This window comes from Perna viridis, chromosome 4 (assembly GCF_037379345.1).
Source record: "Perna viridis isolate PV_CMFRI_1.1 ecotype Kerala chromosome 4, ASM3737934v1, whole genome shotgun sequence".
Taxonomy (NCBI): Eukaryota; Metazoa; Mollusca; class Bivalvia; order Mytilida; family Mytilidae; genus Perna; species Perna viridis.
The window spans coordinates 39,112,205-39,362,237 of record NC_142448.1 but is presented as its reverse complement, the minus strand read 5'-3'; the positions used below and the strand labels follow the sequence as shown (position 1 = coordinate 39,362,237).

The window sequence follows — 250,033 nt, the reverse complement described above, 5'->3', positions numbered from 1 at the left end:
ACTCTTTTAAAATGCAGTAAAAGTATAGAACATAATATATTGACCAGATTATTTGAAATGTTTGCTATGGTATGTTCTTTAGTATATTTGCGATGATGGGAGCATTTGTGTTTTATGGACACATTTTTTTGGGGGTTTGATTTTAAATACCTGATACAAAGCCTTCCAACAAACATACACCAGGTGTATCACACTTTCCTTGTTTCACATTACCAACATAGCTTCAAAGCAGCTATTTTTTTAAGTAACAGTCTTCGTAAGAATCATGCAAAATCTGAAAAATGTGATACACCCCAAAAAAGGCTACATATTTTTGTTTTTGTAATTATGTTGTTTTTTGGGTCTATATTATGAAATGTGTAATTATTCATTCAAATCTGTCTGTTTTTAGGAGATAATCAACATTGAAAATCCAGTAGATTCTATTGTATTTGAGTGTCATTTACAGAGTTATCTCCCTTAATTTTGAAATCTACAGTGCATTCTATATAATTTTTATCTCCTAAGAACACGGGTTATATGAAGAACTGAATGTAAATTGCTGTTTACTATGGCTATTCAAACAAAATATCAAAAATAAAAATATGTAGGCTTTTTACCCATGAATCACATTTTGCATGATTCTTAGCTGGAGTACTACTTAATTGTTTTGCTTAATTTGATTTGATCTTCATATGCAATAAGTCTAATTCAAGAAAAAAAACTTCAAAATTAAGGAGATAGACCCAGGGTAAGGGACACAGCTCTTACTAATCATTGAAATGTTTGTATACGCCATTTTACATCAATTTCTTGTAAGCATCAAAGTAACTTGGACTGATTTCAATCTGTTTCAAAGGAAAGCTTGAAAGGCTTTGGTAAAATTAAATATGATGCAAACATATCACTGATTTCAAGAGTTATGCCCCTTTCCCTAGGTCTACCTCCTTATTGTATATAGTTCATGTAATATTGTTTTGTGGGTGTGATCATTAACTATGTAAATGTAGAAACGTCCATTTAAATTCAAGTTTGTTCATGTGTTTTAGAAACATAATTACACACCGTTTATTAACTAAGCTTGTAATAAAATGGATTACAGCCAGTGAGATAGTCAACTTCAAGAAGTTGAGTTGGTCTTTTCTTGATCGATTGACAGTCACCTGATCACTGGACAATTAACAAGGAGGTTTAAACTTTCTATTAGACACATGCCGAGGTTTAAATACCTTGACTATACCTAAGAAAGTTCATCAGATAATAGTCATTTATCAATGGAAAACCAACTGTATTCTGTGAAGTTAACTATACTACTGGCTGTAAAACTGCCACCATTAATGAAGATTTGTTTTGTATACAATAAATCATCAAGTTGACTGCATGAATCATGATAGTTTATATGGAGATTTGTATACAGTTGTTTTTAAAAGCTCAAGGAAGTATTGTTTATTTTAGAATATTTAGTACAGGACTGTGTTACGGCCACACTTTAAAATAAACTGTTCTTTTTTTCAAACTTAGGTTTATCTTATTGTATTAAACTTTCAAATTTAGAATTTGTAGGAATATTGAAACTCTTTCAGTATGAGTTGTTAATAAAGTGTATTTAGGAGTAGCCTCAATATCCAAAAATAGACTCTTTATACAAAAACTCTTTATGGTGTTCAATATTTTAGTATTTAAGTTTTATTCATTTTTAAATAAAAAATCTGTAACTAGTAAAAAAAAAACACCTCTGCAAGACAGTTCTAGAATTTTTGGTTTGGACGGGAAGCTTGGAAAACATTGATCCAAGAGTAGAAAGAGTTTCCTGATAAGCTTTTATTTATTTTCGACAAAACATTTTTCTCTCACTTTTTTGGGGAGGGGATAACAGGCATCCACTGGATCTATCCTAACCAGAATAATTCAGTCGTTATATTCCACTCTCTATCAGTCGTGAGAGAATCGGTGACGGTTGGGGCTTGAACTATTCGAGTTAGGTCTATCCCTACAAAAATATGTATTAAGCCAAATTTGAGAAACAGTTATTTTTTTTTTGTGTGGCTAATTGATATGCAATAGCTGTGCCCAGCAGCAACTATAGTTATTGTATTGTCTTCTACACTTGTGTTCTTAGGAATGCTTTTTGAATTTGTATATTAGCAATGTGTTTGTTATCAGTTTAATCTGTTAAAGATGTACCAATAAAAGTTTTTGTACAATAAATGTGTCATGGACTATCAAAGGACTTGGTACAAAGCAGCGCTTAAGGTGTCCAGTTTCTCCCTACAATGAAACGGTTATAGCAGAAAAAAAAACAGTGAAAAAAAAAAACAAATTAAAAAAAAAGAAGTTAACTTCAGGGAATGGAGCTGGTTGTTATGCTAGTTGAAGTTACAAACTTACTGGTTGATTAAATGATCATCCCCGGGCCGAAGCCTCAAAATAGACCGCACAAACCATCTGCATTACAAGGGTGAACTTGTTTATTGTTTTTAGGTTTTTGATGTATCAAAATACCTTATGTTGCTGGTATCACTGGTACTTCCCTACCATTTCTGAACACTACACAAAAATAAATCCAAATGTTATTCTTTTCATATCATTCAATACCTCTTTTATAACCAGGAAATATGTATCTTGCAATTAATCAGCACAGTAATATTCTATTATCTCTGAAAATAAAATGAAAATCTAGTCTTCATTTCAACTCAAGATGCAAGGGACTCCTTTTTGGCCTTGAATGATATGTAGTAATAAATTTGCATTCTTGCAGTAATGTGTCTGGAAGCATAAAATTTGTTAAGTATTTTCATTTTAACACACTTATAACAATCCTATCATTAATATTTTACATTTTATAAACAGGAAGTGAAGAGCAGTGATTTAACCAAGTAAATTGGCGGGAAAATTCAAATTTATAAAAGTCTAGTTTTTGAAAATCTTGTGTGAAGAAAATTATTTTCTTAAGCTGATATTGGTTTTATTTAAGTATAACTTTTCTATAAATAAACCTTCAGAATGTTAATGTCATTAACTTTTGGATAGATTTGTAAAAATGGGAAAAAGGTGAAATGGAATAAAATGTAAATGTGTGTGAAGTTGGTACAGTAATATGGATTGACGTTCAGTTTAGGTTACAGACCACCAATTCAACCAATGAGCATTTGGAACGTACGCAAAAATAGTCCTACGCAGAAATTACCCCTGTTCCTCATAGTGCTGTGAAAAAAGTTCTCATCTCATTTAAAAAATTTAAACAGTTTCTGAAAGGAAAAACATTTCTGTACATTTTATAGGTGCATTTTGCTTCTTGTGATGTGAAGCCTAATATCAATAATGATTTCTAAATATACCCCTATCTTGTGAAGAAAAGACTGGGATTTCCCATGCTATTTATAGACACTTCACTTCCGGTGACCAGTACTGCACTGCAAATCTGCTAACCCCACATGCCATTCTGAGGATTGTGAGCTGGCATATGTAGAATCATGCTGATATATAGTCCTCTGCAGGTTAAAGTTAAGGTAAAGTCCAGAGAAGCCATTGAATATTGTGAAATTAGCATAGAAGCCTATGGGAAGTGGAATTAGTGGATTTTAGCCTTTATAAATATTATAAGACAGTTCTTAATAGTATTTAATATGCAATTTTATTTAACATCAAATAATCTTTGTAAGTTTGCTCATGTTACAATTTTCACAAGAACCAAAAACCGCCAGTGCTATCAGCACTTTGATTTGAAGCCCCTTTGGGTTATATTCTGCATTTTATTGATGTTTTGCCAATATAAATTAACTTTACATGTTCATGTTAATTCCATTACGCCTATAGTGAATTTTCCTGGCATTAGTAGGTGCATGATAGGGAAGCCCCACCCCCCATACATCTTCCAATTGAGCACCTCCTATTATTGGATTGGAGGTTTCATGTAGCAAAACATGGACCTTTCCATTTTTTAATACTTGGACACGGGGATACCCATTTTTTCTGTTACTTCTGTCAAGTTAGTAAGCATTGCTTTTTCAGTTTAAGGAAATTCTTATCAGGCTTCAGATCTAGGGTGATTAGGATTACTCTAAAAATCTGACAAATAGAAGAAATCATGAAAAAAATAGTTTACTTAGTCGTAACTTCAAATTTTTCAAATTTAATATTTACCAAATGATCACTAAAATCATTTTCATGTCAATTACTAGATTTCTCAATAAGTCCTTTGTTAACCTTTCTTTTGGTTGTCCAGTCAACACAGTCGACATCAGCATTTTAATGGAAGTCAAGAGGAGAAAATCAAGACACATCTGATAAAAGGCTGCATTCAGGCAAATAAACGTTTCTTCTTATCAGTTCATATTGTTTGTACATTTGTTGTTGTGTGTTTTGTTTTTCTTTTAGTTATTCATGGATGCATTTTGTCTCTGTTTCCAATTGATTTTCATTTTTATCGTAAGCATTTGTTTCTGTGTCAAAGTAAACTTCTGGAATATGTAAACCACAATTTTACTTGTTTCCTCATAAAATACTTTGGAACAACCCATTTAAGAAAATGCAATTATTTTATTAATAATAACAATAAAATAGTGTCATCAAGGAATGACAATATGTTGAAAGTACATTATCAATGACTGGCAACATTTTGAAAGTACATTATCAAGGAGTGGCAACATTTTAAAGTACATTATCAAGGAATGGCCACATTTTGAAAGTTCATCAAAGAGTGGCAACATTTTGAAAGTACATTATCAAGGAGTGGCAACATTTTAAATTACATTATCAAGGAGTGGCAACATTTTGTAAGTACATTATCAAGGAGTGGCAACATTTTGAAAATACATTATCAAGGAGTGGTAATATTTTAAAGTACATTATCAAAGAGTGGCAACATTTTGAAAGTACACTATCAAGGAGTGGTAACATTTTAAAGTACATTATCAAAGAGTGGCAACATTTTGAAAGTACATTATCAAGGAGTGACAACATTTTGAAAATACATTATCAGGGAGTGGCCACATTTTACAGTACATTATCAAGGAGTGGCAACATTTTGAAAATACATTATCAAGGAGTGGTAACATTTTAAAGTACATTATCAAAGAGTGGCAACATTTTGAAAGTACATCATTAAGGAGTGGCAACATTTTAATGTACATTATCAAGGAGTGGCAACATTTTAAAGTACATTATCAAGGAATGGCCACATTTTGAAAGTTTATGAAAGAGTGGCAACATTTTGAAAGTACATCATTAAGGAGTGGCAACATTTTAATGTACATTATCAAGGAGTGGCAACATTTTGAAAATACATTATTGAAACTGTGTCATCTAGGAATGGCAACTTAGATGTTTGTATATATATTTATTAAAGTTCTTGAAGGAAAAAATACTAACTAAAGTTTTATAATGAAATCTTAAATTGTATTTGAAATAGCCACGTTATTGACAATTTCATGTAAAAGGTAAAATTATCCATTAGAAGTGAGAAAATTTACAAGTACATGTATTTACTGGAATGAAATATAAAACATAACAACAATATTAGTGAATTAATCAGTCTAAAACAGTCTTCACACTGCCAAGGGAGAAGAATGTTCGTGAACAGGTCGATAACTGATTCGAGACTTGCAACTTGCTCGTGAATGGGGATGCTAAGGTTCGTGAACAACAAATTTATCACTTTTTCAACAATGTCAACATCTGCAACCACAACTAGAATGGCTGTCAAAGTGATTAGCATTTGCAAAAGAATTAGAGTCGCGCGAACTTCATTTTCATAAACCATTGTACAGAAACTTCGAAAGGCAACACTTTACTTTATATTAAATTACAAGTAAACACATTTGATCAACAATGAATAATCCAAAATGTTCAATGTTATTGAGACAAAAACTAGATTGTTTAAGTTAAAATGGTTAAGAAATGGGAAAAATCGAAGTTGTGATATAACATGTAAAAATATATAGAGCGAAGTGATGCCTTATACATTTTCTCAATATTGGTTTATCGAAATGAAGCATTACACTATCGCTGTCCTAAACGAGCCCGGTTTAGATTGTTTTGGACTAGGCGGTCGAGCACTTTTACGAAAGGCTGGTGTCTTTTATATCTTTCTGTTACGACCTTATGCATAATTGTAGCTGCTTAAAATTGTAAAGCACATACAGCAATAATATTCTATTTTTATTAACAATACACGTATACGGACGACTTTACCTTTAATCTGAAGAGAACATCGTTTGAAATCTTGTTTATAGTGAAAAAAATTTAAAAAAAACTGAAATCAAGCGGTGGGTCGAGCCTAATCATAAAACCTTCTGTATTTGGGAATGAGACCGTTGTCTATAATAATTATATTCAGGCAAAAACATTCCCGTATGAAAAATTAACAGTTAACTAAATATAACTGCAGATTTATGGTGTTTACAGAAAAAGACCCGGTTTAGATCATTGCGGACCTGATTAATATGTCGATTAATTAGCCAACTACCCAAAATACGTTAAAATATGTCAAGAACTGACTAACTGATGTGAATTCAATCCGGGCATCTATACGGGGCCAATATGAAAAAAGAGGGCCAATATGGATCAAACCAGGGCCAATGTGTAATTTCATATTGGCCCTGTTACAGGTTTCGGTCAATTATATTGGCCTCGACAGCCGTATTGGCCCTCGGCGATGCCTCAGGACCAGTACGACCACCTCGCCAATATGACAGACCTCAAACCTATAACAGGGTCAATATAAAATTACATATTTATTAACATATATTAAATTCATGGATTTGAACTAAGATCTAAACCGTGTCCTTCTTTTATCTGTCATCTAAACCGGGAACTTTTCGAATGAAAAGTGCTCAAGGTCACTGAAAGATTGATAATCTAAACCAGGGTTTTGCTATTTTGTAAACACTCTACATCTGCAGTTATATTTAGTCAATTGTTATTTTTTTCATACGGATATGATTTTGCCTGAAAAAAGTTGATATAGACAACGGTTTCATTCTAAAATACGGGCGCTTATACGATTATATGACAGAGAGAAGGCTCGATCTTCTGCTTGATTTCGTTTTTTTTTTTCACAATAAACAATATTTTAATCGACGTTTTGTGGAGATCGAAGATATTTTTGTATACTGTCAATAAAAATGAATGTTATGACAGTCTATACATTTCTATATTTAAAAGTTACAAATACGCGTAAGGCCATACGAGAAAGATATAAAAAATAAATATATTTCGACGAATTGCTGGTCCGCCATATTGTGTCATCGAAACCAGGTCCAAAAAAATCTAAACCGGGCTCGTTCAGAACAGTGACTATAAGCTTTGCAAATGGTTACAACTTTGACAAACATCCTCGGGTTTTCGCTTAAATTTGGTGTTTTGCTGAAATTATTGAAAAAGCGACAAAATTGTTCCTCATGATCTTTAACACCCTCATTCACGATCTAGCTGCAATACATAACATCCGTTATCGACCTGTTCACGATCAATTCTCCTGCTTGACAATGTAACAAAGGTGATATATGTACATATTGCTTACGATTTAGTTTAGTTGTTAACATGTTAAGGCAGGAACTTTATAAAAACTCCCTGGTTAAGGTATAAACGAGTCTGATATTTTCTGATAAATACAAAATCAACAGCCTTTTATAATTAGGTTATGGGATTGTATGGTTTTGGTGATAGTTTAAAATGAACTTAAAAACTAAACAAAAAAAAAAAGAAGAAATCCTAACCAACAATACGACGAAATCTTCAAAGTATATTTATAATTACTGGTATCTAAGACCAAAACCAAATATTTTTACAGGATGATGCTTGAAATTTCTGTTGATTAAAATGAAACAATTGCCATGTCGAAATAGTTGAGATCATAGGCAATTTTAAAAGTGTTTTCTTATCAATTGGATGTTTCGTTTAATGACTTTTCGTCACTGCTTTCTATTGTTCGAATCAAAAAGGGGGCAGTTTTTCAAAACTTGATGCTGACCGGTTGATTCTTTCACCGTTGTGTATGGGCGTTATTTTTATCGTTCCATGGGCCGACATGGGGCGAGGTGATTCACAAATGTCATTGATGTGTCCAGTTAAAGGAGACATTGTAGATCTATCGGCTAGTGATCGTTCTCCTTCATCCCCAATCTAGCTGACAATGTTCCTGAGATTGCCCGCATTTCTCACAGGAGGGAAGCGAGAACGAGGTGCCGCTGACTTAACACGATCCTTGCTTTAATTGGTTGGGGTATGATAAAGTCAGTTTCACATGAGGAGTGACTTAATATCATTTTTGGTTGATTTGTACTTGATGGAGGTCGAGTTGAAATTTTCCAAAAGCATTTTGTATCATCGTGTGGCGAATAATTTCTGTTTTCAATCGGTTGAAATCTTGACTTGTCCCCCATTACTGTAGAATCATGCTTTGTGGAACTGAGTCTTGGAGACTCTATGGTTCTGTGGTTTGAATCATTGGCCCTTTTACTCATCATACGCGTATATTCGTCATCCGTGAGATTACGATCTGAAGACTCTCTCGATGTGTGACATGAACCATCAGCCTTATGATTCATCATTCTTTTAGAATCGGCGTGGATTAGACTGGGACTTTGAGACCCCCGGTCTCTGTGATGGGAAGTATTAGTCCTTTTATTCATCATTCCAGTAGATTCTATCTCTATCGGTCTAAAACGTGAAGACTTTTTGTCTCTGTGATGTGGTGTTTCAGCCCTTTCATTCGCCATACTAGCGGATTCGTTCTCTATTGGCCTGAGACATGGGGGCTTTTTGTCTTTTTGAAGTTGAGTTTCGGCTCTTCCGTTCACCTTTTTCGCCGATTTGATTTTCTGGCTCAGTATCGGCTCTCTTGTTTTTTTATGTGTAGTACCAGCCATTTGATCGTCTATTTTTACATTTTGCCTCACAGCTAGTCTATCCGGAGGTTATCACTGTTTTATCACTGTGCACTGATATTGGTAAAAGTGTTGCACGGTGCCATACTCTGTCTCTGTTCTTTGTATTTTTGCTTCGGACTCACGCCATTTTTTTCCATTCCTATATGGTAGCTTACTCGCACTACTACTACTTGATGTAGAACTCAGATCTTACAGCAGCATTGTCGGATTCATGGTAACTTACTGTAACTCTGACCGGTATTTTGCTCCCTATAGTGGGCATTTTAGACGAGGTTTCCAATTTTCTTTGCTCTCCTTGCAATATGTTACCATTTCGACATTCTAATACATGATTTTCTTTGCCGTGTCGCATAATTTCTTCCGCTGACTGTTCTACATTTGGTCTTGTTATACATGGTCATTCTATCTCTGCTTGCTTGAATTCTGATGGGCAATTTGCTTCCTGATTTTGCCTTAATAGGCGAGGCTATCGATTTTCCATTCAATGTTCGCCATACATTGCCATCACGGCGAACAGGAATACGACTTTCTGGTTTGTATGTTGTATTGTGATAAATTTCTGTGATGCCGAGTGTCTCCGGTACATTGTTATCAATCCTGGTAGTTCGGTGGCAGCCTACATGAACTCTGATAGGTATTTTGCTATCACGAGTAGGTTTGATTAGAGTTACCCTTGATTTTCCAAGCATATTTCTCCAAATCAGTCCCGTGCAACAAATCGGGAGTCGACTGTTTTTTTCGTTTTCTCTTCGATTCACCCAGTGCTTTATCGCTATCTGATTCCTTGTTGATTTCGCGTAGTGTTGGAGAGCCGTATAACGTGATTTCCCATGCACTCGCTTTCTTCGAGACAGTCGTCTGCACATTTCCATTTACAATGGTGTCACCATCAACATTGCTACAAGAATTTTCTTCTAGAGATTTTTCATTCATGATTCTCTGATTTATTCTTTCAACCGTGTTAATTTCATAATCAGTTGAATATTTTCCTCTTATTGCTTCATTAGAGTTGGGTGTACTTAAAGCATACTGACCTCCTGTATCATTCATTGCGATTTGGCTAGTATATTTGCCTGGTGTTGCTTCCATTGCAGTTTCTTCCGCACATTGGCCTGTTCTGGCCTCCATCGATATTTCGCAAGCATACTGATCCCTAGTACTTTCAGCAAAGCTTTCAGTAGTATGTCGACCTCTAACCGCTTCCATTGATATTTCGCTAATGTAATTACTATTTGTAACTTCAATTGTCATTTTTCTACAAAATTGGACTCGTGGAGCTTCAACTGACCTTCCGCTAACACACTGTGCATTATCAAAATTTGCATAATACTTCCCTGCATTTGCACCGAAGACTTTCTGGGCAGCGTCAGCATGATATATCTCGATGACCTTTTCAATTTCTGTGGTTTCATCAGATTGCCTCATATCTAGGGCTTTATCATCTTCACTTTCCAATTCTTCTTCCTCATCTTCATATAAAAAGCGAACAATGGACGATACCCACAGCTGTAATAATCTTCCTCTTGCTTCTGAATGTCCATTGATGCCTGTAAAATTTCCAGTCCCGTCTCGAAGTCTTCGTAACGCTTGTGTTGTTCCTGAGAATAATAAACCTCTTCTTCAGCTTCGCTTTCGCTCGATTCATAAGAATCGAGCCATTCTGTCGGAACTGGATAACTGGATGTGAATTCAGTGGTAAGGTTACTTCTATTTCCTACTGGGACAACAATTTCAGTTTTAATTATCTTTTTACTTTGTGAAGTTGTATCTTTGCCATTTACAGGAGTCCGAGCTCTAATGATGGGTCTGCCATATCCGATATTATCAGTATCGAACGTTGTTGACAAATCCAGCTTTGAATGCGTTAGATTACTCTGATGTATCTCGAACATCTCCTGAAGACCTGACGGCTTCGGGTCATGCATTTGAATGCCCGTTGCACAATACAACTGGTCTTTATCTGTATTAAACATGTGCCCAGATTTCTCTCTTCTAGCATTATAGCTATTGTTTCCATCCGGTGCTTCTACAGACCGATTTTTAGGAGCATCGAACCTATTATCAAAAGCTGCTCCAACATTATCGGACTTTCGTAAGTCGGACTGCGATAACGGCAACCTTTCGACAGCCTTTCCCAAATCATCAGTTGGTCCTGGTTCGTTTTGTAAAGCTATGTCACCCATTCCCTGCTGAAGGCCAAGATCTGCATTTAACTCGGTGTTTTTTTCTGTCGACGAATTGTGGCTCATCATCATCCATTGTAGCTTGAACATCTTCAGTATCCTGGAGGTTTTGATTTTCTGTAGGAATTACACAGTCGTTTAATTTCACAATATCTCCATCTGTCATATTGACAACATCATCGCTACCACTGTTGACATCGATATTTCTGTGCTGGAAAGCCCTTCCGTTCAGGTTTATTTTCAAATTTGGTTTAAGTTTCTCCTTGAGAGAGTTCCACTTTTTAGAAAACGATGGTTTCTCTTTCGTGTTGGTATCAATAATGACAGCAGTGTGTTTTGGTAATTTTGGTTTTTCAGCAGCTTCTTTCATGATGTCGTCATTATTGACTGTAGTGTGAATTGCGAATTCAAAATTCTTTTCGGAACCTTTCGAGTTGATGTCGACGCGGACTTTGGTGTGTTCAAGAGAATTTACCTTCGTTTCCGAACCTTTAACTGCCTCTAGGAAAAGATGAAGTGCCATTCTATTAATTCTGATATCAATACACTCGGCTTTTCCGTCACAAGGTCCATGTATACAAAATTTCATTGGTTGCTAAGTGACGCCATTTTGATTTAGAACAGATGGGTAACTATTAGATTCTCGGGAAATATAGATCTGTCTCGGTAAGTTCTATATGCCGATCCATGTTATCTTGGAGTTCTCGTATTGCTGTATATTTTTCTTTCTGTGGCAATCCTTGGTCAATGACGCGTTTCTTTAGACGAAAATGTTTCCGGCGGTTGAATCTTCTGCCTTTAATGATAAGTGGTTTTCTATATCTCATTGTTGTCCAGATGGTCTGGCTAACTCCACTGGTGCTTGACTCTTCAGTGAGTTCCGGGTACGTTTGGAGCTCTTTATGGAGTTCTTTTAAAGATCTTACCTTCTCTTCCATGTCATATTGCTTTCCGAGTCGCAGCTCAAATGATAGGTTAAGCATTCCAGAAGAGTTGAGTTGGCCTCCCGCATCGCACACAAATAAATCAACCATTGAATAGTCAGCTTTGACGTCATCCAAACCAGTTGATGATTTATTTACTGGTAACCTTGCGAAACGCTCCAAGTGGTGTTCTTCTTTCAAGACCGGAAGAATTTCTGTTACTCCTAGATATAGTGCTACATTAAAGCGTCGCTTCTCCTCCTCAATGATGCAATGCGCCATCATAGGTCTTGGGTGTTTTGCGACCATTGTACCCCCTCTCCTGAACTTCATTATAAATGGTGAAGAGAACATTTCTTTGTATAGATCACTTACATATTCAGGAGGAGGGGTATTTTTCTGAACATGATGTTGATGAGATCTGAAGGCAGCCCAGTTTGACGTAAGATTGTCGTTTCTCGATAGTAAGCTGGCATGTACTTTTTCATAAAAGCCATTTCTTTTGCTAAGCATGTAGACTCTGCCCGAAGTTGCCATTTACTCTTTGGTACGATGAAACGACCAGAATCGTCAAATGTGAACTTTTCAGGACTACTAGCCATTACCCTGTTGTTTTGCGGCATGTACTTTGTAACAATTGTACCCGAATTATGGGTTTTTGCTAACGGCACTAAGTCTGGCTGGGGACTTGGCCTGCCACATATTTTAGATTCCGTTTTTGTTCCGTTTGAATCAACATCTATCTCTTCTTCATCTTCTCCAACGGCTCTTCCGTTCCTAAAGGAATAATAAAAGACACGTATAGAGTTCATATATGTGTGTGTGTGTGTGTGTGTGTAACAATTTAACTGAGCAGTATAGGATGGTCTTTAAAATTGTAATTAAAATAAATTGCGATCAGTGGACCTTTTTGATATGGACAATATGTATGAACACATGAAAATATATCAAAGACATTGTTCTCGAGTACCTAAGCGCGTCGAACAAGTTTTGTAAAAGTGATGTCTTCAATAATTTGTGCACTATTTTTAGACTTACTCGATACGTAGAAGGTAGTCTTGGAACCTCAAATCCTTTAACCTGGCCTCAAATATCTCGTGTAGCTGTTTTTCGGAAATTCTTTCTTTATTTTCCTCGCATATTGGAATGTCGCGCAGGATTCTGAAGGCATTGCCCACTGTGGGCTGGATTAGATCATGTTTCCAGGTGTCTGGGGTATTGATGGAAAACTCAATTCGCTCTATTAATAGACACAATGTTTTACAGATTTAAGTACTTCTCTGTGTGAGAATCAGGCAAAATGTGTATAAGCTGTGGCACAACAGGACAAAAACGCAGAGATTTTATTGCTTTATCCAGGTATTTATACCCAATGACCTTTCAAAATTACCATCAAATAATTTGCCTTTTTTAAGATAATGATAGGTCAAATTTATTTCAAATGCACTGTGGAAAATGGCGGAAAAAGTTTTCCCCACTTTTTCCCTTTATAAGCAATCAAATAATAATTATGTCCCAGATGCTTATTGATAAATTTAAAAAAGCTTTTCGTTAGATATATTAAATATATTTGAAACAAAAAAGACCAAATTGAGAAAAAATTAAGTGCTACCTATTGCCTGATTCTTACACATGATGGTTCTTAAGAGGAATGGGCAAAATAATTTTCCTAAGGCTGAATCAAAAGTAACCTTAACCTTGATTTTCTTCAACAGGAACTTAAGGCGGTAGGTTAGGGGACATAACTCTTTAAAATCACTGGAACGTTTGTATTCAGCTTTTTACATCAATCACTTGTAAGCATCTATGTAACTTGGTTTGATTTTATTCTGCTTCAAATGAAAGATTGAAAGTTTTGGTGAAATTGATTATGATACAAACATATCACTGATTTCAAGATTTAAGTCCCTTAACCTAGGTCTACCTCCTTAGTTACTTTAAGTTCTTTGTTGTGTATGTCTGTTTTCCATGTCTGGTCTTTGTCCCTGGATTAAATTCTTTTGATTACCGCTATAACTTTGGTTCCCTTGATTACTCTTGCACTAACCTATGGATTCCTCCCACCCTTGTATGGAATTATAGATCTCTGGATTTCATGAAACAACCAACCTAACTATTAAAAATAACATGTTGCAGGCCAGGACCAATACGTACAGATAAGAACAGTTCTAACCTCTCAGAGGAACTGTCAGAAGAGTTTGGTTCTAAAAGTGTCATAGAACAGTTCTAACGCCAGCTCTTCTGACAGTTCTAGCAAAGCCAGCCCTACGAGAACAGTTCTACTAGTAGAGCCGGATCTACTGCTAGTGTTGTCCGAAGAGCTTTAGGACTGTTCTAAATCTATCATAGAACTATTTTTCTGACAGTTCTAGGGCAGTTTTGTGAGAGGGTTAGAACTGATCTCATCTGTACATGCACTATATAAAATTTACAACGCTATACAGTATAGATATAAATACAAACCCTATTTCACCCATGCTACAATTTCCGCCCACGCGTACTACGTGAAAGAGTAGTAAAGGGAACCACGATTCTAAATGAAATCAAAACAATATGTAATCCACAGACAAAGACCAGACATTGAAAACTGACACACACAACAAAGAACATAAAATAATCAACATAATACGTACAAAGCAACAAAAGTATATGAGCAACTCGGACTCTACTAAAAATTAACTGGGAGCATGGATCAGGTGCACTGGTAGGGTAAGCGTCCTCTGCTTTTCTAGAAACACCCACAGAGCTGCTCATAAAAAGTCCAGGTTAGACGGAAAAAGAAAGGAAAGCTACATGTATGACACATTGAACAAATCGGTTCTCACGGTGCAGATGGATACATCGTAACGATCCACGAGTTCATGATGACGACAATTAAATTCTATAGTGAAGACTTCAATCTTGTAGCAATTTCACACTGTACCAGAAGTAAGAAGTCTGGCGCGGTATAAAAGTCTGCATAGTTACGGCAAGCTCTGGCACAACGTATGAGTTGTGATATCAAAACTTCATCCACAGGTGCTGATGGGATGTTGCCACAGGCAGATGAAATGGAAGTTGACAATACGGAATGAAAAGTCATGCGTTTGTCATATAGTTTGGTCAATAGTTTTCCTTTACCATCGATTTCTATGTGTACGTCAAAATATGAAGCTGACTTCATAGTGTCTGCAGTACCTTTTATCTCAATCTCTTTGGGGTAGATGCAAAGTATAAAATCATCGAAACTAGGATTGTTTAACGAAAATACGTCATCTATATAGCGGAAACTGAGATCAAAGGGTCTAGCTAAACGATGTTTCTTCCTTTGGATTAGATCAGCTATAAAACCAGCATCACTTGAGCAAAGGAATTTCAGCGAGTAGAGGAGCACATTTTTTTCCATTGGAATGCCGACCGTTTGTTGAAAAAGCGCGCCCACCACACTGAACAAATATGTTGTCGATAAAAGATTCTAGCATTTCGAAACATATCTTCTTCGGTATATTTGGAAGATGATTTAAAATCGTTTTTACAAAGTATGAAGAATCTCTACCAAGCACTACCTCTAAGTGTACCGTCTTTTTTGGAGTAACAACGATGTATGATGTTTTTGATTCGGGATTTTAACTGAGTATGTAGAATAAAAATATAAGGAGTTGAAAAATCGTAGGTTTCAATGTTATTGCATTCTAATAATAATCTTGAATTGAGGGTTTCCAGAAGATCTTTCGAATTGTTCAGGATCCACACTGAACTAATACCACTACGGGAGTAACAAGTGTCGTGGTTGGACTGAATACCACCTTCTCAGCTGTGAGTATAGAAGTTAAAAGTTTTGGAAGCGGTTTAGTGGTACATTTTGCAGATCCAGGTATGTGACGTTGTTTGTGTCGATTTTTGTGGAGTTTAGGAATCCAGTACATGGACGGTAGATCACACTTATCGTAGAGAGACCGAAGGAGGACAGTACAGATTTATGGTTTTCCACTATCTCTTCTTTGGAGAGTGTGGTAGCAGTATAGGTCTTATTTTGTTTCTACCTGTTTGTCCAAAAACGTCAAAAATTAATGTTGTAGTAATTATGACGTATGCGTGGGTGGCGGTAAATTATCCTTTGATTCTACTTTGATTCTACTTCCGCCCACAGGTAGGTCATAGACATTACGACGTGGAAAGTGTGAATGTCAACGTTTTAGCGATTGTTACGTTAAGCGTGGGCGGAAGTAGTAAAATCACCCTTCGGACAACCTGGTAACTAGCATGAATGTTAAGTCGTACTTAAGGATTGAAGCATTGTGCACAAAGGGGGCAAATTTGGCCCTTTAATTAAGGGAAATAAAAACAAATCTGAAGTTAATGGCTGCATAGTCACACATAAGTTGAGCCCGGAGATTTTTTAAATATGGGAATGAATTTCCACAATTCCATCACGTTCAAAGTCATATATACATGTAGAAGCCAACAGGCAAAAACCAAAAAAAAATTCACAATATCCATATTAATTGATACGGGGCCGGGTCATGTATGGGCATTTTTGTTCCTTATCCTTCACACTTTGGGTGTTTCGTAAATTATCGGCCAATACTTTGGATTGATTTGCAGAATTATATAAATTTAGGGTCATAGTGATTGGGTTTAAAAAGTTGGCCTCATTATAGTGGGTTTCAGGAGCTGAAGGTCATTTCAATACGACAGGAATTTAATAAGTTCTCATTCAATAACTAAGCTGTGACAGAGCCAACAGTTAATATAAATGCACGTAAATAACGACTTGAACCGACATGCACTAACAAGGCGAAATGAAAGAATAAAAATAATCATTGGTCTCCGACTGATTCCATGATTCTATTAACGCAATCCAATTCTATAAGGAGGCGATAATTCCAATAACGAAAGCCGTCTTAGAGGACTGTAAACATATCTTATACTACAGTAGTTATTTGATATCGAATTTGCGTTCGAGACTTATTTCGGCAGGCAGTGGCGGATCCAGATATTCCGAAAAGCGGGACCATCTATTGGTCAAAAGGAGGAACACTCCAATGATTTCAAGTCTTTTTCGGTATAATCAACCAAACTTTTCGAGTATAATTGGATCCGCCTGAGACAAGGCAGTGTATCAATAAAACGGGGTTAATACTCACCACCACTCGGATGCTCCCTGTTCAACACTAAACAATCTAAGACTTGCTGTTCGCTCGTAAGCAATACACTGATTCAGAAGTATAAAGTAAAATTATGTACATGTACATGTAGTATATTCCATGGAGTGTTATGTTCGACATTTCTGTAACCTGATATCAATAACATTAAGAGTAGCTAAAACATCTTTTGAAATTTATTTGCGAGAGAGGAAAGATATATTATACAGATATTTGATATACATAGTATTTTCATCCCAAACAATGACGTACATGTATTTTTTGTCTGTTATCATTGTTATTGGCAATTCTAAACTAGGACTCACTGAGAATGTCAAAAGAATTTTAGGAAAATGGGCGAATTTTTTATTTAATGTATAACTAAGCGGCAAAAACATTTTGATACAAGAGACATACCTTTTATTTTCTTCCTTTGCGCGCTTTTGTTCGTTTAATAAAGGTGTACAAAACATATACATAATTTTCAAGCCGGAGCTAGAAATTTCGCTTTCACTTCGATGGAAACTGAAAGCTGTATCCCTTGGCACGATCGTGACGTTGTCCTTTGAACCGAAGACGTTGGGTCAGGCACGCTTTGAGCTACATCCCAAAGTCACTGAGAGGGGTAGTGGAACTAATATTAAGTCTGAAGCGATCGAACTTAGCAATACAAGGTCTTTCTTACACATGCTAGCCTTGACAATTTTAGACTACCGTTGGTTAGTAATTTTGGGGTGAGCTTTTGCCATCACTTGGAGTCCGCCGTCGTCGTCGATAACAATGTTTTTCAAAACTTTTCTCCTCTGAAACTACCAGACTAATCAGAACCATGTATGAATGTTTCTTTAGGGTATTCTGTTCAAAACTGCTATGGGAATTTTCGATCAGACGGAAAACATAGCCGCCGTTAAAAATAGAACAAAGGGGTCAGACAGAAGTTTTTTGCATATATCTCCCAACTTCTTAGGTAGTACAATACAGTTAGGTCATTTCTGAAAATTTGGTCTCATTTTGTTGAAATAAACCTGTTTTGAGGCAGTCCGCACAAAAATTTCTAGTTTTTTGTCATAAAAAAGTGCATATTTTTTAAATCCTTGGTGTGGGGAGGTTCAAGACATTTATAAATAATTTAGTGATTATTGTTATAAATTAATGTAACTGTATAGTGTACCCTAAAGAATAGCTAAATTCTGACGGGTTATAAGTGTTCAGCATGATGAGATCTATATCTGATCTATTTTTCGTTCTAAGCTGTTAAGGTTTCACTAACCACTTCCGGGTCAAATGCTCCCCCCCCCCCCGATGTAGTACCAAAAACAAACGGAACCGAGATCTATGCATTGCAAGTGCATTATTTGTGTGTATTCTAATCAAAAGTATTCAAAATAAAGCTGTGAATGTGTACTTTAAAAATCATATTTGTAATTTACTACAAAAATTTGCGGAGATCTAAGTTGTCGGAAGACTCCCTTTTAGAGATATTGTCACTGAACGGCGAAAAAGGATGTTTTTAGCAGCTTTCAGCCAATGTCTTGAACACTATAATAGACAGGGACTTGTGCCCATTATTGAATATGAAACCCGACTAGTACATATTCATATGCTACCAATGAAAATTTGCAGCATGTGGAAACGTGCTTAGGGCCAATATGGAAATATAAAATATAATTATATGTTTGTGTGCATACAAAAACACATGGAAACAAATGTATTCCAAAATGATATGAAAACCATACTATTTTCATATGTTAAGTCCTATTTTATTTACTTTTAACGAAGTAATTGGTTTGTCCTATAATCATATGTTTGTCATGATGGTACTAAACACATAAAATCATAATAGAAACATATGTTTTCAGGTGTTGAAATCTTTAAGCATATGGAAAACATATGTTGTAATTTTTCCTGTGTAGTCTTGTTGCATATTCGACAGTGGGAGCAAGTGCTGTGCTGAACTTCAAAACAACGAGAAATAGAGTGTGGTTAGAATATTTTAAAGTATTCAAAATAAAGCATGCAACAAGACTACACAGAAAAAATTACAACACATGTTTTTCATATGCTTACCCTACCGGTGCACCTGGTCCATGCTCCCAGTTTTAGTGGAGTCCGAGTTGCTCATTTGCTTTTATTACTTTGTATGTATGATTTTAGTTACTTTATATTCTTTGTTGTGTATGACTGTTTTCCGTGTCTGGTCTTTGTCCCTGGATAACATTCTTTTGATTACCGCTATAACTTTGGTTCCCTTGATTACTCTTTGTCAAATGATTCAAACATTTTCGGGACATGGCACATAAACTATGTTGCGGGGTAAAACATGTGACACTTGAAACCTTCGCTCTAATTTGTTTATGTCCCTGATGGTAAATGAGTGTTACACGATAGCTCCGTATCCCATTGTTGATCTTAGTTGTAAGATGCAGGCGAGCTTTTTGGAGTTGGCCATCTCGTTAAGTGGCCAGAAATACTTAAAACCTGTAACAATGTAACACCCCAGTGACATCAATATGTGTTAAGTATCCCGCTTTCAACGGGGAACCTCCCAATATTTCATGAAAAAATCAGTATCCCGCTTACGTGTCAAAGAGGAAGAATCATCGTATTCGCGAAAATTCTGTCCACGGTAGTTCATTTCCACTGTTCATGGTAGTTCATTTTTAGTGTCCGTAGACAATGCATTTCGAGAGATTAATCTATATGAAAGGAGTTTCAACTTAGAAAAATATGAGAACTGCAAGTTTACACTCTCCAAATGCTCAACAGAACGATACTCCGATGCAGTTTGTTATGTATTGACATTTGCAATTCAGATTTTGTTTGCTATTGTACTGTTGCATGTCATTGTCCGTTTTTTTTTTTACTTTTTCATATTATATTCTTTTATATCTAGACGCACACTTTGTAGTTTGTTGTATGGTAAAGAGTACACATCGTGTAGAGGTGATTAAAGATGTTTAATCGAGTAAATCTTATTTGCTTATGGTAAGTTTATTTTTGTAAAGCTGATAAAACAACCCTTTGCATATACTAGCAATCACTTGGTTCAGAATGCAATCCAGTACCTTGCTTATCACATGAGCTAATGATTTGATATATTTAAAAAGACATGTCTTCCTTAAACACTGCCTGGCCTCATTCGAGTGACTTGTCTTCGTCTTGCCTAGATTTTGTCCTGCCCTCAATTTCAACTTTGCTTTGGTTTCGTTTTGTCTTAGGACATTACTAATACCAGAGTTGACTTTTTTACTGAATGATGATATTTGCATTCCTTTGTGATATTTTCAATGAATGTGTCCAGAAACTGACAAAAATACAATTTTTAATTAAATTGATTAACTTGTCCTATATGTCTCCAGAACCATTATTTCTGATTTATTAATTCGATTAAAAATTGTATTTTTGCCAGTTTTCTGGGCCCACTTTTTGTTGGAATATTTTAACCATTTATTGGACCCAAAGTACCCCCTTTTTTTATGGAACCTCCCTCCCTGTATCTCACACTGGTGAATGTATGTATAGCAGTATACCATATCATGCTGTCAAATGACTGGATTATAAAACCTGACCTGATTGACTACTTCTTCAGAGGCAAAGAAAAACAAGATGAAACTACAATAGTGATTTGTAATTATTCCTTTTTTATTAGATAAATAATGATCACATGTAAGGGACTAAAAATACATAACCTGGAGAAAACATGAAACATGTGATTGCACATTCTTACGGAAAAAAAATATTTTCAAGCCATTTTCTTTTAATATTGAATGCATTCCAACTAAATGTTAAAACAAGTTTAGTACTAAGATAAGTATATGTATAAAGGCTGATGGAAACAGTACACTTGTTATGTATAGCTAATGATTATTTCCGTTTTTTTTATTCAGTTCTTAATATTCTCCTTTACTTAAAGAAAACATGTTGAGTTATCATACAATGTACACATATTCTACAGAGGTTCCTCTACAGTACAGTACACATTAAGTGGATGATGACTTGGACACTGTCCACAGTGGAAAAAGTCTTCAGATGAGCCTAAAGTTTTTATGGTTTTTGAGAGTGGCTGTAAACTAATTAACCGCCAGTGAATTTTACTCCATTCAAATTGCTATGTAACCATATTCAATATCAAAAAGGCACAAAAAATAAGTTTTCTTGTCCACCATGTAGAGGTGGAAACAGCAATATCCACTCAAGTTGCACTGTACAACTTTATGAAATGTCATGTCTTCAAGTTTTGTCATGTTTTTTTTAAATCCTCTACTAATTATTGAGTGCACCCAAATGACTGTGAATAAAGTTGCCTATACAGAACAAGTGAAAGATTTCATCTTTGGCATGACTAAAGAAAATATAAACTAATTCATTAATTTTAAGTGGTCCCTTTTTGACTTAAGTTTCTTTAAGTCATTAACATAAAACAAATAAAAATGTAAATTAATTTTTGTTTAGTAACATTCAATACATAAAAAAAATAATTCTGGTAACAAATTATTTTTATGGTTTTATTTTAATCTTAAGCACTTTAACGTTAACTTAGGACATTTCTTGTCCACAAAATAAAAAAACCTTCTTTGGTAAACATTTCAATATTGCCAAATTATTATGACTTTAACTGTATTGCATGGCATCAAACTATTGCAAAAGCATGTGACAGGAAGCCAAAGAGACTATTAAAGGGAGCTAACCACAGTGATTCTATTGCAATCTACTTCATCTGAATGCTAAGAGAATGTTTGCCAAGTGAATCCTTTTCTGGCTGCCTTGATTTTTAGTGACCTATTTTTGGTAAAATATATGATTTTCAAATATAGAATTTCTGTCAAAAAATCTTGACAACACAACCCAGGATCATGGCAGGAAGAAAAGTTACTCTTTGTCCCAATATTGCAGATATTTGCAGAAAGAGAACCACACTTGAGGAAGATTAAGTTTCTTGAATGCCAATTGCATCACCATTTTTTATGCTAAGGGAGGTAATCTACCTGAGAGAATGCATAGTTTCTGTTGCTCAACAAAACTTGGGAATCTGTAAAACGGAACCATTGCATAGAAAAGAGGGGAAGTTGTTTTTTCTATAGTAAATATCCTTGAGAAATTGGGGTCTTGAAAAAACAAAAGAAAAAATCAAGTATGGTTTCTGACTGCAATAATCTTTCTGTTTTCAGCAGAATAAAGGCTTAGTTAATGCCAAAATTTTCTAACATTGTTAAATTTTTTTAAATCATTGTATTAAAGCAAATTTATATTGAAAAAAAAAAAAGAAAAAAGATGATCCTGAAATTTTAAAAAATCCTTAATAGTTAATCAGAAAAAATAGAAAACAGTTTCATTTGAATGCATTCCTTAATTACCCAATTAGAAATTAAGTGCTGATTCTAAAGATGCATGCATTTGTTATCCTATAAAATTTACATCTTGTAAAAGTTTCATGTTGAAAATTTTGGCATGATAAAAAAACCCTGACTACTACATAAGCATAGTTCCTACACTGGCCAATAAATGGCAGAAATTTAAGACCTAAAAAAAAAAAAAAAAAAAAAAAAAAAAAAACCCAAAAAAAATTTAAGCATAAATAAAACTTCACAAAAAAATATTTTATATATATATATATATATATTGATGTATGACTACAAATCATGTTCCTACCTTATAAAAAAATTCAATATATATACAGATTTGTTTTAAAAACTAACCTACCATATATGAATTGGCTTCGGCACAAAAAAAAAACATCGCCATGGTTACAATCAATTTCATTATTTTCAAAATATCTGTACACGTGATGACTTAGCATCTTAAATAATAATTTACATTTTTTATACATAGTTACATAAGATTCTGGTTACATATATATATATTAACACTGGCAAAAAAAAACAAAAAAAAACCTAATGCTTTTAACAAGACAACATGAAAAAACAAAATAGTTTGTAGTGTCAAACTCGTTCATTCTGACATAAAACCACAGTAAACAACAAAATGTAAACGTGTTTGTTATTTATTTAAAGTATCTGTGCGTCTTCCTTGAGACCAAAAATAATAGTTTTCACAAGATCTCAAAAAAAGAAACTCTGGTATGATGAAAATGAAATGAGCTTTGAAAATTTCATAAAAAATAACTTTGTACTTTAAATTTAAAAAGCAAATAACAAGTGTTCATGAACTGGATTAAAACTATAACAATATTTTCAATAAAACTGTTGTCATGGTGGTTATTTCATCAATTGCCAGTTAAAATGGATATTATCTAATTGCACAAAAATTTAGTATTCAAATATATAGTTGCAATTTTCTAGCAGTTCAGTAATTTAAAAATTACATTTAAAAAATTTGCACATTGAATTAATACAGAACTTTAGCCAGGACAGTCTTTAAATTTACATTCTTTGTATTTCCTATCCCAAAATTGCAAAATTTGTGAAAAATTATCTCACTAAATTTATTGTACCATATTCATTATTAGTAAATAAATATACCAAATAAAATTTTACCTATCCCTCAAATATTTTATTTTAAGAAATTTAATAAATATTCATTAGCCAAATGCACTTTTTTAAAAATTTCAAAGACTGTGTTTAAAAGAAAAAAAAATACAGGGGTTTCATGTTTTAGACTATCAATGCTACAAAAAATTTTCAATAGAATGCTAACAATTCTTAAGACTAAGATTTACAGCAAATATTTCCAGTAGCCAAATCAGGATATAAGTTACATGTACATGTATACTATATGGACAACTTGAACTTAAGGAGGTAGACCTAGGGTAAGGGACATAACTCTTGAAATCAGTGATATGTTTGTATCATATGCAATTTCACCAAAGCCTTTTAAGTTTTTATTTGAAACAGAAAGACATCAGTCCAAGTTACTTTGATGCTTATATGAAATTGATGTAAAATGCTGAATGCAAACATTCCAATGATTAAGAGTTGTGTCCATTACCTTAGGTCTACCTCCTTGAAAAGTAGCATTGCTATTCACACCAGGAAGATTTGATGTAACAGTAATCTATACAACACTTGAGAAATAAATAGGAAGTAATTGATCACATTAAGTAAGGTGTCTCTATTGCACTTCAATATTACAGCGCAGAGAATGATGTTGTTCAGGGAATACAGTTGGTCATCTATTGATTAAATAAAAATCATTTAATAATCTTCCCACGGTATTGAGAGGGAGATTTAACTTCTATCAATAGACAATTCAATAGACATCGATAGAGAGTTTACATCTTGTCAATTGAGCAGACAACTACCTCAGGAAGTTCATCAGGTGATTGTCATTTCATCAAGGGAGGACCAACTTCTAGAAATTATCATTGTATGCACTATAGAATGTTTATCACTTTAGGAGATTCATTTACTTATGTTTGCTCTGACTGATTTAGAAATATAAAATTTAAGACATAAAAATCTTTTTAATAATAAATGTTTAATAAAATGAATTTTGAAATATTTCAACCATTTAATATGTTGTACCCTTTTTTACATCATAAACCCTTTGTGAGTACTTTACTTTGGTAACTTTACAATATTTGAACCATTTTATGATTCGATCATCTTTCTGGCTGCCTTGATCACTTACATATGTCGAATGAGAGAAAACATTGGACTTGACGACTGGTAACTATTTCAATTATTGCAAATGCCAAGTTTACATTTTTGCACAACGATATGATTCCATCAATTGATAAATATTCTACGATCGGCAACTATACATGCACTCTAGTATTGCAGACCTGATAAATGTATGCAAAAACCTTTTAGTCCTTGCAAAAACATGTGTCTGAATTTCCACGCAAAATTGATAATGCTGCCTTTCTTTATAGTTCAATGTCTTGGTCAAGACCAGCATAATGTAACTGTTAACAATAATAAAACATATCACATCTTTGAATAAATGTCACATGATCATAATAAATAAAGTTCAAAGGTCGATGACCTAATTATGAAATGTACATACAATGCACATTTTGCGCAAAAAGTTTAAATATAACACTGTATATTTGTATAATCTTTGGGCAAGTCACATTGTCACTGTATGAGAAAATAAATAAATGAATGAAATTCTGATGAATATTTTGATCTTTGTTAGCAGATCTGAATGTCCTCCATTTTGTTGACCATGTGACACAGACAAATCACATGACTGGCCAATCCTGTCCTCCAGAATTTTCTGTGCATTTATTTGTTCCATATTACCCTCTTAACAACCCTTTAAAGTTTTCCAAATGAACATGAATTTCCTTAACAACAACAGGCGGCTTAAAACATGAACTCAATTCATAGTCCACCTTTTTTGCAGTAGTAATGGAGAAAATAGCACTGTTCACAGGAAGTGAGTTGTCTTCCTTAACAGGAAGCAATCTTCCTTCCTTTACTGGCCCTATAAAGTGTCATGGTCACTGGAATCACTCAAACAGAGCCAATAAATCATCGTTAGCATTTGACGTAGTTGTATTATTAGAGTTCTGATTGCTCCCTGTAGTACCTGTTGACCCTGAGTTTGTCGTCGAGCTGTCTGGCCCAAGATACGACAACAGTTCCATTGGATCCGTTAAATTCAAATCCAGCTGAAAAGAGATTAAACAAACTGAAATTTAATCCAAAAACATGCACATCAGATCCATAACCAGAAATTATGTTAAAGGGAGATCAAATGGGGTTACTGGGAAAAATTTTTCTCATTTTTAACAGTGTTTAAACTAATTTCAAGCTTGTTTTTAACCCTCTTTTTCTTCATTGTAATCCACAAATCCCCTCCGCCATGGGTATGTACTTTTTAGGTGAAATGCTTAAGAATACAATTGTTTTTTTTTTTTTTACTATATTTTCTTAGAGCATCTAAAAGTTACCGGCAAATAATTTTGGTTATATTTTTTTAAAGTTACATAACCCTCTATAACCGATGCATTTTTAAGCAACATATCATGAATAAAAACAAGTGCAATATCTAACTAAGTATTCTATTTCAATTAAGGTAAATCTATAAATAGATTCTTGACGATCTTGACAATTTATGTTCTTTAACAGCCTGTCCATTAGAAAAGGTCTTCAACATGATTCATACAAAAGTATAAAATAAGTATTGACAATAGACAGCAAAAACATACATCAAAGAAACATTAAGTAAGATTAAATAACGAGACGAGGACAAAAAGTATGGATAAAAGTAACAATATATATGTAGTAATGACTCTGTAACGGCCTTGATGAGAATAATAAAATAGAAAGTGATGCTTTGGTAATTGATGAACATTAACAGACAGACATATCTGAAAGATGAAACAGACGCTCACGGTAAATCAATACAATTCAAATAGGATAATTAATTTAGTCAGTGTAAGGATTATGCAACATTCTCTTGGTTCCGATGTTCCAAAATGCCAAGGCATCTGATGGAAATGTGATTAACTCGGCATCTCAGATGTAAAATTCTTAATTGATCGACAGAAGAAAAGCACCAGAGACATTACTTCAATGCATTAAAAGCCTTCCGGATAAATGGTTGTGGCAATAATTTTTGCTCCCTTGGCTGACATTCTCTAATCGTACAGAAAAATTAACATTGCTTTTTCACAAATAAATTGAACAATATATCCTTTTAAAAGTTAAAGAGTACATGCCGAAGTAGTATATTTTAACGATTTTCCGGTGCATGTTTGTCAGAAAGAACATCTTATGCAAGACAGTTGAGTGTTGTAACTGAAACATTCAGAATTATAATACAAAAACCATTGAAGCTGTAATGACCAAATCAATTTGTGACTGATGAATCTGTTTTTACCAGTGTAGAATTGAAGAGATTTAGTATGCATAGACGCTGAGACTGAAAAAACATATGTAAAGCCTTTGTCAGGTTTTTGCAAGGTCTGGTAAAGGAAGCTTCAAATATATAATAAACTGACACCAAATATCAAAAACTGAATTAATCATACATACATCAAGTCCTGGAGTTTGTCCTTCCCCATCTATCACACTTGAAGGGTCAAAGTTCAAATCCCCAATGTTATTACTGTTATTATCTGCCCCTGAATTGTTTGTCTGATTCCCATTAGGTGTCCCGTGGTTGCCATGGCTGCCATTATTGTGGTTCTGTGATTGATTGGATGGAGTGCCACATGTATTGCTTGAATCAGGATGCCGCAATGGTGTCGTGTCACTCGATGTCGGTAAATACTGATTCATGTGACTTTTAATGTCCACTGATGTATGAATGTCATTGTTCATATTATTTACATTGTTCATTGGATCAACACTTGCAGGAGGTGACATGTGTGAGAGGGGGTTATTATAATCCCCAGGGGTACCAGGATGGGGATAGCTCATAGGTGATGGGCCTCCATTTGGCATGCCTTCATTCTGGTGCATGTTTGGAAATGGCGGACCTATAAGGTAAGAAAATTTTTCATGTTTACACAATCATAGTAATTGTAGATATGAAAGATATTACTCAACAGTTGTCTAGTGCTATTTTGTTCAACATAGGATTGTGGGGCTTCCCCACTTATTCCTTGCAAAATTCACTCAGTGTCAATGCCTAGCAAGCATCTTCCCCATCTTTCTTTGTCAAAAAAAATTGTCACATGAGCTGTTCAGATATTATAAGCAAATAATTTTTTTTCTGAATGAATTTGAGTATGGCCTGAAGAAAGATCTACTTTTTATCCAAAGGGTTAATTTTTTTGCCTACATACCCTGCATATTCTGTGAGGAAGGTGGCATACTGAAAGGTGATGGTTGCCGACCCACATCCCATGAATTCATGGTGGGCATCTGCATGCTTGAAGGTGACATGGCTTTCATCCACCGACTTCCACAGGGATCTACAAAAAAAAAAAAAAAAATCAAAAAAATTCAAAGTTCACAAAAAAAAACCAAAAAAAAAAACAGTCAAAACCAAACCATGAATGACTGATAAACATGTCAAAACCACATCATGAATGACCAACAACCTGTGGAAACCAAACTTTTTTGAAGTTCCTATGCATTAGCCCAAATGAATTTTGAATCTTGGTAAACTGAACACCTGTCTAAACCAGACAAATTCTACAGTCCAAAAGGGGTTTAGCTTAGACAGGTTTCACAGCATCAAGCTCTACAGCAGATGTGTCTGTGCTTAGCTAAGGACTAAAAGCAAATGTCAAACTTAACTCTTTTTATAAAAGTTTTCATAATAGTCATCATCTAAATGATGAAAACCTACCAGCCTCCTCCTCTTTGATAGCTTTATGTTGAACTGGTTTCCACGCTGCTAGAGGATCAATCGTTACCTCCTCAAACTCTGTAGACTGTAGGTTCGTCAGAATGCCCCAAATATACTGGTCAATCTCTAAACCTTCTAATAATGCTGTTTTGCTGTAAAAGTTTTTTAAATGATAAAAGTTTTGTTTACTTGCAAGGTAATATTTCCTATGACATAACTAAAGTTTTAAAGTTTTACTTTTTTTTTCATCATTCAGAGGAAATTTCTGATGGAAGAATTTGATTCAAAATCATTGCTTAACAAATATTGTGTTCAAAGAAACATTTAAGATACCATAATATATATATGATTGTAAAAATTACACCCAAGATAATTTTAATATACTCACTTGCACACAGGACATCTCCAAGAGCCCCGCTCACAATTTAATTGTAGATATGATTCTAAATCAAAACACTGAAAGATAAATAGAAAAATATGGATATTGTTCCAAATATATTGTATAGAAGACTAAACATTGAAATTTGTATTTGTGTTTGAGGTACAATTCATACACCATATTGGGAATTATTTTGGCGGGGTGCTAATCATGGCATATTTCAGCAGTCTGCCTAAAATGGCCTAAATAAATTCCACCAAGTATTTAGTCCAGCCTTAAGTACTTACTGCATCACTTATCATTGGCTGAAATTAGACAGCCAAAATGTTTTGTACATTTATTTGCTTCAGAATCGCTATAATCAACACCCGCTGAAATAGCCCACCATATAATGCAGGATATCATTAAGAGCAAAATGTCACAGAGCCAGTTTGATACTTTTGTGGGTGCAAATGTTGAACTGGTGAGGAAATAGAATTTATGGTCGATTTCAGCAGATTCAATCTGTTCTTTTTTTGTAACCTGTTAAATTTCTGAACTTAATAATACTTCTAAATCAATACTTTGGCTGTATTAAAACTTACCTGAATATGTTTACATTCGTGACCTCGTGCTGGCAGTGTGATTCGTCGGAAGGTGATTGGACATTTTAACGAGACTTTTATCGCTGTTTGTTCCACACCGTCTTCCCCATTCATAGAATTTGGTTGAACATTGCTGAAATTTCTTTTGACTAAAAAAGAAAAATAATATCAAAATAAATATACATGTATTAAATCACTGCAGCATCTTGTTATTTACAATTGTATGTACATATACATGTATACAATTTTTAAAAGAAAAGTTCCTAAGCTATATAATTAATCATGAGGAACAGAAAAACTTGGAGTTTTATTAAAACATGAGATAAATTAAGTAGCACTCCAGCCAAGAATCATGCAAAATTTGATTCATGCATAAAAAGCCTAAATATTTTTATTTTTGATATTTTGTTTGATATGTCATAGTAAACAGAAAATAACGTGGTTTTTCATATAACCCGTGCTCTTAGGAGATAAAAATTATATAGAATGCACTGTAGATTTCAAAATTAAGGGAGATAACTGTAAATGACACTCAAATATACTAGAATCTACTGGATTTTCAGTGTTGTTTATCTCCTAAGAGCAGGCAAATTTGAATGAATAATTATACATTTCACAGTATACACCCATAAAACAACTTAATTACAAAAATAAAAATATGTAGCCTTTTTTTAGGGTGTATCACATTTTTCAGATTTTGCGCGATTCTTACAAAGACAGCTACTTAAAACATGAGATAAATTAAATGATCCTAGAAATATACAGCAGAGGATCCTGGATTTCAATGGATATCAATAGAAATAGGGCAGAGGCATGTACATTTTTGAGGTATAATTAGCGAAAAATAAAAATTACATGCCCCCAAAAAAAGTTCTCCCAAACATGAGACAAAAATCATTGGTGAACAACTGAAAGACCAATGTATCAAATGATCTATGAAATATACAACAGAGGATCCTCAGCAAATATCAATAGAAATAAGACAGAGGCATGTAAATTTCTGGGGTATAACTTGTAAAAAACCAAATCTTAAGTTGGGGGGGGGGTGGGCTTTGCTGGGTCTATCCAGCCCCCCTATGAATCCAGAACAATTGTATTTAATTTGCACTTCATCTCATTGCTTGCATAAAATTCATCAAAACAGAACTTTTGAAATAAGGAAACAGTGAACTTTTGAAAGTGATATATTCACCATACAAATACCATAAATCCTGTCTTTACTGAACCCACAGTTATCAGAAAAACCTGTCAAAACCAGACACTTTTGTAAGTCCCTCTATATCATAAAAATATTAATGTATTTAGAACTCTGGTGAATGAGACACCTGTCTAAACCAAGCAAATTAAAAAGTTCAAAAGGGACTTTGGTTCAGACAAGTTTCGCTGTAATCATATAAACAAGTGCTTACTTTTTGTAATACAATGTTCTGCAGGTAATAACCGTTTCCGTAACAACCCTTGCAGCACTGACCGTACACTGGGTCGATGTACCAATTGTAAAACAAACAAATGAGACTGAAAATAATAAAAAAAAATAATCATACAGTAAGAAAATGTAGACAGGAACACAGTATAAATCATGACAACATGTATTTTTTGACTTATTTGAATGAATGTATAATTTATATCATGGCAACAAATTTATGAATCCATTTTGTTCTGCTATAAAATCAGGACCACTGCAGATGTAGCCAACTTTCTGGTTTTTGCCTTGGTATTTTTTATATTAGACATACTGTGAATATTGTTTCAATGACAGCTCATTAAACCAGAGAAAATATAAAATGTTTGAAAAGATTTGGTTGAGTGGATTTCTTTTGGTTAACATATCAGAGCCAAATATATGGTGAACAGACAGACAGATTTGAGGATTACAAGTCATTAGCACCGTTTTGACAAAACCATGAAAATTGACTCCTAAGGATGAAGTTGCCAGTTCAAATCAACAAGACTAATATTTTAAATACACTTACACAACAGCATGCAGTAACTGTGATTTGTATGGTGTTTCTACCAGGCTGGCAGACATCTTTGAGGTATAGAGGTTTATGAGAGGTTTTGTTTTCCCCTCGTTCAATGTTGAGGGGGTTTGCGTTCACACTAACTGTCACTGATGCTGGCCAGTTGGTGTTCATTTGACGATCTTCGTGATGAAAACATTTCAGCTGCAATTCTAAATCAGATCTGAAAATGGAAAATACAATGGATCAACTAGCATCATGGAAAGGGGGTAATGTATGGTGAACTTAAAAATAGGGATACAATACTTTAGTTTGTCTTCAGCCATCAGAAATGTTTATGTAACTTTAAAAAAAACCTATAGTTTGGCTGTATTTTATGAAAATAATCTGTAAAATGTTATTTTAATGTAGTAACTATAGAGAGATTTACAATCTAAGAGCATAATATGCAGTCAAACTTTGTAGATACATGGAGAATCTGTAAAGGTAAAGACCTCTGCATCATCAAAACAAAGCAACTTCTGTAAGAAATTTAGAATACTATCAGAAATTTATTCAAGTGTGTTCTACAGCATTCACCAAAACAATAAATTAAAATATTTCAAGTGAGCAACAGGCAACACAGGGCAAAACCCAAAAATACGCTAAAAGTTGTAGATGATCATCTATGCCGATACTCACCTGAACATTAATGTTTGGTATACTGACTCCCGTAAGTGGAAGACATGGTTACTAACGGCTAAGTTATGTTCCAATCTGAAAGGAGGCAGCACTACACCATCTCGAACAGGAAACGTTAAACGTAACTCTTCAGGATCTAGAAAAGAAAAATAATAGTTATTCAACTTATTGGAAAAAAAATGTTATCAGAAAAAATAATAGTTATCAGAAAAAATGTACAAGGAGTTTAGACAGGATAGAATGTTTTTCCTTTATATCATTTTTTTGTGGCTATAAATTGTAAAAAAGTAATTCTCTAAGAAATATTGAAATGCAGAAAGGTAAACTTTGAAATCATCTGTAAATATTTGTCAACAAATACAATAATAGCAGATATAATTGGTAGATAGTACATACCTTTCTTTATTGGCAAGGGTCCATTGGGCATTGGACCATTGTAACCATTTGGACCAGGCCCTGGGGTGATGGGGGGCGTTGGATTTCCTGGTAGGGGTGAATGAGGGTAGTTGGATGGTGGTGACTGAAAAACAAGAAGAACTCATATTTATAAAATTTTTATAAAAAAAAAAAATGCTTGGAAAACAACAAATTAATTCAATGCTATGGTAAGATACAAGTTTACAAATCATAAATAAAATTTGAAATGCTCCAAAAGTATAATTTGTTTTACAAGTAAACTTAATAGTATCTACTTACAGAAAGTGTTAGTTCCTTATTTTTGAGGGGTTATTACCAACTTTTCTTTTATACCAGTAATTTCTAAAATTACATAAATTCAGGCCACATTTTCAAGATTTTTTCACAAAAACAATTAAAAACTTCAAAGAAGTCAAAAATTGTTATGGCTAAATTTTTATGCAATTGTTTGAAAAAAAAAGGTATTTACAGGTATGCTCTGTTGACCCATATTATACTGGAAGTTTTGTCCCTGTGAGGGAGGCATCGTTCTACCAGCTGGGTTATTATAGTAGTGATTCTGGCCATTGGGGTAAGGTCCTCCAGGGTTACCCCTCATCCCTGGTGGCTGGTGGTATGTTGGTGATGGGAGAGGCTGCTGGGTAGGGAATTTGCTCCCTGGGCCTGGGTACTGCTGTTGATTGTTGTAAGGCTGATTTCCATACTGAAATAAAAGAAAAAATACTTAGTGAAAAAAAGACAATAAATGAGTAAAACATACATGAAAATATTTGAAACATCACAAACTTTTTTTTATCAAATTTCCAAAAATCATTCTTTTCAAAAAAGTAATTTTCATCACAAAGAATTCAAAGGTACTGCTAATCTGATTTTCTGTCCACAGTAGTTACAGCACAAAAGAATTTTAACAAATATCATTTACATTTGTTTGATCATACAATAGTTATCTCCCTTCTACCAATGATCAGTAAGACTGGGCTTTAACTGGTTCAGGTTAACAGCATGACTGTTAACCCCCACATTAGGGGGAGACTCCCGTAAAATAAATAGAAAAAATTTAGAATATCCCACATAGAAATGTAAGATTTGTTAAAATTACTAAATTTTCTTGGAAAAATACTAAATAACTGACATTTTACAAAAATAAATGTTTTTTTTTTATGTAATTTTATCACTCCTACATAAATTTCAACAAATATTTATTGTTTATAACATTAGTAGCATCAACATTTTCACCATGGTTTCACGTTCAGTATCAGGATGTTGTTGTTATTTTGTAACAGCAAACTGGGTTGTAAAATATGCTCATTTAGTAACAAACAAGCGTCATATGCAAAATATTTGACGTCATCTGACAAAGTCTAAATCTAAGGACAATAATAACTTGATAATTTTTGCCCTCAATCATGCCTAGATTATAGTTTGAAATGGAGTCAACTATTTTTTTCACACAATGTTGGTGAAATAATTTTTGGATCATCATGATTTCTTCGAAGTCTACATTTTTAATTCAAAAGTCGATCTCTTCAATGACCAATAATACATGATCCCTCTATAGTTAAAAAATAAAATGCACTATCACACTGCCATCATGAATGAAATGTGTTCAGATTTCGACTGCAATGCAATTTCAAAATTTAATAGCATAGAAGCACCTTACCCATAAAGTGGGTAGTAACAAGTTGTACTTATGTGTGTAGCACCTTACCCACAAAGTGGGTAGTAACAAGTTGTACTTTCGTGTGTAGCACCTTTTCCATAAAGTGGGTAGTAAAAAGTTGTACTTACTTGTGTAGCACCTTTTCCATAACGTGGGTAGTAACAATTTGTACGGATGTGTGAAGCACCTTATCCATAGAGGTAACAGTAAGTTGTGCTCACCTACAGAGCACCTTATCCATAAAGAGAAAACAACAAGTTATGCTTACCTGTGGAGCATTGGGAAATGGTTGTCTTGGGACTCTCATAGGATTGTGTGGGTTATGATATGGTGCAGGTCTCCTGCCATAGGCTGGATTCTTCATAGGACCTGGTCCTGACCCTGGACCTTGGCCTGGCCCCATGTTCATAGGGCCAGGATGTCTCTGGTGCATTCCTGGTGGATACTGTGTACCAAATTGACCCATAGGCATCTGTTGCTGAAAAAAATAAATATCAACAAATAAACATAATGTAATTGAAATAACACTAATGAGCAGATAACCTTTATCATATTTTTGTTAAATTCAAAATAAAGAGATAAATCATCTATCTTAGTATGACTTCAAAGCAGTGTTAGAAACTAGTAACCTAAAAACAAAAAACAAAAAAAAAACCATTCAATTATCAAGTTGTACATTATGACATACTAATTAATTACTGACATTCTTTCACTACCATAGCCAGTAAACTATAGATGACCAGGCAAAAAAAAAAATTACAATTTTTCACCTCAAAAACCTCATTTCAAACTTTTCATAGCATATTCACTTCTATATCCTATCCCATCAACCCTCTTAAAAGACCAATTTCAACATATAGATATAAATTCCCTTCTTTCATTTGTCACAACATCTGCTAAAATTTGTACTCTAAACAGTTTACAGCAAGAAAAATAGTTAACTTTACAGAGAAGAGTTGGTCTTCCCTTTAATGAAAGACTATCACCAGATAAGCTTCCTACAGCAGTTAACTAGACAACTGACAAAGAGATTTAAACATTCTACCAGACACAGATTTAGATACCCATTTGAATGATAGAATATTTAATTCTCCTTCCATTGTCCAAACAACTACCTACCAACTCTTTCTCCTGATCATCATCATTGTATGCGCTATAACAATTTAAAATAAAGTGTATAACTAAGTTCATCACCCTGCCTTTGATGTAACAGCTCTTTATTTTATTTATTAAAGTCTACTCTAGAAAATGATTAGATTACTACAGCCATCGAGGATTAATCTTTGTTTAGAAATACAATATTATGCAACAGTAGTCGACAAAATCAAATTGACAAGAACATAGAAACTTACAATACAAGATTAAAAACAGCACAACTGCAATCAATAAATATCAGAACAAACCTCAAAAAAAACAAAAAAGATTTGCAAATTCAATTATCAAGTATTAATTATTAATAAATCCTTTTGGTGATAATTTCCATTTCATCAAAAATCGACAAAGATGCGGAGTGATGGAAAAAATATCGCCCAGGTAATCATGGGGAGCCTTTTAACTACCTATTATATACTATACAGGTAAAAAGACACGTCAGTTTAGCAAAGAATAGATCAATAGAACAAAACTTGTCAACGAATGATTAGGACAACTGTAGGAGAATTATAGATCTCATTAGCCAGGTATTGATATTCAAACATTGGCAGCTTAGTAGTAACAAAACAATGGCGGATAACACCTAAGTTAACAGGTTGTAAATAATAACGTTAACTTCTCCAGTCAATCATATGGGTCAAGTCATTGATTTAGCAGAAAAAAAATGATGTTTTTGTTGTAGATTTAGTAGTAAAAAGAATGATTGTACAACATTGTTAGAGTTGTTAATTTATCAGAAAAGATTTTTGTTTTGAGTTATTGACAGTATTAAGGTTATAAACAAACAAATCATTCACCCACTTGTTATGCATACATGTACTTAAACAAATATGTACTTCATAATGAGGAAGATCCTGCATCAATTTACGACACGCAATAAAAAAAAAATTGAGAAAATTGAAATAAATAAACCAATATGCAGTGACTACATGTATTACATCTTTAAAGGTATAATTCCTGTAATAACAATGTATTTATATGTGGGTTATAGTATTTATATGGCAGAAAAATGAGGATGGTTTTTGAACTAATAAAATTTGAAGCACCAATAAATCCTAATTTGAAGCCATATTCAAAGGCTTAATTTCGTACGATAAAATATGTAACCATAACATTAATGCCTAACTCAGCATTTTCTAACCAGAGTTATATACCCAGGAAAGGGAAAATTTCATGATGTTCACATCATGAATACAGCGAGTAAATTGGTCAACTTCAAGGAATAGAGTCGGTCTTCCATTGATTAAATGACCTTTACCTGATGAGATGTCATAGGTAGTTAACTTGACAGTTATCAAGGAAGATTTAAACTTTCTCTCATTTCATTTCATTTCATTTTTAACTAAGATACCTCATTCGTTTACCCTAGACTTGACTTATTATAAGCAACTCAGCTGGGTTTCTAGAAAAGCAGAGGATAAAATTGTAGTTTTTTCTAGCTAACTACCTAAAGAACTTAATCAGGTGACTGTTATTCAAACAAGAGAAGACCAATTCTCTTCCCTGATGTAAACTATATTATTTGCTGTAATTATGTGTACAAAGTTTCATGATCATGTGAGAGCACAAGCCTTTATCATAAAGGCTTGACAGCATCCTCAAGTATTGGGGGGAGGGGGGAAGGGGGGGGCGGATGAGGTTCAATTCCCTTACCTGTTAACCCTCCCAAATCAGGAAAGAGACTCCCACAAAATAAATGAAAAATTCAGAATCTCCCACATAAACATATAAGATTCCTGAGAGTTTTTTGGTTAAAATGACTGTATTTTCTGTAAAAAATATCAAATAATTGAATTTTTACATTAGAAATTTGTTTTAACTTTAAAATCTCGGACATAAGACTGTATCAATGAGGGTAATCGCCCACATGAACAGTGCCAAAGGTTATTAGGTGTAGAATACCTTCCCAGAATTCCCCATCAAAATTAATAGGAAGAAAACAATGAGAAAAAAAGACCCCAAGAAAAAGAAAAAGATAAGGATTTCAGGTTTATCTTCCATATTTCAGAGACCAAACTGCCAATGACATACATAACTGAGATGAAATGTACATATCACTTCTGTGGCATACTTAAAATCTGGGCAATTTGACAGTTACTGAGTTTTCATTTACATACTGTGAAATCTCATCAACAAAAACATTTAGAGGAGACTTGATTCTAAACAAGGAATAGTTAATGCCAATGTCATTGAAGGGTACCTGTGCACATAAAAAATAAAATGTCTTCTTGATTCCCCACTGACCACTTTTTTTGCCCAGAAAACAAGACCTGCTATTCAGTTTTTTATGGTGATAAGATTTCCAATTACTATGAAAGTACTATTTTTTGTGAGATACCAATTTTAATGAATTTTATATGTAAGGTAAACCACGAAATTTGGTTCCCAAAGTAAAGGATTATTTCCTTTAAACTGTATGACAGGTTCATCAAAACCACGAAAATCACGAATCCATTAATTTGTGCTTTTTCTCTAAACCATGGAAATTGATTTCCACAAATATAAGTACTTTCACAGTATCGTGAAACTTGTAATGCATATGCATATTGATTTAACTTATATATGACAAAAAAACTTGAATGGAACAATACTATTTGAGTTACAGATTACACAAAGTAAGTGTCCTTTAAGCAGGATGGACAGACAGACAGATATAATCTAACGGCTACAGGATCATCGTTGGTGAGGCAGATAACAAATGAATGCATGAACCTAAACATAAGCCTTCTCCCATAGATTTTGGCAAGGCATATAAATGTGAAATTGGCCCACAATGTACTGAAATGTATTACCTGCATTCCATGCCCGTACTGGCTGTTCATGTTCATTTGCATATTCATTTGTGGATTATTCTGTTGTTCGTTCATCATCATGGTTGCTGTGGCTGTTGCTGTAGCAGATGCAGTCGCTGCTGCGGCCACCAGGGCGGCAGAGAGTGCAGGGTTACCTGGTTGTGGAGCACCAGGGTACTCATTATTTCCAGGGGTGTTAGATCCTGGGGTGTTTGGGGTTGGAGGATAGCTGAAAAGATAAACAGATGTTTAAGAACAGTATCACAGTAAAATAAGCTTTGCCTCCTGTGCCATGCAACAGATTGAAATAAATTGACAAAATAAAATAATACAAAAAACAATCAGTCTTAAAACTTCATTTTTTAGTTTCACAAAATATTTAAAATAGGACTAGCTATCAATTTTGGTGGTTCAATTTTTGCAGAGTTTATCATTTGTGTGATAGTTTGTATAAAGCAAGAAAGCAAGAAAATACTTTCTCCCATTCTAACCCAGTGATTAAAATTGCATGTGACTTTATAACAACTGGATGGTGATTCAGATTCTGTGACGGCTTTTCCACGATTTTGCATTTTTTTTTTTTTACAAAATTTCATGGAAGAAACCAGTTCTTCTTCAGTCTATCCTTGATTTGAATTGATTCTCCACTCTCTATGGTAAAACTTAGATTTTAACATTCTTACTAAAGCTTGTATGTTGAAAATCTTGAGTGGAAATAAATCACTCATTTTTGACGAAGACTATATTTATCCAAGGGGTAATGCTATCTATATTCTACCCTCAGTTAATGATTTTAGAGCTACAGATTTAAAAAAAAAATTGATAATCAACAAATCCTTCATACATATTTCATAAAATTAAATGAGAGAGAAGTGTCATTTCATCAATAAAGAATAAAAAATCCCAACACTGACCGCAAAGTTACAGAGTATGGTATATCATAGCAAAATTGTTTCTTTGTAAAAATGTTATTTAAGGAGGTAGACCTAAGTTAAGGGACGTAACTCTTGAAATCAGTGATATGTTTGTATCATATTCAATTTCATCAAAGCCTATCAAGCTTTCATTTGAAACAAAATGAAATTAATCCAAGTTACTGTGATGCTTAGATGGGATTGATGTAAAATGCTGAATACAAGCATTCCAGTGATTTGTAAGAGTTCTGCCCCTTACCCTAGGTTTACCTCCTTAATACAACAGTGAAACCTTTCAAAACCAAACACTGAATAATCTGAAAACCCTGACCCTTTATGCAAATTAGTACAGTTCACCAGGAACAGCTTAATAGATTTGGAATGAGAAGTGCTTGTGGCCAGTTAATTTGTTCGCATCTAGAGCAGCACTTTTAAGCTACCAAAGTTAATCGGAAAGTGATTATGGGCTTGCGGAGGTAGTTGGGTATACCCCTACACACCCAAGTTCAAAAAAATAAACAGAAAGATGAAATTATTGCTTATTAGGTTTCTCCATTTATATAAAGCAACATGCAAAATTTTAAATCAATCCACCCATTGGGAGCCAAGATTATTGTAAAGAAATTTGGACTGAAGGAGTAAAGGACAGAAAGACAAGGCGATTTCAATATACCACCCACTCACTGAGTGGGAGAAAAATAAACATCTGAAAGAAAAATTGTCTTCTAGCTTTCTTAACTTGAACAACATTTATTTCTCAATTAAATAATTTTCCTCTAAATATGCCATCACAAACCAATAAATATACAATATGCTTAAAAGCTAGATGCAACAAAACGGACAATAATCTATATGCTAAGTGTGGATCCAGGTTCTCCAATATTTCAAATCAACAAAATGATAAATATTAAATGAACACATCAGAAGACTAAAATGCCAAGGGATCCTAATCTATTAGCTAGATTTCAAAATTCTTATTAATGCAGGGAAAAATATATGTCAGCTGGTTTTAGAGAAACCACAATTTCACTAGCATATTACAAGTACATGTATCTGGACACGATCGACAGCACTGAACAGCAGAAAGCTACTCTGCTATATTGAACTGACAATATTCAAGATCACATCATGTCACAAGCACTGAACAATAATTTTAGATATACTGCCAAAATGACAAAAAGTATAAAAATTTTAAATGTATGTTAAATTAAAACTGCTCCCAAAAAATTAAGAGTTTGAATTATAATTAACAAAACAGAAATATATACATTATTAACTGAATGAGCCTGGTCTTTCCCTTCTGAAACTTTGGAAAGAATATACCGTATAGCTGGTTATTTTCGGAATGCTAATTTTGGCATATTTAGTGGACGGTCTAAAAATGCCAAAATAAATTTCACAAAATACCAACTCTGAGCTTAAATACTTAAGTAGTTGTCTTGGTAAGAATCGTGCAAAATCTGAAAAATGTGATACACTCCAAAAAAGGCTACATATTTTTATTTTTGTAATTGAGTTGATTTATGGGTCTGTACTATGAAATGTGTAATTATTCATTCAAATCTGCATGCTCTAATAGAGTCTATTGTATTTGAGTGTCATTTACAGAGTTATCTCCCTTAATTTTGAAATCTATAGTGCATTCTATATAATTTTTATCTCTTAAGAACACAGGTTATATGAAAAACTGAATGTTAGTTTCTGTTAACTATGGCAATTCAAACAAAATATCAAAAATATAAATATGTAGGCTTTTTACTCATGAATCACATTTCGCATGATTCCCAGCTGGAGTGCTACTTAATGCACGACTTGCTGAAATCAAAATAGCCAAAATTTTTCGCATACATTTTAGCCTGAAAATTACCAAATTTAGCAATGATTTCTTAGTTCTTAGTTTTTATGCATTTTTTTTTGCTTCCCCCTGCCCAATGGGTATGGAACCCTTCAACATTTACATACCTTGGGCGTCTATACAGGTTGTTGTTCTGTGGAGGGTTGTTGTATGGGCCTTTCTGCATGGAATTGACATTAAATCCAGGCTGCTGGGGATAATTAGCTGATGACATAGTTGACGTGTACCCTGGTGTCTGATGGCTAAACGGTGCTGTTTGTGTTGTGTTAGTCATCCCCCAGACTGTTGTAACTACAGACAAACCCTGTCCTGGCTGTCCTTGATTACCTGGACACCATGGACCATTAGGATCGCTGTAAGTATAAAGATAGATTGATTGATTGATTGACATTTAACATCATCTGACAGTTATTCTATGCATTTCTGGATGAGAACATTAAATTGATTGAACAGGCTCTGCTTTGTCTAGTACTAGTTTTGTGAAAGTATAATATGTGGGGAGGGGATGAGTATTTGTGTCACCTCTTATAATTTTGTACAAAAAGTAACAAATAAAAAAAAAATAAATAAATGTGTCTAGCGGTCTGATTTGAAAACAGCTTTTTCTTCAAAATGTCGAAACTTTAACACAATAATTTGTTACAATTCTATTTTTTATTCAATATTTACAGTTATATCAATAAAGTCAAAGTTCATGGCAACAACATCTAAAAATCCTGAATTCACTCTAGTTATACTTTGATGGGGTAATTATCACCAGTGACCTTATAATAATTACCGAGAGCAACAAACTCACAAGTTCCAAATCAGGTAAAAATGAATAGTCACATATCATGATTCTTGATTTTTTAAAGGTTACAAAGGAAACAAAAATGTCTATTGAAAAAAAGGCAAAACTATGAAGGTAAATTTTTAAAACATTTTTCTGGAAAAGAAAAATCTTAATAGGGTAGGATCCACACAAACAAATAGGGAAGCAATATCTAGCAGTATTCTGCTGATTTTTGTTGCAAAAATGCATGAGACTTTGACCTACAAGATACTCCTTTTATGACTAAAAACAACTTCATGACACAAGAGGAAACTAGCCCCCAATTTACATATATTTATAAACTTTAGTTTTTCCATTGAATTAGTTAGTTCTTCATGAGAAACAAAAAGTCGAATGAGGAAGTAAATTAAAAAAAAAATCTACCTACGCTAATGAAAAGTCACCTTTACAAATCATGTGTTTAGAGTGACACATAACACCTTCATAGAATGCTCAATGATTGACAACTATGAACAGTTATACATAAATCAAGTTGTAATTAGTGGATCGTGTCTTTAAGAACGAAAATCGACCTATGAACTTTTCTGTATTTGAACATCTTGTAAATATCTTAAGTAATTTAAAGAATGTTGGTTTCTTGGCAAAATTGTTTTGATACATTATATGCTAGGCTTCAGGTGAAAGCTAAAAGGGTTTGTTTACATTGATCAATTTTGATGACATAAAAACCTTCAGAAACAACACTGTTTAAAAGGTCAAAATGCATGGACATTTCAAGTAGCAATATTCACCACAAACAGTGAAAAAAAACCCCAAAAAACCCCAAAAACCCAGATTTTATATTCCTCAGAATTCTTACATTAGCGCTACCATTAGTTCCATAATGAGACTTCCTTTACTATAGTCTGACAGTATAATCACCGTTCCGATCTTATAAAAAGAGTTCAAAAATGAACTTTTAGAATAAAGTGCACAATGTTATTCATAAAGTTAAAGCATTATCTCAGATGTCTGCATGCTTGCACTTTATGAATGAAAGAAGTTTTTTTTCCCTTAAAAAAATAACTTAAAATTCAGGATTTGTCTGCATAATAAATACCACACAAGTCGTTCAACATTAATTACAAATACCTTGCAGCATATCCAAGGTTAAAAAACGTGTACAAATAAAACAAACTAACAGTTATAGCCCATTAAGATGTTTGTAAATTTATATCTTAAGATCTCAAATCATAACATTTTATGTAATTATGATATCATCAAATGAATGCATTATACCTATAAGAAAATGAAATACAAGATGAACTTAGACCTTTCTTTTTTGCCAAGGGTCCTTGTCAAAGGTTGAACTTTGGGCTTCTTGAAAGTGAGTTTAAGAGCACACGAAAGCATTTATCACCTAATACATGTAGTTGAAGATACATGTACAAGTGGCAGTATTTTCTTCTAGGTACGTATCTGTAAAAACCTCATTCTATTGCTTCTAAACTCAGCCTATATATAAGCATTCCTTGGAACCTTAAAACGGAGAGTGTATCATATTTTGGTTCCAAGAATTTCATGAAACCAGTTTTTACCGATCAGAGAAAGAATAGAACCTAAGAATTTAAGTGAATCTTTTCCAAAGTGAAGGGAAAAGAGGGGAGGACCATAGCTCTTGGTTAGAGAAGATGTGAGAAAACTAATGGTGTCAAATACTACACATTAGGTTAATCCAATATTGCTTTAGACCTGTATACCACTTACATTCTTAAGTAATTGATATACATATAAATCTGTTTATAACATGACTTCTGACTACAGTAAAGTGAAATCAAGGCCTCTTTCTAATCCACTGATAATCCCGTTTCAAGAAAACATGGTGGACTTCTAATTATTTCAATAAACTATATATGAAAAAAAACATATCTATACAAAAGACCAAAAAATAGGGATTAAAACCGTCTTAAATCTCTAATTATAATGTGTTTATACTTTCAGGTCAGATTTACAAGTGTAAATTGAACTCAATATGTTTTCTGCCTTATTGCAAAATATTTTTTGAGTGACCTTGTCTACCAATATGAGTACTTAAATGTCTACAGCCTACTTGGACAAAAAAATTCCCTTTATATACCAGTATCTACTTAGTGGGTTGCCTTCCTGAATCATTTCCAACAAAATTATTGGGGAAATAAATACATACCTTTAAAAGTATGTGGATAAAATAACAATTAAACAAAATAAAGCCATTTTTAGATACTTAGTCTTGCTTGAAGCTGGAAATATTTCAACATATGCTTCACCAAGAAAAAAATAGAAGCAGAACAATCAATCGAAAAATAATCTAGCGTAGATTGTCTTTGACTTTAGAAACCTTTAGGAGAATAAGACAATACATGTACGTGCAAAAATAAAAATTTAGAAAGCAGTTGTTCACTAATATTATTTCATCAGATTTCATATCATTATCAATAGAGCCATCGAAACAAGCAAAAAAAAAAAAAGAAATACAAATATAAATTATTAAACGATCATTATTTACTCTCGGAAAGGAATAAATTTGTCATTATAAAGTCAATCCCCACGACACTGTATAGACTAATCTAATTGTTACACAAGGCGAAATCAATGAATACAATTATTTCATAAACCCACGCAAAAATTTACAAAAATATCTAATGTATATACATGTATGTAATAAAATGGCTTATCATTACAAGTGTAAGAATGTTTGACCTACAAATTAATTCTATTACCTATATGTATAACAAATTTACATGTAAGATATCAAAAGCACACCTTTCAGTCTGTATTGCAATTTGAAGTTCCGCTGCTACTTGAGATTGCCATTCTGTATTAGCCATCATTTAATCCAAATTGTCTCACTATCTTTCCATTGTGAACAATAACTATTTACACACACACAGCAAAACCGATTGATTAAACCCCACAGTGTATTTATCTAGAAATAATCTTAGTTCATCCTTGCCTGGTCACATGATCAACCAAACAGCTCAATGCCTTGTTTTAGTTCACTGAGGTACTGCAGGGGATAATCCAAAATTGATGAAAATCACATTAGCTCAAATAAATATAGAAATAGAATAAAAACCTCAGCATTTGTCTCACATGGTTGAAGGACAGATCACATGAAATAAATGAACACACTCAAAAATCAATAATAATTTCTACTAAACATGTCTGGATTTTAAATGCCCTCAGGAGCATAACATATTGTGATCATGTGACCAAACCACTTTTCTATTGTCAGAAAGGTAACATTTCATGGACTAATCTGCAGGTCTATTCACCTGATATTTAGAAATAAACACATAAAACTTATCAAGTAATGACCTTTAAAAGGAACTTTACATTTTAAAAGTAGAGTCTTTCAAGTTGGGTAATCAGAATACTTAGCTTCATGACAGCTAAACCATTTAGTTAATTAATTCAGTAAAAAATCAATTTAATTGGGTTAATTAGATAACAGATAATTAAACAATCAGATTTAACTGATTTATTATCAGAGGACTATTTAAAACTGTTATTTACTGAACAAATTGAGAATTTACAATCAAGGGGGAGTAGTATAGCTCTTAATTTCACACCCACTTACCTTCATATGGGCATAAAATTACTAACCACAAGAAAAGTTTCAAAAAGGTTGGAATAAAATTATGATATGAAAATTCATAAAATTTATTTGTTTAACTGAATGAACTTGGGTGAATTGAAAATCTATGTGATGTTACCTGGATTACAGTATACAACAATGGTATTGATAATTTTCATGATAGATCCTACTGTGGGATGGTTAACCCCAATTCAAGAACATATTGTTGAATTCCTTAGATTTTCCTTAAAAAAAAATATGACCAAATGATTCAAGTGCAGGAAATGTTGGTCTAAGCAATTTAATGCTTTGTAAAAGAAAAATTCTAAATTACATTTTTTGTTAAAATTTGGTAGGGTTTTCAGAGCCAGTCCAAAAAAAAAAAATGGTATTGTCAGACTTGGGTGCTGTAACATTAATTATTTAAATTCTGGTAGTTTCCACAGCTAGCCAAAACAAAAGGTACTGTCAAATTTGGGTGCTGTGCTTTATATTTGCAAGGAAGTTGAGGAAGATAATAAGACAAAAGACTGACAACGATGACTCCATTGTCACACCGAAGTGGCCACTTAATAAGAAGATAAATGGTTTGTATCCATATATAGATCTTCATGTACCAAGATGAACACAATGCAGAAAGTATACTAAAGAACATTGTACTAGATATTACTGTTGAATAAATGACTATAATTGATGATTTCAAGGCTAGTTTTAATATGAATATCCTTTCAAAAATTCTTAATGAACTCTTCTCCATGTCTTTCTTGCCTTATATTATTATTACCAAAAAGGGGGGGGTTAAGGGAAGTCTTTCAGGGAACCTCTTATGACTGCTTTAGTTTCTTATATGAAAAACATATAACATGTATTTCAAAGAAATAAAAAAAAAGAAACTACTTTGCATTCGTCATTTGGCAAGATTAGTGAGACCTGACAATATCGAATCCCTTGTGGAATGAATAATTTGTTGCATTTAGATAGGTTGAAATACATTTAAAATTGATACCAATAAACTTCAAAAGATATCTGGTCAAGACCTGTTACTGATTCATTCAGGGTTTGGTTTTGACAGGTTTCCTAAATGTATTTTATCTAAAGTAGCAATTTGAATTGGCAACAGAATCTTAAGTTAGGGCAACATTATATTAAGGATGCTTCTAAGAGTAATCAAGGGAACCAAGGTTATAGTGGTAATAAAAAAAAATGTAATCCAGGGACAAAGACCAGACATAGAAAACAGACCTACACAACAAAGAACATAAAGTAACTAAAATCATACATACAAAGTAACAAAAGCAAATGAGCAACTCTAAGCAAGAAACTAACCCTGTGTAAAACAAAATATTCAATACTAGTAACTTTTATCTGCACACATTACTTTCCAAAATCTGTTGTTTACACTTGTACCGAGAAAAAGGTCATTAGGACATTTAGATAAGAAATTTTACTGCACTATTATTTTGCATAAGCTGCACATCGCTGCATACAATTATCAACAAAACTGGTAGTTATAATTAGCAAGTAGATAAAGAATATTTGCAAGTAATTTTAAGACGATACTGAGTCATACATATGAAATATAGACAGCACATAATCGACTGACTCTTCACAGGAAACTCTGCCTACCAAATTGTTATTTTTAATATTGGCTGCACAACAAACATCCTTTAATTAACGTAAAGTACTTATAATTTCATAATTGAACTTGTACGTGTATTATGTCCAAATATAATACCAAGCAGAATAGTTATACTTCATTGAACCAGATATTGCATGTTTTGTTAGAAGTGAAGCAAATAGTGGAAAAAAGGGGTGTAGGAAAAAGTGCCAGTGTCTAAATTTGGTATAGCCATATTATTTCAAAAACAGGACTTTAATACATTGCATAACCAAGTATGCACATGTATTTAGTCAGAATGCCCATCTGAGACTTCAGACAAATTTTTGGAACCATCTTAAAAACAAAAGTAGGTCAGCAGGTGAGTGTCTAAATACCAAAAGCGAAAATTGCAAAAAAAAAGGAACATGCATAATGCACTGTCAATATGCAACTAGGTGTGAACACTTCCTATCAAGTTTCTGAGAAGTGTTTTTGATTTTAATAGTAAATATTGTAATTCTCTCTTTCGAGGCAACATATTAAGAAGTATTGTGTAAGCAACTGGTTGTATACAGTTATATAGACTTCCTGTAAAGTTTCTGAGAATAAATTTTGATCGAGTACTTAAAGTACATTTTTGAATGATCATAATCTCCTAATGAGATAATATCTAAAGAGTAAAATGCATAAACTACATATAGAGGCTCAGGTGACAGTGACCTACTTTTAAAAAAAAACGAGTTTTTCAGTCTCAGAAACAAAGAACAAATGTAAGAAAAAATGCAGCTCATTAACCAAGTAATCGAGTTAATTGAAGCCAAAATCACAGTGCATAACAAATAATCGTATATACTTGTCGTATTAAAGATAGATATTTACAAAGTTTGAAGTAGCACTTGAAATTACTACAACTGTTTATATCCGATCGTAACTAACAGCCACGTTAAGTCTGAGGTTTCTAATAGATTTGTTGTGCCACTTGATGCAAGGAAATGTGCACAAAAATTTTATTTTTAAATGGGGGTTATTGAGATTACACAATAACAACTTTTATACAAATGTATCAAAATGACAAGTGCCGATATACTCATGACTAAGAATTAAGATAACTTTGCACTACATGTACATGACAAACAATCTCTAAACACCAACACAATTTTAACATCAAATGTACCAGTACACGTAAATAGACACTATTCAAATATGAGAAATCTGGAATTGTTTCGGAATTATAGTCCTACTGAAAAAAAAAATGGTACCAAAATAAACATATTCATATAGCAAAAATTTTGCCTAAAATGTTGTAGGCCTTCCTAAAAGATCATAATCAAAGCCAATTTTCTTTATGTAGATAGTAAGAGCATTGTTAGGCTTTAGAAACCTAATTAATACTTTAAATCCATTAAAAAAAAACCAATTTCTTGTGTGAAAATGTCCCTTGCTCTTTGCTGTGTGACCTGCCAATTGTAACTGGAAAAGTCTTAAGCCCAAATTTGAAACATCCTCTATAGGACAGGACTCAAAAATTTCAATACATAGATGAATACATTATGCCACTAACTTTCAGACCCATATGAAGAATTACATTCCACTTTTAACTCTGAAATCTAGCATCGAAATTCAAACTTTTGCAATGAAATTTGTCTTAACAAGACCCTGAATAAACTTAACATCTGCCAAAAATAGTATCTCTATGGAGGATGTAAAATTTAGCAAGTTTCAACACATATTTCATTTCAAATGCACCAAAAGGAAAGACCGTATTTCCAAATCTAAGACAACTAGAAACCAAAGCTTAGTCAGCCTATGACAGAACAATAACAAAATTCCAACAGTATATATTTTTGGCACTATGACCTATTTCTATTACATACATATTAACTTGTCAAACAAATTATGAGTAAGGTCAGAGGTCAGACAATGAGCTGGAATACATAGAACTTAAATAACACAGAGTTAACACCATCATTTAACAGACATCTTAACATTTGAGCAAGTACTGGTACATGTCTATGTATACATGTAGGTCAGGGGTGGATCCAGGATTTTAGATTGGGGGGGGGGGGGGCACAGTTAAAATTTATTTTAGGATAAATTTTTGAAATATTTTTCTAGAGTGGGTGCTATGTTGATATCTTCTGTGATAAAATTAGCGATATTGTGTGGTAAAGTTACAGAGAAATTAAAGTTTCAACCTAAAACCGCTTAAATCTACCCCTAACAACCCATGCTTTGCAAATTTTAGGAGGGGGGCACGCATGCCACATCCCCGCCTGAATCCACCCATGATGCAGGTGATCTACAAGTTACTCATTTATTAATATAGCCTTGAGTATCACCTCCTAGCCTCAAGTACTACAACAATGAGTACCTGAGTAATTGGAGGTTATCCTCCCAATACAAAAAAACTTGTGTAACTTTCAAAAAATGGAAAAATGGAACAAAACTCACTCAAGTACACCCCTTAGCCACAAAAAACTCACTCAAGAGAAGAGGGAATACCATCACTTAAATTATTCAAACATTATATAATATTGTCTGAAAATTCTGGTAAGTTACACTACAGTTAAAAGAAATAAAAAAAAAATTGACATCTGGGGATTCAAAAGACCTTAATCTGATATTTTACAATGAAAAGTTAAAATACAAGCCAGAAAGCAATGTATGACCAACATGTCAAATTTAACATTGTTTAGCAATTTCAAGGCTAAGTGCTGGGAGGCGTCTTAAATGATGTCTTATCAATGTCAAATTTCAAGTTCCTAAATTAAGGGCAAGGACATACAAGACTGTCTACTTAACCCTAATACATACCATATCATACATGTATATATACAGTATCACTTTAAGGCCACACAAGTCTATTTTTCTGATTCTCGCTCACCTTATAGTAAGGAAAGGTCTAGAATTGATTGTTAAATTGAAAAAAAAATATCCATTTTCTCAGCAATTTCCATTTAAAAAAAAAACCAGAAATGTTGGTGAATTATCATCCTTTTTTATTTCAGAATCAATTGCTTCCAAATAAGCCTGAAAATAAGATAAAACATAAAACTGTAATACACTCAAGATGTTAAGGATTAGGGGGTGGGGCAAGCCAAACAAAGATTTGTTTGGTATAAGAAATAACACTGAACAATGGACAGATGTAACTGATTTTGCCACCAACTTTTAAAAAAAATAAATGCATAAAATAGTCACCTTTTTCTCAAAACTGCAATGTTTCCAAATACTTTGTCAACAATGACAACAGTTCTCGACATTACGTCACCTTACAGTTAAAACTGAATATAAAATGTGAAATATTATTTTAAAATTTTGAGTTAGGAATGACACATGACTGAAAATTTGACAATTGAAAATTACTATTTCAATTGGAGACCGAATATCTTGAAAAAAGCACTAGAGCTTCACTTACGATAAGAGTCTCTCATTAAACTTCCCCCTAATACTTGAAGTTGATTGGCGATTATAAAAACATTTAATTTAAATACCCTTAAAATTTAACTAGTCATAATTTACATCCGGTAAATTTCAGCATTTATTTTTATTCAATAACAAGAAATAAAAGTTACACAGAAAGGTATCTAATCGCTAGGAAATTGACTTGTAATCTTTACTCACACAATTCATAACAGTCTTAATTTATAAATAGAATTTGGATTCAGCTCAAAACTATTTTCATTCTTTCAATTAGAAAAAAAAAATTTGGATGAACTTCAGGATAGTAACCTTAACATGTATACATGTATGATTTTAAATATTTTCTTAAACAACACGAAGTTTGGAACATACAATGATCCAACAAAACAGACTTTGTTTTGACATAACTTATCGGTGACTTGCCTCTTGGCATTTTACATACATTTGTATACCTGAGTGTAAAAAATCAACAAAATGACAACTTTTATAACCAAGTTTTACAAATTAACTCGCATAAAGATGATGTCTAGAATGACACGGAAAATCATCCAGACGTTTCATATTTAGTAATATTATTTTTGCAACAAAATACTTTCAAGTTATGTTGGCACAATACCAGAGCAAATTTTATTTAGTCCTAAATTCTAATCTTTTGGTAATTATTTAAATACATAAAAAATGTTAAAAATACATCCAAATCATTTCCTTGAGGAAATTGACAATAATATTATAAACTTCCACTAACAGTTCAAACCAAAACAAGGCCAGTAGTTATTCTGCTCATCAAACAACACCATTCAAGGGTTTCTTGTCCTATGCATCAATCAGTATTCAGCCTACATGTGTCTCTAATACAGGCATATTGAAAACTCAACTACAATAGACTTATCCTGCATATCAAATACCACCCTTTTTGATTTTCTTTTCATAATGAATTTCAATATATCCAGCACTCCCTTCTAAGTTTCATAGTTATCAATTGGTAACTATAACCCCTAACCAATTATGCCAAACCAGATAAACTTATCCTGCACATCAAACATCACCTCTTAGGCTTGTTGTTTTTGAAATACAGTAAATCAGCTTATGATCAGACAATTCCTTGCCATGTATAATACAATACCATTAGTAACTAAAAATCCCAACAGGCTAATGAAAACCAATCTACACAGACTAATACGGATAAATATCACCGGAATGGAGATTCTAGCCCTGTCAGCAATTAATTTCTCAACAGAAAATGACAAAAACCAATATATTCCCAAAACCTATTTTTCCTCAATTACATCTTCCTAAACTGTCTGTGACACAATTCTTATCAAATTTCTAGATAATTACAGCACCAACCTACATAACCCCATTGATGACATTTATACATCCATTTAGGATGCACTCACTCCCAATGGTTGGGAGAAACAGCAGAAAGAAGTTTAAGCTTAGACATTTTGATTAAACAGCATTGTCAGTATAATATGGCCATCATTAGACAGAGAAAAGAACTCAAAAATCAATAAACGAGAAAACACAAAATATCACCCTTTTATTGTAATTCTAGGCATTGATTTTGTTACAGTTGAAGTATCATGTTGTTACTATAAAAAAAATTTCTCTCCGCTGATGACAGTATTACCAATAACAGATGCTGTTTAAGTAAATTGCTTTACATGGATTATTACAAGACTGATATATTATTATAGGATAATACTGAAACTTTAAATATAGGGAAGGGAATAAGATCCTTATTCTTGGAAGTCTGAAACCTTAATGGCCTAATTATACTTTTTTTTCAGAGTAGATGATTGAAAAGTTGTATTATTATTTCAGTAGCCTATCTAAACTGGCAAAAATTAAGAAATTTCAACAAACTTTTCATCTAATTTAACATTTACCTGCTTGAAAAAAAAAATCAATACAGGGAGATAACCCACAAGTGATCAGAATGTATGATATGCAGAGGAAAAAAACTTTGACACTTTATTGTCACTCGTAATTGAAACTCAAGACAGGAAAGCAGGAAAGGCACGTCAAACAATTTACGAATTAAGAATTAGTAATAACTCTCAAGTATCAGGAAGAAAGTTTGATATAATATGACCTCGCTACTTTACTTTTTAATATGCACATACATGCATCATGCATTTTGAAACCATTACAAAATATAAGTATAAACACAGTAATGGAAACACTCAAAAGGAAATAGATTGCTAAAAAATGAAAGGAGATTCCGTACTTAAACCTGTTGGAAGGACAATATAATAAACAAAAACTCAAACATGAGCCACAACTTATGCCAAAAAAGACGATAAATTGTAGCATTTTTTTTGCAGTGAAAAACGTAAGGCTATTTATTGTTACATACAGTGAAATCTGTCTACAGTGAACCCTGAAAAGTTAGAAAACCTGTGTGAACTGAACCCCTAATAGTTCAAAACCAGACATTTGAAAAATTCTGCAGGTCTACACTTAATTCCAATAATTTTGTATGAATTCAACAGAAAGTTTTCTGAAAATTTGCTGTAGGTCTTTGATGAAATAAATGTAGTTTTGAACACTGAAACTGAATACCTGTCTTAACAAAACCAACTTAAAATCCAAAGGAGGTTCAGTTAATGGAGGTTTCACTATATATCAAGATTTAAGTACCATTCTGTGTAAGAATCAGGCAATGGGTGGAACATCATTATCACAAATTTAGTCATTTTTGCCTAAAATATATTCAGTAGGTCTAGAAAACAACCAAAAAGCTATTTAAGTTTATCCTGAAGCATCTATGATGTAGATATTTTTTTACTGTTTATATTGGGAAAGATTACAGGAAAATTTTCCCACAATTTTTCTGTAGTGTATTTCAACTACGGTAAATTTGACCTATCAATATCTTAAAAAGGCAAATTTTACACTTTGATGGTTATTTCTGGTGGTTATCAGGTATAATTAATTGGCTATTGCAATAAAATATCTGCATTTTTTTTCCTTCATGTGCCACATAAATATACATTCTGCCTGATTCTTAGATGGAGAAGTATTTAATATCAACAAATATGTTCATTTGACAAATTTCATGAAAATAAGCATCTGTGAAAAGTTTGACCCACCCTTTTGATCTCATGGTTAAGCTTCAGTGAAAATAGATATCCAACTAATTGTCACATAAATAAGCAGATATCTAACTTATTTTCATATCAGGGAAAAAAAAGGGCAAGATTAAATCATTTTTAAGTTGAAGGTTATTAGCAGTATGATAACTCTTTACTTCCATTGTATGTTTCACAAACCATGTGATATCATTAATCAAAAGTCAATATGGTATATTTATTTAAATTAACCTTAAAAAGATGTGTTCAATGAAGTTTTGACAAAGTCATCAAATCATTTTGTAAGACAGGCCATATAGTTTATAAATCTGTACAACAGAATCAATATGAACTGGTGCATCTGTTACAATGTTTGAAACTAATGTCCTACCAGCTAACACTCCTTATAAAGAACTCAATCAATTCTACATTGATGCATAAATGTTTCTTAGAATGAGGTCGGAAGTTTGAAATTCAATCATCGTATTAAATGGTTCGATTGACTAATGAATTTTAAGCGACTCCTTAAAGTTGAGAAAGTTACTATGGTCAGATTAGCTTCTGTTGATTCCTGCGTTTCAAAAACAATGAATCAGGTTTCACAGAAATGTCATTAATTAGGACTAAAACAATCCTTATTTTTCTGTAACATGTATAACAAAACAGTTAATCCTTCATATAATATTTTTGCAATACTTTTCATTTGAATAATTTATTGCATTTAATTTTAGTATTTTAAATATCAAATGATGTTCTAGTCACATAATACAGATAAAATGAGGACTTAACCTCACATAACAGCAGTAACTGCAATGAAATATAGACTGGCAGATCTGTTAATTTTGTGTTACAGAATATCAATTTTTCTCAATTTTTTTCCTCCAATTGCTCAGCTGCAATAACTTTTTCTACATTTATGTCTTGCTAATGGTAAATGAAAAGTTCTCAGTCAAAATAATTGTTAATTATTCAGCCAGTTCTATGAAGCCAAAACTGAATTTCACATAATTCAAACTTCAATTTACTGAAAAAAACTTGCCACCAGTCGGAATTAAAATACAAGTTAGGACAAACTTGCTCAAGTAACATGTATAAGATATTCCTGGAAGCTAATAGTACAAATTTTGAATAACAAGCTCCACAGCTGCTTGATATAGAAAATCGTTCTTTTAAGCCTTGATTAAGACTTAGATACAAAGGTTTTTACTCTAATTAGATTCGTCATTAAAAATTATGTCTACAAAAATATATTAGAATGTCACTGTGACTTTTAAGATGCACAATTGTAAATTACAATATTTTAAATACAATATTTTAGATTCACATTTAATTTTTTTTTTAATGAAATATAATGTTAAATATAAAACATGAAGGGCTCCAATTCATTGTCCTACAGTGTAATGTAAACATTTAAATTTTTGTGTTTGCTAATTTTCGTAGATTCTGTCAAGGGAACATATTCACGAAAATTGTGAGAAATAGTGAAAATTAATATGTTTACAGTTTGTATGTTTTTGTTTGTCGCTATAAATGCCATGGAAATTAACTATGACCTTTGAACCAGGATTGTGAGTGATATCACTGACCCCTACTTCCAATACTGATCATGTAATAACCTGATATAATTATCATTTTGCTGCATCAATGTACATGTGACTGATGACCAACCTTCATTACAAGTTTCATCAAAATACATGGAATGAAATGGATAGACATGCATGAGTGTTCTTATGATATACCTCAAAACTTGGCCCATAGGGCAGGGGGGGTATAAAAACCTGTAGCTGACACCTAACTCTTGTTATTATTCTGTAAATGTATACCAAGTCACAAGATGAGACGAAGCTTAAACACCAATCTGAACCAGGACATAAGGTCTAATGTACTCAGGGCTCCTAGGAGCTAATGTGTTGTTATACTATTGCATTCAAATAATGCTTTTGTATTGTATTATTCTATATCCACGACCCCAAATTTCCATGGTTACTGACCCTGACATTGGTGGCATTTTCTGTAACTGTGAATGCATTCCTGGAGACTTAGAATCAGGAGTTCTGTTCTTCTGGTGCCGTAATAACAACAATCGTCCTAATTCCTCACACCACATTGACAAAAGGGCTGAAAACAGAAAATAAAGTTGTAAAGCCTGAGAAGTAAAACTTGAGAGGCATTATAATTTACCTTCAAGAAAATATTTTGAAAATCAAGCTGTCATTGAGCTACTTTTTACAGTAAGTTAGGACAGTTTATCTATGTGAGAATTCAGCAAGGAGGATTGGTTGCTGAAGAAGAATTACTGCCACCTAAGTGTAATAAAACCAAAGTTGCAAATAGATTTTCAAAGGATTGTCAACCTTTTTGTAAAAAAAAAAAACAAAAACAAAAAAACAAACAAAACAAAACAAAACAAAACAGAACCAAACCAAAAAAACAAAAGCATAAAAAATGTTCATCTTTTTTTGCTTGATTACTAGTATATATTTTATTTGCAGATACACATGCTTTTATTTCCTGTTATTTTTTTAAGGCATTAAAACAAAATTGAGCTTTTAGCTCATTATGCAGTTAATCTTCTAATGTGTGAACTTCCTTATAAATATTCTCACACTATTACTACCAATTTTTTATTCTCTTCAAGTCCAAGGATGTGAGAGAGGAAAAAAATACAAATACATGTACAGTGAGAATCTCTTTAATATCATTCTACCATCTATTTCCTTATAAAAAGTATTTATTAGGGATAAAATTGTTCATGATCTTCATATCTACCTGATAACTTAACAATTAGAATCAATAGCGCACAATGAAAAACAACATATGTTCAGTCTTAGTTTGAACAAATCATTTTTCCGACAATACGTTGCCACAGCCTTTGTAGAAATTGCTAGTTAAGCAGTAAATTCAGGTGGAAAATAACACAGTTTTTGATAAATTAATAACCATATGTAAACATGACCTTGAGCAATGATCCCATACATGTAATTGGACATAACTAATACGTATACAAGTAAGCCAGTGTAATATACAAAATACCTATACAGTAAAACAAGTCTAAACCGAATCTAAATCAAACCAATAATTTCAGTTCAGACAGGCCTCACTGTACCAGTAATAAATCGTCATGTTCAGAACAACATGTGTACTGGAATGCACTGATGTTTTAGAGACACCTTAAATGGCTGTGTAGTGTCATCTTGGCAGGACACAACAGACTCAACCAACATCTGTACAGTTTTGAAGGTCATACCATCACCTATGTGTCCCTGTGGAGAAGCAGAGCAGAATACTGAACACTTTCTGCAGACGTGCAAGTTACACCAGGCACAGAGAGAGAAGATATGGGATAAACCAACCCCCATTACAGAGAAACTGTATGGACCTGTGGAGGACCTACAGAAGACAGCCGGATTTGTTGAGGAGACTGGCATTCAAGTGTAATGGCGAACGACAAGAAGAAGAAGAATGGCTGTGTAGGTAAGTGCACTAACATGAACTTGAAGATTACAAAGCTACACCAATGATAATGGAAGACAATCAGCTGTTTGAAAATTCTCCTAAGATCCAATAAGGAAGTTTCTAGTCCATTCTACCTCAACTCAAAATGGACCAATCAGAATGCTTGAAATTTCAGATTTGAGGAAAATCCCCATTCAAGATTTAATGAAACCCAAGCAAGAGTGATCTAGAGGAATTTAGACAAACATTCATTTAATCCAACTGTCAGTTTTGTATTAGTGACTGACTATCAAAACAAATGAATGTTTCTGACAATAGATCCTTCTGATGATTGCAGTTACTGACAGCATCTGAGTAAACAGGAAAAAAACATACCTACAGAATAACGAAATTCCTGTGACAATAAAACTATACAAAGAAAATTCAAACTGTTTCCCACCTTTCACAAAAAAACAGTCTCCCAACCTTTCATAAAAGAAACACAATGTTTCCCAACCTTTCATAAAAAAATACAATCTAGGAAAACGTTTTAAAAATCTACAAGTGATTACTAAGCAAATATTCTTCCTGTGTTAAGTGCATACTTATCATAAATTGCTGAAAAAAAGGTCAATTGAGGCAAATTCGTTAAATGACCACCTCACTTACAGCAACAACAAAAAAAAACTACAAAAGATTCCTCAAAAAAGGAGTACTTGCATTTTTTTCCTGATCATTTCCTCAATTAATGTTGCAAAGTGAAGGTTTGTTTTAAAAAAACATGTCAATTTTGGTGACATAAATGCATGACCTTATATTTAACACTAATGGGATAAAATAATTAACTTCTTACAATAACCACAAATGTGTTTTTTAAACTTTTAACCTATGGAAAAATGATGAAATTATACATTGAAGTACTGAGTATATAAATATTTGTTCAGTATTCAAATCCATTGTAGGTTATGAATGAAACGACCTCAATTGTGAAGAATTTTACTGTATACGAGTTGACCATTTCAAAAAAACGATATGTTATTGAAATATCATGATATACAAGAACAATCCAAATCTCCATGCAAATTCAGCTTGCTACAAAAACTGGTACCATTAAATGAAAATGCTGTACTTTAGTTTGATTCGAGATAAAAACAGAAAAAAAAAATTATATAGCTTTATCACAATTTTTATCAATAAAACTTTGGATAATTTGTAACATGTGTTCTCATCTTTACAGGCCATACTTAGCAATAACATGGCACTATTTGTATAATTTTCATACCTAATTTACAGATATAACTACTTGTCATAGCCTCTATATACATATACATGTATATGGGTAATGCATTTACTTATATCATAACGTAATGCATTTACTTATATCATAACAATTTTCTCATTTTCTCAGCCATGAACATGTGTATGAAATATGCAAATGCCATTTCTTGAAGTACAGATCTGTAGCTTAACATCATAAATGTATTTTATAGGTGACTTCTTTTATTTCCATCAATATTTTTTGTCCTTGCAGTAATTAACATGTTATCTCCTCGATTGATAGTATTATTTAAATGAAATTTTTTTTTGGACCACTTACTCCAATTCACCATATGCATAATTTCTGGAATAAGAATTACACGAAAGGTATGCCAAAAAATAGATGCAAAGCAGGACTTAAAAAAACCCAATTTTTGCTAGCACTGCAAAACTCGGAAGAATCTTAGCTTTTTCAAGTACAAGTTAAGTTTATCACCTTTTACAAGCATCTTGTTAATCAATCAATCAATCAAATCACTTAGCTCAATGGGAAGCTTTATCAAGAAAAGTAATGCTTTTAATTACATAAATCAGTAAAATAGAGCAGTCCAAGTAATCATGCGGTCTCAAGAGGATATTTTAATTTAGCACAGTCCCTCTATGCAGACATCATGATTATCTGAAGTAGTTAAGAGGAAGAATAACCATTAGAAAATTGATAGGGGTTGCCTCCCTTAGAGCGGTCCATAGGAGTTAAATAGACACAGGTAAATGTGTGGGGTTTACATTTCCTTGGCTGCTTAAATACCTAAATACCTTTTAAATGATAATATAAACTCTATGACCCATGGTTAATTTTCTTTGTCGACCTTCCTGTAAAGTAACTGTTAACGCGTTGCAACTAAATGAACTATCTCAACCTACCGATATACTTGAAACCTATCCCATTAAGATTTGGAACTTATCTATTGTTAAAAAATGTGGTCGTTTGTATGCAATGAAATAATTACAGGGATATATCTGCCTAACTTGATGGCTACATCAGAGTCGATAAAAATAATAACAACCCTGTGACAAGCATTTATTATCTCGAATGACCTGCATAATTTAGGATCTTTCAAATTTCCAAATCTCCTATCATATCACTTAATACAATATTAAGTGAAAAATTTAAATCAATAAATATTTTAAAGATTAAATGATTAGTTTCCATTCATTCCCCAATCCTGCAACTTTGCAGAATCTCTAGCTTGTGCAAGTATTCATGTATCTGTCTTCATCCTGAAATACATGTGTATTAGCAAGATCTTCATGAAACTTGCTATTCACACAAATCAATACAATATGAATACGTAAACATTTTAGACTTTATACATGTATTAGTAAATTTCACCTGTAGGTTTTGAAAACAACCCATCAACTAAGTGACTGTTAAAAAAGCGATTACTTATTGCTTTTCACCGTCTTTACTAAGCTCCGCCTAACAATACTCTAATATTAACTTCCGAAGCTCTGGAGATTCAAATACAAACAAAATTCTGCAAAGTGAACACATAATTTATACTTCAACACTTGTACAGATTTCTATTAAAAAGGCAACAAAAATATGAGGTGCTTTTTTTTCTTTTGAGAGCACTTGAGTTTTAACACAAGTAATTTATCTAACCTATATTTAGTTAGTATGTTGTAAATTAATTCCTTTTAAATTGGGGTTTTAGCTTACTCACGATTACTGAACTACAGAAAGAGGAGAACTTTGAGCTAAATTATGATATCAATATAGACCAGTGTTAAATTCTCCGGCACAACAAAACAGTTATAACCTTCAACATCACGGTTATAGTATCAATGTTTAGAACTCTTAACTTTAAATACCCGAATGCATAAATAAGAGACGTGCAATCGTGAAATCTTATCAGGGAGTCCATGCAAAAACCAGGCAGTGGGTGCCACACCACAAATTTTGTTTTAAAAAAATGTTCATCTATTTCATATCACAAATTTATCCCTTTCTCAAAGTTAAAAATTGGGTTTTTGATTAACTGCAAAGGTTAAAGAGACAAAAATTACACAGAAGGCAATAAAATTCCTTCAAAAAGTGAGATAACCATTTATTTTTTATCAAAACTTGGTTGCTTTGTTAGGGAACTTAAAAAATTGTTTTCCGAACAATCCATTGTTGCTTGAAAAAAATCTTTTAACAATTTGATATAGACATGATTTAAACATTACATTGAAACAAAAAATTCAGTGGGATAAAATTTACCCTGTGCCAACCATATCATAGAATCTGCCTGATTTTTACTTGGACAGCTTTTTAACATGATTGTGCCTTATTTTAATATCTTAAAATTCAGTTATGTAAAACTAAATACATTAAATGTGAAAACTCGGTACATCTAAAATTGACATACTTTAAAAAGAAGAAAGTATGTCGATCATGTTTTTGCACGAATTATAGTGTTATCTTATTCATAATCCATGATACATGTAGATATCCAGTACAAGTTTTAGATACATGTACGACATGTCCTTAACCTAACATGTACTTGAAAGAACCAAGGAACATTGGTTTAAAGAAATTTTAAAGCATGAGAGCAGGGAGGAAAATTTAAGCACAAAGCAAATATCAACCTATTTTGGAATGCAGCTAAATCAAGGCTGAGGCAATTGGTAAAGTAGCACAACTCGTGAGCTAAATCAAAAACCACAGACTTGACAAAAAAAATAAAACCATAAGTAAATACCCGAATTACATCAAGCAATTTTTTTTTTTTTTGGGGGGGGGGGGGGGAATTCAAACCAAGCTGTTGATTAACAATTTTTAAACCAAGACCCCAGATTTCAACTGTTTTAAGGAAATAAAAGTAGAATTATAACATAAAAAGCTGTGGTTAAAAAAATCCCACTCAGAATTAGTGAAAGAAGTAGACATTTCATAAGATTTATAATAAAAAAATGATTCATCAACCTCTATTACCCTTATATTCTTATAATTCATATAAACTTAAATTGGTTAATGAATGAAAAATTCTGTTTCAATAGTACATGTACATTATGTACATGTAGGAGTAAAGTTTTATGTAGGAGACATACATACATGTATGAAGTAAATATAAAGAAAATCTACAAATCTGGGATACATGTAGGTATATTGTATTATCCTTATATGAAATAAATGCATGTACATGTATAAACTGTAATCAATAGCTTAAACATGTACCCATAGAAATACATGTTCTATATTTTATTAATAAATAATTCATTTTTACATTTAAACATATTATTATCAATACTTCATCAGATCATTACAGCTATCATACCAACTACATGTAGAGCTATTTATAAAATCCATTCCTATCAAAGCTATCATTAAATTTCACTTTAAATCAATCAATCTCCAAAATCCATTTAAGCTAAATAATTTTCTATCAAAATTGTCACCATATTTCGTAATAACTCCCAATACAACTAAATGTCACTTACTTTCATTCTATAAGCTAGAGCACTTCCATCATTCAAATATTGACATGTGATTATGAAATCGACAAGTATCAACAATGTTCATTTCAAAGATTTGCTCTAATCAATTACACTCTCCCCACAATGCTCAGTCATCTCTAAATCGTAAACTATTAAATACCAATATCTATCATAGGTATTTATAAAGCGTATTTTTATGTCAATATGTGTCTCGCTTTATAGAACAATCAAAGGAAAAATTATTTATCAACACAGTATTAATCAATCTCGATAGCAAAGCAGGATCAATGAAAATCTACACCTGTAGGCATTTAAGAACCTACAGTTAGGTAATGATTAACTTTACATTAGTAAATAATCAGTCTCTATCTAAATTTAGTGATTTTTAAAGCCCTAAGAATGTTATTTTTTCCCCTTTAAGCCCTAAAGCCAGTGTACTTAGTCCAGTAAGACCTTAGCGTTTCACAAATACTCACAAATTTGTCACTTTGTATCTCATTATGCTGTTGTTAAAATCCAATAGTTAACAAATCAAGCAGGACAAACAAAAATCTAATGAATAACTGAGCTTTTAATATGACAAAATCAATACACTTTTGTTGTTCCGCCCACCTGTTGAATATTCATAAGATTTTCCCTTCTCAGTAACCTTTGACCTTTGTTGTCTGCTCAAGAATTATTGTTTCCAACTTCAATATTTACCTGGGGTTTTGAACCCAGTTACACGGCTTTACAGGTAAACAGATCTTCTACCTGGACTTTTTCACGTAATGGATTTACAAAACAAAAAAAAGCCACACATCTTCAATTCATCTTCTTATTAAATAAACAATACCAGACTACTCTAAAATAACACTCTGTCATCTGATCCGTGTAATCGTCACAGGTAACAATTCTAAAGATTATTTTATTACTGATTTTTAACAGGTTTAACTCAAAACCAACTTCAAAAGATTTGTATCAAATTGTTACAAGCAAAGCACATTTAAATAAAAAGTAATGTCATTTACTTCATGAACAAAGAGTCAAAATATGTCAAGTTCTTAGGTAAATAAATCATATTCATCCAATTTAAAAAAATTTACATTTCTATATAAAAAAATGTTGACAGTGTCATTAGTCTATTAGGATACCAACTTCATCTCAGACAAGTCAAGGATCTTTTGTTACTATCTGATTATATCACCAAAAGTTTATAAAAAAAAAAAAAAAGAAAAATAACCTGTCTGGCAAAACACCTACCCAAATGGTCAGGTTTGAAATTAATGCGTTTAAGATTTAGTTAGCGATATTCTATTTTATATTGTGTAAAAAAATGATACAATTGATTACAACAAGTATTATATCTGAACAGCTTAATCGAAAATCTATCAAGGAAACGAGAGATATTACATCAGACATATATGTAATTTCTAGAAATATGATAAATTTGAAGATTTTTATCAATTTACCACTTTATTACTGACATCATCTTTCTAAATATTACAGATACAATAAGGAATGAACATGTTTATATACTCCCAAAACAGCTTTTGATGAAATCTTATTAGCTGTCCAGATTGTAACCCCCTTTTTTGTAACAGATTAACAAAATCTATAGTTCCATGCAATCAAAGCCATAAAATGGCACATCTTTTCATAAGTCAATAAAGATGGAGCATCTGAATATAAATATACATGTAGGAGCTCTAAAAAATAAAAGGCTGAAATTCATTCTGTTGGAATAATGTACATAATCTGAAATTGACTGTTTGCATGTCTGAACTTTTAATGCAGGAAAAGAGCAACTGTTTTAGGAAGTCCTGCATATTCCTGTTGGGACGAGACATTATGAACAGTCTGACTAATGCTGTCCCCTGGCTTATTCCTTTGCTCTAGCTACGTGTATATATCCTTTAGACTGAGACAGATATCAATGATTTCATAACACTGTCCTTCATAGGCAATGCCTAAAATCATATCATAAAAAAATGTGCAGGTGTATGAAGTATGATTATGATACGACACAATTAGAAAAATAAATCTAAAAATTGTGTAATAGGCAAACAGACACAAAAGCTACATACCCACTTACTTCATTAGCCTCTAAATAACCAATTAGATTAAAATCTAAATCAGAAAAGGAAGATATACTATTATGAGCAACCGTATTCTATGATAACCTGTTTAAAACTGTGCCAAACTAATTTGAACAAGTACATCCTTCTTCCATTGTCTTGTAGGTTTAATATATTCCAACTTAATGATACAAATTTATTGCATAATTATTCCATAAAGAAAAAAAAATCAACCAAAAGCTTCACACAATGTTTACTATAAATCATACACCACAAACATGTTAACTCTTTTACAAGAACTCATAATTGAAGATCATAAATTTACAAATGTTTAATTCATCAATCTAGAATAGAAACTAATATAATAAATTAATGAATGTAAAAACTTGTTTGGCCTAAATACATATAATGAATGATGTGGCCAAATTCAAGGTGTCACACAGAGTTTTTTCCCATAGAGATGGAAAAATTACATTGTTCATGTATATCAAAGGTCTTCTATCAGTAGCCTTTCTAACTAATTCTTTGCTTGAAAATGTATGGGTAACCTTCTGAGACATAATTTTCTTCCAACAAACAACATAAAAAAAATGACCTTCAACAATTCTAATGAGAGTTATTGCACATGGATGACCATTGCAAGTCAAAAATGATTTCAAATTTTGCACTTTGAAAACAAGTTTACTCTAGAGTCTCAAATTTTAAAGTACAGTTAATTAACAGAGATTAAAGTTCATTGAACTCATAGTGATGTCAATTGGAGAGATAAGCATAAATTCCCTCCCCCCCCCACGACTAAGTCATACCAGCAGCCTATCCAGCAAAATGTCAATTGAGACAACAGATCATGGACCCTAACAAAATACTCATGTTTGACCTTTATTTGTCCTGTTATATTGTATACTTTACAAGAAAATGAATAAATAATAATTTCTTTAACAAGGCAACTTGTTAGTCAGGTTAGTACATCTGAACATATAGTTTACAAGATTCAACGATCGTAAAATTTCACGCAAGACTGAACACTGCATTCTTTATCAGCCTTATAAAGACATATGACAACCAACATTTTTATTGACAAAATTAATTCATATTCATATCTTAAACATGAAAATAAGAATATTTCAGCCATGGCTTATGCAATACCCAATTCTAGATATTTCAGGCAAAGAATGTTGGTTTTAGTCTTCAAATTGGGACTGTCTTATCCTCGACCATACTGTGTGGACTAAAATTTATCATCTGTTGGCAAAGGACATTTATATCACGAGTTTCTTGAATGAAATGGTGAGAAATGACTTTCGTATTTCAAACAAGATACAAAACACACTGAAATTTCATTCATACATAGGTGTATACAATATTAGCAATTAAGTACAGGCTAACCTTAGAATCATGCGGACAGTAATAATTCTGGTGTCATCTTTTTCATGCTTCCTATTTGTCCAATTATATATACATGAGAGAACAAATAAATGAAGGAGACTGAGGAACTTGTGCAAAAATTGCCTGATTACAAATTAAAGTAATATTTAGAAAAAATCAGCAGGAATGACTTTCTCCCAGGAACTAAACTGTTTTTTTACAAATATCATTACTTTCCTAATCAACTATACAACTCTTGATGGCATTTTTATTTAAAAATTTGACTCCTTGAAGTTTTTACTGCATTTAAAAATGAGACAAAAATAGATTTGACTTATCAACTTTTTTCTTCACATGATTCTAATGTGGACTTGTACTTTAAAAAGAGTGAACATAAATCCAGATTCAAGGAATTTTAAAGTCCAACTGATTTTCCAAAAAAATCCCTATTTTATACAATTATATAAAGTTCAGATATTATCATCAAAATTAAAGGGGAAAAAAACATTTAGATTGTATTAGTTAGAACAGACACAAGAATCCTTGTTGAAATTGTTCTGCTAATAAAATGTAATACAACTTCAATATCAATGGTTTGCAGTGCTTTAACTTCTAGTTCTATGCTTTACAGCTCTTTAACTTTAAGCACTGTACTCTGCAGCTTAACTTTTAGCATCATGCTTTACTGCTCTTGAACTTTTAACATTGCTTTGCAGGATTTAACTTTTAGCTATGGGTTATTATTTTTTGTGAAAAGTTAAAAAAAAGAGCTATGTTACATAAAGTTCATGGGGAAAAGACTGCTAAGTACCAAATGCACAGAATGTCCTTGAACAATTAAGCATGTCCAGAGAAAACTGTCTAATCTGAACCCCTTTAGAACTAAAATGTCTTGGTATAAACAGGTGTCTGGTTTACCAAGGTTCAAATTATATTTCAACTTTAAATAAAGGGACTTTAAAGGTGTCTGGTTAAGTCAGGTATTTGGATTTTTCAGGGTTTGGCTTAGACAGGTTTTTTTTTGGTTTTTTGGGGGTTTAGCTTAAGACTGATTTTGATGTTTTTCCAGGGTTTTGTTTAGACAGGTTACTGGGGGTTTTCAGGTTTTGGTTTAGACAGGTTATACTTTTAATTGTTTGGTATACAGTGTTTCAGTATAGTACCAACATATACATCCTATTCAAGTATACCTCATGTCAAATATAGAGAAAAGCTTTATCACATTGGCATATTTAAACAGACAAATCCATTTTCATGGCTATAAGTTAACAATTGAATATAGCAAACAGACCGAAAAATCACTTAATTTAGCAGGAGATTCTATAATGTGTTGACCACATGAGTTCCGCACTACTGGACGGCATTTAACTGACCGCTGGGATGACCTTTTTGATATTGGTCCTACAGGTGAAAATGATAAACACACCATTCAGGTAATAAAATTAGCTAGGCCAATAAAAATAAAGTCTGTTTCCTGCTACCTTACCTACTTTATTTTTTGGTGAATACCTTAAAAATGCCATTTTGGCTTAAGAACTGTCAAAAAATCTAATACTCCCCCCCACTACTTCAATGTAAAAATGTTTTTTGAAATTTAACATTGCTTCTCTACCAATCTACCTTATTTTTTCATGCAGGTAGCAGGAAGCAACACCTTTTTTTAATCTTAGAAATGCCAGTCAAAGTTCTTTGTAAGATTCTCGATCCCAAAGTTTTTTTTTCAAATTCAAATTAGTAGTCTTGAAATTTTGTAAAAACTTTGAATGTTATATATTATACGACCACTAATACAGTTTATTTACATTGTAATTCAAAGGAAACCAAAAACAATTTTTAGAGTATTTTATTAAATGGCAAAAACAAAAACAAATACTCTCCCCACCCCCCACCCCCCAAAAAAATAATAAAATAAAAAAAAAAAACAAAAAAAAAACAAAAAACACAAAAACACAAAAAAAAAACAACCCCAAAAAAACAAAGTAAAAATAGAAATCTTCCTAAAACTTGGACAAATGAATTAGAACATATCAATTAACTTAAGGTGGCCTTAGACTCAGAAAATTTTTGAGTTGAGAACTGACCTTTAAGAACCCTTCTATTAATTTGGAGTGGCCTAAGAGACAGGATAACTACATGTACCTGGTTTCTGTTTTCAATACATGTACTTATTGTAGCATGTTTACGTACAAGTACTATAACCTACAGGTATCTAATCCCTCTTTGTGGTATAATTAAAAGTTTAATAGAAATTACAAAAGTCAATTTTGGTTTGACAAGTTAACTGATACAAATCTTTCCGATCAATCTGAACAACAAAAGATCAATTGGTATTTTGAAATACTTAAATTAACTTGAATGAACTACTTGGGAAAGTTAACATTTTAAGATCCTTTTTTGTTGTTGATTATTGGTGACATATACATTTGCTTTTGAAAAAAAAAATTTGATGAGAGAAAAAAAACAACAAAAAAAAAAAACAAAAAAACTGATAGAAACAAAAGCTTGATCTGTTCATGCAATATTGTTGCTAAATTAGTGTTTTTGCTCACTTCTTTCAAAGGATTGATTGATTGATTGTGATTTATTTAACATGCTATAGCAGAAATATACGTATTTCATGCATTTCAGGACCAGAAAAATTTGACCAATCAAACATACCCTGCTTTGTACTAGACTGACATCCTGAGCCAATCAAACAGACCCTGCTTTGTACTAGTCTGACATGCTGAGCAAGATTTTTGCAAAGCAATAGTCGGCAAGTAAGCATGTCATCTCACTCAGACACGTTATTCTGACTATGAAAATGCTAAAAGGGGGTCCCTGCTTACTGTTTACATAGGGAAAAAAAACTTTTGCTTTAGCACAACAAATAAACAATTTATTCCTTTTTAACCCTATACTTGTGATACGCATCATCAAAGTCAAGATTGTGCAATAATCATACTGTATACAAATTGTAAAGCTCCATAAAATGCAGAACGTTTGATCTTCAAATCTTACGAGGCCCATTACATCTTAAATACATATCAAACACTGAAATGATCCTCTAATAAACATATCTGTGTGCATGTATACAAAATATTTGTAGAAGTATGCAAGATTAACTACATCGACTGCAAGCGTAAATAAAACTGATATACTATTAAATGCAGTACTTGGTATCTATAATTAAATTAAATCTACATGAAATGAACGCTTTATTCAATACCTTGTCAATTACTGTGAGAGAGTTAACAAGATCGTTATATTACATGGGTGTACAATAGTTTCTAAATACCTTCAACAATTGCAAGGTACATTGTATCACATAAGAATTATCATTACACATGTTATCAGGTACTGCTCCCTGTAAAGGTTATGCTGCGAAAGTTTAAAATGGATAAAATATTTTTTAGAATAACAAATCACACCATATATATATCCTGAATTATTACATTATATTGTATATGTAAATGCAAAAAATACAGCTCAATGTATAGCACAGCCAAATTCAGAAAATGTCATGAGGAAAAATATTTCAATAGCTGCCTTCTACCAAAGCTCATATGTCCATACATATTACTATTATTTTCTGTCATACCTCTAAATGTTAAAATTTTCATAAGTTGAGGATTTAATTTTTTCAGTGCAGAATTTCTAGCATGTATTAACTGTTGTAAATTTAGTATTTTAGAACATTGAATTGAATTTTGCATGGAAGAAACAGCATTATCTTAAAATATTGAGTTCTATAAATTGAGTTCTTTTGGGATTAGTACCTTGTTGTCAATTGTTACCATAATTCTAAACCTTTGCAATAATTTCAATTTTCCAAATAAAAGAACAATGCCTAATTCTTGCAAGGAGTTGTAGTTAAATAAAAAGGTAAAGTGAAATTTACTCCATACAACAACACCCTAATATTGGCTCTGATCCAATTCATAAATCAATCCTTTAGAATGCACCCTTGCACTCACCTAAACTTCTGCAAGTAATTTCTCTGTTTGGAGTCAATCTGTTTTCTTTTGTTTTTAGAACTTGGCATGAGGTGTATTTCCTGTGACTATGTTAAAAATCTGTACTTTGTCTATTTTGCTCAATTATAAGGTGCCTCAACCTTAGAAAAATGTTCTGTTGCGAAGAATATACTTTTAACTTAAAGTGTGATTGAACTTTGGGAGATGTCTGCAATAATGCCAGATTATATTACTTTACTAATTAAGATATGTAGCTTTGAAGGATGGATTTCTTTAGCAGAGCAGTCTTACTGTATCTTCAAATATTATTCATATAAAAAAAAATCCACCCCCTCCAATATCAAATTATAAGAAATGTAGAACGTTGCCAAGATACTGACTGCACTTCTCATTTGGATAATACTAGGAAGAAAATCTAGTACATGCATGTACATATATAGAACCTTTTTGGCAAAGATAAAATTAAATGCTCCTATTTTGAAGAAATGTCCATCGTAATACATGAACTACAAAATTTCATTACAATCTGTCAAATTAGGCTGATTTGCAGCTTATTTGGGAATGAAGACAGACAAGACTAATATGGCATTTACATGTACATGTACATGCAAATGACAAAAAATGTGGACTATAAAATAATAAAAAAAAACTTGACAAAATTTACAATGTAAGTGAACCAGTTTACATGTTAAATTACTAATGGAATAATTTTCAAATAATGTTATACCATAAATCATCCTGAACAAGCAAGTTACAATTACCATAATGTTACAATACACAAAACAGTAAATTCTTACTGCTTATATAATATATCATAATGAATACATGTACAAATGTATCTGTCATATGATGTACATGTACATGTATGTCTAAGTATTTACATGTTCATGGATATTAACAAATAATTACATTTTCATGTACCAATATACAAATGGATAATTTGAGTATTCAATAGGGGTTTGCATACATGTACATGAATTTTGCATTTAAAAATGTAGTTGAATACAAAAGTACATACATGTATATACATTTTTGTATGCAGTACAATTGACTTTTTAAGAGAGCAGTACGAAGATAACATGAAAATTTTGTTGCTTGAAAAACACTGATGTTTATTTCATCATAAACTTGTATTTCGGTAATTCCCGAACTGGTCCACCAGATTTCAAAATCAACTGGTTAGTTAATGCTACAGCTGCACAGCTCTTAATTACAGGTCGATGATTTCATTAAAAGAACTGATGTACAGATGTACATTTCAAACAAAACATTGGTGCTCATTTCAGCAAATACATGTACATTGTACTTGACTTTGTAGCATCAAACAACTACATGTACATGTACGATAAACCACATCAATCAGATATTCAACTCTTCCAATAAGCTTTGCTACAAAAATTTGTCTAGCAACATAAAAAATTATACATAAACAATTTATAATGTAAAGATATGCATCCAATGAATATATCTAATACTTGATAAATAAATGAAGGAAAGCAAATCCTGAAAATTAAATTATTCATGCAAACATTAAACTCCTACAAAGTTACCACGACAATTTGCACAGCTGCTGAAAATGGATAATAATTCTTGATAAATAACAAAATCTATTGATTCAACAAACATGTTAATTTCATACTCGAAAAGACAGCAAAACATAAACACGGATTATAAAATAATAACGTAATGTTAGTACAAGTAGAGCGTCTATTTAAAGTTGAGTCTGAGTGTCTAATGCCTATTGAATAGCAATTGCTAGCCATATAATTATACAAATTAAACAAGGAAGCAGCGAGCTGCAGTGAGCTACAGTTCACTGACACGTGCCCCATATCCTAAAATGTAACAATTAATTGGTTTGAAAATTCAATGTGTAGTAAAGGCACTACATTGTATGTAAAATGAGCAAGGGTCGTGGTACAGTACAGAAAGAGACATACCATGACTGATCACCAACATAGTGGTGTACCACTCTAAGAGAGGAAGTGAATAACTTATTTTTTCTTTTAAGATATTTTCATTTTTTTTGTATTGAAAGGGGTTAAGCTCACTGCTTTATTTACAAGAGAAAGTAACATAAAATTTCCCACTGAAAAAAAAGTTCTTTGGTACCACTATAAATGTGGTACACCACTGTGTCTGTGTTCAGTTATGGTACATTGTAGGTCTCTTTCTGTACTGTAATGTACATGTATGACTGTATATATGCATTACTTATATACTATCCTTGAAATTTGCATAGGGGTTGCAATAGGAAAATTTGTTAAACTGCTCAGGCCAGGAACTTTTGCCAAAACTAACAGGCCCAGAGTTAAGTTTATTAGCCCTTGTGGTATGTTAGAACAGAAAATACATCCAAAATTGGTGGCCCAGCTGGCAAGCTCTGTTGGACATTAACTTGCCTGTCATAAATTACTTGCCATGGGCAAATAGCAGACTGCTAATTTCAACCATTTGTTTGATGAAAGTATACAATATATATGTACATGTAGTTACATGTAAATGTACAAGCATGTTGAGGAAAACAAGAGGAAAACTAGTTTACTTTATACAATTACATGTACCTCCTCATTTATCAAAATGTATACTGAAATTTGAGGAAGTCTGAGGATTCCAGCTTAACATGTACACTGAATATCATCAGCATGCATACATGTACACCCAAGAGACTTAAATTGTATGTGGAAATTGTCCCCATAATTTCTATCCCCCCTTTCCCCAATTTCTCCTTTTTTTGGTCAACATTTTTTAGCCATAATACATTGTGTAACAAAAGAAGAGATTAAGATGTAAAACCTAAACCTAACATTGCAGGTCATAGTCCTAACATGATACAGCACATAACATTCTTACAAGTAGTTGCTGAGGAAATTTAGTCCGGATTATCTCCCTTTTCCCACTTTCTCTCTAGATTGAATCTCAGGTGAGAGGAGATCAATGTTTGTTTAATTTATCACTAACTGTGACTATTAGCTTTGTTTATTTAAACAGGGTGTATTATAATGTGTATCTTCTTTTAAAAGGTAATCTATTAAATTCTTTGTACAATCAATAATTCTCCACAATACACTTGATTTGCGCCATTGAAATACACTTGAGTGAATTATACTACAAACATATTACACTTGCTGACAATTCTGCCGAGATGTGCATACTTGAGGAAATGAGTTAGGGCTATTATGGTAGAATAAAAATATTCTTATTGCAAGATAAAGAGGCAAAAGATGACCCTTTTATGAATGAACTATATTATTATTTATAAATCTTCTAACAAATAATCTTGCAGCTTTACATGTTTAATATTGGGATGCAAGGAATCACATGTATTAGATGAACAGGTAATGCAGAAAACCACAACCAATAATGATTACAAAAAAAAAGTTGAAATAAGGGCAACACAAATTTTGACACAAAAAACGCAACCTGGATGATCAGAAAATTGTTATTGGAACGAAATTTGTACAAACACATCGTTTTTTTTTAATGAATTTGTATTAAACATAATTTTATAAACATGTACATATATAATCTCAAAGACACAAGGTGCAGTTTCAGCATATGCTATAAATACATGCATACATGTACATGTATGTATACCATTTCATTCTTATTACAAAATTAGAAGTACATCAAATTTCAACTTTCTAAATTTTCCTCCAGCTGCTGAGTGAATTCTACATGACAAAGAGTTACAATTTCAAGTCACAAAATCAAATGCCAATTACATATATAGCTTAAAACATTGCTTCAAAAACAAGAAATCAAATACAAAGCACAAAAACAAATTAAAAAATCTTAAGATTACACAAGACATCAAGATCTTTAACTGGTACATGTATAGAAATCATTTATCTAATAGATTTAAAAATTACATTGTAAATTGTTTAAACTTCCATATACTAAATAGGTGTATATAAAAATCAATACAAGCTATTCAGTTCTACATAGGTAGTTCAATTTTCAAAGTCTTAAGTCAACAGGGCTATGTAATCAGTTAATCCAGATAGATATGCTCATTGAGTGGTCATGATTACAACTTGTGCCCTCAGGCAGTACTTTGGTTTTGACTTCAGTCACTGTTTACACATTTCCCCATCATAAACAGGTTGTTTTATGACACTGGGGTCCCTATATACAGGTAAATAGAGACTTGTGTACATGTTGATATCTAACCAGGGGGTCATGATTTGATATACAAATTATCTTATTAGCAAGTGATAGGTTAATATGCCAATTATGTAAGCCTGACTGTGACAGTTTACAAACAAGAATGCCATCTTTAATTCAAAAGAGTTTTTGCTGTAAGATATAGATGAGCATAAACTTGTATTACATGTAGTACATAGAAAAGCAGAGTGTTGAGAATTACAGTTAAAAATCAACACAATTGTTCTTAACAAAAAAGATTCATGTACAATTACCATAAAAGAGTATAGTGAAACCAGACCATTTTTGCTAGGGTTTTTATCTGTACAAAATATACAGGTAAGTGGTGAAAAAAATAGGTAGATGCTGGTAGATGCCACTTGTCTCTTGTTAAGAGGTTTGAAGTTCGGTCAGAGTTAAGATAGATTCCAATGTACTTAGTTATAAAATAAAGATTTCAAATAGTCGTGGCTTTTAGATTTCTCTGATGTCATGTTTTTTTCTGTTGCTACAGAATTTATAACATAAGAACAAATTCAGAGACAAAATTTTTACAGAAAAATGTTAATTTTTCTTCCAGGAGATAGATGGAGGAAATATTGTTTTATTTTTTAACCTTTAAATATCAGACACGTGAAAATGTACATATAATATTGTGTTTTTTTTCCCTTTTACTTCGAGGACACATTATGTAGGAAACATCATTCCATTTTACAACCTTTAAATATCAGACGCATGTACATGGTAGTAAACTAGAACAAATTGAACAATGGAAAATACAAAAACTGATAAATGTGTGCTACGAAAATTCTGTCATATTATGTTTTACATAGTTGCACATCCTATCATGTTTTAAATGCACAATATAATTTTTAAGAATTGTTTGTAAAACATTGAGTACGAAGTGTAAATTTATAACGTATGTGTACAATTTCTTAGATGTTTTGATATTCGTGAAACAGTCTTCCTCTATCAGGATTTTGTCTCCTTAAATACAAGTACTTGCATTAGCATCATGTACGCTTTTTGTGCAAGTATGCAAGTATACATCAAGACTTTACATTATACACCCTGTCACTGGCTTGTTTGTACACATGTATAGTGTGCAAAAAACAAATAACAGCTTGATTTCATATTCAACAGTTTCAAAATATGCAACTGTCATTTAAGATAAATTTTGTTTTCATACTTTGCACATTCATTAATTTATAATACAAGGTAAACTTGCGCAATGCCGGCAACGTGCTTGTGTTTACGTCCTCCACATGCTGTTCTATAAATAGATTTGTGTTATTGATATCTTTTTTGAAAGAACTCACTTTCAGCCATCCAACAATGTAAGCGATTAAACGATCTGTTATTTATATCATTTACACAGCAGTGCAAACTGAGAGTCAACTGATAGGCAATTTAAACAATCTAACAAAAACACCAATAATCTTATCACAAAACCACGCGAACAATCAACATACTCACCTCAAATCAGAAGTCATCTTTCTTTACGGAAAATCCACACTAATTCAATTTACAATATTCTAGATGAATCGTAAATAGTTGAATAATACTGCACAAAGCTCCTCTATAAAGTTTATTTAACAAGAGATCACTAACTTGTTAGCTTGACAAAGTATCTCATTCAGTTCAACACACAATGGGGTTCTCCTTAATGAATATTCATCACCCGGCCCCGATAGAGGACGCGTTAAACTTTGTTATGCGTGGTATGTCTAACTACGCAAAGGTTCACAAGACAACGCAAATCAGAGTTGTAGTCTGACGTATCTTTTTAAATGGGCGGTATAATTTCATCTATAGGTGAAAGTATTTTAAACTATTTATCAAACAATTTATTTTCCTTCAACAAAGTAAATGATTAAATAATAATTTTCTCTTTTTGTGATTATCTTTCCTCAACTGATTTTTGCAACAGAAAATAAATAGGTTTATTGGAAAATTAAGTTGTTTATCATCTTCAATTCGATGTCTTGGTTTCGCTATTTATTCAAGCCAAAAATTCAAAAAAAAAAACAACATTAAATTGATACGCTTGGTTCGATCAAAGCGAACGTGTTGTAAAACTGAGGATTTTTATGAATTAACAAGTACTTTTTGAAAAATAAACTTATGAGAGAAAAACCATGGTTTAACAGCCAGGAGTAAACGAGTTGTCAGTGCTTTTACGTTCTGCCAACGTAGTCACAATGGGATTCCATCATACCCTTTGAGGGGATAAAATGGGCATACAGACTAATGTCGAACAAAACGCCGTCACCAACTATTCACGTAAGCTTATGACCCTATGTCCCAACCCCTACTTTCTACTGCATATGTATAATAAGTATTAACAAAATTAAAACTGGTGGAGCCAGATAGAAGCACAGCTTTATGAGTTTCATCATTCGCTAAACCACTGTCAATTTTTCTAACTTCAACAGTTTTTAAAGTCGATTTCAGCAACAAAATCGACAATGCGCGATACCAAAATAATGGGTATTCGATGTAAGAAATACGAAAATTTCTTACTTTTTTTTTTTAATAATCCATACACTAGTAGATACATGGGGAAAACTGTCATCATAAGTTTGAAATATTGGAATTAAAAATATCCGTGGAATAGTACAACGTGTGTCGTTTATTCAAACGATTTACATTGTCATGAAAGAACATGAAAACCAAATTTAGCCAACACACTACAATACAGCCCCCGATTTGTAGCGCGTTAAGAAGTATTGGGACAAGATTTTGTTGGCTTTAAGAGGAATTAAAATACCAGAAGACCGTGTCAAGATAACGGGAAACCAGCTCTGAGTAGAAACTACAGGGACTAATCATTTGACAGGTAGATAAAGTTTTCAGATGTTATCTCAAGGAACTTATACAACCTGTTTATAAAGATGCTTATGGAGGACGTTATATTAGATAAAGAAGCCGAGAAACCGGGACCAGAGACTTAGTGATAACTTCTGTCTATGCGAGCCGTGAATTCTTTACATGTATAAATATTTCACAGATTATTTTCGGTTGATAAAACACATGCGCAAAAGGAACGAAACGACAGTGAGAGAAAAAGGAGACATCTGTAGACGACCGTGATACTTCGTCATTTTTTTTTCGAACGCACCCTTTTTGCGCATGAATTTGATCTTTAAATAGATTGAGATCCTCAACAACCAACTTGCCTCAATATTGATTGAGAGTTTGAGATAACAATGATGATTTTATCAAAACCCATGCAATAATGAACATACGAACTACAGACCTACAGCGGGATATAAAACTTAAAATAGTAACATTGACACATTTCCTTTAAAATCCTACAATTTCAAACATTCCTTGGAGACTTCCTTAGCAGCATTTATAACCTACTTAACATTATCATTCACCAAAATCGAGAAAAGCGTTGGTGTATAGGAGGAAACCGTCATCTCTGAGGAATACATCTTAATCAAGAGTACAATAGAGGATTAGTAACATCATTTAAAACATTTTTTTATTTCTTGGAACCAAATCGAAGTCGTTTTTAAAAAAGACACTTTAAGTTAATTTTCCCCCCACGATTTTCAAGGCTAGTTCATTTAGGACAATCGAACTATTATATTGTAAACCAATATGGTATTTTAACTAAATACATTACGAAATCATTTGATCACAGTCTGTTTAACACAGTGACCTGCTTATTCAAGTTATATATCTTTAAGTAGTAACCCAGCTAAGAATCATGCAAAATGTGATTCATGGTTGGAAAGCCTAAATATCTTTTGATATTTTGTTTAAAACTTTATACTAAACAGACATTAAGCTGTGGTTTTTCAAATAACCCCTGTTCGTAAGAGATGTAAATTATAAAGAATGTACTGTAGAAATTAAAAATAAGTAAAGGGAGATACAGTTTGTAACTATGTAAAGAATACTGAACTACAGTAGAAACCATTGGATTTTCAATGTGAATTATATCCTAAGAGCAGACAGATTGGAATGAATAATTATACATTTCATCATATAGACTTATAAAGCAACTTAATAACAGAAATAAAAATATGTAGCCCTTTTAAGGTGTATCATATATTAAAGAATTTGCATGATTCTTACGAAGACTGCTCTAAAACTTCCCCATACAAACAATGCACAACTAATTATTATTTCATAATTTAAACTTCTATTCTCTTTGTTCCATATAGACTACGGGTAAATAATTACAACGAATCCGTCTAAACCGAATCACATTAGGAATAAATAATTTCTTCAGTTTAGATAGTCGTCGGTTTACACAGGTTCGTAATGTATTGAATCTGGTATGTGAATGAGCGGTAAAGAAAGGTCTGATTTAGAAAGATCTCTGTTTTATTTAGGATTTGGTTTAGTCCTTTAGAACTGACAATGATATCTATATACTTTACACAGCTCCAGAGCAAGTACATTTATAACCATATTTTAGACAATAAATCGTGTGCAAATCTGTCAAAGGTGTAGCCAGTGCGCTTGTAATACGTAGCGGACACGCGGTTCGCAGCTAGCATGTCAGCAAAGTAGATCATATTCATAACGGGTAAGAATGTACACGTTTAAGACATTCTTCTTTGCCAACCATAGTTTGGTTTGAATAGTTTATCCAAATCCTGTTAGGGCTTATATAATGGTCAGTTTTGGTGGTGCATGATATTAGAGTGCTCCGGACTCCATATCAAACACGTTCTTTCGAAAATCCATATTGTTTGGTCTGTAAAAACAGTCACAGTAATACATTAAGAAAATGAACACGATCTATTATGTTTCAGTATCAAAACTAATTCATACACATCTCAACGATTTACATAGTAGGTCAATCTTATTTTTTTTTTTTTTACAAAATACTGTTTACCCGATTTTGGATATTATATGGCGGGTCCATCACTCATACCCCCCGCATAAGGAAAACATATTGTTCGCTAGCTTGAGCTTGCATGGTGCCTAAAGATGGACTAATCCATTTATAGCAAAACGAAGCGTTGATTATTCTAACACCTGCACGACACGGAAATCTAACAACCACAGACGGCTCGATAAAGGCCGTGTTTCACCGATGTATTTTCACCTTTACACAAGTTCACACCAGAAAGCAAAAAGTCAACGCTTTATGGGGCATCAATACATTTTGTCAAAAATGACAAGTAAATTATTAATCTCTATTCTCCACCGCTGCGGTCAAGTATCTTTTTAATACACTTTAAGATGAGGCACCTGTAAGGGTAATACAGTGCAATCTACCAAGCTTTAAAGGCGTGGTTAAACAAGACGGCGTATTGAGTATGCGTAGAAAGTAAAAAAAAAAGACAAAAACAAAAAAAAACAAAATAAAAAGCAGGAAAATAGAAGATAATCGAAAAAAGTAACTTAATTGTGACACCTGACCAAACCTCTACGATCGAACCGCAACAATATCTTTTGCTTAACCTTTCATTAAATGGAGTACTTGAACTATGAAAAGAGCAGAAATCATACAATTGATCAAAACTGGTTGAGTGAGACTGAACACGGACAATTGTGGGAACAAGCATTTCTTTTCATCACCCATTCAGTCTTGAGACATTTATAGGAAGAATACTTGAGATTCCACCAAAAGGAGAAAGCGGTTGGGTGGTATTAAACCAAGGTCAGCAGTGATAATGTTGAAACTGTTTACAACCTAACCGTACCAGGGTCCGGTTTTTATTAACGTTTATCTCAATGCTGTGAGCAGTACCAAAAAAAGTTATTTAAAATACTGCGCAGTTGCGAGTGTTAATGTTCACGGATAGTGCTGAGAGCTACTAGAACGAAACGTCATTCGATGAGACTGCTTTTAAAAACAGAAATTCTAAAACCATTGAAGTCACGACTAAACGCTAGATGCAGCATCTCACAACTCTAGATTAAAAGCCATTACAGGTCAAATGTAAGGGGTCGAAGGCGATTTTGAATGTATGTTTGAAGGCGTGATGCTAATATCAGTAGAAAACAGATCTTGAAGAGATTTGAATTAGCTCATCGCAAACTGATCGCATAGGAATATTCTGGATAATTGCCATAAAATACAAGAGAGTTGAATGTGGAATACTTTGTTTATAGCACAATTAATTTGATTAGAAGAAACAAATTTCTTACAGAAAACCAGAAACTACCATGATATCGTAATTAGGAATTTATAGTCAATAATTCGCTAGAAATAAAGATCACTTTTGACTCATCCTACAGAAGAGTAAGAGTTACTCTCGCGACACAATCTGTTAAATGTTTGATTTGTTCTACATGACAGATGTCCTCAGACAGAATAAGCCATTTTGCCATTGTTCTGAATTTCAAACTACGAAACAAAAGGTTAAAACAGTTCGTCTTTGTAAGGTTCAAGCTGTAACTTGATTGATGTAACAACCAGCCAAGTTCGGTAGCTGTATTATAACGATTTTTGTTGTTATTCAAAGCAATTTAAAGATATTTAATAACGTAAAGAGTTTGAAACTTGATATGCGACCTAAAGAAAAGAAACATGCTCAGAAGCTTCGACGTGATTTACGAGTTGTGCATTATGTCTGTGAGTTTAAAGACGGCTAAATTATGTAATCTTGTAAAAATCTTTACACTGATGTTTGTTTAACACGTTTTTGTACCAACAAAAGTTTGAAAGTATTAATTAAAGAATACCTCAGCCGTTTGTAAACTATGTCAATAAACTTGTTTCCTATTCCATTACACAGAGGCCACCACGGTGAAAGTCAAAACGTCTGACTGCATAAGCCCTTTTCTTAAACTAACATTTTTAAAGTGATCAAATGCAAAGAGGGTAAATGACAAAAACGTGATTTACTCGAGCAACAAGGTGACCTTGTTCGGTTTTCTAGTCGTTGAAAAAATTTAAAAAAAAAATTGACGAGAAAAATACATGTACAACATCACCAAAAATACGGGAAAACACGAAAAGCACAAATATACGGTTGCTTTACTACTTAAATTAAGAGCCATGACGATAAAAGCTAGCGTCATATGTAACCGTGCCGAAGTAGTTTCGTACAATGATATTCATTTCCTAAATTGCCACACTTGGTAACATGTTACTGTAGCATTCAATTTTCTACTTGTAAAACTTGGACCCAATTCTACTAAATGCCGTCTGCGAGCTTTTGGCACTCAGACATGTAAAAAGGCCAAGAGGAACAGTATAACAAGTGCATCAGGAATTATTTCTTTTGACGTCAGGATATATATAGTAAAACTATGATGGATGGATCTTTAAATGTACAGATTTACCTAAGAATTGTGCAGAGGGCGATGAGTCCATATTTTTGTCAGTTTTCTTAATAGTGTAAATGCATGTCCAAATTTAGTGATTTGACAACAAATAGAATTATTGAAGGAGGTTTGAAAGGAGAGAAAAATGACTGGCAATATAGCACTCTGCAGTGATAAAAACTGGCGGGAAACATTTATCGATGGAAGTCAACTGTTATGATAAACTTCATCACTAAGAATATGGCTTTCTGGAACACTTCTATTTGTTAAACGATTTGACCAAAAAGAAAAAAAAATCAAACCAACTGCAACTTATTCTTTAATCGCACGATTCTTAGGTAAACTTGTATTTTAATTGTAATAATTCTCTTTAAGACAAAAACAAATCGAATTTAATGACCAAAGCTTCCTAAAAGGTAGGGTTAAAGATGCTTGACGGAAGTACATGTATATTATGTAAAAGATCTTGATAAATCGACTTGAAGGACGCATCTCTATCTTACACAATTTAATATGTATCCACGGGGGACCAATATTGACGCATGCCTCGAATCCCACGAAATGCAAATTGAAAGATCAAAATAGAAAATGCAATCTTTCGTAAATTAAGAAACACCACATGAAATAGTTTTTAGCAGACAACCCAGAGAGGAAGTCAGAATTGAAGGACATTTCAATTACATGTACATTAATTTGCACTCTTATTTTTTACAGGTCAATAAGGTTTGTGTATATAATATATACCCATATACCACCAGAATCGCGACACCCGGTGTATCCGCCAAATTTTGCCAAACATTTTTTTTCAAAAGAAATACGAAGCGAATTTCGGATAGGCTATCGACATATCTAAAACCAAAGGAGTATATGTATGATCTCTGTATTCAAGTGTTCGTCTTTTTATCCGTTAGCTGACTCCTTAGGCCTCAGAAACAGCAAGAATATTGCATTGTCAAGAAAGAAGTGAATGGTTTTACTTAACGTTGTCCGGTTGTAAGACGACGACTGATTTGAATACTGTCCGAGGATTTCGAAAAGAATCAAGAGTGGAAAATAACGTCTGCTGCGGTGTGGAACTTGGTGAAATGGAACCATTAAATTCTCAGACGTGAATATAAATGCGTTTAGAAAATAAAAAAAATATGAACATGAAAAAAATAATATAATGTTAACGAACGTTATTTTATTACATCTCAGGTTGGTTTAGAATATTGCACACCTGCAAAGCACACAAAATATCAAAACATGAATATCACCTGTGAGGTGCAATCACTGAAAAACTACTTTTTCGAAAAACGTGAGAAAGACAATATTTCCTGTTTTTTTTGCCGTATGAGTTCACGATGTTGACTGCATTAATGAACAAAAGCCAACATTTTGTAGTCGCTCTGTCCAGTTTCAATAGCTACTAAACTGTGACTGTCATTGAAAAGCGGATTTTCGATTTCCTTTACAGAATAAAACTAATTTCCACAAGCTGAACATATTCCTATTAAGAACAATATTATTTTCAGAGGTATGATTGTTATGGGAAATCTAATTAAGTGACCAGTAGTAGTTGTGACCAAATTACGATCTTGACCTGACATTTAGTGGTCATGGGGTGTAATTATAACCCTTACATGTCTAATGGACAGGTCTGTACATTGTGATGATACGTGTGTTTGCAGTGAGTCTTTGTTATTGTTTTGCTGTGTTTGTTGTATCACCGACCGATTGAGTGTGGTTTTATGTAAATAAAACCTTTTACCTTCTCGACTACCAAATTTCATTTACTTGTAATTGTTTGCCAAACCGCAGAGTCCACTGATCTACAAAGAGTTCGGTCACCATGTCAGATCATGAAAACTAGGATGTGGTTTTTTGGACACTATTGTTCAACTAGACATAACACCATGTGGTTTGATCGCACGGGGTATAGTCCAAGGTGTTTAACCTCCATCAACACACCCGACTGATTCAGGAAAATAAAAGGGTAACATGTCGTGTTTTAAAATAAAAGCACAAGTTTTTGACCCTCTTTATTAGTGTTCTTTTTTTTATCAGAAATTCAGAAAAGGAGGACAAAAAACGAGACGCTCTATTAATTTCCAGGTTTCCATACAATCAACCAAACTTTTCAAGTTTCCGTCTATGTGATTTGCACGGTCACAGACAAACCCAATGTCAAGGTTTTTGTATTTTTTTTCTTCGCTCGCCGCATGTTAACTCTCATTAGGGTGCTCTAAATCAGGACTAAGTTACTATACACTCCCTGCTCTAATTAAATGCTTTATTAAACAACTCTTCCAACCATCAATCAACGTTGCATTTTTGTAACTGTTTTAATTTTTGGCATAGACTCTTAAATATGAATCTATTTATAATCATCCGATAAACTTTTGGAGATGGTGTGGCAGAAAAGAGAAAAACAAGCCAGAAATTGTAAACAATTGTGGTGTAATGGCCTTTATAAACAGGTTATTTATTAAGCCATCAATAATCTTGTATTTTTCTATAGAACGTGATTGTGAACACGTTAAAATACCTCGTGTTTATCACGATTGCTCTTCAATATGCGATGATTAAATTATATGAATTATGATTAATAAAATTATTCTACAGTAGCTATGTAGTTGACATACAAACAGGATGCGGTCACAAGAACATCATCTGCATCAACATTACATGTTACACTTCCCCCCTCCAGCAATAAATTTCGTCCCACTGGTAGAAAAACTCGAGAGATATAATTTATCATCGAATAAATACGGTAAAGTTCTGACAGTGGTTGTCACGAAATTGAATCATCCATTAGAAGTTATCAGAATATTTCATAAAATATTTAATTTCTAGATAATTTTCTTTCCGATTCCACGGCTATAAAAGTCATTAAGTTTTCATTTCAACAAACATTTCTCTCAATTAAGTATCAAGGCTATAAAATGCTGAATCAACAGATTGATATAAACAAATTATTAAATGGTTGTTCAAATGACTTTGAAATGAGCGAAAACATTGACTTCGAAAGAGGATTGGTTAGGAATTACATATAGCCAACAGAAATTAAAATATAGACCTGGGACAGTGAAAATACCAAAATGTTTATATGAATGATATTTATGTACTTTTAAGTATATGAGGAGCACGAACTGAAGGAATAACTGTATGATAATCCCGTCCGTCCATCTGTTGATGTGCTCCAACAAAGCAGGTCAACATGAATAGAATTATTTCTAGCATACTACCATCCCTACTGATCCACCTAATTTCATTCATGAAATGGGTGAAAGCCCGATTTACGGTCGGGCACACGTAGTCTATACCACTGGGCGTTTCTTTTGTGGGTGTTTGGGTGAGGTTGATGTGGGAGGGAAGGAGTAATCGAGGAAACCAGGATTCAAACGGAAATCAAAGGACAAAGACCAGACCTGGAAAATAGACATATAACAAGAACAGCTAAAAAAATACACAATGAAACAAAAGGAATTGAGCAATCTGTATTCAATTAAAAACTGACAACATGGACTAGGTGCACCGGAAGGGTAAGCACCCCCCTCCCCCCCGGGACAAGGGGTGGAAACATTTTGCTTTTTACATAATGTCAATAAATATCAACTTTGTAATCAGATTCTCTTCCTCATCACATTAAGTGATTTCTCCTACAGACTGATTACTTGATTACCCCATCCACGCAATATTGAAGTGTGTATCAGTTATTATCACACACTCAATTACAGCCCTATACCATTGATAACCCCAACAAGAAAAGTTGTGTTAATAACCATCTTAACAGCTGATAATTGCTCAAGATCTATTTTGATACACTTGATAAATGAAACTAACTAGCTAGGCATAGTAGGTGAAAATACATTGATTAAGAAGGCATCATTCACTATTAGATCAAACCAAGTATGATTGACTGGCGATTATCGTGAGTCTCGCTTTGATCTGATCTGATTGGGAAACCATTTGTTGATCCTGGGATGATGCGATGGAGTTTATCACGCTACAAGCTTTCCTGCCAGAAAACTGAAAATGCATCAATCATCACGCCTAATAAAATTTGAAATGATAATACACACGTGTATGTATATGCTGGTATAGAAATAGCATGCAGGTTTATTGTAAACACTGGAAGATGAAAAAAAAAATAAAGAGGGTTTCCAAGACACACTTGAAGCAGAGGAAAGGCTAGTATATTTTAATAATTATCATAGCCGTGAGGGGCAATAATACAACTGGGATCCTTTTTAGCATACCAGATTGACCCTTAAAGGGATGGGGGCTATTTTCTTCTTCAAATGTCTATTTCAAACATACTAGTTGATTTTTTGTGACTTCCATTTCTTTTATTGCAAAAGCTTAGCAAAATCCATGTCTGATTCCTCATCAATCAAACAATCCAGGTAAAAACTTCATTTTGTCAGATGAAACATTGGGTATAGTACTAGTATTACAAGTCACTAATAGAATGATTTAAAATGATTTGAACTTTACCAAGGTTTTTATTGAAAAATCAGCCAATTTGAAAGCTAAACATTATAACAAGTTACTAAAACAGAGGAGGCATCAAGAATGCTTCTACAATATTATGTAACATTTTTGGTAAAATGCCCTTTTCTCTAACACTGAATTTGCTAACCATGCTTGTTGGCAAATGTTTATTCAAATGCACTCAAGTGTCAGTCCCTGTAAGAATCAGGCAGTGGGTGAAACATGGTATGAAATAACCAACCCCTTTGACAGTTAAGTCAAAATGAGAAATCCTCAGAATGAAAGAATAACAATCTGATTTTTCCATATCATTTTGGTAAAATTATTTGTCATTTCATTTACATATACCTCAAATGATCATTTTAAGGACAGATCATTTCAAATAGAGAAGACTTTCATGAGAAATTCTAAATAGAGGCACAGACAGACTGACATAGAAATTATAGAAATATTCTTGTAAATGGTAATGGTAAAAAATAAAAACTGTCATTCTTAACAACAAACATCTAAAATATAAGATATACATGTACATGTATATGTATATAAATAAGGACACAGGCAGACAGACAGCAAAACTGTCAGACAGGAAGTTATAGGAGTAAATAATATACCCCACCACTTGTAATCACAAATAAATGTGAATAAATACATCACTAGGCTGAAGACGCATTATGACAGGTTTACTAAATAAATATTACAAAAAGCATCATTGTTGCTTTGACAGCAAATAACCTCAATATCTTACTTTTCATAACCCTAAATTGCATAATTTACGCAAATGATGTGCATTTAAAGCCTCGATTACCTAAATCAGGAGATAAATTACAGCATAGGAAATCAATAGTCAACAAAGAAATGTTGTCAGCTTGTTGCTAAAGTGTCAGTACAAGAATTAGGTTACTTATGTTCACAAGGGGACAGCGATAGTCTTGTTTATTCTTGCCAATTATAGGTAAATTTACCTGTATGTTTTGTCAATATAGATACAAGTCCTGGTAAAAATTAGGCAGAGAAGTAAATTTTTTTATTTAACATATGATTAAAAATATTGAGATTCTTGTGATTTAATTTTCATAATTTTATTAGTAGGCAAAGAAAGGGTGATGATTTGTGGTCCCTGGTTATTTCTCAGGTACTAATACAACAAATTTTATGCAAACTAGAGAGAGTGAATAAAATTACTTAGTACACATATATGTATATATTCAATGCAATAAAAATTGTCTCAGAGAGGCGAGCCCCCTCCTAGATACTTTGAATATAATTCTGGCTCCTTCTGAACTAGGTTATGTGAGTTTGATAGTTCATAAATTGAAAAAAATTTGGGAGGTGATGCAATCTCACCATATGGGTCTTATGTATAGGTATAGAACAACAGGCCAAAAACAACTAAGAACCTTCAGTAAAACAGCCTTCTAAACCAGTACTTGGTTTTGCCAGATTCTTACCACAGCCTGTTTCCCAAAACTATCAATCACAGAAGTACCTGGCTGAGAAAATCAGGTACAAAGTATTTGTCTTAAGGACCTTCAGTAAAACAGCCTTCTAAACCAGTGCCTGGTTTTGCCAGATCCTTATCACAGCCTGTTTCCCAACACTGTCAATCACGGAGGTACCTGGCCGAGAAAATCAGGTACGAAGTTTTTGTCCCAGATAAGACCATCAAACAGTCATTTAACAAACAATTAACTAAGTGACCCATGTTACTACCTGTACAAGGTTTAAAAACTTGGGATATTAAATTATCTTAGTTGAAAAACAAATAAGTAAAATTGTCTTCTTAGTTGTGTAAATTTTATTCTAATGTCAATCACTTATCCTTAGGTTCGTTACCTGATAGTCTGATTTAGTTATTGAATTAGTAAGTACACAGTCACAAGATCAATTGACTAGAAAGTATCCTCTGTGAAAATTGATATATACATACTGAAAACAAGATAATCTTTCACCATGAATTATTTAAATAGATCACATGAAAGGAAGGTTTTTTGTTGCATGTTTTTTGTATGTTAAATCATTTTATGTTTTGATATAGCCGAACTAAATATTTATGTATGGGAAAAAATTCATGAGTTATTTCCATACAGGTACTTGGGAGTACATGTAAAGTCTTTCTGTACCAAGGAACAAATATAGATTCTAACATGACATGCTTGAAAGCTTCAAAAAGTGATAAAGAGATCACCAACATTTTGTGAAACACATAGGCTGTGTCTATACAAAAATATGAAGAAACTAGTCCTATTAGAATCTAAATAAATCAAGGAAACACCACTTTATCATTGTTTTACCACGGCTCGCCATTTATGTCGTTATTTAACACCTCGCTATCGCTCAGGGTTAAACAATGATAAAATGGAGCCTACACGATTAACTTCTTAATTTTCCTTCAGTCTCAAGGGGATTACAAGATTTCTCCCCCCTATTAGATTTTAGACCCAAGAGCTTCAGCAAGTGGGTCAAATCTAAAATTAAACTATTGAGAGTGGAGAAATCTGGTAATCCCTGAGAACATTGGAGGAGAATCTGTTTCTCCAATGAAATCTGTAGAAAACTTGAAAGAGTAAAACGGTGGGAAAACTCTCACAGAAATTTAATCATTGCCTGGTGGTTAAAAAGTCATGTGCATTTTTAGTTACCAGATTAGAATGGTAGAACTTTTTCCCTGATTTACAGGAGAAATATTAAATAAGATATATGTTAAAATCTAATAAGTTTAAAAAGTACCAGTCCAGATAAAATTCAGTGATTCATAGTGAAAAAAAAAAAAAAAAAACACCAAACAAACAATGTTTTTCTAATCTCTATATGCTATATTTTTTATGTAACAGTTGTCCTTTCCATATTCAGATGTGTACTTTTGAGAAAATCATACATTTATCTCCTACTAAAATCAACCAAACTGAACAAAATCAAGAACGATAACTCTTGCAAAGTGCTAATTTCATGTACAATCTATATAAATTTTATCTCAAAAGCACAAAACCCAAAAGAAAAAAAAAACTAAGACTGGTTATGTGGTCAGTAACTGATTCTGAACAAGAAATAAAAGTGAATATGGTGTGTTTTTGACATGCACGAATCACCTCCTGCCTGATTTTTATAAAGACTGATACTTAAATACACCAATAGAAATACATGTATCAGACTACATGTACATTTATCACTGGTCTTCAATGTATGACAGTTTGATAGAAATATGGTGCATAAAAATTTTGTAACAACTTTACAACTTTAAAGTTAACCTTTCCAACTTCTTATCACCACCCCCACCAAAAAAAAAAAAATAAATAAAAAATAAAATAAAGTTATGATTGACACCTCCTTAGTCAAAACTATCTGTAAAAATACAAAGAGTCAACAGTCTATTTCACAAAATTTCTTTAGTGTAAAATTGGTCTTAAGTTACCACACCACAATGCATTTTTTTATTGTTAATTCATTACTTTAGATCAACATAACACTTGCAACTTTTTATGAAATTGATCCCTGATAAAAACAAAATCCTGTCCTTCCTTAAAAATAGGGTATTAATAAAACAGTAAGTGACACCCCACCACATAAATGTGAAAAAAGGGGGACAGCAAAATGTTCAAAATGACTTAACTCAAAAACTACATTTTGAATTTTGCTGAACATTGAATTAACCTGTATTTTATGGTACTAAACAGTTGTGTAAAGTTTTTGTAAAAAATGAATTGATCCTCTTTCAAGTTATCATCTTGAAACTGTCATGGATAGACAGACGGACAGACACTGGAGGGCATCACATAATACCACGCCACTTTGTGCGAAGGGGTATAAAAAATATCTTTCAAATGTACAACAGAAACCTATACAAATTGCCTATGCATATTCGCAGCCTAATCAGTGGAAATGAACATTATGTCTTAAATGCTGGAAAAACTCCATGGGACCAATTTTCATTTCAAATCATAAATTATGAATTCAAACCTCCTTTCATTTTTTAAAAACCCATTTTGTTCTAGTTTATATCTTTTTAAATGCATACACAAACTTAGAAAAATTTTCGTTTTTTCAATACAATTGATAACAGACAGACAGGCTGGAAAAAAACAATATAAAATTGTCTCTTTGTGATAGCACAAAGCCTTATGCAATAAATTATGTAACACAAGTTAATCACAAAATAATTAACAATCAATTTTACAATAACTGATTCACAACAAAGGGAAATAACTCAATCAAACAACAAATTACCACCAAACAAGAGTCTTGTAATCAATATGAATATCATCTAAAATATTGATGACAAAGTAACATAATACTGACAAGTGATCTAGCCAACTTTTAATGCCATGCTCTGATGAACATAAATCTATACCTAATTCAATGACGGCTTCCAGTTAATGAAAATAGAAACAGTGTTCATGTGGCGACAAAATAGTCTTAATCATTGTCTATCTTCCATCAGTACAAAATCAATAGGCCCCATAATGCAACACTCTTTAAGTGTTTATCTAATATGAAATGTAAGACTTTTAAAACCATAAATATTTTGTGTACTTAAATAGTGATTTATCATGACTTAGAAATTTATATTATCCATAAGTTTTGATGGTACTTTATTATAGAAAGTATGACAACAAATTCATGTTAGCGACTTTATTTAGCCAAACAAACGCTTCTTTTCAGAACATTACAAGTTTACTGTTGACCTAAGCAGTTTTAATGACAATATGTACATATAAACTGTCGTGGAGATTACTTTTAATGTTAATAATGCTGTAACTAGTCAATTTATAAGACATGCTATTAATTACTAAACAAAGAAGAGGTTCGTAAGTGTAAAAAAGTATAGAACATAATACATTAGGATATGTAAAGACTAACTTAGAAGGGATTAAGTATCAGTCTTTCTAAAAATCAGACAGATGGTGATTCATGCATGTCAAAAACCCACCAAATTCAGTTTTATTTCTTGTTCAGACACAGGAACTGATCATGTAACAAGTCTTAGTTTTTCATTTGGTTGTTGTGCTTTTGAAATAAAAATTATATAGACTGTACATGAAATTTGCACTTTGCAAGAGTTATCGTTCTTGATTTGGCTTCATTTGGTTGCTTTTAGTGGGAGATTAATGTATGATTTCCTAAAGAGTGCAAATCTGAATGCAGAAAAGGTTGTTGCATTGTGAAGGTATAGCATATGTAGACTAGAAAAGCATTGTTAATTTAGTGGGTTTTTCTTGACCATGAATCACTTTACTATTGGTAGTGTCTGAATTTTATGCAGACTGGTACTTAAATAAATAAAATATACATGTTGTAAAATTGTTGTGGATGTATACAGTCAAATCTGTCTTAGCAACCACCTGTGTTCAATAAAAACCTGTCTATTCACATACCCTGTGTAGTGAATTCTATTGAAAATTAACCTGTATATAAAGACCACCTGTTGTATGTGACCACAATTTAGCCCTCCATTTGAAGGTTATTTAAGGCAGGTTTGACTGTACTTTAGACTACTGTGAAACTTGTCTACAGTAAACTCATTTAAGACTGTAGAATTTGGTATTTGTAGGTAGATGTTTGGTTCACACAGGTTTAAAATAAATTGCAACTTTCATCTGTCATAGACGTTCTTTTCCTTTCAGTGAACTTGAACTACAACAAGCAGCACAGAGGGTGTTTTGTACGAAGCAGGACTGAGTTTAGCCTATTTTTTAGTGGGATTCTTGCTGTTATTTTTTTTGTGTACTTTTAGTTCTTTTTTGCTTTACGATTTCTTTTCTGTTTTTTTGGTGTTCCTGACATTTCTCCTTAAGCCTTGCTATCTCTTCTTGATTAAGATGAAGTCTTTGTAAGGATCAGGCAAAATGGAATGAAATCAGAAACATGCTTGTCAAAATCACATTTATCTGACAATACATATTTTTTAAATTAAATTACCATTTTATCTAAGATTATTTGATCTCTGCAAAACTTGATTTGCTAAAACAAAAAAAGTTTTTTTTTAAAACTATGTTTCAACCACTGCTTGATTCTTACAGAGACTGACACTTAAGTCATACAAAAGTACAAGAAAATCGTACATACCATAAACTGATCTAAATCTTACGATTTTACAAAAATGTTATTTTCTTAAAGACAATAAAAGCCTTAAAAAGGAAGGTATAAAAATCAGCTTAACCAAAAACAGAAACAACACGAAGACATTTACAAGAATCTATTCTTGGTTCAAAGAACTTTTATGTCTTGAACACTGCACAGACCATATGTGATTTGTAAAATTATCTGCATAAGTAAATAAACTATGCTTACAATGTAATTGTTAGGCTGCAAGTTTCTTTAAAGCCATACATTATATGTCCCAGATAAACTTTGTTAGATAAAGCACCAGATTTACTTATTGATATATACTGATTACTGATTATTTGATGTAATTACTTGATTACTGATCAAGTGAAATTAATTCATAAGCGATTATTCTGACATTAAGTAGATGTAGTTATATTTGATAAATCATGGCATTGTCTATTTTTGGGCATCATGATTCATAAAATTTTTCAAAATAGTTTCATCATCTCCATCTGGTGGAACATGCCTTCCTTAACTGTTTAAATGACTGCTTAGGCCATAGTAATCATATTTTTAGTTTTATGAAAAAAAGCTGTTGAATTTTCTTCAATATCAACCTTATCATGGTCCATTTTAAATCATGACAAAATTTTAAAGTCTTCACAAGGTTCAGTACAATTCTATGTTCATGTCTTTTCAAAAGTACAAGATTGACGAATTAAAACAGGGAATCAAATTTGCTGCTAAGTACACTACATTTTTCTTATTTCTTCATCTCTTCGTTTCTTCTCCTGTTGTATCTTCCTTCATCTTTCAAGGACAGAATAAATTATTTAACAAAAGCTGCACAGACAATGAAATACAAACTGAGGATGTATTAAGCTGTCATGCTTAGCATAGAACTACTTGTAAGGCAAAAAAACAGTAACATACATCTGTATCCTGCTACCCTATCGATCATATTTTTTGTGCCTACCCTAAACATTTTATGGCCATTTTGGTTGAAGCACTGTTAAGGTCTAGATTAGTTCCCCATTAACAAAATGTAAAATGATTTTGAAAGATACAATAATATTCCTACCCACCCTATTTTTCTCTTCCTGGTAACTGGAAAAAAGACTTATATATTTTGGCCTAATTACTGTAAACCGTGAAATTTTCGCTATTTTTGCGGCAATATTTGTAACGCAAAAATTAAACTGTCGTGAATATTTTCTTTGAAGAGCATTACAGTAAATTTGATGAACGATTGAGAATTTAAAACTGCGCGAAAGCAGATTTATAGCAGAAACCGTGAAAAAAGGGACAGTGCAAAAATTCACAGGTTTACAGTAGCAAATATGAATAATTCTCAGAAAATACAAATAACAGAAAGTAGAGTCTAAAAGTGGAGACGAAGTAGAAGTCACCATACCAAAACCATATAAATCTGTTCATAAACTGTTACAATGTAGACAGATAAGGTGGTTGAAATATAGCCCCCTTCAATTATGAGGGGAACAGTAACAAAAAAATTGTAAAATAAATAGTGGTTCATGTTAAAGCCATCCACTAAGTCAGTTCAGCTTAAGTATTTTTCCGACTGACACAGAAAATCTGTAAAATATGACCCTGTGAAAATGTTCATGTTTACAGAGTATACTCAGAGCCTTTTTCAAATGAAACGTCTTTAGTAGAGATCTGTTTTAAGTTGTTCTTAATTTGAACCCAGTATTAACTATAGTTGAAGAAGTACAATTTTAAGTCTTAAACCTGAGGATAATGTCACAATCTTACAATTTAATGTCAATTCAGAGAGTGCTTGATGAGGAAGGAATCCAGAAAAATGATTTTCAACTGACACAATGAATGAAATAAAATGTCAGGTCATCATTCAGAAGGAAAAAAAAAATACCAAAAGGCATTAGCAGTATCATAGAACTTCATATCAGAAAACAAGATTTCGATACATGGTAAACATTGTAATTAAGACAAAATTTTAAATGGAACAATTTTTCTGTAACCGCATAAAACATATGCCTTGTCTATATATAACAACAAACCAAATTTGGAACTAATTCATCCATTAGCAGCTGACATTTTTGTGACGCATATTTTCTCTATCATTCCATACAGTGGAAATTGGCAAATTCCCACAGAACAGGTCGTTGATATTGTATAGCACCAGAAATTGCTTGCAACATATGTCCCATCTATATAAAGCCACAGGCAAAATTTGAAATTGAGCCATCCGATTGGAGCTGAGATAATTGTGCCGAAATTCAAATGGACAAAGTGATTCTAACATACCGACCATTTCCATTTCTTGAGTGGGGGGATATAACATACTTCCAAAAGATTTTCTGTGTTATTGTATGGTGTCTATGGATCTATGAACAGTGGTTCACTCAAACACATTTGACAGACTGTCTTATAAAAATTATAAACAAACCCAGTTGCTATAAATTTTCAGATGCATTAATCAAAGCATAGGGTTTGAAGCACTAAAACTACACTATATCTCACTACACACCTACACAACTACACACTAAACCAACCTGAAGATTTTGATGTTAGTTTTTCTCTGTGTGCTGCACATACTGCCAGCAATCTGTATCCAAGGTCAAGGTCATATCCAGGCTGGGCTGCAACTCTGCTTACAATCTGAAATTAAATTAAATAGGATGTCACAATCTTGGGAGATAAGGTCAAGGTAACATAAGTTAATAGGTCATTCTGTCTAGGGGTGAAACATAAACTACCTGCTCCTCTCAAAGCCGAAAAACTTGGTGTAAGTACGTTTAAGAAAAACAATATAAAAACCCACAAGAACCAAACTGGCCGTGATTTAAGACATAACCTCAAGGTCAACGATAACATATGTACATTTGTGATATAATTTAACCTTGACCTATGACCAAGGTGAAAGTAACATAGGTTAATAGGTCATTCTGTCTAGGGGTGAAACATAAAGTACCTACTCCTCTCAAAGCCGAAAAACTTGGTGCAAATACGGTTAAGAAAAACAATATAAAAACCCACAAGAACCAAATTGGCCACGATTTAAGACCTAACCTCAAGGTCAACGATAACATATGTACATTTGTGATACAATTTAACCTTTACCTATGACCTGTAACTTAGGTCATATTTATTTTCAATTTATAAATTGATTCTAAATTGTCATTGTTTTATGTGCTGTCTTTTGTTATAAAAATATTGCTATAAGTGTGACAAATAATTTGTGTAAATTGTCAGTAACTCACGATAAAAGCCACATGTATTTTACAATGAAACATGTCTAAACTGTACCTCTTCTGGATTTAAAAATTTGGTCGGTTTAGACAGGTTCAAACATGTATCTGATTTACAAAGGCTCAAAATACATCAAAATTGATATAAATGGACTTTTCAAAGTGTTAGGCTTTGACAATATTTTAAAGATTTTTCAGGGTTCTGTTTAAGCAGATTTTACTATAACAACAAGATATTTCCTATAATCATCGTCACCAAACTGAGACTAAATAAATGAATGATCAACAGCCTTATCCATTCAGAGTTAAGTAGGGGTACTTGTTATTTTCACAATCAAAAAACTAATAGAACCTCAAGGAAATCATGCACTCAACAACCAGAGAAAAGTGAAACACTTCTTTGTGAAACAATTTCAGGATTTAAATTTATTGCATCTAATACATCAACTCTCAAATAAAACAGGAGAAATTGACAATCAATCATAAACGACACACTTTTCACAGAGAACAAATGTTTATTTCACTAGCTGAAATATGACATGGAATCAATACTTGAAATCTGTCACCGAAATAGTAAAGGCAGGTTGAGATAGGGTCAATACTAATTACAGGCCTTTCCTAGTAGCTTTACTTTATTTTATTAACTTAATTGACTAATAAGAGAGGAATCGCACTTAACATTGATTGGAGATTATTTATTGCCGCTACGGAGCCTCAATTTACAAATTGGGAAAGTTTTAACGGAATATAACTGATGTTCTTTGTTTCCAAGGAACTCAATAGCACTGTCAAGAATACAAGCATGTCTAAATATCAGGTAAAAGTATCAAATTATCAATTTAGATATTGGAAAAGATAAAGGAGGATATATTATGTTTTCAAGAATTTAACTCTTTCTAAGAAGCCTAGTTTTTAATTTAACAAAAATTAACTGATTTTCTTAAATTGAAAGGAACTTAGAATATCAAGAATATGAATATAAGCCTTTTTAAATGTCTGGCAAAACTAAAAGCAATAAAACTCCAACAGAATATGGTTAACTAAATTTATCAAAGTATTTAAAGCATTTTCATAAGTGATTCTATTTTTCAAAGATTTTTTTTTCAAATTTGTCCGTTTCGTGATAAAGGATGCTTTTGCTTCTGATACATCCTGTCTGTTCTCCACTTTTTTGCCAAAGTTTGGATACTTGTTATCAACATTGAGTTATCTTTGTTTTCTAGTTTTTATTTAGTGTTAAAACATTTGCCATACTCTTAACATCACTTGTACTTTAAATAGAATTAATGCTTCTTCCTTTTTTTACAAGATTCTAAAAACATCTGATGAATGAGTTGTGTTTTCCAATTTTGTAAAATTAGATGTCCTGATTTTCTAATTTCAGATCAATCAGAAGTTGTTACGATGTTTCGATATCAAGAAATAATCTAATACAGCAATAATTAGTTAGACTTGAAATTCACTTTAACGTCTTAGAGAAGACTTCCAGTAAGAACCAGGAAATGTGAAGGTGCAACACTGATGCCCCTGCTCTGAACTTTCAACTCAGATTGATTGATTGATTGTGGTTTAACATACAATGACAGACATTTAATGCAATTCAGGACAAGGATTTTGGATTGATTTTGCACTAGTCTGACATGCTAGGCTGGATTCTACTGTGATAGCTCACTGAAGCAGCAGCCTGCAGGTAGACATGCCACCTCACTTACTGTTTCTGACACCCCAGTTAGCAAGTCGTCACTCTATTATCTATAACCCTTGATTGGTTGAGAAGCAGTGACTACCAGTTTTAAAGTCTTTAGTATGGCTTGGCTGAGAGTGAAACCTACGACCTCCCACACTCATGGAGAACCTTACTCACTGTTTCTGACCCCTGAGTCGGCAAGTTGCCTCTCTATTATCTATAAAACCCTTGATTGGGAAAAGCAGTGACTACCATTTTTAAAGTCAGTGATATGGCTCTGCTGAGGATGAAACCCAGGATCTCCCACACTCGAGGAGAACTCCCTATCACGAGATTAATGAGGCAGTCCTCTCAAGGCAAAACAATCATACATGATGCAATATAGAAATTATAAATTATGAAACAACAGATTTAGGATCAAGCTGCAAAAAAACAACTCTTTCTCTTGATGTCAGTCAATATTATGAACTTGCTCTGCCACATAATTTGGGACATATTGTCAGTCTACAGGTCTGATCGTCTGTTCACTGCGCCTTAGACATAATGTTTGGTAAAAAATTACGTCAGATCATCATGAAACTTTGAATAATTGTTTAGTATGATATGAACCCTCTGGAAATATAATTTTTCCACTTTGTGGTTCTCAGCCAATTATATTGTAACATGAGAATAATCAATGCCCACAGCAATTTCTTAATTAATATTGCTGTAAATTCAGAAATCATTGCAATGTTTCTTCTATTGAAATAAATGCAAATGTGTTGTAATTGCAATAGGATTAATTAAACTCAAGTTAAGGATATTTTCCCTTGTCAAAAGTGGAATGTTTTCTCAAAGTGGCAAAAAAATTTTTTCAAAGGAATTTTGTAGACATATTCATTACAAAATAAACAGTATATAGTTTCCTAATCAGTATTTATACAGCTAAACCTGTCTTTACTGAACCCTGAATAAACCATTAGCCTGTCTAAACCAGACACCTTCTGAAGGTCCTTTGTATTAATTTCACTGTACTTTGACCCTGTTTAAGGATGAAGACCTAGGATAAGGGGCACGACTCTTACAAATCATTGGAATGCTTGTATTCAGCATTTGACATCAATTTCATGTAAGCATCAAAGTAACTTGGATTTATTTCATTCTGTTTCAAATGAAAGTTTGATAGGCTTTGGTAAAATTGAATATGATACAAAACATATTACTGATTTTAAGAGTTATGTCCCTTACCCTAGGTCTACCTCCTTAAACCAAACTCCTGCCTAAACCAATACATTTTTTTTAGTCAAACAGGGGTTTATTTTAGACAGGTTTCGCTGTAGCTATTTTTCTTCAAACAATATCTTTACTACGAGACACAAACAAGATCACATTACAGTCAAGATATATATAAACCAATACATTTCTTAATTAATGTATTGTTCCTTATAGTTCTCTTAAAAACGATATTTCTTTGACGTCACCCTTGGTTAAAATCAGATACAAATCTTGCATACATGGAAACAATATGATTGTTTGGTCAACATCGTTATTGAAGTCTAAAACCAGCTGATTCCCTTTCCAAAGAATCAATAGAAAATAGATTTCTCCTATATTAAAATAAATAAGTCAACAAGGTAATAATCTAAGCTTCTGTAACGAAGGGAAGCTTTCAATTTAATTGTTTTGTTTCTTTGCTGTTAATATCAGCATTGATTCTCTTTAATCAGTGCTCAAAGCCCTTAATGTCTTTGTGTTCTTGTATTGCTACATTGTAGCTAGCATTTTATAATAATTGAACTCAAAAAGCAATATTAATTTCATCCCTTGTTTTCTTTGACTTTTAATGAAAAAGAACTCTGAAAAAATTGAATAACAATTCTTAATTGATAGATTTGAATAGAAATATCAGCCAGAATTACAGGTGATTTAGTAATCTGTTGTTGCATCTAATTTATGGATTACTGTTAAATGTGGAATGGTGAAAAGGTCTGGTTCAGCAGTGTTATGTTTTGACAAGAAAAAAAAAACTTCATGGTTGCTTTACTTCTACAATACTTAAGAAGTGTTGTTGTTTTTATTTGAAGGCTAACAATTTAAAATTTAACCATGATATTTTAGGATTGTTCTATTGTTTTCGTAAGTTTGAGCGAAACCTTCGACTTCTATTTCAAATTCATTAAATAATAAAAATCCTAAATTATCCAATGTACATTACAAAATAATACGAAACTGTAGTTAATTAGCAGATTAATAATTCTATTCCAACCCACCATACCACAGTTTACACTATTCCCTAATTCACAATGGTGTATTACTCATCTGGCTAAATGAAGATTCTAGTGCAAACAATATCACCTAATAAGCTTTGGTATTGATTAACAAATAAACAGGGTATCAGACATAATTACTCCGTCAATATCCGATGGAATTGACGGGACGCAGCGAATAGGACTGCCATGGAAAGGGAGACAATCCTTGTAATTGTCTCTGTAACGGCTGGTCTCATGGGATGGAATAGAAAATGGAACCACTATAATTGGCTAGGGTCTATAATATATCATTTAAATCTAAGTCTACTTTCCTGATACACTGTCTTCATCATCCAGAACAAAATAAAGACATGATAAGTCTCATGGGTAAGCAATGTATTGAGTTTACTTACAAGAAAAAGAAAACTGATGGCTTTTCCAGTAATTACTGAAAAGAACATAACTTTCATCTCAGTTGACTAGTTCACAAACACTTCATACAGCCCTATAGGGACAGTTAATATATTGATAGTCAGACTAAAGTTCATAATTCTGATTTTCTGGTACAAATATCTGTAGTTCAAAGAAATAAACATCTTTTGATTCCCCATATAACAAGGCTGATCATAGATTTGTGTATTCTTTAAATTTTTAAAGTATCATTTTCATTCCTAGAATTGTGACCTAAATAGAATATAACATATGGATAAAGATTTTCAGTAACAGAACTATTACTGAATATCCTTAACTTTGGCCTATGAACTTAGGAAGAGAGTACAAACTGAACATCATTGAACTATGACCTATGAACTTGGGAAGAGAGTGGTAATCTGATTAATCTGATCTCAGGTTTGTATTTCTGGTTTTAGGTCAAATATTCAAATGTCAAATTATTTTCCAATTTCCTTGTGGATCTTCTGAAATTAAATTGCATAAATCCAGAAAGAAATTTACTGTTATAGCTCATTTTACTGAATTATTTAAAACTTTACTTAAATAGTCAAGTTATTAGGTCATTTCCTACTGATTGTTAGATTCTAAAAAATCTTGAAAAATTAAAAGGGAAAAGGAGGGGGGTTGAGAGGGAATATTTTCAGAAAAAATATTTCTCATATATTCAAGTCAAGAACAAGACAAAAAAAGTTAATGAATCATTCCTATTAGAGAAATATGAACTAAGTTTTGCCAGTCAAATCATACTTAAATAGCAAAGAGAGATAAGAACCTGAAAATAGAATTGATGTGGCCTAATTATGAAGCAAACCATTAGATTTAGATCTGTAATTACAAATAACAAACCAGTTCAACAACCATTGTTTAAATAATTGATAGAGCTGGCCTTAAGATTGATTAATTACTAATCATTGTTCACTTCCTACGAAGTATCAAGTATCGGCTTTTTCCCAGAGATGATATGGAAAAGATTCAATCGTGTACAAATTATTGACTTTATATGAATGTAAAAGGACTCATTCTATCAATGACGACCTCATCAATATTATCCTTTTGTTTCATTATTAGTTACGGTAACAGTAATTTGAGAAGGTTTTTATTTGTTAATCATTGTATATAGATACTGTATCAATTATCGGCTGATTAACAGTGTCTGATGGAGTGAAATGTGATCCAAAGAACATCACAATCTAGTACAAGTGTTAATTCACTAGTAAATCCCCTAAGTTCCATCATCTCCAGCTAAGAATCAAGAAATTCAGTAAAGTAAAAGGGGGGGTGGGAAACTTCTGTGATTTCAATTTTTATTATATTACAAAACTTTTAGAGCATAAGGAGGGGGCATGCCCAAGACCCATTACCCTCTAGATCTGCATATAACAAAATTCACAATCTTTGTTACTAAATCTTAAAATAGAAAAAATAGAAAAAAAACCCTTTAAAAATTGGACAGTGATATATCACACTTGCAACAAATGTCTGTTTTAGTCAAGGGAACTAACTCTGTAAAATTAATCTATTTGCACTTGAACAGATTCAAACTTATCTAAGGTTAAGATCTACGTCTTTAAGACCTTATATGTTTATCAGTAGGATTTATGTGCTTCGGTAAGGGTGTAACTATGAAACTGTCAAATACTGTACCAACATTCATATGTATTAGTTTTACCTGGTTAGGTTTAAACACCTGATCAAATTTATATCAATTTCAAAGTTAATTCAGGTAAAAAATATTGTCCTTGACAAGAAAAATCATCAATGAAGCATAGTACAGAGAAGTCATGTCCTTTTTTTTTATTTGTACCCAAATATGCACATTACTTAGGTTTGAAATGGGTACAATGATGCTTTTGTTAAATGATTGAAGAGGAACTGCACAATTGCAGATGGCTTTTAAGGTGTGTTGTTTAAACATAAAAATTTTCCACTGTACTGAATTTTTTTGGGGAAGAATTAAGGGCTTACATTAAGCAGTATTAAAAGTTTTTTTTTATTTTACTCCTTCAACACAGTTGGTCAAAATTATGACAAATTATTACATAAATTACAGCAATTTTTCTTTTCAAGTGAAGGATTTGTTTATGAAGTGTGTGTTTGTGTGGGGTGGGGGTGGGGGTGGGCATTGAACACTGCCAGCACACTCCCTGTCTAGTGAGTGAACAAATGTTTATTGATTGATTGATTGATATATTGATTAGTATTTTATACCAAGCAGCACAAAAACAGTTTATGAATAAACAGTAAAATATGTTCATGCCTTGAAATAACAAAAAATTGATGTAACCACTTGATGCATCCAGAGTATGATTGATTAATTAATAATGGTTTAATTTCATATGGCAGATTATTCATGCATTTCAGGACAAGAACAAATGACCAATCAAACAGATCCTGTTTTGTACTGGTCCAACAGACTGAGCAAGATTTTTATTGTGCTAGCTCATAGAAGCAACAGGTAAGCATGCCATCTCCCCTGGAAAGATTATTTTGACTCTGAGCCAACCAGTCGTCACTCTTTGCCCTTAAATACTGCAAGCCTGGCGGAGAAGCAGTGACGACTAATTTTAAAGTTTGGTGGGACTCAGCTCTCCACTGGAAAGATTATTTTGACTCTGAGCAAACCAGTCGTCACTCTTTGCCCTTAAATACCGCAAGCTTGGTGGAGAAGCAGTGACGACTAATTTTAAAGTTTGGTGGGACTCAGATAGGGATTGACCTCATGACTCTAACTAGAGGCCAGCACACTACCCTGATAACAATAGTTATCCCTGAGACAGTAAGGATAAGTTATCCTAAAAAAGTTTGAACCAATTTTAACAAGCATTCTGACAGTATTGCTGATGCAATACAGTGTCCCCTTTCGGCCTCATTGCCTTTATGAGATTTTTTTTATATATGTGAACTAACAATGGATGGTGTTATTTTTTAACAATCAAGAGAAAATAACTCTTGAACAGCAAAAGCAAATTCCATCAAAATCAAACCTGAGCTTCATTTTACAGTAGATAATAACATTTTTGCATTACAGAAAACTGCATAAAGACATTTCTATCACCTGGAAAGTTGAAAAAAACTTCGTTATTATGAATTAAAGGGCAAATAACTCTAGAATGACAGCAGCAATTTGCATCAAAACGAGGAAACATAAAATTTTATGTAATTTTCTATGTCAAAGGGCCAGAAGTTCCATATAAACCATTTTGCCACAATAATATTATAATTTAATTTGTAACTTGTCATGATAAGACTAGCTAACGAATATGAAATCATTTGGATGAGGCATTACAAAGAAAAGTCTGGAAAACATAAAATTTTATGAAATTTTCTATGTCCAAGGGACACAACTTCTGTAAAAATCATTCAACCGTAACATCATTCGACCTTAACTTGTAACTTGTCATGATAAGACTATATACCAAATATGAAATCAATTGGATGAGGTATTACAAAAAAAAAGTCCAGAAAACATAAAATTTCATGAAATTTTCTATGTCCAAGGGCCATAACTTCCGTAAAAATCATTCAACCATAATGTCATTCCAACTTAACTTGTAACTTGTCATTATAAGACTATATACCAAATATGAAATCAATTGGATGAGGCATTACAAAAAAAAGTCCGGAAAACCAAGTGTGACTGACGGACTGACAGACTGATGGACAGACGGACAGACAGAGTGCAAACCTAAGTCATTTGCTGAAAGGGGACAATAACAGAGAAAACTATCACAGTCAAGTACAAAACATTTTGTTAATGGGAAGGAACAAAAAATTAGGTCCAAGTATTATTCAGATAATATATAATGAATTCAAATAGTATTTAAGTAAAAGCATGTTGAAAGTTTCATTGTTGAATCCTCTCTATGGTAATTGACATTTGATAGTATATAATTAGCATTCAGTAAGCAAAGAAATCGACTAAAATTATCCACGATCTTTGCTTATTCTGATGGCAGTTTGAATGTAAATTTAACATGAATACTTTCCACTATTTTAGGAAAATCATGCTAACTTTTACCACAGCAGTGCCACCTACAGATAACAAGTCGTAGGCAAGAAAACCATCGATGACGTTAATTGAAAGAGATCAATCGTTAGAAATTGGTGGTTAAAAATAAACTTTGTAACGGAATACAGTAGGAGTTATCAATATAATCCTAGAAATATTCTATTCAGTCTAAACTGTCACCTGACAACAATAAAAAATCTATGTAATTATTTCCAGGAAGAAAAAAAACAGTTGAAAAGTGATTGGCAATTTCTCTTCAATGGTTTGTCAATAAAATAACCTTATAATTAACTTTTTGACATTTTGTTTATAAATGAATGAGTTAACAGTAGTAAAATGACTAAGTTGATTTAGAATGTAAATTTACTTGTTTTTGGACACTCCTAGTGCAAATTATGTAACCTTGACATATGACCTATGACCCCCTCTCCAGTTCCAAAGTTAAAAAAGGTATAACTCCAACAAAATTCCTGGATCATAAATTCCTTTAATGTGCAAAAAAAAAAAAAAAAAAAAAAAAAATAGTGTCATGCAATTTGGTGCAAAAGTTTTGAAGAGTTGGGCTTACAAAAGTGTGATAGACAGATGGACAGGGTGAAAACAAAATGTCATCCCACTAAAGTGGGGCAGACATAATGATTTAGCATAAGAATTAACAATAGTGAAAATACTACAATGTATATGTCCGATTAGCCCAATTCATGCTTTCAATCAGCATCATCTAGATTTGATCTGACAATATTTCACTAAGTGGGTGATCATGTGTAATTTTTATCGACACAGATTATATGCAACAACTCCTAAAAAATAAGTAGAAATCAGGGCATTTTTGCAACAATATAAATCATTTGCACTGTCAAGAATTGTGCAGCAGTTCTTGCAATTGTTACTGCACTGCATTCCAAGAATGTGCATTCTTTACACTTGAGGAACAATAAGGGAGATGTTTGGTGTAGATAAACATCTGATTTATTGTTAATGACAGACACAAGATGTTATAATTATGTAATGTTAAACTAAAGATTCCACTTATTAACAAGGCTTTTGTGCTAATGTGCCAAATTAAGAGCCAGGAAAATAACTCTTACTGTAATATCTATGAGATTTTTATCACTTTTACAAGGTTATTTTATGGTTCATCAGTGTTTTTTTTGTCTTAATCAAGTGCCATAACTCTTGCAACTACAGTATTTATTACTGCAGCTGGATGGATGAAACCAGTTACTAACATATGGCTCATTAATTGATATTTTACGAACAAACAAGGAAGACTAAACAGTAGTAAGAACCATATCCAGAAAAGGGGAGAGGGGAGATAAGAGACAAAATTTTAAATAGTTTTAAACAAACAAAGAAGCATATACCAGATAACTACTGGTACTCAGGCCCATAGCCAGAAATTTCCTGATCTGAGCAATAGGTTCCATATTTTAAGCTGGTTTTAAACAATTTCAAACACATTTTTACCTCAAGAAAAGGGGGTTGGTTCATCTTACCCAAACTCTGAAACACCTTGGCATTCATGCTTGGAGTTCTGATATAATAATATCATTTTACTGTGACTGCAAAAGTGAATTTGGAGAAAAATCATAAGGAAAACATCCCTTGCATATAATAAGTAATAAAATTATGGTTCTATAACAATCTTTGTCATCACTTTGAATTTCTGAAATGCTTTAGCCAAAGTACATTTGTACTATATAGCATGAAATTTTCATGTTGAGCTCATTTCGGTGTATTTAAGCCGACTCTCTGAAAACCCCTAAAAAATTTTTGTAAAAAATTTACATTGGGCTTTAATACTGAGTGCACCACTTATTATTGGCCAAAATAAATAACGGCGAAAGTTTTTGTATACTTTATTGCCTCAAAATCCCAAAATTTTATACCAGTAAATAAACCTACAATAGGGTATTTGTTACCATAGAAACCACTAAAACTCTTGTTCTTACCTCATCAAAACATCTGAATAAACATCATAAACAAAAAATTTAATGACGTGGTTGACTGAAAATATTTCAGAAACTATTCATGTCATAAATTGGAAGCAATGAAAAAGCGAAGTCACTGTTTTCAATTTAATTAAATCTTTATCCTTTTTTTGATTTCAAGTAACTATCAGATTTCCTTTGAATTTAAATGTCACCAATAACAAAGTTTAACATCTCTCGCCAAAAGATGTAAATTTCAACCTAAGCTTGTGACGCAAATCGTGAAATTCTTTTCTCCATAATGCTCTAAATATGAAGTATATTAGAGGCATATGACAATAATTTCATTTCATACTACAAATAAATATCTTTTAAATCTGTGACAACATTTCAAGGCCCGATCAATTGGATACAATATAGAATCAGAAAATCTAAATAAATGGTCTTAAGGTTTCAATTTATGGAAAATATTGTCGAACACTGACAGAAAGTGCACAACAGCGACTAACTGCCTTTGTGTAAATCAATTTAAATCAATTCTAGATTTTTCCGCTGAGCTACTCCTAAGATGTTTTCATTTCCGTCATTATGAATACAATATATTTGATGTGATTAATCCAAGGGGAAAACTGCTGCCTTATCCTATTAGGAAGACAATCATTACAAGAATAATCGCTTCTAGAGGCAATATGATTAGAATAGCAAACTTAATGGGGGCTAACATTAAATACCAAATCAGGGACGGAACAAAAAACATAATAACATTAACGACAAAGGTTTTTGCAAGTCTCGATTGATTTCTCCATTCCACTTGTCAATAGGAAAATAATAAACCTCCTGGTTCTAACATCTGTATATAAGGGAGAAAACAGTGCCTTATCAAAACTTTCATGAATCGATCAATTTATGGTTACATTAAATGGTAAAACAGAATAATTTTAAGTAAGGTTAAACAACGACTTCATAAAAAATTCTATACTGTCATGTATTTAAAGTTCAAGTGTTTATTTCTGTTTTGTGGTTTTGCAGTTCATATCATCAACCTAACGTAAACGACCCATATTTTGTGGGGGACTTATTTTCACTAATTTCAATTCCAAGTAAGAAAAATTGTGGAAACAAATTGCTGCAAATGTGCCCCATCCTTAGAAAATACATGTTAAACAGAATGTTAGCTACAAAAATAATTAGAATCTTTAATTGAAAAAAAATATATTGGTTAACAGTTAAGTAGCACTCCACATAAGAATCATGCAAGATGTGATTCATGGTTGGAAAGCCTACATATTTTTATTTTTGATGTTTTGTGTCATAGTAAACAGAAAGTAACATGTGGCTTGTCATGTAATCCTTGTTCATAGGAGAAAAAAAATTATATAGACTGTATTGTTGAATTCAAAATTAAGGGAGATAACTCTGTAAATGACACTAAAATCGGCTGAAAACTGTAAAAAAAGAAAAGAAAACCCTGTCATTTTCCCCTGTCAAGGGCAATAACTTTTATAAGAAAGCGTCTGACAAATTTTATGCCTAAAGACTTTTGTAGTCCTAAAAATAAGGATCATTTCAGCCATTGAAAGAATCTGGCTAAACCTAACAGTTTTGGAGATATATGCGAAGAACTACTGTCTGACCCCTATGTTCTATTCTTAGTAACAGTGGCCATGTTTTTCGACGGATCAAAAAACTCAATTCTATGCAGGATACCCCAAGAAACACTTATACCAAGTTTTGTTTAAATTGGTAAAATAGTGTTAGGAGAAGATTTTTGAAAGAAATAACATTAAAAATAGCAAAAAACTTTGAAAAAGGGCAATAACTCCAACATAGCTAAATATATTAAAATGAAAATGTGACTGCATATAGATCTCATCGTGCTCAACACTTTTACCCAGTCAGGATTGAACTTAATCTAACCGTTTTGGAGATATATGCAAAAAACTATTGTCTGACCCCTATCTTCTATTTTTAGTAACAGTGGCCATGTTTTTCGACGGATCAAAAATCCCCACAACAGTTCTATGCAGGATACCCAAAGGAACATTCATAAAAAGTTTGATTCCAATTGGTCGAGTAGTTTCAGAGGAGACGAGTTTTGAAAAATTGTTAATGATGACGAACGCCAAGTGATGGCAATAGCTCACATGGCCTCTGGCCAGGCGAGCTAAAAAAGCAAAACCCGACATTTTGAATAAGAAATATCTAGAACCAATTTAATTCCCTTCTAAATAAGTAGCACTCATGTGATGTTCTAAGTGGGTCAAATTTTAAAATGACATATTTCCAACCTCATTTCAGGGTGCCTCTTATAAATGTGCCAAATTAAATGGCAATGTAATTTTTCAAGCAGAAAAAGTCAAATTTGAACACAAATATGGCAGACAGACAGACCTAAACCCTCCATTGATGAAACTTAAAAAACAACAGTCCAATTTTCTGTTGTAAGATGGGAAATTTTTAGCATCATCTATATTTCTGTGGTTTTACTATTTTATCTACTTCTATGCTGTCATAAATTCATGATCACTAGCAGAACTGTATGAAAGCACGTTTGCAATGGCTTTTATTTGTTTAACATGTCTCAGTGAGAAAAGTAGAAAAATAAAACTGTTGCGAAAAACTTCCTGATTGACAGCATCTAAACTATGTTTATAAGGTATTAATAATGCATTCTTCACAGAAATAAAGCTAAAAAGCCGAGTTACATAAATAAAAGATGAAATTCTAAAATCAATTTCACATTTAATAGTTTCTATTTATACCATCAGGTAACAAATTAAGAATATAATCAACATTGTCATAATTATTACACCTAATTAGCTTGATGTTATCAATGGAAAGCATTTTTTTTTGCCTTACACAACAGCAAAGAAGCTGCTTAGCTGTCAGTAAGCAGAACAAATAATTAATCTGTTGAGAAATAATCAGTCCTTTCCTGTTCACTTAAAGCTACAGAAAGATCGTAATTGAAATTTAACGCCTTTTAAAACATGATTAATGACGCTATTGTTTTCTCTAATTCAATACCAATTCTGAGTTTCCATTTTTCATTTCAACAAAAAAAAAAAAAATCAATCCAATTCTGATCTGTTAATAAGAATCTAACACAATATTGATTCTAGTCAACTCAATAAATGACAAATTGAAAAAAAAAAAAAAATGTTAAACTTCTTTACCATGAAACTTTTTTGAAATGTGTGTTGTCTCTCTATTAGCGATGGAAATCAATATGACTCCATGAATTACTCTGCTCAATGGAATGGCATTTATCCATTACAATTACAGAATAATGGATATAGGAAAATTGTCTGTTGTTGACTAAACTCTGATTAGTCAATAAATCTTCTATTTGAAGTAAAAAAAAAAAAAACAAACTAAGACTACCAATATATTGCCTATTATCATTGAGTTTGCTTTTCTCCAACCAGGGGCAGATACAGGATCTCAGGTTGGGGAGGGGGCATAAACAGAATTAAAGAAAATTTTTTGGTGAATTTGGGAAAAACCAAGATTTTATGCGAAAAAAAAAAGAAGAAAATATCAATGCTTTTTTTTTTTTTTTTGGGGGGGGGGGTGGGGGGTGGGGGGTGGGGGTGGTATGTCTGGCCCATCGATCCATGCCTGCCAACCATCGATACTTCAATGGTACTGTCTAAGGTCAAAGGTCAAGTGGACATTTCTCGGGGCATAAATTAAATTATTAAGTTGATCTTTACATCAAAAAACAAGCCTTATTACCAGATTCATATTTAATTATCACTTTGTGATTGCTTAGAATGGAGAAATCCTCATACCACATACCCCCCCCCCCCAATCCTCCCAAAAGAAACAACCCACAAGCAAAAATATATTTAACAGAGTAACCCACATGACACTGAAACCACACCCAGATTATGTATGTATAAAGACATCATTATATAACAAAGACAGACAGACGGACAGGCGAAACTCTAACAAACCATTTTTTCAAAATAATGTATACACCCTTTTCCACCCACCATCAATAAATAAGTTTCAATTATGTCCTTGAGACTCTAAATTATGGTAAAGCTAATCATTTTCAATTTACTATAAAATACAAATTATGATTTTCATGATGGTGTAATCTTGAAGAATAAGCTTTCAGCTAAGTGTAACCTTTATGCAACATAAATGTTTAATTACAAAGCCTTAACAGTTTAAATAGCTGTAACATCATCTCCAAGGAGCACATTTAATTCTACATAAAATGCCTTTTCAATGGCTCATCAATGAAGCCACCCATCAGTGAAGAAACACATTTCTAACAATTTTAAAGCAAATCTCAAATAATCAATTACTAAAATGATTAAATCACTAACTACAAAATTCACCTTTTCCCCAGCTGAAAGTAAACTGTCATTTTAACTATACAAGTGCCTGTTTATTTCTTTCAAATTAAATCTTAAACAGATTGATCGAATTTCCCCCCTCAGTGACCCCGAATAATAATAACTGATAATCGCCCCACAGAACAAACTTGGATAGCTGACAAGCACAATCAAATTAGATCAAGTTCCAACTCAGGAGAGCTATTTTCCACACAATCATATCTCCACAATAAACAATCAATAAAACAAGGCACTGGAGTTATCTCCCTTTTGCTATTGCGTCTCATCATCTGTCAATCAACTAGCTTAAATTAACAACTAAGAACAAAGACCAAGAGAAAAGGAAATTAATAGACAGTTAAGTTTTTTATGTGTTATTTTTAATTCAGGAAGTAAAATCGCAACAAATATGTTTTTACTTAATTTGATAGGTTTAAAAATTTAACTTAAAACAATAAACTAAATAATTCTTTGGGTTGCCACAAATCCCTCTGGGGAGCCCCTAAACGCATGTATGCATTTCACAGCATTCTGAATCTAATTACAAGATAATAGCAGAGATGAGATTTGTTAGTGTACACAAATCTTAGCTTGTCTGTCAACAATCATACAATTGATTCCTCCATTGGGGTTCTTGTCAAATTAAGTCTTTAAATTAGTAATTTCCAGCATGGTGTCAGGTTAGAAATAAAAACATGTCAACAAGACTTTCAGATTTAGTGATAGGGCATTCTGAAGACTTCACATTTTTTCCGTAAGAGCAAAATTTACATTGATTAATGGTGACCTTACAAGAAATGTTTAAAACATAGTTTTATTTTGAAGAACTAAACAGAAAACACATGGTGAAATGTTACATGACATTGAAAATGATACATTATAAACAAGTAGACTACATCAGTAAGCAAAGGAGTACAAATGTACTAAACCCAGAATTACAGAAATTCATACAATATGGAACAATTCCCTTAGTCAACACTATTTTCTATTTACAAATTTTAGGATATCAAAATAGAAAAAAAAAAACCTAAATATATATATATACACTTAGATCATATATGTGTAATGGTTGGCACTTTTCTTCAAGCATAAGTTCTTTTTAAGGTCACATAAGTATGGCTCCATCTAAATATGCATAGCAAGATTTGAAAGTTATTCTTTAACCTGGATATACATTTTGTTTTTGTGTCCTTAGAAATGCTATACATTATAAGACAATATTGGAGTGATTACAGTAAGATTTAGTTTACAAATTTTGGCAAAAAGATTTCCCTTATTTTTCATAGTGGAGATTAACTAAAATTATACAGCAAATAGCTGCTTACCTCACATTTATTTTTAAAACCATTGTCAAAAGGGCATTCTGATGGGTTTCAAGTTTAGTGCAGAAGATGAGCATTAGTCAACTACTTTCTACCTTTGCATGATTTTTAGGCAGACCTATACTTAAATGTGCAACCTGTGACCCTTCCAAGAATTAGCCTGCTTCAACAGGCACAAAGTTTGATAATTGACCTACAACATGCAAACATATTGATAATTGACCTGAGTAATTAAGTGATGAAATCAAGTGATAATGCCCAAATTGCCCATAATCCAGCAAGGCAAAAATAGGGAAAATGTGCATAATGGTCAGTAAATCAACAAAGTCACCTTGAAGTTAGAATAAAGGGACATTGCAATGAGCAGTTTCGGTGACTTATGATGCTCTGCGAAATGTTCCAATGACGTTGATGTTGCCATTACATGCATTATCTGATGCTACTTAATGTGCAGAATGAACCAGCTTGTTACTAAAGCAAGATTGACCTTACTTTCACACATGTACATCATGTCTATTGCAAAAGTATATACAGAACCGATAAAGAGCCAAATTGAGTGCAATTAAACTAGCTACCTAATTGTTCCAGAATTATTTACAGAAAGTTGGCAACAAACAATATAACAGGTCTGGCAATCATGCTACTTCTTTGTTTTGATTTCCAGAAAAAGCGAGAGAAAATATGTTTATTGAAATTGACGTGAATCTGAAAGAAGTTGTCTGTTTCTTTTTTATTGAGGTATTTGTCTGCACCTCTTACAAATGCCAGAAGTTCTTTAACATCAATAAATTACTTCTATATCAATTATATAATCTGAGAGTTATCTGCCCTTGTTGTACATCCTGGGCTTGTATCTTCTGCTTCCTATCAATGTTTATTACAGCCTGATAAATTGATGTAATCTATTTCAAGATGGATGCAGGGCAATTGTGAAGAAAGTTAGATAACCTGATATCAATAACTAGGTACTAAATGCACATGACCTGCAAAATTGCACATACTGCACAGGTTATTGTTTGAGTTAGATGCAAAGGTCATGCAAAAATTGAGAATACAAAAAATAAATGGAATATGTACAATGGTAGCAACTTGCAAGAAGCAAAACTTTAATAAAATATTTAACTAGGTCAATACCTATAAGAACACAAAATGTTTGGCTAATTTAGAGCAAATAAAACAAAAATCTGCTGCTGACTAAATTATGCTATAACAGAATCTGTGTCAGGAACAATATCTAATCAATCTAAATTGTTTAAAGAACTCAATGCAAATATGTGATCTTCTGCTGATCAATTATGGCGGGAAATCAAGCACTTTATTAGCAGAAGACAATCCATGGAATTTTACCGACTCACTTTTCATTAACTATTGTTGAAAGCCTACGAGATTTCCTTGTTTTCTATCCTGTTCATTTCTGACCAATCAATAAATAATAAGGAATGGTAATTGACGATGTTCGTAACATTCAATATAGTCTGATATTTTTATCCGCTATGGCAGAAAAGTTCAATGAACAATTTACTGTTCCGACTATAGACGCAATCGAGTCATCAGTGAGGTGATATTTTAGTTAATTTGCTGATAGATATACTGAACTGACCAAATTATTGCTTTTTTGTACTTTTTTCCACTAATGTGTGGAAATTGGTATGACGATAAGAAAGAGAGATGTTTCGATTATATAGTTATTCATTAAGGATAAATAGAGTCCATCTCTTTCTGAAAGCAGGGTTTACAGTGCAGATACTGGTCATTATAGTCTTGAACTCAATAGCCTCATTACAAAATGTTTAGTAAGGCTTTGTCAGTCATATAACACTGTCTAATCTCAATATTGTCTTTGCCTGTCTGTCTGTCTTCCTGTTAAAATAATAATGCTAATAAATGAAAGTATTCTGCTTATCTTGAATTATTGATTGACGGAAAATTTTTATCAAGTATAAAATCATTGGAAATAATATTGAAGTTGCACATGTTACTGTACAAGGTGTACCCGAACTCCTTCTGTATAATGAATAAAAAATGGCAAAGTCCCACAAAACAGGAGGTTGATATCAGACAGCAACTAAAATCACTTACATTTTATGACCTATCTATATAAAACCACACACCAAACATGAAATCCATCCATCCATCCATTCGAAGCCAAGATATTAGCCATGAAATCCGGGTGATGTACAGACAGGTAATTCCAATGTACCACCAACTTAGTTGAGTGAGGGGGGGGGGGGTTAAAAAGCTTAGCTTTTGACAAGAAAGTTTTTTTTGATTTCCAATTTTTTAGAATCACCTTCCCTTGAACATAAGATTTCTGACAAAGAAACTGCCCAAAAATAAAATAAGGGCAATGCTTGTTTAGGTCTAACTTCTGTAGAGGCTTTGTCCATCAATATCTGTCCTTGAATGTTAGTTTTTTTTTAAAGTCAGCTGCAAGAAATGAAATCCATTGAGCTATGGGGTTAGAAAGCAAAATGATTGAACAAAAAATATGGCTAAGCAAACCTACCAAATTTTTTCATTGACCTTATTGAAACTTTCCTCACAATACAAGCCCGTTAAAAACAAAAGACATTTACATATATGTGCCTAGTAAGAGTTTCATCCTAAAGGAATTTCGAGATAATGATCTTCATTTTCATTAAACAAAATCAATAGGGAGATATCTTGTTAAATCCTTGGGGTTACCTGTAGCTAGAGTTAACACTAAAATTAAAATCCCTTAATCTAGTCAAATATAGATATATAAACATCGCAATACGCTTAAGAAGCTTAACAACTATAAAATGCCAAGATAAGTATTTAGGACCCTAATCAGTTGGATTCCTACGAACAGTGGAAAAATGCCAGTGACAATGAAACCACACGATTGACACTCACAAGGGAGATAATCATTGTTATAATCTCTTGATCAGTCTCTCCTGACTTAATCAATATATTATATATATATAATTGAAAGTATTAAACAATTCAATGTCTGTGGTTCTAATTAAGTTGAAATATCGCTATTTTGTATGTATACACATGGTGAAAGCTGTTTAAAACAAACCCAGAAAAAACTGCAAAAACATCATTTTGTCCTCTTTCGAAAGGAAATAACTCTAATATGGGGGTTGTACTACACCTTTGACTCAATAGTGTTTACATGTAAAAGCTAAGTAAGGATGGTCATATTTATTTAGTGTTTGAGAAACTTTTAGAAATTTCAAACTTCACCACTGTGATTTATAAACAGCAGCCGCAGCAATGTTTTAGGATAAATAGTATTAAACAAGCATTAATTAAAGTGCATGTCAAAAGAATGTTGGTGACCAAATTTTGTAACAATTCTATGAGAAGTTTCAGAAAAAAAAAAATTAAATGTTAGATTCCTTCCAAAAAAAAAAAAAACAAAAAAAAAAAAACAAAAAACTTAAATTTACATGTATCAATCTATTACATCATTGTGTCAATGTATACAATAACAAAGTTTAAAAAAAGACATGATTTCAAGGTCACTGAAAACACAATTGACTATAAAAAAATAGAGATTGCAAAAATACAGAAGATGTTATAGAAATGACCAAAAATGGCCATAAAGTGAAAGTCAATTAATTTTAAAGTGTAATAAGGTTTCTCTTATTTACAATCAAGTAATGATTTTGTCCAGAAAAAAACAATATTCGGTAAATTGAAAAGAAACTTCATATCAACAGTACATTTTGCAATCAGATCAATGTCTGACCACAATAATGGGAGGAATACAAAGGCACCTTAATTCGATCATTTACTGGAGATTTTCTCTATTAATCACAAAATAACAGGACCGATACTATTGTCTGAAAACCTACAAAAGAAAAATGAAAAATAACCTCGTATCCTTCGGCAGCCAGACAAGTTTATACAGAGGATAGTGTTCTGTTTTCTAATCAATTCTAGTAAATTTCATTATATGCTAATAGAACTCAGAATAAACTAGTATTGCTCAACTGTGGCTTGTCTCATTAAAAAATGTCGGTTACTGAAAGAAAGCGTTTAAAATGATGGGATAAAAAGACAAACAAACCAAAAAAAAAAAACAAACAAACAAACAAACGAAATTTTACTTAACCAAGGATATTATTTTAAGATTTTATATACAATAAATTATTTATCTAAAAAAAAAGAACAAAATTAATATTTCCAATTGAAATAATTAAAGTCCAGAAAAAAAAAATAAACTAAAACAAGAGGCTCCCTGGAGCCTGAATTGCTCACCTGGTTGAAGTTTGTCTTTCAAGGGAAATAAATTTAACAAGATGTCCAACAATTTTGACTCAAGAAGACTTTGGTAGGACTTATCATAAGGATCATTTCAGCAATTGAAAGTTTCCTTCTATCTATCATAGGTTTCAAGATATTGGCTGAAAACTAAAAAAAAAAAAATAATAATAATTTTTCACCTTTCAAGGGCAATAACTTTTACAAGGAGTCGCCTGACAACTTTAATCCCTGCAGACTTTTGAATGCCTTATAATAAGGATCATTTCAGCAATTGAAAGAGTTTGGCTAAACCTAACAGTTTTGAGATATATGTGAAAAACTACTGTTTGACCCCTATGTTCTATTTTTAGTAATGGTGGCCATATTTTTTGATGGATCAAAAATCCCCAAATCAGTTCTATGCAGGATATCCAAAGGAACATTCATACCATGTTTGGTTTCAATTGGTCAAGTATTTTCAGAGAAGAAGATTTTTGAAAGAAATAACATTAAAAATTACAAAAAATGTTGAAAAAGAAAAATAACTCCAACATGGCTTAACGGATTAAAACCAAAACTTGACCAGAGATAGATCTCATCATGCTGAACACTTTTACTCATGTCAGAATTTAGCTAAACCTTACAGTTTGGAGATATATGTGAAAAACTACTGTCTGACCCCTAAGTTCAATTTTTAGTAATGGCGGCCATGTTTTTCGATGAATCAAAAATCCCCACATCAGTTCTATGCAGGTACCCCAATAAACATTTATACCATGTTTGGTTCTAATCAGTCAAGTAGTTTCAGAGGAGAAGAGTTTTGTAATTGTTAACAAAGACGATGGATGCCAAGTGATGGCAATAGCTCACATGGCCTTTGGCCAGGTGAGCTAAAAGAAAGGTTAAATTCTTCCAAGAATAAGTGATGTTCATAAACCGAGCTAATCAAGTTTACGACCCCTTCACTAATCGACAACCAACAGAGAAATCACAACAATATTTACACGATTTAATCAATCAATCTCTTTTAATGAGTATAACTGAGATCAATAGTGAAGATAGTGCAAGATACCACAGTCGGTAATACCACAGACTTGATTATTGAAAACACTTTTTCTTTAATTTCGTTTATTTGTCACTCAAAGGACAATAAAGAAGAAAATCGGAAAGCCATAGAGAGTAACATTCATGTCTTCCCGGTAATCATGCCTAATAAGTTTTGATGTAAGTGGTTTCCAGCAGAACGACTGGGACATGTTGGTTTATGATATATACCATAAGACCTATTGTAATACCAAGTTGTATGCATTGATCTTGTATGTGTTTAATACCTCCCGAGTATTCTCGATAATCTTTACAGAATGTTTCCCCATCCATCTTGATTCCATGCATTTTCTAGGATATAAATTCACATTTGTCGTCAGGGATTTGAAAAAGAAATATTTGTTCAACAAAAATGGCATATTAGGATTAGGTAATACTACCGTAAGAGTAGAAACAGAGATGTCAATCAGGTTTTAGTGAAGCAGACAGATATTTGATTGAAATAATCATCTCAAGGGCATGAAACAGTAGCTAATAATTTTCTATTAAGAATTTTTTTCATTCCATTATCTAAAAGCATTGTGAAAACTAATTAAGTTGATGCTGAATTCAATTTTCTCCCTGTTTTCTTTTATAAATATTTTTTATGAAGTGATTTCATATCTTATTCTTCTAAAGAGAGTTATTCCCCTTTTTTAAAAATTCAAAAACAATTTTCTATTTAATGTTACACTATGAATGCTTAACAACAAGTCAAGAAAAATATAACTAAATATTTAAAAAAAAATTCTTTAGAACATTCAGCAGCAAAGGATCCTTTTACAGTCTTTCCTGTCGAACTACAGATTTTTTAACACAAATCACTCATAAGCACAGAACCCTTACAACTTGTCCAAATGAAGTATAGCCTTCTAATGACAAAGGACTATTTTACAACCTGTACAAATCAAGAACGGATTTCCATTACACATATATCCCCACTTCCATTTTTTTTTGTGGAAAAAGTCTACAACTTCTGTGTAGTTAGTATTACAACATGGCAACCAAACTTGACCTGCATTTCATGGTCCCAAAATAGTCTTGAAGTTTCAGAAAAAAAAAAGTAAAGACCATTTTTAGTCATCATCTGAAAATTTACTTGTGAGCAGAAATATCACTACAGATCCATGACTACAAGTCAGAAAGAAAATCAACACTTAATTTGGGCAGCCATACTGAGCATACAAGGAAAAAAGTTGGTAAAAATTGAAACACTACATCAGAGAGTAAGTCTTTAGGTATGTTAAAACCAAGTATACTTTATTATGTAATATCATATTACAACAGTTGTAGATGTTCAACCTTTTTGATTCGTCATGACTATTGACTTATGATATAGGATACCATCGCTTCCATTTTTCACTACAGTAATACCCTTCCTGATCAAGTGTCTTAGGCATTTAAGTAGCACTCCAGCTAAGAATCATGCAAAATTGGATACATGGTTGGAAAGCCCATATATTTTTATTTTTGATATCTTGTTTAAAATACTTTAATAAACAGAAATTAACATTTGGTTTTCCATATAACCCGTGGTCATAGGAGATAAAAATTGTATAGAATGCACTGTAGAATTCAAAAATAAGGGAGGTAACTCTGTAAATGACACTCAAATACAATAGAATCTATTGGACTTTCAATGTTGATTATCTCCTAAGAGCAGGCAGATTTGAATGAATAATTACACATTTCATCATATAGACCCACAAAAAAAACCTCAATTACAAAAATAAAAATATGTAGCCTTTTTTGGGGTGTATTACATTTTTAAGATTTTGCATGATTCTTACAAAGACAGCTACTTAACATTTAACTCTGTTGACATTATATTTTAGAAATTGTCCAGTTTCCTTGAATTTCGATGGTTTTATATAGACAAGAATCAGTTCCATCATTGTTGCTTAAAACAGGTATCTGTACGCTATGGTTCATACAGGACTATAGTTACTTAAGTGCTGCTTTAGACAGGTTCCTATATAGTAAGGTTTGGTTTACACAGGATTAGAATTGGGTTTTAGTAGGTGCCTGGTTTACACATGATTTGAGTTGGTTTAAATAGGCGCCTGTTTCTTTTTAGTTTTGACATGTTCCTGTGTTAACAGATATGTCTGAATGTTTTGTTTCCACAGCTTCCAAGTAAATTTAGAGTTGGCTTAATACATATATTTTGCTATCACTGGGACAGTTTTTACAGGTTTTTGGCAAATACATGCATTGAGGTATTAGTAAGACAGATATATTTGTCTTAAGTTTGAATTAAGGCGGTAGACCTAGGGTAAGGGACACAACAAATCACTGGAACGTTTGCATTCACCATTTTACATCAATCTCATGTAAGCATCTAAGTAACTAAGTAAGATTAATTTATTTCAATCTTTTTCAAATAAAAGCTTGATTGTCTTTTATGCAATTGAATATGATGCAAACATATCACTGATTCCAAGAGTTATGTCCCTTACCCTAGGTCTACCACCTTAAGGCAATTTTTTTTTAATAAGTAATTTGGTTAAGACAGGGTGTCTGCCATATATTAGGTTGGCATAAGACAAATATAATGTTCAATTAAGGATGTCTTTCCAAATTATTTGGTTCACTTGTTAATAGGTTTTGACAGGTTTAACCCATTTTGTTTGCATTTTGCCAAAAATTGGGTTTGCTACAGACAGATATATTGCTCATCTTAAGTTGGCCTTAGACATACAGTTAAATTGGCTTTAAGTAACCTTTCAAGCGAGAGTAAAATCATGGTCATATAAAACAAGTAGTCTCTATATACAGGTTGATGTTACATAGAATGTACTGTAAAAGAATATTTAAATTATAGTCTTATAAAGCAGGTTATAGCTGAATACAGGTGGTTATTTAAGAGATTAGTGTATTGCATTTGAAGATTTTGAGGCAACAATTGTGGATTTGATGGTTTTAATTCGAGTTAACTGATGATGATTATGGGGAGCCAGTAAACAGATATTTGCAACCATCAAATCCAGATTGACGATAAGATAACAGTATTGTATTTTAAGATTTGGAGGTGTCAGCCGCGTTTTTAGTACATATGCCCTACCATTATCTGAATCAAGTAGACCAAAAATAAGCCCTCTTAGTCCACACAGCACAAGAAGTCCGAGACTGAGCTCAAGAGGCTTAACTCCACCTGAACCCTCATTAGTCAATGTAGTTGAAGAGGATGGGATCAAGTTATTGCTGAGGTGCTCGCTACAAAAGGTTTGACTGTAACTTTTGTTAATTTTATGGTTTGATTTTACAGGTTTTACAATACATGGTTTATACATACCTGACTTTAACCACATCAATTTAAAGCTGGATATATTTAAAGTATCACGCTACCAATAGAAACATGAATAATAAAGAAATTCACAAACTAGATATCTTAAGATCCATTGTCAAGCGTCAAAATCAGGTGAAATCAACAATACATTTAAAGTATTAAATTTTTCATTTTAAAACTTTAATATGCTAATCAATAGGCTCCTTCATCCTAACAAATTCAGTAAATCGTCAAAATTTCAATAGATTAAAAACTCTGGACTGTTTTTTTTTTCTGTTTCAATTTAAATATGAGAACTTGTTGTGATTTTTGAAGTTTAGATAACTCTTTGTTATAAAATCTATCCGAAAATGTATATATCATGCTTTCAATATAATTGCACAATACAGCAGAAAATTTGGATCTAATAAATTAGGTGTAAGTTCTTTTGTGAAGAAACCACTTGGGAAAACTAATTAAATGCTGAATATTTTGATCCCACATCATGAGATTTAACATTTGACATTTAATTTCAAGACTACTTATCCAATTTCATTTGGCTTATCAAAATATCAAAACATTTATCAATGATACAAATCATTTGAGTATGCAAAGAGAGACAACTCTTATTGAGAAAGGAATGTCAAGAAAGATAACTCTTGTTTTAAAACTAAGTTGAATTGAATTACAAGGTAATTTTCTAGTCAATTGAGTTTCATTTTCAAACAACTTCTCTGCTGTGGTGTTAACTGATATAAGTTGCTGACACCTTAGGTTTTAATTTCAACATCAGCACACAATGTGTCAATCAAAATCTCATTCTTTATAACAAAATAAAGTCTGCATTATTTCCTGTAAATTCTTAGCAAAACATTTGAAGAATTTGAGCATATGACTTGTATACTTAATAACCTATTACATAAAGCATAATTCAACCACCTGCAGTTCTTTGTAAGGTTCATGGGTTCGAGGGTTTTAGTTGAGCAAGCATGGGTGAAATTCAAATTGTGGTCTAGATATGACCTAATATTGGTACAAATCTATGTAATTAATCACTCTCTATTTACAAAAGTGATGATCTCTGAGGTTTGATACATAAGAGACCGAAATTTGATCTGCATGTCTTGTGTTATACTTTGGGTCTGCAGGAAACTGACAGAATTTGAGGAAGATTTAATTTTAGTGTGAAAGCAAAACTACTGAAGAACGTTTCACTTTTAGACAGGAGATTGAAATATATGATCTTCATGTTATAGTATATGAAGGTACATTTAGAAGAATTTCAATCAAGTACAAAAGTCAAAAACCCTCCAGAAAAGTAAAGAGCAAAGCACTTCCTTGTATCCACAAAGAAGGGGCATTTTTGAAAAATTGTAACACAAAAACTGTGAATTTCAAAGAGGGGGGAGGTTTCAATACCCTGTGTATTCACCATCAATACTCTGCAATACATGTATTATCAATCCTTTTCATGATACAAAGAAATCAATGGATCTGTACCTCTTTTTACAAATTTTCATTTTTCCATACATTTTAAGTGCAAGTATTTGTAAGAATCAGGCAAAATGGGAAAAATCAGAAACGTGTGTCAAAAAACCACGGATCTGACAATGCACTCAATGATGCTTTCTCTACTTGAAAAGAGTATTATTTGATCTCTTCATCACTGGATTTGCTAAGAAATTTTTCAATAGAATGTTGGAAAAATGAGGTTTTTGACAGAGTTATCTGCCATTGAAATATTCATTTCAGTGCATTTCAATGAAATTTTAACTCAATACACCAACATGATATGAAAAATCTTGTCTTTTTCCCTTGTTTTAATGATGCAAATAGTCAAATTAAACTTTCAAAATAGTAGTTTTTTTTCATACCATGTTTCACCTACTGCCTGATTCTTACAGAGACTGACACTTAAATATAGCAAAAGGACTAAACCCCATTGTTAAATTAAGTCTTAAATCAAACCCAAGTGACATGGTATAGAACTGTGTTCTTTAATTATGACAAATGTAAAATTTATGTAAATTACCAGTAAATGTCACCTCTAGACCTAATTACATGACAATTAGAATCTAATTTTGTCATTACATCTTGTACAATTCATCACCTTTGTTTTCAACATGTGTTTAACCAGGAAATACCAATCTAACAAGGATGATCCGAGGAATGATCTAACATGGATTCAAGAAATCGTTGCTTGTACCAGGGTAATCAAGGGAATTCCTGGGAAATCCAGGGAAATGGAGAAATCTAAGGAAATTCAGGGGAGAAGCAAGAGATACTTTAGGTGGATGGAGTGAGAAATGGAGAAAAAGCATGTGAAATTGTGCAAAATCATTGAAATTTTTTTGGGGGAATGGAAAAAAGGGGGGTTGATAATAGATGTTACATCATATAACAAATGATTATATTTTAAGTGTTAACTACTTGTTAAACCACAATACCAAAATTTAAAAATTTGTACACCACACACAATACTATGCTAACAGACATTTTAAGGGCAAAAAAGTTTAGGTAGATGGCTGAGATAAACAGGTTCCATGAAGAAAAAAAAATGAAAAGAAAAACCCTATTTTTTGCATAACAATAGGAAGCTTTAGTAAAGTAACTGTTCATTCAACAATTAGTAGAATTTCAGCTCGATATGCTGTAATTGAAAACCTGAAAAGTTTACTTTGATACATCACAAGTCTAATCAGCTAAAAGCAGTTGCAATTCAAAGCAATTACATTTACCTTGCACACCTTGATTTTTTTACCTGTTCCGATTAACGATTTTCTTGTCCATTGCATAACAACACCTGTCAACTCCAGGACATGCAAAATGATGACTTTTATTATAAAGCAATGCCAACATTATACACATGAAGGTGCAATAAGGAGTTAATGAGATAAACTCCAATATGCACAAGATAGCTCCAAGATCAATTAAAGAGACTGCATAGCAAAGGGGGATAATTTGGTCAACAACTACTTGTTTTCCCAGATCTGCATAGACAAAAATTGGAAGCTAAGTTAAACTCTTAAAACTTATTAATTTACCAATGGTAATTATGCATTCAATAAAATTAAATGAACTAAATAAAAATTCAATATATTTTACTGTTATATTGCTTCTTTTTACAATATTGACAGCTCGTCACTTTAAAGAATATAAAAAATTAAGGAGAGTCACTGTTCTTAAAGAGTTATGAGGGGAAAAAGCATACAACATAAGCATAAAACACAGTACTAACTGCATTACATAACATACAATTGAAATCATAAACCGGGAATCAATAATATATGTCAAAGAGTTATTGCCCTTTTATTGGCAAAGTTTAGTGAATTACTTCCCTTTGAAAATAAAGATCTTATGACTGATTTTTTTACAACTAATAGCAAAATGCATCACTTACTCAAATACAAATAAAAAACAATAAAATATAATGTATAGAAAGCAAGAAATCAACTTGTTGTTCTTTCAGAAAGTGATTATGAATGTCACCGCAAGAAATAAAAAGTTCCTCTGAGAATACATGAAATACTACTTTAAAAATTTTTGTTGTAGAAATGTAAAGTTGTTCATTTCAATGACAAGTGAAACTCTTAAAGGGCTCTTTCACCAACAGTCAACTAAATCATAAATGAGGGAGTAAAATTACAAGTCAAAGGGTTATTGCCCCTTTATGAGAAAATTTATTGAATAACAGCCCTTTGAGTTCTTTAACAACATTAATAAAGTGTGTAACATGTTGGACATAAATTCAATAAAGAATAGATATAAAGAAGATATACAAAATGTTACTTGTTTCTTCTCAAGGAGGTAATGCTGATTGTCATCTTAAAAAATAAAAAAAAACAATGTTTATAGACTTAATTGCTCAATAACTTGAATTTAGTATTGCTCTAAAGAGAAAGGGTTGTGGTTTATGAATGACATGCATAATTAAGTGTTAATGACATATTTCACACACAGTCTTAATTGCATTTGAATGTGACAAAAACTACCTGCCAGAGTTATTGCCCTTTCAAATGGTAGAGGCCTTACTAAGCTCTTTAAACTTTTTCAATAACTTAACATTATTGAAAAAAAAAGCATTTTAAAAGTTTCCCCATAAATTCTCAGAAGAATTGAATTCATTAAAGTAGCATAGCACTGAAAGACCTGAAATTTAAGGATTCCAAAATTATTGTTTAAAAGAAGATAACTGTACTCATTGTTCATTAATGGACTTCAATAAATGTTATAAGAATTCATATGTATGCCTTTTCAGCTAACTGATAGCAAAGAGACATATTATTCAAACACATTAATGAAATTCAGTTACTTTTGAAGTAAGATTAATTAAACAAAAAATCAGCTTATTTTGACTGCCTTTGACTAACATACGATCAGGTTATCCACTTATAATGCTTAGATCTAAGTTCAGCTTGTTAGATGGTTAAGCATTTGACCCTGAAGTGGTACATCAGACCAGTTTTCAGTGAATTACCTCCCTTTAAAAATGAATACCTTTGATAATGAGTTTATTTACAACCAGTAGTAAAGTGTCTCATATACTGGGTTACAATTCAATGAAAATAAAACAAACAGAAATTGCAGTATAGAAATCCAATATCAATTTTATATTTGTTTCATCTAACAATATTGATGTTATTTGTCAATGTTTAGGATATTTCTTCATGAAATATTAATCAAAACATTGTTATCTTGTAAGTGAAAAAATCAATTTCTCCAGCTCTGTCAAATAACTATCTGAAGAATCGGATAATTGTCTTCAATTATATTATCTGCCTCATTTGGTTCAAATGTCTAACTGAGAGCTTGATCCTTGTCTCAACTTCTTTTGTGTAATTATGTTATTTTCTAATAGAATGTCGATATTTCAAGAAATCATTTGAATTTTTTCACTGTTACGCAATTAAAGTTAAGTTTTCCATATTAGTATTATGATAATACAGGTGGGGAGGTAATGAAGTAAAGGTCTTTTACCAAGAGTAATAAAGAGAACCAAGATTCTAGCGAAAATCAAAAGAATGTAATCCAGGGAAAAAGACCAGATATGGAAAACAGACACACATAACAGAGGACATAAAATAACAAAAATAATACATACAAAGTAACAGAAGTAAATGAGCAACTTCGACTCCACTAAAAAATTGGAGCATGGACCATGTGTACCGATAGGGTAAGCGTCCTCTGCTTTCCTAGAAACACCTACCAAGTTGCTCATAAATAAGTCAAGTCCAAGGTAGACGGAAGAGGAAAGGAAAACTATGGCACGTTGAACAAATCAGTTTCCATGGTGATAACATATTTCATGCAGAGTCACTTAGTCTGATAGACAAAAAAAATACAAAAACTGTAAACTGGGTAATTTTTGCAGTCTTTTTTTCATGGTCAACCTATGTTTGTGCAGTTTCAACTTTGTATTCGCTTCTCAATTCAAATTATAATGTTTTACAAAAAAAATACTTAAGACTGTTTAATTTTCTCATTGTACATCTTACTGCGATAAAAAAGGGCAAAAAATGAACTGCTGTGAAAATTTTATGGTATACAGTGTGTAGTTATAAGTAAAACCTGATTTAGCAAATACTGTGAAAGTACTATTGTTTGTGGGGTACCAATTTTCATGGTTTTTGTGCAAGTGCAAACAACAAAATTTTGTTCCCAATGAAAAGGAGATTTCATTTGACGTGTATACAAAAAAACAACAAAACCACAAATTAAAAAATCCACGAAATTTGTGCTTCTTCCCTATTCCATGAAAATTGGTATCGACGAATTAAAAGTAGTTTCACATTAGTTCAGAAAAGATTGCTTTGACAAAAGTTGGAAGTTCTTACTTAACCACCGCAAAACCTATAAAACCCAGTTCATTTTTTAAATTAATAATTAGGGAAAGTTTGAGTGAACTGGCAGTAACATTGTTCAAATGATACCACTTAAGTTAATATTTAAGGAATTAAAAACATTAAATATAACACAAATGTACCCCCAAAAATATTTATTAGAAATCAACTAGTTCAAATCAAGAAAGAGTTCTAATGAACATGCTGTAGATGAAAAGTCCCAAGTAAACACACTGTAAAAGTTTCAGTGAATGCACTGTAAAACGATTTATCATATCATATGGTATAGATTTTACAGGTATTGTAGGAGTTAAGTTCTTTAACAAGTAAATGTCATAAGTCGAGCATTATATGAAATGTACATGATTCCTTTCAAACAGCTTTATTTTTAGCAAATAATAAAAAACCCAAATCAATGATAGTTGTATGCTTAATTTCATTTCTGATTGCAGCGAGGATTTTTTAATCCTTTAGTCTGGAAGAAAAAGAAAATGTCAGGACAAGTGACTCATTGAATTGTCCTGATCATATTCAATATTGGTGGTAACTTCTTTAGAATATTTTGTGATGAATTAAATGAGTTGATTAAGAGACGTTCAAGTTTGTGATTTCTGAGCTTGTTTGACATCCTGCTACTAAGCTTTCTATATTACAAATAAAGGGTGTCTGGTAACACAAAGCTTTTTTTCCTCCAATGCATAATATTGCCTCCTAGTTACCTTTTCAGCTATGAGCAAAGTCAAAAACAGGAACAGGTAACAAGTTTTAAGGTGCCCTGGCCGACCGCTGCACTCAAAAGATTGCCAAATAAAATAAACTATTTGACAAATTTCACATGTTTCATTTAGAAAATGTAGTTGCAGTATAAAAACAATACATGAACAATAGCAAAAATATCAATATATTTATTTGTACTCACATCAAAACAGTCAGATTAGCTCAGGGAACCCTCGCAATCTGACTGGTCCTAAAACTTGTCAAATGAATTTGGTATTTTCCAGCAATATACATGTATTGTATATTTATTGTACAAAGACAGAGATTATCTACATCTATTACAAAAATATAATTTTGTTTTATTTTTTTTCCTGCTTGATTACCTGCCTTTGTTACAACAATACAATGGTGTTCTATCATTTTCTGCTTGATAACCTTAAATAAGGTCAAAAGTTAATAAGAAAATATAAAACAATGATACAGATTCCAAGGTAGAAGTTGACTCTGACCTACTAATTTAAGTATTAGAGAAAAAGAACAATAACTCTTTCACTTTGTTTAATAATTTTAAATGAAACAAACAATAGCCAAGCCACGGTAAAAATTCACTCTTTGACCTTGACCTTTGACCTTATAAAACTAAAAGTTTTGGGATATTCACAAGGATAAGTGTGTGCCAAGTTAGGTCTGAATTCATTTAGGGATATTTATTATAAAGCATCCACAAGTTTGTTGTGGACAGACTGAAGCATCATGCAAGGATGAAAGTGGATCACAGACCAGATTTTACAAGGTCAATTAACAAAAAAAATGAGCAAAGAATTCAGCACAGTGAGGAAGCATAAAGCTAAGCAATACTCATGCAATTTACTACTTACTGTTAAGCAACTAATTAAACTGCCTTCAAATGGGGGTTGGAAGGCTCTTAAATCTGAACACCACTCCAGCAGCTCACGAGCTGCATTCTGGAAACCTGTTGGTGACGACAGATGCTGCAATGACAAAGAAGTTACAGTTATACACATACCCAAGAATTATGTGCAGATTCATAGGTTAATGGACCTGACATGGCACAAAACTGAAGTTTTACTTTTCACATAAAATCTTCATTTTTCACTAATTAAACCTGAAAAGTATTTTTGATCTGATTTATTTCTAGTTGTGCCCCTTAAATCCTTGATCTATTCCTGAGATTATTCCAAAATAATACTTCAAAAAAAAATTCTGTATCTAGAGCAAATATTTGTCTGGTGACAATTTTTTCAGAGATTACTGCCAAAAGAAAAGATGTTAATAGTTAAGTGTTTGGCACCATTGTCTATATTCATTGAGGACAGAGCAGTTGTGGTTCAATGTCAAGATTACGTGTTCAAAGGTTTAGCGTTATTTTATTTTTTATTTCAGAAACTTTTCCCAATAAAAGCCTGGACCACCCTCCCCTCCTTTCATCAAATTTTTGTACATTGGTTATTTATTTTTTTTAAATAGCTCTATTTGCTGAATATTTTTTATAGTATGATATGGCCATGACAAGACTTATTCAAACTGAATATGATGTCAATGCTCAACAGAACAGCCTTAATTCTGGAAGTCTCAACTGATCATCATGTTTGTCCCTATCTTAGGTCTGTTGTTATAGTTTTTTTCTGTCTGAGCTACAAAATTACCTTTACTCTTCAAATACTGAACTTTTGACATGAACCTTAAAAAAAAGTACATAAACGGCTACGGCCTGTCAAAATCTTGGGTGCAAAAGAATACAATAAATGGTTTGTGATTGATGTAGTACCACAAAAACACACCGATTCCTGTTAATTCTCTCAACTCTTCAATACAAATGATATTATCTTTGATATATTTATACAAAACAGCTCTACCACAGAACCGAAATTCTGGGCGCTGCCAAAAAACTTCCTCGACTGGTAATTGATATTCCGTATTTAAATTGTAAAGAGATAGTGTTAACAGATTGATTCTAACCAAGTAATAACTGCCATTATGAGGTCTTGTGCTTTTTTTCCCCTGAAGTAATTTTTCTTGTTCAGGTGTGAAAAGTTTGTTAAGATTCTTGTTAAGACATCTTTATGTAGAAAACTACAGGTAATTACTGGTAGAGGGGTCAACTCTAATGAGTTATCCAGGTACAAAACGGGAGGTCAACTCTATTGCAAAGTCTTCTAATGAGTTATCTTGCTGCAAAATACGGGTCAACTACTAAACTCTATTACAAAGTCATCCAAAGATATATTATCCAGGTACAATGAAGGGTCAGCTCTATTGGAAAGTCATCCAATGAACTATCCAGTAATAAATGAAGGGTCAGCTCTATTACAAAGTCATCCAAAGATATATTATCCAGGAACAATGAAGGGGTCAGCTCTATTACAAAGACCATCCAAAGATATACTATCCAGGTACAATGAAGGGGTCAGCTCTACTACAAAGTCATCCAATGAACTATCCAGTAACAAATTAGGGGTCGACTCTAAGAGTAATCAAGGGAACCAAGGTTATAGCGGTAATCAAAAGAATGCAATCCGGGGACAAAGACCAGACATAGAAAACAGTCATACACAACAAAGAACATAAAGTAACTAAAATCATATATACAAAGTAACAAAAGCAAATGTGCAACTCGGACTCCACTAAAAACTGGGAACATGGACCAGGTACACCGGTAGGGTAAGCACAAAGTCATCCAATAAGTTATCCAGGTACAAAAGAGGGGTCAACTCTATTACAAAGTCATCCAATGAACTATCCAATAACAAATGAGGGGTCAAATATATTGCAGTCATCAAATGATACACTATCAAGGTATACAATATCCTAATTATAAACCTACCATACCTTCGCTACTAATATAGGTAATCACTAATTGTGCTACTGGTAGAATTATGTCTAAACTTAAAGGTGACTTAGACCTACCATGGACTGAAAAGCAAGGAAGACATCCTTTACCTCTCTTTTTTTTTGCATATGCATTTTTTTTAGCTGGATTAGTACATCACTTTTGTAAATGCAGCCTGTACCTACATCAGACATAACTGAAAAGGATCATTGGGGCTGAAATTTACTTTTAATGGTATGTTAACGATCCAAATCATAGCGTTAACAATTATTACTAGGTCAATAGAACATTAGGTTTTTAAATTGTTGGCTCAATTAAATTTTAATGTTTTTTTTTTTTATCAAATGTGCAATCAATGTCTCTACATAGAAGAATTATGCAAGGGGAGTTAATCTAGGACCATAATTATTAAGAAATAACAAAGCATACAGATTGTAACCAGATGTTGCTAATAAGAACACCATCAAATAAACCTTTCTACAAATATTTTACATTGTAACTGATATCATTTCTTTGTTGTGATCTATTTTATATAACCTGAGTAACCATGCAAACTATGAAGAAGAAAAAACAAAGATTAAATAAAAGGGGGATGGGGGAAACTAAAACTGTAATAATTTATCAACTACAAATTAAATGAGATATATGATAGATATATGGTATTGTTGACTTTTCATCTAGTTTTATTGACTGATTGTGGTTTACTGTCTATGGCAAATATTTTTTGCATTTCATGACAAAAATATTTGACCAATCAAACAGACCCTGCTTTTTACTAGACCAACACATTGAGTCAGATCTTCATTGTGCATTTCACAAAAAAAAAACAAAACTAAAAAATAAAAACAAAAACAAAAACAAAAAACAAAAAAAAAACAGCCCACTAGTTGGCATGACAGTCAATTGGGACAAAAAATTCTTATTCACAGCTAACCCGAGTTGTCACTCTAACCCTTAAAATCTGCTTGGTTAAGAAGCAATGAGCATCAATTCTAAAGTTTTTGAAATGACTAGGTTACCTCCAGCACTTTAGGTGAGCATAATAGCCCGAGACAATTGAGGCAGTATATCATCTAATTTTAAAACAAGAGTTGGTTGAGTAATTAAAAAATCAAGCTTTTAAATTATGAAAACATAAAAAAAATATTGAAGGGTGCATTTGAGACAAAACTAAATCAAGGTGATGTCAAGAATTAATCAAAATTTGGTGCCAGCTATTGCAAGCAGACAGAGGTTTGATAAAAAGATAAAATGCAACATTAAGGGCATTTTCATTTGTCAGTAAAATATTTAATTTTCAAGTTCTGTTGAGACTGCATCTTTTTATTCCATCTTATACTAAGTGCAGTGAGTGGTAATGATAAATACTTTTTCAAGGTGACATTGTAATCAACAGAAAAAAAAATGCATGTGCTTTTCCTTTGTTTACATGGAAAAGTTGCATCTAATTTAGTTTGGCAAACAGCTATGCATCATAAATTAAGTATGTTTGATTGATGTAACAGTATTTTGTAAGGAATTAAAATTATCTAATCGCACAGATGCAAAAGAAATGCAGACTCTTGTGCAATTCAAGCGATATTGGTAATTGCATATCATGAACTATTTAGAAACTTTGTAAATGAGGGGTTTCTTTTGTTTACCAGTTATCTTTTTATCTTTTCTTCATGATTGTAAACTAATTATCCACTTGAACAAGAACTTAAGAAAACAGGGCGCGGTCTCAATTTTTTTTTTTCAATTTGCGTAATTAATGCCAAAATGAAATTAATAGTGTTTCATTTATTGTGAACAAAACTGACACAGTTTTTAAAACAATATTATCAATATATCTGTTATCTATAACTCATTAAATAACACTGTACTAAAATGACATTAAAAATGAATTTTTACTTTATGTGGAATTATTCTATTTCAAATTAAAGAGGTCAAATAACTTTAATTGAACATTTGAGCTAGAGAGAGCTGTCTGTCTGTCTGTCTGTGTAAACTATTATACTGACCTACACCAAACTTAAGACATATGGTGATGCACAAGCCCATAATTATTCATTTTTACTTTAACTGCGATGTGTCAGTCCCTGTAAGAATCAGGCAGGTGAAATAAGGTATGAAAAACCCATCATTTTGGTAGTGTAATTTGACTATTGCACAATCAGAATCAAGGAAAACAGACAAGATTTTTCATATCATGCTGGACCATTGAGTTACAATTTCATTGAAATGCACTGAAAATGAATATTTCAAGGGCAGATAACTCGGTCAAAAACCTCATTTTCTAAGATTCTATTGAAAAATTTCTGAGCAAATTCAATGATGCAGAGATCAAATATGGGTCTTTTCAAATAGAGAAAGCATTCTCGAGTGACATTTTACTGTCAGATTGGTGGGGTTTTGACATGCATGTTTCTGATTTTTCCCATTTTGCCTGATTCTTACAAACACAAACACTTAATAGAGATTGTCTGCCCTTGATTGAAATACAATTACCTGATGAAAATTTGGATGGATTAAAACTTTCTATCAATTCACAGGTATTTTTTACCTGTGTCTAACAGAGTCTTTGTCAAGAGCCCAGTTAACTAGCTAAGATATTTCATCAGGTAATGGTCATTCAATCAAAAGCTCTATTCTGTGAAGTTAACCATGTTATTCGCTATAACTATTTAGTGTATAAACGTTTTCAAAGTAACATACATTTCAAAGCAAATACCAAGACACTGTTAACAATATTTTTACTATGTCTATCAGCGTAAACAAAATAATGCCTTGTAAACTAATTGTTTAACCAATATTGAGTCCTCGCCTTTTCATCATTATACATATATGACCTTCGGTAATCTGCGCGACAAATTTACGATGTTAATCATTGATTATTTACTGAGGTTGTTGAACCTTTTTAATATTGGACTATACCACTAATGACTAGATTAGGTACAATGGTTATTGATGTTACTTCAGGTAAACAATGGCTTTAAAAATCATAAAGTGTCAAAATGTTGCATGTTGCCACTTGAGTTGAAGGCTGAGGTAGATATCAAATTTTGGATGACTTTGTATTGTTATGATATACTTACAACACATTAAATGAATTGATGTTTAGTTTACCCATCCCCCCTTTTTTAAAAAAAAATAAATCCTGTGTTTGGGTCATATAATAGGTACTGGTAAGCTCCACCCAATTACACACCAGTAGTGAATCCAGAGACTTACAAGAAGGATCCCTACCCTGCCGCGTCAAACGTTTCTAATGAATAATGTCAAAAAAATACACATTACTGTTAAATTACAAAATTGATAATTTATTGAACTACATTGCTGAATGTGTATTTTTCAATGTTGTAACACTAAGTACTGTGAAAGTACTTTAATTAGTGGACACCAATTTTCATTTTCATGTTTGTTGAGAATTAAATTGGGTAGTTTGGTCTACCGATGAAAACCAAGAAAATTGGTACCCCACAAACATGAGTACTTTAACAATATAGCATGTTTCAAAACTCATTGGCCACACCCCTCTTGATCCATCTATGCATGCCAACTATGTTAAATTATATAGTTAAGATGACTGTATATTTTAATGTTGTAATACAAAATATATCACATTAAAAATAAAAAAAAATTTGAAAGCCTGTCTCCCCGTAATCCACCTATGCAAACTCACCATATTCACCCTAACGCTCACCTGTTTTATACAATTAAGTCTATCTACAGTCTGTTGTATATGTCTTTCCATCTCATTCATGGTGGTCCTTTTTTCTGTGGATCACATTGGAACGTTGGATAAACTTTGTACATTGGGAAGTATGAAGATGAAAGTTCCGTAACGGAAAGTTTCTACCCTAAAATGATTCTGGATTTTCTTTACTAAACTAGCATCTATTGGTATTCTGTGGTTCTTACATCTTGAAGAGACTGAAAAAAAAATAAAATCTTTCTTTCAATGGTTAATTGATTGATTGATTGTTTTTTAATGTCCTTTGGCAGATACTATAGTAATAAAGAAATTGATTGAACAGACAATACCTTGTACTAGAATAACTCACTAAGCTGTTTTGGTCATTCTTAACAATAAGGTCAAGGGTCATGACTATAGCAACTAGTGTGAAAGGTTACAACCTTAATATTTAAATTTCACCATTCCTTAACAAAATCTTTTCAAACAAGAAAACATTTTAATAAGCTATCTGTTGTCAATGGCAACAAAGAAAATTCCATCAACAAGTGCAGAAAAAATATCATCTGCAGCATAATGACTTCCTGAATGAAAAATGAGAAAAGAAAACAGAAAGCTGAGATAAATTGTCTGATAAAAAATATTTACACAATAAACAAGCATCACCTAAGAAGACCTTGGCAATCAAAGATAGGTATATCTAAATACCACATATTATATATATATATATATATATATATATATATATATATATATATATATATATATATATATATATATATATATATATATCAGTACACAGATATCTTGTCTGTCTTGTTAGGAGTAGCTATATTGTTTACACTGATACACACAAAAAACTGAATACATGATAGACTCATTATTGTCACAATTATTTAGTCAGGTACCACTTGTGTTGGTGTGATTGTAAATTAATTCTCATGCTCTTAATACCAGCGTGTATAAAATGCCGACACTGCCTATGGTTGAGGTGATTCATGATATATATTGAAAAACCCACCCAAAAATGATGCTGTTTTGGCCTACATTTGCTGTATTTTCATGTAAGGCTAGTCCTTTGTATATTCAAATCTGTATTTCCGAAAGAAAAAACTTTACATTCATATCCCACCAAAATCAACCAAATCAAGAACAATAACTCTTGCATAGTGCCAATTTCATACACAATACAGAATTTTTATCTCGAAAGTACAACAACACCTATTGTCTAATTTTTATAAAGACTGATATGATGCTTAAGACCACAAAATTGATTATAAGGAAGTTGATTCAAATGTATTTGAATAGTTTCAACAATTATCTTGAGATATGATGAAACATTCCCTGCCTGATTTTTAAACAGACTCATACTAATAAAGACATAGATGAACTCTATTCATGTGTGAAATCCTATAGATATAATTACTGCATGAAGAGGTGGACAAGGAGTACTTAAAACCAGGTATCAAAATTATTGAAGTTAAACAGGGCATAACTATGATATACACCATTATCATCTACCTGTATTTTGATGGTCCATTGATTGATTGATTACAGTTTAACCTCTCTGGAAGATATTTCATGCATTTCATGACAAGGACACATTATTCTGACTCCAAGCCAACCAGTCATCAATATACCCCTCAAATACTGAGTACTTGATAGAGAAGCGATGACTACCGATTTTAAAGACTTCTATATCAATCAGCTGGGGATTAAACTCACAACCTCCAAAAAATCATACAGAGCATGCTACCCTGAGACCAACAATGCATTTTTATGGACCAATAGTCTGCTCAAGTTTGGAAAGATAAGCCAAGGAACACAAAGTATGCCTTGAGGATCATTATATGCCTAACTTGCCACAAATGGCATAAAAAAATTATATGGAATGACGGTTAAAATGTAAATATTATTTGTAGTAACTATTGGTTATTTGTAGGTATTGAATGATTATTTATAGTTACAAATTGACATGACATCTAACAACATCATTGAATGCTGTAATATGCCAACGAAAATAGAATAAATGACAATGCAGTTTCATCACTTTCCTTGATATAGTATTCTTCATAGTCTATGGTAGTTTTCTTATTCTAAAAGCTTTTTTTTTTTAAAATATGTAAGTGGGTAGACCTAGGATAAGGGACACAACTCATACACATCATTGGAACGTTTGTATTCACCATTTTACAATAATTTCTTGTAAGAATCAAAGTAACTTGGACTGATTTCATTCTGTTTCAAATGGAAGCTTGATAGGCTTTAGTGAAATTTAATATGATACAAACATATCACTGATTTCAAGAGTTATGTCCCTTACCCTAAGTCAAGTAGCTTATTTATGTTTTTCTTCATACTGAGAGTCATTTTAACTAAAATAGTTAGTGTCATATTTTTTCTCCCATTCAAAGCCAGTGATAAAAATTGCAAATGACTTTTTGAACACTAATTTCTACCAGAGGTCTCCTTCCATTTTAAATCATCCAAGTTTTCTATAAATTTCAAGGAAGAAACTGACTCTCAAATCAGCTTATTCTTGATTAAAATAATTTCTCCACTCTCTATGGTAAAATTTAGATTTAATATGCTCCCTCTAAATTTTAACAGCTTGAGAAGAGATATTATTTTAACCTCTTACTATTGAAGGAACCCACTTCAAAAGAGTACACTTATTTATGAGCTAAACATCTAGAGATAAACTTCTGCCAAAACATTTCCTAACAATAACCATTTCACAGGATAAAAACTCACTAATTTGTCACCTGCTTGTTGTGGCATAACACACGGTAAGTGAAGAAGCTCTTAAAGCCAAGAAGTGGTGATATGCAGTAAAGGGCAAATATTGTCCAACAAGAAAGCATATGCTTTTGATATAAACTAAAATATATGAGAAAAGAAGATGACAAAATGATGTTATAAAGGTTAAAGTAAAATGTAATGAATAGCAATAAAAAGTAAAAAAATCAGTTTTATATTTCAGAAAACATGAGGGCCAAAAACAAACCATAACACACATTCTCCTTCAAGAATATAGTTATTAAGTGACAAACAATATCATTTATGTATTTTTCAATAGGCCATCCAATTGACATCTCATACAGCAACCTTAGTTCACCCTCATTGATTATTTATCTTTGTTTGCATTCAATCAGATGGTCTAACATTAAACAAAGAGTCCAGGTGAGGGAGGGAGGCAGATGGCTTCACCTGTAGTGTTGATCACCTGATGGAATGGCATGTGTCAAAATGTTGGATACAGTAATGTACTGGACAGGAAAATAACTCCAGTTAGCTAAATGCTACAATGTACATGCATATTTCACTATTAAGTAATGACATGCTTATTCAATCTTGAACTGTCTGTGTAATAACTAAAAAGAAACTGATGAACAGACATTTATTTTGGTGGTATTAATATCCCCTTAACAAAAAATCAACAAAAAAATGAATTAAAAGTATCATCAAGTTTAAAAAGACTGTACTTATTTAAATCTATTTGTTCTAGCTCCATCAGGTATGAAGTAAATTTTGGTTGAAATGTTAAAAATAAAGCTTTCTAGACATCACTCTTAAAAAAAAAGAAAATATACATGGCAAATGAGACACACAGAGAGACAGACAATAAATGTGAATATAAATACCTTAAATTTATTCACAGGGCATAACAACACAGTATTATAACTCAACAACTCCTAGTAGCTTTTCAACATTGAGATTAGATTCTCAACAACTCTTCAATAAAAATGTGTAAATTTAATCATATTCTAAGTGACCATGACATGGGTAAGTGGCCACCTCCTTATTTTCATCTTTGTCAACAAGTACTCTTCACAAAACATTGAGATGATGTTTGTCAATCAACTTTGTAATTGACAATTATGAAATAGATATGCATATTTGAATGGGTCTTGGGGAAAAAAGAGATTTTTTACAATATGATATTCAATAGCCTAAGAAATAATGGAAGAATAAGGGATTATAGACATTTTTGTATTCTTTTAATTGTTTGTAAACTCATTTTAACACTATCTTTGACAGAAAAAATACATTTTAAAATTTCTGTGAGTAGAAGAAAATATTATGACAGATCTTTGAAACTTCTTTTATCAAGATAAAAGGAAACGAGATTGAGAAAGTATGTGGACTACTAAATTCCAATCCATAATGTCTTTTTTAAACCACTCAATTTTTCAAATGAAAACTTTTGAAAATCTGATAGGCTAACTCAAATACTAACTATTAAATAATTTAAAACAAGTAAATCATTTGGGACACCTTGGTCTTTATTGCATTTGTCTATGTGTTGTAAGGATCTTCCACCAATGAAAACCTTTCAATTTACTTCAATGTATGAAAAAAAAAGACTTTCTCAAAATCATCTAACAAGCAAAGCTCAGCAGTACTAGGTTACAATCATGATACATCCATCTCCATTATTTAAAATCCACAATAATGATAAAATGGTTCCTCCCGTTAATATTTAAATTCTCTACAAGCATTTTGAGACAAGAAATTTGTGAGCCAATGTTCACTAGTGATGCCTTCACATATGTAACAGACAGACAGACAGATCAGAGAAATAATTATGGTAATATCTGGAATGGAGCAGAAATATAATTATGATAATATCTGGATGGATAGATATTTACTAAAATCTATCAAATAATAAGATTACAGAAAGGGTTTCAAAACTAACTTACAGTTAAGACATAACAGACAGACAGACAGACAAATAAAACTCTGTGTGCCTAAACAGTGGGAGTTACAGGTACTGAATCCCTCCTTTTACTGGAATTTGATAAGTTTGAACCAATGATAACTCCCTCCTTTACTCTAAGTAAAATAAGTCAAGAATATATTTACATTGTCAATATTTCAATACAAAAATCATTTCAAGAAAAATGTACATCCATAGGGTATGTAAGTCTTGTCGTGTGGTTTCATGAGAATGGGTCCTTGTCTATCATTCAAATCATTAACATACTATAGAGTTCAATATTAATAGCAAAATATCTTTTTATGCGATAATCAGGGATGATTATACGAGGTCTACAAACAAAGCGGAAATTGGCAAAATCAGAAGTAAATATTCAGTATAAAAAGAATGGTAACGGTAAAATCCAGATTTGAAATAGCGGAATTCTGCTAAAATGCAGAAAAAAATTACCACCGGATAATACAGATAAAAAATGATAAGTATTTAGTTCTACAGGATAAAAATGTTAAGAAAAGCATTAAGAAGATTTTGCAATGTGATGCAGTGTTTCGATTTTCGGGAAGTAAACACTAAAATACAAATCGATCTGTGGATTTCAATATGGTCTACATAGGAAATTCCAGAAGGGAAACTAAACACAGAACGAGACTTACAAACCCTATTCCTGAACAATAATTTAACATCACAATATGTACTTGCAGGTATTATTAACATTTGATATTTAAAATACAATGTAATAGATCTGAAAAACACATCTTAACATAAGTACAGTATAAATTTTTTTCTGAATGGATGCTAAATAAATCAAGGTTGAAGCACAATCCCATTAACAACGGATACCAGGTGAAAATTAGATAAAGCATTATAGATATTCTCAGTTTATTGAATACGTTTTATGCAAAATTTACAACTTGAACATCACATAATTCCGAATTATAAGAATTTTTGGCATCATATCAAAGTAATTTCTTTAGAGGTGTATTAAGCATTCTTTGCTAAGTAATATCCAATAAGTTAAATCTGAAAACTTCTGTATAACATTGTAAAGAAGCTATGAAATATATATGATGGTGTGCTGTTAAAATGATGCTGGCTTAACCTATGTAAATTTTGACAAATCTGTTTATAACGCTTCAACACAAATAATGTTTCAATGTTTGATGACAGTGTTAAGTACAAGGCCGTCTAAAGAATAGGCACTGCTTAAATACTAGAATTGTACTGTTTCAATATTTGATGACAGATGTCAGTAAAAGGACGCCTTAAGAGTGGCATGTTCAATAAAGAATACATTAATTCAAATTAACCTTTTTGTGGAACTTCATCATAAAGTGGCTGTTTTTAAGATAGAGCAGAGTACAACTACAAATAAATGATAGGCATGGATACATGAAATGTTGATAAATGAAGATAAATTGCTTCATAACAAAACATAATGATGTTTGATGATCAATTTTAGTACAAGACCTTTTAAGAAACAGGTATGATTATAATATAATTATATCAAAAGTTTCAATGACTGATATAAATAGAAGACCTTGTAAAAAAGCTGGCAAAACTTTACATAAGATTAATAAATTTAATTTCAATTATCCATCAAAATTTTTAATTATGGCATTCATCATATAACAATAAATATCAGTACCATGATGAATGATTCATTGTACCAATAAATTTTATAATTAACTCTATTTCCAAACTTCATGAATTTTGAAATTGTAATGAATTGTTTCTTTACGCAAGTAGAAAATTATTACTCCAAAAATATATTTTGAAATTGATATGATAGCTAGTTTATCATTCATATCATAACTTTTTTGGGTTGGTTATCTCAAAAAATGTGGGACAAAATGGTTATGTTACATTTCATTATTGTTGAAACTATTCTTTTCAAATTTTAAGGTGAAGGCAGAGATCACATTTTGTAACTTTTTGGTATGGTTTCAGTGAAATATAACACAGCTCAAATTAACAGAACCAACATGTAAAAAAACCTTTTTTTTTAAAGAACCAGGCAATCAAGGTAATGCTGTGATATTGTAGTCTGACCTCATTTCTAAATACTTTTAAAAAATAACAAAAAAAAATATTAAAAGCAGGTTAAACCTAATTGTTTATTCTTACAGAAAAAAAAAGTACAATTTAAACAAATAATATTTGTCACATGTGTTAGAGATGTCACTGAATTAAAATAACAACTTCAAAAATCAAACAAAACTTGCTAATTATAAAAAATACATGAGGTGTCTGTTGAAGAAATGATGAGATTTTTCATAAAAGAAATTATGTATAACCTTGTCTGGCAGATGATGTATGAATCAGTGTTATAATATATTGCTTTCTATAAAAAAAAAAAAAAAAATCTGTCTCAAATCATAACAAAGAGATGTGTTAATGTTCTACATCTCAAAGAATTTGACTTGAAGCCGAGAATGACATTTTGAAGATCTAGATTATTGGGAATCAACTTAAAGCACAGAGATGTCATTAACTTTTTTTTTATTATACTTCTTTTGTTGGGCAAATAGACAGTTATTTCACTCCCCTCCTTCACCCCCCACCCCAAAAAAAAAAAATAATTGTGTAAATTAGCAATAAATGTGTCTGAATTTAAATTTCATAGTGTTACTTAGAATGTATGGCATCACTGAGAATGAAAAACAGAGAAAGTTCTTGAACACAGCTCTACTGAGTTAAAAGAATGGTAAATTTTTTTAAGGAGAGTATCCTTTGGGCAAGTACAAGATTTACTTTTCCTTAACAACAGGACAATCTTAAGTGTCATATCCTGTTTACAGGGAATACAATGTAGATGTTCAAGGGATACCATGATTGAATGAATTGCTTTAATGAATTGCTTTAGGTAGTTAATCTGATATTTGAGAAAATTATTTAAACCTTTTACATGTATCAGACACATATTAGCTTCTCAATTGACCAGTTAACTTTTTAAGGCAGTTCAACAGGTGATTGCCATTTAATTAAAGATACTGTCTCCTGAACACTTTCACTGCAAGCGCTGTAATACAGATTGTTTACTTTCTACTTTTTCTGTACCTATATTTTCTCTGAAGGACTTCCTTTGCCCTTGAATGTTGGCATTCAAATCAATGTACAAATGGTACAATGTGTATCACTTGACTCCATTTTGAATGATGCATGTAAAATGTTTTTTTGATTCCAATGATATCTTCATTTACCAGTTAACCAGTGAAAAGACCTTCCAATAAACTCACTAATAGATACCCTATCAGGATGATTTTAAACAAGTTATTCACGATCAGATAGTAAACATAGTTATAACTTTTATATAGATTTTCGATGGTTAAAGAACTCGTGCCTTTTCAAATCTTCCCAAGCATGAAAAAAAAAGGGAGAAGAAACGGCACTGATATTTGTCAATGACTAAAAGCGTTGACATTGATGACATCTAAAATATTCAAAAATCGGTAAATTAAGATCACTTAAATGTTACCTTAGAACTTGGACAACCATATCATAAATAGCCTATGACCCCGCCCGTCTTTTACCGAATACCAAAAGGGTATTAATTTTGTCAGATTTGACAGTCAAACTTTACAAATGTTATCTCATTAAATGATCTTTAGTTCTTGGTCCTTTTGATATTACAGGTATTGAAATTATCATGTAATCTAAAAAAATTGATTTTATGAAATTGACAAAACTCTGACATGGAGATTTAAAAAATATCAATTGCATCATGCTTTCATGTGTTTGTTACCAAATATTCAACTATAAAGATTTACGGCAGCCAAAATCAACAGTGACATCAAAATGGAAAAAGACATTATATTAATTACTGTGTATTGATCGAGTTGAAAAATTAACAAATATGAAGTAAAGTCACAAAAGTAGTCTAAACCATATGATGAATCTGAACAAGAAGTCTTTATGAATATCAGGGATGAAGTGCTTTGTGCATGTCACAAGCCACTAAATTCACTTTTTGTTTCTTTTTCAAAAACAGTTACAGATCACAAACCAGCCTTAGTTTATCATTTGGATGTTGCATTTTTCCAACATTGTCAGTATAGTTTCACTTTTTACCCTTTGACCTTAAAGACGCTCTTCCGTGGAAATGCAAGTCACTTGATTGCAATTCTGTTTCCTGATTGGCCAATTAGCATTTGAAAAACCTATCAAAAATTGAAATTGCATGCCATGTGTTATTTCCTGAATGAAATGTAGAAAATCATAAGTAAAAAGAACAAAATTTTACTGCGTCGGCTATCTTTCTTTCAAAAACAAAACTTATTTAGAATAAAAATCATGTAGATTGTATATAAAATTGACACTTAGAAAGAAATATTGTTCTTAAGTGAGAGATGAATGTAGGATTTTCTCCAAAATACAGTTCAAATACAAAAAGGACTAATGTTACATATAAATATGTTTTTTTTTTTTTTTTCAAAAACATTTACATTAAACAATCTGGAATTTAACAATGCTTGAGCCAAAGTGGTCATTTACTGTTAAGGGGAAGTACACAAAATAGGGTATGTAGGGTAGCAGGAAACAGATACTTTTTTTTTGGCCTATGATGAATCAATGTATCTTTGTTTTTTTTTTTCATGGTGTTATAATTTTTCTTTTGAATAAATATAGGGTACTATGGAACAAAAAGTTCACAAACCAAAAGTTGATCACCCAAAATTAAGCTTATGGGGAAAATGAAAATTATCAAAAGGTCATTCATCAAAGTTGAAACGCTCCATTGTTTTACCCTGAAACTAGCTTCAGGCTTTGAATGAAGAACTTTTGATGATAAATCCTTCAACGATAAACAATAATTTACCATTTGACAAGAAGATTCAGACAAAAATGTTAAAATATCAAATATTTTTATCTATTTTACTATAAATGCAAAGAAGTTGAAAGAGTAATCAAGGGAACCAAGGTTAAATAAAAAAAATGTAATCCAGGGATAAAGACCAGACATGGAAAACAGACATACACAACAAAGAACATAAAGTAACTAAAATCATACATACAAAGTAATAAAAGCAAATGAGCAACTCGGAAAAATGAAAAAGAAAAAAAATAATGGTAAGACAGCGAAACCTGTGTAAACAAAACCCCTTTTGACATTATACTTTGTCAACTTTAGACAGGGTTTTACTGTGAAAGTTCTTTAATTCATGGATACTAATTTTCGTGGATTAGGGAAGAAACATAAGTTCATGAATTCCTGCATTTGTAGTTTTTAGGTTTTCAGTATACACATCAATGAAATCTCCTTTTCGTTGGTTACCAAGTTTCTTGGTTTTACTTACCCATGAAAACTATGAAAATTGGTTCCACATAATCTATAGTACTTTCACAGCAGTTTTATCAAGTATCAAAATATATTTAAAATGATATAAAAGAACTTTAAAAACAGTTGGTTTAGACAGGTTTTGGATTATTCAGGGTTTGGTTTAGACTTAGATTTCACAGTAATTTTAAAACACCCATTATAAATTAAGCATAGATTCATAGAATTTTTAATAATAAAAATCTTTTTGGTCCTTTAAATGAAAAAAAAAATAAAGCTGAAAGTAAAACAAAATGCCCTTAATCAACCCACCTTAATATCAAAATTCAAATTTACTATGATCTTAACTTTTGAGATATTTAATATTATAAAAATCAAAATATATTTTCAATCAACTCAACTTGACAAGAAAATATTTAAAAAATTAAAAAACACAAAACTTCAATTAAAAAAAAAAAAAAATTTGAAGACAAAATGATGACTAAGCCTACCTCTGCCAGTAATACATGTAAATCTACTTGTCCCGATTTTTGTGACTTACAAATATATTAGTACGACAATTTTATTTATTACAGTTACATTACAATAGATATCAAGTAAATCACGAGGGTTTGATTATAGTTACATCTAAGTTAGAGAAAACCATGAAAAAGATAAAAGCGATCGCATTGATTTTACCAGATATGGTGTGACCCCTTTGTTTGTCTTCAGTTGCCGTTGAAACATGCTTTCGTAGTTGCAGAGCAACAGAGGAAAATATGTCATACATAGTACAACTCAAGTAGTGGTGAGCTGTCCCCATGTATCAAATTATCTACTACATTAAAAAGATGTACTGACAAAATAGGAATCATCACTTCTAAGTTTTTGTTCATGACAAACTATAGTTTGTTTCCATGAAACATGGGTAAGGTTATTCCTCAAACATGTGGACATTGCATGGAAAGCTATTTACTTGCAAAGTGGGGGTCGGGGTGGGGGTTTAGGGGGGGGGGATGAGGGGTTTGGGTGGGGAATGTGGAATGTAATGATAAGGGTGTCCATCCTTCCTTCCAATAAGCTGAGGATTACCAATCACTTATCCTCTTATCCGCTATTCCTCCTATACCACTGAATGGAATTGAACGAAACTGTCACAGAATCTTTATTACATGTTCACATTGTGCAACTCCTATGTTAAATTTTGATCCAAATCAATATCAGGGTTTCACATGACAAACATGGACTTTGTCATATGTGAATATGGGGGGTACCAACCTCTTATCTGCTACTCCTCCTATACAATCTGACATTTTTATGAGGGAGATTTAAAATTTTTCAATAATTTTGCAGGAGTCTCCCCCTTTTGTAAGAGGTTTAACAGGTACGGATGTCATTCCAGGACAAAAAAATCTTGATGACAAATTTGCAGATTCTAATAGAGCTTGATAATAAACATTTGAATTGCTTCGACCTTTTTGTACTGAATTAAAAAGAGCTCTATTACATTTTGGCTGAGCCTACAGAAGAAGACAAGAAATTAATCAGCCATCTCTAAAGCTAATGGACCAGTTTAGTAAATAAAAGCCCTATCGAGACCTCAATAATTGTTTTAAACATGCATGATACTGAATAAATCACATTACCAATCTTGTCTTATATAAACAATGTATTTACAATTCACATTTCTTGTTTAAAACGTATTCATCAACTCCTAAGGATACATGTCCATAAATTAATTACTACAAGTGTTTCAGTGTCAGACAAAATAACTAATTAGACATAGAACATAAATTCTAATGTTGTTTTGTAACTCTTAAAATTTCTATCAGTAGCGTGACATGCTCGCGACAACTTATTACCATAATAAGTCGATTTGACAATAGCTACGTTTACAAGGTGGTATACTCACAATAAAAGGTTAAAAATTCATCTGTGTGTAGCTGTTATGTGTCTTATTATCTTGTTAAACCATCCCACATAGATTTTAATTTGTTGTATAATTTAATGTTATAGAAGTTTACAAAACTAGAACAAGAGGCTTCCAGGAGCCTGAATTGCTCACCTTGTTGAATTTTGCCTTTCAAAGGCAATAAATTAAACAAGAAGTTGTCCAACAATTTTGACTCAAGAAGTCTTTGGTAGGACTTATCACAAGATATTTTCAACAACTAAGTTTCTTTTAATCTTTCACAGTTTTCAAGATATTGACTGAAAACTATGAAAAAAAAGTCATTTTTCCCCTTTCAAGGGCAATAACTCTTACAAGGAGTCGAAAGACTTTTGTAGTCCTAATAATATGAATCATTTCAGTTACTGAAAGAATTTGGATAAACCGGTTTTGGAGATACAAGTGAAAAACTACTGTCTGACCCCTATGTTCTATTTTCAGTAACGGTGGCCATATTTTTCAAGGAATCAAAAATCCCCACATCAGTTCTATGCAGTATACCCTTAGAAACATTCATACCAGGTTTGGTTTCAATTGGTCAAGTAGTGTCAGAGGAGAAGATTTTTAAAAAAAATAATATTAAAAATAGCAAAAATCATTGAAAAAGGGCAATAACTCCAACATGGCTTAACAGATTAAATCAAAAATTTAACCAGAGACAGATCTCTTCTTGCTGAACACTTTTACACAGAATTCTGCTAAACCTAACGGTTAAGGAGATATATGTGAAAAACTACTGTCTGACACCTATCTTCTATTTTTAGTAATAGCCACCACGTTTTTCGATGAATCAAAAATCCCCACACCAGTTCTATGCAGGATACCCCAAGGAACGTTCATACCAAGTTTGGTTCTAATTAGTCAAGTAGTTTCAGAGGAGAAGAGTTTTGTATAATTGTTAATGATGACGACGACGACGACAGACGACGATGACGACGGACAGCAAGCAATGGCAATAGCTCACATGGCCTTTGGCTAGGTGAGCTAAAAACTGTGAGCAAGGCTCACTAACTTGATACCTCCCACTTCTTCATTTAATAACATGAACCTCCTGACCTCCATATTGATTAGGATGAAAATCCAAAATAGGAGGTGCATAACTGGAACATGAAATAAAGATTCTGTGAGAGTTTCATTTAATTCCATTCAGTGGTATAGGATGAGTTACAGATAAAAATGTGTCCCCCATGTCCCCATATTCACAAATGACCATGTCCATGTTTTGCTATGTGAAACCCTCAAATTGATTTGGATCAAAATTTAATATTTTAAATGACTATAGGATCTTCCTATCTTATATTATGTACAAGGATGGCAAGTTTTGCTCTTTTGGAAGTGGATAACATTACTTGTAATAGTTAACCAAAAGGTCTAAGGTCGTTACTCATGCAATCAAACTTCTCTTCATATTCAAAGCAGTGAATATCAAAAACCATGAATATTTTCATTTGATTAAATTTTCAGGGCAAAATAATAATTTGTTAAAGTATTTTGATTTATTTGATTTTATAATTATCACAAATTTCATATTGAAGGGAAAACAGGGGCTTGTTGTGCTGAATTATGATGAAGTTTTGTTACAGGGATTTTAATCTGGTTCTGATGGGAATAAAATAACAAAAGACTAAAGAAAGCACAACTTTATCACAACCAGACAGACAGACAAATTATCTCTCATAGAAAAAAAGTGATCTACTTTTACCATCAGCAATAAATATTGGTCAATGTATTCACATGTACTGGAAAAACACAATGCAGTGCATGAAAAAGTTTTAATTATTCACCTGATCATAACAAGTATTATTTTCAAAGCATCTGATCAATTAATTGCAAAGGCATTTAATGGTATGTGGGAGGGATATTATCACAATCCCCCAACATATTGGGTTCACTGATGAATTATATATTTAAAAAAAAATATAATCATCGTGTCTCAAATCTTCTTTATCATAGGCTTTATACAGATAGATAGATTTCTAACCAAGAGAAGTGTGCTTTACAAAGTGTTGATTTAGAAAAGTTATTGGTCTTCCAGTTTAGACAGGTAACTGGTTTATGTGTTGATTGGTTTGAACAAGTAATTTGTTTGGTTTAGACAGGTAATTTGTTTACTTCATGGTTGGTTTAGACAGATAATTGGGTTTACTTCAGGTTTAGTTTAGACAGGTAATTGGATTGGTTAAGATGGGAAATTGGTTTACTTAATGTTTGATTTAGACAGGTAATTGGTTTGGTTTAGACAGGTAATTTGTTTACTTCATGGTTGGTTTAGACAGGTAATTTGTTTACTTAATGTTTGATTTAGACAGGTAATTTGTTTACTTCATGGTTGGTTTAGACAGGTAATTTGTTTACTTAATGTTTGATTTAGACAGGTAATTGGTTTAAATGGGTAATTGGTTAACTCAATGCTCTATTTAGACAGGTGATTGATTTGGTTTAGACAGGTTCATGATTTACTTGATATTAAGTTAAAACATGTAATTGGTTTTACTTGTTTTGTTTAGAAAGGTAATTTTGTTTAATTTGCCCTATATATAAATAGTACACATAGGGTTCAATTAATATATGTTTTGTTAACCCAGGGGTTGTTTCAGACAGGTTTTTTGTCTAATAAGGGGTTGATTTATACAAATTTTGGCAAGAATTGGTTTTAGTGGCTTTATACACTTTTTACAAAATATTAACGGCAGAAACTACTCACACTTTTTAACTTGAATTGTATTCCATCAACAGACAGATATTTCCAAAGGACTGAACATTCTTTGTTATAAAAATATGTAAAAACTTTATTAGAATTAAGAAACATTATTTATCATATATATATTTAAAAACTTTAACGAAGTCTTAAAATCTTTTGCCAAAGAGGAAATTTTCTGTCAAATTAACAATAGAAACTATTAAAAAGTAAATTTTACAAAGGCGGCGAGTGTTTAACAAACTCTGAGTGAATAATGAACAAAGATTTTTATAATAGATTATAACAGTATGACATGAAAAGCCTTTGTAGACATGATTCATTTCTGACAAGGGAAAGTTAATATTTAGAATTGAGTTCCAGGAAGATCAAATTTCTATACAAAAATAAATAAAAATAATCAGATGAAGACATGGATATTTTTTAGAATCCTCAAACCAATATATATCATAAGTTTCTTAATAAAGGTATCAAATTAAAAGGGAGATAACTCTTTCTAATCATAAAACCCTTCAAAGGTAATGGAACTTGTTTTATCTGACACAAGAGTATTTGATGATAAAGACCTACTTAAACCCACCATTTGAATCAGAAATACCTGTACCAATTCAGGACCATTGGGGTGGTTTTCAACTTCCCAGTTTTAACCTTGATATTACAATTTTTTATAGTTCTTTTTTATTACCCTTTGTTTCAAATCTTCTAGCTCTTTTTTGTTGGACACATACTCACATTTTATCTTCAACCTCTCTATTCCATAAAATCCTTTCTAAACAGACACTGTCCCAAAGTTCAAATTGACAGGGTCAAGTAACTAACAAAAATATCCTAAATTGAGATTTCCTCAAGTCCTTCCCAACTCAAATTCGGAAACAATCTGTTTCTTTAAAATCAAAGATTTGAGGAAAAATTAAAAATTCCAGGCTCCCATGCCACAATAGTAAAAAAATCCTAAGTCTGAGCATATGCTTAACTACCATGGTAACTCCAATCAACATCTTTCAAACTGATGACATCACAGTTAAGAATTTTCTCAAACTTAAGTAATTTTTCAAGTTCTGTGGTGCTGGGGCCAGGCCTTATTTCTTAAAAAAAAATCTGATATAAAGTTATTCTTAAATTCTTTCTTAACTCAAATTTTGACCAATCACATCGCTTGAAAAAAAAAGATTTGATGAAAATTTCAGTTTCAGGGCTCTGCTGTCATTCAGACAAGAAGTGTCCTGGAATATTGGCTATGACTGAAAAAAATGATTTTTTTTTACGGTTTCAATTACTTTCTTGTTAATCATGCTTCTGCAAATGGTACCATGACGATGGGATATCATCAAAGTTTAAATTTTTAATGTCGTAACCTATATAAGTTACATAAAGTGCTGTGTCATAGAATTAACTTGAGCTATCGTCTGGATCTGAAAACTCTTGTTAATAAATTCATTGATTTTTATTCTAACATATTTTAATATTGGTTTCAATAAATAAGAGAGTGAAAGTAATCATTATGACAATGGTTTAGTAAGATTTAAAAAGCTTGATCAGAAACAACAGAGAAAATACCTAATTATACTTAGATCCACATCAAATGATACAACAAAGACAAGAAAATTGAATTTTAAAAAAACAGAAGGGGAGACGTGCCATAACATACCTCTGATCTCTTCAACATTAGGGGGAGATTCCAAAAAATTAATGAAAAATTTGGAATCTCTAACATAAAAAGTGTAAGAATGGTAGAGTTTTTTTTAGTTGTAACTACTATATTTTCTGTGAAAAATAATTGAATTTTAATACAAAAATTGCTTTTACATAAAAACCTCCAAAATGAGACAGTGTCAATTGGGTAGAATCTTCCAAATGAACAGTTCCAAAGGTTAACAGGTACCTGTAAATGATATCTCAAAGGCCCTGTTTTTGAAATTGAGGCTCCCTAACCTTGAACAAGTGCTAATTTGAACTCCTGAAAAGATGGCACTGTCTGACTGTAAATGTAGAGCTAAGGTTGATTTAATTTCCACGATGATAAGACTCTTTCTTCAGTGGGAAAAAAAAACTTAAGCACAAAACAAAATTTAAGGCTTGACAGACTGACAGACAAATAAACAGCATTCTTACCCCTTTGTTTGCAGGACAACAGAAATATAGAAATATCACCAAAAAAAAAAAACAAACAAAAAACACACACACAGAAACAGAATAAGAGTAACAAAAAAGAGAACATGCCTTTTTTTAGTTACTTGCCTTTTGGGTCAATTTCACATAAAAATGTAAGTGTAAAATTGATCATAAAATTTGATGTCACAATGCTATTTTTCGTTGTGATGTCATTACTAACAATCAACTTAAGGCTTAGGACTTTCAGTGAAATTGGCACCTAATTATCTGATTATGGGATTTTTTATTTTTATTATTGTTATTATTTTTTTTTATTTCAATACAGTGAAACATGGCTGAACTGAATGAATTTTTTACTGTAAAATTTGTTCGGTTTTAAGGAGGTAGACCTAGGGTAAGGGACACAACTCTTACAAATCATTGGAAAGTTTGTACTTACTATTTTACATCAATCTCTTGTAAGCATCAAAGTGACTTGGACTGATTTCATTCTGTTTCAATGGAAGAGTAATCAAGGGAACCAAGGTTATAGCGGTAATCAAAAGAATGCAATCCAGGGACATAGACCAGACACAGAAAGCTTGAAATGCTTTGGTGCAATTGAATATGATACAAACATATCATTGATTTCAAGAGTTATGTCCTCTACCCTAGGTCTACCTCCTTAAGATTAACCTTGTTCAAATACATTTGACCTGATATAAAGAAGATAAAAACATGGTTTAGACAGATTCTTCATTACTTGGAAATTCAGCTACGACATGTTTTATTGTAAAAAAAAAAAAAACAAAACCAAAAATAACTGATAAATGATGTAAACTCCTGCTGATGTATAAAAAAAGCCTTCTCCGAAAGCATGATTATAGATTCAATATACTCTTTCAGCAAATGGTATAAAAACTCATTTCTATGAATATTACATAAATGCAAGCTTCATTCTGAAATATCAATCCAAAAAAAAAAAACCAAATATTTATATCATGAACATCAATTTCTGCTGAGAATCTTTGAGGCCATCATCTAAAGTGATAGTTTGGATGGCATACTGTTTACCTATATCATTATAGGGATGACATTTACATGAAATATTCTATATTCTGTACATTGATTTGTTGAAGATAGTTTATAAAGGGATTCTTGAGGCTATTGGTATGTAGGTTCATGTAAAAAAAGTGGTATTGTAAATTATAAGAAAAAATTTTTTGTTTGTTTGTTGTCTGTATTAAACAGTCATTAAGATAGTAGATACATCACAAATAGAAACCTGAACACTGCAAACACTGCTTAAGGTAAATTAGGAGATGGGAATGAAAATAGACAAAAAAAAAAAAAGAAAAACACTAAGAATAGTATCAAAATTAAAAATTTTGAAAACTTAAGAAAACCTTATTGTAAGAATATGGCAAAATTTGAAATATCTGAAATATGGATGCAAAAAAAAAAAAAACCAAAAAAAACTGATTTAATGGTATATATATACATTCATAGCAGTCCTCTGTACCAATAATGACTAATTTAGACTCTTTTTATCAAATTAAAAAAAAAAACATTTTTTTAACCAAATTTTCTAATTTTCAGTTATCTACACTTGACATAATAATTTGCAGACTATTTCAATAAAACTATACTCATTTAACATTTATGAGAAATCTGATTATTATTAGCACAAACCTGTAGTGAAATAAAACTGCAAAAAATCCACCCCTGCCTGATTCTATAGAGACCGATACTTAAATACCCATGTAATTGGCAAGTAGGTGTCATTCAAATCCTACTTACAAGCTATTTATGCCAAATTATGCCAAACAACCCATAATATAGTTAAAGTGAAAAAAAAATGGAACTGATATATCCAGATATATGTGATATTCATGTTAGAGTTACTTAAGAATGCTGCCTGAGTGGAAAATAAATATTGCACAATTATCTAAAAATTCTGTCAAAAAAAGACATTAAAAAATGAAATGTTCTTAATTGAGTTTTTTTTTAAATCTTTCTTCAACTTAATTTCTAACCAACCTGACAGCTAGAAGATGAAAAACTCTCAGGTTTGCAGAAAATTTCAATTTGAAACTTTTTTTTTTATGAAACTGGGGCATTTATTGTATTAAAATAGCATTCTCAATTACTATCAAAATATGATCCAAGGGAAATCACTCTTATAAAAAAAATTAATAAAATAATAAATAGGAAGATTTAAGCCTTCCTTTCTTGTCTGAATTGTTTTGGAGATAACAGTTACTTACATCCAGGAAAAAACATCACTGTATTAAAAAAAATGATTTTTTATCCATGGTATTGCAGGTTCAATTAAAAAACCTTTGTGAGCACGCTCACATACCCCACACATCCCAATGTTGAATACTCAAGTAAATTTGTTCGTAAGAGAAATATATGTAGAAGGACCCCAATAAAAATAGGAATAAGAGAGTCTTTTTCAGGCTTTAGACTGTAATTTCTTTGAATTTTAGTTAATCCAAAGTAAATATCATTGTAGTGGAACGTAACATAAACTTGACCTGTAACTTATCATGGTGATCTTATATACTAAAAATCATGTCAATATCTGCAAGTGTTTAGAAAAAAAATCTGGAAAACTGTTATTTCTGTGAATTTTGCTAAATTCAAGTTTCCGTAAAAATCATCAGAGCAAAACAAAAATTAATCTTGACCTGTAACTTATCATGGTGAACTTATATACAAAAAATCATGTCAATATCTGCAAGCGTTTAGAAAAACAAAATCTGGAAAACTGTTATTTTGCTAAATTCAAGGCCCGTTATTTCGGTAAAAATCATCAGAGCAGAACTAAAGTTAAACTTGACCTGTAACCTATCATGGTGAACTCATATACCAAAAATCATGTAAATATCTGTAAGCGTTAAAAAAAAAAAGTCTGGAAAACCGAAGATGGACTGACGGACGGACTGGTCAAAAAGATTATATCCTTCACAACTTCGTTACATGGGGTATAATAAATTTAGACAGTTTTCTACAGTTTAAAGAAAAGTGGACCTACCTTTGTTACTGAGAAGCAAATGTGGCTAAGAAACCCTGTATTTTAGGGAAAACAAAATTTTAACTAGAAAAACTTTGAGCAAGCTTACAAAGAGAAATTTTACCTCCCACTTCAAATTCATTTCAGTGTGAAATGCTTGTTGGATTATCATCTTATGGCATCATCCAACAGTAATAATATTCCTTCATGTGCATCTATATACAATACCAAACATTCCTATAAAATTTCATCAAAATCCCTTGAGTGGTTTAGGAGTTACGCTTCAAGGTTTGAACATGTAAAACTTTTTATTTGGATTACCTCCCTTTGGTGAAGTCCTCTGACTGTAACTATATTCCTTTATGCACCTCTACGATATCAAAACTTCACTAAAATTTCACTAAAATCTCTTGAGTGGTTTAAAAGGGGCTTTGCATACAAAAATGTGGACAGACAGACAGACAGACTTATAGACAGGGTGATTCCTATGTACCCCAAAACAGTGTGTGCAGGGGTGTGTGATAATTTTATATGGGGAAACAGCTTGTGTAGCAGTGCGGGATCAAGACATACAAAATAGAGGGGAAGAGGACTACTCCAGTGATTTTCTGTATTATTAACCAAGTTGTTCCAGCATAAGTGGTCTTAGGCCCCCAGAATCCAACAATGTGGGGTTATATCATAAATTGAACCAAATCAAAAAGTTTTACAAAACTAAGTTCTCTAAAAAAAATGTCTTTTTCATCTCACAGCTACATATCAGTTAGGGGAGGACATTTTTTTTTTAAATAACCAAAGCAGAGTGACTGGTGCCTGCAATTTTCCAGTATTCCAGTATTTTCGTTTTTTTTTAATTTCAAAATAATACAGGTCGATCAATTCTATGAAGAGAAATTTATTGAGAATTAAAATTTTAAATTTTATCATGACTAGTGGTTTTATTAGTCTTTTATCACCAAAGTTTGTTTTTACAACCAAAACATTATCACTTTATCCTTGATTGGAAAATAAACTCTTACATACCTGAAAAGCCAAAACATTTTACATCAAGGAGGTGGAAAATGAAAACAGATAAAAGCAAGATACCGCTGGTGCTTATTTCAACATAACCGTAGAGTGCTACAGCTAAAGAAATGATTATCTCGTAATTATCTCGACACTCTGTCACAATCAAGCAGTTAGAGGTCATTTAATCTGTGTATTCATTAGATTAAGTCAACACTACACAATAATATGTTTGTTAGGGTTGAAAATTGTTTGTTAAATCATTACTCCAGTTTGTGAGCTTTTTTCCACTTAGATGATTTTTGTCAAATTGTTAGACACTGAATCAGCGTATTCATGATTTTAAACTATTTTTCATCTTTTGTAATCATTTTCTTCTTGCTTTAATTGGTTCATGTGTGGAATAGAGACAATTTATCATGCTAATTGGCACAGTCCTTGTTTCACCCGTTGAAATGCATGGTTTGTTAAGGAAAACAAAAGAGTGATGAATTTAACTGATGTTCATAACCCAGAGGATATCTTGTCTGAAAGCTTTCAGGGCTATAATGTAACCATTGAGGGTATCAATGAGGGGACTCTCTTTATCAATGTTGGTGTCAATGAGTTGGTGCATCCTCACTTAATGAGGGTATCAATAAGGTGGACCTTCTTTATTAATGTTGGTGTCAATGAGTTGGTACATCCTCACTTAATGAGGGTATCAAGAAGGTGGACCTTCTTTATTTATGTTGGTGTCAATGAGTTGGTACATCCTCACTAGGTGTTCAATGAAGTGGACAATCCTCACTAACAAAAGTAGCAATAAGGTGGACCCTCTTTGACTTTGGTGGTAACAGAGTTCTCTAAGAGGAAATGACGTTTTTTTTTCGTACATGAGGGAAAAGTTGCCTGAAAAAGTACCACACAAGCCTTAAGGAATTTGGATGAAATAACATTCATACCCTTCCTTTATAAAAAAAAAAATATAGCTCTGCTCTAGTAAATCATATGCATATGTCCATTTTGGATGTTTTAAGTTTCATAACTCAGGACACAAAAGATAGGAACGCAATGACAGCCACCCTAGAAAAAATTGTGTTACATGAAAAAAAGGGTCAGACGGAAATGGCCAGGTTGTCGTAAAGTCAGTAAACAGGAAGTAAAAATGAAACAAATTCGAAATTCCATCCTAGGATTTGGAACCCCATACAGAAATTGTGTAGCTAATATATAGATGCTGTGAAAAATATTTTCCCCACCTGCCCGCCACTGTCGTGCGGAACCAACATTCACCATACTGTGAGAGTACTTTTATTGGTGGATACCAATTTATGTGGACTAGGGAAGAAACACAAATTCGTGGTTTTGAGGTAATCAGTAAACACATCAAAGGGAATCTCCCTTTCATTGGGAACCAAATTACGTGGTTTGGCTTACCCACAAAAACCATGAAAATTGGTACCCCACGGACAATAATACTTTTACAGTACTATAACTGAGTACAACCCAGCCAGAAAAAAAAAAAAAGTACATTGACTTTAGGCATACAAATGTATAAATCAATTATAGTCAATAAATTTTTCATTCTACATAAAATATTTTTACATCATAAAGACTGAAGCATAATAAATGCTACAACACTATAAATCTTCGTTAAACATTAGATGTCAATCTACCAAAACCACTTACAATGTTACACACATCAAAATATATCAATTATATACATATTACCAGTATTTCTATTACATAAAAGACAAACATTCTGGCAAAATTAACAACACATTGAGAGATTACACGTGCATATGATACAGTAGGATATTTATTTAAATTAACTGCGACTAATAGCAATATTTAAATGAGCTTCTCCACTGCCTGACGGTTTTTCCTCGGTTAATGATTTCTGAAGTCTTCGGAACAACAAAGGTTTAATGACAATAGCGGAAATACAACTGCTTTATAATCACTAACAAGATCAACAGCCTTTTTCCAATATTCTGATTCTATGTCGCACACATTTAAACCCATATCACAATGGCATTCACCAATGATCATCATTAAGACCTTAGTATGACCAATCAATTGATACATGAAGAATTATTCCACTAACATGCTTCTAAATATAATAAATATTATCATTTTTTTACTTACCGATAGATTAGCTTCTGTTTGTAAATAAAACAATCTAATTACATCCCTGTGTTGATATGTAAAAAAGTGATTGAGTGAGCCTGCCTTATCCTAAGTCATATCAGCAAGTAATTTAATCTGCAGGCCCCCAAAGTGTCGGTAATGAGCAGCAAGCTATCACTAAAGCTTGTATCAATCAAATGTAGTTGAAGTCTGAATCTTTATCTTGTCTTATCAACTCTCTTTTAACCTATACCCAATTAAATACTTCTGGACAATTTTGTCAATGGAATAGGGGAGAAACAGGAAATGCTATGAACAAACAAATGTATTGGTTTTAGATCTTTTATTAATCGTTGATTTCACATTTGATCTTCTTTTGAATATAGCTGAAGTTAATTTCATAAGTAGCAAGGAATTTATCTAATTAAACAACCAAGTCTTGACTTTCTATTATATAACTTTTTTCAACATGTGGAAGAAAAAAAGGGGGAGGGAGACTGTTATATCAATTTATTAGAATGCCCTATTAATTAAAGCTGATGCTAATTTCATAAATATGGTGGAATTTCTTCAATTAAGCTTTTGAAGATTGTTCCCTCCTTTATGTTTTGGAATGTCTTTGGTATGAGGGAGAGAAAAGGGGATGGGTGGGGTGGATTTGGGGAGGGAAGGTGCATTTATCTGAGAATTTAAATTCCCTATTGCTTTTCTGCAGATGTTGATTTCATACATTACAAACAATTTACTTTATGCAATAAAATCTGGGCAAAAAAAATAATTTTCTACTACTTGCATAACTTGCAAAAATTCTTCACATTTGTAAGAATCCACACTTGAAAAAACATAGAAATCCATAAATGTCAACATTTTACATATAAATAAAAAAAAAAACCAACATATTCCTCTCATTGGAGTGACAAAAAAATATTGAAATATCATCAACTCTTCAAAATGAAACTTGAACTACTCTTTCGGATTCTATTTCAGTACAGATCTGTTTAAGAATAAGGCATGTCCTATAGTACCATATGGTGTTTTTAGAGGGTGTAAAATTTGGCAATTTTGAAGTTTGCAATGACATTACATGTATCCTTAGTGTATGTTGAATGCATTTCAGCAATAAAAGTCTGCAATGACATTATGTATCAACAATTCTATCTCAGCAAAAAAAAGTTTTGAAAAAAATTGTTTAAATGCATTACCTACCAGACTTTTAATTGACAGGTACTTAGATACAAGTCTTTCTAAGAATCAGGTGTTGAGGGAAAAATCTGAAAAATGTATTTCAAAAACTCACAAATCTGACAATGTAAATTTGATAAAAAAAGTCTCCTTTATTTGAAATAACTGCTAGTTCATCTCTGCATAACTGATTTGTTTGAAATTTTCTATTAAAATATTAAGGTTTTGGATAGAGTTATCTGCCCATGAAATATCCACTTGATGTACATACTAACTCATTTGACAAAAGTGCTCTTCTTTCCTTGATTGTGATGGAACAAACAGTTGTACACTGTTCTAAATACATGTATTATATATTTCATGTTTCTTCCACTGCCTGATTATTATAAAGCCTGATGCTTAAGAAGCAAAATGCTGTATAACTTATTTATTAATTCCATTTTAATCTTCTTCCATTTTACATAATTCTTGTCATCACTAATGAAGAATTAATTTGATTTTAATTATGTCAAAAGACAACAATTCTCATTTAATAAAATTGTCCCAGTTAGGATAATGGGTTTGGATGTTAAATAAAAAATATGAACTAAAGATATGTGATGCAATTGAAAAAAAAACCTATATTCTAATATCATAATTATGGCGTAAATCTGCCTTCATAAGAGACAGAATCAATTGGGGGCATTACGCAATGCATAGACAGGTAATTAATTCTACAAGGTAACAGTTGCAAGATTACAATCAATCAACAAGAAAATTATTTTTAAACAGAAAATTAATGTTCACCATATGTGCTTCATCTAAAGTGGGTTATTTTTCCAAATATATATATATATATTTTTCCAAAGTATTTTGATTCAGAACATATGACTGTAAATAATAATATCATTTCTGTTTGTGGTAAAAATGAAATTTTTGTCAACACATCTGAGACATATCTCTAATAGATTAATAACTAAATGACTAGCAATTAACCCTTGGGGGTTAGAATATTTCATGGGGGAGGCTGGTAAATTAGCATTAAAAGGAGCTGATTTATTGGTTATATGAAGTTATACAGGTTACAGACCACCAATTCAACCAATGAGCATTTGGAACGTACGCAAAAATAGTCCTACGCAGAAATTACCCCTCTTCCTCATAGTGCTGTGAAAAAAGTTCTCATCTTATTTAAAAAATTTAAACAGTTTCTGAAAGGAAAAACATTTCTGTACATTTTATAGGTGCATTTTGCTTCTTGTGATGTGAAGCCTAATCTCCATAATGATTTCTAAATATACCCCTATCTTGTGAAAACACTGGGATTTCCCATGCTATTTATAGACACTTCACTTCCGGTGACCAGTACTGCACTGCAAGTCTGCTAACCCCACATGCCATTCTGAGGATTGTGAGCTGACATATGTAGAATCATGCTGATATATATAGTCCTCTGCAGATTAAAGTTAAGGTAAAGTCCAGAGAAGCCATTGAATATTGTGAAATTAGCATAGAAGCCTATGGGAAGTGGAATTAGTGGTTTTTAGCCTACATCCTATGGCAGATATTTCATACATTTCAGGAAAAGATCAAACCGATCCTCATGTTCACCTGTACAACACCCAAAGCCTGATTTGTTATGTGCTGGCTTGCAGAGGGGATTGTTCACATGTAGGCATATTACCCAATATGGTACCATTAACCTGACTCCAAGCCAACCAGTTGTTACTCAGTGTCCTAAATGCAGTGTGTTTGGTGGAGAAGCAGTGTATATCCATTTTAAAAGTCTTCGTAATCAGGTGCTGATCTAAGGATGAGTGTGCTAATGTATGCCCCCCCCCCCCAAAAAAAAAAAAAAAAAGAAAATTGTGAGCAAAAACATTTTTTGGGGCATGTAATATTGATTTTTAACAATTCAACCCCTGCCCCCTATTTACTTGCCTTGTTTCACATGTCATTTAATATAACATTAATATAAGACAAAGTATTCAGTGATAGATCCAGAAAAAGGGGACCTGCTCCAGTGATTTCCAATTATTTATATATAATAAACCAAATTTTTTTAAAATAAAGTTCGCTACTAACTACTAACTCCACCTTCACCTCCCCTCTCCCCTTTGTGTTCCATCTTTGATATTTGGTATCTTTGGTATCACAGAGTACCGTTCTGTGTAAGAATCAGGCAACGAGTGGCACATCATTTTTCTCAATTTGGTCTTTTTTGCCTCAAATATATTCAAAAACATCCAGAAAACAACTGAAAAGCTATTTAAATTTATCCTGAAGCATTGGTTTATATAAAGAAAAACTTCAAGAAAATTTTCCGGCCATTTTTCCATAGTGCATTTCAACTAAATTTGAAATATCAATATTTCAATAAGGCAAACTTTACAAACACTTTGACAGTAACTTCTTGAGGTTATGTGGTTGGATAATACTTAATACTTGGATAATGCAATAAAACCTCTGTGTATTTTTACTTCATGTGCCACACCTTATACACATTTTGTCTTATTCTTAGAAGGAGAAGTACTTAATATCACCGATATCTTTTTTTTCCTGTTGGTAGCTATGTCAACAATATTCAACACCAATATTGTTCTAGTTTCTCTTTACCCAAAATGCCTATACTCGATGCATTTAATTAAGCGGTTGATTAGCAGATGATTTTTCAATACCATTTCCCCATATACCTTTTTTCCTATGTCTTGTTAACCACACAACTGCCCGCTAAATGGAGTTTAATTTAATTCAAGTGACAATCATAACCGGTAATGCCCTGGTTCATTACTTGATGGTTTTGTTCTTTCAGAAATTATATAAGTCACAAGATCAATTGACTAGAAATTAGCCTCTGTGGCAACATTCTAAACAATGATATCACATATTCTCTAGCCGAACATTAAATGATTAGTTAGCTTACCTATTTTGTGAAACTGACACTGAAATCGACATCAGGTTGACACAGTAATCATTTTACAAAAACACAGCTAATTCTACAAATCTTCAATTACAAACAAAAACAAAACAAACACGAAACTTCTTCAAAATTGGAAATTAATCCCCCAGAAATGATACACAGATTCACTTAAGCAGTGTTGAATTGGGGGTATCAATTAATTAACAGAGAGTATCAACAGAGATTTCTATGTAAACAATGCAGCCAGCTGACCTATCAATCATGGGGTTTCTAATAATGACCACAAACTTGACCATCAAGTCTAATAACAGACAAATAAGCTACTTTGTGTAGCACTCGTTTTCAAGACATTTAGGCCAAGAAAATAATTTATGTGTTTATATGTTAAAAAAAAACCCCAAAGCATCTGATTTTAGAAGCAATTAAAATTGAGCTTAGAATATTTAAAATACAGAGTGCAAGTCATTAAAATGTTGAAAAAATGTATTTTTCTCTAAAATCTCCTAATAATAGTAGTAGTGAACATTCTGTAAATCTATGGGTGCTTTATTTTGACAAAGGTGCAATCCCATACTGGGATCCCATAATTTGAACTGCAAACTTCAAGGTTTTTACGAGGAATGGATATTTTCCTGATTATGCAAAAATTAAATATCACTTATTGCAATGATATCTAGAATACTAAGAAAAGGCCATCAAATAAGACCTCATTCAATATATTTTTGATATGAGTTAGGCTTATTGTTTGCTTGGAGTTCAAATGATTTGCTTAATGGAAGTTGGAGCAAGGACCTGCTGACTGACTAACCATTTCACACAAATTTTGTTTGCTTGGCCTTACAAACTGGCCAATTGGCTATAAATAATTGGATATAAGGTGAGAAGATAGTGAGATGTTCTATGATGTTCAGGTTCACTTGTTACAAATGTGAATGTCAGAAATATCTTGTTTGGCTACCTGATTACTCCAACTTAATTGGTTTAATCATGTGTAAATAACATGATAGGATTGTGATTTACAAACAGTTTGATTACAACGATTATTGTGATTTTTCTGATTTGTGGTTACTTTAGTAATGGGATTATGATGATTTTCTATGTTTATAAAATTTTACCTGATTCTGCTAAAAGATAAAATAGAAATACATGTACAGTGATACTTGTCTTGTGTGACCTTCCATGGGAAAGCAAAATCCAAGTCTACATGAGACCTTGTCGGTCCCACATGGCTGGGCCATTGTAGCATATGCTTTCCCTTCTGAGCTGCGGACTTTGTTAGGGAAATTGCAAAGAACTTCATCAGGCCATAAGATCGGAAGCTTCCTGGGCCAAGCAACATACAAACTGGTGGTCTTTAGAGACAGGTTAATTTTACATAGAATGCTCTATGCTGGGATATTTCAATCATGGTCTTTTAGGGCAAGTTATTGCTGAATACAAGTGGTCACTGAGACAAATTTGACTGTACATGAAAAGAAAAAAAAATCAATCAATTGCACACTTTTTTCCCCTTAAAATTCCTCTTTCCCAAGGTGTCTCCTTGACTCCCCCCTCCCCACACAAACCTATACCTTACCAAAAAAAGTTGGGGAAATGATAAAAAATGAATAATTAAATATTGATTGACTGATAATGGTTTCATATTTCAGTACAAAAACAATTGACCTACCAAAAAGAAACAAAAATGATTATACTGCTAGGCCTAAGTATTTCCACTGAGCACTTGACTATTAATTCCGAAGCAATTCAAAATGTATTAAGCTCTCTATATAAGAGTAGTAAAATGAGCATTTAGATGGCTTGTATTTATGTAGTAGCAGTGGCTAGTTATTTATAGCAATCTAAACAAGTTATTACCCTAAAACAATATATAATGGCTAATCATAAAGTTTATGTTCTTGTGTGAGATATACAAATGTATTTTAATTATACTTCCTGGTCTTCTGTGCTGACCTTCTTGTTGGCTATGGAATGAGGTGCAGATGAGGGGTGAAGTAAAAGGCAGAAACCTGTCTCAACCAAACCCCAAATAAAACAAAAACCTGTCTAAACCAGACACCATTTTAAGTTTCTAGATGCCAATTCAAATGTATTTTTGATTTTGGTAACCTGAATATCTATCTAAACCAAACCAATTTTGAAGTATGAAAGAAGTTCGTTTTAGGCAGGTTTTACTGTATACCAATGGATATAAACCAAAAACACAGCAAATATAGAAACTGAATATAAATATCATGTAAGGTATCTAGGGGAGATAACCAATGTTTGTTACAAGTCTTAAAGAACAATAACTCTTCCATAAATATACTAATAAAAAAATACTGAAAAAAACTTCTAAAAACTCTTTAAGAGTCAGTTACTAATTAAAATTGGTCGAACAGCTTCTCTTAATAATATTCATACTGTTTCTTTTTACCAAATCAAGTAAGAGTATGATGTCAAGTTTCACTGGATGACACCATATATTTCAGGGTATTCATTTTGGTTGATAGCATACAAAATTTAAGCACAAGCAGGTATTTTTGAAAAAAAAAAATTTAAATTGACACTTCCAGTTTAACTAAAATGGAGATAGCTGTTTTGTACTTGAAGATTTGTTATCATCAATCTTAATTTGATGGTTACATAAAATCATTTCACAAATATAGCCTCCAAAAAATCTACATTACAGCATCTTAATATCAAGAACCATAACTCTTACCTTATTATGTTCCTGTTGTTAAATTTGTTTTTACTCACTTAAAACTTATGTGTATGAGTTGTAAACAATATATTTTACAAGGTCATTGATAACCTGCACTTGTCTGTTAGAAAATGTTCATACATGTGCAATTTCAATAAGAAGTAAATTGGAAACGCAAAGAGGAACCAACTTGGTTACTAAAAACCACATTTAATGTGTTTCAAACTGCTATATAATTTAAGTTATTTTCTTCTTATCAGCATCTCTTTGAAGATCTTGTTTGAAGCAAAAAAGTAAAAGAAGATTGACAGCTGAAAATGGGTTTTTGAACAAGTTATGAAAACTGCCGATGTCAAAACAAATTTCATGCAAGCAATAAATGTTTCAATGTTTCATTTTTTTTTTGCCAAAAGTGTGGAACATTCAGAAGTTTTGACTTCTATTCAAATTCTTGAAGTTCACCATCTGTTAAAATATGAAGGCAGTGACCTGGATAAAGCCTATTTAACAGTGTTTTTGAAATAGATGAAAGACCACACCTAGCATCATCAAATTTTTAGGTTAAAATATCTTTTCATGATATCAAGGGAACCAGGATTTGAACAATAATCAAAAAGAAAATTATCCAAAGACAATGATCAGACACACACAACAAAGAACATGAAATAATCCAAATAACCTTTACGAAGACACAAAAGTAAACAAGCAACTAAAAAAACTGGGATCATGGACCAGGTGCATCGGTAGGGTAAGCATTCTTTGCTTTTCTAGACACAACTGTGATCTGTAAAAAAAATCAGTGTAATTGAAAAGTTCATTCAAATGTTGTTTCAATCAAAATGTTGAAATAAAGATTTGTTTATTGCACCCTTGGGTGGATTATCAACATTCTATTTTATAATTCAGATATGGATTAAGTTTTGAGCTCAAAAAGACATTAAAATACATTATTCAATTTTTTGTACTAAATTAAGGAGAGGAGGCAGTAGTCAAAATTACCTAATAAAATAGTCAAATATAAGTATTTTTTTAACATGGAGTTGTTCCCATTTCTTCTCAAAATATCTCACCATCTTAACTCTATAGTTTCTTTAAAGTAAATGCACACTTTAAACTTGAAATCCTTGGTGTTCCTCTGAAGCTCTGTCATCGATTTCACCAACAGCCATAAGAAAGTCATTATTTATGACATCACAGTAGAAAAACAGTATGACAAAATTACTTACGATAAATTTCACTCTTACCCCTTTTTGTGAAAAGAATAAGTATGGAAGATATTTTGTTTTTCAAAAATAACGTTTCAGAAGATTCTGTCTTTTTGAAATTTGTCCATAAATGAAAATGAAAGATGTGCATCATTTACATACATGTTGGTAAAAAAACATACAGATATACATACAACTCTATCCCCTGAATATCATTATTGCATGTGTAGTAGTTTAAAACTAGGGCTTTGCAGCTGGGTTATGATAAAATCATGAAATTATGATTTTATTCAAAAGAAAAAATACAGCACATTAATGAAAAAGTGACAAAATGTTTTCTCATAAAGATAAGTATATGCAGTTGTCAAATATTTAACAAAGACAACCTTCCATAAATCATAAAGAGCGTCACAACAAAAAAAAGCATTTAACACAGATATTTTATATGCCTTCAAGGTTCTTCTTTGTGCAACAAAGTTTTTTGTCAAGATAAACTACACCAAATTGTAAGAAAATGTTTAAATTAAATGGAGAAAGTAACCGCTTTCTCAATTAAAGTCTATATACAAAATTACAAAATATTCGACTTAGTCAAAGATGCAACAATAAAGTTTTGTTAAAAGGAAAATTTAGGCTGTTTAATAAATATTTTACAAGGCAATAAAATGGTTTTGAATTCAATACATGAAACCCTATGAATTAAAAAGCTTCAAATTATCTCCCCTTTTCCCCATGTGCTTTATGTGAAAATGAATTGCAACAAAAATTTAAGTCTAAAAGCTCAGACAAATCTTCAAAAGGTTAAAGATGATATAAAAACTGTCTGGGTGAATGTTTTTATGATAATGCATACATAAATAAGACCCTTAAAGAGAAATATTTATGTTCAAAATCTTATGCAGAAGTACAGGGCCTTCTTATGTTGGATTGTAATAGTACATTTTGAATAGCATCACTTCCCACAGCAGGAGATTCCAAACATAACTTGGAGTTCCAAGCTTTAAGTTAGGAATTCCTTTCGAATATACATGTACCAAATGAAGCTTGGAATTTCAAATTATTTTTCCAAATATACAGCAGAATTCCGAATATTTATTTTTCCAAATTCACTTTTCTGCTGAAAATATTTTTTTTTAGGTTGGAAAAGTCCAAATACTCCAAACTCATGTTTCCAACCTTAAAGTTTGGAATCTCCTTCTTCAGGTTAACTGACCCTCTTTTAGACTACTGGTTTTGTTCAGTATCCACAGGTTCAAAATGCACTGAAACTGAAAAGAGACTTAACAGTCGCTCTTGGACTTTTGTAAGTGTTGTTTTTTTTGTATGGAGAGCTTAAAATGAAAACAAACATTCCCACCATAAATTTCTGCTGTACAAACTTAATAAATTCATCTAAAAATTCCAGTTTTCTACTTGCAAAAGGAAAAAGCAACTCATAGCTATATAATAGCACTGCCGCAAAAAAAGTTGGGAGTGCAAAAGTCCCAAAACTCCTGTAAAATTTGTCGAATAAAAATGGTAGCACAATATGATAAACTACAAATGGTGACCAAACAAAAATCCAACAAAATTTGAACACAATCTATCAAGCAGTTTTCCGAAGAGTTCCGTCAATAAGTGTGATGGGACAGTGGCAAAGTGGCGAGGAATAAAAATGGAATATAATAACTAGGTTTTTCTAACCAATATCACTTGACCTGTGTGTTGGGACTTGAAAATGATAAAACACTTCCAAAATGTCCATTTTAGGCAGGTTTCCAGATTACTCAGGGAGGCGTTGATAAAGATGTGTAACATCCATCCCCTAAGTCAAACACCACAAGAAAAACAATAAATCCTTAAGGTGGATTATCCCCATTTGCAAGCATCCTGTAATTGCTAGCATCCTTGCTTCAAGCATATCTATACATATGATACCAAAACAAACTATTGCTATAGTGTGAACACCAAATGCTACAATGTTAACACTAAATGATATAGTGTGAACCATACGCTTGTGGAAACACTAAATGCTATAGTATGAACACTATATGCTACATTGTGAACACTCAATTCTACAGTGTGAACAATATACAAATGGGAACACTAAATGCTACACTGTGAACACTGAATGCTGCAGTGTGAACAATATGCCTATGGGAACACTAAATGCTACAGTGTGAACACTGAATGCTACAGTGTGAACACTAAATGCTACAGTGTGAACACTAAATGCTACAGTGTGAACACTGAATGCTACAGTGTGAACACTGAATGCTACAGTGTGAACACTAAATGCTACAGTGTGAACACTAAATGCTACAGTGTGAACACTAAATGCTATAGTGGAAAGTCTGATTAAGGAAGTAATGACATGTACATTTGTTTTATGATCATTTATAGCTACTGAAAGTTATTTGCATTCTATATATATCATAAAATTTAACTGAGTATATCAAAACTTAAAATCTTTCAAGAATTGCACCTTTTGAACTACAAATGGTATAATATATAAAATCTCTATGGTACCAGGACATCATGTAATTAATAAAGCATATAAAGCAAATAAGGAAATACATTCACAATATTCAATCATCCTGCTTTTAAAAATCTGGTTACACCCAATGTAAAGTACTATGATTTGTTGCCATCCCCCTTTTTTTCTTGACATCTTAAAGTTCTATAACTTTGAAATTAAAAACAAGAAAAACTAAGATATACAATGTGTGGACAGACTGACAGACATTGCATACCATGAAAGGCATGTGTACCAAGTTTCATTATTCATTATCGTATGAATGAAACTGTGACTTCACACACCCTCCCCCTCCCCCCCAGTGTAACACTTTCTTAATTGTTGATTTTTTTAAAAGAGGTCAAGTTTCTTATAGAACTGTGTAAAAAAATCATTCTTAAATAAAATTATAGACATCTTTTAGGATAGGTATAACCACAATTCCCCATCCCCCCTAAAAAAAAATTACTATTTAACTCCACATGCTCTGGAAGGTGCTTAATAACCAAGAATTTGTTTTTTCTATTCTTTCAAATCTAAACAAACCTTTAAAGGTGACACACCTAGAAAACACAGGGTCAAACAGACATACTGACTAAAATCTATATATATATGCAGGGCATATCAAATTACAATAATCCTGTCAATGTTTGACATAAGTTGACTCAAAGAAATAAAACCACAAGATTGTGTACCAGACACTACATTAAATAATTTTATGGCTGTAAAAAGAACTTTACAAAACCACAGAAATGTATCAAACATTTTAGGATGTTCAAAACAGCTTAAAGGATTGGAAAATCCCTTCATAGATCCATGTAATTTCTTTATTGGAAGCAAACTTCATGACAAGGAAGAAAGAAAACCAATGTAATTTGGAGTTGGTATGCTAGCAGATTAACAACTCCTTCCACAAAGCAGTGTGAAAGTAGTATTTTTCATAATATACCAACTTTTGCTATTTTCATGGTAGACCAGAAAGCATTTAAAAAGTAATTATAGACAATATCATTCATAGTGTAGAGTATTTCTTCCTTCAAAAATCTGTGAAACTATCAAATGATGTTTTGTTTTTTGACAGGATCTACAAAAATAATCAACTTTAAAAAAAAATGGTACATTGTAATAAGATAACACTACTTTACAGTGTACAAAACCATGGTGGTTCCAGAAATTCAGAAAAGTGAGGGGGGATGCTACTATTTGGCATAATAGGAATGTCAGCTCCAGAAAGTGATTTCTAGAGATTTTCCATTTATATCATGATAAACCAAATTTTATTAAGAATAAGGAACTCTTTGGATCTACCAAAACAGAATTCTTTTTGAACTTCCTTTCGTTCACTGGGTGCTAACACACCATGTTATTTACATTGTTTCCCTACTGCAAATGTCAGATTTTCTAAAACAAAAGATAAAGAAAAATTGAAGAAAGGCAAGAAGGAAATGTCAAAGCAACCATTCAAGCAAAAAATGGGGGCATAAACTGAATCTTAAAACAGTAAGGAAAGGTTAAAAAAAGTTCTCGTAAGAGGCTTACATTTGAAGGAAGCTATACGAAAAGGGTTTTATGGCTTTTATTCCTGTCAAATAAAAGGACTATAGATACATATATGTATATGTATATGTATAAAAACAGCTCAAGATTGATAGCAGTATTATTGGTGAAAAAGGTCAAGGGGTAGGGAACAATGAAGGAAGAAAAAAAATACTGGGATGAAAATCTATATGATTTAACAATTCATGGGAAAATCTATCCATTCTAGATAGTGGTAAAAATTTAATAGTTTTAAATACCACTACAGTTCAAGCAGTAATTTTAAAAAAGAACAAAAAGGGAAAAAAAAAGAAAAAAAAAGGAAACAAACCATGAATGGTGACTTAAATCTCAGCAAGAAACCAGCAGTAAAGAAAAGATAACTTGACAACAGGGAGATAAATTGCGGAAACTAGAGGAAGCTATAAGAAGCTAAATGTTCTGAGCATAAAGGAGGGGGGCAGCTCAGCTCAGCATGTCTGTGTACCAAATGGACTCTTTATCAATAATTTCCTTAATCTGCCAAAGATTCAATAAAAAGGGGGGGGGGGGGTACTCTAGAGATTTCCTGCTTTTCATAATAACGAACAAAATTATTATAGCATGGGGAGGGGGCAGGCCCCTCCTCAGTTCTGCCTATAAGACTACAAAAAGAATATATATCAGGGTACAAAACGGAAGTGATCATAAATGAACCAAAGTAAGCAGGTATTCAATGAAGGAGAAAGTCATGTTATACACAGACAAAAAAATTAAAACATTTCACAGGTGCATTAGAATGATTTTTTCGACAATTTTCGAGCAGATTAGTAAAATCTATCATAACGTGTAACATTTTATCAGTTCATTTTATCTCGAGAAAGCTTAGAATTCTCTTTTTCAATTTGATTATCATTTTTTTTTCTTAGATTTAAATATACAACAAACAAAGCTTTCCAACAATAGGGTACAACTACATTCATGAATCAATTTGGCAAAGGTTTATCTTAGCTGTACAGCATCCTCATCATTGGCAAAAAATTGAAGCAAGAATCAAAACAATTGCAGCATCTATAAATGTTTAAATACAGACAGTATTGTTGATAGCTATCAAACAATAATAAATACACATATTATCCTTTTTGCCCCATCTTTATTTACACAAATCTACCTGTAGGAAGTCGAGATCAAATAGAAATTAAATAAGCCATCGAACATTGTTAACACCCTGGTAGTAAAACAATTTATTTGTTACTGACTTATGTTTAAACAACCATTTTCTCCTGTCACCTGTATTTTTATACATGAGGTGCAATAGACTGCATATAATATCCCATTATTTATTGCTTAATGTTACATTCTATTTCTACTATACCACTCACTCATTCGTTAATTAGACAGCCTTAATTAAGCAACACGACAATTGACTAATTATCTTATAACGAGAAACAAATGATGTGACTATTAGTTATAAATACCTGGCGAATTGACCGCTGTTTCTGTCGATGAAGCTGATGATCAAATCACCTGAGATTGGTGTCCATATCACTCGAGTGTAACAATAGCCTTTCAACACTGCACACTTAAAAACTATCACTTTCCGCTGTTTTTAAAAGTCTGTCGAATAAAATAAGCAAATTATAAAGTTTTTAAATACTTTAAAACCACGGGACAATAACGGCACGACAGCTACATTAAAGTAATGATTGTAGCAATACACATCAATTGGTGATAACTTTATCAAAGCCTTCAGTCATTCATCCTCGGTCTTTTTCTCCTGTGACCGTCTCAATAATACCAGTTTCCATCGCTTAGATTATCTTCGCTAAAAATCAATACAAGCCTTTTCAAATAGCATAATTTTCACTGAATGACAATAACATAATGGCAAAGGATGTTGTCCTGTACGGACCTCTGTGCTATGAGCCCTACATAGCGGTGTTAACATTGTGTCAAATAAGATTTATTATACCCTATTAGGAACGAGTATTCATGAAGAAAAATATTTCACTCATAACATGATATAGTTACATTGATTAAAAGTTGAGATATGGACTTAATATCTATTTACTCAAGATAATCGGGGAACAAGTTTACATTTACCTATACGTCTCAATGTTTACACCGATATTCTTGTAGCGGCTTTTATAAATATTTAATTGGACACCCTTACAACATAGTCATTTTAAATTGAATGATTAAACCTAATAAAACGTACTATTATTGAACAAATATAAAATCACAGGTTATTTATCATGGGACAATAACTTCTACCAATTATTAGCCACATGAAGCAAGTCATTCAATTATTGATCAAAGGGAGATAAATCCGCATGAAGCAAATCATGTGAGCATATTGAACAAGGGGAGGTAAACCAATTGACAGGATAGGATATGTAATTTTGTTAGTTAAAGTAAATCAGCATTATTACATTTGTTAATGGTTTGTTGATGATGAAAGGTAGATAATCTCTGCATGAAATGTTAAAAGTTAATTGAGAATGACTAACATAAACATTCAGATTTAATTGTAGTCTTTAAAAGGATTGATTGATTGATTGATGTTTAATGTCCTAAGATAGTCTCTTCTGAGGAGGCAAGTGAACCTTTCCCTTTTTTTTAAGTTATGAGAAATCTCAACCTTTTCACGAAATGTTCATTTTATTATAAAAACAAATGTGATTTCATTTCAAATTTATTCCATTAAGTCCTCCATCAGTAATGATAAAAGTTTCAAAGTACAAGTTTTTTTTATTGTAATTTAAATCTGTCACATTTTTTGCAATAATTTTTTAATATACAGGTCGGACTCTTTGATTAGCTGGGGTGATGGATCTTATTGTTTTTTTAAAGGTAAGATAACTGGCATAAAGCTAGTGGTCTTCACTTAGACAGAAATAAGACTCTCCAATCCACTAGATACTTGAAAAAAGGACCTTTTAGATTTAAAATAATGCATGGAAACAATTCAATAGTATTAAAAAGAATGGTGTAAATTCAAAAATTATGCTTTTTTAAAACTAGAAAAGTGTGGTTAATTTGAACTAGATTCCATTTAGAAAGGTTTCTCTGAACTTCAAAGCTACTTTTTCACCAAATAATGCAATAAATTATAATTAATTTGGGTCCAATATGCCAAAACTGCAATACTTATTGCATAGAAGAAATTCTAAAATCACAATAAAAGTACTACAATACATTCAGTCATTCCTACATGTAATCTAGCTTTAAATTAAAATATAATACAGTCATAACCACATTTATTATGCTATCTTATTGTTCAACAACTATTGATACCAGATGCTATGGATTTTTTTGGAACCTTGTTTACCAACTGTGCACTGACTTAAGTAGGGCATTTATGACAAGGTTTGAATTACATACAGATCTTAATTTGAGAATTTCTTCAGTGTCTGCATTTGCAATGAAATCCTTGGCCTACAGAGTTCTGATTAATTTTTTTTCATTCTAATACTTATTTAAATCATAATTGGGGAATGATATATTTCATGAAATCATGCAAAGGTGCAGAAGATTTTGACAGAGGTGCAGTTGAGGTTAATATCAGCTTACAAAGCTAAGTGTCTAGTATCTTTTCATTATCGATAGAGACACAGTTGAGGTAAATATCAACTTACAATGCAAAATGTAACAACATCTAGTACCTTTTTGTTGTCAATGTCCATTTTTAAACTCTGAATAAAAAGATGAAAATACAGAGTAGCACAGGGTATGAAATAAAAAAAGCTACATTGCAATTCTGCAAATTGAAGTCCACAGGAAAGATCTTGATATGGATTCATGTTCATAAAATTATTAGGACAGATGAGAAAAAAAAACAACATTGTGCTTATTTGATGTACATGTATTGGGAAACAAAGGGTATTTCAGTGTTTAGAGTTTATTCCTAATTTTACCATGGCTAACCGTAATTGCAGAGTATTTGACCATGGCTAACAGTTATTGCAAAGTATTTGAGCATGGCTAACCATTATTGCAGAGTATTTCACCATGAAAGATGTTGAGGGAAAAAACAAAAATGAGCAGCCAAGGAAAAAAAACCAAAACAAAACAAAACAAAACAAGGAATTTTGATAGCTGATGGACAGATATGGTGATTACTATATACCCCCTAAAGTTTGTTTGCTGGGGGGTGGGTTATAATATTACAGATTAACCTTAGTCTCCAGTTTATTTTTTTTTAAATAAATGTTTTGAGTATGATAATATCTTAGAAGTATATGAAAAATTGCAATCTTTGTTCAATACACCACTACAGAGAAAAAACTTGGAAACATGGTAAAAACTAATCCTAGATATTTGAAATATGACTGTCACTTCTTTATGACGCTGGTGGTAAGATTATCACTTTGTCTACCACGCCACTCGTCTCAAAGCATTTGTGGGCGATCATATCATAATTTAGAACACAGAGGATGGAGGATTAAGAGTATTATGAAACTAGAGCTAACAACAAATTAAAATTTTATTCCACGTAAGCATTCATAAAGTATAGTATGGAGTGTTATTAAGTCTTTAGCAGTCTTTGTAAGAATCATGCAAAATCTGAAAAATGTGATACACCCCAAAAAAGGCTACATACTTTTATTTTGTAATTAAGTTGTTTTATGGGTCTATAATATGAAATGTGTAATTATTCATTCAAATCTTCCTGCTCTTAGGAGATAATCCACATTGAAAATCCAGTAGATTCTATTGTATTTGAGTGCCATTTACAGAGTGATCTCCCTTAATTTTGAAATCTACAGTGCATTCTATACAATTTTTATCTCCTAAGAGCACGGGTTATATGAAAAAAGCACATGTTAATTTCTGTTTACTATGACATTTCAAACAAAGTATCAAAAATAAAAAATTGTAGGCTTTTTATCCATGAATCACATTTTAATTTCTAAGGAAACAAGCAACTCGTAGTCATATGTTACCTGTCACCACAAAAAAAGTAAAGTGAAAAAGTTCCATTACTCCTGTAAATTTGTCAAATCAAAATGGCAGTGCAATATGATCAACTGCAAATGGTGAATAATAATCTTACAAAATTTAGACAAAATCTGACAAGCTGTTTCCAAGGAGTTGCATCCGCAAGTGTGACCTGATAGAAGGATGGACAGACAACAATATTTCTATTGTTCCTTAAGAAAACAACGGGGGAAAAAAAAAGGGATCTTTCAAATAACATAGCACACAAAAAAATTTAAATCCCACAAAGGGTATTTAGTATTTGTGTGACATTAATGTGACATTTTGGAGGACAGACCGACAGACTTGACATGGGCATAACATTAAATGTTAATTACAGCATTTGGACACATGTATAGCATTAAAAGACAGACATATAAAAATTTGTAAAATATGATAATAATGAGAAATTTCACTTTTTTTTTTGATGAAATGAAATATAATATTCAAGTGCTTCATTACAGCAAGTTAAAAACATAATATTTGCATTCTGTCATTAAATTACCATTGTTTTAAAATTTGCTGAGAAATAATATCTTAAACTTTGACATTCAGACCATCAAAAAATAGAAGTCTTTTCCTATAAAATGTGTGAAAATTGCTGCAATGCTTCTAAATTCAACAAGAGTCATAGAATATTGATGAACCACTAAATTCATCACAAACTAAAACGTAAAAGAACCCATTACAGCAAATCAAATAAAATTCCAAGAAATAGCGCGACACAAAAAGAATAAACTCGTATGGTTTCGCAATCTGACAAAAACATATAATATACAAGAATCTCTCTATAGGCATCAATTATTTACAATATCAATAATTAAATTTTATTGATTGTATCACAATTCAAAAGAAATAGTTAATCTGTATGTATAAAGAGAATGGGTCTTTATCAAGCCATAACACAGGCAAATATCCTTCATGCGAAATTCATGAATATAGTGCTTCATGTGTAATTCATGATTATAGTGCTTCATGTGTAATTCACGATTATAGTGCTTCACATGTAATTTACATGAACATCACATGAAGTTAACACAATTCAATAAACAGAATGGGTCTTTATATGAATAGAGCTTTATGTAAAATTCATGTGAACATGAAATTTACTTAATACAATCTTTATGATAAAAGTTCACATGAAAATCATGTGAATTTCATCACAAATTTTTATCAACTGATGTGAAAATCATGTGAAAACCATGTGAAATAATTTTGCCTGTATTCATTTTTTTCATAATTTATCTGCTTATTTGGCACTTTCTGCATATAAGATGCTCATTCAGATGATTCAAGATCCATTATGACCTAGATCTGATATGTAGAAAAAGAGAGGTTGGTGTTCCATGTTAGTTAAGGAAGTAGACCTAAGGAAAGGGACATAAATCTTTAAATCAGTGATGCGTTTGTACCATATTCATTTTCACCATTCCTTTAAAACAGAATGTAATCAGTCCTTTGTTACTTTAATGCATACATGAAATTGATGTAAAATGGTGAATACAAACATTCCAATGATTTGTAAGAGTTATGTCCCTTACCCTAGGTCTATCTCTTTAAGTTCAAGGATGAACTAGTCAGTTGTTGTTTTTTTAGGTCTTTCCCACATGGCATAGCGCTTGTCCTTTTTCTGTCAGTTTTTTTTTTTTTTTTTTCTTCCTACATTTATGTTGACATGGTCTCCCCTCGTTGGTTTTTAAGATATCATGAACGATTTAGGACCATCACTAGACTTCATTGTGAACTTCAGACATTGGTGTTTTTCAAAAATCCCCCCACCCCTTTTTTCAAAAAACATTATGATCTAATTAGCTGGTGGTGGTAAATTTTGGCCAAGTCTTTCTTTTTTTACTGTGAATGTACTTTAATTCTTTGATACCAATTTTCACAGATTAAAAAAGAGACACAAGTTTATGGATTCTTGAATTTGTAGTTATGAAGTTTTCAGAAGTTGAGAGTTTCAAAATATGTATAGCATAATTTGCAATTTAATTTCTTAGAAACTACAGAGACTATGCAATGACTAACACTTCTGTTCATGGATATTTATCTCCCATTTCTATGCTACTATTGTTTATTTAATCAATGATGATTTTTTCTGGCCTTGAGTGTCTGAAACTTAACCTGGATAATGACTGTAAAGCAATAAATCATAGACCCAGAAGCAGGAAGTGAATCTCTCCCTATGTAACATGCAATAGATGGGTATGGTTACAGTATCTTGACTGGTGTTGCAGGAGAAGAAGGATATATTAATAATGCAATATGTCCTTGATTAAATTGACGGAGTTAATTAAGTCTCTTCAAAGACATTTTGCGGCATATATAATTTTACACTGTATGAAGTGTTCGACAGCATTTTTACACTCTTTATAGTTGAATTTTAAAATTAAAAAGTGTGAGCCTTGGCAAACATTTAAAGCTGAAAATTTTACTATCAAGAGTGGAGAAATGTAGTTTGAAATGAAATGTGATGTAAGATTATGTTCTCCTCACACCAGATAGAATTTACTAGAAGAAGGTCAAATTAGAGAAATATATTGTAATAAATAAAATTTTCTTTGACAATGATCATTTTTTAGAAGGTGATTTAGTTAAATTTCTGGACAGCTAGAATCAGGATAACTTAGTGAGGTACATTCAAACATTTCCACTGTCTGTACAATTTTAAGAAAACAGTTAATACAAGTCAAAAATTGTTCACATAAAATTCACTTTAATCAAGAATCTTCATGTGAAATTCACATGAACTTAACATGAAATTCATATGATTTATACATGAATTTCACTTTACATAAATTTGATGTGAAATGTCACAAATATAATTTGCTCAATCTTTGTCAATGTTACTAGAAATTTACATAAAAAACCACATGGAAATATTTTGCCTGTGCTACCAATGGCAACAGAGTAAACAAACCATCACAAAACCTGGCCATTTTGTCTGCTTGTTATAGTAAGCTTTGATTAAACAACTAAGCTAATAAAATGTTGCAGAACAAAATACATAAACAGTTGGAAAAACACAAGAAAAAAAATCTATTTCTTTTGCAAATGACGTAGTAACTAGTGATATTGGCCAATTTTCTAATTAAAACCACCCAGGAAATTTCTCCTATTAAAAGAAAGGATGATAACAACAGTTTAACAGCAAGCTGGGAATCATACCGCTGAAGATAACCTTTTAATCTAAGATTTCATAAATAATATTGTATTATTTCATAAATCTTTAATCTTGTAAAAAGGTTTAAACACACATATTTTCTTTATCAAAACTTTACACAAAGCCATGAATGATCTTCTAAGGCTTGCTTGGTTTATACAAAATGTATTAACACAGGTGTTGATCCAGAGATTTTGAAAAGGGAGATTAAAAAAAAAAAACCTCACTCAAAAATGGGGTGAAAAAAGCAAGGGGTTCCAGGCTATTATTACATGGGCAAAATTATTCCCCTGATTTTCACACGAATTGAGCAAATAAATTTTTCACATGAGTTCACATGAAATTCAGGTGAATTGACCCTTCACATAAAATTCATATGCATTGTTCAAATACAATACATGTAAAGTGAATTTCATGTGAAAATGTATTAACATGAATTTCACATGAAAAGTATTTGCCTGTACAGTCATTGCTTGCTCATGTAGAGCATAAATTCTACAAAAAAGGAATATTTTGACATATGAAACACTGTTTCCCAGTACTTAATCCTATACAGTGAAACCTGTCTAAACCAAACCCCTTTGACTTAAAGTATAAGTGTTTGTAAGAATCAGGCAAAATGAAAAAAATCAGAAATATGCATGATAAAACCCAACTGATCTGACAATGTAATATCCCTCAAGGATACTTTCTCTATTTGAAAAGACCATTATTTAATTTTTGCATCACTGGCTTTGCTTAGAATTTTTCAATAGAATGTTAGAAAAATGAGGTCTTAGAGTTATCTGCCCTTGAAATGATCATTTTCAGTGCATTTCAATGAAATTAATAATAAACTCAAAGCACCAACATGATATGGAAAATATTGTCTTTTTTCCTTGATTCTGATGGTGCAAATAATCAAATTACACTATGAAAATGATGCTTTTTTCATACCATGTTTCACCCACTGTCTGATTCTTACAGAGACTGACACTTATTATTGGTTTTGTTTAGTCAGTTGTTTGTACTAAGGTACATTCAAATTGTTATGAAGTGACTTTGACAAGTGTCTGGTTAAGACAGTTTTTCTGATATTTTAGGTCTGGTTTTAACAGGTATAATTGTACAATAAAACATTTCCTAACCAAACTTTGACTATTCCAAAACCTGCCTAAACTAAGCATATCATAGTCCCTATACATCAGTTTCAATTCATTTTGAACTTGTGTTAACCAAAAACTTAAGAAGTACTCCAGCTAAGAATCATGCAAAATGTGATTCATGGGTAAAAAGCCTACATATTTTTATTTTTGATAATTTGTTTGAATTGCATTAGTAAACAGAAATTAACATTGGGTTTTCATATAACCTGTGTTCTTAAGAGATAAAAATTATATAGAATGCATTGTAGATTACAAAATTAAGGGAGATACTCTGTAAATGACACTCAAATACAATAGAATCTATTGGATTTTCAATGTTGATTATCTTTTAAGAGCAGACAGATTGGGATGAATAATTACACTTTTCATAATACAGACCCATAAAACAACTAAATTACAAAAATAAAAATATGTAGCCTTTTTCGAAGTGTATCACATTTTAGAGATTTTGCATGATTCTTACAAAGACCATTATTTTGTCTGAAAGGGGTAGAGTTTAGACAGGTTTCACTCTAAATAGGTAAAATATCAAGTATTCAAATATACAAAGTGAAATTAGATACTTCAATATTTGTCAGAGGAATTTAGTAAAATTTTCAACAATGGTCAAAGGCACATATTTAATTCAGAGTGCAAACGTGATAATAGACTCGAGAAAACTTTCATTTAAATTTTTTGCGGTTCTTTTGTTACAAGACATAATGCATAGCTTGACAAACTTCTCCCTTCAACCACTTAAATGGGTATCACCTTTTTATGTGAAATAATTATATGTTATAAACCATCCAAAAGTTAATTACATTTCATTTTTTTGCCAAATTTCTGTCCTCTTAAACAAGAACTTTGTACGAGAACCAAAGTTCTTACTTGATGGACCAACAGCTCTTACCAAAGTTCTTTAATTGTAAAAGAATGGATCAGACCCTGCACCTGTAGAAGGGATTAAGGTCAAGGGTCATTTGTCAAATTAAACACTTCCACCCATACCCCAAACAAATATGATGACCATAGTTGTTTTTTTTTGTATGGACCAAAGTTTTTTGATTGTAAAATGCTGGAACAGACCGGACATCTGTAGAAGTATTAGGATCAAGGATCATATGTCCACCTCTAACTACAAATCCAAACGAGGACCATAGTTGCTGTCCAATATATACACACCATCAGTCTGCATGGCATTTGTTCTTACATTGCATATATGTGATTTAGACCTCAATTTGGGTCTGGTGTTATATACCATACACTGCATAGCAAACATCCATTGATATCCCAAACACATAAGCGGACCATAAATTTGGCCTTTGTACAAAGTTCTTATACTAAGCACACTTATTTTAGACCTCACACCTGATCAGTAGAAATGATTATGTTCAGGAGTTAAACACCACATATTAGGGCCCTGTTTCATAAAGAAACGAGACTTTCCTAAAATCCTTTCTCAACTAAAATTTCAACCAATCAAATCACTTGAAATTGAAGAGTTGAGGAAAAACTTTTTATTATTATTATGATACCCAGGCCAGTGCAAACATCTAACAATGCCCATAATCATTTAAATAAAGATCATTCGCATCATATCTCAATTTTCTTTCCATGTAATATTTTACTGAATTAATAAAAAGTAGTAATTTCTGTAAATGTAACAATTAGCTGATTAAAAAAAACCCATGAATTTCAAATTAATCAAAAACAACATAGAATAAGTTTCAGTGCTACTGCACCTAGATCACAAATGTCATTACAGGGAGAAAATTAGGGCTTTCCCTGTGATCCCAAGAGAACTGGTATTCAACTTATTAGAAACCGCACAATGAGTCGCACCAATGTCAACATACTACAGGTTGTTTGTTTGATAATCTGTTTTCTTCTATTGTTAAATCTTAAATCTTGTATGAAGAATTAGACTGAAATAATTCATAAAAAAAGGGGGAGATTTAGAGTTTCATCAAGAGTTAGTATTTACAAAAAATAAATAACAAACATGACAATAGCAATCAAAGTCTGATATTTACACCACAATGGAAGAGGATAAGTGAAACTGACTGAACCAATCACAGAAGGAAATAGCAATACTGGAGACAGAGAAAGCTATGCTGGAGACAGTGATGGTAATACTGGAGACATAGATATCAATGCTGGCGACAAAGATGGCAATACTAGGATAGAGATAGCTTTTCTGGAGACAGACACAGTAATACTGCAGACCGACAGCAATGCTGAAGACAGTGATGTTAATACTGGAGACAGAGATAGCTATGCTGGATACAGTGATATTAATACTGGAGACAGAAGTAGCTATGTTGGAGACAGTGATGTTAATACTGGAGACAAAAATGGCAATACTGGGATAGAGATGGCCTTTCTGGGGACAGACACAGTAATAATGGAGACAATGATGTCAATACTGCTGACAGACAGTCATGCTGGAGACACAGAAGGCAATACTTGAAACATAGGTAACAAAAAATAGCAATACTGGAGATAGATATAGCTATGCTGGAGACAGACAACAATACTGGAGAAATTAATGTTAATACTGGAGACAGACAGCCATGCTGAAGACAGACAAATCAATACTGGAGACAGAGATAGCAATACTGGAGAAAGAAATATCAGATATATGTATAAGGCTTTAGAAGGTCAAGAAACAAAGCAGAAGTTGGTAAAATGGGAAGTGAATATTCATTAAAAAAAATCATACAAATTTGGATTTGAAAAGAGGAAGAAAATCAGGCCTGGACATACAAATATTGGAGACCTCAAAAGTACAGAGAGAGAAACACCCTTTCAAGGATAGCAACACTGAAGACATACCCGGTAATGATAATACACAATACCAGAGACATCTTAAAATAGAGAGAGATGTCCTTGCAGTATAACAATACTGGGATACTAGGGACATCACACTGATACACATTTGTGTCAATTGTTTGATGATTATTATAACAAAATCAATGGTAATCATTTCATTACACTAAACTCATATTTCTAAAACATCAGAGGATTGGCTATAAATCTGGTTGTCTGTTTAGGATCGAGGATCAATTATATGATGAAGGAATCAACAATTAAAACAATACTGCTATGTGGAGAAGTGAAAGCTCAATCCCTAATAAATATGTTATTCCTAAACAACCGCAGATTGAATAATTTTAGCAAAGTCTTTGAATTAATTCAATATATGTTTTAATAATTATCTTATTTTCTACAGACTAAGACATTGATTTTTGCAAAAAAAGACAATTAAGCCATACTTAAACTTCTTTTGAATTTTCTTTTGTTAATATCGGAGAGACTTGTTTAACATTTCAAGATTTCAAGCATCGATCATTGATTTTAAAGCAACAGAACAAAAGAAAGAAAGCATTAGAATGAATATGTAGTCATTGGTTATGACACGTATCATAAGTTTAGTTCATTTTTTTCCCGTAAATGATTAGGTATAGTATTATAAGGTTATTTTGTTGTTTTGGATTCAGTTTATAATAAGGGCAGAAGAGTTACAAAATGAGAAAACATTCACAGCAAATAAAATAGTACACTTCAGAGAATATAAGTGGTCTTCCTATGATTGAATGACCATTATCTGTTGAAAAATCATAAATTATTTAATCGAACAATAAATAAGGACATTTAAACTTTCTATAATGTCATAGGTATTTCAATCTGTGTCATACAGAATGTTTTCATCTCTCTGTCAATTATACAGTAAACTATTTAGGAAAGTTCGTTAGATGATTGTCATTTTATCAAGGAACGAGCAAATCTATTTCTTGAAGTTAACTATACTATTTGCTGTAGTTCATAAGGTAATGGTCATTCAAGCAGAAATGGGCCAGCTCTATTTTCTGAAGTTAACTATTTTACTTGCTGTTAAAAAAAAAACACGGACAGAATTACGAGAGCAGATAATCATTACAGGAAACTATCAAACATGAACCATGGTAGATATGCAAAAAGTAGTATCGGAACTTATAACAAAGAGAAATAACCAGAGGCTCACGTGAGCCTGTATCGCTCACCTGGTTTAATTACTTGCTAAATATTTCATATAATTTTGCGTAAATTTACAAGGAATTTTCCTTAGATGAAGATTTTCTTGCAATTTAAAGCATTGGTAAACAGGAATTATTGCATGGGACAGGTTGGAAAGGGGACATAATGCATAGTTTGCAACCCCATCATACTAAAATCCGGAACCAGGCCTTTAAAAATGCAGAAATTGCCATTGTTTTGCGGAATCCATGAAATTTCTGCAAAACACAGCGTTTCTTAGCCTCCAACATGATTACTTTGCTAAAAAACTAATCTTATTAAACTAGGCATTTCACATCCAGTTTTGTATGGAAATATAGTTTACAAGGCACATAAATGCAAACAATGTCCATCAAATCTTAAGAATTATTTAAATAGACTGATTCATAAAGGATATAAATTCGACATTGTTGTCAGATCATTAAATCTTGTCTTTGTAGGAAAAAATATTGATACTCTTATTAGATCATTACATTATAACTTAATCATTCATATTTTAGCATTTTAGTCATTGCACAACTTCTTGCTAGACCAACATAGTCTATGATGTTGCAGTTCTAAATCCTTTGGAAGTTTTGTAACTGATATTTTTTGTGTTGGGAGGCTTGAAGATTTGTCATCCTTATTTGTGTACTGAGCTTGCTTTCAGTAACTGCGAGCATTCATTGTTTATACCTCATTTGTTTGTCTTCTATGTTATTGTTAATAATTGTTGAGGTACTTTTCTAATGAATTGGATGTATTTCAGGTTGATTTTTACTGTGTGTCTAACTTTGTATTTATTTTAGCCTTTGACCGTATAGAGGGGGAGGGTTTGGATCCAACAAAACTAGTTTAACCCCGCTGCATATTGTTTGCGCCTGTCCCAAGGCAGGAAATATAGTCACTGGCATGTAGTTGTCTTTTTTTAAAACATTTTAGTTTCTTACCATAAATGATAAACTGATATAGTATTGAGGAAGGGCCGGACCTTTTTCGGGATGCTGGGATCAGAGGTTTTTAAGCTCAGGATTTCGGGATTTCTGAGAATTAAGCCCGGGATTTCGGGAAATAAATCCACCGGGAATCGGGATTTTAGCAGTTTTTAAGTTCCTTTGTTGTTCGGGATTTCGGGATTTAGTAAAAATAAAGTCAGGATTCCGGGATCAGACCCCCTCCAGCCCCCCCTCAGTATTGTGTTCACTGATTTATCCACTTTGTTTTTATTGGGGCAATTTAGAGCTTGCTACATGGAGGAAATTTCCCACTTGTTGAAGATCATGTGGCGACCTCTAGATGTATATTTTCTCGAGCGGAAACTTTGGTTAAGTTAAGATCCACAGTGGCAGCCATTTTGAAATGGCAAAAGAATCACAAGCTTTCATCTCCTCATGCCAACGATCATTTGTTTCCAGTTTTGTTTCATTTGGTCAAGCGGTTTCCGAGAAAAAGATTTTTACATGTTTTTCTCATAGGGTCCAATGTTAAACTAAGATCCTCGGTGGCGGCCATTTTGAATTTCCGATTGGCACCAAAATCACAAACTTTCATTCGCTCATATCAGTGAACATTTGTGTCAAGTTTTGTTTAATTTGGTCAAGTGGTTTCCGAGAAGAAGATTTTTACATGTTTTTCCCATAGGGTCCAATGTTAAACTAAGATCCTCGGTGGCGGCCATCTTGAATTTCTGATCGCCACCAAAATCACAACCTTTCATCCCCTCATATCAGTGAACATTTAATAGTGTCAAGTTTTGTTTAATTTGGTCAAGTGGTTCCGAGAAGAAGATGTTTACATGTTTTTCCTATAGGGTCCAATGTTAAACTAAGATCCTCGGTGGCGGCCATCTTGAATTTCCGATTGGCACCAAAATCACAAACTTTCATTCGCTCATATCAGTGAACATTTGTGTCAAGTTTTGTTTAATTTGGTCAAGTGGTTTCCGAGAAGAAGATTTTTACATGTTTCTCCCATAGGGTCCAATGTTAAACTAAGATCCTCGGTGGCGGCCATCTTGAATTTCCGATCGGCACCAAAATCACAAACTTTCATTCGCTCATACCAGTGAACATTTGTGTCAAGTTTGGTTTTATTTGGCCCTGTGGTTTCAGAGAAGAAGATTGAAATGTAAAAGTTTACGGACGGACGACGGACGGACGGACGGACGGACGGACGGACGATGGACGCCAAGTGATGGCAAAAGCTCACATGGCCTTTGGCCAAGTGAGCTAAAAATCTATACTCTGGCATCGTTTTAACCAGTTATTATTTTTGATATAGAAATATTATAACTTGACAGCTGTTTTACAGATAAAGATTTCCCATAATTGAACACTATCAGATGCTCTCCTTTTATTTTATGACCCAAAAAGTGTAAAACTACAGTAAAATAGTGCAACATAACTAATTGGATACAAAAATATTGCTGTAGAAATAAAAGATAATAACCCAATGTAATAAAGCTGGTACCTTTTTAAATTCTTCCTATTATCTGAATTCTTTGGTTAACGGATGTCATAATATTGTTAAAGGCATAAACAAAGTACCCAAAAACTTTTAAGGCCAAAGGTCACATTTGAAAGAAATACAATTCCTAAAAATATAAAGTACCAAACTGGAACTTCTCTTATAAGAGATCAAATGTTATGCTCAGTAAATGTGCACTGAAAGATGGTTTGGGTAGGAGTACCAGTAAAGGTCATAGGTCATATAATAAATTAGTAGAGGCTTGAAAGGGTTAAGGTTAGTTATTTAAAAACACTAAAGGTTAAAGGTCATATTAAAAAAACATTATTTTAAGCATTAAGGCATAAGGTGGGAAGGAGATTTCTGCTGGGTCAGATCCCCTTTGGGGAAAAATTTTGTTAATTAGGTGACAGAATTCAGCAAAATTAAGTTCATAACAACCCTTTCTTTTTTTATTCATTTATTTTTTTTTTACAGATTCTTTTTAAAAAAAAAAAAAATTCTGGATCTGTTCAAGCCATTCATATAGAACATATAACCATCAAACAAACCATTTTCTTTAATAGTGATATACAAATTTAATGGAACACCCACGACATTGTTTTTTGTCTGAAATGAAATAAGGAAGATATTATGTCTGTTTCTAATCAATACGATTTTAGGAGAAAAAGAACTACTACTTATATTGGTTATTAGTCGAATCCTTCTTAATAGTCGTTCATTTACTTTCAGACGGGTGGATATCGGAAATCAATTTTTACTTGAAATAAACAATTACATCCTAGATCACACAAAACATAAATCATTGTCGAGAATGGTAATCTTTTCTGTCTAAAAGAAATAATTAAGATTATTCCAAGTCGCACGTCTATCTACGACAAATATAATTCAATTGTTCGGAATAGAGAGACTTTACCAATCCCTCGTCTTGTATATTTGATTGTAATGAGTAATAAGTTGTTTTGTCAAAGGACAAGATTAACTGGCACAAAATCTCTCCATTATAAAAGCGAAGAAAACGAAGCAATTAGATTAACGCAAAATTGTGATCGCAGCAAATTTTACATCTGATCCTGCTACGGAATAAAGATATCGATGATTAACTGAAACTGATTCACAAAAGGTCGTCTCTTGATTGCATACAATTTTTTCATACAATTTCAATATTGGGAAAATCTTTGTGATTTTCCATGTTAGCATCGAGTCAACTTAATTGTGTTCTTCTATTTGTCAGCTTACATCAAAACGACTAATTGTATAGATGTATCGGCACTTGAGTGTTCTCAGGTCCTTGATGATATTTCTAATAAATAGTTGAAGAGGATAAAACTTTCAGAAAAATTAAACTACACAATGGCTTGACACCGTGATTTATGTGCTTACACAAGAAATCAGTTTAAGCTTTTATGCCAATACGATCTTTAAATGGCTTTAATAAACACTAATATTTCTTCCCTGGCAACACCATAAGTTACAGAAAAAACAAGAATAAGTGGCTTCTATGCAACACTGTCAATTCAATTTTTTCCCTGTACTTAGTGCACTGGATAATAGACCATTTTCAAATTAGGAAGTGTTTTAAAATATAGGCAGTAGGCGGCAATGTCTACCTGCTATCTGAATTTTTGCTGCCTTCCAAATTTTGCATTGAGGAATATTGTACAGGTAGCTACCTTCTTTAAGTGTTATAGCTGGCTACTTCTTGAACTTCTGAAAGCCCTGAAGAAAAAAGAAATCTGTGAGCAATGCTCACTAGTGATACCCCCGCTTTCACTCAAAATATAAGGAAAATATAAGGAAAAGTCCACCGTAAACAAGAAGTTGTGGTCAAATTTTGCTGAATATGTATCCCACCATATAGGAAGAATGTGTTAAAATGTCAAGCGGCTGTGATGAGTAGTTGCTGAGAAAAATTAGACAAAAATTTCAACTTTCAAAAATATGAAGTACAAAATAAAGTCCTTGATAAACAGAAGATGTTGTCAAATTTTTTATACAAACGGAAAGAATGTGTAAAAATTTCAAGCCACTGTGATGAGTTGTTGAGAAAACTGACCAATAAAAGTGTAATGGAAACACAGACAAGTGTAAAACAGTATATTCCCCCCTCCACCCTCTCCTGTAGAGAGGGGTAATAATCATGATTGCTTCCATTTTTAAAGCAAGCTAATTGACAATTACCACTAAATGTTCAAATTTATGTATATATTTACATAATTGACAAGATATTTTATACATCATTCCTAACAAGACATCTGATCATGACCACCCCCCCTCCCCCCCCCTCCATAATTGTTTGAAAAACGCACTAAGTATTTAATTCTTATGCAACATGTGTTGTAACCAGGAATTCATTCGGATAACATCATAAATTTCAGGATTGACCGCCTCAAAGTTTTATGCATTTGCATAGTTATTTCTAAAAGCTTTCAATATTCATAATCACAGACATACATGTATTAGATAGTTGCATTGAAATGATGATAACCAAATTGAATTTGAAAATTTGTCGTTGACAATCTAAATTTGATGGTTGCAAATATCCATTTAATGGCTCCACTTATGTAAACTCAGTTTGCATCCATCAAATCTCCTAATATTCAATAACAATGCAGTTATCCCCTATATAGGATGTTGATAAGTCTTAAATCTGCAGGGAGTAAGTGCAGTAAGGAACCTGCTATTGAATCTGTATTGAAGCTGCACAGCAAAAACTTGTATTGAGTGGTTGCAAAGTGTGACCAAAAATATGTTGCCACATATCATTAATGGTTAAAAAATACAATAAGTTATTAAGAAGTTATTAAGCTGATATATGCCACAGATCTGGAATCGGTAGCCCTGAATGTAACCACATACCAATTACTGAGTGATTCTCATATGTAGTTCTACGATAAATGTAAAACAGTAAAAAAAAATGTTTTGAACAAATGAATGGATGGACAGGCAGGATGGGGAAAAAAAGTAGGGTAGGGTCTACCCCATTTAAATTCAGAGTAGGGGTATAAAAATGCCCTTTATAAATCAGAAAATTTAAGGTTTGGATCATCGAAGAGAAGTACAATGAATCTAATTAAACGGAACCACATTTCATTTTCAGGATTCAGGATTATTCAAGGTTTGGTATAGACAGGTATTCGGATTATTCAGGGTTTTATTTAGGTAGCTTTCACTGTACTAATTTTAGTTCCTTGGTACTTTATTTTTAGGTCTCCAAGCCAGTGCAAGGTGACCATACCAATATTGAACTAAACATGGCTCATTATAGCTATAGTACTTAAAATAAGAAGATTTTAAAAGTACTTATTTTCAATGGTCCATCCATACAACGTTTCTTCAAAACTTGGTGAAAAAATAATCAGCGTCATTTAGGATAGAAAGCATATCTTACTTAGCTGTTTAATTTTATCAATGGTCTACCTATACCTTATTCCTGCCAAGTTTGATGAAAATCTAACCAAAATCTTTATAAAGGGAAAGAAAGCAGATTTTAATTATCTTATTAATGTAATGGTCCATCTATACTTCATTCCTGCCAAGTTTGATGAAAATCTAACCAAAGTCTTCATAAAGGGAAAGAAAGCAGATTTTAATTATCTTATTATTGTAATGGTCCATCCCTACTTTATTCCTGCCAAGTTTGGTGAAAATCTAACCAAAACCTTTATAAAGGGAAAGGAAAAAAAATTTAATTATCTAATTATTGTAATGGTCCATCCATACATTATTCCTGCAGAGTTTAGTAAAAATCTAACTAGTGCAATTAAAGAAAAAAAGCAAATTTTACTTTTTCAACAGACAATCCGTACGTCAATCCTGCAAAGTTTGGTGAAAATCTAACAAGTGCCATTTATGAAAAGAACCTTAACATAAATGAGACAGACAGAGAATGTTTAATGAAAAAGTGTTCCTAAGAACATGTAAACTATTCTATAAAGGCTGTAATTGCATAATTTTAACAGTATTTCCTTATTTTTTGGTTGTCAAGTACTGCTAGAAGATGTACACAAATAGCATCAGATATTGGTAATTATTGCACTTTCCGTGCAGACCAAACATGATATTGGTATAGGAATTCTCTGATGTAATGCTCGCAGATAACAATTGGATTCCCCATTTCCCGAAAAGGTACAAAAAGGTGTTAATATCGACAAAGATAATGCTAAATTCAGTGCAGCAGGTTTGAGTTGCAGGAGTCTTATAATGGCATACCATGAGCCAAATTAGATGTTTTTCTTATTGATTTCACATAACCATGTTTCTGGGTCAGTATACCATAATTTAATGACAACTTTAAGTGTGATGAAATACCTCATTTCAAAAAACAAATTGAATGATTTTTGTTAACTTTTACTAACCAACACATTACGTGAACTGCAATGAAACATGCATAAAGCTCAAACCTGAAAAAAAAACTCTGTAAACCAATCTATTTTTTCAAATCACTTGAATCTGTACAAACTAGAAAGATGGTCATTCTTAACAGATTTCTGTGAAGATAATTACTAATACTTAAATCAAGTTAAAGGCTACCGGTCAAGGAGTACATCTTGCCTGCAAGTAATTCTCGCCAACCAATTTTTTGTCCTCTCCTTTGAAACAAGTTTATGCCCATAATTTAAGACAAAGCCTCTAACAGATTGCTGATGTTTTTCTTTCAAGAATGAGTTACCATACAATGATTTTCATAGAGAAATAAAATTTGGTGAGCAGATTGGCAAGAATTGCTTATGCCTTGAAAATGGTGAGATCAGTAAAGACAGGCCACATACATTATACCCTGAACAACATCATTGCAGCATAGGATACAATTACTTACTTGAAGCTGATAGAAGAAAAGCTGAGGATTAACAGAAAGAAAGCTAAATTATAAAGTCTCACAAAATGCCAGGGGCAAAAAACAGAACTAAATCAATGTCTTTGTTTTCAGAAATTGGTACTGAAAAGCTCCTTTTATCAACTAATCATTCAGTCCAGAGGAGGGGGTTCATGAAGTACAAATTTTCTGTTTAGCATGAGGAGCAACATTCTTTATAATTAAAAAAAAAAAAAACAAAGCCAAATACACATTTCATTCTTGCTAAATAGTATTGTTCTACTTGCCTTGATAAAATGTGCCATGGCTTATTAACTTCCTATATAACATTGACATTCCCACAATGAAATTGTAATTCTGAATAGGGTTCACTGACAAAAACCAAGAAATAAAAGCGCCAGCTTGGATAGAAAAATAATAAGGAAAAAAAAAAAGACATAATAATATCTGCATTCATTTCAGATTTCTAAACTATAAATTCTATAAAAAATAGACTCGATTAACCATTGATTAATTTGAAGTAACACACAGTTATCATACTATGTGAGAAAAAAGCATTAATTTTTGTGGAGAACACCTGTGCCTGCCTTTCCTAAATATCTATATTCTTCATTTACTTTAAAATTCACTAGAAATATCTTTTTTTTGCTTGTTGTCTGTGTTAAATAAATTATGCTTTATATAGAATCTACACATGAAAATATTAAACATGAAATTCTGTATGTTCTCATACTAGGCATACCTCAAATCTTTGTCATGCTGGGTATACCCAAAACTTTTCACAGCAAAAATCTTAAAATCTTAAAGTCCTACAGAAAAGTTGACAGCAACCAAAATTGCTTTCAGTATAAAGATAATGGATATGGTGAATATGTTACAGAGAAAACAACTCCACCAGGATGAAAAATGTCAGCTCAAGGCCACTCATGGGTCTTAAATGCTTTACTACCATAAAAACTAATCTTCCTATCAAATATCAAAATCCATTGAGTGATTTAATAGGAGTTGTGCTTACAAGGTATGTGGACAGATGAACACTTTAACAGACAGACAGACAGTGGTTTAGTAGGAGTTGTGCTTACAAGGTACGTGGACAGATGAATGCTATAACAGACAGACAAACAGTGGTTTAATAGGAATTGTGCATACATGGTACATGGACAGATGAATGCTTTAACAGACAGATAGACAGTGGTTTAACAGATGGATGAATGAATGCTCTAACAGACAGACAGACAGTGGTTTAGTATGAGTTGTGATTACAAGGTATGTGGACAGACGATTGCTCTAACAGACAGACAGACAGTGGTTTAGTAGGAGTTGTACTTACAAGGTATGTGGACAAATGAATGCTCTAACAGACAGACAGACAGACAGACAGACAATTGTTTAGAAGGAGTTGTGCTTACAAGGTATGTTGACAGATGAACACTTTAACAGACAGACAGACAGGATGATGGTGATATACCTTAATTACTTGAAGGAGATCTCTTTTATTTCAATGCAGAAAAAATAAAATGAATAAAATTCTTGTAAATTGGAAAAAAAAAAGGAAAATAAGAAAAATGGGTCAAGCTTTCTTCCATGTTTAAGAAGACAAGCACAGAAAATTCTGATTACAGAAGGAATGACGGAAGGACGAAATAATGGACAGAACCTGAACAGTATACCCCTCTACTTCAAAGCGGAGGTATAAAAAGTTGTTAAAATCCTTTAAAGTATAATTTAACTATCATAAAATGTGTGCATGAATCCATAGACAGACAGAAAGACAGACATTAACAAGACTGGCTTTGCAACTTTGAAAAAAGATGAAAAAGACAGAAAATGAGGTAATTTAAAATTGTTTGTGTTTTTATTATAAGTATTACTTATGATTATTATATAAAACGAATAAAATACCTCAGCAAAATATCAATTATATCAATTTACAATATTACTTCAATATCCTTTAAATATTCAGAAAATGAACATTAACAAGCAATTCCCTATACACAATCTAGCGCTAAATTTACTAGTTGACTGGTATATTACATTAATTGTAAACTATGTTGTATGCCCTCTCGGCCATGAAAATCATTTTGAAGTTAAGCTTTTTTAAATAAAAGAAACATTTTCAACTAATGTGTTTAAAAAGATAAAAAAAACTTCTATATTTAATGGTAAAATACCTTTAAGCAACAGATGTACATTAAGAATTTTTCTGAATTGATTATAAATAAATGATCTACCGTATATAATTACTAATGATAGTGTTTTGCCTGCCCGATAGCGAGACTTTTACAAGATTGATATCCAACAATATGTTGATAAAACATTGATTTTGAACAATTGTTACATTTATTTGAACAATATGTTTACAAATTCAGCTTAAATTGTAATACAAAAAACTGGACTGGATGTTTTGACTGATCTAGGAGTGGACTTTCCAAGCTATTGAGTACAGACCAGGTTTTCTAGTATGTCGAAATGTATTAAAACTGAAAAACATAAACAAACCTATAATTTGTATCTGAATTAACTGAAGCAGTTTACAACTTAAAAAACTACACGGTAGAGCTTACTAAGCCATCTAAGGCCAAGACAAAGGATAGAGCTTATGATACCTTGTGAGGTTACAATTCATTTTTGACGCAGAGGTTAGAGCTTATGATGCCTTGAAAGGTCACAACTCAGAGGATTAGGCTTAAGACGTTCTCTGAGGATACGAACTCATATTGATTCAGAAGATAGAGCTTATAATGACTTCAACAGCCACAATTCATTCTCGACATAGAAGATAGAGTTTATGATGTCTTTTTGAGGCCATGACTTATTTTAAAAGAGAATAGTAAGGTACTACAAAAATGTTCAGGATTGATAAGACATAACTGGGAGGCTAAGATGGTTTCAGAAACAAAATTACACCAATCACTTCACATGACAGTATTACTAACAAATGAAGCTTGATCAAAATTCTTCCATTCTAGAGTCTGTAACTTTGTTGCTGTCTTTTTCTGTGTAAAGAAAACATGACTATTGAAAAATAATATTGAAGGGCATTGTTTCAAAAAAAATCTTTCAATCAATCCTCTTAAAAAAATCAACCAATCAGATTTGAGAAAAATCTAAGTTGAAAATTTTTATGAAATCACACAGAATTAAGACTCATTAAGTACCAGTGTAAGGGTATATCAATCATTTTTTGCAAAAAAGACATTCACAGCTTACATAACCAACTAATACACACAATTCTATTTTTAGAAGCAGTCACCTTGACTTTCAATACATTAAAAGTTTTATCATTAAAATAAGAACAATAAGTTGAGAAAACTCATTCAAACAGCTTTTTGTATTTAACAATAAAACAGGTGAGACAAATTATCCATTTCCATATTGAAACCATTCTGTTGTACTACAAATAATTGAAGAATTGCAATTTCTTGTTCAAATGCACTCACAAAAATTTTCTAATTGAGCCAGAAATATTGGATATTGATGCTTAAAAGTTGCATGGAAGATCCAATAATAATATGATCACTGAAAAACAATTTACAGATTAAAGTGCTCTTTATGGATTGCTTTCTAATTCAGATCTATAACATATTTGAAGTAATTGACTCAGGACTGATATTTCACAACGCTGCAAATGTTTAATCTGCAAGCTATTGATATTGATTGTGTGCGTTACTTACTGCACACGGTAAACCAACGATGATTATGTCAGATAGTTTTTTCTATCACCCTTTGTTCAGAAGATTGAAAATGCTTGCAAGAAGAATTAAAAGCATTATACAAATCAATATTTAAGAAACATTTCTAGAGTATTTTCAAATTGTTTGATCCTTACAGATTTTCTCAAGAACCCATTGTTGACAATTAAATATTAGTCCGATTAACAGTCAGGCAGCTGATGAATGTCTATAGTCCTTAGGAGAAATGTATACGGTTCAAGCAACACTGATGCACTGACCAGGTGTCATCAATCAGCTAAAAAAATAGTATTCTCTATTCTTTATTGTGTAATATGTGAATAAGAATTTTATTGTGAAGTGGTCTTGATTAAAAAAAAAACCTTTATAGTAAAATCAAAATTTAAACATGCTTGTGCTTGTTTATGTTAAAAATCCCAATTTTACAGCCTCATTGGAGAAATAATCTAAAACCTCCTATCCAAAGAAAATCTTTCCTCTACCATTGGTAGAATATTGTCTTATTACTTTCTGCTAGTCTGTATTTCCATGGACACTACAAACCTCCATTTTTATGAAGACATTGATATATTGAATTGGGCTGCAAGACCAGAGAAAATTTAAAGTACATTTCTGCCTGACCTTAAAAAAGAACAGTGCTCAAACATCATGTTAAGACTCTTAACAAAATTTTCATTCAGTTCATTCTACTTATAAGCTTCAATATATTTTTTTCCTATTTGTTTGATTAAAAAATCAAACTTTAAATAATTAATAAGGACATTACAATCAATACTTCCTTAATTTTTTTCAAAACAATATTTTGTTCAAATGTTAAATATAGTGCTAAAAGGGTATGAAAAAAAATTAATCTTCTGGATTCAAATCACAAATTACAGCCAGTAATATAGTAAACTTAGGGGAATAGAGTTGCTGTTCCTTAGGTTGAATGACCATTTACAGTAAAACCTCTCTAAACCGAACCCCTTTTGGACTGTAGAATTCGGTCGGTTTGGACAGGTGTAAGATTAATCCAGGTTCAAAATACATTTAAACTGACACAACTGGACTTCAAAATTTGTCTAGTTTAGGCAGGTTTTTGATTTATTCAGGGTTCGACTTAGACAGGTTTAACTGTACCAATATCTCTCAGGGTCAAACCTCTACATCTGGTAAAAAGCATTTCACATGCTACTTTAAAACTACTTGTATCTTACAGGTAATTGACAAATAATTGCCTATTCATACAATTCTAGCTAAAACAGTTTGCTATTCAAGTTCAAGCTGTTATAAGTTTGCAATTACACTTTTTTACTATAAGAGTTTTCAATTCAGCTTTTATAATTTGCACCACTATTTAACCGTTCTCCATCATAATTTTGCAATATTACACACATTCAGTATCTGCTGATACAGTTTCCTATTAATAATTTCCATTACCTTTTTGCTAATACAGTTTTCCAATTAAATAGCACAATTTATGCTCAAAAAGTTTGGTTGATGATCGTGAAGTAAAAACTGGAAATCACTGGACCAAAACAAAACCCCCACCTTTTTCAGGAATTTTGATCTGCCTCTAGACTGTATTAGTGCAAATTAGCTCAAAAATGTACAAAGTCCAAATTTAAGTTGCAAAGCAAACATGTAAATTACAATATCTTTAGATTGGCCTTTAAGATATCATACCGTGGTGGGTATTGAGGAAAATACCGACTTAGTCCAGGTGATAATCATTGAATCTCATCTTCAAAAATAAAATGTGTAATTTGATGAGTAAAAGAGCAATCTACTTCAGTATAGAACTTAAACATGAATGCAGCCATTGTTCTTACTATCCTTTCTGTCATGTGCTGCTAACTGAAAATGTCAAAAGTTTCTGTTACACCAAGTACAAACTAATGCACACAGGGAAATTCCTCTATTTTTTTTTTTTTTACCCATTAGAAAAAGACAACAAATAGTGATTATTTCCACTGGGATATAGAATTTCTTCATTCCACAAAATAAAATTTGTACTTGATTCTATTTTCAATTTAAAACAAGGAACGGAAAAGGAAATAGATATGGTGAAACGAAACAAATGCACTGTCATATAATCCTTAAAAATGAGTATTTACCTACAGAGATCATCAAAAGGTCTTCAACAAGTGTAAACATACCTTTTAGTAAGCTCTGAAAGACCCAACTAACAAATGTAATAAAAAGGTCAATAGTAAAAGAATGATGGCACTGCTTCAAAATAAACTATGAACTCAAATAATGGCAAGAAGACACAATAATGACTCTGGGAGTCTAATGGCAAGAAGACACAATAATGACTCTGGGAGTCAATCTAAATTTTAACTAAGAAAGGTGCAATAACTCCATAATAGTATATGAAATTTACACAATGATCTTACTTGACAAATATTTATTTTCTATATTTGAAGTCAGAAAAAAACTTAGATTAATTAATCTAGGAATCAAATTTATGATGACAGACAAATACACATAAGGATCAGTTAAGTAGCAGTCTTTCTAAAAATCAGACAGAAGGTCATTCATGCATGTCAAAAACCCATCAAATTCAGTTTTATTTCTTGTTCAGAAACAGTTACTGATTACATAACCTGTCTTAGTTTGTTATTTGGTTGTTTCACTTTTGAGATAAAAATTTTATAGATTGTACATAATATTTGCATTTTGCAAGAGTTATCGTTCTTGATTTGGCTTCATTTGGTTGATTTTAGTGGAAGATGAACTTATGATTTTCTAAAAAGTGAAGATCTGAATGCAGAAAAGATTGTTGTTATGTGAAAGTATAGCTTATGTAGAAAGAAAAAAAATCATTTGTTTTACCATGAATCACTTTACCATTGGCAGTGCCTGAAATTTATATGGGCTAGTACTTAATATATAAACTCACTGAGCGGGGGGTGGGGGGAGGGGGGAATTCCATTTAGATAATGCAGTAATTCAAACTTTTGAATCACAAATTAAACATGGCAATTAATCCATAATTAAAACTAAAAAAGTTCTTCAAAAACATATGTCTCCCCATTTCAAAAAATCAAAGGGTATAACTTCCATGAAATTCAGTGAATCATTAATTCCTGGTAACATGCACAAATAAATATCATGTCTTAACTATCTACAAAGTCTAATGAAACTTGGTGCAGTGGTTATGAAAGTGTGACAGACAAACAGGCAGACAAGCCAAAAACAATATGTCTCTTGTCAATAGTGGGGAAAGACATGACTAATGAGCAAAACTCATAGTCGGATACTCTAACTCCCCATCTCAGTAACGGAATGGTTAAAATGTGAACAAAAATTGCTTCCGTTAAAGTATCAAATGGCTGTGATAAGTAGTTAAAGAAAATACTCCAGCAAAAAGATTGTAGACAAACAAATGCATGACCAGAAGGATAAATGAATGGACAGACACCATGATCATCTTGTAAGGCAGGGAGTATAAATACTACACACACGGCTAGATGAGCAATTTATAAATTGCTTACTACAACTGTTATCTATAAATGTGAAAATATTTCAAAACTTGAAAAGCCAAACTCTAAGCCTTCCTCTGGATTCCTAAATTACAGGTCAAAAACTAGAGGCCACTTGGACAAGTCGGTGGAGTTGCTGATAAGAGAAAGGTACCCTCTGATACAAAAGTATGGACATACACTCCCATCACTATACATCCACCACGTAAAGCATTGGTATAAAATAACAAAAAGCTCGGAATATGAAATTTGAAGGAAACCCAAGGATTTCAAGAAAATACTCATTTGAGATTTTTCATATAACATCTGTTTCCTGGATGGCAGTGATATTAACATAAGGTCCATAAAAGATGAAGCATCACTTAAGGAGGTAGATCTAGGGTAAGGGACATAACTCTTGAAATCAGTGACATGTTTGTATCATATTCAATTTCACCAAAGCCTATCAAGCTTTCATTTGACACAGGATGAAATCAACCCAAGTTACTTTGATGCTTACATGAAATTGATGTAAAATGCTGAATACAAATGTTCCAATGATTTGTAAGAGTTGTGTCCCTTACCCTAAGTCTCCCTCCTTAATCCTATTTAAATACACATATGGTCAATAATTTGTATGATTTCACTTTATTCCACATAGTAGACACATAGACAATCAAATCAGACAACTGGTTCCCTCCCCGTTTCTAAATACCAGCCATGGTCAAGCAAATTAGTATATGCACTGCCAAAGCAAGTACATCAGTCAAGCAAATTACTGATGCCTATAATTAATCATCAGTTTACATCATTTCAGGAACTGTCATGACTGGTAATAGAATTGAATGCACTAGACATTGTAGCACAAATATGTCCCTCTCTGAGAGATAATTTCTATATTTGTCTGATCATTCGAACATCTATACTAAACACCTATTTGGACCAACTTTAAAAACAACTCTGTGTGTATTGATTGATTGTAGTTTTATATTCTATTGCAGATATTTTTTTTTCACATTTCCGGGGCCATTGCATTTGATTATTCCATTAGACACTGCATTGTACTAGTTGGCCATCCTGAGCCAGTTTTTTTTGGTGCTAGCTCACAGAAGCAAAAACACACAGCTCGGCCTGTCACCCCAGACACATTATTTTGACACAAGGCATCTGTCATCTGCTGAAATGTTCTAAGGAACTGTTTTGTACTAGTTGGACAAGCTGAGCCAGATTTTCTTTGTGCTAGCTCATTGAAGCAAAAACACACAGCTCGGCCTGTTACCCCAGACACATTATATTGACACAAGGCATCTGCCGTGTGCTGAAATGTTGTAAGGAACTGTTTTGAACTAGTTGGACACGCTGAGCCAGATTTTGAAGCTAGCTCACAGAAACAAAAACACACAGCTCCGTTTGTCACCTCAGACCTCTGAGTCAACAAGTCATTACTCTAATGCCATGTGCTCAGTACAGACTAGCCATTTTTATCTAAGTCTTAGGTACAACTTGGCTGAGGATAGAAACCACTACCTCCCATTCTTTGGGATGAGCCCACTACATGTGGTGTTACTTGTCATAGAAGTACACAGACAAAGCTCTCAACAGAAATCTTTCAGGATCTGTGAAACTAGTTTAGAAAAAAACTGTAATTTGAACAGGCATCAAGTTTATCCAGGGATCAGGTAAAACCAGGTTTTATATCCTGTCAAAATTCCTACATTTCTTATGGTTAATTATTTCAGGTGAATTACAATATAAGTGGTCAGCATAAAATTGCCAGTGGTAAAAATTGATGAAATCAGCAGTCAAAAAGTATAGAAAATATGAACAATAAATAATGAAGAGTAAAAGGAACTATATACAATTAAAATTCAAGTAAAACTAATAAGACACTAAATTAAGAAAAGATAGTACAAGGAGAATAGCAAGAACTTACCTTTAAAATCTATCTTCCTTGACTAAAGATGTCTGAAATGAATAAATAAATTGCTTGTTATTAAATGAGTCTTCAATTTGGTGAAGTAGATATTTAAGTTTTTTTTGTAAATATTGTAAGCTCTGATTTTTTTTGCATGCAATAATTATTGCACTTTTGGGATTTTAGACCAAAACGTGTTTTTCATGTTAGTGATTAAAAAAAATAACTCCTGTATTATTCATTAGAAATGTCACCAAAAATAGTTTAGTAAGAATTCATTTTATTGCAATTTAAATCCTGTCATGCGTTTTGCATTACATGTTTTGTTTTTGTTTTCATTTTCATTTTTTATGTTGCAATAATTTAACAATTTGCAGTATCTTGTGTTGTCTGTTGTCATTTTATGGACCATGCACTGTTTTGTCCAAAGATTTTTAAAACCTTTTCTTTGGAGAGGTGATTTTAGGAAAAACATACTGCTGACATAAAACCTTTCATGCAAAAAATTGAGCATAAACAAATTTTGTAGGTAAGCAAACATTAAAGACAAAACTTAAGAGCTGCTTATTCTGATTCTTCAATTTATTTGTAAAAATTACGAAATTAAGTAGCTGTCTTTGTTAGAATCATGCAAAATATGAAAAATGTGTAACACCGAAAAAAAGGCTACATATTTTTATTTTTGTAATCAAGTTGTTTTATGGGTGTATATTATGAAATGTGTAATTATTCATTCATGTCTGCCTGCTCTTAAGAGAAAATCAACATTGAAAATCCAATAGATTCTATTATATTTGAGCGTCATTTACAGAGTTATCTCCCTTACTTTTGAATTCTGCAGTGCATTCTATACAATTTTTATCTCCTATGAGCATGAGTTATATGAAAAACCAAATGTTAATTTCTGTTTACAAAAGCATTTTAAACAAGATATCAAAAATAAAAATATGTAGGCTTTCCAACCATATATCACAGTTTGCATGATTCTTAGCTGGAGTGCTACTTAAGTTCTAAAAACAAGGCCTTTAATACATTCAATCCTGAGACTACATCAAAGAGATGTAAAGTTTAGCTTTTTATAAGAATAATGCAGGAGATGATTCATGGTAAAAAAAAAAATTTACCAAAAATATTGCAGTTTTAGATTGAAAAATGCACAAAAAGTATCACTTTTTTAAATACTGATTTGTTCATAGAAAAGATTATAAAGACTGCATTATGATCAATGCAGGGAAGATAACTCTTAATATTACAACAGATAGTATGTAAATGCATCTCTTATCCCTATTCACTTTCAGAAAATGAATTCACATTTTGTGACAAAACCCAGAAGAGTAATAAAGTAGGAACATAAAAAGTCTTATTTTTTAGTCAATCATTGTTATTATGGGATCTGCTTGGTTTTTAGAAAGACTTGTAACTTCTCACATCACTTACATATGTTTATTTGTTAATTTCTGAGAGCTTGAAAACTTTTTTCAAGGTAAATCATAAGGCCTACGCAGACAAATCTTATTAAATGGTAAACTTTGCCATCGGCACTTCATACAAAAAAAAATTAAAGATTTCTGAAAATAGAAATTTTATTAAAATCTTAATTTTACTTTAAAAACGCCTACTTGAAGTTCTACCTTAAACCTAGATATGAAAATAATCTGAAAATAAAATACTTCGTCTTCTTTATTCTGCACTTATAAGGCATGTCTAGGAAATTTCTAGAGTTCAGTGATACAATTGCAGTATCTTGCGTTGAGTTCGACCTAGATACATTTTGTACTTGTAGGAGTTAGATCAAACACAGAACAGAAATAGAACGTGAAATTGCATGCATTGTCTTGCAAGGTAAACCCCCATTCGTACAGGAAGTTGATGTCAGACGACAACCAACATCGCTTACTCTATATAAAGCCACATACCAAATTTGGAATCAATTGGTTCTGCGGGAGCTGAGAATTTTGTAACAAAATGTTTGATTGAAGGAATGACAGATGGACAGATGAAAAGTTGGACAAGGTGATTCCAATATACTTCCAATTCTTGAGTGAAGGAATAATTAGTTTTCGGTTCAAAAAGATTCAAAGATTTTAGAAATGAAAGCTCAGAAGTACAGGGATATCCTTCTATTTTGATACAAATTGGGACCAAGACATCAAGGGAGATAAGAAATTGCTTGAAATCACAAGCTAACGATAAGATATTCCCATTCCACCCAGTAACACACCATATGGTCAATATATATACAAAGTCATCACTTCAGCTTAATAATCTAGTTCTATGATATGATCAACCTACATAAAACTTCTGTCATAATGGCTGTGGAAGGTAGTTTCAGAAAAAAACTGTTCTGAAAAAGTTTACATGAACAAACAGAAAAAGAGAAAAAAGACAAGCAGACGGACAAAAGTAAAACAGTACATCCCCTTCCTAGAATTGGAGAATACTGTAAATATATTATATTTCACAGTTGCCAATTTTCGTGGATAACCTGTCAAGTAAACACACCTCACTGGTATCAATTATCATTGTATCAAAAAATAATTAATTATGCATAATGAAACACATGAATTATGCTGGTACTTTTTTGAGCTATTCTTTCAATGGAAAAAATCGAAAAATCAGTACACTGCGAAAAATAGTATTTTTACAGTAATCATTTTCATTTCAATTTTGGAACCAAACAAAACAGTGTTAACAAATTAAAAAGATTCTGGACTATTATATACCCATACAGATATCTTAAATATAACCAAATAAGATATTGGCATGTAGCATTTGCCCATTGGTAGAGTTAACCCGAAAGGCTGCATGGTAAGGTTGTGAGGAAATCCCATGGAAATTCCCTCATGCGCCTTATTTGTAATGTATACAGTGAAACCTGTTGTATCTGAACAATTTATATATAGAATCCAAGAGGTTGGTTTAGACAGGTTTTTCTTTAGTACTCAGTTGTCAGACTCCACTGTACTTCACTGCAGTGAAAGTAGATGTAGAAACAGTTTCTACAACTTTTTCACAAGATTACATAAGCATGATAAAAATAATTGCGCTAAAAACTTTTATTAATTCACTTCATGAACACTGCACTAAAAACTTTTATTAATTCTCTTCAAGAACACTTAAATGTATAATTTACTTATCTGAAATGTACCATTTGTCAGAAAAGTCTACATAAAAAAAACCCAAAAAACCACTCTGCAAAAAGGTGCACTACAAAGAATACTAACTGCAAGCTTTTAAATTGTTTTAAAATTTCTGATCATAAAACGGTAATTTATTTAAACTTAGCGCAGATGAAAGTTTCTTAAATCGACAATCATTATGAGTAATTGCATAAAGTTTAAATATTGAGCAATCTATCAAAATAAAAATACTTTCATTTCAAAAGCCACAAACTAGTAAAATTAAAATGTTATAAATTAGGCAGTAAGTTTATACAGTCCTACTTTTGTGCAAACAAACAGCACGATGACCTCAAGATCATGTTTTTACTTCAAACGACAGGTTACGACAATAGTTAAATGTCTGAAATTTTCAATAAGCACAAAATTTAAATACCCCATTAAATCATACCAACAGACAACAGTGCATATTCCCTTGACAATCACAAGGTGGTTTCAAAAAAGTACTATTCTTTGTAAGAAACATGCAATAGGTGGCAATTGTCTTCTTTTTTTTTATTTTTGGCCTCAAATATATTCAATACATCTTGAAAACAACCAAAAAGCTATTTGAATTTTCCCCAAAACATGTGACATAGACATTTTTTGACTACTTATATTGGGAAAAAATGCAAGGATATTTCCTGCCATTTTTCCATTGTGCATTTCAACTAAATCTAAAACTTAAAAGCAAACTTTACAAACACTTAGATGGTTGTTTCTGCACGTTCTGTGGTACAAATGCTACACCTTATACACATTTTACCTGATTCCTACCTGGAGAAGTACTTAATAGTTAAAAAGATAAAACAGGTTCGAAAAATTCAGTAGAAAAGCTACATTTCAAACAAAGACACGGAAACCATTGGCGACGATGATGTCATATCAGATTTCTCACCACTTGCAAAGGTCAAAGTAAAAGCCAAAATTGACTGATTCACTGTTGTTACAATTCTGAGTCAACGAACCTCCGAAAAAAGATCACAGCTCAACAAATGGTAGAGAAGAAATTTAAGCTTTCAACATTCTTTGTTTCCTTTTATCTCTGCATTATCTGTGACCTTGGGAGTAACCGAAACCCTGAAGTACACATAAATTTCTTTTATTTCACCCTAGATTTGACATGTAACAATTGTCATTTTTGGTGTCAATTTCATCTAAAATAATACATCCTGCACTTAATGTGCAATCATGAACTACAGCACAAGCACAGTTGAGATTGGATAACATCTGTAACATATTAAGCACAAAATTGGTCTTCTGTAGAAACACACACACAAAAAAAAATAAATATAAAAACTGAACCCATGAATCATTTCAAATTCAAATAAAAAAAAAAATACAACGTGTAAGGATTGTAAAAAATTCTCAACACTAGATCTGACCAATAAGATTAGTTGAAATAAAAAATTTCTAGAAAAATCTAAATTCAGCTTCTAATCCTTAATCTAAAATTTGGCCAATCAGTTTGGCTACAAAAAAAATTGAGTGAAATTCTGTCTGAATCTCACATGATCTAACCTAAATGAAAAATGTCTTTTTTCTTAATGTCTACAGTGTTCAATATATAGTGTTAAATGTAGCTACTCTAAATAAAGACAGCCAAGCATAATATCTTGACAGAACGAGGACAAAGGGAGGTGACCACCCAAAACATACAGACTGACAGACAAAAATTAAATTAGTCCCATTAATAATGTTAAAGCCTGGTATCTTTATTGAAGGACCAATACAGGGAATATGTGTTACAGACAGACGGATGAACAAAGGGAAAAAAAATATTGAAAAAATCGTTTTAAGAGTAATCAAGGGAACCAAGGTTATAGCAGTAATCAAAAGAATGTAATCCTGGGACAAAGACCAGACATGGAAAACAGACGTACACAACAAAGAACATAAAGTAACTAAAATCATACATACAAAGTAACAAAAGCAAATGAGCAACTCAAACTCCACTAAAAACTGGAAACATGGACCAGGTGCACCGGTAGGTTAAGCGTCCTCAGCTTTTAAAAAATGTTTAGCTGTTCCTTTTCGTATTTACACTATATCGCAAAAAATGCCTGTCACTTTAATTTATAAGTGTTCGTTAATGCAACACTAATACATTTTTTTTTAATTGATAGTTTACTGGGAAACGGTAGAACTTAAGGATATGAAGACCATAGTTGAGAATTGTACTTACAATGTACTTACAACGTACTTATAGCGTATGGACTATTTGCAACTAAATGCTGTGTGTTGGGAGAAAATAAATGATAAAATAAGTATGCATTACTGAATTAGTAACAGACTAAATCTCAACAAAATCAAAATTCTTTTATGAAGTACAGTTTGATGAAATTATTACAGACAAACAGTCAAAAATGTTTTACCCTGGGCACTTTATTGAGATAGCACCACATTTCAGAGGAAAGACAGACAGTCAAACTGTCCCAATGAAAATGTTATATATAAGCCTCTATTGAGGGCAGTATCACAGCCCAGAGTATGCATTATAGACAGACAAAAAAACACAGAAAAAAAAAACAATTGAAAATATGTTATACCCTGGTTACTTTAATGAGTAGAGCACCACAGATGATGAATTACAGAAAGACAGACAGACATTAGGAAAAACCTCGGCAGCCTAATTGAGTTGACTACCAAAATTTAAAGTCCAGGGGATGTATACAGACAGTCAGACAAACAAAAGGGAAAACTGCACAAAATATATGTTATACCCAACTTTATTGAGTAGAGCATCACAGCAAAGAAGATTGATCGTGAGTAAGACACAGTACCCTAGAGTACTTGATGTTTTGTTAATAACGTGTACATCAGAACATAGCTGCTATAGCCGAGCTACTTGTCCACATGTTCAACATTGATTAACCATCACTAAATCCCCAATTTACTAGATTTTCTGCTCCAGTTTTGTCATGTAATGTGTTTCATATATTTGTACAAAACTGGATTATGCAAATTTGACAATGCACTTTACAGTACATAACGCTATTTGTCTTTTTCACCGATTTTGTCAATGATTTTTCATGATTATAACTTTGCTCAACATGCTTTTAACACCTTCATACAAACTAATATGGATTCAGGTTGAAAAATTCAAAATTCTTAAACTCATAAATAAGGACTTAATGCAATAAACTTTCCATAAGCATGTTTATCAGTCAACAACAAATGTTGCTCGTCACCTTCAAAGTATCGTCTTTATCTGGATTTTATTGCATCTGCAGCCCTATTAATCCTCAGAACCTTTAGAATACAAAAAGACGATAAGATCACTCTTGTCAAAATAAAAACTAATAATATGAATAGGTATAAAGATCTTAAAATCACTCCATATATCCTTACAATGTTAATTTTTCCTAACACCTGAACACTGACAATCACAGCAGAGGCTTGGACAAATTTTATTTTCATATAATCCCTTGTTGATACAACAGAAAGCAAAACACTTATGCTATCAATCAAAAAGTTATCTACATATGTACGAATTGAAGTGGTCCAGAGATTTCTGGCTTAAAAAATCATTACAAACCTTAATTAAAAAAAAAAAACAGAGATTCCTTAGAAAGTGAAATAGTATACCACATTCATCCTCAAATTGAGTGGAGTAATGCACCTCATTTATCCTTAAACTGGGTAAAATAACATACCTCATTCACCCTTGATCAGTTTCAGTAAGCTTATGTACCTAATTCACCAATGATCAGTTTCAGTGTGCTAATATACCTCATTCACCCTTGGTCAGTTTCAGTGAGCTACTGAACCACATTCACCCATGATTAACTTCAGTGAGCTAATATGCCTCATTCACCCATGATTAACTTCAGTGAGCTAATATACCTTATTCACCCATGATCAGATACAGTGAGCTAATGAACCACATTCACTATATCCTTTTGAGTAAGCTGAAATGGCCTCATATACCTAAATCAAAGGCGAGATAACATAACGTATTCACCCTTGATCAATTTCAGTGAGATAATATACCTCATTCACCCATGATCAGTTTCAGTGAGCTAATGAACCTCGTTCCCTATATCATTTTGAGTAAGCTAATATGGCCTCATTTACCGAAATCAAGGCGAATTAATAACCTATTCATTCTCATCTTGATCGAATTAATATACCTCATTAACACCCATCTTGAGTTTACTTCTATACCTTATCAGAACTCATCTTTAGGAACCTAAAATACCTCATTTATTCTTATCTAAAAATAGCAAATAATTTCTAGTTCACCCTCGTATTCAGTCAGCTAATATATTTTATTTATCCTCATACTGAGCAAGTTCATATACCTCATTTACCCTCATATTGAGTGATCTAATATACCTCATTTATCCTCATATTGCAAAAGCTTATATACCTCATTTACCCTCATATTGCGTAAGCTTATATACCTCATTTATCTTCATCTTAAGAAACCTACAATAACTCATTTATCCTTATCCAGAAATAGCTAATAATAACTCAATCACCCTTATGGCAAGCAACCTAACAAACCTCATTAATTCTCATCTTGAGGGAGCTAATATACCTCATTTACCCTCATACTGAGCAAGCAAATATACCTCAGTTACCGTCATATTGAGCAAGCTAATATACCTAATTTACTCTTATTTACTGTGAGCTAATAATATCTTATTTCTCCTAATAATACCTCATCAACCCTTATTACAAAATAGCATTAGAACTTTACAAAAATCTGTTTTAAGGGCAAACTAGAAAGCACCTTCATTTTTGGCTTTAAACATACAAAATACACTCTTATCACTTTGGGGGGGGGGGGAGGGGGAGGGGGCAATAAAAAAAAGTAAAAAGAAATGTCTTTCTCTCTAAATCATATTATTTAAATGACCTGAGAACCAAAAAATTCACTTTGAATGGCCTAAATTTGAACACGCACTTCCTTACCAACTAGACAAAACAAATCATCAGCAAGAACATATATTTTCTCTATTTACTATATCTCTGTTCACCCATCTGAAAGACAACTGACCATGTGAAGCCTATTTTGACAAGAAGTTGACTAATGCACCTGTCACAATACAACTAACTCACAATAAAAACAGCCTGATATAAATCTTAACAGCATCCTGCTTTGCAAACTACACCCCTCATGAAACACAGTATCATATTACATTAGTTAATGTGTTTAATAATATCAGTCACAAGGAAAAACAAAATTAATGGAAACATTTAGCAATAAAATTAACTCTGCACAATGAAGCATCATTTTCCTGCTGCAAAACAGCATTTGAATAAAGCTTTAATGATTTCTGGGTGCTATTGAATTCAATGTTCCATCAATCTTCTAATCGCTATTATCATAATGATGACATATAATACCTTTTTAAGGAAAGTTGCTAGATCTTTTATTATTGATTCTCTCGGAAGCTATCGTCCTACACATTAGACGAAGATCAAATATTACTTTATCACAATCCCAATAAAAAATCTGTTTTCCTTTAATCAAATAAAATACATTACCCCTTCTCTATTGATCAGATTCGGTAGTGTTAGTACATTATATGTTGATGTCATTTTGTGCATTGCGGAGAAGTCTCTACGGACCGGTTTATATGATTGGCCTGAAGATTTTGTGACAAATAACGCAGATTGTTATGTCAAAATTTTCTCTTCTCGTGTACAGAATACTACATCTAATGGATATTAACTAATTTGGAGGAGAAAGGAAATCAAAGGTATCCCAGTATCGTTAAAAACAACAAACAGTAATACACAGTAAGGCAATCAAACACACTGGCAATTATTAAATAAACTTACATTGCCCAGGTTGGCAACATATCCAAGTTTCAAAATTAAAACAAAAACTTTAATTGTCCAACTTACTGTTAAGATAATGATATGTTTAAAATTTTTAAAGTCAATGGAGGCTATATTACAGTACTCTATTGAGAATGCTATAAATATCAACGGCAATCACTCCTTAAGACATCCTTCTTCAGTGTGAAATTTCTCCAAAAGCATACAAAATGTAAAAACAATATCTAAGAAGAAGACTTAAGTACATGTAGTACTCCAGCTAAGAATCATGCAAAATGTGATTCATGGTTGGAAAGCTTACATATTTTTTATTTTCGATATTTTGTTTAAAATGTTGTAGTAAACAGAAAACAAAAATGTGGCTTTTCATGTGATCCCTGTTTATAGAAGATATTATATTTATAAAGAATATACAATAGAATTAAAAATTAAGGGAGATAACTCTGTAAATGACACTGAAAGACAATAGAAACTATTGAATTTTCATTATGAATTATCTCCTAAGAGCGGACAGATTGGTAAGAATGATAATACTTTTCATCATATAGACAAACAAAACAACTTATTAATAAAAATAAAAATTTGTAGCCTCTTTTATGTGTATCACATACTGCAGAATTTTCATGACTTACAAAGACAGTTACTCAAGTTTTAACTAAATACAATGAAACCTGTCTCAATATGGATAAGCCAAAAACCCTCTCTAAACCAGATATATACATTAACAGTCAGGAAATTAGGCAAAATTGAATAGACAGACAGACACAGACTGACAAACTAACTATTGCCAAAATTATACCACGAATCTCTTTCAAGAAATAAACTAGATATATTAACACTCAAAAAGTTTTGCAAAAAAGAGCAGTCAAACAGACAGACAGACAACCTTAACATTGCCAAGACTCTACCCTCATTCCCTTGAGCTAAAATAATCCAAAAAACAAAAATGTCTCAAATAGGGGATCCAATGGGATGAACCCCTTCTTTTGCTAAAAAGGTCTTGATGATTATGAAGTAAAAATTGAGGAGTGCCAATCCCCACCCAAGACCAGATAATGCCCCTCTCCTTTTTCATAATTTCTGGTTCAGCCCACTGGTTTCTGAATCTGGTTACAAACCCCTTAATGGCTATCAATAGCAAAAATCTTGGTTTAATGAGGAGAACAAAATTAACTGTAATCTGAATGAGCTACCTATTATCCTTATGCAATCATGCACATGTTTAACAAGTATGTGAATACCATTGATAGAACACTCAGCTGCACTTAGAAAACCTCCGCTGACGGATAAATGCCGATAGTTCATAAAATATTCACAACATTATGGTTTTGAGAAGTATGTAGTGATATTATGTTTCATTTGTCTGACTAAATCGTCAGTTATATACAACACAGGCTAATCAAATAAATATTGGTTAGACTGATTGGTGCAAGGGAGATAACTCTAGTTTTTTAAAGTTTGATGAAAATTATAGCATGGTAAATACATATTATCGCAAAATTTAAGTAGCATTCCAGCTAAGAATCATGGAAAATGTGATATATGGTTGAAACGCCTACATATTTTTATTTTTGATATTTTGTTTAAAATGCTTTAGTAAACAGAAATTAACATTCAGTTTTTCATATAACCCGTGCTCATAGGAGATAATTATATATAGAATGCACTGTAGATTTCAAAATTAAGGGAGATAACTCTGTAAATGACACTCAAATATAATAGGATCTACTGGATGTTCAATGTTGATTATCTCCTAAGGACAGACAGATCAGAATGAATAATTACACATTTCATAATATACACCCATAAAACAACTCAATTACAAAAATAAAAATATATAGCCTTTTTTGGGGTGTATCACATTTTTCATATTTTGCATGATTCTTACAAAGACAGCTACTTAAATCACAAAGCAAATAAACTTTACATCTGCTTGTTATTTATGCATATAATCTCAAAAATATTACACAACACCTTAAGAAATCACCATCTTTTGGTAAGAATTGAAAACCTATTTAAATCACAATCCCAACATTTTTGCGAGTTGTTTTAGATGACTTGACTGAGATGCTCAAGGCAAAAAATCTCCCCATGGCCCCCAAGAAATATCTTTATAAGCTACTGCTAATCCATCATGGCACTTCTCTTATCTGTGGTAAGATGGGGGTAAGAAGAACTAGAAGGTTGAGGTTTGCTTAGAATGACAACTTGTACCTCAACACATAATAAGGAAATATTGGGAAGTCATACATTTAAAAACATTAAGAAGTTCTGGAAACCACAATACAAATCACCAGGCCATTAGTCAAATATCAAAAAATTAATTTATTCAAGCAGTATATTAGAAATCTGCTTAGAAATAGTTAATGGGCAGACAGACAGACAGACAGAGATGCGACTACAGTGTAGCTCCATTTAGGTGTACCAGTGATCATAACTGGTGATTAATAAGATGAAAATACAAACCAAGTTAAAATATACCAGATACAGAATATGGTATGTAACAAACACATATCTCAAAATATAACATAAATACCATATAACAGGGTTCAGGCCAGGTTCAGGGTGGAAGGGGGAGCAGACGTACTGTATGCCCATCATAGAATTAGACAGAAAAAAAAATTGTTCACATGAAATCTTGATTTTCCACAAATTATCGTATACTCCCAAAAATTGTCTTAGCCTCTGACTCCCATCCCCCTACCAAATCCTTATAACCTGCAACCGCCCCTGCATTTCCCAAAATTATAATTATACAAGCACAAAAACTGACAAGATGCCTAAAATTGAATTATTAACACTTTGTTTAAAATTTCTTACTCCTCCCTCATCATTTATCAGCAGAAAGATGCCAAAAAAAAATATGAGGCAACACTCTTCAAAGAATTTTACTGAATGTTTTAGCCATCTAAAGTTATCATAAACCACTTAATATGACAATATTTCGGTCCATATGAAAGCAAAAAAGATAATTTAACTGAAATAAAATAAATACTACCTGAGAGATAGTACATAAGTAAATAAAAGAGATTTTCCCTAAATAAACAAATATCAGACGAAATTGTCACCTTGATAAATCTTTATATAGTTTGTGAGAACTTAACTTTCAAAATGACAAAACAATAAATCAAAATAGGAGAATTTATCAATGCAGGATAGAGGTCTATATAATTGGCCACCCTGGGAGCGATTGAAATTTTATCCGTATATAGTTTCCGATAAATCCCCTAGTTGACGAGGAATGTTGAACTCGAAATCTCAATTTTCAATGACAAAGCTTGCTTTAATGACACTAAGGTCAAACTTTTAAACTGCTTTTCCCCTGCTACACCTGCAAAATTTTGACGAGAGAAAAAAAAAAAGATGTCTATGATTACCACAATGAAAATGTAGCGTACTGGAAAATATTGTCAAGCTCACCTGTATAATCACTTACAGGTCATAAATTTGTGAGGCAGATTTTTAATAACCATTACAAGAGTTAATAGAATTTTTATTTTTTTGCCATTTAAAGTACTTACATTTTCAATTTCATTTAATAAAAAGATGATTTAAAGAAAAATTATTCAAATCTCAATAAAGTCCATTTAAATGAAAAAGCAAAACAAACTATTTCATTTTCTAAAACTTTTAAAATGACAACCTTCAAATTCAGTACATTTATTTTCTTAATTTATAACTTAATTCACCATTTCAAAAATACATTTTAAATATTTCCAATCTATTAAAAAATTACCATATTGAGGCTCCAAAAGAGTGTCCCCTCAGGTCAGAAGGTCAATCTCAGGTTACAGATATTTTCATCAGTCAAGAAGGACAACAAATCTTTTGGATAGTTGATAGCTAATATAGGTCAAAAGTAACCTTTAATTACAGGTTCACCTTAGAATCATGCAGAGGTTGGAAAAATCTAGGAAAAACTACTAGTTTTACGGTGACCTATATTGAAAAGGAACTAATTGGAAAATATAAATTTTCCTTCAGTAATGGTTCGTTTAAATAGATGGTAAAATAAAAATTTTCATCATCTGTAGAAAACATAGACAATAGGGGGAAAAACTCTCACAGAAATTTAATCATTGACCAGTTTTTAAAAAGTCACATGCATTTTAAACCACTGGCTTGGAATGGGAGACTCTCACTGCTTCTTATCATAAATGTGATCCTCTGAAAGATTTTCAATCGTTCAGGAACTTTTAATCAATTTTATTTGCATGACTCTTAGGTAAACCTATACTAATACCATCTAAGGTCAAAATTTAAGTTTTGTTTCCATCAGAAGCCTTAAAAAAGTCAAAGCAGACAGCACTTTCCTGACCTTGACCTGAAGCAACCAAGACAGACAGGTGCAACTCACATTGATCCAAGTATAAAAAAAAAACCAACAATAACAAAGAGAACAAAACTGCTTGTTTGAGAAAAAAAGCTACCAAACCATCATTCTATATACAAACAATGGTTCCTTTTTCAAAAATTCAGCATTTGATTTTTTAAATAATGCAGTAAGCAGAATCCATTATGTCATAAGGATCTGAAAAATCTGAAATCTATCCATCGATATCAGTATAAAAAACAATTAAAAAATTATTATGATTTCCAGAGGTGGATCCTGACACTTAGAAAAGGAGGGGTGCCAGTTCAGGTTATTCAGAAAAAATGGGTGTGCTAGGACACTATTTACCATTTTTTGTCAATTTCACACATGAAAAAGATAAATTTTCTGATAAAAAAGAAAAATGAACTCCCTCTACACCCCCTCCCTTGATCCATCACTGATATCAGAGGGATAGAAGTATTACAAAGGAGGAAATACTGTACGAATATCTGTTGATTATAATGGTCCAGACAGTGGTGCAGGGTGGATGGGTTTCAGGAGTTGGACCTCCCTTTTTGGAAAATTTTGTTCCACATTTGGGCAAAAAGGACCAAATGATAGCCTAGAACCACCCCCATTTTTCAAAATCTCTGGATCCACCCTCACAAAATACCAGAAACATGAAGTGAACAAGTTACATTGCATGGCCTTTTGACTGTAATGTTAAGCAGCTTAGCAAAACACCTGTGAACTGTAAAATGGTGTGAAGAATCTCACCAGTATATTAAGATTTGTTCCCACAGTAAATATTTTAACATAATTCAGCTTACTTACCTCATATCCATTTTTTTCTCCAATAAGAACACTTGATATCTCTTCAAAATAAATGCACTTGAGGAAACCCATCCCCCTTTTTTACCTCATAAAATACCAAATGAACTTATGTTTCTTCAGTTTTAAACCATTGTTTTCAATTATGTCAGTTAAGGTATTGTTTGTCACCTAACCAACTTCAATTTTAACCATCATTTAAGTAATAAATGATAACTATTCATTCAAATCTGTCAATTAATTTTCTAAATTTCAGCCTAAACATGACGTTTCTATGGAACTAATACATAAATAGTCATGATACCTTTATGGTTTTAATTCCATTACAATTCAACAATAAGTAATCTATCTGCAAGTAGAATCAATAAACTCAATGCACAAATGTAATGAGAAAAATTCTCAATCGTAATTCTTTCCCGTAAAGACATGCATGCAGTGCTAAATCTTAAATGCGATTTTGAAACATCATTTAATTTCATCTTTGCCATAATTCAATCTCTGTTTATACTCAGACATCTTAAATCCCATGATATGTTACTTAACAATAAAGAAAATAAAATGAAGCAAATCTCCTAAGTTCCAGGAAGTAAATTGAAATGTTAAAATGCTGCTTGCATGTTAAAGACATAAATTGGTTTTTGGATTTTGTCTAAGGTAAATAAGATGACAAATCGTTGACTTCAAGTACAAAAGTGAAAATACAGTTAAGACCAAGGTCAGTTGCTAAGGGCAAATGAATTTATTCAAGGCAATTACAGTAGCAGGCAACAAGCACAATTTTTAAGGGCAAGCACTGTTACTAAGGGGAAGTGGCTGGTAACTGCCAAGGGGAAGTACAGTTACAAAGGAAAGTACATTTGCTAGGGACAAATGCAGTTACTCAAGACAAACATATTTGTCAATGGAAGTACAGTTGCGAAGGGCAAATGCAGTTATACTGGGCAAATACAGCGGCTGGCAACTGCCAAGGAGATGTACAGTTACAAAAGGGAAAGTACATTTGCTAGGGACAAATGCAGTTACTCAAGACAAATATAATTGTCAATGGAAGTACAGTTGCTAAGGGCAAATGCAGTTATACTGAGCATGTACAGTAGCAGGCAACAAGCACAGTTGCTCAAGGCAAGTATAATTGTCATTGGAAGTACAGTTGCTAGGGGGAAATGCAGTTAGTCTGAGCAAGTATAGTAGCAGGCAACACAGTTGTTAAAGGCATGCACAGTTACTAATTGAAATTACAGTTGCTAAGGGCAAATGCATCTGCTCAGGGCAAGACCAATAGCTAGTCATAAGTGCAATACAATTACTATGAGAAAAGTTCACAAGGGCAAGTACATAAGCTAAGAGAAAGTAAGGTTGATTAGGGCAATTTAAGTTACTGTAGCTGGGGACTGTGAATCATAGCTGTTCAGTGGAGTTGCTAAAGGAAAATGCAGTTGTTAAGGTAACAGTACTTTTGCTTGGGAACAATACAACAGATGACTGTAGTGAAAACAAGAACCTCAGTGAGCATGCTCAGAAAACTAGGAGAACTAAGTACCCATGATCTCCTTAAATGCTTTTTTTTTCAAATTAAAGAAAATCTTAAAGATATGAATTGTATTGAGAATGTCAAAAGTTGTTTTTCTAAGAAGGGATTTCAAGAGAATCTATATATAACAATAATGAAAATTCATGAAAACCATTGATGACTGCAAACTAAAAAACCACTGATGACTGCAAAGTAAAAACCATTGATGACTGCAAACTACAAACCATTGATGACTGCAAACTACAAACCATTGATGACTGCAAACTAAAAACCATTGATGACTGCAAACTACAAAGCAGGCACTCTACCAAAAACACAAGCTAATTTTTGCTTATGTGAAATTCATATGATTCAAGGTTCACATGAAGTAAACATTCTTAGATGAAACACAGCTTTATTCATGCAAATTTCATGTAAACTTTGTCACAAACATAATGCATTCAATTTTGATGAAAATCTTGTTAAGCTGCTACAGTGAAACCTGTCTAAACTGAACCCATTTTGGACAGAGAGATTTGTTCAGTAAAGGCAGGTGTTCCCTTTACACAGGTACAAAGAATATTGAAACCTGAGTACCAGGAGGTGATTCATGCATGTCAAAACCCACTGAATTTAATTTCATTTCTTGTTCAGAAACAGTATCTTATCACATAACCAGTCCTCATTTTACATTTGGTTGTTGTGTTTTTGAGATAAAAATTATATAGATTGTATATGAAATTGACACTTTGCAAGAGTTATTGTTCCTGATTTGGTTTAATTTGGGTTGATTTGGTTGATTTTGGTTGATTTTGGTGGGAGATGAAGGTACGTTTTTCTCAGAAGTGAAAACCTGAACAAGGAAATGATTATTGTAATGTAAAAATATAGCATATGTAGACTGAAAAACTATTGTTTGTTTGGTGGGTTTTACTACTCCACGAATCACTTTACCATTAGCACTGTCTGAACTTTATATGGACTGGTACTTAAATAAAGAGACTTTGGAAGATGGAAAGTTTTTTCTAAGACCTTAAAGTAATGTATAATTAAAACAGCAAGGTTTGAATCAGTCATGCACTTAGTTTATTGTGCTACCTTCATTTTCAACTTCAGGTAATTTTAGACTTCCAGACAATACAGGTTTCTATTACATGGACAGATTGTCAGACAGATAGCTCCATATTTTAATTAATTCCACAACAATATTATTGGTAATAATCACCTGAAAGTCATTTCCTAATTCAACATGTAGAATATTATAAAAACCTATAAAAATTTGTCATGTCAGAAAACCAAGAGCATCACATCTGTCATAATTGATTCAGAAAACACTAGCAACAGATTGTCACAAATATTTTTTTTCTTCTATATCTCCAGGTTGTCAATAAGTTGCTTCAGAACTAGAGGAAATCTATTGGGGGACAATGCAAGCACATCATTATGCTGTGAAAAATAGTAATAAATACTGTGTAACATGTACATGTATAGATTATCATTAGCTGTCCACAAAAGAATCAGGCAGGGGGTAATTTATCAGTTAAAAGATCACATTTTTTTATTTTCTAATATGTCAGGGATAAAAAAAGAGGGATGCCTTCTTCTTCCCTTAATTATAGACCAAAATACACATGTCCAATCATAACTTTCAATATTGTTTAACTGTACTATTTACAATCAAAGGGAGGTAAGTCAAATGCAGAAAGGCAAGTTATCTCCCTTTTACTGATATGATAATAACTTGCATCTCACCACTTCCTGCTTAAAAATGAAGAAAAAGGGGACATGACTGTTTAACAGCAGGTCATAAAGTGAATATACTGTGATAATACTACCTTGAAATGCCAGGAGAATGTCAAGTGAAACGTTGTGTTTTGCCTCCCACAGACAAAACAAAGTTTGTTTCAAAAGACCTCATAGATGAGACCAACTTCAAGACCTTTCAAAATTTCAATAAATTTCAATAATTACTACAAGATCTCCGATGTTGTATAATAAAAATCCCCCAGGAATTACCTCCAGTAACATTGGCCTATAAACAATTTTTACCTTATTTCCATTTCAAAAATTTTCCCCCTTTCATTTGTTGCAAATTACCTAGACATTAATTTTACCCCTATAAGGAAACACTTTGACTGTTTAAAAAGATTTCTATTTTGAAATTTAATAAATTGATTTTTAAGCCTTGTATGGAAATACCATATGCTTTGTATACCTACTAGTATACATATTAATTTACTTAGAAGTTTAAACACACATGGTACAAGGTGTTAGCCATGGGTATACAATTGTCATATCACTTTCCTGTTACCATCGACTACCTGTTTACCTTTTATCTTACCTGTATAAAACCATTATAATTCAGCAGGATATTTAAACTTGAACCGTGATCTTAACTCTCGCAAATCAAACAATCTTTTCTCTACGCTTGTAAAGTAGCTAACGTATCCGTCACTTACAGTGCAGTTATCTAAATATTGGGTCGTCTGAGCCGATCAGAGAATATACACCTTTATTATGTCGCTATTTACCTGTTGGGAAATATCGTTTACTAGTGGGTAAATATCGACAACTCTGTGTTAAGTATCTGTCAACTGTTAGGAGAATGTTTGCAGTAAAATCTACCCTTACAAAAGATTATTAAAATTTACACCTCATAGATAAGAAAATCATTGAGAATGTGATATTGACTATTGCCAATAATTGCTTTACACATCAAACTATCCTTTTAATAAAAATGAGACTTCTGATACACTATAATTACCAACTGTCAGTTATTAATTTTGAGGTACCAATCTAAGAAAAGTCGTGCAAGCCCCCCCCCTTTTCCAAAAAAAAAAAAAAAAAAATTTTTGCATGAAATCTTGAATTATCAGCAATTCTACCCCAAAAATGTACTTATCTAACTTGGTTAGGTCTTTAATTCTACTTACTACCTGCCCCCTTCTAACCCGATATCGTGGATCTGCCCCTGCTCTTAACTACAAAAGAGCATATACTCTAATACTAAACTCCAACACCAAACTAAAAAAAGCATCAAAATTGAAGAGGAAAGTTTAGAAACTTGAAAAAATATTATTCAAATAAAAGCGATTACTTGCACAAACAGACATGCTATTTGTATGTAAAATGATAATAAATTTGTAAAATCATTACCTTAATCGCCAAGTCAATATTGGAATCACGATCCTTCTGACAAAGCAAAAAAAGGATTAATACCAAATATATACAGAAAAAATCAAGTGTTTAAAATGAAAATTTTAGAAGATGATGTTGCAAAATTACTTCACGTTTTCCATCAAAATTAAGGTTATCTCAAGACCTTACTTAAAAATACAAGTGCTCTGATAATTTGTTCACCCATTTTTTTGTCAAAAAAGGTTATCTTTAATTGAAGTTATAACTACAAGCACCAGAAAACAATTTTTGCCGAAGATGATGTTGCAAATTTATGGAATGATTTCTATGTATACATTCCCCCATGCGGACTTGGGAAACATATTTCCATTGTGATCCAAACGACAATAACAAGCACTTAATCATGAGAGAATAAAGAAATATAACTTTACATAAAAGACATTTGACACTTCATGATGAATTAAGTAGCAGTCTTTGTAAGAATCATGCAAAATCTGAAAAATGTGATACACCCCAAAAAGGCTTCATATTTTTATTTTTGTAATTAAGTTTTTTTATGGGTCTATACTGTGAAATGTGTAATTATTCACTCAAATCTGCCTGCTCTAAGGAGATAATCCACATTGAAAATCCAGTAGATTCTATTGTATTTGAGTGCAATTTACAGAGTTATCTCCCTTAATTTTAAAATCTACAGTGCATTCTATATAATTTTTATCTCATAAGAGAATGGGTTATATGAAAAACCATGTTAATTTCTGTTTACTAAGACATTTCAAACAAAATATCAAAATATCTTTTTACCCATGAATCACATTTTGCATGATTCTTGGCAGGAGTACTACTTAACAGATATTTCAAGTTGATTTAAATAAATTTGTATTATCAAAAGTTATAAAAGCAAATAGTGATTTTTAGATTTTGTCTAGGGTGCTGATATGTGACCTTGATTGTGATCTATGAGTTTGTCGTCTTTGAGATTTTTTTGGACAGATTTGTAGACAGTGAGACACTCCTGCAAAAACTACAGTTTATCAAAAACACTGCATTAATAATATCTAAAACATTTTCTTTAAAATCTTTGAAAATGGAAACCTTAAACCATTAAATATCTCACAAAGTAAAAAGACACAAGTCCATGTAGCATTAGAATTTCAAAGAGCGTGTTTTTTGTGGCAAAATGCTTGAATAATGGCAAAACAATATTATGCAATATAATCTACTTTACTTTTATAACATAAATTTATTCCTAAAAAAATTGTGTCAATGCTACACTTCTGCTTTCCTCAGCAATTTTAAAATTGAAACATAAAATTGATTAAAATTTTGAAGTTCAAAATAGAAGAATCCGTACCAAACTTTCAATTAAATTAAAAGCCTACCTTATCAATTAATGCTTCATGCAAATTAAACCTGCCTAAACCATTCATGCTCTATGTAAACCAGAAACCTGCCTAAATCATTCATGCTCTATGTAAACCAGAAACCTGCCTAAACCATTCATGCTCCCTGCAAACCAGAAACCTGCCTAAACCATTCATGCTCCATGTAGACCAGAAACCTACCTAAACCATTCATGGTCCCTGTAAACCAAAAACCTGCCTAAACCATTCATGTTCCCTGTAAACCATAAACCTGCCTAAACCATTCATGCTTCATGTAAACCAGAAACCTGCCCAAAAAATGCATGCTTCATGCATATTAAAACCTGCCTAAACCATTCATGCTCCCTATAAATCAGAAACATGTAAAAACAATTCATGCTTCATGTAAACCAGAAACTTTCCTACACAATTCATGCTTCATGCATATTAAAACCTGCCTAAACCATTCATACTCCCTGTAAACCATAAACCTGCCCAAAGAATTCATGCTTCATGCATATTAAAACCTGCCTAAACCATTCATGCTCCCTGTAAACCAGAAACCTGTAAAACATATCTTGCTTCATGTAAACCATAAACTTTCCTACACAATTCATGATTCATGCATATTAAAACCTGCCTAAACAATTCCAGAAACCTGCCTATATAATTCATGCTTCATGTAAACCATGAACCTGCCTACATAATGCATGCTTTAAGTAAACTAGAAACTTGCCTACACAATTCATACTTCATGTAAACCAGAAACTTGCCTACACAATTCACACCTCATGTAAACCAGAAACCTGCCTGAACAATTCATGCTTCATGTAAACCAGAAACCTGCCTTAACAATGCAAGTTTCATGTAAACCAGAAACCTGCCTTAACAATTTCATGTTTCTTGTAGCCAGGAACCTGCCTTAACAATGAACAACATCTTAGAATATACTCACAGACGGAAATACAGGCAGATCATGGATAGATAGATGGTCAGGCAGATAAAGTGACAGCACTTTATATAGACTGAAAGTACATCAGTTATTTTGTAATAAAAAAATGGGAAAAAAAGGGGGATGCCTCAAAAAAGGAGGGTCCCCCTCCTCCCATTTCCTACAGAAGTACCTAAACATTCTATGATTATCTAACATTCCTAAGCCTTTATCATTTGTCCTTGTGAACTTGTTACAGTCCCACCTTTGCTTCCATAACAATTTAACACTCTACCGAAAGACAAATGTTTGACAATTGCCTAATAAATTAACTCTATGTACACAAATTGTAGACAAATACTGAAATCGGGGACGTCTATCTAACTTCACTGTGTGCTTAGAAAGTCCTCTCGTCAATGTCTCTAATACGTCCTAATCCTTGCCAAGCCAAACATATCAGTTAGACATGTAATCTCTGGATATCGCCACTTACCGATCACCCTGTATGAACTGCCATGGTTTAACACAGTATAAGTAGCTTGTTCCGATTAAATTATCGGTACTAATTCAGCAGATTAATAGATAATTGACCAATTATTGACTTTTTTGTTAAGTATTTGAATTAATTGTGTATTAGATTATGAATTAAGACACTTATTGTACAGCCATTAGTATTGTTTATGATTCTAATTATAAAGCCAGTGCAGTATTTTCGTGGCTAATCAAAATATCTTAAATTTCCACTTGATATCTGTATATGTTACTAAATTACAAGACTTCAACATCTTTTTATTTATTTGTTAAAGCAGGTATCATAACAATATCACAAGTATTTATAGGGGTGGATCTAGAATTTCAGGTTAAGGGTGTGTAAAGAATATTAAATAATAATTCAGGGTTTTATAAATAAAAGACTTCAGATTTCACACAAATAAAAAATGTATATTTTCCACACCTATGAATCCAAAAGCAAACTACCAAGAAAAACTTGCTGGGCATATACCCCTTCATTAAATTGGAAAAAAAAAAAATTTTGTTTGCATAAAATCTTGACTTTTTCAAGAATAGACCCATTGATGGTAAGTTAAGAATATATGACATATACTAAGATGAAGTACAGCTTCTACAGAACACAGTAACTCTCTTTATAGATGTGCACATTGAGCATGCTCCATGCATGCTGTCGAACTATCCAACATTAACATGAAAGGGTCTATTCTAAACCAAAAATATTCCTGACTTGCTTGGTTTGGTCTTTTTATCTACTTTCGCCACTAAAATTTGAAATCCACGATCTGCCCTGGTCACTTCACAATTATCATAAATCTTGTTAACCTAATAAGAGACACTTCTCAATGGCAAACTGATACTGATAAGTAATCCTATCTGATAAAATGTTACAATCCTTGGGCCATGACAATATCTACTAAAGACCTGGGGCAAATTGTGATAACTGAACCCCAATTTTATCACAGTTTAAGCCCCCTAGCTCTATCCACAATAATTTGAGTCCCAAACATCAACTCCCACTTTCACTCCAGATAATTATTGTACACAAACCTTGTACTTAGACTAATCATAAGTTCCAAAGTTCTGTTTTCAGCCGATCTCTGTTTTCAGTCTCCTAATTCTACTCCTGCTTTCTCTCTGGATAGTTCCTGCACTTTAACCATGTACTGGTGACTTTTCTAAGCACTTTAACTCTTACTCCCACCCCACCCCCAAACTTTTTCCCAGCCCCAATATTCCATTCCAAATATTAACCTCCAATTTTCTATGTATACCCTCCCCCCACCTTACAACCTACTAAGGACAATGGATAAATATAATCTGAGGTGTTAAGTAACATTCCAGCCTAGAATCATGCACAATGTGATTCATTGGTTAAAAGCCATTTTGATATTTTGTCTGAATTGCCATAGTAAACATATAACCTGTGTTCTAAGGAGATAAAAATTATGATGAATGCACTGTAGATTTCAAAATTAAGGGAGATAACTCTGTAAATGGCACACAAATACAACAGAATCTACTGGATTTTCAATGTTGATTATCTCCTAAGAGCAGACAGATTTGAATGAATAATTACATAATTCTTAATATAGAGCTTAAACAACTTTATTACAAAAATAAAAATATGTAGCCTATTTTGGGGTGTAGAATATTTTTCAGATTCTGCATGATTCTTACAAAGATAGCTACTTAAAGTATCAATCCAATAATATAATAACATTACTGTAAGTTTAAATGAAATTATCCTTTTAATATGAAATATGGTGAAATACAACTTACCAAATATGAAAACTGTGTCAATAACCACTTCAGGAGCTTAGCAGGGTTAAATTATCATATTGCTTATCAATTTTCAAAACTTTCACACATAAAACAAAATATAACAAACATTAAAAGGCAGGGCTTTTGTATGAAACTATCATGCCGAAGAGAGATTAAGGTATTTGTGGTATATAAATATCACTGATTCTATCTTGGATAGCCGAGTACAAATTACGACTTTTATTCGGCACCTCCCTATCAAAATCATTGTAATTTGATAAAGCTTTCCTTCAGAGTTAAACAGGTAAAAAGTGACAAATTATCTAAAGAATTTATTCCAGCGACAGATTAAAATGAAAAAGTTATAATTGAACATTTTATAGGGGCGCCTTTGAAATTGGACAAACTTCTACCTGAAGACCAAGATCTGATATGACCTCTGTGAATATAATAAATAATTACAAAGCATACCACAAAAGATATAAATTCTGAGATTAGTACACCAGACTAATAGAATTTGACATTTGTTCTGTTGTTGGTTTAAATTCTCTCTTTGATCAAGTTTCTTGGACACAAAATTCTGCTTCGCATTTTAGTACATCAAAATCATCCAAGACAAAGCCTAGCATCTTAAAAATATTTTAGACCAAATATTGAGGTTTACCCAACCATTAAAAAACAATAATGATGAAGTCAACCCCGCTGGCATTTTACAAAATTATATGTTACACGAAAGATGACTTATGACCCCGTAAAAATGTCTTTCTTCGGTATTGTTGATGTTTAAGCAGCAGATAACAATTCAAATATGTGTAAAACATGCGATGAACATTTGAAACACCGTAAAAAGCTGTTAAACCCTAATGATAAGGTCTCATTAATGTGGGAAATTTTTCGCTTAACCGATCGTAGACTCCCAAGTATCAATGGATGGACTATCATAATCTTCATTGATACAATAAATACCTCCTTTATATGAATTTTCACACCAAGAGAACATATGGTAGTATTAGCGTCAAGTTGTAAATGGACGTGACACCCTCGTCAATTGTTAAGGAGAGGTTAAATCGCTCACACAGAAGACACATAGTACTCATATACCTGTAAAAATACTTCATATGCCACTTCATGCCTGGATGTTTTTGTACTGCACTCTGCAGGTGAAGATCCAGAGAAAGTAGGTGTGTTCCAATTATTAATGGTTCAGACTATCATTTCCTCAATTCTGTCCAAAATTTACATAGTTATAACATTTTTTTTAAATAAAGATAACCCCACCCTCCCCCCCAAAAAAACCTGGATCCTAAAATACATTGCTTCTTTTCAAAAACCAATAAGATACATTTCAGCATTTTTCAGTTATTCATAACCATAAAATTATTAGTTTATTAATTTTGGATGAACTATATAAACATTTAAACCTAAATTAAGCTCAAGGCAACTAATGAATCTGATATAGTTTAGGATTTTTAAAAATTAGTTTCAAGAATTTTTTTTTTTACAACTTCTTACTAATGGTTTAGGTTAGTGGACTGAAATGAGCAAATTTTACAAACCCCCCTGCCTTTCCCACTTTGCCATACTTATACGGTAAGTAGATAGGGGGAATTCTCACTATACATTTTCATAGATTCAAATAACAGTTTATTGTTCTTAAATTGCCTTTCTTAATATACCACTGTATGATAAAAAAGAGGGACATAGATGAAAGTTCAAATAACTTCATCAAAAAATCTAAGACCTATTTAATATAAAGCCTAGTAAATACTTGACAAGATTGCATTGTTTATAGGATGCAAGTTGTCAAGGATGGTCCTGATTATTTAATAAAATTTCTGTGTACACAGATAATTTCTATCTAGCCTTAGTAATTGATAACTTATCGATGGGACAGAAAGTTACATTTCATAACTCTATTTGAATAACAAAGTGGTCCAGATTTCATTTTAGAATTCCTATCTTGGGTGTCAATTAAAAAGAAGTTATTTAAAAAAAAATGGCCCCAGATCTTCACTTAAATGGGAAACAAGCTGATGATGTCAAAGCAATTTAGGCTCTATTGGGAAAACACCTTCAATCAAAAAAATTATTTTTCCAAAAGTTTATAAAAATTTTTTCAAAGTGTTACTGATCAGTTGAGTGAACAGACTAACAGACAGCATTGTACCATAAATAGTCCGCCAAAAGACCATAACATAAACACTTGATTGAAAAACCAAGCTATATAAACATAAACAGTAAATAAAATAGTAAACATGTATTAATGAATTGTGAGAAAATATATACATTCCTAAAACACTACACAGATTTATATCTATTTTAATTACAAGTCTTTAAAAGATCAGGCAAAATGGGAAAAATCTGAAGCTTGTCAACCACTGTATATAATTTCATTCTAAGATATTGTCTGTACCAGTATTTGAAATGACCATTATTTAATCACTGAATCATTTGAAATGTTAGGTTTTTCAATAAAAAGTTAGAAATTTGAAGTTATTGACAGAGTTATCTGTCCCTTAAATATTTATATGCATTACATTTCAATGAAACTGCAACTAATTTTACCAAAATGATATGGTAACCTTTATTTACTCCCTTATTCTGAAAGTACAAAAAGTCAAATTAATTGTCATAGCAGTGGGTCTTCACCCAGTGCCTGATTCTTACAGAGACTAACACTTGAAAGTAAAGGAAAGATAATTGGCATAGCCTGTACTTACAATATGTATTATTGCTTAGAAAATTTGTCTAACGATATGGTATTGAAGATGTTTTGGCGAGTTTTATTTTTGTGTATTTCAAAAGGTGTCTAGAAATGTGAACATAACATCACAAAATATTTACACTGGGTTTAAGGACATAGTGCCCCACCAAGCATCACATCTAAGTTTCTTTGGATATTTTTTTTCTTTCTAAAAATAACCACATTTTTCACCTGCCAGATAATTTACATCAAGTATTTTGAAAACATGGATAAGTGTCATCAATAATTTTCAGTTTGGGATGACTTTAGACCATATATATTTATATAGTCAGAATTAACTAGAAAAAAAATTACTTCTGCATTTATCTATATAGTTCTTGAGGAGGTAGACCTTGGGTGAGTGACACAACTCTTAAAAATCATTTGAACTTTTGTATTCAGCATTTTACATCAATCTTATGTAAGCATCTAATTAACTTAGATTCATTCATTTTATTTTGCTTCAAACGAAAGCTTGAGAGGCTTTGGTGAAATTGAATATGATACAAACATATCACTGATTTCACGAGTTATGTCCCTTACCCTAGGTCTACCTCCTTAAATTAAAACCTGTAAAAATTAAACTGGGGACTGGAAATTGATTTTAATGTACAATTTAAAACTTGAATTGAAATAAAAAATGACCACAAACTCTAAATTTTGATAAAGACATTTGAAAGACAGACAGAAAGACAAATAACTGCTGCAAATGTATCTAGTTTTTAAGCAAACCTGATGATTTTAGACAGTTTTAATGTATTCATTCAGAACTAGCCAGTAAAACACCTTACATAAAATTTACATCTAAAAAGCAAAATTTTAACAAGACTTTTGATGTTCAATTGCCATAATAAAGAACTGAAAAAGAAAACACATAAATAAATTGAGAAATCGAAGAAAACATAATTTTTTTATTAAGTAGCTGTCTTTGTGAGAATCATGCAAAATCTAAAAAATGTGATACACCCCCTAAAAGGGCTACATATTTTTATTTTTGTAATTATGTTGTTTTATGGGTATATACTATGAAATGTGTAATTATTCATTCAAATCTGCCTGCTTTTAGGGGATAATCAACATTGAAAATCCAATAGATTCTATTGTATTTGGGTGTCACAGAGTTATCTCCCTTAATTTTGAAATCTACAGTGCATTTTTTTTTTTATTTTTATCTCCTAAGAACACAGGTTATATAAAAAACTGAATGTTAATTTCTGTTTACTATGGCAATTTAAACAAAATATCAAAAATAAAAATATGTAGGTTTTTTACCCATGAATCACATTTTGCATGATTCTTAGCTCGAGTACTACTTAATCATAAAAATCACAAAAGTAACCAAAATAGAACACAAATCATAAAAGATAAAAACTAAAATAACTCTCCTCCAAGAATGAAATACAACAGCATAAAATTACTTTATCAGCTACGAAATATGTCACAATATGTGACAAACCGAGAGTAAATCAGATTTTATGAGACAAATTTATATGAAAACATTTGTAAACAGATGGACAAAGCCATTATGTTCATCCATGTGAAATAATAGCACCGTATAAACAGACAAAATATCAATAAATAAATGAGTGGAAAGCTAAAATGATTACTTCATTAAGTTTTACCCCCAAAACTTTATTTTGCATTAATTATTTGGCTATTTGAGTTGTTTGTAAATTTTAATAAAATAAGGACAATACAAGGCATGATCCAAAGAGGGAGGAGTAATCAAGGGAACCAACATTCAAGCGGAAATCAAAAGAATCCAATACAAGGACAAAGACCAGACAGGGAAAACAGACACACACAATGAAAAGCATTGGAAGATGAATGTATGGCTATCTCCAAAATACAGGTCTGTATAAAAAGACTAGTTACATAAAAATATGCCATATGGATAGAATAAGCATCTTTGTTCAGTAAGTTTTGTGCACCTGGTATCACTTCTACCTTTGGCAGTGCCTGAACTTTATATGGATTGGTAATTACAAAAGTATCAATTCTGGCTGAGCACAGGTTTTCTATATGTAAACAGACATAAACACCTAACAGACCATGATCTTAGCTGCATCCAGACAAAATCCTCCAAATTTACATCAATTGACTTTAAAAGTGCATCATCTCACGTCAGAACAAACATGATTTTCAAATTCCCAGCAGTGGCAGATAAAATATTGACTAGATTACGCATTTCATGCAACACACTTTTGCCAATAACTAACCAGCCATGCTTAAAGGAACTTGTAAATAGTTGAGACTCGTGAATAAAAATGAAAAGCCATGTCACGAGCATATTAAATTTATGTGTTGTTATTCTCGTACCAATCTAGGCATATTATTAGATATGAGGCGATTAATGTCAGTTTCATTTATACAAATATGGTCTATCTCAATATCATTGTTACACATCATTTAACATTGTACCTTTTTCCCCCCCCCCCCCACATAATAGCCATGAAAGTTAACTCAATCCATATCTAATCAAATAAAATAACTTGCAATATTCAAAATCTACTTAGAATACATATGTGATATATAATATCTAATTTATAGATAGTTTTATATAGTTTTGTCACAGTTGATTGATTTCAATGATGTTAATAGAGAGTAGATATGAAATTCATCAGAAAAGGCTTCATTAATATAATATGTATATTTAAAGAAAATTTTTAAAATATTCTAATATAAAATGCCAAACTAAAGATATTGAAAGTCAGGAGATGCTTTTTTACAAATATTTTACTTCAACTCAATAAATCAACAAGTAATCGAAGAGCAGAAGAACATGTTTTTACATCAATCTTTCCATTATGCAAAAAACTTTGGGTTTTTTTTGTATACAACAAAACCAGTCTTAACTGAACTCCCTGAGGACTTGAAAATTTGTTCAGTCTAGATAGGTGTTTGGTTTAGACAGATGTTCAGTTCAAAAAGGTGTTTGGTTTAGACAGGTGTTTGGTTTAGATAGATGTTCATTTTAGACAGGTGTTTGGTTTAGACAGGTGTTTGGTTTAGACAGATGTTCCGTTTAGATTGGTGTTCAGTTTAGACATGTATTTGGTTTAGACAATTATTTGGTTTACCAAAGCTCAAAATAAATTGTAACTGATATAAAATGGACTTTAAAAAGTGTCGGTTTAGAAATGTTTTCACTTTATTCAGGGTTTGGTTTAGACAGGTTTCACTGTACTGGCTTTCTGTCAACACATTTTCCTCTTGTTATTGTGCACTACCACATGCAACAAAAAGTTGGTAACTGTATATATAATTTGTACTAATAGAGACCTAACTGTTACTAATTGGGGAATTTTCCTCATCAGTGGGTGATGCAGAAATAAAAAAAAATAAGGACAGGGTTGCTGACTGACCGGGGATATTATGTTTCTGGGAAATTAAAAAAAAATTGATGTAAACATTTCCGAAAATTAAGAAATTAATTTTCCAGGAATAAGAAACAATTACGAAACGTAATCTTTTTTCCATGAAAAAGTAATACCAATTCCAAGAACATAATTCTCCCGACTGACCTAAAGAGGTCACGCTGCAGTGATTTTAAGATTTTCTCTATATAATAAACCAAACTTTTCCAGTAAGGTAGTGGAACCCCCCCCCCCCCACCCCCACCCCCGGGGCTTACTCTTGAATAAGATTTTCTCTATACAATAAACCAAACTTTTCCAGTAAGGTGGTCGAACACTTACAACTACACGAAAAATGTATTAAGGGAAAGAAGAAAAAACACATCCATATACTTTACACTTCAATAGTTGATCAGAAAATTGAATAAAAACATGAAAAACTAACACAAAACTAAAACTTGGAATAAAGCAAGAGTAAATGAAAACACAGACAAACAGACACATTATTGGTTCTTAGCCCTGAGCTCAATCATATAGTCATATAACTGTAAATATCCTATCTTTGTTGATAAATGGTTAACATTATATGTACTCATACTTTAGATGTATTATTTGTAAATATATGATGTTTGTCATGTCAACAAAGCCAAGCTACAGGATCTTAAAGAGTACTCTAGAGAGCTGCTCAAGTTGACGCTATCATTACAAAAGATGTTACTGTGTAAATGATCACAGAGTCTTATTATCCTAGGGTTAAATTCCTTTAAAATAATATTTTTAAAAGATTTCTCTCAAATCCTTGAAATGTTCATCTAAGCTAATATTTCCTCAATTATGATTGGTCAATATTTCAGTTGAGGTAGTATTTGAGGAGAATTTAAAATTGAGTAAAATGTTTAATGGATTTCAAAAATTTTTTTGTACGTAATGACATCACAATATTAACGGTCTATCATCAGAGCATTAGTTATTTGACTTATTTTATGCTTACAACTTAAGGAGGTAGACCTAAGGTAAGGGAAATAACTCTTACAAATCATTGGAACCTTTGTATTCACAATTTTATATCAATCTCATGTAGGCATCGAAGTAACTTGGACGGATTTCGGTCTTTTTCAAAGGAAAGCATGAAAGGCTTTGGTGAAATTGAATATGATAATAACACATCACCAATATCAAGAGTTATGTCCCTTACCCTAGGTCCACCTCCTTAAAGTGAATTGAATGTAGTGTTATTGTTGAATTATTTCAAAACTACCCCATCTTCTCTAAATTGGGAAAATATGTGCCAATTCTTTCAATTGGAAAATTTGGGAAAACGGTACAAAATCTTGAGTTTGTTGTTAAAATCAGTAATATAAGGGATAATAATAAAAAGACAACACTTAAATAATGAATTAGAGTAGAAACATCATATTCAGCAATAAAACTAACAATTTGAAAATAATTTATATTTCTGGGAAATTTTTTAGCCATCTTTTGGACAAGTAGGAAACTTGCATCAGGAGAAACACCTTTATTTCAGATGTAATTTAAGGAAAACAATATCATTGGACTACTGGGTTCTCAGTCAGATGAATTACAATACAATGTACCTCTAAAAGGCTAGATGAGATAGGGAGCAAAGGTCAGTACAGCTTTTGTGAGGGAACATGATAGCACAAGGACACATTCATTACCAGCAATCATCTTAGATTTTGTTGAAAAAATTTGACCTTTACTTCATAGTTCAATGAACACAAAAAAAGGTCAACTCTATTACTGTGCTTTTACCTCTGTGTCTCACTTTTTTTTAATGTAACTATAATCAAATACATTCTAAAAAACTTAGAAGCAATTTAGAACTTTTTGTCCATTTGAAAAGAACTGCACTTATAAAAAGTTTAAGACTTTCAGTCCTGCTATTTAAGCAAAGAAAAAAGTGAAACCTTAAACAAAAATATTAATTGACAGACAGACAGACATTTGGCCAAAAATAAAAGACAAACAAAAAAAAAGCTGTGAGCAAAGCTCATTAGGTGATAATCCCTGCTCCTATCCAGAAACCATATAAGAAAATATCATTCAGATGGAAAAACAAAATTGGAGGTACAAGAGGGCATCATGTGACAAAGAATGTAAGAAAGTTTCATTGAATTCTAGTCAGTAGTACCAGAGGGTTGTGGATGGGAAGATGATCTTCCCTTGGTCAATAATTGATAAAGTCCACGTTTTGCATCAGGAAAAAGTCATTTTAATGGAAAACAATAGGGTATTTAATGTGACATTAAATGATACCCTGCCATGTTGCAAAGAATTTTGAGTGTAGAAACTTTTGCGTAAATAATCGAATCAAACTGTAATTTGAACATGATCTGTGTTTTATAATATTCAAAATCTATACATATTACAATAAGTTTGAAAAAAGTTCCTTCATTATCTTCTCAAGTCTTCATCTGGAAACCGTCATGTGATGGACAGACGGATGGCCGGACTGACACGAAACTTTTGGTAATATAAGGTATCACATTATACCACACCACTTCATGTGCTGGGGTATAAAAAAGTAAGAGATGCACATAAAGAATTTGTGAAAGTTTTATCAAAATCTATTTAGCAGTTTCATCAGAACATGGCTAATTTAAATTATAACAATAATTGCTTAAATTTAGCAGAATATAAAACATTAACTATTTTCAAATTATACTCATAATTATTAATAACTTATTATGTTAATTAGCCGTAGATGGAGTTTAATTTGTCGTATCATTATCCGAGGCTCTAACAGTGACTATGTCTGATATAAATCAATTACCAACATCGCTTACCTGTTCTCGGTAGTCTCTTTAACAAAGATCAATTTTTATTTGAACTTTCTACAAAGAACATCAGTAGATATTAAAATCAAGTACTACAATTTTGTGGCAAGTTGCCAAGTTGAGGCTACTGTATTGTAAATCGGTATCTACTAAATAGATTTAGATATAAAGACGTGATCAATTCAATACCTGAACAATAATGGAAAATTTGAAAGACTTCGGTATGTTATAACAATGATTATTTGTTTACACTGATAGCGACTGCCTGATATTGACGAGACGGAAAAACTTTCCACCCCAGTCCTCAACAACTATTCACACCTGATGACTCAATATTGGTCCAAATGTTTACTTTTTACCAAGAAACAATTAATTGGAATAAATTTTTAACAAACGGTATAAGGCAGATTATTTCATCTTTCTTAAGATAACAAAAAATTACATATACTTAAAATCTGCTTTGAGAAAGCCATTTTTTATGGAAGAGCTGAAAATTTCACTCAAAAACGGAGACCTAAAATTAAAAGAATTTACAGCATTATAATTAAAAATTTATTAAATGCCAAATATTGGAGACAAAATATTAGCACGAAACCGTTACAGTTTAATTATTTACTTTACAAGACTTAATCCTTTTTTGTTGACTTCTGCGTTAAGTGATCCACGATTTAATGTTGACCCTCACCTAAATACAGCAATGTAAACAATATATTTATTCTAATTGTTCCTGATCCTCATGTTAATAAACAGATTTTTGTAAAAGGCTTATTGGGTTCAATTAAACACCTTTTGTTGGTTTTTCATTCAGTGTGTGTAACAAAATAATAATTTAAATGTTCCCACTAGAGAAGTAATTTGTACAAATGTCAGGCAATGAAAGTTTTGAGAGTACACAGTCAAGTTAAAAAAAAACAACCTCACAAACAAATGACACAGACTGGAACTCCAGGACTTAATAAATAATTTTGTATTTAACTCTTGCTGTAAAATTATGTATATTCATTAGTACTTGTTTTAGTAATAAAGTAACTAAATAAAGGGAGATAACTCTATAAATAAAACTTTTTGATGTGTATCCTCCATAGTAAATAACTTTTTACTGCAAAATTTTATATACACAAGGAGACTGACACTGCTAACTTACTGTATAAACCCTTATTTAATAAAAAAACTTTAAAAAATGTGTTTTTGGTATGCTTGTTGTACTCTATGCCTGATTTTTAAATGGAACAGTTCTTAAAAGGTCTATTAATCTAATATGAAGAATTATTACACTCCTAATATATTACCCTGTCATGTATCGTGACCTATTTAATTTTTCTGCATGTTTTAATAAATGAAAATTCTTACGATTACACAAAAAGTCATTCAGATTCGCAGTCTTTCTAATGGTAATTTTAAGATCATGAATCATGGCTCAGTTTGCATGCTGATATAAATTACCTAATATTTTATCAACCATGCAAGTTAACAAGTCTTTTAAACTTTTGTCAAATTTTTTGCAAGATTAGAAATTTTAAATGCATCACTTTTCTCTCTTGGTTGTGATAATTTGTCAACAGCATGGGATTCTTGATAAGATTTTCAATTATTCTTTTTCTTCATCTCAAATGGGGATTTTAAGAAGAAAAGAACTTTATTAGGCAATACAGGATCTACAGCAGAGTTTACGCATGAAAATTGACATGCATGTTAAATCTGCATGTTGCAAAGTTTAGTTATCTGTTCTTAAAAAATAAAAAAAATAAAAACAAATAAACCCAAATGAACTGGCCAACAATTTAGAGTTTTTATGATAAGAAATATTATAGCAATTGCTTAAAGAAATGCAGCAAAATAATGCCATACATTAGGTACCTCTTTTCAAAGTCAAAGGGAGATAACGCATTCAATAGTAATTTACATAAATATATTAAACTACCTCCCATTCTATCATTGGTCATTTTTTGCCCCCAAAAAGTTCATAATACAAGGAAAAACATAATGTCTAAAATCAAATTTTGTGGTGTTAAGTATCAACCTATTATTACAGGAAGCTGATATTGGCAGCAACCAAAATTGCTTATAATGTATGCCCATCTACATGATGCCAAAAGCAAAATTTACAAACAATGAATCCAATGGGAGTCAAACTGTTGACGGATGGCATTATGGACAGACAAGGTGATTTCAAAATACCAACCACTTGTTGAGTAGGGGTATAAAAACTGCTGTTACAGTGAAACCTGTCTACACCAAACTCTGAATAATCCAACAACCTGACTAAACCAAACCCAGAATAAACAAAAACCTGTCTAAATCAAACCATCAATAAAAAAAACCTATCTAAACAAAACCACAATAATCCAAAAACCTATCTAAACCAAACCCCAAATAAACAAAAACCTGTCTAAACCAGACACTTTTTAAAGACTTTTCATATCAATTTCAATGTACTTTGAACCCATGGTAAACCTTACACCTCTCTCAACAGAACCAATTTTAAAGTTCAAGAGTTTGTTAAGGTCAGTTTCACTGTATACATACATTAATATCAACCAATAATTCTTCTACCAGCTTGATCTAGTTCTTTTCCCTATTCTTCCTGCTTTTTTCATTTGATCCTGAAAAATTTTGGAAAAAAAAAATTATTAAAAATACAGGAACTACTTATACAAAGTAGCTGCAATCTTTGAAGTGCAATTCCAATACTTCAACATGACAACGTGCATTTAATTCAAGCAAGCTCTATATAATTGTTGAATATCTAGCCATGCCTCACATAACTCAAAACTTAATTTAGCATTTCAATCAAGTTCATAATGAGGAAGTAACTGAAACAAAATCAAAGAGAAAGATCTAAATTATTATCAATTGAAAATAACATCAAGATCTGTAATAGTTATCGGAATCTTGACAAATAATCAATTGAAAAGATGCTCATGCACTGTTTAATGTTAAAAGTAAATCTGAATGCTGGAATACAATAGTAGATCATTTGGGGGTGGGGGTCCTCATCTGGATCCCCATTCTGTTGGAAAATTTTGAACAACAGATGGACAGACAAGGTGATTCCAATATACCAATTTCATTTACAAGAACAATGAATTTCCCAGAATTTAGAACCATACTTTCTATGAAACTTGTGCAAATGTAAGCCCCTAATTCAATAAAGGAGTCGTGGACAACACATGGGACAAAGCTTGGATGAAAAATGCCTAGGTTCAAAAAGCCATCGCTTCTACAGTTTTTGTATAAACATAAAGTCCTGACAGTACACACATATCCATGTGGTTATATTTCATCCCATAAAGTTTCATAAAAATGTTCCAAGCTGCTTAAAAATGGTTCGGACAGAAGGTCAGAAGGTCAGACGGACAGGCAGACAGGGTGAAACCTATATAGCCCCTAAATTTTGTTTGTGGGGGGTATAATAAAGTACCATCTAGAGGAAAATTTTCATGCTGGTCTTATTTTTGCTATAATCACAAGGTTTGAGGAATTGCAAAAATAATAGCTTGCCAGATTTAAGTCCAGATATTTTACATATAAAGTTCATTCAGTTAAATCTGAAGATGAGAAAAATAAAGACTGCAAAAATTAAATGCCTCTACCAATAGAGCAAATTGCGAAATTTGGCACCCACAAAAATTACCCGCTTTAGGGTAGAAGCATTTCAGGGCCAGGGTTGACACATTGTGTCCTAAATATGTAAAGTAATTGATTTAAATAAATAAATACCTTACAGGTGCAAAGTAAAAATGTCTGCATACTTTATTTCCATGAGATAGTCAGGAAATGATCACTTTCATTTTTTGGAACAGTTAAGTGTTAGTCTATGTAAGAATCAGGCAGTCAGTGAAACATGGTATGACAAAAAAACATCATTTTGATAGTGCAATTTGACTATTTGCACATTCAAAATCAGTGAAAAAAGACAATATTTTCCATATCATTATGGTAACATGAGTAGAAATGCACTAAAATGAACATTTCAAGGGCAAATAACTCTATCAAAAACCTAATTTTTCTTACATTCTATTGAAAAATTTCTCAGCAAAGCCAGTAATGTAGAGATCAAACAATGGTCTTTTCAAAAAGAGAAGTTGAGTGATATTTTATTGTCAGATCGATGGGCTTTTGACATGCATGTTTCTGTTATTCCATTTTGCCTAGTTCTTACAAATACTTACACTTAAGAACCAATCATAACAGAATTCAGACATTGCCCGAGTAAAGGTGACTCTTGGTTTAGAAAAACCCATCAAGCAAACAATGGTTTTTAGTCTATATTTTTATATTTATCTTTGATGTATTCAGGTCTGTATTTTAGAGAAAACCAAGCATTCATCTTCCAGTAAAAGCAACCAAATCAAGAACAATAACTCTTGCAACATGCCAATTTCATACACAATCCATACGATTTTCACCTTAAAAGGGCAAATGACAAAGCAAGACTGGGTATGTAGTCTGTAATGTTTCTTTAGTGGAAATAAAAGTAAATTTTATGGTATGCATGAATCACCTCTTGTCTGATTTTTAAAAAGAAAGTGCTACTTAAAAGCTAAAGTTGGGACAAAATCAGTATTTGACTCACGTGCAAAATCATGAACGCCTTTAACATTCAATTGTATCATGCAAATTATCTTGTAAAGTAGCTCAGTAAGACAAAAAGTCTAGAAAGTGTTTAATCTATCTAGGATCTCAATCATTCAATAAAATGAATGATTCCTTAAACTGACTTTTTCACCTCCTTTTAAAAAACCGAAAATTCAATACATCATGAGCAAAAATTGAGAATATGACTTCAAAGTAGTAGAAATAAATAAATGTAGAAAATAAGCAGAAATAGATTGTAAGGGCCAAACTCATGACACTGTACAAAGGGAAGCAACTCATACATACACCAAATTGTCACAGACAAAGTCAATTTACAGATAACCTCAGTTTAAATTCCCACATCCATACTTAAGTTATTTGTCATACTATGCTATCATCTATTTACTAAATTAAACTTGTCATTGTCAGATTTCTATATGACTGCTAAGTTTGTCAAATCTATGATATCCTATGGGGTATTCCATAATGAAATAACAAAAATTGGATGCATGTCAACTGATATTTACAAAATGATTCGAATTATATATTTGAATTGATTGTTCAAATACAAGATGAAATGTTCCAAATTGGAAGACAATACCATAATGTGTAAAGTCAATATAACGGAAAAAGGTCATTTATCACGAGTAGAAAGTCGCGGAACGATGTGTCAAGATATCTGCAATCAATATGGCAATACAAATACCAACATTGGAGAAAATTCAGGCAAACTGTGAAATACAGTGCGGCAAAATGAAACGGGAAATAGAATGGTATGGAACATATAATTCAACAAAAGCATCTAACAAACTTCAGTCATTTTCTGAGTTTTCTTATTAGTTCAGGCAAATGAAAAAGGAACTTTTACATCTGATTGTGCTTCAAAGAGACTATGAATTCAACCCATCAATATCAAATTAAATAATGAATTATTTTGCAAGGGACAAGCAAGGCATTACATTACCTATATCAATATTTGCCAACTGAAGAGTAAACACACAGTACATTGAATAGCAAGCTAAGTTTCTACTGAAACCAACTGTAACAATAGAATCAACACAAAAGCAAAATAGGAAAGTCCTCATGGCAGAATAAAATGCATTTTTTTCCAATATCAGAAAACAGTATATTTGTACTATTCCCATAATTTGTTTTAATTTCATGCAAATATAAATCGCTTGATTTCCTAGGGGAATTGTTCTGCATATTAGAACCAAACCATTTTCCAATTCCATGACATTAAACAGTACTAGACTTTACAATCTTCCAAAAAACCACATTGGAAGATTCATGCAAGTTAAATGATGAAGTTTGATAGCTCTGAATTAGCCATTACTGCTATGAAGATGTAAATCTATGTAACACAGGACCTCCGCCAAATTGATGACGTACCTTCAGATCTCATTCCGACACCAGCCAATATTCCATCTAATTCCGTGTCATTTTTAAAATACATGATAGGATTACTGATTAATAGCTACAAAATCCACTTGGAAAACTTAAGATGCTTTTATGCTTGTAAACAAACAGATAGAAAGCATTTATTGATGTTTTATTTTTTCTAAGCATCAGCCTGATATGCCTTAATTCAAAGTGACATAGAATTGATTGGATCTAAGGATATTAAAGTTTTTCTCGAAAACCCGAAAGAAAATACAGAAATAACAACATCCTCTAATTCAATGACCATTGAACTCTAAATATGTGCTATAAATAGTGTGTAATAGTAAATCACTATAGAAAAGTAAGGTTCAGTACCTGAACTGATCCATGCAACAAAAATTGCAATCGGTCAACAATCACCAATCAGTTTCTGATCGGTCATCGATCTGTCAAACTGATCCATTTAACCAGTGATCGCATCAAAAAAAATATTTTATGGTTTCCATTGTTTCTTTGTCAATTTTACACATATTTACATAAAGCAATAGATTTAAACACCAATTTTTATTTTTATTTTACATTTGTTTTATTTTAACAGATCATCCGTCCTTTTACATCACAAAACTGTGCTCAGATTGGTCACCGGTCATTGGTTATCGATCCGTCAGCAATCAATCAGTCAATGGTCATCGATTCATCAAATCATTGCACGGATTGGTTCAAGGACTGTACCAAAATTGAAATGGACCAAATTATCATCTCAGATAGAGCCTAGTTTATGTGCACTAGTCTCATCTATTTGAATACCAACAGAAATGTCAAGTACAAAACTGCTTCCCCTGGCGTGTTACATGCTGGGGTTGTCAGGCTATAATACAGAAAACCTGACTGCAAACCATAGTGGTGCACCGTGTTGGGAAAGATGCCATGTTCCTCGCACGTTAAAGAACCCTGCTGTGGTATTCGATAGGTGTAGGAACCTTTGCGCTCCGCCACAGGAGGCTAAATTGTCCGACCTTACCCATCCCCCCTTTTCCAGTGGCAATCAAAATTTGTCGACCCTATTATCCTTGTGACCCATCCTTTTTTTGTCATTTCATGTTCATTTTATCATCCATTTCATTTTCATCGTCTGAATATAGCTGAAATATTGCTGTTCGGACGTTAAACCCCAAGAAACAAACAAACAAACTGAATATAGCTGAAATCTTGCTGCTCAGACGTTAAACCCCAACAAACAAAACTGCTTCAATAGTAAAATGTCTAAATACATATACAATAGCAATGAAATCTCTCTATACCAAACACCTTTTGGAATATAGAATCTGCAACTTTTCTTAGTTTCAAAGAAGCATGATAAATTCTTAGTAAATTAACAGATTAAAATTTCTAATCTATCATGTCAGTATGCCCATCTTTGAATTGTTTAAATATGATCTCTCAATTTTTAATAAAATCCAAGTCCAACAAACTCTCCAAGGTATAAGTTAGTGTTGTGAAGCAATAACACTTTCTAGATCTTAACCATCAGAAGTAAACCTAGTCTTTTTTTAAATCAGACATATTTTTGCTCTAGTCAAAAAAGTAAGAAATTTAAGAAAAAAAAAGGAATTAAGGGGTAAGGTCTAGGAAAATACAGTTTTCTGTCTGTTCAGTCAAAATTCTGTTACTTTTGATATCTAATTCCTATTTAAATAGGAAGAAAATCATGTCTGTAATGGACACTACAACATGACATAAAAATATGAGTTAAGTTTAGTAATTTTCATTCACTATTAATCCAGAACTTATTCTTGCAGTTTTGTCATTTTAGTCAACAAAAAAGCAGTTTTAATTTTTTTGTGATTTTAATAAAAAAATATTTTAAAATTAAAGTTTTTTTTATTGCAGTGTTGGGTAAATAATAAAATAAATATTGCAATAATTTTAGTTACTACAGTAGCAATTGAGTCCAAAGAATTTAGAAATTCATTTCACCAAATGTTTTTTTTTTTTGCACGCCCACAAGTCAAACTTTAAAATCATTTAAGAATAAGTGAACATTTTGTCAATGTCGACAATTATTTTCAATAATTTCTTAAAAAAACATTGAAAACAATCCATAAATGATACCAAGATTTCAATCCTCCAAAATCAATGGTTATATAGATTAAACCAAATACAAACTAAAAAAAAAGGATTGAAAATTAATCTGATTTAGGTGCAGATTCAGAAAATCAATAAATCGCAATTTTTGATCAAATTACTGCAAAATTTTGCAAATTTTCATCGATTATTGCCAAAAAATTGCAACTTTTTTTATCAAATTATTGCAAAATTTTGCAAATTTTTATCGAAAATATTAAAATGGGGTGGTTTCAGGCTCACATTTGCTTAGCTTAGACAATAAGTGAACAAAATATTATATAGGAGGAAGTTTTTTCAGGAATTTTGTGCCTAATTTCAACAAAAATCAGCTTATATAACCAACATTAAAATTAGACAGACACCAGTGTAATTGCAAGTTTAAAGACTAGATATGAATGTTTTAGCCTTTTCTGAAGCCACCTACACCCTCATTACATCCATACCATTGAGTGCTACAGTCTGCATTAATGAATAAAATCCAGATCAGCCTGGAAGAAGATGTAATGAAGGAGGTTTGATCCAGAAATCTAAACAGGGTGGGTCTAAGCATATTGCTCAGTTTTATCAGATTGAGGTAGAAATTAGCACATATTTTCCAAAACCAGGAGGGCTATTCCTGTGGTTTAAACCCCCACCCTTTCTTTTTGTTAATTTTGCTTTTAATTTGGACAAAAATGAGCATATGGATCAGACACTGGAATTATACAGGCAGCAACATTATTACATAATGACAAATTAATGGACTAAATGTTTTAGCCTTTATCTAGAGCCACCTACACCCCAATTACTGGTACAACAGTACCAATGAATGCTATGGCCTGCATCAATGAATAAAAACTAGATTAGCCCGGAAGAAGAGATAACCTCATTGAAACAGATAATTATGGTCTATAAATTCGCTTCAGACCTAGTTACATGTCAATTGTTACCCACTACAATCAATTGTCCATAGGGTAAAACTTTGTTATATTGAAAAATCTCAAATGTTGAATTCAGTTAAAGAATATATTACAAGTACAGTGTACAAGAAAGGTTCAAGGAAGAAACTTTTAAAGAATATTGCATGTCAAAATCTGTATCACAAGCAGTATCAACCCAAGACTCCTATATCACCCTAGGGCCACCAGCCTGCGGGGTGATATAGGTAGAGGGTTGATGCAGCATGTGATCCAGATTTTGACATATCATGTACATTATATCAAGTATTGTAACTATACTTCAAGTATGTTCCGCGAAAAGGTGCAATATAGGGAATGGGATATAGGTCTAGAGGGGTGATATAGGGTACGCAATATAGGGTAAACGATATTGAGTTTAAACAAACACTTATAGAAAAAAGGTATATTTGATATAATAATATAAATAAACAGGTCACATGTTAAACAAATGCATTATAATTCTTTGATCACTAATAGTTTGTGCTGTAATCTATCATCTTAAAATATACCTAACAAGGATTGTAAGAGTAATCAAGGGAACAAAGGTTCTGGCGGAAATCAAAAGAATGTAATACAGGACAAAGACCAGACATGGAAAACATACATACACAACAAAGAACATAAAGTAACCAAAACAATACATACAAAGTAACAAAAGTAAATGAGCAACTTGGACTTGGACTCCACTAAAAACTGGAAGCATGGACTAACTAAAGATTAACTGCTACAAAAACTCTGATGGGTGAGACATACATAACAATGCAAAGGATATGTCTTACAGACAAACAGACGGACATTGGGACAGGCAAACACTGCTGCAGAGGAAATGTCTGACAAACAGACATTCAAACACACAGACATTGCTGCAGAGAAAATATCTGACAAATAGACAGATAGACAGGCAGACGCTCCTGCAGAGAACATGTCTAAAAAACAGACAGACAGTCAGTCAGGCAGACATTGCCACAGAGAAAATGTCTGACAGACAGTCATAACATAATAAGCCTACCCTTATCATATGAAATCATAAATGGTGCTAAACTTGTCTGAATATCCAGAATTTCATATCAATATAAAAAAGACTGTTCTTATCAATATCACATCATTTATTCATTTCCTGCCATAAAAAAAGAAAATTTCTACATTATAGAATAGAGAATAGTCATCAAATAGCTTCAGCAACATAAATTGTCAATTTCTTTCCTGTCTGTAAAAACATTTTCCACAAATAATTAACTCAATATGTGTTTAAAGACCCGCTGATCACAAAATCTTTTATTATCAACTTTAAACAGGGTTATTGACAAATACTTGTTCTCAATAAAATCAAATTTCAAACTTCAGCTAATAAAATATTAAATTGTTCCCCCGTTGATCAGTAAACAAGAAGCGTGTATTTATTGATAGTATTTATTCTATACATTAATCTCGTTTCGGCAATCGATTACAATGTTGCTATGATCAACTTGAAGTCGGCCATTTAACAGCTAAATTATTGTCAAGCTCGTAACATCACTGGTTAGTCAATGACTTTAAACATAACGTGTTGCGTTTAAGATGACAATGTAATGTAATAGACCAATGAATGTTATTTATTGTAATTAACAAAGGCAACCTAATCAGTCCTTGATTAAAAAACAAATGGCAGTTAATAAAATCTGATGCAGCAATCTAACCAATGCATCAAACAAGATAAATTCTGTACTAATTTTTACTGGTATCATAGGCAGATCCAAAAGGGGCCCTGGGGGTCCAGGCTCCCCTTCGGTCAGAAAAATTTAGTTGATTATATAGTAAATCACTGGAGCCGGGCCCCATCTTTTGAGAATGTCTGGATCTGCCTCTGAGTATGATAATTAAAAAAAACCAAACTTTTAGAACAAATATAAAATAAAAATTAAAGGGGAACTCAGTAACATAGTTCCAAGTTGGAGGAGGCCTGAAGTTCTGGACCCTCAATTTCTGACCTAGGAACTTTGAAATTTCATTTACCTGGGTCTTGGACCTTCAATAAACAATTTATTGTTGACTTAGGATTTTTCTCAAGGAGACCTGTGATTTGGAACTAGAAAAAGTTCAGTACCTTCCAATCTTGAAAATAAATTTGAACGTCTGAACAATTTTTATGACACTACATTTTTGCAGTGTAGGTGCATCTTTAACATTTACAGTGGAATTATAATCATATAAGAACTATTGTGTGCCGTCCCACCAAGCAGGACTGGTAACAGGAGTCAAAAATGTACCAGTACCCCTTTTCCCCAATATCATCAACATATGCTTCTTTAAGTCCTGTCAAGCCACGAAAACAGTACATTTAAGTACAAGAACACAAATAACTTTACAAACCATGATGATGCTTTCATACCATTATCTATTGGAGATGGGTTGCCAACTTATTCTTTAGTTAAAGCGCCCATTCTTTTACTTAATGAGGTAGACCTAGGATAAGGGACACAACTCTTACAGATCATTGGAACATTTGTATTCAGCATTTCACATCAATCTCATGTAAGTATCAAAGTAACTTGGGTTGATTTCATTCTGTTTCAAATGTAAGCTTAAAAGACCTTGGTGAAATTGAATATGATACAAAAATATCACTGATTTCAAGACTTATGTCTCTTATCTTAGGTCTACCCCCTTAATTTGTCATCTAAGGTGATTTGTCTGTTAACTGGGTTTGTCTTTGTCTTTACTGTTCTTTATACTAATTTTGGTCTCATTGGTTTTACATTTAACCAAATTTGAAAAAATCACTAATAGGCCTTTTTTCCATATTCCCCACTTTTGAGCAAAGGGAAGTAACCTTCCAACCCGACAGACTGGTTTACTGTCTGATTGGAGCAATGGACAGCAGTAGACTTCAAATTCAAATATTTGACTTATTGGAGCTATGGTAAGTACTCAGATACTTTTAAACAATTTATTTCAAACCATTTAGTTACTTACCGATGTGAAAACAGTTTAAATTTTCAAAGAGTAACCAAGGGAACCAAGGTTATAGCGGTAATCAAAAGAATGTAATTCAGGGACAAAGACCAGACATGGAAACTGACATACACAACAAAGAACATAAAGTAACTAAAATCATACATACAAAGTAACAAAAGCAAATGAGCAACTCGGACTCCACTAAAAACTGGGAGCATGAACCAGGTGCACTGGTAGGGTAAGCGTCCTTTGCTTTTCTAGAAACACCTGCCAAGTTGCTCATGAAAAGTCAAGACCGGGGTAGACAAATGAGGAAAGGAAAACCATGACCCGTTGAATAAATCAGTTTTCATGGTAAAGATGGATACACCATAACAATCCACAAGTTCATGATGACGACCATATAACTTCTGTAGTGATGACTTCAATCTTGTAGCAACATAACCCTGTTCCGAAAGCCTATTTGTTAGAGTTCTAGCACGATACAAAAAGTCTGCATAGTTTCGGCAAGCTCTGGCATAATGTATGAGTTGTGATATGAACACTCCATACACAGGTGCTGAAGGGATGTTGCCACAGATGAAAGGAAAGTTTGAATGAAAAGTCATCACGTTTGTCGTAAAAACTGGCCAACAGTTTTCCTTTACCATCGATTTCTAAGTGTAGGTCAAGATATGAGGATGACTTCACAGTGTCTGTAATATCCTTTATCTCAAGATCTTTGGGGTAGATGCGTTGTATCAAATCCCCGAAATTAGGATTGTTTAAAGATAATACATCATCTATACAGCAGAAACTGAGATTAAAGGATCTAGCCAAACGATATTCATTCTTTCGTATCAGATCAGCTATAAAGTCAGCCTTATAAGAGTGAAGGAATAGGTCAGCAAGTGATGGAGCACAATTCGTTACCATTGGAATGCCGACATTTGTTGAAAAACATGTCCACCAAACTGAACAAATAAGTTGTTGATTAAAAATTCCAGCATTTCACAAACAATTTCAAATTTTTTTTAAATTGTTCGAAATAAAGATTTTTATCATTTTTGTACACATAAGTGTTTACACCAGCTAGTTCCATAAGATTTAGGTCAAAACAGAAACACATCTCGTCATAGTAGCACCAACAAAATTGCCCATATGATGAAATATCCATAAAATCTCTATGTTTCAGCACATTTTTGACAGTTTTTGTGAAAAACAAATGTGGTCGCATGTGTGTTCATTCTTGATCTTTATATATATATATCATGTAGTATTGTGAGATACAACATATATGTCAATATTTTGGATAAACACGGATGCGGCCACTTCCATTTTAGGCAAAAACCATGGGAAAATTGGAAAAATGCAACAAAACTGAAGATTTCACTCATAATGTGTTACTGACAAATTTTGACAGCTATTAGGTCAACTAACTACAACCATTATCCTTTCAAATAAACTAACTAGTATAGAATAAAACAAATCTTTCCAAAACATTGAAAACAGGAGCCAAAATAGGGTCTTACCGAACCTACCTTTTCTTCATCTTCAAAGATGGATCAATGCCAAAAATGCAATTTTTTCTCTGGAAAAATATTAGGCTGACCATAGTCAGCTTTCTTGTCAACCAGCACTTTTAAAAATCTTGCAATGATTTATTATAGTCAGAATACCTTAAAAGGAATAAAAATATTAAATCTGCACTGAAAAAAAAGCTGCATGACCTTTTTACACTGAAACTTCTCCCAATCTTTTAACTATGTGCATCTGATCATAGCTTACTGCTATATCAGGTACAACAAATTAAATTGTCTTTCGTTGAACTACATTAACTGTAACAGTGCAAGATTAGATACTGTTGATGAAAATTAATTTTGTGACATGGAAATTTGGTAGATACAAATTATGATCTCACTTGACAGTATGACTTTCACTATACTATATCAGCCAACACTTTATGTGTCAAGGACGCAAAAATCGGAAACATTTTGGGTCTTTAAAAATGTGCAAGTGACCTAGTATCTGCTTCCTTAGGTTGTAAGCTTATATTACAATTCAATTATGGCCTAACCTCCCTATAAAGTTTTGTCAAAATCAATTGCTAAAAACATCACTTTTCACCTTTCAAGGGCAACAACTCTAACAAGAAATCATCTGACAACTTTGATCCCCACAGAATTTTCTAGGACTAATAATAAGGATCATTGCTGCAACTGAAAGAATTTAAACTAAACTATTGGTTTTGGGGATATATGAGAAAACTGACTGACCCCTTAGTTTTATTTAAGCAACAGCAGCCAAGTTTTTGTCAATGTTTAATAAATCCCCACATCAAATCTATTCAGAATACACTAAAACATGCCATGTTTTTATTGGATGAAAGGTCCAATATCAGTTCTATGCAGAGCAATTTGAAGAACATTCATACCAATTTTGGTTCTGATTGGTCAAATAGTTTCTGAGGAGAAAATTTTTGAAGGAAATAACTTTTAAAAAAAAGAACAAACATCGAAAAAGGGCAATAACTCCAACATGGCTTGACTGATTAGAACAAAAATTTGCCCAAGGATAGATCTCATGCTGAACAATTTTACCTTGTGTGTCCGAATTTGACTAAACCTAATGGTTTTTGAGATATATGAAAAAAACTTCTGTGTGACACTTATGTTCTATTTTTAGCAACCATATTTTGTTACCAATCGAAAATCCCCACAACAGTTATATGCAGAATACCCTAGGTAACATTCATACCTAGTTTGGAACTGATTAATGGAGTAGTTTCAGAGAGTTTGTTTGTTTGTTGGGGTTTAACGTCCGAGCAGCAATATTTCAGCTATATTCAGACAATAGTTTCAGAGAAGATTTTTGAAAAATTGTTAACGATATTGACAACGGACACCAAGTGATGGCAATAGCTCACATGGTCTACGGCCAAATGAACTAAAAAGATAAAATATTGAATTTTAAGTTCTAGTAGTGAAAGTATCTAAAAAGAATAACATTTTAAAAAATTAGGTAGGACAGACAGACAGACAACAAACAGAAATATCATAACCCTGAGAAGATAACTTGAGATGTTTTATAAAGCACTTAATCTGTCATTTTTCCAATTAAATCTCTCCATAGCCACAACAAGCAAGAAGAAATTCAATGATGACCACTAAAAGCTATTTATTGGCTATTGTGGTATGTTAACAGAATTACTAATATCACTTTTGGTCACCACAAAGCTGGCCATTTTTCCCTTCAGATTTGGCAAGAGAGTGGCAAAAGGGAGGTAATCCCAGCTTGACACCACATGCATGTGAACTAGCTCAAAGCTGCTACTGTGGCTAGTGCAGCATACACTGACCTGATAAAATCCATTTTTTTCCTTATCGAGCCCTGCAACAGTTTTCTGACAACTTCAAATGAATACATGTATACACACTTTTAACTACATGTAGCAGTAAAACTTGCAAAGAATAGTTCAAAAATTCAATACATGTAGTAGTCTAACTTTTAGTAAACCACTAGTCTCTTATACACAGAGACTGTTCTTTACGTAAAGAAAATGCCGTACTTAAGGCATTGTTTGGAACATTTGGGTTACTAAAAAATGTTCAAGAAGTATAATTTACCTCATCAACTACAAATAAGACAAATATTAACTTCACTTCACCCCACTGATTTCTACACTAATTTACACAATGCTGATAGTTTTAACTGCAACTTACTGCTATTTCTGGACGAACACTTCGTAATAATCCATTTAGGGATTTGAATTTAGCTTAAGGAGCAAAAAAATATACCTAGAAATACTGTGAACAACTTTACAAATAAGATGACCTGCCTTTCGCACCAGTTGTTAGACTCAGAACAGACTCATGTTAATCAATTGTCTCCTCTTGCAGAAATTCAAAAATAATTATCAGTTGAAGCAGAATATTTATTTTTTAAAATTTTGTGCATATAAAAGTTTACTTTCAAATTCTATACAGCCAGTTTTCTTTAATTTTCATTATACTGTGCAGTAGAATATATGGAGGCCAGAAAATTATTGCTTATTTAATTTTCTAGGCAGTGGACTGGCCAGAACAATAATTTCCTAATTGTAACAGGCTAAGATATTTATATACAAGAACTACCTGCCCACTCCCTCTAAGAATCAAATAGTCTTCCTCTAATTCTTGTCAAAATCCATTTTAGCAGTTAACATTGTTGCACTTACAAGTTATATGAACAGACAGACAGACAGCTGATTGTAAATGTCTGTTTTGTTGTTTGCTTATGCTAGTATATTTGCTTTGAGGTAATTATCACTTAGTGGGTATTAAGTTAAGCATTGTCAGTAAAAGATATACTGTTGTACTTGTGTTGTGAGTGTTGCCAGTAAAAGATATACTGTTGTACTTGTGTTGTGAGTGGGCCATTTCTAGTTAGTTAACACAGACGGGGTGATTTCTGTACATTATCTACTCCATTTCCTCAGGGTGTTTATTAACTAGGAAAAAAGTATACAAAAAAAAGCTTTAAATTAACCCGGATTCTTGGATTTTACAGCACTTTTCCAAACCACTTTCGTAACTTCATTTTGTTCTAACTGGGACAAAACTTATTTAAGACATACAATCAGGAAGTTAAAAACTAGAACAATTTCCATATAAATTCAACTTTAAAACCGGCTGCAAGACGGCCAATCAAATTCCAATATTGAAGATATAGTGAACAGGAAAACATTTAAAGAAAACCCTCGGCATTATATACCCATAATAGGATAATATTGATAGGAGCTAATAGTGATTTCAGACAATCACATTACCAGTAAAACAGGCTTCAGGGCCATGATGAAACATTCTTTCACCCTTTTTCAATATTTTTGTTAATAAGGAAAAGTCATTACCTTAAATGACAGGAAAAGAGATTCTTTCTCTGAAAGTAAACTATTTTCACTGAAATATATATGGCTCACCTGTTGCACATGGTCACTACAATTCAAAACAAGCAACTTGTAGTCAAATGCCTCTGCCGCCACAAAAAAAAAAAAAAAAAGGTGTATTGCAAAAGTCCCATAACTCCTTTAAAATTCATTGAATTAAAATGGCGGCAGAATGTGATCAACTACAAATGATGACAATAGTAACAATCCTCTACATGTGTGACTGGACGGATGGACTGACACCAGTATTTCTCAGTCCCCGTCCTTGTGGTGGTGGAGGACAATTAGATGGTGACATTGTGTGGAGGCATATGTAAGAAACAGATTTGGAAATGTTATGGAAGAGTAACCAAGGGAACCAAGGTTATAGTGGTAATCAAAGGAATGTAATCCAGGGATAAAGACCAGACATAGAAAACAGACATACACAACAAAGAACATAAAGTAACTAAAATCATATATACAAAGTAAAAAAGCAAATGAGCAACTCCGACTCCACTAAAAACTGGGAGCAATGAAGTGAATGCTAATGTAACTGCATACCAAATATGACTGACCCAGTACAAGGGATTCATGTTCAACAGATAAAAATCAGAAAATTTAACATTAAAATCTCAACTTGGCTAACCCCTATGTTTGAAAAGCAACACATAAATCTCATCTTTCCATGCAGGCAAGTCTTTCTCACATTCTGTCCATCTTAATTTTCATTGCAGGCAAGTCTCTCTTGCCCTCTGAAACTTTTCTTGCAGGCAAGTCTTTCTCACATTCTCTGTCCATCTTAATTTTCATTGCAGGCAAGTCTATCTTGCCTACTGAAACTTTCATTGCAGCCAAGTCTCTCTTGCCCTCTGAAACTTTTCTTGCAGGCAAGTCTTTCTCACATTCTCTGTCCATCTTAATTTTCATTGCAGGCAAGTCTATCTTGCCTAATAAAACTTTCATTGCAGGAAAGTCTCACCTTTTGAAACTTTTACTGCAGGCATGACAATGAAGTCTGACTTTGGACAATGTTTGCTTATACCCAGTTGTATGATTTTGATCAGGTAATCAACAAGAATTGAACAGGAAGAAAAAAAAACATACAAACTTAGGTGGCCCAGCAGTAAAGCTGTCTGACTTTGACTTAATGATAAGAAAAACAACAAATACAGATGCACAAGAAATCTGTGAGCAATGTCTCACAAGTGATACCCCCACTTTCAATCATGATATAAAGAAATCAACAAAGTCCTTGGTAAACAGGAAATAGCAGCCAGTCATTTTTTTCTGAAAATGAATCCCACCATATGACATACCTACAGAAAGAATGTGTTGAAATTTCATGCTGCTGTGATGAAAACTGTGCTGAAGCCATATACAAAATATATAACTATTTCAGCCAGTAGAAATGGAGATTTCATTAATGAATTGTTGAAGTACCAATCCATATAAAATTCAGACCCTACCAATGGTTATAAAGAGCAAAAAAAAACAACATGGAACAAATGATGACTATTGGATCTACAATGCCATATTTTCATGCTACTACAGTACTTCCTGCATACAGATCTACAGAGAAAACCACACATTAATTAATTTAACTGCGAAACGTAGCTCTTAACTATTTTTTTGTATTTTCTTAATCTAGATCGCAAAATCAAAAAAAAAAAGATCAAGAGCTACGATTTCACAGATATAACTCTTTAAACTATTAACATATAGTGGAATTAACTATTTTTGGAATGTTAAAAATTCACTTTGAAGTGCTCGATAAATTACGTGCCCACATGGGATCTTTTGAATCTGTTCAGTTTTGATTTTTCATCTTTATTCACTACATTTCCACATAATCTCATAAAGCAAAAATTCACATAACTTATCAAATGGTCATATAATAAATTGGGATGTGAATATATTTGTTAACTGGACTTCTCTTGATAAGCTTACAGCACTAAAATTCTAGTTAGACAACATTTTCGTATGCTTTGGGGAAACTGCTTATTGTCAAGTGATAGGAATTCCCATGGGGACCAATTGTGAACCATTTATTGCGGACCTCTTTCTGTACTGTTAAGCATTATAATTTAAAGCTAGAATAAATAAATAAAGACCCTTCCAAACATTTGGTAGAAAATTTTAATAACACCTTTAGATATTTGGATGATGTTTTGACTAAAAACAACGACTTCAATATTTACACTAAAGATATATATCTTGTAGAACTGTCTGAAGAAAGCAAATATTGATTATAAAGAATGTCCGTTTCTTAATCTTAGTATTCATATTGATAATGGAAAACTTAATACTAAAATTTACGATAAAAGGAATGATTTTTCATTCCCTATTGTCAACTATACGTCCCTTGTGTCACCATCATATGCTGTTTACATTTCACAATAGCTTCGATTTGGTCATATAATTATTGGTAACAATGTTTCAGATTTTAATGAAAGGAATCTATATATAATCGGAAAATTATGACATCAAGATTTTAGATATCACAAGCTCATAAAAACATTCACAAAATTATTTAACAGATACAAGAAACTCACTCTCAAATACAGATGTACTTGTAAAGGATTAATACATGTGCCCTTTGTTTTAAGGTTATATTCTACACAAAGCATGGAAAGCTCAATACCCACCCATCAAGTTAACTAAACTGTTGAGTAGGCTAACTCGTAAGGAATATTGCTATGATATTTTTGTCAAATTGTTAAGTTGTAGTCTTTGTAAGAATCATGCAAAATCTGTAAAATGTGGTATACCTCAAAAAAAGGCTACATATTTTTATTTTTGATATTAAGTTGTTTTATGAGTCTATACTATGAAATGTGTAATTATTTATTCGAATCTGCTTGCTCTTAAGAGATAATCAACATTGAAAATACAGTAGATTCTATTGTATTTGAGCGCCATGTATAGAATTATCTCCCTTAATTTTGAAATCTACAGTGCATTCTATATAATTTTTATCTTCTAAGAGCACGGGGTATATGAAAAACCGACTGGTAATTTCTGTTCACTATGGCATTTCAAACAAAATATCAAAAATAAAAATATGTACACTTTTCACCCATGAATCACCTTTTACATGATTCTTAGCCGGAGTACTACTTAAGGATAGTATTTCTTGGTACTAGTACATGTATTAACATTAACTCTATCATAGGGTCTTTACATAGTAACATAAAAATTAAAACACTATATTTAAAAGCATTTATAAGCATGACATGGGTTATGTCCTTATTGAACGACTTAAGATGTACTGTGGTTCTCAAACCTGCATGGGAAGAATTGGGATTGATTTTCAAGACGATCGGGGCATAACTTTTTGTAAGTTTAAACTGGTCTGGAGATGGCATATCATTTAACTGTTTAAAGTCCTCAGATGGTAATTTATATTCACTTAATTTTTTTATTGTAACAAGAGACTCAGACCTTTTTGAACTGATTTCTAGGTGTGTTTAGTTGTTTAATATTTTTTCCACAGTGGCTAGATTTTAAAGGGGGGAGGGTTACAATTATGCCAAAGTACTTTAATCCTGCCACATTGTTTGCACCTGTCCCAAGTCAAGAACTTCTGGCCTCTGTATGTCTCTTTTGTTTTCACCTTTAGTAAGTTAGTGAGTGTACCTTTAGTACAAATTGATAAAACAGACAGGTTAACCCATTTAAGTAGCAGTCTTTGAAAGAATCATGCAAATTCTGTAATAAGTGACACACCCCCAAAAAAGGTTTCACATTTTGTATTTTAGTTATCAAGTTGATTTATAGGTCTATATGATGAAATGTATAATTATTCATTCCAATCTGTCTGCTCAAAGGAGATAATCCACATTGAAAATCCAACAGTTTCTATTGTATTTTAGTGTTATTTACAGAGTTATCTCCCTTAATTTTGAATTATACAATACATTATATTTAAATATATATCTCTTATGAACAAGGGTTATATGAAAAGCCAAGTGTAATTGTCTGTTTCTTTAAGCATTTTAAACAAAATATCAAAAATAAAAATACATAGTCTTTCTTACCAAGAATCACATTTTGCATGATTCTTATCTGGAGTACTACTTAAACATTCAGTGGATAAACAGTAAAAGCAGTAATTTTTATTCTCATTATATTCTTCACCCTCTTAAATCAACAAAACCAGTAACAATACTTCTTTCCAAGTGCAAATTTCATACAAAATTTTTAATATGATTTTTACACTACTTGAAACGTTCATGTTTCCCATTTTAGCGTTCGTGCATCGTTTATCGTGCAATTACACATCATTTAGCGTTTGTTTAAATGCACGAAAAATGCATGATAGAAGCATTCGTTTAGATGTACGTGACGAGCGTCCGTTTTAAAACACGATAGAAGCTTTTGTTTAAACACATGCTGAGAGCATTCATTTAAATGCACGATAGGGGCGTTCGTTTTAAATGAACTGTTATTTTTAAATTTTTGCTATTATTAATTTATCTAATTTCATTAATTTGATTTTCTATTTTTTCTTTCTTCATTATTTGTTAATATTATTATATTTCAACGTTCGTCTATTGTGTGTTTAAACGCATGCTTGGAGCGTTCTTTTATTGCGCTTAAACGCACCATAGGAGCGTCTGTTTATCGTGCTTAAATGCAAGATAGGAGCATTCGTGCATTTGGTGAGCATTTAGCTTGCGTTTGGGTATCGTGCGTGTGGGAAACCTCAACATCCCAAGGAGTGTATCTCAAAAGTGCAACAACAAAATGACAGACTATGACAGACTATGACAAGTTATGTGGTTTGTATTTTTTTAATAAATAAAAATGATTTTTGGGTTTTTTTTTCACATGGATGTATCACCTGTCTTCCATTTATAAAGAGTCTGCTACATAAAAGTGCTATTCTCGGTAAGAATCAGACAATGGGTGAATTATGGTGGGGAAAAACACACAAGCCTTTCCATGAAATCTTATTCAAAAAGTTATCTGAAATGCAGAAATAAAGGTGGTAGACTTGGGGTAAGGGACATAACTCTTGAA

General features: G+C 32.3%; 2 protein-coding genes and 1 long non-coding RNA gene across 9 annotated transcripts; 1 reads left to right on the top strand and 2 right to left on the bottom strand.

Moving 5' to 3' along the window:
- Positions 1-12,207: 12,207 nt before the first annotated feature.
- LOC148620028 (uncharacterized) lies at positions 12,208-17,626 on the bottom strand. The gene is made up of 4 exons (XM_088580546.1): positions 17,517-17,626; positions 17,103-17,170; positions 13,015-13,216; positions 12,208-12,753 (listed from the first exon to the last, which is right to left on the bottom strand). The coding sequence occupies exons 1-4, from the start codon at positions 17,576-17,578 to the stop codon at positions 12,348-12,350; spliced, it is 738 nt and encodes a 245-aa protein (XP_088436672.1). The 5' UTR covers positions 17,579-17,626; the 3' UTR covers positions 12,208-12,347.
- Positions 17,627-20,719: 3,093 nt separating this feature from the next.
- LOC148620026 (zinc finger MIZ domain-containing protein 1-like) lies at positions 20,720-228,245 on the bottom strand. Of its 7 annotated transcripts, XM_088580538.1 has the most exons (21): positions 228,176-228,245; positions 195,974-196,005; positions 167,797-167,935; positions 131,500-131,729; positions 125,842-125,955; positions 93,163-93,268; positions 55,158-55,284; positions 40,810-41,055; positions 37,934-38,162; positions 34,258-34,467; positions 32,799-33,032; positions 32,309-32,432; positions 31,913-32,048; positions 31,244-31,454; positions 30,680-30,785; positions 29,271-29,419; positions 28,696-28,763; positions 28,308-28,459; positions 27,799-27,927; positions 27,044-27,489; positions 20,720-25,674 (listed from the first exon to the last, which is right to left on the bottom strand). In XM_088580538.1, exons 4-21 carry the CDS (start codon positions 131,557-131,559, stop codon positions 25,513-25,515), a joined length of 3,009 nt encoding a protein of 1,002 aa, XP_088436664.1. In that variant the 5' UTR covers positions 131,560-131,729; positions 167,797-167,935; positions 195,974-196,005; positions 228,176-228,245; the 3' UTR covers positions 20,720-25,512. The 7 variants fall into 7 exon arrangements, with proteins under 7 accessions (XP_088436664.1, XP_088436665.1, XP_088436666.1 ...); XM_088580539.1 differs by lacking the exons at positions 195,974-196,005; positions 228,176-228,245 and having other exon boundaries at positions 167,797-168,233; XM_088580540.1 differs by lacking the exons at positions 167,797-167,935; positions 195,974-196,005; positions 228,176-228,245 and adding an exon at positions 154,359-154,450.
- Positions 94,328-95,303, top strand: LOC148620027 (uncharacterized). Its single transcript, XR_015921322.1, has 2 exons — positions 94,328-94,675; positions 95,243-95,303. It is a non-coding gene; the product is annotated as an uncharacterized LOC148620027 (long non-coding RNA).
- Positions 228,246-250,033: the final 21,788 nt, after the last annotated feature.

Excerpts from the sequence above, each read along its gene's own strand:
- LOC148620028 (XM_088580546.1), bottom strand. The coding sequence starts at position 17,578 with ATGTATATGTTTTGTACACCTTTATTAAACGAACAAAAGCGCGCAAAG. Across the intron at positions 17,171-17,516 it reads GCAAAGGAAGAAAATAAAAG|TGTATTGCTTACGAGCGAAC; the intron begins GTATGTCTCTTG and ends CTTCTGAATCAG. Across the intron at positions 13,217-17,102 it reads CAGGGAGCATCCGAGTGGTG|AGCGAATTGAGTTTTCCATC; the intron begins GTGAGTATTAAC and ends GTCTATTAATAG.
- LOC148620026 (XM_088580538.1), bottom strand. The coding sequence starts at position 131,559 with ATGAATGAGATGGAAAGACATATACAACAGACTGTAGATAGACTTAAT. Across the intron at positions 30,786-31,243 it reads CAGTTACTGCATGCTGTTGT|TCTCATTTGTTTGTTTTACA; the intron begins GTAAGTGTATTT and ends TATTATTTTCAG. Across the intron at positions 25,675-27,043 it reads GACAAACTCCAGGACTTGAT|CTGGATTTGAATTTAACGGA; the intron begins GTATGTATGATT and ends ATCTCTTTTCAG.